Source organism: Papio anubis, chromosome 6 (assembly GCF_008728515.1).
Source record: "Papio anubis isolate 15944 chromosome 6, Panubis1.0, whole genome shotgun sequence".
In the NCBI taxonomy this organism is placed as follows: domain Eukaryota; kingdom Metazoa; phylum Chordata; class Mammalia; order Primates; family Cercopithecidae; genus Papio; species Papio anubis.
The window spans coordinates 91219551-91507908 of NC_044981.1; the positions used below are offsets into that span (position 1 = coordinate 91219551).

Sequence of the window (288358 nt, forward strand, 5' to 3'; positions counted from 1 at the left end):
GTAGACACGACATTCAAACCTCATACTCAAAATAAATGCTCTTTGGACCATACCGGATTTCGGATTTTCGGATTAGGGATGCTCAACCTGTATAAATGAATATAATGGTGGCCTGAATACACTAAATGTTAGTGTGTTTGTGTGTGTGTATACAGACTAATATATATTATATAACATTAGACTCAAAATAAAGCACATTGAGTCTAGAAGAAAACCAGCTGCCTGTCCACCATGAAGCTTAAAGGGTGAAATTATTTTGATGAATTTAACCACACTTTTCTCAGTCTGGATCCCAAACTCATGGGTTTACTGAAACCAAGTTTTATCAGCAATCGAAGAAGAATATATTTCCCAGTGGGGAGCCTCAGGTGAACAAAGCCCATAAAATTAAATTTACATATATTTTTCATCTTCAAAATAGTGAGAATAAAATGAGTTATATTTACCAATATATCTGGAGCCAAATGCTGAATACATGATAGCTTATTGTTACATATAAAATCAAAATGTTAATAGATTAATTACCACTGAGAAATAGAACTATCAGGCTGAGTGTTATTTTTGCATAATCAGGGCAAATTACATTTACACACACGCAAGAAAAGACAATTTTCTTTATAAGCTTGATTTAAAAAGTGGATTGCAGAGAAAGTAAAGGCAAAAATTGTTTGCAAAACCTTTAAAAGTGTGATTGTAAAGGAAAGAAAAGATAAAAATTGTGGCTGAAACAGAAAGTCTAGTTAAAGAATGTTTGAAAGTTCAGTATTTTGTTTTATTAAGGTAGTGTTATGGGTTGAACTGTGTCCCCAACCAAAAGTATACATATATTTTGAAGTTCTAATCCCCAGTACTTTGCAATGTGACTTTTTATTTAGAATTAGGGTATTGCAGATGTTACCAGTTAAGATGAGGTCATGCTGGAGTAGGGTTGACCTCTCATCCAATATGATGAGTATCTTCATAAGCATATGCCCATGTGAAAACAGAGACACAGAGGGAACACCACAGGACATCAAAAGCAGAGAAGGGAATTAAGTGTCTGCAAGCCAGGGGACACCAAAGATTACCAGGAAACCACCAGAAGCTACGAAGAGGTAGCCCAGGGTTGTGAGACCATAAGTTTCTTCCCTTTAACCATCCTGTTTGTGATACTTTGTTACAGGAGTCCTAGAAAACTAACATTGATAAGGAGATTCAAGAAGCTTTAAATGTTGTTGAGAAACAGTTACCAGGAAGGGAGATAATGAAGATAGAGAGAGAGAGGGACAACTGATGGAGTCCGCTCCTGGAAGAGAAGACAGGAAATGCTACGTAAGAGAACGGCCCTAGGAGGAAAGTCACTTCTTGAATTTTACTGAGAGGAAAAAAGGAAGGTGAGGTAATTCTTACCTATACTTCTCATTTTCTCTAAAATTTATGAGGTAAAATCATCATCTGATGATGAACAAGTACCTGGTTTCATAGAAGATCTGGAAGAATAGAAAAGATTGAAACAACTTCTGTAGAGAGTAAGAGAGAAAACTGAGCACCTGCAAGATTGGCAGTCTCAAGTAGAACGTTAAATAGATGAATACATTTGCAGTTCTGTTTGATACATAGAAAATTAAACTGGTATTTTTATTTTTCTTATCTGCCCTACTTTGAAAAACTAATTTAATAAAAATTATTATAGATATTATAATTTGAAACCAATAATAGTTATTCATATGCTTTGTTACCCCTTCATATCATCTGGGAAAATCATTCATTTGTTTCATGGCCTGTATTCATGTTGTTGGTGTCTTAGATTTGCTTACCTAATAAGAAATGTGTAATCACTGAATTAAAGCTTGTGGAGGCTACATAACCAGGAAAAGTGGAACTCCCATTAGATCTATAAATTTACCTAGCCCTTGAGTTTATTTCAATATGTGCAGTCATTTATTAAGTAAAATGACATACTAACATTTTGCAGTTTGAAATGTGTAATCAATGGGTCCCATGACAGTATCAATCAAATAATACAGGGACAGAATTGTTCATTAGCATATTTAAGAGTTTATTACTGTAGATAAAACTAATCTAATTAACACAAATATGTAGTAATAAGCCAATATGGAGTTTAAGAAGATGCTTATGATTTCTCAAGACATAGGTGGAAGATGTGTAATATTATATTTGGTGTCCATCCCTGATCCACAGAAGTAAATAATATTGAATTAGCTATAGGGTCTGGGAAATATTAATAGAATCTCTATTCATGAGGAGATAAAGAAAAGCTTGGCATAATAGTATGAACATTTAAAAATAAAAATTTTAAGCACTAAAAACAATCATATATTTATGAATAATAAGTCATTCTAGACTAAGCCCACATTATTTTGATGTGGTAACTAGTCCATTGTTTGGAAGTGTTATATTTTTATATATATGTATATATGTGTGTATGTACATACATAAATTTATGTATATGTATTTGATTTATATTTAATTATGTTACAAAATGAAGACACAGTCAAGTTGATTAGTTATTAAAATAATGAATGAATATAGCACTGTATTGATACTAATTGTATAGAATGATGTTCAAAAGAGAACCAAAATCTTTACATTAAGCCTTATCTATCTTTGTAGAGGCCAACTCCTCCTTCAAATTTGTTCCTCTTCTCAGTAGCAGAGCTGTGTGGCATGGAGCTCAAGGGCATAACCTCTGCAACTATTCAGCCATATTTGCAATTCCACTCTCCTGGTCGCTAACTATATGACCTTGGAAAATTATTTATTTCTCATGTCCTACAATTTCCTTATCTGTAAAATGGGGAAATATTATTTTGTAGCATTATCGTGAGAATTAAATGAGTTACTGCATTAAGAATATTTGGAATCTCAGCATTTTGAGAGGTCAAGGTGCAAAGATAGTTTGAGGTCAAGAATTCAAGATCAGCCAGGGCAACATAGTGAGACCCTGTTTCTACAAAAAGTTTAAAAATTAGTTGTACATGATGGTGGACGGGATAGCTGCTCTGACATGGGAGGATCACTGGAGCCCACGAGTTCCAGTTTACAGCAAGCTATGATAGCACCATTGCACTCCAGCATTGGCAATAAGAGTGAGACTCTCTTAAAAAAAAAAAAAAAAGTATTTGGAGGCCAGGCGTGGTGGCTCACAGCTGTAATCCCAGCACTTTAGGAGGCCAAGGCAGGCGGATCGTGAGGTCAAGAGACTGAGATCATCCTGGCTGACAGGGTGAAATCCCATCTCTACTAAAAATACAAAAATTAGCTGGGCGTGGTGGTGGTTGGCTGCAGTCCCGACTACTCAGGAGGCTGAAGCAGGAGAATTGCTTGAACCTGGAGGCAGAGGTTGCAGTGAGCGAGATCACGCCACTGCATGCCAGCCTGGTGACAGAGCGAGATTCCGTCTCAAAAAAAAAAAAGTATTTGGAGCTTGAGCCTGACACAAATTAAGAACTAAATAATATTAAATATTATAATAAGCACTTATTATATTCTCTATCTTGGCTAATAACATTGTCATCAATTTGCATAAGCTGGAAATCTGGGCATCAGCTTTAAATCCCACCTTTTCATCACATATGTGTCATAAATAATTTGTAGACCATATGCCTGGTTTAATCTTTAATATTTAAGCTTTAATTTATGTTTTCAGTTTCTCACTTGGGCAGTTAGGTCTGTCTCATAAGTCTCTCTAATCTCAGCTGCCCACACTCAGATTTGTTTTCCACATCATTTACTATACCATATTTCTGATATCCAAATCTAATCATGCTACTTCTTTTCTTGTAAGGCTTAGAAGTTTTCAGGATAAAGTTCAAATGACTCACCATTACACATCGAGTTCAGTACAAAAGGTCACAGTTCTCTGAACCTGTGCTGCATATCTACACCTTACTGCTCTGCACTATTTTCTCTCCATCTCCCACTTGGAGTGCCTCTCCCTCCCTTCTCTGCTTAATCATGATGCCCTTTTCTTCTCATCTTGTGTTAGTCATCCTCTCTCTTTCACCTTTTAGCATAATTATTCCTTAATAACAAGAGCATGAATAACGGTAGTTAACATTAATATACAGTTATGTGTCACACACTATTATAGAGACAGATAATACCTCATTTATGCCTCAAAACAATTCCATAATGTGGGTAATATTATCATCCTTATCTAACAGATGAGAAAACTGGAACTAAAGAATTAAACATTTGTCCAAGACCACCTGACTGATGAGATATGGAGCAGACTTTGAATCCATTCATTATTATTTGAGAGCTAAAGTTCTGAAATACTAAATAATACTGCCACCCCAAAGACAGAACCTGTATAGTACTGCATATCATACTATCACAAAAATCAACCTCTCTCTCTCTTCCAAAGTACATTGTCTTCTTCATATTGGAATCTCCAGTGTCTGATTCAGTAGTGTGAATACAGACTGCATACTCATTGATAAAAGAACAAATAAATGGATAAATGAACAAGCTCAAATAAAATAAATAGCCGGTTTATAGTGGATTACCTTTCCCACCCTGTGGAAATCATGTTTATTCACTTTTATGATTACCACTTCTTTATGTTTTTCTTTCAACCTCGTTATGGGAAAAAATACGAAAATTAAATTTAAAAGTTACGCTGCAGCTGAATTAATGTTTGTCCACATCTACACAACCGCAAGGAAATCAGGCCATAAGAGAACTGTTTGCCCTTGTAAATAGCGCTGCAGCAAATGTGACAGTACAGATATATCTTGGCATACTGATTTCAGTTTCTTTGGACATATATCCAGAAGTGGAATTTTACCATTATTATTTGTCAATTAAAAATACAATTAAGTCTTAATTGTCCTTGACTTGATTTGTCAGTTTTTCAAGTCCTGAAAGTGCTAGCTTTAGTGCTTGTGGAAACTGTTAAGACAGATTTTCATCAAATTGAGCCATTCGAATTCTCAAAATCTGATCTCTTTTTCCAGGGTTGTTAGATATAGCCACTGTAATAAAAAATCAATATAAGTGGAATTGTTTTAACATTCCAAAGTCAAGACTTAAAAGTGCATATATTTAGTCCGTAGAGTATAGCCTCAGTACAATTTTAAAAGCGTCTCATGGATGTACGACAGAATGGTCCCATTCAGTTGAAATACATGATTTGATCCTGTCTAGATTTCTGAAATATATTCCTCCTGGGCCAGTGAGAGCAGCCACATTAGAGATTTTCCAAAAAGTTAGATTTAGTGTTACAGTATACATCTTTCTTCTTAGCCTCTGACTATTTAGAGGCTTTCAACCTAATTTCTTAAATGTCGTTGCTTTTTAAAAAATGACTACCTGAAATTGAAATCATACCATGAGTTTTTAGCCTCTATTTATTTATTTATTTAACTTCCAACATTTTTCCTAGAAAGGAAAGATATAAAATGTTGTATAGGCTTTCTATTTTAGCTTAAATTCACGTACTTTGGTGTTTAATTTTTAAATTTTTGGACGTAAGGGGATTTTTGTCTTATTAACTTATAATTACATTGTATCAAAGAAATATAATATTTTAATATTAATTTTTGAATAAAATTTTGATATGAAAATTTTGTTAGGTCATTTTGGATAAAAGTCGAGTTCTAAGAATCTATTGTAACAACTGAGAACATACATAAAGATATAGTCACAAGGACTTTCTATGCATTTTCTTTATAAACACAATAATTTTGAGAAAAATATGATCATATGAGTTATTCAAATGTACAAAATAAATCACTGTAGTTAAAAATTGTGATTCGAAGAAATTTAATAACGTGGAAAGACATTTAAAAATAAAGTGAAAAGAGAATACTAAAACAGATATATTTAGTATGTTTTCATTCTGTGAGTATATATGAAAGACAAAACTCTGAAATGCTACTATTGTTGTATAATAAGACTGAGGATGATTTGCATTTATTTTACTCATCCATATTTTTGAAGTTTTTAATATTATTACTTTAGTTTTTATTAATGTAAACTATACACAGAACGAAAATTTTAAAGTTCTGTTCTATTTGGTTTACTCTGAGTGTTAAGACAAAATTAATGCAAACAGAAAGTTTAATGGGTCTTGAGGAGGGATAGTTAAAAATTTTCTTCAAAATACAACAACAATTGCTGATATATTTCACATACACACACATAAAATTTCTACTACTGCTGCTGAAATTTCTTTAATTGGCTGCCTATACCCAGCCTCATTTATTCAAACTCAGGACTTTCTTCTACTTATCTAGAATTGCTTCAGGATTATCTAAAATCTTTAAAACAAAAGTGGACTTCTATTATTAATTCATATTCTCAAGGGATCATTAACTGATGTTACATCACACAAATTTAACATAACAATGGAAAAATTTCACAAAGTTATGTAAAAGTTGTATGCTGTGGGAAGCTAATAAATTTTTTTTGCATCTGTTCTTATTTTGATTAATCTTTCCTTTGCACATCATTACTTTTCCACAGACTGAATGAATTTGGACTTTGAAGTCAGAAAAATTAAAAATAAAGATAAGAAATTATTCTTACTGGCTAATCAGTCTACATGATAAAATATAGAGACATGTTGATTTATAAAACACTATTTATTTCATCCATAATAAAATACTCAGAATACTCTAAATAAAACAAAAATTCAGCCCTTAAAGGGCTTCAAAAGTGAAGACTACTAAATTTTAAAATCTCAGTGAAGAGTTTTTAAAATGTGGACTAGAACGAAGAGGTAGATTAGATCTGGGGGAAATCAGGTATCCCGTAACACATGTTTGCAGTTAAAACTTTTCTGGATTCAATAAATAAATTATATCAAATTTTGCAATAAAATGACAATGATTGACACAATAATATACTTTTAATTTATAATTAAATAGTATATTCAAAACATTCATATGATTGAGTTTTTTAAATGCGTGTGTGTGTGTCTCGGCAGTGGCTTTTGGAAGGATGTGCAGAGATGCACATATAGTTATCAGGCCATCTTGAACAATGAAATTATTGGTGATTTTATTTTCTCCTCTATATTAATCTACTTTTAAACTAGTTTTATTATAATTAAAGTTATTTTTTATTTAAGTTAGTCTAATTACTAGTTTTATACTGGAATCTTAGAACCACTAGTTCTCTCTTTTACAAACCATAAAGATAATTCCTTAAGGAAACAGGGTCAGCAAAGCATTTAGAGTCAGTAATGTTTTCCTATTATTAAATATCTACTTAAAAGAGGCATTATATCTACAAGTATCATCAAGTATTTATCTCTGTTATTTGAGAGGACTTGAAAGAGCATGTGTTATTTAAGATAACTTTGGTAAAACAGTTAATGCTGTAGACAAAGAAATGAAACAAGGAATAAATATTAAAAATGAAAAGATAAATACCATTATTGCAAATATAATTCTCTATCTAAAAACCACACAAAAATAAACTGAAAAACTCTTGAAACTAGAGTACAGTTCAGTAGCTGGCTAGTTAAAAATATAACAATAATAGCTTTTAAAATAACCATTAAGAAAAAAATACTTGAGAGAAATCTCATTGGAAAATATTTTATTTTATTCTGCTCTATTTTTTTGAGACAGGGTCTCATTCTGTTGCACAGGCTGGAGTCCAATGGCATGATCACTGCTCACTGTAGCCTCAACCTCTCAAGGCTCAATGGATCCTCCTGCATCAGCCTCCCAAATAGCTGGCACTACAAGTGCGTGCCACCATGCCCGGATAATTTTTGTATTCTTCTTAGATATGGAGTTTCGCCATGTTGCCCAGGCTGGTCTTGAACTTCTGAGTTCATGAGATCCACCTGCCTCAGCCTTCCAAAGTGCTGGGATTACAGGTGAGAGCCACCATTCCAAGCTGGCAAGTATTTTAAATGGGTTCACGCAATTCTTACTTCAATAACTCATAATTTGCCTTCCTATCTGCTACAAAGACTTAAAATCTAACGCAAAATCTTATGCTCCTTATTACAGGAGATCAGTGATATAAGTATTTGATCTGGATTCTAAAAATCATATGCACATATGCAAGATTTGGATGTAAAGTGAATGCTGTGAGATGCTCTCTACGTGAGAGGACTTCACATGTTCTGGAAAGCATGGAAATAGAGGCATTTGGTTCTTCTGGAGCAACTAGGCTAGCAATATGGTATCCAGTTCCCCCACCATCACTGGTGTGGAGCAAAAGGTTCTGATGACAGAAATATTTCTATCATGTGATTGAGCAGTTTTACTGGCTGCATTGTTCCTGTTGGAGTAACATCAGAACCTGGTATTCTAGAATCTCTCACTGAATCTGTGAGCTATCTGGTGTCTTAAAATAAATTTATTTTCACCTACAATAGCAAGATCTGACCTTATTCCTGACAACCAAAATATTGGACAAATTCAATGGAGCATTATTAAACAGATAGATGATAGGTAAATAGATTATCTAAAAAGACATATATATGCATAAATATTAACATTGGGTGTATTCTGGATAATAATATTTGGAGTAATATTAACCTTGTTTATTTAAAAAAGCTTTTCATTATACTAATAATGTATACTAATATATATTTGCTACTAATATGTATATGTATACACTAACATGTATTTGCTGAAAAGAAGCTATGCAATATAAAGTGGACATAAGTCCACCCAGAGGTTTTCTTCAGTATACCATAATTAAATACAAAATAGTACCTAAAGTAGAATCATTTCTGTGGCTGAGCTAGCCAGCTGTCCACCAAACAGATAACACACAAGCAGATAAACAGATATTGGTTGCCTCTTCTTGGGAACACAGCCAGACTACAGTTAGCCTGCCTTGTAATTGAGTGTAGACACATGGTTGTTTTAATGAAGGTACTGTAAAGAGAAGTCATGCGTACAACTTCCAAAAGTGGCTCAAATAAACCTCCCATGAGCAACCTCTATGCTCTCCATTCCCCACTTCTGGCTGATGGTTATGCCCCTGGTAACCTCGGAATCCACATATTGAAGATGGCAAAGTAGCCATCAGTCTGCCCTGGATGTCTGCAAAGAGAAAATGCAGCTATCAACCCAAATAATAGCCAGGACAATTAACTGAGAAAGAAATAGGCCGGGCATGGTGGCTCACTCCTGTAATCCCAGCATTTCGGGAGGCCAAGGCAGGAGAATCATTTGAGCTCAGGAGTTTGAGACCAGCCTGGGCAAGATGGCAAAACCCTGTCTGTACAAAAAACACAAAAAATTAGCCATGCAAGAGAGCAGGCACCTGTGGTTCCAGCTACTAGGGAGGCTGAAGTCGGAGGATCTCTTGAGCCTGGGAGACAGAGGTCACAGTGAGCCAAGATTGTGCAACTGCACTGCAGCCTGGGCAACAGAGTTAGACCTTGTGCCAAAAAAAAAAAAAAGAAAGAAAGAAAGAAAGAAAAAAAAAAGAAAAAAAAAAAGAAAAGAAATGAATCAGGTCTTTTTTTTTTTTTTTTTTTTTTTTTTTGGTACTGGAAGTTTGGGGTCTGTTGTGTCAGCACACTCAACATTAATACAGTCTCCATCTTTCATTATCTACCTTCTCCTCTGGCCTTCATCTCTTCAAATTAAGAATTCTGTGGTGTCATTCTGTGCTTTTTATTTGCTTTCTCCAAAAGCTGCCTGCTTTTAGTAGCCGGAGACTTCTTCTTAAAAGAAGTCTCATCTGTAATAATACAGAAATTGTTCAAAATTTATAATGTTGTCCCTTTCCCAAAGATTCAATGTTGATAAATTGCTTTTTATTTTCTTATTTTTATGTGGACATTCCTATCATGTAGCAAGAAAACACTGAGTGCCTGTTCTTACATTGACATATGTTACTAACATTTTGATTTGGAATGATTTATTACTTTTATTTTATTAGTATTCTTTAATTTTTATGTAACAAACAGAAATTACTTATGCAATGTTTAATAAGAAAATTCTACAAAGCTTTATTAAAGATATTAAAGTTAAAATAGATATTTAGCTTAGTGTTCATTTAAAACTTTGAATTCAATTAAATTCAAGTTCAAGTATTGACAAAAGAAAAAGTTTGTTATTCCCAAACTGGCTTTCATTTCTCAATAAAATTGTGTGTACAGGCCTGTCATATTTATAAACATAGGCAAGAGAGTATGCATTCAGAGGATGTTCTCCTTTTTTAATTTTCTTTTTTTTTTCTTTCTTTTTTTTTTTTTTTTTTTTGAGATAGGGCCTTGCTCTGTCACCCAGGCTGGAGTATAGTGGCATGATTATAGCTCACTATAACCTTGAACTCCTGGTCTGAAGTAATCCTCTCACCTCAGACTCCTGAGTAGCTGAGACATGTACCACTACACCAGTCTATTTTTTTTTTTTTTTTTTAAGAAATAGGGTCTCATTATGTTGCCCAGGTGCATCTTAAACTCCTGGCCTCAAGCAATCCTCCTGCCTCAGCCTCCCAAATTGTTGGGATTACAAACATGAGCCACCATGTCCTGCTCCTTTATAATTTTCACCTTTAATTCTCTAATATCTTCCAAAATCAGGAATTAAAAAGCTGCATCTTTTTGCGGGAAGTCAGGGACCCTGAATGGAGGGACCGGCTGCAGCCACAGCAGAGGAAACATAAATTATGAAGATTTCATGGACATTTTTATCACTTCCTTAATAATACTCTTATAATTTCTTATGCCTGTCTTACTTTAATCTCTTAATCCTGTTATCTTCGTAAGCTGAGGATGTACATCACCTCAGGTTCACTGTGATGATTGCGTTAACTGTACAAATTGATTGTAAAACGTGTGTTTGAACAATATGAAATCAGTGCACCTTGAAAAAGAACAGAATACCAGCGATTTTCAGGGAACAAGGGAAGACAACCATAAGGTCTGACTGCCTGTGGCAGAATAGAGCCATATTTTTCTTCTTGCAGAGAGCTTATAAACAGACGTGCAAGTAGGACAGATATCACTAAATTCTTTTCCTAGCAAGGAATATAATATTAAGACCCTAGGAAAAGAATTGCATTACTGGGGGGAGGTCTATAAATGGCCACTCTGGGAGTGTCTGTCCTATGCGGTTGAGATAAGGACTGAGCTACAACCTGGTCTCCTGCAGTACCCTCAGGCTTACTAACATTGGGAAACCCCAGCCCTGGTAAATTTGAGGTCAGACCTGTTCTCTGCTTCTGAACCCTGTTTTCTGTTAAGATGTTTATCAAGACAATACATGCACCACTGAACATAGACCCTTATCAGGAGTTCTGATTTTGTCCTTGCCCTGTTTCCTCAGAAGCATGTGATCTTTGCTCTGCTTTTTGCCTCTTAAAGCATGTGACTTACTCCCTGTTTGCACACCCCCTCCCCTTTTGAAATCCTTAATAAAAACTTGCTGGTTTTACGGCTCAGGTGGGCATCACAGACCTACTGATATGTGATGTCACCCCTAGCGGCCCAACTGTAAAATTTCTCTCTTTGTACTCTTTCTCTTTATTTCTTAGACCAGCCAACACTTAGGAAAAATAGAAAGAACCTACATTGAAATATTGGAGGTGGGTTCCCCCAATAGCATCTTACTTCAAAACCTCCTATACATGACTACTAAGCATCCTGGCCCATAAGGGCCACACTCCCAACTCTGATTTTCAAAAGTCCCTAGATCATTCAAGGTCCATTTCTACTGTTGACCACTCCGTGAACCTTCCAGGACTCCTCAAGTAGATGTACTCATATCTCCATTTATATATTTCATTTGACATTTGTATATGATACTTTCCAGACCAGGTCTTTTATCCAAGAGATCTTAATATCTTCTGTGCCTCTCCATAAACTGAAAGCTTCTTGAGGTCTGGAACTGTGTCTCATTTGTCTTTAAATTCTCTATATATTTTAGCATTACAGAATACAGATAAATGATATTTACCATATTTTGTTGAATTAAATTAAGCAAATATCTAAGTTTAGTCAATGTTTCTGCTTCTAATCTGCCACTAAATCCCTGTTTCCACAACAATCCTAGGTGATAGGAGCTCTTCTTTCCAAGAATAAGGTGTGGATGCTGGTGGCAAGATGTAATGGAGTCTCGGATGGAATAAATAGGAAGAAAGTTGTTTCTGAAATCACCAATGAGAATATCCTTAGGAAAAAGAAAAATTGAACAGAAGCTCAGCAGAACCTGAATCCTGTCCTCTTGCTTTTCTCCCCTGAGACATGAGATTCATCACCCACTCCACCACTTTCTCCACTAACTGCCTGTCTGTGGGGTCCATCCAGTTGCTCACCAGCAGCCTGGCTATCCTTTATGCAAGCACTATGGGCTCTAACTTCTGGATCTTTTCTTTCAGCTCCACCAGCTTCTGGGTCGGCTGGGTATCTGGTAGAAATAGCAGGGCATACAGAGTAAGAACGATGCCATGCCAGGCCTGAATAACTGCTTAGCCTCCTACCTGGACAGAGTGAGTGGCCTGGAGACCAAGAATCGAAGGCTAGAAACCAAAATCTGGGAACATCTGGAGAAGAAGGGGCTCCAGGTCAGAGACTGGGGACATTATGTTAAGACCATAGAGGACTTGAGGGCTCAGACCTTTGCAAATTCTGTGGACAATGCCCACATTGTTCTGCAGATTGACAATGCCTATCTTGCTGCTGATGATTTTAGAGTCGAGTATGAGACAGAGCTGGCCATACACCCATCTGTGGAAAGCCAAATTCGTGGGCTCAGGAAGGTCACTGATGACACCAATGTCACTCAGCTGCAGCTGAAGACAGATCTCGGCTCTCAAGGAGGAGCTCCTCTTCATGAAGAAGAACCACAAGGAGGAAAAAAAAGACTTACAAGCCCAGTTTCCTAATTCTGGTTTGACCATAGAGGTAGATGTCCCTAAATCTCAGGACCCCAGCAAGATCCTGGCAGATCAGTGTAATGAACTGGCTCAGAAGAACCTACAGGAACTGGAAAATACTGGTCCCAGCAGATTGAGGAGAGCACCACAGTTATCACCATGCAGTTGCCAAAATCAGAAATGCTAAAATGATGCTCATGGAGTTGAGAGGTACAGTCCAGTCCTTGGAGATCAACCTGGACTCTAGGAGAAATCTTAAGGCCAGCTTGGAGAACAGCTGAGGGAGATGGGGGCCCACTATGCCATGCAGATGGAGCAGCTCAATGGGGTTCTGCTGCACCTGGAGTCAGAGCTGGCACAGACTCTGGCAGAAGGGTGGTATCAGGCCCGGGTGTATGAGGAGGCCCTGCTGAGCATCAAGGTCAAACAGCCGGCTGAGCTGGCCACCTTACTGCTGCCTGCTGGAAGATGGGAGGGACTTCAATCCCAGTGATGCCCTGGATAGCAGCAACCTCATGCAAGCCATCCGAAAGACCGCCACCTGCGGGATAGTGGATGGCAAAGTATCCTGCGGGATAGTGGATGACATCTGACACCAGTGACACTAAAGTTCTGAGGTTTTGAGGCAGCAGAAGCAAGGTGCCCTTTAGGTAACAGGAGACCAATAAAAATTTCAGAGGTCCAAACAAAAATCAAACAGCAGTTCTGGTCACCCAATATCAGGAGTTTTTAGATTTAGCTCTATATCAACTAACAGGATTGATAGGGAACCAAACTAATTTTTCAAACATTCTATCATTGGGAAATACATTCCATGCTTTAAACACCTCACCAAAACTGTCTTTGGAATAAAATATATTCTTCGTTTTTAAACTTATTATAGTGAAAACAACTGGCAACTTCACACAATCCACTATCAATCCTAGAAGTGTATTCTTTGTGCAGAAGTTATCTCGGTTTAGTTGATACACTGAACTATACAGAATGATAGATCTTTTTGTAATTTTATGATCTATCTTGAGTAGAAAATTCTGTAGTCTTGTCAGGTACAAGAGTTATGATATGCCACAAATATTTGTCTTATAACAGAAAGCTTAAACTTAGGGAGGAGGTATATAACTGTTCTGGTCCTATTTCATCTCACTGAGTTAGCATGTTTTATGTTTCAATAGCAAATGTATACTGAAAAGGCAGAGAAACATTAAAATAAAAGAGAAAATACAGAAATAATATTTCATTATCTGGACTTTGTTAGTTTATAATTTTCTCCATAAGTTTTAAAAAGGGGAGAAAACTGGTTACAATAAAATATATGCTTTTATTATTTATCACTAACTTTTACCCCAACAGAAGTAATTTTTACATTGAACAAATCTAGGATTGTTTCAAAAATTTCAATTAAATATTATATATTTACTTTTGCACATATAATAATATTCCATACATATAAATATATATATATGTTTGTATATATAATTGTATATATATAATAATGTTCATAATAACATGAACATATTGAAATATTATTCATCCATAAAAAAGAATGAGGTTCTGATACATGCTACAACATGCAAGAAACATGAAATCATTGTGTTAGATTAAATAAGCAGACACCAAAAAACACGTATTTTGTCATTCCATTCACATGAAATATCTAGAATAGGCAACTTCAGAGAAACAAAAAGTAGATTAGAGGTTACCAGGGCCTGAGAGCGGAGTGAAGAGGGTGCTACTGCCTACTGGTAGCAGAGTTTCTATTTGAGTTGATGAAAATATTTTGAAAATAGCGATTATGGTTGTACAACTTTGTGAATGTGATTGATACCTCTGAATTGAACACTTAAGAAATGGCTAAAATAGCAAATATGTTACATATTTTGCCATGATTAAAAATAATTAAAAATTAAAATTAGTAACAGTGATATAGCAAAAAAAAAGCATAGCATTGTGTTTTATGTCTGTTGCTACTCTGACCTGTTTAACTTAGATTAAAATTTTTATTTGTGCTTATGAATATAATCAAGAAATGAGAATAAATCCAGTAGCCTTACACCTGACATTGACTAGTTATTATGAAAAAACCTAGATTTTTGGAAAATAAATAACTATGGAATCTGTAACACAGTTTTAAGAGTTCTTCCCCAAACTTCATGGTCAGAATTTTAAAACTAGTAGAATAATCACTGATTGAAGAAATGAAGGATCTGTTTTTGGGCAGCTGACATTTCGAATTCATGAATGACCTTATTAAACTGTTAAAATATATTTATATAAAAATAATACAGAACACTAATATAAAACTCAATACATATAAAAATAAAGACAATGCCAAATACAAAAGCAATTAGTGATGTTTTATTTTTGTTAGTTTTAATGATTATTGTTTAATATAATTCTATTGATATTTGATTTTAAGATAATTTTTTGAAATGATATGATACATTTTGTATGACCCAAAAGTAATGAAGGTAGCCAAGGAGAAATAAGGAGAAGAGTCATTGAGAAAATGAAGTCCTCTGGTCACTCTTTCTCTGGCAAATAATGGAGACATTCAAGGTTGTTAAAATTGAACTGTGAAAGTTTAATTATTCAATTGATTGCTTGAAGCTTCAGCAGGTTCACAGCACTGGATCAAGCAGGGTTTTTCTTTTGGTATGTGGAATGGGCATTGTACGCATTGCATTTTATAAACTTTTGAAGAACATGTGATACTCATTAACAGAGGTCATTCCTTTCCTCTTTTGCAGGCCACTTTGCAGCTGCTTATATATGTGTGTGTTGAAAATATGTTATCTTATTCAGAGGTCAATTTTTTTCTTGAATCCCATTGCTCTGCTAGATAGATTTAAATAGTAGTGTAAGAAACCAATCATTTCTGTACTTTTTTTATTGGCCCCAAAGCCCTTTTCTCTCTTATCACTTAATATAATCAAATCTTCAAAGTTTTTTCTAATGGATTCTAAAAATGGGAGTTGAGCAGTTGGTACCATCAGTTGGTTCAATGTTACTAAATCTTTTCCAATCTTTATTTATTTCTTTGTATTTTTGGTTAGTACAATGATTTTTTTTTTCCACCAGAGAAACCCTGAAAAATCATTTGAAAGCTTTAGCCATTTTTCATGAAGGACAATATTTTACTTCACGTATCGACTCCCTTATTCTTTAAAGATCTAGAAATGGGGAACACTTTTGCACTACTGATGGTGGGAATGTAAACTTGTACAACCATTATGGAAAACAGTATGCAGATTCCTTAGAAAACTGAAAATCGATCTACCTTTGATCCAGCAATCCCACTATTGGGTATCTACCCAGAGGAAAAGTCATTATATGAAAAAGACACTTGCACATGCATGTTTATAGCAGCACAATTTGTAATCACAAAAATGTGGAACGAGCCCAAATGTCCATTAATCAACTAGTAGGTAAAGAAAACTCATATACATATATAATACACATACATGATGTATATCATATTCCGTATATATCATATATACCATACACACACACACACACACACACACCATGGAATACTAAGCCATAAAAAGGAATGAAATAATGGCATTTGCAGTAACCTGGATGGAGTTGGAGACAATTATTCTAAGTGAATTAAGTCAGGAATAGAAAATCAAACATTGTTCTCACTTGTAAGTGGGAGCTAAGCTATGAGGATGCTATGAGGATGCAAAGGCATTAAAATGATACAATGGACTCAGGGAGAAGGATGGGAGGGGTGTTAAGGATAAAAAGACGACACCAGAGTACAGTGTACACTGCTCCAGTGAAGGGTGCACCAAAATCTCAGAAATCACCACTAAAGAGTTTATCCATATAACTGAATATCACCTGTTGGCCCAAAACTATTGAAATTAAATACATAAATAAGATCTAGAAATGGAATACATTTTTGTCACTTTTGTGTACAAATGTGTTGGTTTCATTACATAAGTGATGTGATTCAACAAGTGTTTGGTATAATAGCTCTTTAATCTTCTTTATCATAGTCCTGACTTTATTATGGGAAAAAATTAATTCTACTCATGATTTTCTGCCAATCCTAACTGCCTCTAGTGGAGTCATGCACTCTTAGATATCTTGCATAACTCCTTTCAAATTTTCTTCCCTAATGTCATCAGTCCTCGCATCTCATCTACACCAACAGCACTCCTTTGCAGAGTTAAGGTAAAAAAAAAAAAAAAGGAGTAGAATTTGATGGATAAGCAACACAAAAACTGACAAAAATATTTCATTTGAGAAAATGATAGAAAATCTAAAACCTCTCTCCACCATAACAGTTTACATGTACAGGAAGAATTGAGAGGATAGTAGAGTTCCAAAATACCCCACACCTAGTTTTCTCCATTATTAACATCTTGCATTTGCATGGCAAATTTGTTATAATTAATGAAATAATATTAATACAGTATTATTAACTGAAGTTCATGGTTTATTTAGATTTCCTTATTTGTTGCCTTCTATTCATTTCCTGTTCCAGGATATTATCCAGAATATCATATTATACTTAGTTGTAATGTTTCCTTAGGCCTTTTTTGGCCATGACAATTTATCGAACTTTTCTTATTTTTAGTGTTTTAGTGACACTGACCCCTCTGAGGAGTATTGGTCAAGTATTTTGTAAGATACTCCTCTATTGGATTTGTCTGATGTTTTTCTCACTATTGGACTTGAGTTACGGGTTTGATGGAGAAAGGTCGCAGAGGTAAAGTGCCATTTTCATCACATTATATCAAAGATAAAATCAACATGATTTGTCATTTTTTATGTCAACCTTGGTCACCTGAGATAGTGATTGTCAGATTTCTTCACTGTGAAGTTACTCTTATTCCTCTGTTTCATGCTGTACTCTTTGGAAGTAAGTCAGTCAGTATCACAGCCCACACTTAAGGGATGAAAAGTTATGTTCTCCCTGCTTGAAGGAAAGGTACCTACATAATTTTTTTTGAATTCTTCCACATGAAAGACTTGTCTCTTCATTTATTAATTTGCCAAATTTTTAAATTTATATCAGTATGTACTCATAGATACTTGTACTTCATTTTGTACTCAAATTGTTCCAACTTTGGCCATTAACAGCTCCTTCAGTTAGCTACTGTACTCTGTTGGCATACGTACTCCCACTGATGTATTTTGGGGGCCTTTTTGTTAGCACGTTTTTACTTTCTGAGACTTCAAAATGCTGCAGGTTAATCTTTCTGCTCCAGTTCTAGAAGCCACCATCTCTCAAGGGAGCCTTGCTTCCTGTCATTGGAGAATGGTATTAGAAACTGAGATATGAACAATAAGTGTGCTTGTTATTATAAGAATGTCCTTTATTTTAAACTCTCTCAGCTAACAGAGCAAAGAAATAGATGTGTATACACTAACCGGTGATTGTATACACACAGTAGATCCTCTTTATTTGTAGTGATACAAACATACTTGTGACTTTTTCTACTTGAACATTTATATACACATGCAGGACAGCAAAAAAAATGAGTTACCTGACATGTACATCCTAACTGAGATAGAACAAGGCAACATTCTGCCTTCTTGTTTTAACTATCATAATATAAACAAGTGTCATTTTGTGGTATACTTAGCATTATGTTTTGCACAGTTTTTGTGCTTTATGTTATTTTCCTGTTTAAAGTGGTCCCTCAAGTGTGGTGCTACAGTGCTTTCCTAGTATTCCTAAGTGAGAGAAGGTTGTGCTGTACCTTATGAAGAAAATACTTGGGTTAGATAAGCTTCCTTCAGGCAAGGGTTATATATGTTTTATATATATATAGCACTTATACAGGAGCACAGGAGCCAACTGAAAGAGCTCCTAATGGCCAAACTTGGAACAATTTGTAACTATATATATAGTATTGTTGGCTGGGAACTCAATATTAATGAACCAACACTATATAGTAAATGAGGTGAGTTAAAACAGAAATACACATAAAACAGGTTACATATTGATTGGTTAATGAAAATGTTATAACCAGAGGATCACAGAAAAGTAACCCTGTATTTTTTTCTTGGACAATGGTTCATCATTTGCTAATTCGGTGTTTCTAATGGCTTTACAGAATATAACTACCATAAATAACAAGAATGAACTCTATAAATATTTTGTATGTAACCATTTGTGTCTATATTAAATTAAACATGAATTCTTACTGATGTCTCCACATCTGAACTATTACTACCAGGATCATTCTAGTCTGCTTCCTTGTTTATCTGTAAACTCTCATTCCAACAGTGAGAAACCACTATTCTTTATTTATTTACTTGCTTTACTTTATTATATACTTAATTGTTCAATTCCTGTCCACATGTTTAGCAGTATCAGAACTGATCATTCATATCCTCAGGAGAAATAACTTTATCAACTATAGTACAATGCTTATATACAGCTTATATGCTTATAAACCATATTTCCCTTTTAGGTCTCTCGGCCTGTAATGGGAGGGGCTGCTGTGAAGACCTCTGACATTCCCTGGAGATATTTTCCCCATTGTCATGGATATTAACATTCAGCTTTTTGTTACTTATCCAAATTTCTGCAGCCGGCTTGAGTTTCTCCTCAGAAAGTAAGATTTTCTTTTATATCACATTGTCAGACTACAAATTTTCTGAACTTTTATGTTCTGCTTCCCTTATAAAACTGAATGCCTTTAACAGCACCCAAGTAACCTCTTGAATGCTTTGCTGCTTAGAAATTTCTTCCGCCAGATACCCTAAATCATCTCTCTAAAGTTTCAAGTTCCACAAATCTTTAGGGCAGAGGCAAAAATGCCACCAGTCTCTTTGCTAAAACATGACAAGAATCACTTTTGCTTCAGTTTCCAACAAGTTCCTCATTTCCATCTAAGACCACCTCAGCCTGCATTTTATTGTCCATATTGCTATCAACATTTGGGCAAAGCTATTCAACAAGTCTCTGGGAAGTTCCAAACTTTCCCACATTTTCCTGTCTTCTTTTGAGTCTTCCAAATTGCTCCAACCTCTGCCTGTTACCCAGTTCCAAAGTCACTTCCACATTTTTGGATATCTTTTCAGCAGCACCCCACTCTTCTGAAACCAATTTACTGTATTCATCCTTTTTCACACTGTTGAGATAGACATACCCAAGACTGGGCAATCTACAAAGGAAAGGTTTAGTGAACTTACAGTTTCACATGGCTGGGGAGGCCTCACGACCATGGCAGAAGGCAAAGAAGAGCAAGTCACATCTTACATGGATGGCAGCAGGCAAAGAGAGAGAACTTGTGCAGGAGACCTACTCTTTATAAAACCATCAGCTCACATGAGACTTATTCATTATCATGAGAACAGTACAGTAAAGGCTTGCCCCCGTGATTCAGTTACCTCCCACTGGGTCCCTTCCACAACAAATGGAAATTCAAAATGAGATTTGGGTGGGGACACAGCCTAACCATATGAAGTGACAAAAAATCGAATTCAGGAAATTCAGAGAACCCCAGGAATATACTACACAAGATGACCATCCCCAAAACATATAGTCATCAGATTCTCCAAGATTAAAAGAAAAAGTTTTAAAGGCACCTAGGAAAGAAGCAGCAGGTCACTTACAAAGGGAATCCCATCTGTCTAACAGTGGTCCTTTGACAGAAATCCTACAAACCAGAAGAGATTAGGAGCCTATATTCAACATTCTTAAAGAAAAAAAGTTCAATAAAAAATTTCATATGCAGCCTCATAACCATAATGAACAAAGGAAAAATAAGACCCTTTTCAGAAAAGAAGATGCTAAGGGAATTTGTGACCACCAGATATGCCTTAAAAGAGGTCGTAAAGGGAATGTTAAATATGGAAAGGAAAGTCCCTTACTGGCCACCACAAAAGCACACTTAAGTACAAAGATCATTGACTTTATAAAGCAACTACCCAATCAAATCAGCATAATAACCAGGTAACAATAAGATGACAGGATCAAATTAGCACATATCAATATTAACCTTGAATGTAAATGGGCTAAATGCCGCAATTAAAAGGCACAGAGTGGTACATTGGATCAAGAAGCAGGACCTATTGGTATGCTGTCTTCAAGAGACTCATGTCACATGCAATGATCTCCATAGGCTTGAACAAAAGGGATGGAGAAAAATGTACCAAGAAAATGGGAAACAGAAAAAAGCAGAAGCTGCGACTCTAGTTTCAGAAAACAGACTTTAAAATAACAACAGTTGGAAAAGAAAGAAGAGCATTACATAATGGTAAAGGGTTCAATTCAACAAGAAGACCTAACTATTCTAAATATATATGCACCTAACACAGAAGTAACTAGATTTATAAAACAGTTCATAGAGACCTACAGCAACTTAGGTAACCACAGAACAATAGTAAGAGACTTCAAAACCTCAATGACAATGTTAGGAAGATTATAGAGGCAGAAAACTAATGAAGATATTTTGGATTTGTACTTGACATCCCACCAAACAGACCTAACAGACATCCACTGAACTTTCTACCCCAAAACAATAGCATATGGCACATTCTAAAATTGAACATTCAAGAGGTCATAAAACAATTCTCAGCAAATTTAGAAAAATTGAATTAATACCAACCACACTCTCAGACCACAGCACAATCAAAATAAAAATCAATAGAAAGAAAATTGCTCAAAACCATATAATTACATGGAAATTAAACAACCTGTTCCTTAATGACTTTTGGATAAACAATAAAATTAAGGCCAAAATCAAGAAATCTTTGAAACTAATGAGAAAAAAGATACATGTATCAAGAATCTCTGGGACATAGCTAACACAGTATTAAGAGGGAAGTTTATAGTGCTAAGTGCCCACATCCAAAGTTAGAAAGATATCAAATTAACAACCTAACATCATAGCTAGAGTAAAAAACAAAGCAAGCCAAATCCAAAGCTAGCAGTATACAAGAAATAACAAAACTGAAGCTGAACTGAAGGAACTTGACATGAAACACCATATAAAAGATCAACAAACTCAGGAATTTGTTATTTAAGATAATAAATAAGATGGATAGACAATTAGCTAGACTAAAAAATAGAAAAGGAAAGAAGATCCAAATAAACACAATCAACTGGAAAAGAACAAAGGGGACATTACCTGCAACCCCATGGATGTATGAGAACCATTTAGAGACTACAACAAACACCTTTATGTACACAAACTAGAAAACCTAGAAGAAATGAATGGATTTCTGGAAAAATTCAACCTCCCCAGATTGAACCAAGAACAAATTTAATTTGTGACGAGACTAGTAACAAGTTCCAAAATTGAAACAGTAATAGCAACCCTACCAACCAGAAAAAGCCCAAGACCAGGCAGATTCATAGTTGAATTCTACTACATGTATAAGGCAGAGTTGATATCATTCCTACTGAAACTATTCCCAAAAACTGAGGAAGAGGGACTTCTTCATAATTCATTCTATGAGGCCAATGTCATTCTTATACAAAAACCTGACAAAAACATAACAAACAAAGAAAACTTTAGGCCAATATCCTTGATGAACATAGATGCAAAAATCCTCACCAAATACTAACAAATTGAATCTCAAATCCAGCATAATATCAAAAAGTGAATCTACCACTATCAAGTAGGCTTTATCCTTGGGATGCAAGGTTGGTTTAACATATGCAAATTAAAAGATATGATTTATCACATAAACAAAACTAAAAATATCCACATGATCATCTCAATAGATGTAGAAAAGACTGTCAATAAAATTCAACATCCCTTTGATATGGGATTTTTGCAATGTTGCTTTTTCTGTCCAGAAACCTCTGTGGCCAGTGGTGCCTTGGCCCAAGTTCTTGTCCTGCATCCAGGAAGAATGAGGTATGCAGAAAAGTGGAGGGTGAGCAAGACAAAGAGGAGCTTTATTAAGTGTTAGAACAACTCAGAGGAGACCCACAGAGGGTAGCTCTTCTCTGTAGGCCAGTTGTCTCATTGTCCCTTTGCCTTCTCCTCTGATCTGCTGAACCCAGGGCTTTTATGGGTCTCAGAGGGGAGGAAGTCCATGCCAGTTGGTTCACAGGTGGCCATGAGCAACAAAGAAAAGGCATCACAAGTTCCCACATCAGTCTGCAGGACTAGCAGCCCAGCCCCAATTTTCAGGCCCTCCCTGGCTGAAGGTGGAGCCTCATCAGGACCTATCCCTTTCTGTGCAAGGGCCTGTCTGCCTCCCACCACTCAGGCCAAGGGGCGCCCACAGGCTGAGTTGCTCTCCACCTCATATGAGCCTCCTCCCACACTTTTTGGTGCCCAAAGTCTGGAGAGGCTGATGCAGCAGGGGGCCCTGCTGCACACCAGGCCAAGCTGTGACAGCTCCAGGGCTTGGCACTAACTCTGCTCCCATCTCAGAGTGCTGGCAGCAGGATGAGGCCAGGCGTGGGGAGCAGGCACCTCTGAGCTTGCCATGACAGGGGGGCCCTTCTGGGCCCTGAGAGACCATCTGGAAACCTGGGCCCACAGCCACAACCTGGGTGACTACAGCTGTTCCTGGGGAGCTCCCATCCTGCCAACTTGGGAGGGGCAGGGCTCCCAACTGACCCTGTCCCAGGCTGTACCCCTACTCCGTGTCTCACCACAGTGGCAGCAGGCAAGGTGCAGGTGGCACGGTGGCCCTGGTCACCTCCGCACAAATGAACCCCATGCTTCCTGGGCCAGTTCTGTGAGTCCCAGCTGCACCATTGGCCAGATGCTTGTAGGCTCCCAGGATGTGGTAGAGAGCAAGGTCAAAGCTGCAGTGGAGGCTCTGGACCTGGGAGCAGGTCCTGCCAGGCCATGTGAAGATGGGGGTGGTACAGTCAGTTGTATTAGGGATGTGGGGCACAGAGGACACAATGCCACCACCATTGCTTCTGCAGCTGCTCCTGCTGCCCAGTCTGATGCTTTGCAGCCTGGGGCTGGGCTCCTAGCCCTCGCCAGGTTCTGGGGATGGGATGACATTTACAAGTTCCCCTGCAGCCCCAGCTCTCAGTGGTGAACAGGGGCTCCCCCTTCGTTAGCTCATGACCATGCCATAAGTGTGCCTTCAGGAGTGGATTGGGGCCCTGGACACAGCCATTGGGAGCACCAGACTCAGCTGTCACCTCAACATAGGGTGGATCCTTGGTAGGCATCCCAGGGTGGCCCCATGCTGAGCCTCCCACAAAGGCACAGGAACCTGGTGCCCTCAGCAAGGAGGGTATGACACTGGCCAGGTCCCACTTGCAAAGGGCAACTCCCACTTCCCACCACAGGGCCCTGAAATGCGGCCACTGCTCCACGTTCAGGACCAGCCCCCACACTCCATGCATAAGCATGGCACCTCCTTGGGTCAAGTTCTGCCTTGGGGTCCCTCCATGCTTGTTGGTGCCATTCCTCCACAAACAGTGGCCTAGCCCAGCTTGGACCCACAGCAGTGGCTCCCAGAGGTGGGCTCCCAAGGCAGCAGATACCAGGGACAGTTTGCCTCAACATCCACACCTAAGTACCCATGGCTCAAACCGACACCCCACCACCTGTACCCCACCACAGCTGGTACCATGGCAGTGGTTGCTTTGGACAGCTGCCAGCTGTCATCACCTTCATGTTAAAAACCCTTAACAACTAGTCATTGAAGCAACATATCTGAAGATAATGAAGCATCTATGACAAACTCAAGGCCAACATCATACTGAATGAACAAAACCCAGAAGCATTGTCCTTGAGAACCAGGACAAGACAAGGATACCTACTCTTACTAGTCCTAGTTGACATAGTACTGGAAGTCCTAACTAGAGAAATCAGGCAAGAGAAAGAAATAAAAGGAATCTAAATAGGAAGAGAGGAAATCAAATTATCTCTGTTTGCAGATGATATAATTCTATACCTAGAAAACCCCTCATAGTCTCTTCCCAAAAGCTCCTGTATCTGATAAACAACTTCAGCAAAGTTTCAGGATACAAAAATAATGTGCAAAAATGAGTAACATCCAATCTGAGAGCCAAATAAAGAATGCAAACTCATTCATAATAGCCACAAAATGAATAAAATACCCAGGAATTCAACTTACCAGGGATGTGAAAGATCTCTACAATGAGATTTACAAAATACTGCTGAAAGAATTCAGAGATGACACAAACAAATAGATAAGCACCCCATGCTTATGGATAGTAAGAATAAGTATTGCTAAAATGCCCATACTGCCCCCCGAAATTTACAGACTCAATGTTATTCATATCAAACTACCAATGGCATTCTTCACAAACTAGAAAATACTATTTTAAATTTTATATGAAACCAAAAGAGTTTGAATAGCCAGAGAAATGCTAAGGTGGGAAAAATACTGAAGGCATCCATTATCTGACTTCAAACTATACTACAAGGCTACAGTAATCAAAACAACATGGTACTGGTACAAAAACATACCCACAGAGAAAATAAACAAAATAGAGAGTCTATAAGTATAGCTGCACACCTGTTATCATCCAATATTTAACAAAGTTGGCAAAAAGGAGCAATGGGGAAAGAATTCCCCATTCAACAAGTGGTGCTGAAATAACTGGCTAGTTATATGTAAGGGACTGAAACTGGACCCCTTCCTTACACCATATACAAAAATCAACCCAAGATGGAATAAAGACTTAAAACACAAAACCTAAAACTATAAAAACCCTGAAAAGTAACCGAGGAAATACTGTTCTGGACATAGCACTTGGCAAATATTTCAGAGTAAAGATGCCAAAAACAATTACTACAAAAATAAAAATGGATAAATGAGGCCTAATTAAACTAAAAAGCTACTGCACATTAAAAGAAACTATCAATACAATAAACAGACAAACTACAGAATAAGAGAAAGTATTTGTGAAGTATGCATCTGACAAAGGACTAATATCCATAATCTATAAGGAACTTAAACAAATTTACAAGCAAACAGCCTCATTAAAAAGTGGGCAAAAGACATGAACAGACACTTTTCAAATGAAGACATACACATGGCCAACAAGGATATCAAAAATAATGCTCAACATCACTAATCATTAGAGAAATGCAAATAAAAACTACAATGAGATACCACCTCACAATCAGTCAGAATGGCTATTATTAAAAAGTCAAAAGATAACAGACACTGGTGAAGGAATGCTGATACACTGCTAATGAGAATGGAAATTAGTTCAGCCATTGTGGAAAGCAGTTTGGCAATTTCTCAAATAACTTAGAATGCCCATTTGACCAAGAAATCCCATTATTGGGTATATACCCAAAGGTATATGAATTGTTCTACCATAAGGACACACGCACTCATGTACTCATTGTAGCACTATTTACAAGAGCAAAGACATGGAATAAACCTAAATGCTCATTAATGGTAGACTAAAGAAAGAAAATGTGGCAGATTTACACCATGGAAAAATACACAGCCATGAAAAAGAATGACATCACATTCTTTGCAGCAACAAGAATGGAGCTGAAGGCCACTATCTTAAGTGAACCAATGCAGGAACAGAAAACCAAATGTCACATGTTCTCACTTATATTGGGAGCTACACATTGAGTACACATAGACACAAAGAAGCAAACAACAGACATCAGTACCTACTTGAGGGTGGAGGTTCAAAGGACAGTGGCGATTGAAAAACTACCTGTTGGGTACTATGCCTATTACCAGGGTGATGAAATAATCTGTACAACAAAACCCTGTGACATACAATTCACATACATAACAAACACACATATACTCCTGAGCCTAAAATAAAAATTAAAAGAAGAGAAGTTATCTTAAAGAAGATCATTGGACTTAGACAAGGAGAACATAATAAAACACTTAATATTCTGCAACCTATCTGGTTAAGTTTGTCAATGGCCTCTTAAAATTTTTTGAAGGCATCTGTATAGAAGACCTCTTTATTGCTACTGTAAGTACAAAAAGTAGGGGAATAATGTGCAACTCACATGCATGTGAATGCAGACAGAGATAGATTGTTTCCAGTATACATTCTTCTCTTTTTCTTTGAAGTACTAGAAACCTGCAAGTTTAAGGTCAATTTATGTCCACCCAGCTACAGACTACATTTCCTGACCTTCCTTAGACATAGATAAAGCTATATACTACATTTTGGCTCATGAAAGGAAGTTGTTTCTGCAAACTTACAAAGGGTCACAAGCTTTAAAAATGAAGTTTTTCACCACCTGTGATGGTTAATTTTATGTTCCACTTTACCAGGCCACAGGGTGCCTAGACATTTGGTTAAACATTACTTTGAATTTGTTTATAAGAGAACTTTTAGGTGAGATTAACAACTGAATCAGTCAAGTGAGTAAAGCAAATTGTTCTTCCTAGTTGAGGCAGGCTCTATCCAATCAACTGAAGGCTTAAAGAGAACAGAAAGGCCTTCCTGAGAGTAGAGGAAGCCTGGCTGCTTGAGCTTGAGCATTTGTCTTTTTCTGCACTTAAACTGGAATTTATTGAGCTCTCTTGATTCTCATGCCTTGGGAAGCAAAATTGGAATACTGCATCAATTCTCTTTGATCTCCAGCTTGCTGACTGCAGATCTTGGGACTTCTTAGCCTCCATAATTTCACGAACCGATTTCTTATAGTAAATCTCTTTATAAACACATATGTATGTGTATGTATATACATATATAAAATTTTCTTTCTACTAAGAACTCCTACCACATTCTGTTTCTCTGGAGAACAAGACTAATACAGATTTTGATACAAAGAATGAGGTACTGCTATAACAAATATCAAAAAATGTAGAAGTAGCTTTGGAACTGGGTAATGGGTAGAGGTTGAAAGAGTTTTGAGGTACATGCAAGAAATGTTTACACTAAGGGTGATTACTGTGAGGTCTGAAATGGAAATAAAAATATATTTTGGGAAATGAAAAAGGTGATCCCTGTTATAAAATGGCAAAGACATGGCTAAACTTTGCTTTATTGTTTTGTGAAAGGTAGAACTTGTAAGCAATAAAATTGGGCATTTACCTGAGGAGATTTCTAGGAAAAGTGTTGAAGGAGGGTCTTTGTTCCTCCTGACTGCTTATAGTAAAAGGCAAGAAGAGAGAGATGATTGAAACCCCTGAGGCTGTTACATAAGAAAGAATGATAAGCTTCCATTTTTGCTGGAAGAACTGTACTGTTTGGTCTCTTAGCTAAAGTGCTATTTAAAGTACAGCATCTTCTGTATATTTATTATTTATTGCAGTAAATATAATTCACAATTTATGTAAATCATTGTATTATACTTTTACAACTATTTAATAATAATCTTTTGTAGCTCACATATATTTCTACATCTTAAGTTTATAAATGTTACTCTCATAGAGAATTTTCAGTGTCAGATTACTGATAAGTTTCACATATAGTATATGAGAGATTGAGGCCTAGATTTTGTACACCTCTAGAGCCTGGTGTCAGTATTAGAAAATTGTGCCTTTTAAAATTGCATCCAATTAGAATCAATAAAAATTGAAAGTATTACCTTCAGAAGTAACATTCTGAAATACGATTTGTGGATTTATTGCTGATGAGAAGGTTGTTTCTCTGAAATCTTATTAAAAGCACTAAAATGTGACTAGTGAATTTATGACCTAATTAATTGTTATATGCCACTAACAGAACTATGGTACTTAAATCAAATATAAATATTTTTAAAAGAGCAATGTGAATTTGTCTGTTTTTCCCTACAGTCCTGCAGAGAGCTAAGTCACAATGCCACCAGGTCTGCAAAAAAACAGGCTCTATTGGGGAAATTTATAAACAGAGGAACAGCAAGATACAGCATGCTGTTTGCCACATTCTTTTCTCCCTTGGAGAAGCACATAAGGGTAAAAACACAATGGGAAATTGTAAAGGACACTGTTCTCCAGGAAGGAAACCTGTCCTCTCTTCCTCTAAATTTTATAGGACTACGGTGAGAGTGCCCTTGAGAATGTTTAAAAAGGGGTTGAGCAGTTGTCAGATTAGGGACCAGCTCTTTAGGGAGATGTTTATTCCCAAGACCTGAAATACCATTTGTGCAAATGACTTGTTTATACAGTGATGTTAACACCTAGAGGCCTGGGGAACTGATAGCTTTGCAGTCCATTCTACTAGGGTAAAGGGGAGTCACAGCTCCCAGCTAGCTCATTGCCAAGACATCAGAAAATATATCTGCTGTGATTTTATGTTTGAGCACAAAATATTTGTCTTTGCAATTGCCCAGGATAGAGGACATATGGCTTTTCAGTGCCTTGACCTATCATAGCTTGAGGACACTGTTGCTTTTGGTCATCTGTCTCACTTTGATCTGATTCTTAAGCACAGCAAGCAATGTTCTGGTATGGGTATACCCAAAAGATTATAAATCATTCTACTATAAAGACACATACACACGTATGTTGATTGCAGCACTGTTCACAATAGCAAAGACTTGGAACCAACCCAAATGCCCATCAATGATAGACAGGATAAAGAAAAAATGGCACATATACACCATGAAATTCTATGCAGCCATAAGAAAGGATGAGTTCATGTCCTTTGCAGGGACATGGATGAAGCTGGAAACCATAATTCTCAGCAAACTAACACAAGAACAGAAAACCAAACACCACATGTTCTCACTCACAAGCGAGAATTGAGCAATGAGAACACATGAACACAGGGAGGGGAACATCACACACTGGGGCCCCTCGGGGGTTGGGGGCTAGAGGAGGGATAGCATTAGGAGAAATACCTAATGTAGATGACGGGTTGATGGGTACCCCAAGCCTCCATGGCACGTTTATACCTATGTAACAAACCTGCACGTTCTGCACGTGTATCCCAGAACTTAAAGTATAGTAATAATAATTAATAATAATAATAAAAGACATGGAGGATACTTAAATGCATATGACTAAGTGATAGAAGCCTGTCTGAAAAGGCTACATAATATATGATTTCAACTGTATGATATTCTAGGACATCTCTAACTATAGATAGAGTAAAAAGATCAGTAGTTGTTAGCAGCTGGTGGGGAGGAAGGGATGAATAGGTGAAACAGAATTTTTAGGACAGTGAAATTATCTGTATGATACTGCAATAATAGATACATGCCATTATACATTTGTCAAAATCCATAGAATGCACAACATCAAGTGAACCCTAATGTAAACTATAGACAGTGGATGATGATAATGTATCAATATAAGTTTATTGCTTATAACAAATATACCCCTCTCATGAGAGATGTTGACAATGGGGAGTCTGTGCATGTATGTGGTGGACACTATGTGGAAACTCTACCTTCTGCTAAATTTTGCTGTGAACTTAAAACTGCCCTAAAAAAAGTCTATTTACAACAGAGGCAGTGCACTCATATATTACTATTATCATTTGAAATTATTTTAAAATAAGTGGTTGGTCTTAGGTACTCTCTGACTTTACAAATTGATTTCAATTACAAAAAGAACAGAGGGCCTAAAAGAACAATAATAAAAAACCCCAAGGAGAAGGGGTAAAATATGAGAATACAATATTAATAAATTAACATAAGAAGTTAATTATTTAAGAAAATTATAAGAAGACTTATATTACTATTGCAAGCATAGTTATATTTTAATATCTTGTGAGTGCCGATAAACACAACAGATAGCATTTATGAAAAGTTCACTCTATGCCAGGCATTTTTGCTAAAGATTTGGTATGCAATAACTCTTTTAATCAATGAAAAAATGATCCCATAAGGTGGATACTAATATTGCACTTCCATTTTATAGGTAAGGGAAGTGACCAAATACGTTAATAGATTTTCTAATACAGTAACATTCCTAACTTTTTTGATAAAAAAGAAAAATATACTTAGTGTTGATAGAGTAATGTGCTATTCAGGTTCATTTGTTAATATTTTAATTAGGATTTTTGCACTGATGCTCTTAAGTGAGATTGGTCTGAAAAGTGTATATGACATTTAATATTCAAAACTTTACTTACATTTTATAAAGTATTAAGACTCTTATTAACCGTGGGCTTCATGCTAGCTCCTTGAATATCTTATAATTGCTGCTGTAGGAATGTTGGTGATATATAATGTTCTACACAGATATTCATAATTGCTTTGTTTTAATAGGAAGGTGTTTGTTTTGTGACCACCTTAAAATATCCTTCTTTATCTTGTTTAACATGTTTTAGGCTTTATGCCACCTAATCTCTGATTAAGATTGCAATGCCTGCTTACTCTTTGTTTCCATTTCCCTGATATATGTTTGTTCATCTTTTTGTTAAGTGTTCTGAGTTTTCTTATTGTAGATATAAAACATAGAACTCTATTTTCTGTGATAAAATATAAAAATCTTTACTTTTGCCTATAGAACAGGAGAAAATTTTATTTACATTTATTGACATAATGGAAATATTTACTTTTGGTTCTGCTACATTGTTATGTTTTGTGCATGTATTTGGTGGTAAAACGTATGTTATGTTTTCAATTGTTACTTTGTAAAACTCCTTCATTTTGTGTTCTGTTTTCTTTTATTTTCTCTCTCTCTCTCTCTCTCTCTCTCTCTGTATGTGTGTGTGTGTGTGTGTGTTTGAGACAAGGTCTTTCTTCGTCACTCAGGTTGGAGTGAAGTGGCACGATCATGGCTCATTGCAGCCTTAATCTCCCAGGCTCAAGCGATCCTCCTGCCTCAGCCCCTCCAAGTAGCTGGGACTACAGGATTGTGCCACCACGCATGGCTAATTTTTCTATTTTTTGTAGAGTTTGGGCTTCACCATGTCGCCCAGGCTAGTCTCAAACTCCTGGGCTCAAAGGATCTGCCTGCCTCAGCTCCAAAAGTGCTGGGATTACAGGTGTTAGCTACCACGCCCAGCCTATATATGTATTCTTAATATTTACAAAGATTTTCATTTTGTTCTGTGTTACTTTTGTAATTATTTATCTGCATCGCTCTATTTTAAAGTTAAAGTAAGAAATGTTTCTGCTAGTCTGTTAAAGTAAGTAATGATAAAAATTAGTGTTTCTTATTCCTCAATGCCTTCCTGCTTGACTAGATAATTTATCAAATAATTTGGATTACATTTCATCTTTGTGTGGCTAAATGTCATGCTACTTATTTGTTCTTTTAAGAGGTTTTACTGGACTCCCAGCCATTAGACAATGGATGCCATTATATTTCATATCATTTTTATATTGTCAGAGTCTATTTGTTCTATAAAATTTATATTGTATTATATTGCTTTAATTCTCATATTCTAACATATAGGTCAGTAGATAAATACATTGAATGTATTAACTTGAAAATCAGTCCTTGATTCAGCATGTCTCTTTTACTTATTTATTAGAAAGCCGAATTTCATTCATTATTCTAGTGATTTCCTGAAGGTAGTTTCATGAGAATAATAGTCCCTGAGTTCTTGCATGTTCACCATTGTTTGTCTGTTCCCATTGTACTTGAAAAACCATTTAGCTAAAAAGAAAAGAAAAAAAAACCTTAGTTCTCAATTTATTTTCTTTGGTTTCTTGTAAGCTTTGTTCCACTGATACTGAATGGCTCGATTCCACTAAAGTTGCAGTGAAGACTTCTGAGGCCAGTATCAGTATTTTTCTTTATAAGTTACTGATTGCTTTTGCCTGCATGTCTAAAAAAAATCTTTTTTTGTATTTAAATTCTAGTTACTGTACTAGGACACATCTCAATGTTGATGATTCTGGGGCAGTTTTTCCTGGTAATCGCTGTTTCTTTTCAAAGTGAAATTTCAAGTCATCTTTCATTTGAAGAATGTTTCTTTCTTTAATAATATATTTACATATTTATTTTCCCATCATTTATTTCTTTTCTCTAATTGTATATCTATTGGATTACCATTCCCTATCTTCTCCGTCTTTTGTATTCTCTCTAATCCTGTGTAGTTTTTCTTTACTTGCATTTTATTTTGTTAGCCTTCCTCATTTCTGTCTCTTCTTTTCCTGCCTGGGTCTATCTCAGTGTGCATTTTACCTCGTAATTCTTCCATTTATATTCTGAATTTGTGAAGGTATTTTTTTTCTTCACTTCTTTTCTGAGTTTCTCCAGCTATGTGTCACCAGCTCCTATTGTCTGTCATCATCCCTTCCCAAGTTCTTGCATTTGTACCTTGTAGTTTTAATTTATAGAAGCAATTCCTTCATTGTGCCTTTTTGAAAATTTTTGCCGTAATGTTAGAACACATTTTTCAACTTCTCCATGACAACATTGTTGTGGTGTGTGTTCTTCAACAATGGAAACATTTTACTACTCCTTTGCAAGTCTTTTCCTATACTGCTTTTGTGTTGACAGTGTGTCCATTCTTTCTTCAATTACTCATATATAACTGAGTTAAATTTTTCTCATCTAGGTTCTTGGGAAAAGGAGAGCAAAATAACATCTGGGGTTTTCAAAGGGTTTCTCTTCACTGCTGTTACAGAGATAGACTCACTCCTCTGCCTAATTTTTGTGTATCCCTCCATTACTTCCCTCAAGGCACATCCAAGTGGGCTTCTTTCACTAGCCACACTGATTGTTGGAAATTCCAGGTCCTACACTGATTGGTGCAAACAAGATATATAGGTTTCATAAGTCACAGTAAGATCTTAGCTTCAGAAATCATATTTTTGTAGGTTTCCTGAGATTAGCCACAACAGAGTCCTCTACATTTGTCAGGTTTCTTTCTTTCCTCCATTTGCAGCTATACCCCAACTCTAGTTCCTGAATCCATTGTTGTAATCAATGGAAATTGATTTTGTTCTTCTGAGTGAAAGTCTCACTTTCAAGAATCTTTTTTTTTTTTTTTTTTTGCATATTCTCAAATTAGGTATCATTGGGCCCACTCTCTGCCCTTCTTTCTTTCTCTTCTGAAACTTCTGGTTGATCTCAGCAGTTCTGGGATCTCATATACAAATTTTGGAAACTGCAGCTTATCTATCTTTTGATTTTACTGAAAAAAAGTTGTGACTTTTTTTCCTTTTGATTCTTTGGTACATTGTTTGGGAGGAAAAAGGGAAAATGCTCATTTTTGCCACTGTCTTCATAATAGATTCAGTCTATGCATTCAGCAGTGCTAATCATATAGTACATATATAATTTTTAGAAGTGTCTGCAACCTCAGAAACATTTGTTATTCTCCATTTTTCTCACTTTGAATAAAAGCAGATGTTTATTTTTTAAAGTTAAGGCTCACCAAAATTTTCTCTTGCCTAAAAAGTATCCACTGTATTCTGTTACTACAACAAATGTGACTTTCTTAACTAACCCTTCAGTCTCCTCGTTTCTTCAGCAGCTCACATAAGGACTGGTGATAGCAGAGGCTCATAATCTGTCTTCCTTTACTCCTAATCTTTTTAATGTCTATAACTAAATTATTAAATATTTATTCTTTAAGCTTGAAATTTGTCATGATCATCATTATTACTAGAACATCTTTCTTAGTAATAAAGCTTTTTTCATTCTATCACTGGACTCTTAAGCCTCACAAAGGCACAGTTAGCAATTTTCTTAACTGTGATATCCCTGGGACCTAACATATTGTCTGCCTACAGGGAGTGCTCATTGAATATGTGTTCAATAAACAGAGCAATGATATTTCCTTTGCTAACCAATATCTGGCACTCATGCAATATCAGCTCAAAGATAGGGTTTTGAATCTTTCTGATTTTAGAAAATTTCAGCATGAGAATTTGTTTTCAATTAAATAAGTTCAAAGGGTCAGGGTTTTAAAATTAAGCTTTTATTGTATTAATTCCTTAATTTTCCCATGGTGTAATGCTTAACACAGTACAACAGTAATAGAGATGTAGAAGGAGAAAGAAGCATAAAAGGGTAAGAATGCTGTAGTAAAGGTGACAGAGAAGTTTTCACCCAGGCTCAGAATCTACATTGAAACGCAAGTCCTTCAACAGGAGAGTTCAGTGCCATTCCATTGCTTATCATCCTGTTCTTGTCTCTGGTGGGCCAAGTGGCTGGGCATGTAAGCTGGAGGCAGGAGTTAGAAGCTTGCTTGCTCTACCCCAAACATCACCCTTTTCCTTTGCTTGGCTGTAAGGCATTATAGTTTGCATTTTTGTCTTTGCCATTTTAGAACCATAAAATGAGACTATAAGCTATTGCGTTATAGTTTCATAATTATAGGAAGAAAATAGCAAAAATTCTCAAAGGTAAATTACTTTAATAAGGAAGGGATGAGAAATATTTTAAATAGAAATGAGAAAACAGAGATTTAATTAATTCTTGGTAACCATCCTCTGCCCAAGTGGCCACTGGCATTTGCAAAATTTATTGTTCACTTCTGTAATATAGGCACCACTGAGAAGACTTAGGGAGCTGAATGAATTGTAAGTCTTTGCAAACCTTTTCTTTCTATGGTCTTTATGGAAAGAATAACAGTGGGTTAATTTGCATGGTACACCTCTGGATCTCTGAAGACAGTAACACATGCCTTTTAAAAGGGAGCTGTATTCAAATAATTAGATGTTTGTTCCTAAATAAGGAGGTGGTTCTCTCATTCAGGTCATTAGGTAGATGTTGAACCAAATATTTTCATTAGCAGATATACTCAACAGGATAGAGTCTAGCAAGTTGATGCCACTCAGCCCATCAAGTAATACTTTATCTCCAACATTGTTTTTTCCTTCATGTGAATGTATACAGGAAAATCTAGAGGTTTTTAATCAATATTTAGGTATGGCCTATTGCATTGAAAATGTTTTTCCACATTGCATTTACAGTCAAGAGAGCACTTTTTAAAATCTGAGAACATTTGTTATATAAGACACACTTATGTAAAATGAAATGCCTACTTTATTTATTCTAGAGACTATGATCCTTTAGGCTTTTAAAAAAATGATTCCACCAACTGAAGGATTACTTCATTTAAAAAAAAAAATTTTTTTTTAAAGCAACACAACCAGCCAGCCAAACAAAATCAGAATCTCTTTCCCTCCTGGGAATGTCTGGGAATAATTAGCTCACCTTATGTGTTATGTTATTTGAGGAGAGTTTTACCAGGCTTTTTTTTTTTCTAGTCATATCTTTTAGACACATAATCTACTTGCTCCCTGTCTATCCCCAATTACCACGTGAAAATTATAAAGTAAAATTACGGCTCACGGAAATCAGTTAATAATGTTCAGTTGTTTTTATATTTTCTGAATGTGTGTTAATTCACCCTCTCGATCTCGCGCGTGTATCTGTCCTCAGCACAATATCTATTTGCATGCACCTCTTTGTAGTTTGCGAATATACAGAATTGATTTAGAGTCAAATAGAGCAAAAGAAAATCCACACTACGAAAGCGGGACCAACCCTAGGAAAATGCAGGGGGAAATGAAAACCTCTGTGATAAAGAGATTCAGAGATCTTTCAATCTCTAGGTTTTTAGGATGTTGAGAAAAGGGAAGAAGGAAACCAAGACAGAAAGTAATGGGGCTGTCACTATGCCCTTCACACTTACAACCTTCCTAGATCATTGAGAACACGGTCCGAGGCAATTGGGTCAAAATGATATATGTATATATTTCTTTTCTTTTTTTTTTTTTTTTTACCTCTTTAGCTGGTCAACCCCGGCGGTAAACAACCAAGGCCACCACTGCCCAGGCAACAGCTCCAAGGGGCAGGCGATGGTTGCCGGCGTTGAGCTCCCTGCTGGCGCCTTCTGGCGGGACAGCCGGTGCCAAAGAGCGGCCAGGGAAACAAACACCAAAGGGGGACTATACAGATGTCATGGATGCACATGTAGGATCATAATCTGTCCAGAAAGCGAAGAGAAGGAGGGCGACAGGCTACGGGATCCTGGTCCAAGAGCCGCCGCAATGGAGCGGGCGGCGGTGTGCGCGCACAGGTGCCACAGGCCGGTGGCGCGGCGAGCTGTAGCGGCTGCCTCGCGGACTCAGCACTCGCACCAGCGCGCTGAAGCCGTGGCTGCTGCCAAGCTTGGGTAACCCCCAGCCTGAGCCACGAGAGGAAGAGCCCAAGGAAAGGGCGCGAAGGGGGAAGAAGGGTTGGGTAGAAGGAGGGCGAGGGAGAGACCCATGGCCTCATCTTCCATTTCCCCTCCCGAGCTCATCTGGTGGGAACCTTTGCTGTGCTCCTGCGCGCCTCCCTCCCCACCCCCTCAACTCTGGGCGACCATCTCCCCCTCTCCCCTTGCTCACCCCCCACCCTTCCTGCTCTTCCGTCTCTCCCTACCGCGTGCCTCCTCCCCTCCCCCTCGCCCCCCTCCCCTCCAGCAGCAGTAGCTGTAGCAGCTTCAGCGAAGCCGGAGATGGGCAGAGAGCGCGCGCGGCGCAGCAGCTCCAGATTCACTGCTCTCCCCTGCAGCTCCCCGCGCCCCCGTCGCTGTCGTCGCCTCGGTGTCCCCCAGCTCCCGTCGCGCTCTTAGGACAGCGCCGCCACCGCCGCCTGGCCCTGCCTGCCTCCTGCGCCGCGCAGCCCTCGCGAGCGCCCCGGATGGCGCTTTACCCCCAGGACCGGTGAGTAGGCGGGAGAGTGCCGGGGGTCGGGCTTCAAAGCTTGGCGCGGAGAGAACATCTTTTGATTTGGGAGGCACCCCAAACCAGCTGCTGTGATTCTTCGTCCTCCAGGCAGAGGGTCCAGGGAGGGTGCTGCTCTGTGGTCCCCAAGGGGATGTTTGATTTCAACTCCACCTGCTGGCAACCTGAACCCCTCTCCCTCTCGGGGACAGCTGCCTGCAGCTCACAGTCCCGCCTCACCTTCCAGCCCCCAGGCTTCCACAGCAGCAGCAGCAGTAGATGGCCCCGACCCTCTGGTCACCCCAAACAGGGTCATCTCTACTCTTACCGTCCCTGCGTTCCTACCTTATGCCAGTGCGCAAACGCCCCCATCTGCCACCCTTCACCGGATCTCGCGCTGACAAAGCCTTCTCCACAAAGTCCTCCCTGACCCACCTTCTCACCTTTCCCAAAGCCTGGCTCGCGAGCCCCACTGCCCCGTCCTATTCCTTCCCAGGGTGAATGGTCCTCGGTGAATTCTGACCTCATTCCCTCGACACAATGGTGCCTCTCCAGATTTTCTGACAGTCACCTCAGGAAATTGACACAGACACGCTGTGATCCTGGCTTCCGTACAGTTACTTTGTGTGTTACTCAGTACCTGGGCTGTTAAGGGTATGATCAAGCATGAAAAAATAAAGACAGAAAACAAACCCTTTGGAACCAAACTTTTTGTCATTGTTGTTTTAAAGCGCAGAACAATTTGCATTGCTTAGGTTTGTTCTGTTCATTGAGAGGCGTCTTAGCTGAGTACAGGAAACACACCTATTTTACCTGTTCCTGCGGAATTGGTCTTACTTCCAGGTTAAGAACGGAGCACCTGCCTGGGCGGGGAATCTCTTTCAGCAGCAACACTATCAAAAGCTCAGCAACGCTTGAGGATAAGAAGCTTTTTCTTGAAGGAGATGAGAGTAGCACCAAACTTACCCTTTAAAATCTTCTTTGAAATTGCAATCAGCCAAAGCTCTTATTTTTCTTTAGGTGTAGTGGCTAAAACAGGGATATAGGAGGATTAGAAAACGTTGTACCAGGAAGCTCCTGCACTATTTGGGTGCTTCTGGAGTTGTGTAGTATCTTAGCACCAGACGGTATTCCTGTAGAAGTTTTCTTAGGGCAGTAGTCATTTCTTCTGAAACCATGTTTACTGTTTTATTATTTCTAGTTGGAGTGCGAGAAAATAGAGTTGTGTTCAATGAATGAATATGAGCAAGGGGGATGGAGGAATAAGTGAACATCGGGAGGGGTCAGTTAAATAATAAAATTTGTGCTCTCAATTTCTCATGTATTGAAATCTGAAAAAGAAAACTACCCCACACAATTTGTGGTTTAATATTTTAGAGAAATGATAAAAAGACATTTATTTCAACGTGGCATTTTACTCCATGGAACCCTTGGTCATAGGACTTGTGTTCTAAGCAATATGGATAAGTATATCCAGAAATAAAGGTCAGGAACTTTAAAAGGTGGCCCATTGTGTCAATATAAATTTCCTGATATTATTATCACTATAATTTGATGGGAATACGAATTAAAGTGTCATTCTTGCTCTTGCAGTTGGTGGAGAGAGATGTATGCTTCATCACCTTAAAGGAGCAAGTCTCAGGCTATACAAGAAATAGGAAGGGACAGTTGAACCATCATCTAGGGAATTTGTTAGTGAATATTGCCTTAATACCTTCTCCAATGTCAGGAATTTTTGTTGGTTTGTTTTCATTCAAACTGCAGCTGAGCTTTTATTTCCCTGTTGTGTAGACATAGGCAAAAATGCACTGAGCAAGTCCACTGACAAGGGGTGGTTTAAGTAAATGTGGATAGCTGCACTAAAAGTCAAGAGGGGCTGTGAATAATGACTTTACTGTTGGTTTTCTAAATTTGAAAATTTTAGTTAGTTATATTTAGGGCTTGACTAAGAACATTCAAAGCTGTATTTAAATTTGCAGTTGCTGCAAATATCCACATGTGGCCATGACATGAAGATAGTAGGTATGTCAGGAGCTGAATCAAAAGATTATTTGATTATTTCCATACATATGTTTAACATTTGGGTAACAGTAGGGTGACTACTATGCACAGTATATCCAACAGTAATTAATCTGTATTGGGACTGATACATCCTAAATTGAAAGCAAGGTGTAATACTTTGATCAGTTATTGCCCATAATTATGTTAATGATAAATTAAAGTCAATGTATTCTAACATAATTCCAATTAACATGAAAATATTAACAAGATCTCAGAATTATCTGTGAGAATGCAAATAACTAGTCAGCCAAAAATTATGGCAAGAATTTCTATAAAGAATTACTGGTGAGCTGAAAGTCAAGATCTGCCAGGATTTAAGGTCATTGTCATTAGTAAGACAGACTAAACAGTTAAATATAACATATGGGGAGGTAAGGCACACCAATATTGGAATGGCATATCTTTAAGTACCATTGAACTGTATCTTATAATGCTCATAATCATATGCCACCTAGAGGATGATGGTTTAAATTAAGTATTTGCAATGTTAAATATAAATTAAACATTATAAAGATAAATTTAAAATTATGGAAATTATATAGGTTATTCTATCAACAAGTTGTTGTTGGTTGAATGTTCCTTGTGAAACCATGTTTTGCCTTGTGTGTGATGAAGAGAAAGAATGGTTGAGGAAGAGAGAGCTGCAGGAAGGGAGACATAGAGGGAAACACTTCAACCCCTTGGAGATTGGCTTAAATTATTTAATCCAATTAAGGTAACTAAATACAAGTTCTATTATTTTGGTATTTGGGATAACAACTGTTTTCCCGCTTGAATTTTAGGATATGACTCCTTAATTATAGCAATAAAAATATAAGTTTTTAAAAATAAAGTCTTTTATTACTTTTATTTAGTAAAATCTGAGCATCAAAGGCAAACTATTTTGTGTAATCTAATTGATGAATTGAACTAAATAAAATTCTAGACAAATTTATAAAAATACTTTGAAAAAGAAAGCACACATACTCACACCTCACACATACCTAAAATTACGATATTAGATACAGAGCTAAACAATTTAGTGTCTTATGAAGGCAAAAGGATTCAAAGGATAACCACATACAATATTTTTATACTTTAATATATATTTTTTATATTTTCTTTTTCATTGTGGTGGATGCATTATTACATTTTTATAAGTATTTGCATTTTATTTATAAATTCATGTGTATATTATAAAATGCAAATTTTATAAATTCAAATAATCCCCAAATTACACTTGTAAGTACAAAATTATTACATAAATGTTCATAATTTTGCTTTCTATCTTGCATTCTGGAGGGAGTATTCAGCAGAACGCATTCTCAAAGAGCAAATATGTAAAATGAATATTTCAGAATAAACGTGATGATTCAACCAAAGTTTTACAACAATGCTATAAAGTGATACTCTCATAAACTCTAATGTACAATTAAAATTCCTTACAGATACATTTAAATTGTGTGATTTTTTTACTTGTGACTGATTGTGTAAAACACAATTTTATTCATTTAGCTGTAAATGGGATGCTTGGCATTCTTAATAGAGTCACAGCATTCAGATGTTGATTAGAAATATAGAGAGCATTCCATTTCTATTACTCTAATGACTTGCTCAAGGTTGCAGAGTGGTTAATAGAAACAGAGTTCAAATCCTGGTCTCCTGACTCCTTGCTGTATTTGTCTTCTATAAAATAAAAAAAAAAATTCCACTTATTTTATTTTAAGATATTAATAAAGGAGAAGTTAGTATTAATGTTAAAGAAATCTGAAAATAAAATGAAATAAAAGGTCTGTGCTTCTTCAAGGACCATCTCAATGCTTAGTCTTCCAACACACCATAGTTAAAGGTAATCAGTCAACCAGACTTCTTCATTCACTCCCACCTTCAGGTTAAAGCTTGGGAAATATTTAAAAATTAAACTGCAACTAGCCCACTTAAAAATCTTTTAACATTTTTGCACAATTTTTATTAGAAATTCCTCACTTATGCAGTGTAAGTCTTTTCATGTTAATAGCATGTCATGGACGCTTCCATATAAACTTTTATAGACAATTGACTGAAAAGTACTCCTAAAAAACAGGTTTTAGTTTCTGTAAACAAAATACACTTGTTTCATTTCCATGCTGATTCAATATTTATGTCATCACAGAGAAAGTTTCATATCCATATGTTTATTTATTTTTAAATTTTTACCTCCATAGATTGTGAATTGCTCAGGTGGTCAGGGAAGGTAAATTTGTTTCACAAAATTCCAGGCCCACAGATGAAAATCTGGCACTTTTAGCTTTCTCTTCACTGATAGCCAGAGGGATCAATGAAAGTGAATGACTAAATCAATGGGAAACCATCATCATTAATGCGTAAAAAATAAGCTCTCAAATGTATTCTTGGTGATGGTGGCTCATCACCATGATTTCATCTAGGAAGAATAACATGGTGACATATTTTGATATCTCAATTACATTTTCTGGAACAATACTGCATTATCTAAACGTGGTTGGATTGATGTAAACTAGGGGAATCAGTGATCTTGTACTGCCGGGTGTCTGGTTCAAAAGCTGAGGCATTGATCTTAGGCATTGGTCTTCTTATAGCGCATTAAGATGCAAATATGGCTGAAAGGAAAACTACATCTCTAGGGCTCCCCTGACATAGTTTCTTTAGAGTGTAATTCAGCCTCTCTTTATTGAGGGCCTATGGGGCAAGAACTGAAGTGATGATGGCAGGCACAAGAGTAAGTATGATTTAAGCTCTGACCCCAAGCAGCTTAAAGTTTAAGTGGAGAAACCAGCAAGAACAAATAGAAAGGAGTGATGAGACACCAGCTGCTTTAACCTAGGGATGTCACCTTGGTATTAAACAAGGGTGTCCAGGAAAAACTCAAAAAGACCAAAAATGAATAAAAATCTGTCTTGTGTAACATGGATCTAGGCATGCCGTGGCTAAGGCTTGACAACAAAAATGATTTAGTTCCTTAAAAAAAGCAAGTTTCCTTTGCTTTCTATATTAATTTTAACTCTGACAGAGATTTTTTTTGTTTGTTTTTTGTTTTTTTGGACAATGCTGGAACCTATTAGGAGAACGAACATAGGTAGTCCCAAACTAACAAATTCAGTGGTTGATTCAGTCCTTGGAGGTCACAGGGTAATCTGTTAATGGAAATGTAACTAAGTATATACTTTTACAGTAAGTAGGAAATGCTCACCTTTTAAGAAACTTAAATCTTCAAGGAATATTCACAGAGAGGTACATGCAGAGGATGCAGGGAAGGAGGTTATGAACAGTATATGTAATATCTATTTCATAATCAAAAGTTTAAAAACCACTTTAATAAGTTAGACAACCTTAAAAGGTATTTGTAATTATCTATATTTTATTTACTCTGGTGAATATTTATTGAACAGTTTCTATTCAGTGATAGAAAAGGAGGATGACATATAGTTGGGATGATAAAATATATACTCATTGAGTAATTTGGGAGTATATGGCAGCATTTAAATAATATGTATTACATGTCATCTGATCTAGAACATGGACTGGATAATTACTTTTATACCCAGACAAAGTTTATAATATTTATGTTATTGGAAAATATAATGGCCTCAAACAGCTTCTGAAGGTGCCTGAATTATGCTATAATAGGAACAGCTTACGCCCATGAAAGATGTGATTCATTTATGTTCAATATTGGTTTACCAAGAGAAAAAAATAAAGTATTTGATTTTTACATAAGAGGGAAAAATATACCTCCTAACTTGTTGACTGTTTTATGAATTCTTTACTACTTTATGTTTTCATGACATTCATTGTGTGAAGAAAGTGACTGAGTTACATGGGTAATGTGATTAGAGAGCCTCAGGGAAAAATGGGGAAATCTGTGACATGAGATGAGCTACAAGACACAGGTGTTAATGATAACGATGTGTCACTGTAGGGAGCCAACTGAGCTATTTCACTAGTCAATTCCTGCTGACTTTCAAGGGTCCTACAGGATCTGAGATTAATTTAACCCACTAAGTTAAGTATGAGTGACTGGTTGTACTCCTTGTTTTGAAAAGGCTGCATGAAGGCAGTCAATCCAACTTGTCCTATTTGTCTAAAACAACAGCTTAATGGTGTTTGTCTGTCTGCACTGAATGGTTAAGCAAGAGTTACAGAAATGGGCGTGGGAAAGACATCTGGAGGTGTTGACAGGTATCGCATGGGAAATACAGAAGCTGAGACCATCTCCTCTATTTCCAATGGATTTTTTGCTATGGCTAAGGTGAATGTAGATCAAATCATGGTCCGAGCTGTCTGGTGTGGGATGGCAGGTCTGGTAGAGAGTTAAATTTAAGGCACTTGCAACAGTTGAGTGAACCACTTTCTCATGTAAAGCTGAGATGCCACTGGAAAGCCGGGCGAGCTACAAGCTGGAATATACTCTTTCTATTTGATAAGCAAGGTTCATAGGACCCCTTTTTATCTTTGTTTGTCATTGAATCTGAATTGGTACACCCCAAAATGAAAATAGTATGCCAGACAGTCATAGGGTCTTCAGGAACAGGAGTTCAGTTCTGACAAGAGCCCAGCAGCAAGCTAATAGCTACTTTTCAAATGAGGTGTACCTGGTAGGAGTATATCCTGTATGTTAAGGAGGTGATCTGTCCAAAATCCCAAAGGGCTCCTGTGAATGGAAGCTGCTTACATTTTCCTGGGGCTCCAATTAGAAAAATCATTAGTCACAGAAACTGGTAGCTTACAGGTTAATTAGGGATGTGGGACCCCAAATGTCAAGAGAAGGCCACAGCCTGCTAACACAGTGTGTTGGTTTATGCTTCATTCAGAGATGCTGATGTTTTGGACCAGTTAATATAGAAGTCCGAGTAGAATTTCCAAGTGAAGAACATACCATCTCCAGTACCCAAAGGTTCCAGTAAGATCCTGAACATTGTTTTTGTTTGTAGCGAATGAAGAGACAGCAGTTTTTCTTTGACTACCAGAAGGATTGAACATTGTGAATCTGCTCATATAGTCCCAAGAAACTTTATTTGACAATTGGAACCCTGATTTTTTTTTCAGAATTTATCAGCTGCCGTGGTTGATAGAAGTGTGTTAGCACCACAGTCAAGACCATTGCAATGGAAGCTCCTGACTGGCTCATTAACAGGACATCATCTGTAGAGTGAAAGCTTTGCACCATAGAGAGTAGGGACATTCATGCTGACCTATGTACTACTGATGGCAAATGGCAGAGGAATCTTGGTACCCCTGGGAGTAACCTGTAGTAACTTGGGAGGTAACTACAAATGTATATTGGTGGCTATGTCACATGAATGTGACTTGATCTTTGTCCTCAGAAGCCAGCGGTATAGAAAAGCTGGCATTGGTACAGTCCAAGACAGCATACCAAGAGTTTAGTCTGTGCAATGGATTCAGTTACATGGATAGTTGGGATTGTGAGACTAACAACTTGATTCAGTTGGCGATAATCTCTTCTAAGTTTCTAGCTCTCATTACCCTGTTTCACTGATCGTACAGTGCTGCTGTATTAAAATATTGCATCTCTTAGCGCCCATGTTCCCTTCGAGTCTGCAATCAAGGCCTGATTTTCTTTTCTCTTTTTCTTTTCCTTTTTTTTTTTTTTTGAGACAGAGTCTCGCTCTGTCGCCCAGGCTGGAGTGCAGTGGCGCTATCTCCGCTCACTGCAAACTCCGCCACCTCCCGGGTTCACGCCATTCTCCTGCCTCAGTCTCCCTAGAAGCTGGGACTATAGGTGCCCGCCACCACGCCCGGCTAATTTTTTATTTTTTGTATTTGTAGTACAGACGGGATTTCACCATGTTCGCCAGGATGGTCTCGATTTCCTGACCTCATGATCCGCCCGCCTCGGCCTCCCAAAGTGCTGGGATTACAGGCGTGAGCCACCGCGCCCGGCCCCTCTTTTTCTTTATACTGTTTTTGTTGGATCATCTGGGCGGAAGTAGAGAACAAGACCAGAAATTGATTTACGTGTCCTATTAACACTTCACTACATTTGGCCTTTCCCAATTGTGATAATCTCCCCAGGCACTTAACTGATGATGAAGTATAAGCACTTAATATATTAATTACTATACAATCGGATATAGAAAAAAACAACAGTACATTGAATTGCCCAAAGGGCTCCACTCATGAGATCATGTTAGCTTGCCTTTCCCACTGTGAATCCTGCTTAAACCCCATTAGCTAAATCAGACAATCTTTTTCTTTCTATAAATCCAGTTTAAAACGTGACTTGTGTGTCCATATCCAAATATCCTAAAAGTTTTATTCCCTTATTTTCCTGAAATTCCTCAACATTCTTGGATAGGTGCATATGTCATTTGATACCCATTGGGAATAGGGATACCCTGACCTGTAGTCATGTTTCTCTTTAAATAAGCTGAGATTATGGGCGAGGGGCATAGAAGAATCAGAGGGCAAGGGAGGAGAGAGACTTCATATGTACTATCCCAGTTCCAATGATACAGCAGTGGCTCATGGCGTAACCAAATTAACTTAGAATATTGTTGTGCACCCAATACTCTATATTGGGAGCAGGACTCTTGGGGCTGGCACCGTTTATTTCATCCTTGGGAATCCCTTGACTCAGAAGCCACAGATACATTGCTGTTTTTGCTAGGGTATGGGGTTTGTGACCTCTGGCTGACTCAGTCTTGGCTGACACAGTGGTGACTTCAAAGCATCCACCTTACTTTAGAGCATTAGCTGCCCCATTATCTTGTATCTGTTAAGCTCTCCCAGTTTCAGCATCAAGGATAGGGAAGTTTCTCTGCACAGTGTTGATGACCTCAAGAATGTACCTAGGTTTCTTTGGGTCTCTTTCTCAATTTTCTAGTGGGTCAATTTTATCAGAATTCTAGACACAATCCAGGCCAGTAAGAGCCCAAATACTAGTCAATGCCTTATCTGTGGTTTTCCACAGGAGTTTTTCTGTCTCAGAAAAATCTCCTCCAGAGGAGTAAAGCTTTCTTATAGCAGCAAAGTCCCGCTGCAAAAAGCTTGGATAGATTTTCTCATTACTTCCAAGTGGACCTACGGTTGACATGAAGGAGAGATTTAGCTGTAAGTCAACGCAGCATTTGCCATGATTCCTTGAGAAGCAATATGATCCATAACCCCTCCTTTCCATTGTGAGCCAAAATTCTAATGATTCACCTGGTTTCTGGTTATGGAGTTCCCCTTTTCACACTCAGTATATGTACACATTACTCTTAACTATTGTCTGAAAGAAGGTAGAAGCTTCTGCCTACCCAGTGCAAATCTTAGTATTAGTTGTTACAGTGCTGCAGGTCTGAGACTGGACTCCAGATTCCAGTCTCAGACAAGGAACTTGTTCCATTTAGAGAAAAATTCTGGCATCCATACTTTACCTATTTTTGTTATTTAGCTTACAATGACCTCCTTGATTCCTCCTCATTAAAAGGGAAAGAAGTTAAAGACTGTCTATTGCCTAGTGGCCCATATAATTTGTAAACATCTATGTTACTGATTCCTAAGGACTTCTCTCAAATATTTATTTTCCTGAAATTTCTCAACATTCATGGATGAGTGCATATGTCCTTTGATATTTATCAGGGTATATGGATACCCTGACCCTAGTTATGTTTCTGTTTAAATAAACGAGGTCATGGTAGAGGGACAGAGAGGAATCAGAGAGAAGGGAAGGAGAGAGACTTCATACGTACTATTAGTTTCAAGTGATGTGGTGGTGGTTCATGGCATAACCCAATTAACTTTTAATATTTAGTAGGTCTGCAGGGCTCTCATCTTTCCTCTTCCAGAAAGCCATGAGTTTGTCAGCTTCCCATCCTCCTCACTAACGTTATAAAAATCTCTGAAGCGTCGGAGAGTTTTCCCTGCTCACAAGTTAACATGAAAACCTGCCACAGTTGAAAGGATGCTGGTAGAAAACAATAGACTCCTAGGTCAGAGGTGAAGGACAATTTATTTTTTACTGCAATAGCAGTAGCAAAAATATCAACATTTTTGTCCTGTTCCCTGGGTCCCGATTTCCACAAGGCAACATAAAGTATACACATTACAAACAAAAAGACCCTGAATTTAAGGAATTCTACCCTTTTATAATGGGCAATGAGCATGCCTCCCTTTGTTCCAGAAGATACTATTTCTGTCCTCTAAGGCTGTCTGCTTTACAAACATCTTTTTAAAATAGTTCAAAACAAAAGCAGCCAATGATTCTTTCATAAGATGTGCAGAAATGTGAAAGACCCATGGGAAATTGTCTCCCAGTAGTGACGAAAGACTTCAATAAGTGACTGTTTGGATAGGCTTCTTATCTGTGGTACGATATATGTTCATCCTTGCTATTTCCTCATGATGGAATGCATTAAACTTTTGTTACCTGAGATTGATGAACCTTTCACTAAGATAGAAAATAAGAAGGAAGCTTTTGGAGCAAATATATTGTATTTAAACTGCAATATTAGAGTCTTAATTAGTAATTCCTGACTATAACCTATATAGGTTACAGCACAGGGCATGTTAAAGAATTAAGAATTTCTATAAGGAAGTAAAAATTTGAGCCTAAACCACAAAATATATTAAATATATATTTTGTGTAATTACAGTGTATTGTAAATCAAAATCATTAAGCAAAAATGTGTTATTACATGTTTCCCATGGCCGTAATGTTTCTCCAATGCTTTATAGTTTGAAAGGTGTCAAAATTTTCCTAAATAATCAAAACAAAAAGGTGCGATGCTGCTTTAATATGTTTAATTTTTTCAAGACTGAGCATAATTGTCATCTCTAATAGTCATCTCCTATGCACTAGGCTTGGACACATACCTTTCTCTGTATTGACACAATGGCAGGTTCATTTGTACCATTTTGTGCCTTTACAACATCATGTTGGCCTTATATATTTATGTTTCCCTGACTGGATTACTCTGAAATTAAACCTTGTTGCTTATTACTCTTTGTTCTCTTAGCGCCTACCACCCCAAATGAAGCATGGTGAGTATCCAATAATGCTAGTAGAGATGAACTGAAAGTAACAGTGTCTGTTAATGTTGAATTTACTTTCAGATATTTCAGACAATTATGTCCCATGAGGAATAACTGAATGGAAGATGTAAAGAATATTTGAGCTGAAATAATTTATAAAATTTCTTAATGACCATTGTTTTACTTATAGTCATGTAAATATTTATATCCTGATACTCATTCCTAGTTTTGAGACACCCCGAAACATCTAAAATTTTGCATGTATAGTGAAACTTTAAGATTTTATATCGCTTTTATACTTTTAGACATCGAAGAGAGGGCCACAAAATTAAATGTAAGACTTTGTTTAATTATCAAAAGGTTTGGAGTCACTTATTTATATTATCCAGAATTGACTTCTATTCTAATGCTGCATTAGAAATTTCAAAGCATCTTGCCTTTCCCCTTTTTCAAAGAGGTAGACTGAAGATGAATACATGTCCCTTTCTCTGCCCTGATGGACAGATGTTCTTTCTTTATTTCTTTGTCATAGTTTTTTGTTTCTCTTGCATTCAGATAGATGTCTGCTGCTCATACCTACCTTTGCAGTTTCTGTCACTACCCCACCTAATCATTATTGTCATTATCACCAGTGCTGCCAACCCTGAAATCTGGTGCATTTCTCCCCTTCCTCTTTTCTCTAATTTTCCAATTTCTTCTGACTTTTATTGCTTACTCATATTCTAAAAACAACAAAAACATAAACAAAAGGACTGTCTCTAAGGGACAGCTGCCCTTTCCTTCTGGGCAGTGAACTTGAAGGATCAGATAAAGTGATGGGTTCTCTGGCTCTTATTCTCTATTTGTTGATTATCTAAGGACTGGCTGTATCTTCACTTCACTTCAAGGGCTGTATTTTGCTGCTTTTTTTTCCAGAGCCATTTTGGAAATTTAAGAATTCTAAATTCTTGGACTTTGATTAGCCAATGTTTTGCTGTTTTCTTCATATAAAACAGGTCTTCGTAACTTTTTTGTCCCTACACTGCCTTGTTATTTAATAGCAACATTAACAGGTGAATACCTTAGAACTTAAAAAATATGTGTATCATTTCAGAGAACAAAAAGGTTGGAATGAATGAAACAAAAGAAAGATATGTTTTTATGGGAAGCATGGAAGGTCAGGATATGACTGGCTTGCTTGGAGCATGTCAGTGGCAATCTCGTGCAGAAGAAAAGAGGAAGATATCAAACAATAGGAAAACATAGAAATATATGGAGATAAGAGGGGGCAAAGTAGCAAGTTCTAGAATAATAAAGACAAATATTTACCTATGTTATAATAGGGCTTCATGGAAACATTGCATTACATAGAAAAAAGAAAAAAACCACAGAACTGTAACCAGATATTGGGTTTAAATTCTTACTTCTTTATTGAGTTAACTATTCAATTGGTGCAAAAGTCATTGCAGTTTTGGCCATGACTTTTAATGGCAAAGTAATGCTTAATTAAACATTAAGTAACATTTCACATTTTTAATTAAACAAAGATAATTATCAACTATTTAGCTGAAAGACTAAAGTCAAATTTCTTAGTATATCTAAGACTCTTTTTCCTACTACATAACAACTTGCTTAATTATTTTGAATGTAGAATTAGATAATATGTGGAAATCTTTAAAACTGACTGGCACTGTAAATTTTCATTCAACAAATGTTACATTTTCTCCATACTTAAGAATTTAAGAAGACACATTCATTTCAGCTTGTAACAAATAAAATGAGTCTATTTTCCAAATAGACAGTTAGCAAATGACAATTAGAAAATCCAATCTGATAATCAGCAACTTGGAGAATTTTGGAACTTTCAGAATATTATATAGTAATGCAGGAAGAAGCATATAATGAGCACTGAAGAGTAAATTAGAATCATACTTTCCATGACAATATGAAGTAAGTACTTAGAAAAGAAGGTATCTGTTTTAATAATTATTAAATCACAGTGGTATAACATTTTTTCCACAAGAATTAAAACTCATGAACAAAAGGAGTTCCTCTTTTAACTAGGATGAACAAAACTGGAAACAGTGTCAATCCCAGCCTCACAAGACAAAGCCAGATGAACTACAAAACTATAACTTTTGTTAAAACTCTTATAAAACTGAGTTCACTGGGCAAACAAATATCTAGGTTTTCAGGAAATGATAGGTTCCTCCACTGAGAAATGAGTCATGGGGATAGTGTCATACATGGCAGAGAATAGAATAGGACCTGGCTGTCATACAAGCGATGATAAAAATTATTATTTAAATTATCTAACAAGAAATTCTGTAAAAAGCTAAAATTGTTACAAATTGCTAAAGACTGACAGTTTAGAAACTCTGGTAATCCCTGACAAAAGGGTAATCTGATGTCACCCATTGGGGCTTTTATGTGGACTTCCACCAGGTACTTATGAGAAATGTTGGAAGCAGGGTGGGGGACAGGAGGGAGCCTGTTGGCAAAACAGGTGCAGAGTAAGGGATTGGCTGCCACTTCAGATAAAACACAAAATCCCAGTCTATTCAAGCTCGCATCCCATATCCTAAGCACAAGGCTAGAGGAATGTAGTCTTTGGCACCCTAAAGGTCAGCTCTTGACTAGCTTAACTCAATGCCCCAAACTAATGACTTTAGAGTAGCAAGAGTATACTCTGTTTCTAGGTATAAATGATTGGCATCGTTCCCAATTATTTTGCACTTGATATTTGACATTTAATTGAAAAATTATAAGATATACAAAAACTTAAGAAAAAAAAAAAGCCATTGTCAACTTTAAGCAATGAACAAAACCAGATTTAGGGATGACCCAGGAGTTGAAATTATCAAACAGGGACTATGACTAATGTATTAAAGAACCTAATAGGAAAAAGTGGGCAATCTGCATGAAAGGATGGAGAATAATGGCAGAAAAATTGAAAGTTCAGGAAAGATCGAAATGAAGGTGAGAAGTGAAAGGAAATATTATCACAGATCACAAATTCTATAATAAGTGGATGAATTTACCAACAACAATCCCAAATATGTGTGCAGCTAAGAACAGAGTTTCAGAATCCAAGAAGCAAAATTGATCAAACTGAAAGGATAAAAAGATAAGTCCACAACTGTGGATTTTTCTAATGACTAGAACTCCTCTGTAGTTAATAGAACAAATAGAAATCAGTAACTGTATAGATGGCCTGAACAACGTCCTCAACCAATTTGACATAACTAATAATTATAGGATACTCCACCCAATAACAACAGAATATGGAAGAAAATACTTACAAAATACATATCATAAAGGACTGATATGCAGGATATATAAAGAATTATCACAATTCAATGAACAAAACCAAATAACCCAATAAAACAAGTTGCAAAATATTTGAACAGACATTTTAACAATGGAGATATGTGGTTGGCAAAAAAAGTAGTGAAAAGATGTTCAACACTGATAATTACTAAGAAAATTAAGCAAATTAAAATTGGAGTAAGATACCACTGTATAGCTATTAAAGCAAAACAAAAACAGAACAAACAAACAAAAACATGACCTTACCAAGTCCGAGTGAAAATGTGGACCAGTTGGAACACTGGTACATTGCTGGAAGGGATGCAAAATGGTACTGCAATTTTGGAAACTGTTTAATAGTGCCTTATAAAGTTAAAAATACAGATACCTGACCCAGCAATACCATTTCTAGGTATTTGCTCAAGTAGAATGAACATGTGTTTCTGCATACAAACATAATGAATATTTAAGTGTGAATGAATACCCATACTTGCCAAAAACTAGAAACAACCTAAATGTCTATCAACTGCTGAATAAATAACAAACTGGTATATTCATACAATGGCATACTACTTAACAATAAAAAGGATTGAACTACTGCCCAGTGAAAAATTGTACTCAAAAGGCTACACGCTGCGCAATTACATTTATATGACATTAAAAAAATAAAATAAAAACTTAGGAACAGAAAACGTATCAGTGGTTCCCAGGGGTTAGGGTGGGAAGTAGAGGCTGATTTTAAAATGACAAGAAGAAAGATTTTGGGGGTGATGGAACTGTGCTATATCTTGATATTCACTGGTGGTCTGTAGGCCTTTGTCAAAATTCATAGAACTTGCCACTTTAAAAAGATTAATAATCTGTTTGCAAATCATATTTCAATAAGCCTGATTAAAAAAAATTGTGAGTGGAAGAATGAAAGAATTCCCATTAGGTAGGTCTACATATTAGGCACTTTCTAACAGTGCCTAGAGATGATTATTTCACATATTTTTAATTCCTGGCAATTTGAACATTTGAGTATATGTGTGTAAACAACCTAATTTTGGTAAATAACATTTTTCATTATTCCAAAGTATTGACACACATCTATATTACTGCAATCTTTATTAAATTCAATAATCGTAATCTAACCCTAACCTTGAAGAGTTATTGGGAAAGGCTGTTGAGACAGATTAGGAGATAAGAAAATTGTAATTCAGAGAGGTTGCATGGTTTGCTGGTGCTATTAAGCATTGCAGTCAGACTAGTAATCATATACTGGGAGAACTTCCCTTTATGTAGAGTTAGGGTGACTACCCCCCAAGATCATGGCCCAGTGTAGCAAATTAGACTAGTAAAAGATTATCTGCCCACAACTGGACAGTAATTATTTAACAGATAGTGTATCCTTCAATAAAGCAACAGAATATTTATTCCCTAGCAATTTATAAGGAAGCATACCTTTGACCTGCTCCATCTACTATTCATCAAAAACTTAGTTATATTGATTAGTACATTTTGGAGAACTGACTATTGCTCTAAGGAAATTGGCCCCAAATTTAAATACTTTACTTCTATTTTTAAGTCTTTTAAAATATATTTTTCCTAATAATTTATTTCTCAGTATATTTTACAAAATTCTTGATGGATAAGAATTTTAAAACAAAACTAGGATTTTATTTCAGTTAGTTTGAGAAATACTCATTCCCAGGCATTCGAACTAACTAAATAAAAATCTGTAGCCCCATATGGCCTATGGCTTTTCAGTTTGCAGTTCTTCCTTTAAATATTCTAAACTTGAGACCTGTGTACCAAGACAGCATTATTCTCACCTTTTGCAGAACTGATGTATCTGCATTATGTTTTCAGTTTACACTGAGCCCTGGGAAACATACTGTTACATTTAAAATAAGGTCGTTTTTTAAAAAAATCCAGTTTACTACATAATACAGAGTCCTTTTATGATAATCTACAGGAGAATGTTTCTCACACTTTGTTTTCTGGAGGAGCCGTAATTATTTTGTTACTGATTTTATTGAATGAACCTCTTTTTAATGGCTGCTATGAAACTCAGTGTCAACTTTCTATCCCTAATGACTACAGAGAGACTACGATATGCATTTTTAAATTATGTAACTTAATTTATGAATGTTCTTGTTTAATTTTATGTTTCCAATCTCATTCAGTCACTAATTTTTTTCTCATAGTGCATGTTAACTTTTAATAAAGTAAAGGACACTAGAAAGACAATAAATAGTAAGGAAAGAAAAGAAAGGAAGGAGTACTCAAATATGCTTGTATGCTACATATTAAATATTTGAGTAACTCTAGAGTACATTACTTCTTTAAATTTTACTCTCCTAGATACCTAGTTCAAAAAAATTCTTTGAAAATATAACTTTGAAAATTTTAATGTTTTCAAAGTTATAACAGTAGGGGGAAATGTAATATAATTTTCTATACATGAAAGTAGGCAGTAAAATTTACCCATATTTTCTTTTCAGAACTCCCTGTTCTTTACCAGGTTATGTAAACTGGGAGTCCCTTCGTCATTATCTCCGTCCATGTGGTCTCACAGTGTTTCAGGTTCCGATTTAAGCCTGGCCCTGTCTATAGGCAGGGTGTGTAACCGGAGAGATAACAGCATCCTACTGAGATAATATGCTTTTATTCCTAATGGCAACCTGAGGAGTAGGGGAACAGTACGTGTTATTAGAGCAATTGTAAGAAAACTTCAGGCCAGATTTGCATCCTGTTCAACTCGGCATGACAGTTTTTTGATTCCCGGAAAGAAGTTCCTAGGCTGCTAGGAAGAGAATCCAAGCTATTAAGAACAACTACATGTGGTTTCCAGCTCTCTACAATGAGAATTGAAATTCTGTATAATTAATTACACCTTATGCAGATAAAAAGAAAGGAAGCGTAAAAGCAAACCACTCTGCTAGTAAAAGTATGAAAAAATATTAAAAGCTTATTGTTATCAGTAGTTTCATAACCACTGCCAAGCTTTGTTCTAAGAATTTGAATATATTAGATTGAGTTTCACTGAAGAAAGAGTAATTGTAATACTTTTCAGCTTATGAGACCTTACATCTCAGTCTCACTGAGAACTCTTTGATCACTAATTAAAGCTGCTAAACAGTTAGTGAACTTCTATTGAATAGAAGTATTTTCCTGATTGATGAGACAGTGCCACCATTAAAATTGGGTACAGAAATTCACAGATAGAATAAAATTACTGATAAAGGGAAATGACTCCACATTCAATTGAAACAGCAGGTCCAGAAAACATATAAGAAATAATTAATTACATAGGCTGAAAATTGTCCAAATCCCTGGAAAACTGTCCAAGGTCAATTTCCCTTCACTCTAAAATTATTTTCCTGAGGCACATAAAAACGTATTGACACAGACTAGTTGTATAAACAGCACAGAATATGTTAGAAACCTCATTTTTTCAAACTAAACAATTATATAGACAAGCTGTCTTCTTTCATAAATTTGTCTTCCGATATACCAAAATATAAATATTCATACACACTCAAATTCAAACACATATTTGTTCTTATGTACATACAAATACAAACTAGCAAATATGTAAACACATATACAAATATACTCACATGCAGATGCACATATACATATATATGCTTACATATAAAAACACACATTCATTAAATATATACACAAATACACACACACACATGCATTCATCCTAAACTTACTTAAACACCCTAAATTCAGAAAAAAACCTCCAAAATTTAATAAAAGGGATACGGACATTTAACTTAGGAAGGGAAACCATAGAACAAACAAGAAGACAGAAAATATAAACTCTATACAGTGCTGGATAAGCAGGATCAATCTGACTTCCCATTGGTAGCACTTTTTCAGTATTCTTTTCTTATTTTCATCTTAGTTCTTGATCTTCATATCTTTTGGCTCCTTCCTCTAGCACATCATCCTTCTGAATGAAGCAGGCACAGGAGCAGAGGCAACCTCTGTACCAACTTGGGAAGATGTCATCATTAGAAGGAGTAGAGGAGCATTTTATCATTATAACTGTTACTAAAAGATAATTGCCTATGAGGTTATGGTTAGGCACTATACCCCTATTACCTACTTATACTGTCCCTGTTTTATTTAGGATTATATCCAATATCCAATATGAAATCAAACTGGCAGAGAAAAAAAAGCAGAAAAACAAAAAAGCAATACTGTAAATTATAATTCATGTAAGGAGCAGTACATGTTCTTACATTATTTTTTAAATTATTGTGTTTATTTAATAATTTCTATTAAACTAGTGTGTACATATTTCAGTGAAAGTAAATGCCCTAGATTAGGAAATGAGTCAACCAGCATGAATCCGTTTGAGATGCAACAGAACAGAGTGGTTCTGTATCACACACTTACTACTATAAGGGAAATTTAAATATGTGCTTAGAAAACCACCGCCTACATCCTTATGCCCTAAATTATGCCAATCCAGACCCCAAACTTACCCCTGCATCGAACCCAGAGTGCTTGCTTAACAGGTGCAAAGAAAGTTACAAAAACTCTTAACTGGCGGTGAAAAAAAGAAATTAGCCATGATTTCTCTTGCTTTTTCAACTTTTAACTTTGTAAGAAAGACCAGTTTTGGAACGATGGCCTATTACAAAGCAGAAGCATGAGAAAAGTAGTTTGGGAACTACAAGGTACCAGTGGTTTGGATAAGAGGAGATAAGCAAATGATTTAAATAAGAGAACATAGGCAAATTAGCCACACTTTTCTAAAAGCTCTGATAAAAGAGGGACAAAAAGTCATCAGTTCAATTAATTCACTTAAGGTGATGAAGTTAGTAAAGAGAAGAAACCTTTGTTAGAAAAAAATGATATAATCATCCTCTATAATAGATTATATCCTTTCCATAAAACCAAAATGTGCTATTACCCATATGAGGAGAGAGAGGGAGGGAAAGAGGAAATGAGGAAAAAAGAGAGATGAAGAGAGAATGAGGAAGTCAGAGAGAGAGAAGAGATCCTATTTATTTTGGGAGCATTACTGAATTACTATTATTGACATGACAAAAAATGCATAAATGCAATGAAAACAAATTATTTCCTCCCCTGTTTCTTTTCTTGGAACAGTAAATGTCACTCTGTATTTAGACATGAAGTTCACACTCTTCATCTCGTCTTCCTTTGCACCCATAACCTTATTTTCTCCTATATCTAATTCAGCTTCCTGTTATCTCTTAATTCATTCATCTAATACATTTAATTTCTTCCATTTTAAGAGGTGATTTTGGAAATATTGTCCCACAGTTTTGAAGACCAATGTAATGTAATATTTACCCAGGAGAACTTCAAAAGATACCTTAATTTTAAGTAGATATATTAGGAAAGTTCCCATCTGCAAAAGAATACTTTTGGTTTTAGATTTCTCATATATTTTGAGCCAAAACATTTACACTTCAGAATAGAGATTCTATATAAATGCTAAATAAATAGCTTAATATTGAGAACATAATTTTCATTCAAGATGTTCTTTAAAAATAATATTTGCCTTAATTTTGTAAGGTTCTAAGCAGATTTCCATGCTGCAAGAGTAACAAATTATGAAGAGTAAACATATATCTGAAATTTGCTATTATAATTAAATAAAACCAAGAGCAATGTTAATCTGATACATTGAGTCTATTCATGGTTTGCATAATCATGATGGTGCAGATGATTATTAGGCATAAATGCTAAGTAATTCACATAAATGACTATCAGTAGAATTGCTTAGTTGAACTAATTGTTTGGGTTTCAGTTCTTCCCATTTTGTCAGTAGGGCCTTTAGCGGTGATAACTTCCCCAAATAACATGAACATTTAATCACGATTATTATTAACTCAAATATAACATAATGTAAATTAGTGTTTCTTCCTGACAGAACCTTAAGTTTCTTTCATTGGAGAGCTCTTCAGTTCATCCAGGAAGCTGAGTCCCAGATTAAAAATCATTGCTGTGGTTTGTCTGTATTTTGGAGTATCAAAGGAGACAAAAGAAAAGGAAAGCACCTCCAATCCATCCTAATAATAATCCCACCTTCCTTCCTGCTTTCATATGACATTTATTTAAACCAAACTATAGCTGTGCTTCTCAAACTTCACTGTCCATGTGAATCACCTGAAGATATTGTTAAAATGCAGATTCGTATTCAATAGGTCTGGGTTGGGATGGGGGATTTCTAACAAACACTTAAGTAAACTGCTACTCTGGAAACCACACCTTGACAAGCAAGGGTCTGTAGAACTAGAAAGGTAGAGACCTTTTAGTTCATGGCTCTTAACCAAGAACCTGTGAATCTCTGAGACATTTATCCACAGGTTTTAGGATTCTATGAGTCCCAAGAAGTAAAATGCAAAATTGTATATGTATGTGGGTATGGGCATTTTTAAATTTTCTGGAGAGTTAACAGTTATTAGCTTTTGTAAGAGGTTTTGAAGACCTAATTAAAATAAGTGGATAGTGATTGAATCAATCCCATTTTTAGATAAGTAAACTAAGGTCTAAGGAGGCTAAATTATCTGTGAGGTTCACACAGTTTGTTACAAACCTAGGAATTGCATCCAGGTTTCTGGTGCTTAATGCAGGGATTTTAATAGTACTAGATTGTCTTTCAAACTTTGATTTGAGATAAATAAGTGTAATAATTCAGTAAATAAATTAAATAATGAAAGAACAAGTAAGCAAGTGAATACGAACACATTCATGCATATGATCCTTTGAGGAGAAAGCATAAGAATATTTGGCCTAGATTAAAGAAGAAACTGGTGGTATTGATATTTAATGACTTTGATATGGAAGAAGTTGGGGAACAGCAAACACTGAAAAGAGGAAAGTAGGGGCAGCAAAAATGGAATTTAAAGATTAACCCTTCAGACTATTCTTATCTTTATCTGGATAAAACTCTGCAAATGCTTAGTCATTAGTCTTTAGTGTGGAAAAAAATCTTTTTGAATGTTAGAAAAAAAAGACCCTTTTTATCTTCTCTGTCGAGAAATGTACTTATAAACAATATCATATTTTCATTAGCCAGTTATGCCAATTGTGAATACAAAATGGCAGAAGCGCAAGTTCTTAAAATAATTGCTGCAGCGATGGGTGAGGTGAATGGGAGAGTGATTGATTTGTAGTATCAGTGAAATGTGCAGAGAAATATTGGCTAAAACTTTAAGCTGGGCTATGATTCTGAAGGTATTAGAAGTTTCCAGACCAGTGAGCTAACTTGAGCCTAATATGGACATCTGAAACACACACCTAATCCCTGCATCCTCACTGCAGGTGTGTGGTGCCTTGAACAGAGAGTGATGCTTCAGGGCGTTGCCACAAGGCCAAGCGCTCCTAAGTAAGAGGTATAAGATGGCAATGGACAACTTCAGGTAAAATAAATACAAAATATGTAATTACAATATTTTTAAGAAGGCAAGAGTTTCCATTTAATTTCCAATTATGGAATCAAATCAGAAGAAGAGTAAAGTTTTCAAAAGAGAGGCTCAGAAAGGTTGCACATATTCATCAGAGAGGATCTTCTGTCATATCTGGGTCAGATGAATTCACTGCAATCTTGGAATCTGAAACATGAGTAATATTAGAAAACTCAGGCCATCTCAGGCTTCTATTGGCAGAATAACTGGCTTTAAAAAAACGCATTTTTAATTCTTCTCCTTTGCCATTATGCATTAAAAATATAAATGAATTTGAAAAAGAATGTGGGACACTATGAGGAAAATATCGGTAACTTCCTTTAAATTTTTTCTATTATGTTTTTAAAAAATGTTTAAAGAATTCAGAAGAGATTTGGCATTTCTAGAAAAGCAATTCTCTTCCAGAATGGTAGCTGGGGAAAAATATGTCCAATATGTTCCCCACCAGCTGCCAGAGATATATTTAAAATGCAAATCTGACTAGGTTCAATCTACTCTTCAACACCCATCAATGACTTTTAATTGATCTCAGGATAGTATTTGAATAGCTTTAAATGACTTTGAACACTTTCTTGATCTAGTTCTTGTTTATGTCACAAATCTCATTTTTCACTGGTCCCCAGTTCCTACTTCAAGCTTTAGTGATACTGACCTGAATTACCTTCTATGCACCATCTACATGAAAATGGGTCTCTTCTTTAGCTTGTGCTTTCATTCTGCACAGAATATCCTCTTTGGCCTGGTTAATTAACCCAAAACTCAGGTGTCACCTCTTCCAGGAAACCTTCCCTAACAACCAGCCTGGAATAATCAGGCCTCCCCTCAATGCTTAATATTTCTACCTTAGCACGTAATGTATTCTTCTAAAATTATGTGAGTGAACCTGCCTTTCTTTCTGCATTGAATAATCTCTAAGACTAGATGCATAACTTTCATTTTTGTACTTCTATCACTAAACTTAGTGATGGGCACATAATTTATGCTCAGCAAATGTTTATTCAATTGAACTGAGCATCATTCAGTTATATACATGTACACACACATACATACGCACACACGTATATGCCATTAGTGATAACCAAGCAATGGAGTGCAATTAGTGCCAATTATGTGGAATGCAGGCATGAGAAAAGGGAGGAACTTCACAGTCCTCAGAGTATGTTTATGGTGATAAACAACAATCACATTCGTGCTTAATACCTATACTACCTATTCTCCATTAGCTCCTCACCAATTTATAAAAATGCCTCTAAGTTTCTACTGAACCTATTATTTTGTCTTCATTTTACACTGTGCACCCACTATCTCATTTTTCTTCATTCTGTCTCTTGAATTTGGCAAGTTTGTTCCCACTTAAGGGCCTGTGCATGTGATATTTTTTGTGCCTGGATTGCTCTTCATTTATCCAGGTCTCAACTCAAGCATTACCTCCTCCTCACAGGTGCTTCCTCAGTCACCCTATTATAAGTAGCCAAACCTGTACTTTTCTATTATTTATACCATCTGAAAATCTCTCTTGTTGCTTAGCATCTATCTTCTCTGCTAGCAGTAAGATAGCAGAGGACAGAGACCTTATCTATCTTGTTCTTTACTATGTCTCCTCCACCTACAACAGTCCAAGCATTTAGCAATGAGCAAATACGTTGTGGATATGTATGAAATGAATAATATACTTCCTTTCCATGTGGGATTTTCTTATAAAGTGTTTCCACAAGACTTTCTTGGCTTAAAATATGTTAGAAGCCCATATCTCTTGAACTTTAAATTCAAACTATTTTTTTCTCTTTCCTTCTCTTTCTTGTTTGCTTTTTTGCTTTCTTTCCTTCTTGTTTCAAGTATTTATTAGGTTCTCATTACATGTGAAGTAGCAGTAACTAATGTATCATATCATGTTTGTGACCTATAACATTATATAAAATTTTTAAATTTCTGACTTGTTCTGAATATTGAATGCTACATTGTTTGCAGAGATTATAAGTGATTGTTCTTGTTTTCCCACTGCCTAACCAAGTGCCAGTGCTTAGTTGTTTAAATGGTCCATCTAGTTGAGAACCATTTAGAAGAACAAAACACATTCTATTTGAGGCACTGAAAATTTCAACTCAGAGCTACAATAAATTCATTTATTTATCCATCAACTTACTAGTGCAGTCATGTGGTCTAAAAAGAGTACTGCCCATTAGCTAGTATTCCACAAGTGAAAAGGCACAAGAATGCAAAACCATGGCACATTCCTAGAACTAGCAATCTTTGATATTCTTGGAGAATAAAGCTGGAAGTAGAAAAGGGAAGGAAGAAGTAGGAGGTCATGTGACATTCCGAAGGATCAGGTCACAAAATACCTTTCACGACAGGCAATGGAGCTGGCATTTTATTTTCTTGATGATCCTACTCTGTAGTATCCTGGCAATGGAGTCGAGGATTGAAGTGACTAAACCCAGATACTACAGTTCAAAGGAAAGAGATGAGGAGGGCAAGAACAGTGCAGTGTGGATAGAGGGGAATCTATGTAAAAAGGTACCTGTTTTGGAGGTAGAATTATTAGAGCTTGAATGATGGAATGTGGGCATTGAAGGCCAAGGAGCAATCTAGGATGAGTCCCTGGATTTGGCTTAATGGTAACATTCACCAAGACACTGGAAGACGGCCAAGTTTGTTGAGATTGATGTTATAGCAGTTTCTTTGTACTTGGCCTTTTTGTCACTTTCATTTGTTTTTACTACTGTTTAAAGGGTTTAATGAGATAGTGGGAAAGGAAGACGAATTGATGCACTAGAAGTTTCAGATTTGAGCTTACCTGTGTCTTTACCTGCAACTGCCCACCCCCTTTCCTCGCCATCATCTGCCCCATCTCTTATTCGTTCTGCTTCTTCTCTAGGTTTGGCCAGTGTGCCTCCCAGTTTATGCCTTTCCCCAGTTTTTCTCTCCTGTGATCCATCTTGCAAAACACAACTTTGTACATATATTTATACATCAATACTTCCCATCTAGCAGACTGAGAACTTCTTGAGGACAGGGTTTATGTGTACCACGAAGCAGCCAGCAGAATGCCTGATACACAACAAAATATTTTATGTATTGAATTCTTATTTAAGTGTTCTGAAGCCAAGAAAATCAGAGTGATGGATTCTCTGTTACTCAAATTCTTCCCTATTGTGCTTGGTAGAATACATGATTTGTAACTGATATGGAAATTTCATAAGCTTCGTGTAAATAATTCAAAATTAAATATAATCTTTTACTGCTCCCTGAATGTAAACAGACATCTACCCATATTAAGGTAAATGATTTTGTATATGGATTTCCTTCCAACATCCCGTTTCTATGCAGGAAAATAATGGCAGCCTTTTAGAGCTACTGGCAGTGTGGTGTGGGGAAATTTTACAAAATCAGCTGACTGCCGTTTAACTGGCCCCGAAATGGACTTGTGAGGTGATACGTTTAGCTGTTTTGGGCATTAGTTTTTCATTCATAAAGGCATATGTCTAAGGGCATTTTCCAGCTCCAAAACACTTTGATCTAAGTGTTTTTTTTTTTTCTCTTTTTGAATTTCTATTTAGGATATTAAACAATCTGTTGATACATCCAAAGTCACCATTTCTGCCTCCTGTTAATCCCAATGAGTCTCTTGTTGTTATGACCTAACCCTTTAATGGAAAAATATTATTGAAGGGTAGTATTTTTTCTGTTATTGTTCTTATACAGAAATAAGAGAATTACCATTATTATCTGAATAATTAAAAACAAGAAAGACTTAATGGAAATATCCACGTGATTGAAGCAGAATTTATTTTGCCTGAAATGGATCTTCATTTTATTATTTGTGCTTAGGAAAGTAGTGACTATATAAGTGTATTTCACATTTTGAGAGCTTTCTCAGAAGTTATAATAGTTGGACTCCAGGAGAAGACATATCACTAAAACATCTCAAACTTTTCTGCAGAATGCCGAATATTTATACAATTGACTTTCTTCTCTTTTTAAAATTGGTTTACTTAGACATCTGAAGTATTTTTCTTTATTTCAGAAATAAAATAATAATTATTTCCCGGTGATATTAAAATCATTCCGACGAAGGCCTGCTCTGATTTCACACGGAGTTATTCTTTCGGTTTTAATTGCCATAACATATCTCAAACACAGGTTGCAAAAATACTTTTAAAAAATCTTAGCTTTGTTTTGTTTGAAATTATAAGGAAAACATAGAATTATGAAAAATAGCACCATCTCATAAAAACATTTTATTGTTTCACAGTCATTATTTCAAAATATAAATCTATACATACACACAGACATACATGCACATATATATATGCACACATAAAAAATTACTTTTTTAAAACACAGAATAAAACTACTAAACAAGTGTTTTGTAGTAAGTTATGTAGTCAGCACATTTTTGTTCTGTCTCATGTTTTTGCAACTAATGACACTTTTCTCCTGAACTTTATCGTCAAATTTGTACCAAGTACTTTTGAAGTACTTGCCTCCAGAATAGAAACCATCTTACAACTTTCAGTTATTTCCAGACTCTCTGTTCAGTTCACTCCCCCACCACCCCAACATCCCTAGGTTCATCCTGGTCAGATCAGTGAGAACTGGATGCCAAGTTGTCCCTGCAGTCACCAGAGCCTCCCACAGCCTCTGGGCAAGCATGGTTATGTGTCTATAGGGGCACCATCACAACTAGCAACTATGGACATGGAGGCAAGCAGCAGAAATCCTAACCTTAAATATAACTATGGGAATTCCCAGATAAGTGTTTGAAACAATGCCTGCATCTCATTGCTTCCTATTTTAACAATTTTTTTTTTATTAGTGAACAAGTAGTAGATAGTTGTCCAGTGGAAAATGTAAAAGAATTTAAAATGTGCCCACTACCTAAATTCTGTAACTACCATTATATTACATTTGTTGTGTGCAGGAATATACATCTATTTATTCCTGTAAATTCTTTTATTATGCATTATAAATTGCAGTACATTTCCCTATACACTCCATCATGCATATTATAAACTTAGAGATCAGTATTTTACAGCTGTTTTTTGAGTTATTTAGTGTAGACTTGAAAGATGGATATTCTAGAGATGAATCAAATCTTAGATACAATGAAGCCCCAAACCCTCCTTTTTTGGTTTTGTATTAGCCCGTTGGGTTTAAGTGTATTAGTCAATTGAGTTTTATAGATGTATTAACTCATTGAATTCTCACAACACCTCTATGAGGTAGTTCCCATTATTCTGTTCATTTCACACATAAGAAAATTAGAGTTTAGAGCAAGTAATTATTAAGACACTTTATTAAGCTCCCTGTGTGCCGATAAAATATGTACTTAGCATTTAAAAGCCTCTATAGTGGTGGTTATCTGACATCAGTCTCTGGACCAATGTGTTTCTTGACTAAATTTTTATGAGTGTGGCAAAATAAAATACATTTTACCTGTGATGAGTATTTCATAAACTTAGATTTGATCAATTCACAGGATTGTTGTTTATTCTAAGGTTATAACTGTTATACATTATTTAATGTCAAATGACATTGTTTTTGTTAAGTTATAATTACAATAGATGGCAGTCATACTTATTTGTTTGGTTGGTTGGTTTTGTTTAATTGTTTTACTGCTCTTACTGGGAAAATGTCAATATTATTTTATTTGAACATTTTCTGTCTATAAAATCCCCAAATCTGAGAACTGTTGATTTATACTAGAAGTAAATTATTAAATGTTTTAGACATGTAACTTTTCATTGAAGAAAATTAATAAAATTATAATTATTAGTTATTCAAGAGCACAATTGCTGTGAATAATTAATCTTTGAATGGAATATATATATATATATATATATATATATATATATATATATTTTTTTTTTTTTTTTTTTTTAACACAGAGGCTTGCTCTGTCGCCCAGGCTGGAGTGCAGTGGTCGGATCTCGGCTCATTGCAAGCTCCGCCTCCCGGGTTTACGCCATTCTCCTGCCTCAGCCTCCCAAGTAGCTGGGACTACAGGCGCCCGCCACCTCGCCCGGCTAGATTTTTTGAATTTTTTAGTAGAGACAGGGTTTCACCGTGTTAGCCAGGATGGTCTCGATCTCCTGACCTCGTGATCCGCCCGTCTCGGCCTCCCAATGTGCTGGCATTACAGGCTTGAGCCACCACGCCCGGGCAGAATATTATTTTTTAATAGTCGGAAAGAATGCCCCCACAGGGGCTTTTTGTAATCTCGAAGTACTTAAGTCAGACCGTCTCCAAGGTGCCTCTTCTGACACTTGACTATCTTATATTCATGGAATTTTTTTTTAAGAGCATAAAATAGAGAAGCTGGAAAGACAATTTTTAATGGAAACGAGAATAGGAAAATCAGTATCAGTAAAATAATAATCTTTTAAAAACCAACACGTTGCTCTCTGATCAGATCAACTCTGATGAACAGCTGCTAGTCTTTACAAGTTCAGGTTTCAGGCACCTGTGATCTTTGGCTTTATTTGATATTATTGGCCTTAGTGTCACTTTGGCTCAGGGGCACACTTTCAAAAGTAATGCTTGATTTAAAATATATGTAAGAGTAACTGTATTTACATGTGTAAGTCGGTAAGTGGCTGTGAATGAGATGAAAGAACAAAAATACAATAGGTATTATAACTGACAAAAGTTTTGTACATGTCCCACATTCAAAAAAATTAATACATATGTGTACAAATGAAAGCCTTTATTCTTGGTGATTTTTCCATTACCTATAATTTGCCTCTAAATTGAAAAAGTGATTCCTTGAGCACAGACAGCAAGACCTAAATAATTGTCCTTAAACCTGACTCTGATTCTTCATTGAGATTTTGAAATTTAATCATTTAACTTTTGTTGGCACAAAGAGACAGACCTAAATAGCAGACCCATTTGCATTCACAATTGCTCAGATTTGAGTGGAAACATTCCAAAATCCATATCCTTTGAAAAGCTCTGCTATGCCTGGTAAACTAAACACAAAACATACAAATAAATAAATTGTATTTTCAAGCAGTGCTGCTGAATCAAATATGTGACTTATTTTCTTCTTATATTATTTGATATCTGTTATGACACAGAATCTCCAAACCAGCAAACCAGTAATAAATTGAAACTCTTAAACTAGAAACTGGAATCTTGATCAACAGTTTGTTCTGTGCTTTTTTCCTCCCTGATTAAACACAGCTGAAATTACATTATTTAGAGCCACAATCTGTGCTAAGTCTTCATAATAAAAATTATTTTTCATAAATACTCTTTTTAATTCCCTAATTATAGTATTCAATGAGTCATATGAATTTTAAGTAATCTTTTATTGTGCTAGGTATGAGAGTACTGTATAAATTAATCATTTTCATTAAGTAATGATGACTATCTTAGTGTAAGTGAATTTGCACTATTTAACATTAATTACTACTGATATATACAGCCTTATATGTTCTACCTGTCATAAATATTTCAAAATGCTTGATACACCAGGTGACTGATTCCATTTGCTAAAGTTAGATATAATGTAGGGAGTCAATATAATTTGGGTGACAGTGAAAGGGGTGGAGATTGACCAGGCTCACTGAACAGGAGAATGTCAAGATTTAGGGAGTTTAACATGCCACAGATGAATCCTTCAGCAGGACAAGATGGGCCAAATTGATGGATCCACCATTATACTGAGGGGTCAAACCAAGAGGTGAGAATTGGAAAGCAAAGGAAAATAATGCTGGAATAAAATGACTGGTGGAAATGTCAGAGCAGGAGCTAAAGAACCAGCAACAATCAGACCAGAAGAAAGAAAAGTGGGTATTAGAGGAAAGCAAGATCTGAAATCAGCAAGTTGAAGTGTAAGGGAATGAGAGAAACTCTCAAAGTGCCAGACAAAATTTGGCCAGACTCTCAAATGCTATCCCAGCTAGATTTTATTTTGTGTTGTTCCATGTGCCACATACATCTAGCTTCTGACGTTATCATCTAATATAACGATTTTGTTGATTCCCAGATACTTTTCCATGACTCTCTTTATTAAAAATGAATTTTTAAACCAGACACTATGGTTTAAAATGAATTTTAAACCACACACTATGTTAAGTGTTTAAATTACCTAAGTATCCCAGGACTGACAAATAAGCAGTTAGCATCCAAGATAGCAAATACTATTGAAATTTGGCTGATGAGGCACAAAGCAGAGGAAGTGGGGGAGTATCCCCTGCACATGACTGTGTAGTTCCTGGAGAGGAAAGGGTGCTTGGATGGGAAAAGCTGGGGCTGCAACTCAGCTTGAGCAAGCCAAGCTTTGTGAGCTGGTCACCCTGGGGAAGTTATCACCATGCTGCAAGACTTCAGAGGAAGCACCCCCTTTCTTTGTTTGCCCATTCCTGGGGGGTACTTTTTTGCAGTTTGCCCAAGGCAGCTTAATGTAGTGTGGGTGCCTCCAGGAGGAGGATGGCTAGTTGAACCTCAAAGGGGCCACCCAGGTATAAAATCCACCATGAACTAGGGTATAATTTTCAGCTTTCCAAATACATCAATCTGAACTTGCTAAAGAAGTGAAAGTAAATCAGTAGATTCAGCTTTTGAGCAGCTCACATTCTTTCTTTGTATGTATATATGTGGCTTAAAAGATTTCTTCAGTGTCTTATTTCATGTGGAATAGTATTCAGATCCCTTGATAAGCTCTACAACAATGTCTTTCAAAGTTGTTTTTTTGTTTGTGTGTTTGTTTGTTTTTGTTGTTGTTTTTTAACTAGGACCTAAAGGGGGAAACAATGTTTATATACCATGACCCAGTACACAGATATTCACACACACACACACACACACACACAGCCCTGAAGCAATGATTTTATGAAAATTATTTTCTTAACGTATGCAATGCACTTTGATTTTTCTTATTCTTTTCTGTTCTATTTCCTTTAAGAAAATTGTTGCATGTCACTGAATTGATTTCAAGGCCAACAAATTGGTCACAGACCAATTTGAAAAATATTATCTTACAACTCCTATAACATGACTCTATCTAAGGTTTTTGGAACCTGTTTCTCCCTCTGCCTTAAACCGTCCATTCAGATATCTCTGCAGGAAAGGCTCCTTCCTTTCTAAGTTTGTACTCAAATGCCATTGCTTCAAAGAAGCCTGGAGTTACCACCCATCCCGAAGACCTTCACCCTAACTCTATGGGCAATGATTTTCTTCACTTATTTGTTAACTTGTTTATTTCATGCCCCCTTCCCACATATGAACATGCAAGCTTTGTAAGAGAAAACAGCCAGCTTCTTCACTGCTGCTCTCCACAAATTCTGGCAACATGGCAAGTAATTAATGAAGATATATATTTTAGCTATCATATAGGCACATCTGTTCGAAAATTCCAAAATATTATTTTACAGTGGAAAAGACCATTTTTATTCAATCTGGGAAGTGTTGTCAGCAGATCATTGTGCTTTCCTCTAAAGGAATGCTACACTTGAAAAAATTGTCAGAGTGACAGAAATTAATCATGTATTTTGAGTTTAGTGGTATCCAAAAGAACATCTCCTTAATAAGGCAATACACCCTAGTGACTAGAAAACTTTGTCTCTGAAGCTGTGCACTTTCTTCTTTCTACCAGGCTTAAATGGCAAATCCAAGCTGTATTTGATCTTCACTTTTCATTACACAGAGCAGAATCCAAATTTTATATGACCTGAAGCTCATACGGTTTGGAGCCCCATTGAAGAATAGGAAATTACAAATACAACATGTGCTCACAGTGTCACCGAATGGAAAGGAAAATGTTATGGAGAAATGCTAAGAACCAGTAGTCTTATCCAATTATAGCAGAAATGCCTCAGTTACGCAAATGTTAGAAGTATGTGTGACCCTCTCAGGCGTCTCTCAGGAGCCATGAAAATAGCTATGTTTAAGCTTCATTGCTTCACAGGGCATTTGCCTCTGCTTCTAGGTATACATTTAGTTACAAAATAGTCTCTTTTTTTCCTGAAGTAAAGTACAATTGTTGCAATTTGTTTTCTGAGTTGCGATCTTATTTCTTTCTCCTTGATATTGCTAACAAATTACTTCAATAAGAATTTGGGTATTTCACAAATCTTACTTCATACACTTAAAAACAAATATTTTGGTTTTGTTTCTGAGATAGCTAATTACTTTCATTGTATATGTGCTTTGTGATTTTAGCTTCAGAAAGGAAATGCATTTCTAATTACAGATGGCAGGAGCCTCGCTCTCCTCCAGCCTCCCTGCCTTCCCTACTCTAGCCCCTGACACCACCATGAAAATAAAACAAGGGCTATGATAGAAAAACAAAAACAAACATAGGTACTATGTGAGAAAATATAAGATGACCTAAGACAGACAACAAAAATTAAGAAAGATTTCCTGAAATCTCTAGGGCATCAGTAGACGATTTATAGAGGATGTATTAGTTTTCTATTCCTGCTGTAACAAATTGCCAGAAACTTGATAGTTTAAAGCAAGATAAGCTTATTATCTTACAGTTCTCTTAAGTCAGAAGTCCAGCTCAGGTCGGGCTGGGCATTGTGGCTCACCCCTGTAATCCCAGCACTTTGGGAGGCCGAGGCCGGCGGATCACGAGGTCGGGAGATCGAGACCATCCTGGCTAACACGGTGAAACCCCGTTTCTACTAAAAATACAAAAAATTAGCCAGGCGTGGTGGCGGGCGCCTGTAGTCCCAGCAACTTGGGAGGCTGAGGCAGGAGAATGGCGTGAACCCAGGAGGCGGAGCTTGCAGTGAGCTGAGATCGCGCCACTGCACTCCAGCCTGGGCGACAGAGCGAGACTCCGCCTCAAAAAACAAACAAACAAACAAACGAAAACAAAGTCCAACTCAGATCTTACTGGGATAAATCAATATGTTAGCAGAGTTATATCTCTTTCTAGAAGCTTTTGAGGATAATTTGTTTCCTTGACTTTTCCATCTTCTAGACACTGCCTGTATTCTTTGACTCATGGTTCTTCCTCCATTTTTCAAAGTCAGCAAGTTTCATTGCCCTGACCCTTCTTCTAGAGATACCTTCCTCTGACCACAGCAAGTAAAGGGTCTCTATTTTTAGAGACCCATGTGTTTATATTGGGCCCTCTAGAAAATCCAGGATATCACTTGATCTTAAGGTCTTAATCATATCTGCAAAGTCTCTTTTGCCATATAAGGTAACATATTCACAGCTTTCAGGGATTCCCACCCAGGCATCTTCTGGGGGACAGGGGAGTTCATTCTGCCTGCCACAGTGGGTAAGTGGATGATCAGTGTCAGAAAGATAAATTTGACAAAAGTGAGTAGTAAAATTGGAAATCATTACATGCCTACCACTGTTACTCAATGGGAAGTGTTTGTAGCTTGAGAAGAAGATTTTGCTGTGTCAGATGTAATGAAGGATTGACAAAGAGAAGCAAGGTTTCCAAATTGGACAAAGGGATAAATGGTACTCCCACTTATGAAGCTGGGACTAGAAGGAGAGAATAATGGATAGTGAATTCATACTGTCATATTGATTTAAGTTCCTATGATACTTAATGCTACATCTGGGAGAAGATGAGTGTATTCTCGTGGAATGGAAGCCAGAAAAGAGATCTGCACTGGATGCTTTGATTAGCAAGTGCTCAGTGATTCATAAAATATTCTTGGACATGTCCTAAGTGCCAGTTGTGGGAAATGAGAGGGGGAACTGACCAAGTACAATCGGAGCTAATTCAAAATCTGATTTTCCTGAGTGGTGCATCTGCAGTAAAACCAGGTGTGGAACAGCAGGAATGCTGTAGTCATTTGAATCCTGATTCTGCTACCTTTTACTTGGGTAACCTTCAGGAAATTATTTACTCTCACTGTGTTTCACTGTCCTTTCTTCTGAGATAGTTATAATAATAAAAGTGTTTTCTTCGTAGTTTTGTCCTGAGTTCCTACATATAAAATTCTTTGAATAGTGTCTGACACATATTAAATAAATACTACTTATAAATATGAAAAGACAAGGGAAAGTTATGGAATGGGTCCTCTTGAAGTAAGAGTTTGATTGGTCTAAGTCAGAAAGTAATGGATAGGAAGTAAAGGGGGACATAGAGTCATCAAATCATCTCTTCCTTCCAAGGTTGTAGCCTTTTGGGTGCTGTCCTCTGGAATCCTTAGTTCTCAGGCTGCTTTTCTGGAGTCTCTTTCTAAGAATTATGCAAGCTAGTAACATTCAGTCTCCTGGGATGTCAGTCATCAAAATGCCAAAACACATGCTGCTCACTAATAAAATTCAGTGTTTAAATTGAAGAATAAAAACATTGATACACAATTTATATTTCTCATTGTAATAAAGGAAGTATATCTTAGTCCTGTCCTTCTTGAGTGAGTAAACAACTCTTTCTTACATATTCCATGTCTCCTATGAGGCCATCCTGTGTCAAAGCCCGTGGCCAAGGTAAACTGTCAGAAAGAGGTTTGAAAAGGAAGAGGTGGTTGGTTTTAATACTCATCCATTTGTATCAGCATGAGAATAAATGAGAGATCTACCAGACTCCCATGTTGGCCCCCAAATTCACAGCATCTGGAGTGAGAAACACAAATTGGACAATAGTTTTGACTTTTCTTCCTCTTTAAACTCTGTTTTGCTTATCTTAATTATTTCTTTTGTGTTTTGAGCATCTCTGTTATTTTCATTCACAGAAAAGAGAGAACCAGAATTTTGGAATAATCATAACAAGATGATAGTGAAAGGGTGAAGTTAGTGACATATGGGATTAGCTAACGTGGACTAAATAGTTACTATGTGTCAGGCAGCATAAAAAATGCTATCTGTCATTTATTCCTCATAATCATTCTATGGGGCAGATATAATCCTCATCTTAAAAATTAGAAAACTGAAAAATAAAATAACCCACCTTGGAGAAGTGGGTCTACCAGAATTCTTTGCTGACAAGGCATCTTGAAGTCCATGTGCAAACAGGGCTGCAAGGAACGGGTGACTATGTACATTTCACATCTCTCTTCTGCTCATATGCATGTTCCATCACCATACTAGATTTCAAAACACACTTTAAAAGATAAAGTTATTAAAAATTTCAAGATGGCAGCAGCAGAGTATTCAATGAAGTGTAGGACCCTTCTGAGAGGAGGGACCTGTGTGAATGCACAGGTCACACACCCATCAGTCTGTCTCTGTGTTTACCCCAATCTAATTTGAGGTAAAATTCAATAGTTCAAGATGTTCAAATCACCCTTTTTTTTTTTTTTTTTTGAGATGGAGTCTCGCTCCATTGCCCAGACTAGAGTGCAGTGGCAGGATCTTGGCTCGCTGCAAGCTCTGCCTCCCAGGTTCACGTCATTCTCCTGCCTCAGCCTCCTGAGTAGCTGGGATTACAGGCGCCTGCCACCACGTGTGGCTAATTTCTTTTGTACTTTTAGTAGAGACGGGGTTTCACCGTGTTAGCCAGGATGGTCTCGATCTCCTGACCCCAAAGATGTTCAAATCACCATTTAAAAAATTTTGAACAGAAATAGGGTTCTGTTTACCATCATTCCATTTAATTAAAAATGCAATGCCTGTTTAGTTTGTAGTTTAGATTTTTAGTCATGAGCAACTGCTCTCTTCGTTATTTAAACCAGTGCTTTTCAAGCGATTCTAACAGAAGATTTGTTTTCCTCTCAATTCAGTACCAACTGATATTTTGGTGAAATACAAAACCACACAGTTGGATATCTTGCTCTTGTCAAATTGCTTTAAAATTATTTAAATGCCTATCCTCTCTTTCTGAACTAATCTCAGTGGGACTTGGAAACAAATAGTTTACATACCACACTTTGAGTAGCATTGATCTCAGAGATATCCTATAATTGCATTTTAACTATAAAGATTATTTTTTAATGTTAATCTCAGTAAGGAACTGCTTAGGAAGATTACCTCAGAGTCTTTTAATTCATTTACGAATGATGGAGGGATATGTAGCTGTCAAGTCTCTTTTTCTTTTTCTTCTTACATTGCAATGCAGTTTACTTAATTTATTTTGACAACTACTTCTAATTACTTAATGTAACACATTATATGGGTAATAAAAACACTTAATAATGTAAGACGTCATTGCTATTTCAGATCAACTGAGCGATGTATGCATATATTGTCCAGGCATTTGTGAAGTGAATCATGTCTCTTTCTCTTTCTCTCTCTCCCTCTCTCTCTCTCTCTCTGTGTGTGTGTGTGTGTGTGTGTGTGTGTGTGTGTGTGTTGGGGCAATTTCTTCAGATAAATGTTTGGATTCTCTGATGTGAAGAGATTAAATTCCATGTGGAATGTGAAAAAACTGAGTAGTAAATATTGCCAAATCTCAGCTCTGGAAAAAATGGCTAAACATTATTTTAGGTTACATTATATACTATATGCTATACCTAATTTACATGCCTGGCCTTTGTGGGGCGCCCTCTTAAAGGGGGCTAGATTATGTCTCTTTTTCATTTTTATCCTATGAAAGAGTAATAAAGGATTTTTAAAAATTTGATTCTTTATAATATAGATACTGCTACGTGACTGACTTGAAATTCTTTTTGAAAAACAATAAAATAGGCCAGGCATGGTGGTTCACGTCCATAATCTCAGCATTTAGAGGCTGAGGTGAGAGGATTGCTTGAAGCCAAGAGTTCAAAACCAACTTGGACAACATAGCAAGACCCCATCTCTACAAAAAAAAATGAACAAAATTTGCTGGGCATGGTGGTGTGTGCCTGTGCTTCCAGCTACTCAAGGGGCAGAGGTGCGAGGATTGCTAGAGGCCGGGAAGTCAAGATTGCAGTGAGGTGAGATTGTGTCACTGCACTCCAGCCTTGGCAACAGAGCAAGACTCCATCTCTAAAAAAAAATAAGTAATAAATATAACTATAAAATAATAGTAAAATTAGTAAACTAGAAATTTGCAAATCAATATTGTATATTAAATACATGATTTGTCCTTGGATTAGAATGCTGGTGGTGAAGAGCAAGCATCCAGACCCACTTGATGTCTCTGGAAAAGGACTGTTGGTTTTCCACAACCTTTGAGAATTGTGGTTGGATTGGGAAGTATATTAGTTCCTTCTTAAGCTGCTATGAAGAAATACCCAAGACTGGGTAATTTATAAAGAATAGAGGTTGAATTGACTCACAGTTCTGCATGGCTGGGGAGACCTCAGGAAACTTACAATCATGGTGGAAGGTGAAGCAAGGACATCCTTGTTCATATGATGGCAGGAAGGAGAAGTGCTGAGCAAAATGGGGAAAAGCCCCTTATAAAACCATCAGATCTCATGAGAACTCACTCACTATCACGAGAAGAGCAGCATGTGAGTAACTGCCCCCAAGATTCAATTACTTCTCACTGAGTCCCTCCCACAATATGTAGGGATTGTGGAAAATATAATTCCAGGTGACATTTGGGTGGGGACACAGTCAAACTATATCAGAAAGTGTCACTAAAAAGAACTGAAATGTCTGGCCACTATTGTCACTCTTTCTTTCCATGGTATTTATTCTCTGCTGAGTTCTCTGCATTTTATTCCTTAATTCTTTCACCCCATAGCTTCTTAGAAAATGCATCACAAGGTTCCAAGTATTTACCAATTTCTGTTATTCATCAAGCACAGTTTCTTTTCCTCAACTCCGAATTGATTAAGTCAAGGCAGAAACAAAAAGAAAGCTGGAAAGTCAAATTGCATGTGCTCCCTAACCTGGCCAGGTTGTGGCACAAACAAAGTAGGATTAGGAAGGAGAACATCAGAGGATTTTCCAATGGAACCAACTTGGCTTCACTGCAGATACTCAGATGCCAAGTGCCAGAAAGATGTTGGGGAAATGACTATACTGTAATGAAAAGTTTCTAGTTTTTTGGCTGTTTTGCTAATCAAGATACTTTTTGAAACATTAAGAAAAAATAATCTGAAAAAAGTATGTCAACTTTCCTTCATGAAGGTGGTATGGAGAGAATAGAAGGGAAAACTTAGAAAGCAAGTAAATATTTAATAAGGTCAAAAAATTTAAAATATAAAAATAAAGTCTTGAAAATAATATTGTGTCTTCACCTTAAGTTTTTTTTTTGTCTTAATTCAATTACCATCCAGCCATGCACACCACAAAGCCCGATCATCACTGACAATATACCAAAAGTAAAGTAATTTTAAAATTCTTTTGAATGCAAGTACCGAATCAGATTCATTAGCAAGCCTTTATCCTGGTCTACTGAGAAAGATGTCAAAATAATTCTTATTTTCATCACAATAAAATTATTTTTTTACTTATTTTTCAGGGTTATTTTAGATTTTAGGATTTTACATGTCTAAGAAGCACTAAAGCAATGCATTTTTTGGTTCATTTCGTCATTTCACTTACTTTTGTAATTTAGAAACTTTAAAGCTATGTATCCAGAGTACTATTAGAACTATGACTACATTAAATGGAAGAAAGAAATCTTTCTATTTTCAATGAAAAAAAAAAGCAAAACCCAGCAACTGAACCTGAGCCTGAACCATTCAAACTTAATAAAATAAATGTATTAACAGACATATTTAAATAAAGAATCATTACAGCACTGGCCAAAATATTATGTGTTATATGTTTTTTATCAATTTTGCAAGGTTCTTATGGGAAGCTATTCAGTATTTGGTTGTCTAAACTAGTAGGATAAATTGTATATAATATTTATTTATAGAATTAAATTTTTGGTTTGGGGAAATTGTGAAATTATATTTGTGAACATACGATATATAAAATAAATAAATCAGACAAATCACACTTCTAATTTTTGGATCTGTTTAAAGTGCTAAATAAAGCACAGGATATCATAAGGTGTTGCAAGAGAATGTTGTTGTAGTAAGTGAGATGACAAGAACATGAAATCTTCAGCTGTTTCAGAGTCCATTTCATCAAATGACCGTAGTTCTTAAGGTCTTTTTGGCCCAGGGATTTTGTCCTTATTAGTCAAGATGATGGGACAGATCCATCCACTCCTTCAATCAAGTCTGATTTACTAAGTCTTTACTCTGAGCTGGGTATTGTGCCCAGTGCTGGGATTATAACAAAAATGAAAGTGATAGATACAGTGTTGGTCCTTATGGACCATACAGTGTAACAGCTGTTTACTGTAGTATTGAGCACTTTTACTCAAGACCAAGTCCACATGATAGTGTGTATATGCTCTATAGAATTCATTCATTCACTCATTCATGTATTTAATCAGCAATTTTTGAGTAACAATTATGACCCAAACACTCTGCTAAATCTTCTGACTACAAAGATAAAAGAAAAATCCTTCTGCACTTAAAGGATTTACAGCCTAAATAAAATGAAAACACACATGACCACCAAAATTATAAACAAAGGGCATATAACATGAATACAACGAATATCATAATGCAATGCAGCAAATAGATTCAAATGTGAAACAATCCAGTATACTTGAAGTTAGGAGTTTAGGCAAAAATATTGATGTCAGCACATGGAAGAGCCCTAACCACATATTACCTTATAAATTTGTTTGCAGTCCTAATCCCTTTGTATTTCAGTGCTTTGTATGTCTGAAAGAGCAAGAAAAAATAGTGCCTACAACACATGGTTTAAAAGTGAGGATTAAATGTGATAATATAGGTAATGTTCTTATAAGAGTGCCTGACACATATTACATACTAAAGAAATATTAGTGGTCATTTTCATTTTTATCCTTTCTGATTTTGTGCTTGTATTTCCCTTTTCTTCATTAGATTTCCAAGGGTTCTTTAAACTAATTTTCATTATATCAAAAATTATGCCCCTTGATTTAGTAATCAAATATATTGTTTTATTGGTTACACCAATAAACACGAAAAATGAACATATTGTTTTATATTTCCAAGTTCATTAAATTCTGCTCTTATTTAATACTGTACTTTTTTCCTTAGGATTAATTGATTTATAAATTATGAGTGGTCTGCTTAGTGCATTGATTTTTCACTCTTATTTAATAATGAAAACATTTAATGTTACACATTTACCTTTGCACATAGCTTTAGTGATGTGATATAATTTTGATGTGCAGCATACTTCTGCTCAGTAATTTGTGAATACATGTGACTATACTTTTAATTTTTATTTGACCCAATAACTAGGATAATAATTTAAATCTCTGGGTAATGGTTGTGTGGTTTTTTATTTTTTATTATTTTTTTTTTACATTTTCCTGTTTGAAAACCATTAATTTCAAATTTTAGTGTATCTTTCTCAAAGATCATATTTAGTACATGCAATTTCTGCTTTGGTAATTTATTTGGATTTTTTAAAAAATCCTCTCTTTTTTTCCCTTTTTTTAAAACTTTTTTGTTCAAGGGTAAATGTGCAGGCATGTTACATAGATAAACATGCATCATGAGGGTTCGTTGTACAGGTTATTTCTTTGTGGTGTGGTCTGTTTTCAATTACACACACTATAGGTAATTGGTTTTTGTTTTTGTTTTCTGTTTTTTTTTTTCTAGAGATGGGGTTTTGCCATGTTGGCCAGACTAGTCTCAAACTCCTGGTCTCAAGTGATCTGCCCGACTCAGCCTCCCAAAATGCTGGGATTAAAGGTGTGAGCCGTTGACCCTGGCCAGACTCTAGATATTTGAAAAGAAATCTGCCATTCTATTACACGAAGCTTAGTGTACAGTTATTCTATTTCTAATATAATTTATTATTTGTCATCTATGTCTAAACAATTTATCAAAATATCAAAATAATATTTGAAGCAGTATATCAAAGTCTTGCATTTTAGTCTTGCATTTGAAGTCTTCTATTTCTATCTAGCTTAAGTTCTACTTTTTAAAAAGAATTTATATTTTAGATATGTTGAGTCTCTGCTGCTGCTTGAAGTTTCATGCCTGTTATACCTTCATTATATATTCTCTTTTTCTGCATGAAATGACAATTTGTATCTTATTTAATGCTTTCTGCCTTGGACTCTATCTTGTCTAAGACTAAAATAATGATCAATATCTGCTTTCAACTTTTCAAATACCCACATATCCTTATTTCCCATTGAGTGGGATGAAAAAAAGATAAATAGAATTTGGTTAGTCTCTATGTCAAAAAGTCATACATATGAGATCTAGAAACATTTTTCTTTTGCCAAGGGCATTCAAATGGCAAGTGGAGAATCAGCACTACAAACATGTATATCTGCTTTTAGTTTCCTTTTATTAATTGTTTATGTAACTTATACTAGACTGCTCATGATCAATAAAACATGCAGGAAGTTACAACATCTTTGTCCATGACTATCACTAATTCAGTCAGGGTATTAGTAGTAAAGAAGAAAGCACAATCTTAATATAAGCAAATATACCTAGTATCCAACAAAATAAGCTCTCAGCTGGGTGTGGTGGCATGTGCCTGTAGTCCCAGGTACTTGCGAGGATAAGGCAGGAGGATCGCCTGAGCCCAGGAGTTTGAGTAGGCAGAGTTATGATTGCACCACTGCTCTCCAGCCCGGATGACAAAGCGAGTTTCCATCCTTACAGGAAAAATAAAAAAAAAAAAACCTAAGATTTTAAAATTAGTCATCTAATGAACCACTGAATATGATAATTGTGTCTTACATATTTACAATATATATACAGTCTCTGACTTAACGGTGGTTTGACTTAGGATTTTTTAATTTAAGATGGCATAAATGCATATGCATTCAGTAGAAACCATGCTGCAAGTGCCCACACAACAATTTTATTTTTCACTTTTAGTGTTCAATAACTTACAAGAGATATTCAATACTTTATTACAAAATAGACATTGTGTTAGATGATTTTGCCTACTGTAGGCTAATAAAAGTGTTCTGGCTAAGCAAGCTAGAATGTTTGGTAGGTTCGTTGTATTGAATGCATTTTTAACTCATGATATTTTCAATTTATGAAGGTTTTATTGGGACGTAATTCCATCAGAAATTAAGGGACGTCTGTATGTAATTCTTAATTGTGGATAATAATAATAATAAAAGAGAGGTTGGATAGATGAAAGCAGCTACATTTCATGTTTTACTGTCAACCTTTTATTTTTCTAATGCTTGAATACCTAGAAGAGTGTAAAATATTGCAGTTTGAGTGTCTACTTCGTTATTTTATATCTAACATTAGGAAGTGCCAAAGTGTGGAAAATCAGACAATTCTGGAATTCAGAGGGAGGAGAGAAAGCCCCAGTAAACCATACGCTTCAGACACAGGCAGTGAATAATAAGGAAACAGAAAGAAATATAGAAACTGAATTGCTAAGGCACTTTTATTGCTACTCCTAAGAAACTCAACATTATCAGTATAATAATGGCCATCATTTATATATGTTGATTTTATACACTTATTTTTTAAAAGTTCTAAATTGCTCTTTCTCCACTCCCTAACCTGGATTAAAACCTATTGCTTCCAAATGCTGAATTAGGGAAATTCTGTGTCACAATTTTTGCTACCGAAAATTAGTGTGAGCACAGAATGAAGAGCAATCTTATGCATAGGAGCCTGCTGTTGGAGAAAGCTGAGTAAGAGACATCAGGAGGTTTGGCTTCTTTTCAGAGGCCTTAGGAAGTTTTGATACCTAAATGATATAACATAAGACTAACTTTTGAAGTAAGCGCTAAAACTATTTATATATACTAGACAATTTTCTCAAGATTTGTCCTTTTTGTCTCTCAGACTCTCACTAAAACTCCTTCCTCAAGTTGTAATTCACACATGTAGATAAGCCTCCAGCCTCTCCAAACATTTTTAAAATCTGTAAATTAAAGACGTGTAAAAAGAAGACACGTGATCTCCTCTGGACTGCTGCTTGATCTTGTTTGATATTCTTCAGCACTCTACTTTTTATAACGGGTCAATAGCAGACGGGCTGTAACTGATCTCCTTATTTCAGAGCTGAAAACACAAGGCATTTTGCATTGGGTGCAGTTCTATTCTGTTATGCTACTCCCGTTTGTCAGTAGGTAAAAACTTTTTCCATTCCCCAGAAGGCAGTACTTCTATGAATAGTTGCTTTAGACAAGCATTCATTGTTCAAAGGGTTTGATTCCTCACTGAGCAAAAGCTACAGCATTATAAAGATGCCAGTTTAAATTTTTTTAAGCTTGAATTTTTTAAAGCTAGAAAGGAACCCTCACTGTTGGGGAAGTCATGAAAGAAAACCCCTTTTCACAAGCCCTGGAACAAGTGGATTAAGAGAGTAAGAGTAAAAGTGCAAAGACTGGGAACCTGGCTTTATTCCAAAAAAAAAAAAAAAAAAAAAAAAGCCAGAAAAAAAGCCGCAGTTAAAAGTAATTGAACACTTTGGAAATCCCTTTGAAGACCTAATGCAGTAGAATTTTTTGAAATGAGTAAAAGTTAAACGCATAATAATTTCAGGTAAGAAAATGTAAAGGGATGTTTGAAGAACTAAATAAAAAATTTATAAATGTTTAATGCAGTGAGACCAAGCAGTACCAACCTTTGGTAATGTGTGTTAATCATTAGCAATGTGGTTACTTGGAAAAGACAAATTAAAAACCTGGCAATCTTACCTCTTGTTGTTTTGTACTTTGTATACTTTGCCTGGCTTATAGTGATGATATTATCTGTACTGATTATCCTTGTTCAGTAAAATTTTGTACACTTGTAAATGGATTTTTTAGACACAAGAAAAAAAGGTACAACAATTGTCTAACTACAAAAATTTTCCCCTTTTATATTGGGACTCATGATGTGTTAAACAATCTGATGTGTCACTTGAGAAAAACAGTAATGGCAGTTGTATTTGCCAGGAAAATGTAGCAATAGATTTTAGCTGTCTTAATAGTATATATAAAATATTAGTGTTTAATATCTTGCTGTATTGGGTGCTTTTAAATAAAAGGTATAGAAATCATTGCTATTTGAAGAATGTTGATACAAAAAAAAAATCTACGTAGAGGATAATGTAGGTTGCGAACTAAAACAGAGAAAGCCCCAAGAGTGTATATCACACTAAAGGAGAGTGTATTTTCTGCTAAATGGAGTATAAAATGTTGCGTATTTAGTACATAGGACACGCGCATGCAATCCTTCCCTAAATATCCCAGTGGTTTCTTTGTGCCAGTTTTTTCAGACTCATTTCTCCATCTTGATCTGCGCTGACTTCATGTGAGGTCAGTCAGAGAATAATGTTAGTCCAACCACTTGTGTGCACACCTGCATACACATATACCAGAAAGTTAATGTCGTTTTACTTTAAAGCAGTGATTTTACTCTGGACCATGTGTATGTGGCAGAAGGATGATAGTGACTTGTACATAAGCATCTACAGAGGAGGAATAACTGATATGTATGGTGGAGTTTGACAGAATCTTGGATCAGGAAAAATAATAACAATCTTAAGGTTGGAGGATTTTTAAAATCATCTTGACCAACTACACTTTTCTTTACATCATTCCTCACTCCAAGGCTCATTTCTAACTGGTGTTACCTTGGAAGATGACTAATTTTTAGTGCTTGTTTTGAATTTAGTTTGTGGAATGATTTCTCAGCTTGACCCATAATATCTACTCTGTACAGAAAAATGTTATCCCTTTTTCTTTGCAAAGTGTGAATGTAAAGCAATGAGGCTGTTTTTCTTTTATGAGTCATATCCGGTCTCTGAAAACAGTTCCTAAATTGGAGTTGCCAAAATATTTCATGTCATGGAAGCATGGTTAGAATAGGCTTATCGAGGTGAATTTTCTGAATGGTATTTCAGTCCTTATTTTATAGTCTCATAGCTCTATAATCACATATTGAATGTGATTTTAATACTAAAAAAGAGGACACATAAAAACACATTGTGTCTATTATTTGCATAGAATAATCGCCTACTTTCTTTATTAATAGATCTTGTTTTGTGAAAGCTACACCTTACAAAATTTTATCTTGTTCTCACCTAATTATCTAAATACAAGGAATGATCCTGCTCTGAATTAAACCTTTCTGTTTAGTGTCAAATTGAACAGATGCAAACTCACTTATGGAGAGCCATCCTTTGGAAATAAACTGTTTAATTCAGTAACTATCAAATCCTAGAATTTTCCACATAATATGAATACCTACTTAAATTCATTTCAAGTACCAAAGAATATTTGAGTAATAACATTTACATACTAAATTAAACTTAATTATACAACACAAAACATTTAGAACCATTAAATACAGAACGATTATTTTGAATTGTTAAGTGCTTCCAACATCATCGACATAGTGTATTTTTTGAAATAATGATGTAACCATTTAAGTAAATTTTTATATTTTATTCACATTAAAGTTTATCTGTAACATTAAGCGTAATTTTTTTCTTTTTTTTCTCTCTCTCTCTCTCTCTTTTTTTTTTTTTTTTTTGACGTGGAGTCTCACTGTCACCCAGGCTGGAGTGCAGTTGTGCTATTTGAGCTCACTGCAACCTCTGCCTCCCAAGCTCAAGCGATTCTCCTGCCTCAGCCTCCCTGGTAGCTGGGGTTACAGGTGCCCACCACCACATCCAGTTAATTTTTGTATTTTTTGTGGAGACAGGTTTTCACCATGTTGGCCGGGCTGTTCTCAAACTCCTAACCTCGAGTAATCTGCCTGCCTGGTCCTCCCAAAGTGCTGGGATTACAGGCATGAGCCACGGCACCTGGCCAGCATACTTAACCTTTACAGAGGCATTTTTAGCTGAACATTTACAGCATTTAAAGGATGGAATTCAATTAATAAAAAAGACTTTCTGTAACATTGAAACAGTGAGTCTAAGAAAGTAAATTTGTTGCCATTTTACTTTGTTTTGTTTTGTTTTGACAAAGCAAAGATTATAAGTGACCAAATATATAAACCTGTTATTTCACATTAAAATGTATCCTATATTTAATGAGCATTAAAAGTGAAGTTTACTAGTAATTCCATGGGATATTATTATGAAGTTATAAGAATAGGAGAGAACTTATAGTTTATTTCTGTTTCATTTTAGGATTTTCCTATTATGGCACATGAATATTAATCCACTTTATAATGGTGTCATTGAAACAGAGTGTGTAAACAACTGAGTGAGAAAACAAACATTGAACCTCTGGAAATGTACTTAACTACATCTAGTATTTAACTACATCTCCCCCTAAGAATGATTTTATCACCCATTATTCTTTAAACCTCTCAAGATACTTCTTAGGCTCTGTTCTCTCTGTAGTTGTGTAAATCCTAATAATCATAACATATATTATTATCTTAGAAGTCATTAAGTCTTCTCTTCTTTATTTATTTTTAGCATTCCTAGTTTCTCCTGGGTATAGTTTTACAAATGCTTTCATTCTTCATATCAGTTTTCATTTCACATTTGCCTTTCCCCAAAATGCATCAAACTGCTTCTTTTTTTATTTTCTTGTTTCCAGTGGGGTTGTTAAACTCCTTCTTAATACCTTACAGTAGACTTATGCAAAGTCTCATGGAATTTTTAATGCTTTTTATATTTTTTTCTGATTTAATTTTGTTAAACTGATCTCCACTATGATTCTAAGATCTTTTTAATCTCAGACTCGTGTAGCTGCCCATGTAAGCCTTGTAGTCCTGTTCTTCATTCTAGTGGTGTCTAGCTACTTTTCATTGTTAACATTATTTATATTGTAATCCTTTCCTCTCTGGTGGTAATTACCCAATCACAATAATCATCAGCAAACTCAGAAAGCTCTTAATCTCTCCTGTTTTATGTAAAGGAATTCTCCCAGAGTACTTCTTTCCTGAGGAAGCTAAAGGAAAAAAGTGAACCAATGCCATTACTGAGTTACAGAAAACAGAAGCAGAGTTACATATTATTTTGTCTTATTTGATCCACACTTTGGAAGTCAATTTGATCTTTATAATTCCCATGGAGTGGCTTAATTAACAATATTTTATTTTATAACTATACCACGGTTTGTGTAGTATATGATACTATTCAAAGAAATACCTAATGTAGATGACGGGTTGATGGATGCAGCAAACCACCATGGCACGTGAATACCTATGTAACAAACCTGCATATTCTGCACACGTATCTCAGAACTTAAAGTGTAGTAATAATAAAAAAAAAGAAAAATAACCTAAAAATATATAAATATTTAAGGCTAGAAAGTAACAAATAGAAATCTAAATAGTAGTATATTATTAAAACTGATAGGCAGGAAAAAGAAATAGGAAGTAAATGGGTGAACTAAATCTTTACTCTCTATAGTTGGGAGTCAGCCAATGATATTCAAAAGTTGATAAACCAAGAAAATATCAGTAAAATCATGTTATTTGGAGCTATCTGTGTAAACAATTGAGTGAGAAAACAAACATTTAACCTCTGGAAAACTTGGTTAGGAATGCAAAAGAACAGAAAAGGGGACTTTGCTCTTTGTTTTATGTCATTCTCTAATACTATGTTTTTTCCCCATGCATGCGTATTTATTGAATTTATTGACTTTTTAAGACAAATAGCATAGGTAGGTAGATAGCTAATGGAAAAGGAGGGAGGATAGGATGGAGAGAGGAAAACCTACACACCTAGAGGTTATCACTGCATAGTGAAATTTCAGGTGATTTTTTTCTTCATTATACCTTTTTGTATGGCTTGGATATTTTACAATGAGTAGGTAATATTTTTATAAAAATAAGAGGAAAATAAACTGTTTCCCCTTTGTAAGAAAAGTAAATCTTAAATTAAAACAAAGATAAACAACAACAACAACAACAACAACAGTGTCTTCAGTTAAACGATCTCTTTTAATACTGGAGAAAAAAAGAGTTAAAGCAGCTGGCCTATAATCCATTCACTAACTTTCTGAGGAAACAGAAATGGGGGTGTTGCTGGAGTGATGTAGAGCAGGGAATTTGGTGTAATTTCCTTGTGAAAAGATAATGACTAAACCTCCTTGTAAATGAACAAGAAAAAGATACCTTATCTATGAAATGCTCTTACCAGGGTGTTCCTGGTTTAAGGTTGCTTATAAAACATCAACCCAGAATCTGTGGATTTATGGAAAATGATAAGTATATAAGCTGGCTGACTATTTAGGGTGTATTAGGCCATTCTTGCCTTGCTGTAAAGAAACACCAGAGGCTGGGTATATTCATAAAGAAAATACGGTTAATTGGTTCACGGTTCTGTATGCTTTACAGGAAGTATGGTGCCAACATCTGCTCAGCTTCTGGGGAGGCCTCAGGAAGCTGACAATCATGGCAGAAGGCAAAGGGGGAACAAGTGCATCACATGGCAAAACCAGGAACAAGGGAGAGAGTTTGGGAGGGACACTTTACAACAATCAGATCTCATGTGAACTCAGAGGAAAACTCAGTTATTACCAAGGGAATAGCTCAAGCCATTCAGGGGCATTCAGGGGCATGATCCAGACACCTCCCACCAGGACCCACCTCCAATACTGGGGATTACATTTCAATATGAGATTTGGGCACAGACAAATATCCTAACTATATCATGGGGTATGTAATGTAGATATTTAATAACGTACGCTTCACTGTTTTGTGAGATAAATAAAGGCAGTGAAGCATTGCAGGGTCATGGATGGATAAAGTTACTGGATACAGTGAGTACATAAAGTGGGAAGCAATAAGTGTTATCTTTGGAGAGTGAATTTGGTGAAGGATCCTGAAGATGCCACCTATACCCTGTGCACCAGGCAGATGCACCAAACTATCTCAGCCAATTTCACTGAGATTCAGACTGGAAAGGAGCTCATGGTAAAGTCCTTGTAATTGAATTAAAAACTTAAGTAATTGTTTCTGTTATTTAAACTCACTGGAAAAGCTTCAAAATGAGACAATGACTTGAATGAACCAGCAATCGCTTGGTTACACTATTAGGGTTAACAGACATCCCCATCAATTTAGAACTTACAATGGCTCAATTGCTACCAAAGTTCACGGGAGAGTTAATGTAAGGAGATCCAGAACTACTCACGTTGAGGTAGAACAATTACCTCATTTTTCTTAGCTCAGGGTTAACCACTAGTAGATAAGTTGCTTGTTCATACTGGCTCTCTGTGACAAAGAACTCATCCTGCACCTATTATTAGTGTTATTACCATGATATTCAACCAATAGTCTCATATCTTCATCAGAAACTAGTTACCTACGAGTTAAGTACTGAGACCCAGCCTGGGTCTCCCTGCTGAGAAGGAGAACTGAATGAGGGGCATAGAGAGTATAGTACTGGATCATGTGGAAAATGATGTGTTTTCTTTGAGCATTCATCACACCATACTGGCAATGTACTAAGAGAATGTGGCTGACTTGCAGGTGCATGGTAAGGACAGCAGAGAAAAAAATGAGTGGGCTGATGGCATCATTAGAGCAAAGAGCTCTTAGAGTCTTCTCATTTCCTATGGGAGAACTTGGCACAAAATCTCTACTTGGAAGTAACTTTTCTTTGGCTCCCAGCACACACACTGATCTACACTGAAAAAAATACAAACATAAAAGTAGCTCTAATATAGAAAAGCAGGTGGATCTCGAATCAGTTTGATTTGTCCTCTCTTCTTGACTTATTTGTAAGTAGCTTCTATCCAACTCATTCTTCATCTTTATCTTTCACCTTAACACACACGTGTGCACATGTGCGTGCACACACACACCCCAATTTTCTCCCCATCTCAGCCTGCATTAGCTATTCTAGAACTGAATAGTGAAGAATCTGTTGAGAAAGCTACTGTGCTAGCCAAAACAATGAACAATTATTTTATGTTTATGAAGAAATATTGTAGCATAGAAAAGTATGTCTCAAAATACATTCTTAGATTGCTACAACACAATACTCTAGACAGTAAAAATGAAGATTCCCTTGGCTTCACTCCACATTTGGGGTAGGGACCAAGAAATCTATATTTTTAGTAAAAGTTCCATGTGAATTTTAAGAACAATGATTAGTAGAAAGAACACTAGATTAGATGTTTCTGGAAGAGTTACTAGTGTCACGTGGCTGCTTTTCCTCTCTTCCTGTCTAGGTAGACTTGACCAAATTATAAAAATATTCTGAGCCTTAGTTTCCTTATCTGTAATATGAGGCAATTAAATGAATGCTCATGGCAGGGCCATCAAGGTCTAACCAGTAAAATTCATTGTCTAGCTGTTTAGTATGAATGTTTTGAAATGAACTAGCCATACAAACAACGCTCTCTTAAAGATTTGCCTTTCAATTTTTCCGTTCCTTGTATGCCCTGAGAAGCCTCCTGTAGCCATAGGAGCAACAACACTTGGAAAAAAAATATGTTTATTGAGAAGATTGCCAACAGTAACAAATTCCTGGCAACTTCCTCAGTTCTCTAAGTAATTGGCCATGTGGCTACTCCATCTAATATGATGGGATGTGACCGGTATGTTAATAAGTACAATATTTTTTTATCTCTTTAAGCTCCCAGTCTGTGAACTTTCTCGGCAGTTTACATGCAATTTAAAGAAATTTGAATTAAAAAAATTGTTAGCATTTACTTTACTTTTCATAACATTTCTTCCTTTGGGATATGTATGTAGACAACAGCTACAAAACTGCTATAGATCTATTATTTTGAATTTTTAATTACAAGCTATATGTCTGAAATACTTTATTAGAAAATTTGACCCTCTATGACATACATAACAAAATTGATAGGAAATGCTCAGTGAGCATAATTAACAGTTATGATCTGCAAGATAACAGAAAGGAATAGATTGTTGTCGCAAGATAATGGTTGCTGACTGTGAGATAAATGTCAAGGCAAAGTCATTCCAAAGTCTGGCCGTTTATCAAAAATAAACATTGAAGAAAAGTAGGATACATTTATCAAGCAACTGTTCTAGTACAAACATTTTATTTTTCTTTTCCTGGCTAATCTATGATTTAGATGCTGTCATTTCACTTGTCAGGTATTTGTGCAGCTAATGACTCAGGTCACTACTGCATTGTTTAGAGTTACACAACCCTGATTTTTGAGTGGTTATTGTGTTTATGCCAAAAACTATCTTATAGTAAGGAAATAGTTAAGAAAGTAAATTGATTGGGCTCAGTTTTAATTTCTTTTTTCTTTCTATTTAGAATTTTTCATATTGTCTTCTATTTCTTTAAAGTGATTTAGTATGGTTCACATTAAAATGCACATTTAATACATCAATAGGATAGAAATTTAAATTAAAATCTAGAACTAAGGGGAATGATAATCAGAATTATTTTAATATAAGCATTATGATTCTAACAAGTGTACTGATTGCTCTACACATCTTACTCCCTGACAGATGTGGCTTATTTAACCACAAGTGTGATATTATCATTTGGTACTGACAGCCCTATTGTCATCCAAAGCCATTTATTCCTGTCACCACTCATAAATTACTGTAAAAAAAGAGGCTACTGTTCTTCTAATTTAACATGTTCTTCCACATTCCGACCATGATGGTGATTTTGTAATCCATTTATCTTCTTAAAGCAATAGGACCATAGGCCAGCTTCCTGAAATGGAAAGCAAGCTCCCTGTATTAGTAAGCTGACAGAGTACATAAAAATCTTTGTATAACTTACACAAATATAAGTACATGTACTCTATTTCCAGAACTACTTGAGAATGGCATTACTTGCAGAGTAGACATGGTAAAGATTTTCCTCATTCTCCTCCCTGAATATTTAGAGAAACTGTGTGTGGTATACCTCTTCCAGAGTCTTGCCTAATTCTTGGATCTTGCACACTTAATTGCTTTCAGCTGTAGGAGAGGCTGAATTTTTAAAAATGAACATCACAGGTGTATGTTTACCTAAAAGCTTTCTATTCTTTTATTTCTTCATTCCTTTCTTCATTCATTCATGTGTTCAGCCAAAACTTATTGAATAGCTGCCATGTGCAGAGTATTGTATATTGTTAAGTTTTAAAAATATAGATCAGTAAGGCATGACCTCTCCAATGAGGAATTCTTGGCTTAAAGGATATGGATATATTTGTATACATATATACGTGTGTGTGTGTATATGTATACATTAGGTTATGGATATATATATAAATTCATTAGGCTATGAATATATATATGAATATATACATATATGTTGTATACACACATACTCATGTTTAGGTAATAATAAGTAATCATTACAACTGAGAACACATGTTTGAGGTAGGGTTGAGGGGCAAGTGAGGAATGTCCAGAAATGTAATACAACTTTAGAATATAAAAGACCTCTAGCACTTTGCCAAGAAGTCTGAATTTTATCCTGTATGAAACAGAAAGATTTTAAACAGAAAACAGAAATGCCTTAAACATAGGAATGACGGAGTCACACCTGATCGTATTGGAGGCATCATGAAAGTATAAAATATTGGAAGCGGGAAGTCTTTGCTACACTTTAAATAAGAGTCGGTGATTGCTTGAAAAAGCAAAGGGGAGTAGAGGTGATGAGAAGGGCATTGAGTATGTGAGAGACCAGACTGACAGGGCTTGGTAAATTATTTAGGGATATAAGAGGAAAGAATGACTCAAGGATGACTCTGATGCTTTTAGCTTTTAGCTTGGAAGTATAGAATTGTGGTTGGAAGTAAAGATTTGTGGTTGTGTTTCTCTTTTAAAAAAGAAAAAAACAACCAACTTTGTGTGGAGACTATAAAGCTAGTTTTTCTACCTTTTATTTTATCAGTATGTCCTTTAGCTTGGAAGTATAGAATTGTGGTTGGAAGTATAGAATTGTGGTTGTGTTTCTTTTTTAAAAAAGAAAAAAAGAACCAACTTTGTGTGGAGGCTATAAAGCTAGTTTTTCTACCTTTTATTTTATCTGTATGTCCTTGAGCAATTTCCTCAAATTTTGTGCCGAAATATTCTTACTTAGAAAATATATAATACATATGTTTACTTCATAGGATTTTTGTGATGATTAATGAGTTAGTGCATGTAAAGCTCTTGAAATAGTGTCTGGAGTATAATAGGTGTTGGATAAATATTTCTTTTTTATTATTACTATAATGTCACTATTATCATGCATCATTTTTGTCATTATCATTATGTATTATCTGAATTAATGAATTCCAACAGAAAAGATGATTTTGAAGAAAATAAATGAATCCAACTTTGGATTAATCATTTTAGTCATCCAGATAGAAGTGACGAGTTTGAAATGCAGTTCTGGAAAGAGGTGACAGCTAGTATATAAACTTGGAAATCAACCATGTACAGGTCATATTTGAGGTTATGAAATAGTTTGGCTTGCCCAAGAGGAAAGTATAAGAAAAGAAAAACGAGAGTAATATTGAGAAACGAAACAACTCTCCTAGAAATAACAATACTTAAGGAATGATTAGAAAATGGTCTTCATAGTAGCCTGAAGATCAGAGAGATACTAGACGACTATGGAAAGATGGGTGAGTTAACCAAAAATACCCGATATGAAGATGAAGAGAACTGCATTGTCAAATTCTATAATAACAGTATGACTTAGCCTAAAGAGTGTTAGTTGGAATTCAACAAATAATTGTTATGAATGACGCAATTAATTTGAGAATTGAAACATTATTGGTGACATAGCAAAGTAGTTTTATCCTGCTTCTATCACATTGATTAGCATCCGAATAAATCAATAAATAAATGTGAGACTTAAAGCAGTTTAAGTAATTTTAGGTACGAACTTCAGATTTCAGTGGGCTAAGTCGTTACTGGAGAAATGAGGAAAGTTATGCTTTGGAAAAAATATAATTGTAGGCCGGGCGTGCTGGCTCACGCCTGTAATGCCAGCACTTTGGGAGGCTGAGGCAGGCGGATCACGAGGTCAGGAGATCGAGACCATCCTGGCTAACAAGGCAAAACCCCGTCTCTACTCAAAATACAAAAAATTAGCCTGGGGTGGTGGTGGGCGCCTGTAGTCCCAGCTACTCGGGAGGCTGAGGCAGGAGAATGGCGTGAACCCGGGAGGTGGAGCTTACTGTGAGCCAAAATTGCACCACTGCACTCCAGCCTGGGCGACAGAGCGAGACTGTCTAAAAAAAAAAAAAAGTATACATATATATATAATCCAAAGACTTTTTGTACACAGATAATACCCAATTTAAAAAAATGAAGAAAATATGATTCTTTTTGCAGAAACGAATGTAAAATACGATAGTTAAGAATCATCGGCCAGGCGCGGTGGCTCACGCCTGTAATCCCAGCACTTTGGAAGGCCGAGGCGGGCGTATCACGAGGTCAGAAGTTCAAGACCAGCCTGGCCAACATGGTGAAACCTCGTCTCTACTAAAAATACAAATATTAGCTGGGCGTGGTGGCACATTCCTGTAATCCCAGCTACTCGGGAGGTTGAGGCAGAAGCATTGCTTGAACTGGGACCCGGGAGGCGGAGGTGGCAGTGAGCTGAGATCACACTGCTGAACTCCAGCCTGGGCTGCAGAGCGAGACTCCAATCAAGAAAAAAAGAAGAAATGAATGAGATCTACAATATTTTGCTGGGCTTAATGGAATGAGTAAGCAGATTGCCAAATGAGAAGATTGGAAAAAACTTAATTACAAGATTTTTAAAAATACAGTTAATTTAATTTTAATAAAAATCTCAATAGAATACCTTTAGAAAATTTAAAAATCAATTTTAAAATTCAGAGAAATGACTAATTTTTGGCAAGATAATTTCAAGAAAGATTAGTAAGTAGTTAAACAGAGCAAACTATTATTGTTATTTTATTATTATTATTATTTTTTGAGATGGAGTCTCAAGGTTCTGTCACCCAGACTGGAGTGCAGTGGTGCGATCTCGGCTCACTGCGACATCCACCTCCCAGGTTCAAGTGATTCTTCAAACTCAGCCTCCCTAGTAGCGCGACTACAGGCACCCGCCACCATTCCCAGCTAATTTTTTTGTATTTTTAGTAGAGACGGAGTTTCACTGTGTTAGCCACGATGGTCTCAATCTGTGGACCTCGTGATTTGCCCTCCTCGTCCTCTCAAAGTGCTGGGATTACAGGCGTGAGCCACTCCGCCCAGCCAACAGAGCAAATTACTAAAGCACAGTTAAAAAAAAACCACACACACACACACAAAAAATAATTAAAACAGATATCGGTTAAAGAAAAAAATATTAATGGGCACAATTCATGAATAAATTATAAATTATTCTTTAATTTACAAACAGTAGTGAATGAATTACAGAATAATTAACTTCCTTAATAATAAAATTATGCAAACAAAAAGCACATGAGAAATATTATCTTACCTTGTTGATGAGCTGATAAGTGAGGTGGCACCTGTCTTATTATGTCTGATAAAAATAATTACATATTTAAAATGTTTACATTCTTTGTTCCAGAATTGATATTTCTGTGAAGCTATATGAGCAACATTGAATTATAGAAAAAAAGTATTTATTTAAATACATTTATTAAAGCATTATTTATAATAACAAAATATTGGAAGCCTTGTAAATGTCCCACAAAATGAGAAAAGTTAAATATGGCAAACCATATTATGTAATACTATACAAGCCTTAAAATTGTAATTATGCTTGTAACTCCAGCACTTTGGGAGGCCAAGGTGGCCAGATCACTTGAGCTCAGGAGTATGAGACCAGCCTGGGCAACATGGGGAAACCCTGTCTCTACAAAAAATACAAAAAGTTAGTCGGGTGTGGTGGGGCATACCTCAGTCCCAGCTACTCGGGAGGCTGAAGTGGGAGGATTGATTGAGCATGGGGAGCAGAGGTTACAGTGAGCCGAGATTGTGCCACTGCACTCCAGCCTGGAAGACAGAAGAAAACCTCATCTCAAAAAAAAAAAAAAAATTAATTTATTAATTTAATTAAGTTAAAATTACATGGAAAACCATTATTATAAAATTTTGAATAAAAACTTGAATATGAAAATCGGTATGCAGTTTAACTTACGAACCAGAATGTGTATGTGTATCTATAATATATCCTAGATTCTCTTTCAATCATTTTTCTCTTGGGATCTGAATTATTCATTGCTTTGCTAAGGATGCAGTAATCTAAATAGAAACATTGAAGTGTATGTAAGCAGGGGCTTATTAGATAGATGTTAGTCTTCTCGCTTAAATTTAGCACGTATATGTAATATTACTGCCTGACAGAAATAAATATGAGCACTCTCAAAATGAGTTGATCAAAAGTGATATTAAAACAATCTCAGTGTATCAAGGTAGCTAGTGCATATTGGATAAAAATTCTTTGAAATCTAGTTTTGCATTTTATGAACAAATTGAAAGTAAAGAAATTTCAAAGGTAGTAGAGGACTTTTTAGAATTAGGACAGAATTCTGACAGTAGATGTGTCTTCAGTTGGAAATTGACTGCAGATCAGAGGTGCTGTTCTGCAAGAGCAGTCATTAAAACAGCTCCTGTAAGTGAGGAAGTATGTGGGGCTATCTCTGGGAGCAATCCTCAGAAGGGATTTGTTCTAGTTGTCTGGTAAGGGATAGTATGTTCTGGGAGGTAGTTATTATGGAGAGGATAAAGCTGAACGATATGGTGCAAAAATTAAGAATTTATAACAATTTTTACACATTTGCCCAGATATAAGAATTATTAATTTTCTGCCTCTATTATTCATTCTGATTAATGATCACAGATACAATAATTCTGGAGGTAAAAAATTGGTTTGCCCATGGCAAATCAATTATTTTAAAAATGAAGTTTAAATGTCATTTTAGAGAAGAGTATAAAGAGCAATGCGCTGCAAATCTGAACACCTGGAAGCTATGGTAGTTTAACCATTACTACATTAACAAAGGAGCAAGACTCAAAGCATTTTTAAAAATTGTCACTAAGATCTCTTCTATCCCTAAACATCTATGACCAAAATTTTGACAACAGCCAATCAATAATTATATACATGATAATAGTTAATATTTAAAATTTAAATTTAAGGTTTTTTTTCTTTTGTAGAGACAGGGTTCCACCATGTTGCTCAGGCTGGTCTCAAACTCCTGGGATCAAGCAATGCTCTCATCTCAGCTTCCCAAAGTACTTAGATTATAGGTGTGAGCCACCACACCCAGCCCAATAATAGTTAATTTTATTTATTGTTACTATTAAACTAGGTGTGGTGCAATATACTCTCTATGAGTTATTCTTTTTAATCCTTGCAATGACTTTATGAAATAGGTTCTATAGGCTGGGTTCCTAGGCAATATAGTGAAACCTTATCTCTATTTAAGAAGAAAAGAAAATAAATAGGGTTCTATTATAGGCTCCATTTCTTAATGAGAAACTAGGGGTTTAGAGATGTTAATTAACTTGCTGAGGTCATATAGCTGCAAGTAGCAGAATCAAGATTCAAACCCAATTGACTATAAATCTCAGACTCAGAACTACTACACTACCCTCTCTATATATTTCTTATCTTATTTCTTACCACCTTATTTCTAAGCAGTCAGAGCGTAGGAATGACTGATTATAAATATGGAAAATGTGCATGAAAAACACTAATGGTATAAAAAGTTGTCTCTCTCTTCTGTTATTCTCTGCAGCACCTTGTAGATTGCATCAGAAATACATCTTTGTCAAATACACTGAAAGAGCGTTCTTTTCCTCTCTTTATACTCAATTGTCTGAATCTTTAAAAACAGAACAAGGGAGAGGATCATATTTAAAATTACTAGTCCATAAAATTACTAGTCCATAATGATGTCCACAATTCGCTAAGCTTGGCATGTACCTCTACATGGTATGCACATAGTCATTTTTATAATTCCTTTGTGTTCCATGTATTTTCAGAAAAGGTAACTTTTTTTCTATCTAAATAATGAAGTTCACTGGTTAATTCATTAGTGAAAGAAGATTTTTTGAAGTTTATCATTTTGTGCTATATTTTAACTGAAGTACTTTGATGTAAATAAAAATTGCACAAACATAGCTATGTAAAGTTTATAGTTACTCTAAGTATGAGTAAATGTGGCCAGTGGATACTTTCTAGTATTTTGAGCAGATAGTAATTATGCACCACACATAAAACCTTACTTGACAGGCATATGTCAGAGCCAGCATATGTAGGCCACTGGAGTTGCAGAGAAGAAGCAGACACTCTTTCTACTTTTAGGAGTCTTTCCATCTAATTGGAGAGATACACATGAACAAACATTCAGAAAACTGAACCAATGCTCTGACTTGTAATGTGAGCACAGGGAACACCATGCTATTTCTACCTGGATATAGTGGGAAGATGGAAATCAGATGTCTCACAGAGAAGCTGAGATTTGAACTGTCATTAGAAGAAACATTGGCCGAGTATGGTGACTCACTTCTGTAATCCCAGAACTTTGTGGGGCCGAGATGGGTGGATCACAAGGTCAGGAGTTCGAGACCAGCCTGGTCAATATGGTGAAACCTCATCTCTACTAAAAATTCAAAAATTAGATGCGCGTGGTGGCACACACCTGTAGTCCTGGCTACTTGGGAGACTGAGGCAGAATAATCGCTTCAACCCAGGAGGCTGAGGTTGCAGTGAGCTGAGATTGTGCTACTGCACTCCAGCTTGGGCGACAGAGCAAGACTCTGTCTCAAAAAAAAAAAAAAGCATTGAAAAGATAAAGGATGGTATTACTGATAAACGTGCAGGGCAAGTAAAGGTCTAAAGGTCTGTGAGTGTGTAGTATTCAATAGGATATAGGATATGTAGATCTAAATATCAAGAGTGAGGTCAGGTTGAGAAATAGATTGAACATTATCAATATCTTACTATTAATTAAAATCTTTGCACAGCATGAGAAGCAGAGCTAGAAGAATAGAGGCCTGAAAGAGTGATGGGGAACAGAAACATTAAAGGGGCGAGATGCTAATGAGGGGCCCAAGATGGTGCTTTAACAAATTGTTTCCCTCCTTATAAATTGTTCTATATCCAGTGCTGCCTCTCATTAGCTGTGTAACCTTGGACAACCCTCATCCTGACACAACATCTGTCATCTGTGGAATGAAGAAAGACCCATTCATTCATTCGCAACTTGAATCCCCAGAGGTAGTAGTGGAGTTTTCAAACTCAACTAAAATTCCATTTAGATTTTCAGTATTACAAAATAACAGTATAATTATGGCTTGCTTACTGACTTAAAATCTTTTAAAATTTAGGATCTGCAATTAAAATAATAAAAAATATCTACTAGCGCAAAGGTTGCAAACCATTAGCCCAGATGGTTCCAGTTCTAAAAACCTGTTATTTTATTATCTCAGTGAATATTAGCAGTAGTTGGTTTTTAACATAAAATTTGTACTGCACCAAACAATATCCACACTGTCCCCATCCTTGAGAATGCAGCCTGCCTGGCAGCTGCACGTGGCCCATAAGCACAGCCGTTTACATAAAATGTGATGATATGTTTTCTTTGGTTTGTTAAAAAATAAAACACAGCATTTACAAGCAGAGCTAGAAGAATAGGGTCTTGCAATGACTTTCTTCCTAGTCATATCTTGGGAAGAAAGCAAATGCTATAATGAAAGTAATATTGAGTTTGGATATGAATTTCCTGAAGAAGCCAAGTTTATTAATATATAGTTAGGAGTCAGATTTTTGTTTAATTATAAGGCCCTTGGAAGAAACTAAAATTAGCCTTCTGGCATGTCCCTTTTCTTCTTTGTAAAAGGGGTAGGATCATAACTGCTCTCACTTCATACTTCATGGACATTTCCTAAAGAATATTTTGGAGTCTCTTTGTTCCTTCGAACATTGGAGTTCAAAAACAAGGTCATTTAAAAGCAATATAGTCACCTATGTAACTATAGTTTTTAGAAGAAAAATTACCTTTATCTCTAAAAATTTGCTGTTATAATCAAATCAAATATTTTCACGGTATAAAATATAGGCAATAAAATAATTAGATGATTTTAGTTTTAATTTAATTGTTATTTTTTTAGGAGACAGGGTCTCATTCTGTCTCCCAGGCTGGAGTGCTGTTGCTGTGGTATGAACATAGCTCACTTCATTCTGGAACTCCTGGGTTCAAGTAATCTTTCTGCCTCAGCCTCCTGAGTAGCAAGGACTGCAGGCTCACGCCACCATGGCCAGTGAATTTTTTATTTTTTTTTTAAATTCTTTGTAGAGATGGAGGTCTCACTGTGTTGCCCAGGCTCGTTAGAAACTCCTGGCCTCAAGCAATCCTTCCACCTTGGCCTCCAAAGCACTGGGATTACAGGCATGAGCCAGCACACCTGGCCTGATTTTAGGTTTTAGGCAGTACATCTGTGTATTATATAGATGTGTGTGTGTGTGTGTGTGTGTATGTGCACGTGTGTATTTCTACCTTGTCAATTACTAGCAGAAAACTACTATAGCACATAAATCAGAAATACAACAAAAAGTTGGTTGTGTTAGGAGCTGAGTTTGAAACTAATAATGGTGAAGACTTTAAACAGTAGGGAAAAAAAGCAAAGTTTCACGTTCCCTTTGGAAACATCAGAAACAGTCTTTGACCAGGGTTTGATACCAAGAAAACTTGAGAAACGATGGAATCCTAAATTTTAATTTTGTACCATTTCATATTTAGTATCCATAAGAAAATGATGGAAATTTTGTGCTTCAGAAATGAATCTCACTTTCCTGACAAACATATATATATAAGTGTGTGTGTATATATATAAGTATATATATTAGTATATATACTATATATTATATACTATATATAGTATATATGGTAGTATGTATACTATATAGTATATATACTGTATATAATATATAATAGTATATATACACACACTAGTTCTCCTTGCAAAAGCAGGTTTGACATATATACAAGCTCAAGTTACTTATGTATAACTTTTTATTTCCTTAACTTTTAGTAATTCATTCATTTCACTATATTTTGAAAGGAAAATTAATGGGCCAAATGTTATACGGGCTTGGATCTTCTTATAATACGAATGTATAACTGAATCTAATGGAAATTAATATACATTTTAAGCCTTTAGATGTTTAAAACTGTCTTATTCAGGCTAGTACTTCATCAGCTGAAATTAATATCAGCCGATTCCTTAAATTTTATGTCAACTTAAGCTCACTGACCGATTTGACAATGGGTCAGTGAAAGAGGTCTGTAGGATTCTAAAGTTTAATATGTACGTAAGTAAAAGAATGACATTTCTTTCCCCTTCCTACATGTTTTGTAGTAGGTATTAACAAATATTTATATCCCCAAATAGCCTGTTGTTAGAGTGGGCTTTGTTCTTCTACCTCTTAAAATGTACGAGAAAGGATAGTTACACAAGCGGCATTGTTCAGACTATGTCACCAGCCTATTATTTACTATAAATAATGAAATGACTGGGCAAGTGGTCTGAAGTGAGCTGTGACTCAGGGCAGTCAGTTTATTGGTGGGTAACATATCCATGGGATTCAGAAATAGTCCAAATTTTCAGACCCTTTCTTTAGGAGCTGATACTACATAAAGAATGCTTGCATGTTTGCATTTTCTACACCAAATGGTACTTTATAACTTGATGTCAAGATTTAAGGAAATATAGGAAGACTATTTTCGGCTGGGATATAAAGTGATTATTAAGATATCTTTACACATGTGAAGGACTGCAAGTTCACTTGATAGACAACCTTGCTGGTAATCTGGGAATTATGGCTGTTGAATTAATTTATGTTGCTTTGTGAATATAAATTGCTGCCTTCCTTCATCCAGGGAGACAAATATCCACATGCTTTTTGAGTTTTCACCTAAAATAGTTAGGTCTATTAAAATAATTTATTTAGCATTTCGCCGTGTGAGATAAAACTGAAAATGTCATCTGATTTCTTTCATTTGAAAATGGAACTGCTGAGAACAACATATATACTTGGCATTGGCTTCGTAAGTCTAAAGTAAATACATTATCGTCAGTGTATTATACTGTTGATATATAGAAATATAAATACTAAACTCCTAATTAAATTAAAATTTAACATAGGCATATTATAACACTGTTTTATGTTTGCAGTGTTATTTCCCCTGGGCAGTTGACATGTTTCTGTTATTTAGTTCTCAAATATACCACATGAACTGCTCAGCTGCAAATATTGTTGGCTTTGTTTTACAAATTGGAACACTTTTGTAAAGTTTATATATCAGATAAGCAAATAGACTGTAATAAGGAAACTCTAATTATTAGTTCACTGATGACTCTCTTCATTATCTTATGAATATGCAAAATTTTTATCAGAGCAATCTGCTCACAAAACATAAAACCATGAAATAATACAAAAAGTCTAGCAAAGAAACACTTACATTCCCTCCACAGCCCTTGCCTTCCCCCTGATTAACACCTCAGAGACACAATACTCACAAATACAAAAATTCTGACATAGTTCTGGTATAATTTTCTTATGATGCTGTGACTTCATTCATCAATGTTATTGTTAGTTTTTGACTTTGTGTTATGGTAATGAGGTTAGGATCTGCACAGTTGCTCCCCCACCATCACATACGCATACATATCCCTTTTACCCAATCTCATAAACTAAGAATATTAGTAACTTTAGTCAGTTTATATATTATTATGATTGTCTAGGTCCTCATTTTTGATCTAAATTCTCTACTATTCTTTCTTATACAACTTCATGTTGTTCTTCGAGTTAATAATTCCTTTTTCTTTATTAATGTGCATGGTTTTCTATGTAACTGTTCCTATTTTTTCCACAGTTTATCCAACCTATCAAAAGCCTTTTAATGTAATTTTTAAAAACTCAAAATTATCTGGTAATCTATCGGCTTCTTTCCCCTCCTCTTACCTTATAAACTCTCCTACTGGAGCTCTCCACCCTTTTTCCATCTGGCTTGATTGTTCTCTAGTCTCAGCAAGCAGTGATCATTCTGTAGATGTCCTATAGCCCTTTTTTGGCTGGATTATTGTTTCCTGAGTTCTCTTTCGGGGTTTTCTCTCTTGCTTTTTTGGAGCATATCCTACAACAATGTCTGAAAGAACACATGAAAATACACTTTGGAGTCTTTATTTATGTGATATCAACTTTATCCTCATTCTAACCTCACACTCAACTAATAAAGTGGTCAATGCTTAATAGCCAGTGTTTTGTGGTTAAGAATTTGGAAACATTCTTTTGGTTGTTCCTTTTTATGTGATCTGCCTCCGCATCAACTTTATAGTCTCCATTATTTGCTCTTTATCCCTAGCGTTCTGAAATTTCAAGTTGATGCACACTGTAAGAGTTTCTTTATAACGTTACTTTCTTAGGTATTCAGTGAGTACTTGCAATCATGACCTTAGTTATTTTTTTCTTGTTTATCAAAATAATTTTAACTTGTTTCCTCTATGTTCTATTTCTGGGACGCATATGAATGAGATGTTGGACCTTCAGAATGACTCTAATTGTTTTAATTTTTTCATTACAACTTTCTCCTTTTCACTTTTTTCTACATTCTGAGAGATTTCCTCAACTGTGTTTTTCAAATTTTCTATTGGAATTTTAATTTTGGTTATATTCCATGAGCTTTTTCTTGCTCTCTGGCTACTCTGGCTTCATAAAATTCTGCTTTTGTTTCAGAGATACATCTTCTTTTATAGCTCAGATATTCAATATACCTTTTCTCTTATAAACCTTCTTACAGTGTGCTTGCTTTGATCTCTTTCTTTCATATTAGAGTATTAATCAAATTTTTCGTGATTGTTAATTAGGTATTCATAATTAAACAAAGGTCAAACAAAGCTAATTGAAGCTCTTTATGCATTAGGTGGAATTTGTTAGATACAGTGATTAATCAGTGAGCTGGTCTTTTCATTGGGAGACATCAATATTTAGGCTTTTGCTTCTCCTTGCCCCTGCCCCCAACTATTCTGTTTCTGAAAAGAAGACTCCTTAATCTTCCTATCTAAAGATATTTTCCTGTGGCTAGAGTTTTGGGTTCAAAGAGTCCCACCATTTCATTTTCAGATCTTTGCTGCCTTCCTGTATTTAGCTTTGATCTGCACTTTATTTCTTTATTCTTCTTCATATGTGCCCATGTTCAGAGGCACTGTGCTTTAATTTCTCTTGAAAATAGATATTCAAGATTTTTTCCCTGTACATTTTTGAAGGTGGGGAAGGGAGACTAGGAAACACCAGATCTATCTGCATTATTTCGACCAAACTTCCATTTTCAACAACTTTAAATTTCCACAACACTCAGTGCCTTCAAATATTGAGCTTTTCGAGGACACCACGGCTATATTGACTAGTTTCTTGTCACTCTCCCTCTCTCTAGGTATTTAGGTGGCATCTGAAGTCAGTTACTAATCTTGAAGTTAAGTCAGTTACTATTCTTTCATTTGCTTTCTGATTCCTCCTGAAATTGTTGAAATATTTCAGGTGTCTCTATTCCTCTCTGTTTGCCATTCCCCTTGAGTATTTAAAGACATGTTATTCCTTTACAATCATTTTGGTTAGGTTGTTGAAAGGCAAGAAAATAAATGCATGAAATTAATCTACCATTTTTAATGGAATACTATTTTATTAGTCTTCTTGATATTGGCATCACCAGTTTGTCCTCTAATGTACAGAGACAAACCGTCTCTGAGGACATTTAGGATAAAAATCCTATTATTGTACAATATGTTTATAGTGTAAAAAGTATCACCTCCATCAGAAAAAGCAAGATAATCAGAACTGGAAACTTTCACTTTTTTTAATAGTTTTGTGAAAAAATAACAATTCTACTACAATGTTAGCTATCAAAGTCTATTGGCGGGACTATGATGTATTTTAATAGCATAGGAAAAACTACTTGCTAAATTTAATAAACTCTAAGAAAATGAAAGTTTATTAGGGCAAAATAAAAATGGATCCAGCTTTAAAAGAATGGGGAAACAATTATGATTCTCACCAAAAAGAATGTCTGTGACTTTACAACAATGTATCGGACAATATTATTGCTTTATACTTGAAGAAGTAGAATAAACTCAGGACATTAAATATCAAAAGAAATACAAATTCATATATATTTGTGACTTTGCACTTTTTAAGAAATTATATTTGAACAAATCGCGATGAACAAAATATTCATCAAACCAATATTCAACATTTTATTTTTGTTAGCTTCTGTGATCTATTTCTCAGTAGTTCTCACAAATAAAGCTTAATTGTATTTCTAAAAAAAAAAAGCCAGAAAGAATGACATAATACTTTTTAAACGGTTATTTGTAAGAGGATATAAAAGTGTAGCTATAAATAACTCCTTTAATAATTATCTAGAATCTAGGATTTATTTTAGTAGACTTTACATAAGAGGAGTAAAGAGATCAATAAAGTGAAATTTTAAGGTAATATTTTTCTATGCCTTAGGCAATTTAGTGAAAGAAGAAAGAACTGAAGTGAAGCAAAAACAAACCACAAAAAATGTCTTTGCCTACTTATTAAATGTATGTATACTATGCCTATTTCAAAACTAAATTTGAAGTCAGTTATTACAAATAAAACACTATATTGAGAAAATTATGATAAAAATAAAGTATTTAAATGTTCTAATGATGGTTAAAATGTAAATAACTCATTTACTCTAACTTTAATATTTGAAAAATCATGTCTTGACCATGTACCCTCTTTGCTTTCAATCCACAGTCTTTCGTAAAGTGGCCATATCCTGTTCCATGATTTAAAATGAATGCCATCTGTATGCGTTTTGTGCCTAAATTTGTATCACCAGCCTTGTTATATATCCTTATTTCAAAATGCATATATCTAACTGTCAACTTCAGATGTTCTTGGGTATGTCTATTATACATCTCAAAAATGGCGAGTCCAGATTCAAACTCTCATGTCATTGGTAAACATATTCCTTATTTGAAGAATTAGCAACAACATGTACCCTGTTTATTCAAAGCAAAATCCTGAGATTAATTTATAATATCACATTTTCATTCATTATGCACATGTAACACATCATAAAATCTTATCAGCAATAACACCAAAATTGTTTGAAATCTGTCTATTCTCTCCATCTCCATTGCTAAAATCCTATTCACACTAGGATTTATTTTTACTAGTTATAATATCTGTAAAATATTTCATGAAAGAAACATAAAAAGTATACATAAAGTTTAAGTAATATTTTTCAATGAATATTTAACATCAGGAATAAAACAATATCAATAATTTTGAGGCCCCTTAAATGCTAATTAAATTGCCCTCCATTTCTTGCAGTGGTTCACATGTTCTTCATTTCCTTACTTTTTCAAAAGTATACTTTCACACACACACACACACACACAGACACACACACCCTTCTTGGATAATACATTTTTTAGTTTTGATTGTCTTCGAACTTTTTTTAAATGAAGTAATATTGTATATATTTTTCTGCAATTTACTCCTTTCTCTCCACATCTTGATTGTGAGATTCACCTATGCTGATGTGTCTATTTGTAGTTCATTTGTTTTTACTGTTCTACATTAGACAATTGTCTTAATATCTTAAAATGTATATATAAATTCTAATACGGGTAAATATTTGGATGGCTTCCAAGATGATGGTTGTGGTTTTTTGATGTTTCATTGTTGTCCTTCTGGATTAAAAACAATGCTACTACAAACATTCTGGTAATAGTCTATTGTAAGTATGTGCGAGAGGTTCTACAAAGTACATATCTAGAGTAGAAGAACAAAGTTGAGATTTCCATATTTTCAAATGCAATAGATTATGCCAAACTATTATTTGTGCTGATTTACACTCCCATTAGCAATGGTTGAACATTACAGTTTCTCCATTCCCTCACCAATACTCATCATTATCTCTGACTTTTAATTTTGTCCAACTGTAGAGTGAAAGGAGGCATCTCTTTGTTATTATAAATTTTTGTTTTCCTGATTGCTAATGCAGTTGAGCAACTTTTTTTTTTAAATTTAATGGCTGTTTATGTTCCCTATCCTCTGAAATGTATGTTTGGTCATTTAAGAATATTTTTATTGATTGTTTTGTAATTATGGATCTGGAGAAATTCTGTATTCTCAACACTATAGTCATTTGTTTAATCCAGTTTTATGAATACGTTCTTCCAGTTCAGATCTTGTGTTTTTACTCTTTTTATGACATATTCAGCTGATAAAATATTTATTTTAAGTAATTTTATCAATATTTTCCTTTTGAGTTTGGATTTTTTTTATTCTTTAGCAGAAACTTTTCAACCTTTGAAGTACGATGATATTTTCCTATATTGTCCTCTAAAGCCTTTAAAGTTTGTCTTTCACATTTAAATATTTAATACCTCTTAAAACAAGTTTTGAAAATGACACATGTAAAGATTTATTTTCATTTTTTTCCAAACAATATCCAGATCCCAGCACCTTAAATGGTATATGCTTTCCTGATGACCAGCAGTATAACAAATAGAGATTTCATACATGTGTGGGTCTATTTTAAAACTATTTCTGCCATTGGCTATTTGCCTATTCCAAATACCACATTGTCTGAATTATATAAAAATTTTTGTATAGCAAATTTCTTCATCTGATACTTGTAGAGAGTCTTGGTTAGTATTGTCCCTTTCTTTTTCTATATGCATTTTAAAAATTAGTTTTCAATTTTCTTAAAATCTTTAAACAATTACATTGAACCTATCTACATTTTTTGGAGAAATTGCATCTTTAATATATTCAGCCTTTCCATTCAAAAACATGTTATACTTCTCCAACTCTAACTTATTGAGGATTTCTTTAATGTCTTTTAGTAAATTGTTATCGTTTTCTCAAGAAAGAGCTTTGTGTATTGGGTTTACCTCTTATTTATTTGTTTATTTGATTCTAGATACTTTATGTCTTGACTACATTAACCATAAGGGATATATTTGGTTGCTTCATTTACCATAGTGTTAGAAATGAGAGTTCTCCCAAAATTTTTTTAGTTGGGAAATGAAAGTAGCTTTTTAACTGGGTTCTCTGTTTTACTCTTGCCTCCCTATAGTCCATTCTTCTCACTATCACACACTGAACATTTTTTATTTCCTTATTCTTTGATGTGTTTGTGACATATCTTTTCTCACCAGAATTTAGTTTTCTGAGAGTAGAAACTTTGTGTTTTCTTATCAACACTGAATCACCAGTGTCTAAAACAAAGTGTGCACTTTAAAAACTTAAATGAATGAATGAAGAGGTGAGCCACATATATTGTTAATATTTCTGAGTGTGTAAGTCAAGACAAGGGCTCTGTCTTTCTCATAAATAAATAGATTGTATTGGCTAATAATTAACCAGCATAGGCCACAATTTTGGAGTTGCAAAATGAATATTTATGAGTAGCAGATAGTATAAAAGGGACTGCTGACCATTTACTTATTCTATTCTGTTCTCTGGATGCATTGACTTACAAGTTATTATTGAACATAGCGTAGAATGATATTGTTGATCACAGGTCAGCTAGTTCTACCTTTCATCCAATGTTCCAGCCTCTCTATTGCATCTTTCTTGAGTGGCAGTGTTCTTGAATGTTGAGAGTTCCACTTAAACCCCTTCAGCAGCTGGCATCACACCCTCTTCTCAGATTTCCATTCCATTTTCAAGTACAGTTCGTCATACTGAACTAAACTCTGCTTCTCTTGAGTTACCATTTATCGATCTGAGCTCTGACTGTCAGATCCTCCAAATTAAAAAGAAAGAAATAAAAAAGAAATTCACCCACTTTTAGCATAATAACTCTTCAAATATTTTAAGTACTCTGTTCGATATAATAGTGTTTATCTTATTTAATCTAAGCATCTGTTTATTTTTATGCATGCCTTCTTTCATCTACTATTTCTTGAGTGTCTTCCATGTCTCAAGCATAGAAAAGGTGAACATTAAAAGAGATCACTTGGACACAGGAAGGGGAACATCACACACTGAGTCCTATTGTGGGGAAGCGGGAGTGGGTAGGGATAGCATTAGGAGATATACCTAATGTAAATGACGAGCTAATGGGTGCAGCACACCAACATGGCACATGCATACATATGTAACAAAACTGCACATTGTGCACATGTACCCTAGAACTTAAAGTATAATAATTAAAAAAATAGTAATAATTTGAGAAAACATTCCTTCCCACATGTCATTATATGATAACTCCCTGAGTTAGGTCTTAACTTTTCAGAATGTACTTGTCAATTGAATAGCTATTTAGTGGAGATTTGGGGCTTCTTCTTAATTCTAGCCAAAACAATGGACTATTTTTAACAAGAAGGTGTTTAGCAACCTTGAAAATTAAAAGAGAGAGAGAGACAGACTAAAGTGACTTATCACACTAAAAGTCAGACTGTCTAGAAGATCATATCTCTTTATTTCCTTTTTTACAACTAAAATAATTTCGAGTTGATTTTCCAAAGAATTCCGTCAAAGAGAAGATCTTAAATTTCCTGGAAAGACCATCTGGCACATTTTATAAGTGTCATGTATTTTTTTAAGCTACAGAAAGTGCTCTAAGAAGAAAGCATTTTGGGATAAGAAACTAAAACAAAAAATTTCAGTTTTCAATTTTGTCCCAAATCATTCTTGTCAATTACGAATATATATCTAAATGTCCCAGGTTTATCTCTAATTCTATTGAGCTAACGCTTAAATGACTTACCTTAAAGTTGACTAGTAGTTTTTCAGAGTGTGAAGTTAATTTTCTCACACACACATTTGTGACTAACTGTTCAAATACTCAGTTATCAGCAAATTAGCAACACAGCAAATGTGTCTCAGAAATTGGACTAAGGGGACTAGCTGTATACGAGCCATAAAACTTATAAATCTTGTGGATAAGATCTTGACCTACAAATTAGAAATAGAAATTATTTTGAAGCCTTGGACACTGACAGTTGCATTACTTAGCATACTATGGTCTTCAGTCCCAAGTTCTTATTACTGATTCCCATTTGTATGTCTTCACTCCCCATAGACATTTACTCTAATGTTTGATATACATCCCTGTTTATATATATATACATCCTAGCAAAATATACTATGTTTCGTGTGTGTCTATTATTTAATCATTTTATATAAAGGATATTATGATGCATAGAGTGTCATAAAGTGTTGTTTTGTTCAGTTTTTTGTTTTACTGAATAATATCTATCCACATTGCTAAATGTATGTATTTCCCAGTTTGACTATTTGAAAGGACTTATCAGACTCCACAGAGCATGCTTGCATAAGGCTCTTATTTAAATTTTTAAAAAATACAGTACAGCAAAAGAAAAAATGTATAGGCAAACATTAGAGGTTCCAAAGATATGCCATGTACAAGGCACCATTTCTGGCATAGCTCAAAGGATGTCTTAGTCCATTTGGGCTGCTACAACAAGATAGCATACTGTGTAGCTTATAAACAATAAGGATGTATTTCTTATGGTTCAGGAGGCTAAGAATTTCTAGATCAAGACACCAGAAGAGTTGATGTCTATAAGGGCCCTTTTCCTTCATAGACGGCAGTTCTAGTTGTGTCCTTACCTGGTGAAAGAGGCTACCTAGCTCTTTGTGGTCTCTTTCATAAGGGCACTGATGATATTCCTAAGCATAGAGCACTCACAGTCTAATCACCTTTTTCAAGACCCCACTTTCTAATACCATTATCTTGAAGTTTAGGGTTTCAACATTTTTGGAGGACACAAACATTCAAACTATGGCAAAATATAAGTTGCCTGGGAAGCCTTTCTTTGTCTTTTTGGCCAAATAAACAAGCTAGGTTTGTCAAACCCCAGTAAACTAGTTGCAATCATAAGGAAAAAAAAACTTACCCTGGAGGTTCTCAACACATCATAAATTCAACTTCCCTTATCTTGGCCAATGGTCAAATGCAAACACTCAAATGTCCTGGAAATATAGAGTTGTTTAGCATAGTTATAAATTAATTCTATCTCCACAATGTACTCTACTTTACTGTCTCTAATTGCTTTGTATTCCATGCCTTGCATCCCTCAACTATTATTTAGTCGTTCTTCTAGAAATGGATACCCAGCCCTCCAACTGACAAAAACAACATCGTTGTGTTTATTGGGAAATGTCCTTTTGTGGGCCTATATTAAAGTTTCTCTGTGAAAATTAGATATAAAATTACTACTCATCAGTAGGGCAATTGTATAATTTATCCTCCACACTAAACGAATTTTAAGAATGGAAGAGGGTATTATTAATAATTATGCCATGACAGCATCATGAACCAGAGCCTGGGTAAACCAAGGCATCCATGCCTGAATCACAGGCTGCACATACTCACATAACACTACCAGACTCTCCTCCAAACCGCATAAATGCACCTGTCTACACACTTTATTGCCAACACTTTGTGTTTTCAAATTTCCAATTTTGAAATGTGACATGTGCAGTATTCCTTCCATCTGCATTTATATCCACATATTTGCCAGCTATGCAGTCTTCCTTTCTTTTAATTTCTGATTCAAAGCTTTGGTTTATTTTTCCTGCTTATCAATTGGTTGTCAGCTTTACATGTAGCAGTTATTTTCCTTCAGTTTGTCCCCTATTCGTTAACTTTGTCTTTTACCAGAAATTCTTAATTTTGATATAGTGAATCAACTCATTTTTCATCTTTAAATTGTACTATATGTAATGCTTAAGAAATATTTCCCCATCTTACAGTCTCAAAGATATTCTCCTATATTTTCCTTCTTAAAGTCACAAAGATATTCTCCTATATTTTCTTCCATTAGCTATATGATTTTTCCTTTCATAATCAGCAATATTCTGGACTTTAATTTTGTAATCAATATGGAATAGGAACCCAACTTTATTTTTTTCTTCATATCAAAAACCTGGTTTGGACCACAGAGTTCTTGCCTTTGTTTGTAATCCTTAATCTTAACTAAGAACTCACTGGACTTTAATTTTGTAATCAGTATGAAATAGGAACCCAGGTTTATTTTTTTCTTCATATCAAAAACCTGGTTTGGACCACAGAGTTCTTGCCTTTGTTTGTAATCTTTAATCTTAACTAAGAACTCACTGGACTTTAATTTTGTAATCAGTATGAAATAGGAACCCAATTTTATTTTTTTCTTCATCTCAAAGACCTGGTTTGGAGCACAGAGTTCTTGCCTTTGTTTGTAATCCTTAATCTTAACTAAGAACTCATTATCTATCATGCACCTTTGCATTTTCTCAGTTAGTTAATATTTTCCACTGCTTGGCCTCTCTTTTTTTGTCCTCACACTAAAGGAACGTACTGTCTGAACTAAGGTATTAAAAGGCACAAGATGATATCAGGACCCTGCTGTCACAGAGAATAGGTTTCCTGCAATTCAGGAGTGTGCAGCCTGCCAATTTTTGGTTAGCACCTGTGCCTCCTATATAGTCAGTGGGGCACGTGCCATCTCAACACATGGGCATCAGCAAGGAGACAAATATTATGCATGTGGGTGAAGACCAGTTTTTAGCTTTTGTTCTTCCTGTTGTACTTGTTTTTAAAAATCTAGACCTGGTTTTTAGATAAAGAAAAATGACAGTCTTACAGAGCCAAAAAGAAAATTCAAGAGTTGCCTTATTTTGGATTATTTGAATGTTTTTGTTATCTCTTTTATCTCTATTATTGGCTCATTACCTAAAATTATTTGTTGGTGTTGCTTTCAGATTTGTAGTGTATATTTTTAACTTATCATGGTCTACCTCCAAGTAACATAGCCCTCTACATATGGTATGAGAACACTGCAAGAGTAGGTTTATATGTTCCCCACAAATCTTTTTTTTTTTTTTTTTTTTTTTTTTGAGACGGAGTCTTGCTCTTTCACCAGACTGGAGTGCAGTGGCATGATCTCAACTCACTGCAACCTCTGCTTCCCAGGTTCAAGTGATTCTCCTGCCTCAGCCTCTTGGGTAGCTGGGACTATAGGCACGCACCACAACGCCCAGATAATTTCTGCAGTTTTAGTAGAGACAGGGTTTCACCACGTTGGTCAGGATGGATCTGATCTCTTGACCTCGTAATCTGCCCACCTCAGCTTCCCAAAGTGTTGGGATTACAGGCGTGAGCCACTACGTCAGGCCTTCCCCACAAATCTTTGTGTTATTGTCATACATGTTACTTCTAAATATGTTATGTAGAAGTTGTAAACGCTACAATATAGTTTTTGGTTTTTCTCTAAACAGTAAAGGTTCTGATATAGAGAAAATGCTTTTTCTGCTTTTAACTGCATATTTACCATTTCCAGCGCTTATCACTCCTTGGCGTAGATCCATGTTTCCACAAGGATCAATTTCTTCTGAAGGACTTCCTTTAACATATCTGGTAATAGACACCTGCTAATGTCTTTTAGCTCTTGTATGTGTCTGAGAAAGTCTTTATTTTTCAAACGCGTTTTCACTGGCTATCCAATTCTGTTTTCAATACTTTAATGATGCTTCCCTGCCGTTGTTTGGCTTCCATTGTTTCTGATGAGAAATATGCTGTCATTCTTATCTTTGTTTCCTATATTATATAATATGTCTTCTTCTCTGGCTGCTTTGAGAAATACCTAATGTAAATGACAAGTTGATGGGTGCAGCAAACCAACATGGCACATGTATACCTATGTAACAAACCTCCACCTTGTGCACATGTACCCTACAACTTAAAGTATAATAAACAATAAAAAATAAAAATATTAAAAAATAAAATGTTATTTCATTTTTAAAGCAATTTTATTATGATATGCTGTGGTACAGTTTCCTAATGTTTCTTGTGTTTGAAGTTCATTGAACTTCTTGGTTCTTTAAATTGATAGATTTCATCAAATTTGAAAATTTTTAAACTTTCGTATATTTAAACATTTTTGTCTTCCCCCACTTTTTTAGGACTCCTGTTATTACTTGTATGTGATGTGGTTTGAAGTTTCCCCATAGTTGTATGATTCTCTGTTTGTTTGGGGGGTGGGGTGTGTGTGTGTATGTGTTCCATATTGGACAATTTCTATTGTCTTATCATCGGTTTCCCTAGTCTGTCTTCTGCAGTGTCTAATATGTGGTTAATTTTATTTATTGTATTTTTTCATTTCATACATTATGGTTTTATATTTAGAATTTAAAATGAGTCTTTCAAAAATACTTTACATGTCCCAGACCTTTCTCTACCTCTTGTAGTCTGTACCTAAGTAATGTTTTAACTGCTTATTTTTCCAATTCCTTGCATGACTGGCTATTCTTTAATTGGATGTCATACATTGTGAATTTTGTCTTGCTGGATCCTGGATATTTTTGTGTATCTCTAGAATTTTTTAGCTTTGTTATTAGGCACAGCTAAGTTACTTGTAAACAGCTTTGACTCTTTCCTTTCAAGGACTGTTTTTGGTTTTATTAGGCAAAACCAGAGCAGATTTAATTCAAGGATTAATTTTGATCCCATTACTCTTCTACATACTCTTCTTGATGTTCCATGAATTATAAGATTTGTTCACTCTGTTTGGAACACAGACTATAACTATTCCTGGCCATATGTGAGCTCTGAAGAGTTGTTCCTTCTCTTCTTTTTGGTAGTTTTGTTTCATCATGGTTAGTCTTCATACACACATTTGCTGATTAATACCCAGCTAAATAGCCAAAGGGATTCTTCTGCATATATCTGGAGATGTGCTGTGGAACTGTTTGGCTACTTTCCCCTGAGAATCTACCCTGTTAGCCTCCTTGAGTTCCTAACACTTGTCTTCTCATCCCTGGCAGACAATCAGGCTCCACCTGGTGTCCCTTTCCCTGAGCTGCAGCCTAAAATCTCCAACCTGTCAGGAATCTGGGGAAGTTACAGGGCTTGTTTGCATCTCCTTTCTCAAGGAACATGTGTTGCCACAACCAACATTTAAAATTGCTGTTTGATACATTTTCTCTACTACTTTTACTTGTTATTGTTGCAGCTAGAAGGTAGATCTGATCCATATTCCTGCATTGTGACCAAAAAGTACAACAATAATCTGAGCTGCTAACAGTATACATCAATCTCATCCCAGAGTAAGATGGGGAGCTGAACGAAGCTTTCAGTGTATTCACAGGAGGCATGAATGCCTTTCTATCCAATAACTTGTATTGAAATACTGCCCTACCAACATAAAGAAGTAACCAGGCTATGAGTGGAGAAAAAAGGAATCATAACAGTGCTTTTAAGCTATAAAAGTGTGTCCTCTAAATCCACAATACCCATATGGCATTGCATTATTAGTGCAAGGTAAGTACAGTTTAAGGTAGAAATAATTTGTATGTATAATGATGAATATCTGGTAATCACAGAAAGAACAATGCACTGGGACAATAAATCAAACATAAGCCTGTATAATTCGGAAAGGAACCTAAAAACATGGTTGTATTATAGGGAGACTTGACAAAACTACGAAGATATAAGATTTTAACACATCTCTATAAAATTATGAAAAATCCCCCAAATTAATAAAGTTTTAGCAACGCAAATACCAATGGACATATAGGGTGCTTAAAGCCCATAAGAAAGAGTTAACATTATTTTCAAGCATGTGTATATGAAACATACATACAATTTTTGGGGGGTTAAACCACAAAGATAGTATCACTAAATTTCAAAAATTAGAATCTTGTATATACTTTTTCTGAACACAGTCAATAAGGAAGTACTTTTGGAAATAAATTTGTAAAATCAATTGTTTATGAATTAAAGAAGAAATCACAGTAGAGATTTAAAATGTTTTTATGTGAGATATTAATTTTTGAAAAAAACATGATGTAGTTAAAACAATACTTAGATATAGACTATAATTTATATTTTTAAAAAGTAGATGAAAGTGTTCAATTTTATAAACAAGAGGAAATAATTATATCAACTCAAAGAATATAGTAAAATAAAACTAAAATTTAAAAATTGAAATAAAACATATATTTGACATGATCATCAAGACAGAAACTGATCCTAAGTAAAAGATATACATCTCTGGTAAGATGAAGCAAAAAGGAAAAGGGAAAGCAAAATAAGCAATATTAAGAATGAGAAAGTGATGCAACTATAGTCAGAACAGATCAACTTTAAATCATGGAGACATTATGAAATAGAAAATTATTTTTAAAAAGTTACTACAATAATAGTCACACACACCCCAACTGCTACACCCATTGGTCATATTTGTATGTAATTTAAATACCTAAAGTAAAAAGATGTTAATTCATTATAAGATATTGAATTAAAATAGTACATAGGATTATGCAAACAAAGGGAAAGAAAGTATGAGAGAAAGGGAAGTGCCTAAAATTAGAATGCCAGCTAACAAAAGTAGAATAAATTTGTAATATCTAATGCAATAGTAATTAATTCTGGCAAGAATCATCAATAAATGATAAAACCATTGAGAATATATTCAGGTGGGGAGGAGGCTATTTACCCCACCTCAATTATCACCCTGCAGATAACTTTTTAATTGCAATGGGAAATATGTACACTGCCACCATGTAGATCACCTTCTTAAACAAGTGATGTAACTTCACCAAGTGAAGGAGAGTCTGATATTATTTGACTCTCACGCAAACAAACAAACAAACAAACAAAAAAATCATTCAAAGCATTATCCATGCATTGTTTCCATAAATGTTTAGCCTAAATTTAACCATGAGAAGGGTAAATACTGAATTTGAAATATTTTACAAAATAAATTGTAAAATATTCTTCTAAAATTCTCTAAAAATCCAATTTTTCAAAAAGCAAAGGAAAGAAGTAGTCATAAATTCATTGGGACTCTTCTGTATTAAAGAAGACTAATGAGTCAATAACAATGAATGAATCTTCATTATCGTATCTTGGATCATAAAAGAAATCAGTTTTATCTTAGACACAATTGAAAACATTGCATATGAGCCCCATGTGATATGCAATTATTATTGCCTTTATGGGTATGACAATGGTACTGCAGTCAGGTAGAGGAATGCCCTTTTTCTAAGAATATTTTGAAATATATAGCTGAGAAATGTCATAATACTTGCAATGTAATTTCAGATAGTTAAGGAGAGAAAGGGACTGAGTGAGACAGAGAGAGAGAGTGAGAGCACAAATCCTTGGCAAAATGTTAACAATTGAAACTAGTTGAAGGGTTTGTAGGTAATGTTTGCAACAATGCTGCAATCTCATCAATTGGAAAATTTTCCATATAAAAAGTTGGTAAGGAGGGGCTTTGCCAAGTCCAGATGGTATTACAAACAAGTTTTGTTGAATCTTTAAGGATTTTTGAGTGAGAAAATATTTTCAGAAACAAAGTTTCCATACTGATTTTATAATGTGAGCATAATCTTGAAACTCTATTGAATCAGGACAGTTTGAGAAATTCAAATTTTAGTGTACTACTATAAACATAGATACAAAAATGATATTTGATAAAATATTGTCAAATTACAACCAATAGTGCAATAAAAAGTAGTATACTATGACCAAGTAGGATGTATTCCAAATGGACAATAATACTTTAACAGTAAAACATTGATTGATATGTTTATCAAATTAATACATTAGAGAAAAACCTTGTAACCAACTAAAATATCCAGAATATTTTTACAATATCGATCTAAACAGCAGGTAAAATGAATAAATTTGGTCTGTATACATCTTTATGGGAATATCTCTGAAACATAATACTGAGTGCACCGATCAATTGGAGAATGATATTTATCCTATGATACACTTGTGTGAAATTCAAAAATAAAGAAAAATCTGTATTATGTTTTCTGATAGATATATTGACAACAAATATATAAAAAAAGAATGTTACCAGTATATTCCCTAAATAAGATATTCTAATGGCTTCCTATAACTGCTAAGATTAATATCAGATTCTTTATTACAGACTCTAGGAATCTGCATCATCTGATTTTTGCAGACATTTCTAGAATTGTCAAATATTATACTTTTTCTAGCTCTCTGTGCTCCAGCCTCACCTGACTTCTTCATTCATACACTTGAATGTGTCTTGTTACAACTCACAATTGAGACTTTGCATATGTCATTTCCTGCTTCTGGAGTATTCTAGCTCTATTCTTCCTCTTAAATAACTTATACGTATCTTTCAGCTCTCATCCCATATTCAGGAGACGCGAGGTCAAATTCCATCATTTTTCTTTATAACATTTCATACCATTCTTTCCCTTTTCTTTTTTTGGAAACAGGGTCTTGCTCTGTTTCCTAGACTGCAATGCAGTGGCACAATCATAGCTCAACCTCCTGGGCTAAAAGAATCCTCCCAACTCAGCCTCCTGAGTAGTTAACCATGCCTGGCTAATTAAAAAAACAATCAGAGAGACAGAGCTTGCTATATTGTCCAGGCTGGTCTCAGAGTCCCGGGCTCAAGCAATCCTCCTGCTTTGGCCGCCTAAAGTATTGAAATTACAGGCACGAGCCACCGTACCCAGCCTCTATTCTTTCCTTTGAGGGCACTATATCAGTTGTTATTTCTAATTGACTTATGAGGTTTTGTGATTAGTATCTGTCCTGCCATTAGGCTTGTTTTCCCCACATAAAATCGGAGATGGCATCTATTTTCCTAAGCATCATATCCCCAGTACCTTGCACAGTTCTTGACACATTAAAGGTGCCTACCAAATATTTACTAAATAAGTGAATGAATTGGCAAAGTCGTTTCTTTCATAGGATTCTCTTATTTTGATCATGATTCTGTTGTAACAGCCTTCTCTTGATAATTCTACACTTTCCTTTATCTTTTCCCTGTGGCTTGCAGTTTGATGTGGTTTGGGCATCTCTACCTGAATGACAGGATGTAGATACTATGATTGAGAGTATCCTCTAGAAGTGTGGGCACTGAATGGAGCATTTAAGACCAGAGGAAGAGATATGCTAATCTTGGCAATATATATCAATATATGTTAAGAAATTTCATTGAAGAGTTAATAAATTGAATTGTATTAAGAAGTAGAATATTTAACAGAAAATATCGCTGCAATAAGAGTTAGAATTTAAATATGCATTTCTCCATGCCCATATTATTTGTGAGCATATAATCATCACTTTTCCAGGCATAAAAATGGCTTCAAAGTTATTGCATGAATATGGATCCACATACACACACAAAATGAACTTTTAAAATATTACCAAGAACCTTACACACACCATCTTCATCTGTGTAACAGTCCTTCAGAGGAAGGTATACATTACTGTTACAATGCTTACAAATGAATAAATTAAAGGACAGAGGAGTTGAAAAATTTTCCCCAGGTTATACAGCAGCAAAGTCAAAAATTAAATCCACATCTGTATGACTACTGAGCCCTAGTTTGGTACACTGCAAGTCAAGGATATGAAAGTTTTGCTGAGACTAATGAGGCTGGAATTGTATATGTCATTTTTTAATCTAAGTCAGTGTTTCTTCAGATTTGATGCTGCTCTGTGAAAGATTCCAAAGTCAAACAAGTTTTGGGTACGCTGCATGTCATATTCAATAGTCCTCCCTTATTTGTGGTTCCAGTGTTCTGAAAAGATTAAATAAAAAATTCCAGAAATAAACAACTCACAGGTTTTAAATTGTGTGCTGTTCTGAGTAGCATGATGAAATCTCATGCCATCCCTTTGTCTAGTGTATTCATTCTGTGTTAGTCATTTTGTAGCTGGCTTGATTATCAGACCTTGTCACAGTATCTCAGTGCTTGTGTTCAAGTGTCCTTTCTTTTACTTAATAATGGCCCCAAAGCACAAGGCTGCTGGCAATTCGGATATGGCAAAGAGAACACATAAAGCACTTTCTTTAATGAAAAAGTGAAAGTTCTGTACTAAATGAGGAAGTTTTAAATATCATATGCTGAGGTTGCAATCTATGATGAGAATGACTCTGTTATCCATGAAATTGTGAAGAAGGAAAAAGTAATTCATGCATAGCATATATTGGGTTGGTACTATCAGTGATTTCAGGCATCCACTGGGGGTCTTGGAATGTATCCTCGTGGATAAGTGGAAACTACTGTACTCAAGTTCTGAAAACGTTTTTTAATAGAGAAATAGCTTTTTTTATTGCTTAACTCAGCATTTCTAAAAACATACTTGAACAGGGAAGCTATTCTTGGAAACTGTTCCAGGCAAGAGGGAACTATAAAATTTTTTTATTCATTGTTTTTTTTTGTTTGTTTGTTTGTTTGTTTCTAATGCAAACCTGTGTCCTAGAAAGACAAGTTTTTGTTGTTGTTATCATTGTTGTTGTTGTTATTTCAATAGGGTTTTGGGGAACAGGTGGTATTTGGTTACATGAATAAATTCTTTAGTGGTGATTTCTGAGATTTTGGTGCACTCACCTCCTGAGCTGTGTACACTGTACCCAAAGTGTAGGACAATCTTTATAGTGCTCTGTGTCCTTTCTCACCTCATGCTTCTGCTCAGACTGTTGTCTTGGTCTGGAACACCTATGTCCTCTTTGTGATATGTGGTAAATTCTTATTTACACACCAGTTTAAATGTCACATCATCTGTGAAGTCATCTATTAGCCCTTCAATCATATTCCCATATATACAGAATAAGCACTAATGAGCTACAATGTCATAAAATAATGTGAATGATCCCTCACCTTTAACAAGCATCTTCTATGTTTAAACCCAACTCTAGACATTGCAAATCTCATTTCTCTTTTAATACTTACAAGAATTATTTATTATTATCTCATTTCCCTCCAGTTCACATATCAGTTCTCAGATTCTCTTTCCAGGAAACTCCTCTAAAGAGATGACTACATTGCCTGATTGACAGCTTTCCTCAACTTTCACTTGAATACATTTAACTAGGCTTGCCCTACCATTCACCATAGCTTTTCCTGTCTAACATACCAACAGCTGCTACATTAATGAATTCAGACAAAGTCTCAGTCCTCATTTATTTGGATTATCAGCAGCACTTGACAAAGTTTGTCTCTTTGTAGAAGTTCAAACCCATTCTTCACTTTTCTTTCAGGATGCTGTACATTTCTGGTTTTCTTTGTACACCACAGCAATTTTTTTTGTGGTCTACTTTGCTGGTTCTTCTCATCTTTACTACTTCTAAATGTTGTCCTGCTCCAGCCTTTGGCAGTAATTTCCATTGGTGATTTCATCAAATTTCATGTTGAGCATTATGGCTAACAGCACAGACCTTTGCACCAGGCTGTCTGGCTTTGAATTGAAGCTAACTAGTTTGTTAAATGTGTAACTGGGCTAGCGATCTATCTCTACCTTTCTATGTCTACCTCTCTTTTACCTCACCGGTAAAAATAGGGATTATAGCACTACCTCTGTCATAGAGCTATTGTCACATTACATGATGTAATGTCTGTAAAGAGCACAGAATAATGTCTGGCACTATATGTTTTTGCTGGTATTATTTATAATCTAATGACTCACAAAATCTATCTAGCTGGGATTTCTACTACAAACTTATGAATCATATATCCAACTACCTATACAATGTCTCTACATGGAAGTCTAACATGTATCTCAAATTTATTATATATAAAATGGAAAGTGTTATCATCACTCTTAAACCAGGCATGCTTAGTAAATGGCAACTACATCCAGTTGCAGATGCAAAGAGACTCGGATGCTTCCTTGATTCCATTCTCTCAGAACATCCATCCATCTGTCAATCTAGATTGTTCTGCCTTCAAGTTTTCCAGAATCTTGCTACTTCGCAACTCAACCATTCTAATCCTACCCTCCAGGATCCCTCATCTCAATTATTGTACTAGCTTACTGCTCTTCTGTGGACTATATTCACAGAGTAGAGTGGTTATTTTAAAATATAAATCAGCTCATATCTCTCCTCTGCTTCTAGACTTCTGTGACTTTTTACCTCACTGATTAAAATCTGGAGTTCTTACGCTGGTTTATAAGAATTTACCCAATCTGTCCCATGACTCCCTTAATCTCTCTATCTTATCTACAATTTTCACTTATTTAATTCCACTCTCACTGCTCTAGCCCCCTCACAGATCTTGTGGGAATCTAAGCATGGTCTTTTCTCAGCCTCCTTACACTTGCCATTCCTCTGCCTAGTGTGTTAATTTTTTTTTTTTTTTTTTTTGGAGACGGAGTCTCGCTCTGTCACCCAGGCTGGAGTGCAGTGGCCAGATCTCAGCTCACTGCAAGCTCCGCCTCCCGGGTTCACGCCATTCTCCGGCCTCAGACTCCCGAGTACCTGGGACTACAGGCGCCCGCCACCTCGCCCGGCTAGTTTTTTGTATTTCTTAATAGAGACGGGGTTTCACCGTGTTAGCCAGGATGGTCTTGATCTTCTGACCTCGTGATCCGCCCGTCTCGGCCTCCCAAAGTGCTGGGATTACAGGCTTGAGCCACCGCGCCCGGCCTAGTGTGTTATTTTTTAAGGCACCTGTGTGTGTGTGTGTGTGTGTGTATCTTATTCTTTCAGATCTTTACTTAAGATTCACCTTCCCAAGGCCTTTGCCTACTCTATTGAAAATTGCGACTCCACTCTACCCCCAGCCCCTTTTTCTCTTTTATTGTTTTTTCTCTGGAGCTCAAAATGATCTAGCACAATATGGTTTTTATTCGTTTCTTGTTTTTTCAAATCTTCCTTCCAGAACATAAGCTCAATGAGGGGAGAAATTTTAATTTTATCTGTTCCCTGCATATCTCTGGTGTTAGAGCATCCAGCACATAGTAGGCACTTAAGCAATAGTCATAGAATAAATTACTTCCTTCCCACAAGGGATAAAGATAGTGAGGCTCATAGAGACAAATCATTTTCCAAGACCACCCAAAATTTGCCCAAGGAATCCAAAGTCAAAGCATAGATTTAGAAGACACAGGTCAGCATCTAGGCTACACATACTGAAGGAATATGTACTTCACAGAAGATAATAATAGAATAGCCAAATGCATACTCCTCTTCTCACTAGAAGGAATTTTCCTTAGAAAAGGAGCAGTTTTAGTCATCTTTATAACCCTGGCACCTAATATAGTGTGGGAATCACAGAAGCAGCGGTGTGCTGGAGCCAGCTCCCCAGGCTCAGAAGAGTGGGTTGTGTGCTCTCTTCCAATCCTGCTTTTTGCGACATATGTTGGTAGCTTGGAATTGGCCTTACTGAGAATATTTACACCATGGAAATTAGCAAACAAGTCAAGGCTTATTAAATATTTACCTGAAAAGCACTGCAAAGAAGATAGTTAAATATATATATATTGCTGTATGAGTGAATGAATTCATGAGTAAAATGTACAAGGGGGATATTATAGTCTGAGGCATCTTTTAGCATACTGGTGCTATAGAGAAGGTGAAAAGGTGAAAACTGTTGATTGATAACTTTCAATGAACATTACAAAAACAAACAATAACAAATAAAACCTTTGATATAGGATATAGTTCCATTTCTTACTCCATGAGTTCTATTTAGACAGAGCTCTCTGTTTTCCCGATGGGAAAATAAAAAAATAAGGCTCATATTTCTTCCCAAGTATAGTATCCCACATAATGTATAGTCATTTTGTATTTTACCATTATGTGTCTGTGAATATACATAATTTTTCCACTAGACAAGTCCTTCTTAAATATTTTTAAATCACCATTTATTTTAAGAAAGTCACCTTCATATAAAAAGACAAAGCTACAAAAAATTATGCATACAATTTCCAGAGGAGCACAGATCTTCAAAATACCATGCCACCCCTGCTCCTACCCCAACCAATAGGCCCCAGGTGAAGAACTCTGCACTTGAAGTAGAGGATCCTAGGGGCAGGCTATTTGTCTAAGTTATTGCCTATTCCCAGCATGTGTCTAACATACTGACACTTAAAAAAACAAAACAAAGAAAAAAATAAGACTTGCAGATTGAATAAATGGATGGAATGAATAGTTATCTTAGTTGCTTCTTAGATCTTCTCTTTTCCTAAACACCTCCAATTGTGTCAACTACTCTTTATAAAGCATGATTTTCAAAACATGTAACTTCTGCATCTCCCTCCTATGATACTCAATGTTCTTGATTTTGGAAAAAGTCAAACTATTGCCTCATTCCCCCAAACTCAAATATGGAGTTATTGTTATAGTTTAAGATTCAACTAATGTTCCAGGCAACATTTCTTTAATCACTCACGATCCACAGTGATCTTTCATTTAGCTAAAACTCTAGATTCTTTTCACTCAAAAGACTGTAGCTAGCTCCTTCTATAATTCTATTGCTATAGTGGACTTTTAAATTTAACTCTATATTTTTACCATTAAATTCCACTGTCAGTTTCAACCACTGTTCTAGCCTGTGAAGCTCTTTGGAAATTACATAGCACAGCAGTCAGAACTCCCAGTTAGAGTCATTCCCAAATGTATACAATATGTCTTATGTGTCATCAAATAGTTCATTAAAAATTACTTTAAGAATAAGAGACGCCAGAGACCTCCTGCAGTTTTATAGTGAGCCAGATTAATGTTTGGTAGGAAAGATCTATCAACTACAGATTCAACAAACTACTTAACTGTTCAACCCACATTTATTCACCCTATCCACAAAGAAATCTTAGGAAATTTCAAATGTGCTGTTGAAATCCAGGGGATTTAGATGAGGTATGGTACAGTCTGTTATTGTAACTTTTCCCTGAGATACTGTTGTATACAGCTCTTCTGTGCCCTCATAAAATTTTGTGCATGTCTCTGTCATAGTCTTTACCACAAGGTACCCTAATTTTCTTTTGCATCTATCTTCTCAAGTACTGTGAAGAGCTTGGAGAATTAATCTATGCCTCCTTTATCTCTCTATTATCAGAACCTTATGTGTAGTACTTAATAAATATTTGTCAAACAGATGAGTAAATAATAGGAGTCTCATATTTTACCTTCGGATGTGAAAATCTGTATAAAGTTCACAATTTTCTCTGGACTTATTCTAGGAAGCAAATCACTGAAGATGACTCACAACAATTTGGGAGAATAGAGGAGCCAGTTCATTTCTTTGGGCCTCACTTACAACACTCTTACTATTTTAGCTTTATGCACATATGGAATGTGTGACTTGGTTTTATAACGGAAAGATAATTTTATCCTTCTTAAGCTAAAACTGTACATGCTATTATGATTATTTCTGTTTTCCTCCTTTATATGTCACCTTTTATATTTCTTTCTAAAAGGTCAGAAACAGTATCTCATTAACACTTCAGAAAAAAATAGTTGCCAATGTTTCCATTCATAGACCTCATACTTGGAGTGTCTCCTTTAATATTATATGAAAATGATAAAATGCCACAAAATCACAGTGTTCCTGAATATTTATGCCCTCTTGTATATAAGATTCACTTCAGACTTTCTGCTGCTTGCCTGATAGTAATACATTTATTAGTGTATTTAGAATATAAAATGTCATCATTTTATGCCTGCCTTTTGATGGCCAGACACTCATCAATTATTTTCCAAAGCCAAACTTCTATAAGGAGGCATTCATTGATAAAATACCTAGTGTTCCTGTACAGAGATTGAGTAATTAGTTTCTACCACAGACTGAAAAACTCAATGTGTGGAGAACAAAATAACCTTGTACATTATGCACAATCTTTATTAATTGAACTTTAAGCTAGCCCTTGAGATTTGTATGCAATCTGCAACAAAAAGGTCAATGGAATGGCAATGAATCTTCTTATATTTATTAGTTCATTCTGCAAATGCTAACGTTGGGTGAGAATTGATTCGATTTATTTGTGATCCAATACCAAAGGGGGAAAAGTAATGCTCTTCTTACTCATCTTATTCATTTAGATTTACATGGAAAATAACATTCCCAAGGGAAATCAGAAGGAACTTTTGTAATAGCAATGGTCACACTAGAGGTTGACCGTGATTCTCATTTCACACCATTTCTTAAAATTATCAAAAAGTGTCTTCAAATGAATTATTACTTTGAATTTAACACAGGCACACACACACACACACACACACACATATAATGTTTAAAATGCTGTTCTAGGCTCCAAGGGTACAACATAAATAAAATAGTCAATGTCCTCAAAAAAACTCACAATCTAATGAGAAAACAAACTTGAGAATTCATTCATTATAGTACAAGGTTAAGTAAAAGAAATACTTTCATATCAATATGAAATTATCTATGGGAGTACAGAGGATTTAAAGATGAAACTTTATAAAGTGAGAAAGATTTCACTTATGCCTTAGATGATTAGCAGAATTTCACAAGTTTTAATGGAGATACTAAACAAAAGCCAAAATATGGGCAAGAGTCCTAGAAATAGCTAAAGAAATTTAAAATTATGGGAAATGGAGAACAGAGCTGTATGACTGAGATATGGTGAGGAGTGAGGATCGATAAGCCAAGAAGTAAAGACGCGGGTTAGAATTTGAAGAAACGCCTTTCTTTTCCATGGTGAGGTTGTCAGGTAGTGAGGTACTACTGAACAGTTTGACCTCTGGAATGGGTTAAGTTAAACCTGAGTTTAGACATGTTTTAGAAAGTTATCATTTGTGACAACACACCAGGTGTAAAATCTGTAATTTCCCTAATATATGTGAAGATACTCTTGGCTGTGACAATGGATTAAAAGGAGGGGAAAGACACATTAAAAGTTAGAATTAGGACTTGGTGTTTGAATGAAAATGGAAGTTTAGGAGGCATCAGGATTAAAGATGGAATCGGGATTTCTACTTAGTACTATCGCATGCGTGTATAATCAAGTGTGAATTATTAAACAAAACTAAATACTTCATATCTGATTATGTAATTACTACTTAATATTTTTAACCTAAGTGTTCTTAATTCTACAAAGAATTCTAAATTTAAAATGCCTAAGTAATCTTTTTCAGTTCATGCAAATATATATGTGTGGGCGTGTTTGTGTGGGTGTCTTGTTTTACTAAAATATCTTCAAGAATAATGTTTTAGGGAAAAAAATATTAAGAACATAAAAATAGGCCAGGCGCAGAGTGGCTCATGCCCTTAATCCCAGTACTTTGGGATGCCAGGGCGGGTGGACCACCTGAGGCCAGGAGTTTAAGACCAGCCTGGCCAACATGATGAAACCCCATCTCTACTGAAAACACAAAAAATTAACGGGCATGGTGGGGAGATGCCTGTAATCCCAGCTACTCAGGAGGCTGAGGCAGGAGAATCACTTGAACCCAGGAGGTGAAGGTTGCAGTGAGCCGAGATGGCACTACTGCACTCCAGCCTGGGCAACAAGAGTGAAACTTTGTGGGGGAAAAAAAAAAAAAAAAAGAACATAAAAATGTACATTTTATTACAGGTTCAGTCATTTCATTGAGGAGACCACAAGTTTCCTCTTTGAGGAGACGGGGAAATCTTCACTCTTTTACATACTCTAATTCTGGAGACAAGATTTCATTCTGTTGCCCAGGCTGGAGTGCAGTGGCGCAATCACGGCTCACTGCAACCTTGACCTCCTGGGCTCCAGCCATCCTCCTACTTCAGCCTCAGCTGGAATGATAGACGTGCACCATATGCACCACCACTGCCAGCTATTTTTTTTTTTTTTTTTTACTAGAGACAAGGTCTTGCTATGTTGCACAGGCTCACATTCTCCTTTTCTACCTGGTCAGTGTCACCAGGAATTTATATCATTTTATCCTATGATGATTAGAAAATGTTTATATATGAAGATACATTTAATAGTTACTTTATTTCATTTGATATCATGTGTGGATATGTATGCATGTGTGTGTCAGTGTGTGTAAAAATATGTGTATAAAGTCTTATAAAATAATCAGTAGGTATTTCAATAAAACAGTAAAACTTTCCAGATTTGTCATGACAATTGTATGCAGAAAAAAGCTTTCTAATATCATATCTTTATATAGAAATAGGTAACAATGTTCTTACAGAGATCGTTGTTTTTTCTTAAAAATTATGTGTGCTAATGTAAATGTTCATATGTAGATGTAGGTATTCAAAAGATGGCATATATTATAAACATATTTATTGTAACGACAAGTAAGAACAATATATCAGAAATTTTACATATAAATACAGCACTAAATTTACCTGAGTTTTAAAAAAAAGATTATTAGGTCATTGCCATTAATTAAAAATAATAATTATGTTTTGTTTTTTACTGAGATAATTTTCTAATTCTTACTTCCCTTTCCTTTTATTTGAATCGCTGGATCTGTAATTGCCTTGAATTTTTTTGGCCAATAAATTTTCATGTCAGGTCCTTCTCTAAGAGGTATTATAAATTTTTTCTCTGAAAGCTGACCCAAATGGGCTATGAGTTCACTTTTGAGACATATTTTGCTACAATACAGTCATCTTATCTTAGAGTTATATGTGTAAATGAAGGGGTGGCCTGCCCCTCCACACCTGTGGGCGTTTCTTGTTAGGTGGAACAAGAGACTTGAGAAAAGAAATGAGACACAGAGACAAAGTATAGAGAAAGAAAAAATGGGCCCAGGGGACCGGCGCTCAGCATACCGAGGACTGACGCCGGCACCGGTCTCTGAGTTCCCTCAGTATTTATTGATCATTATCTTTACTGTCTTAGAAAAAGGGAAGTGGCAGGATAATAGGATCATCGTAGGGAGAAGGTCAGCAGTAAGACATATGAATAAAGATCTCTGTGACATGAATAAATTTAAGGAAAACTGCTGTGCCTTGATATGCATATGCAAACATCTCCATAAACCTTTTTAGTGCATAAAGAGCAGCATTGCCACTAGCATGTCCCACCTTCAGCCCTAAGGTGGTTTTCTCCTTTCTCAGTAAAGAGAACATACAATTAGGTTTTACACCGAGATGTTCCATTGCCCAGGGACAGGCAGGAGACAGATGCTTTTCTCTATTTCAACTGCCAAGAGGCCTTCTTTCCTCTTGTACTAGTCCTCCTCAGCACAGACCCTTCACGGGTGTCAGGCTGGGGGACGATCAGGTCTTTCCCTTCTCATGAGGCCATATTTCAGACTATCACATGGGGAGAAACCTTGGACAATACCTAGCTTTCCTAGGCAGAGGTCCCTGCGACCTTTGGCAGTGTACGTGTCCCTGGGTACTTGAGATTAAGAGAATGGTGATGACTTTTCACAAGCATACTGCCTTCAGGCAGTTGTTTAACAAAGCACACCCTGCACAGCCCAAAATCCTTTAAACCTTGAGTCACCACAGCACAGGTCTCTTGCAAGGACAAAGTTGGCGGTAGGGTCACAGATTAACAGCATCTCAAATACAGAACAAAATGGAACCTCTTATGTCTACTTTTGTCTATATAGACACAGTAACAGTAGTCTGCTCTCTCTTTCTTTTCCCCACATGTAAACAGCCTTAAGCCTATAACTTTACTTACAATCACATATGATTCATTGGATTTGAAGTTCAAGCCCCTTTATTTTCTTTTTTTAATCAGCCTTTTCAGGCTGAAAAATCTTAAGCTCTAGATGTAGTTGAGTTTGATATCCACATCAAATATCATGTAGAAAGTGTGTTTTCCCCCTGTATACCAAATTTGAAAAGAAAACATCTTCCCATTATACCAGAGAGAATAGTTTAAACTTAGTTTCTCTCATGCATCATGCTGCACTGGAATGTGTGACGTGCTCTGCCAGTAGACATTACATATGGAAACAGGAGAGCACTTTGAAGAGCTGACAGAAGGCTAGAGTGACTAAAACAGACTGTATAAAACCAAGAGAGGAGGAGGCAGGTCCAGACTTCCTTGGCCTTGGGCTATTGGAAAATAACAGTCAGAAATAGACTTTCAGGCCTTCAACATCAGCTAAGTGAATAAGGAATGGCCAAATGCTTGAATAGGGAGTAGGGGAGGAGACCAGTGAATATTTCAACAACATTATCATGCAACAGCATTATTAAAGATGATTTTAAGTTCAATCAGGGCAAATACACACACACAAACATATACACACGTGTGTGTGTGTATGCATATGTATTTTCTAGACACTTTCCTTCTTCTTCTTTGCCCTCAATTTCCATCTCTCAGGTGAATAGAATTCTTATTCTGCCTTCTTTATATTCAAGAACTCAACACTACAGCATCCCACCATTACCTCAACTACTCTCCTTACCCAAATTAAAATTAAATCTGTGAGGAGTATATTAATTTCCTAGGGCTGCCATAATAAATAACCACAAACTAGGTGGCTTCAAAGAACAGACATTTATTCTTTCACAATTCTGGAGGCTAGAGGTCCAAACTGAAGGTGTCGATAGTGCCAGGCTCTCTCCAATGGCTCCATAACGAATCCTTTCTTGTTCCCTCTATCTTCTGGTGGTTGCTAGCAAGTTTCTTGGTTTGTGGCAGCGTAACTTCAATATCTGCTGCTTCTTCAATAGACTTCTTTCTGTGAGTCTCTGTATCTCCCAAGCTCTCTCATATCACCAATAATTGGATTTAGGGCCTAGCCTTCTCCAGTGTGATTTTCATCTTTTTTTTCCCATCTTTTCTTTATTGAGGTATATTTGATGGATGAAAATTGTATATATTTAAGATATACAGCATGGTTTTGATATATATATATGTTGTAAAATAACTGCTATAATAAAGTTAATTGGTGGATCCATCTTAACTTGATTGAATCTGCAAATGATGTATTTCCAAATAAGGTCCCATTCACAGGTACCAGGGGTTAAGACTTCAATATGTCTTTTAGGGGTGCCATAATTCAATGCACAACAGGGGGCTAATCTCAGCTAGATGTTTAGAAGGACAATCACATCATCTGATTAAACCAATTTACATAAAAGTCAGAATAACACTGCCTTTCTAAAGAAGAATGCTATAACACAAATGTATTGAATAATGTACACACTGTTAAGGGTAAGAGCATTCCTAGTACCTGCTTTCTATCCAGAGCTTTCAACCCTCCACCTTCAGTAAACTCAACGCCAAGGTTATAGTTCTCTACCCATTTGCCAGAGTAGATTAGCTCTGAAATGAAAAGGATACTTAAGCAGAAAATTTAGGTTGTGTATTTTATTTCCTTTTCCTTTAGTAATGTTTTCACTTTTATAGTAAATATTTTAATATTATTTGACCAAACTATATTAAAAATGGCTTGATACTTTATTTTAATTTTCCCATGTTAAGATGAATTTAGATCTGCATATTTGCCATACATGGTCCATATATGAAGGACAGATATAAAATATATGAAGGACATGGATCAAAAATGTTGGCAGTAGAAAACTACTCAAGTGTACATTATTTTTTGTTTGTTTTGTTTTTGTTTGTTTGTTTGAGATGGAGTTTTGCTCTGTCGCCCAGGCTGGAGTGCAGTGGCGCAATCTCGGCTCACTGCAAGCTCCATCTCCCGGGTTCACGCCATTCTCCTGCCTCAGGCTTCCGAGTAGCTGGGACTACAGGTGCCCACCACCACTTCCGGCACATTTTTTGTATTTTTCTTAGAGATGGGGGTTTCACCATCTTGCCCAGGCTGATCTTGAATTCCTGACCTCGTGATCCACCCGCCTTGGCCTCCCACAGTGCTGGGATTACAGGCAGGAGCCACCGTGACTGGCCACACAAGTGTAAATTATTTTGTATAATTTTCTAAGCAAAATAGAGTGGGTACAGATTTTTTGGCAGGTACAGATTTTATTTTTTCCAAAATACATTGTAAGTGTGTATTAGAAGAACAAATAAGAACAAAGATAAAGAGTCATCTCGGGGCTTCATATCAGGCAATGTGGGTTCTTCCGTGCTTACTTAGAGTCAAATTTATTCATAGTGGTGGAATGCTCACGCCTGGAAGGAATAAGTTCAGAAGAATGTGGTTCTTTTATTTAGGCTATTAAAACCCTGAAATTCAAGTTTTAAAATGATTCAAAAGGAGATAAATCTGTTTTAAAACAAAATGCATTTCTTTGTATGCAGTGAGTCAGAGTACTGCTTTGTGGTAAATTGCCCTATGTTCTGAACAATATAATGTATTTCATTTTTTAATAACTCAGTTTATTTGTAAACCATGTACTATTAACACATATCTCAAACTATTGTATTTAATATAAAAATTGCAGTTAAAATTGAAGTGGGCTCTTTTCCTTTCCCAAAACATTCATTGTTTGAGGAGAATTTAACAAGCAATTCTGATTTTAAAAATCCCTCATCAGTGTAAGCACTCCTTTACAAATGAAAATCATATTATTCTAAATTAAATAGCCATTGTGTAAAATAGCCATTTAATATTTTTGCTAGGAATAGTATGTCTTCTTTGTTGATTACAAAAAACATACTATGCTAAATTTTATCATTTGATTATTGATTTCCCAAGAGTCTTTGGTCTAGATGAAAAGCTGTGTCTTAAATTTTCTAATTAAAATTTATAGTGATAGAATTATTTTTCATGCAGTTAATTTATACTCAAGAAAAGTTTTAATAGTTATTTAAATAATGATAAGTTTCTATAGTCTTTTTTTATTCGGTTGTTTTGAACACTCTGGAGTTGATCTGTTATTTTTCACAGCATGATCCCCAAACATCTGCAACAAATTCCTCTAAAAATTAGAGAAATTGTTAGATATGGAAATCCAGGATCTTACCCGTACCTATTATCAGCATCTCTGGAGATATATTTCACAAATATGTGTTTCTAAGAAGTCATTAGATGACTCTTATGCCTATTAAATTTTAAGAACCCAATGTTAAAGGGAACAAACCAGTGGATCCTAACCTTTCCAACACTAGTTATCTCTAGGCTTTGTAGTACACTGGGATAACTTGTTCAATGAATGTCAGCTTTTCGTAGAAGTCATCCAGGGGTCAGGAAAGAGAGAAAGCCTGAACTGCCTTTTACTACCCCTAGAGTTCTGGAGTTCCGGGAGCCTGACTGAAGATAGCAGGCAGCATGTATGGAGCTACGTCATTGAGAGTGAGCCCAAGACAAAACATCACTTTCCTTCCTTCCTTCCTTCCTTCCTTCCTTCCTTCCTTCCTTCCTTCCTTCTTCCTTCCTTCCTTCTTCCTTCTTCCTCCTTCCTTCCTTCCTTCCTTTGCCCTCCTTCCTTCCTTCCTTTCTTCCTAACCTTCCTTCCTTCCTTCCTTCCTTCCTTCCCTTCCTATCTTCAACAGGTGGCCCCCCATTTTTTTTATAGAATGGGAGGAGGAGTTATTGGGAAAAGGCAGCATATCAAAACCCTGCTTTATCTTATCTTGACCTCCTTTAACACTCTTAAAACATGCTTTTTAAAAGCCATTCAATTGCCAGCATTTATTACCATAGACAAAAAATAGTAAAGAAGTAAAGTATGTCATCTTCATCTGTCCTGATGCCACTTTCCCAATCCCGGTTCCAAGAGACATGTCGTTTTTGGTGGATGAGCTGGAGTGGTGGTGTTGCGATAAGAGGGTTTTCTTCATCTCTATCTTCAGATCCTAAGCCTTCAGGAGTATTTTAGCATATGAATGAGAATTAAACATCAAGATAGAGGCAACAGAGTGCATTTGCAGTCTTTAGAACAGCCACCTGGAACTCAGTCCAAAGCCTTACATTCTCCATCCAAAATGGTGACTGATTGGTCTATCCCAGGCCTGTTACAAGAAAAGTCAGGGCTTATCTTTCATTGGTTTAATGATTCCAAGACCCCATTACAGCTAGATAAATGAAGAGAGGGAATGCTTAAACTTGATTGATTTGATTGAAAGACACAAAGTATCAAACCATTTTACAGACATATGTCTCAGTGAAATTAAAAAAATAAAAAACATTCATTTTCGTCCAAACCAGAATTTGGTAAACTATAGCACATTATTTATGTCTGTCTTCATATTACAAAAGCAGAGTGGAGCAGATGAAACATAAATTGTATAATATATGGGTACCTATAGGACATCTTTGACTTTGTCTCCTGGCCTGCAACGCCTAAAGTGTTTACCATATAGATCTCTAGTGCATAGCTTTGCTAAACTTTAGTTTAAATCAAAACAGTCATAATTTATTTTCTCCAGCATCTGAAGGCAAAATATGCATCCACTGTATTCCATAAAAAATTATTCATACATGTCTTAAAACTTGCATATTTTATTTTCATACCACCTAGCATGAGATAATCATAAATATGTAGGAACAACAGCCTTATTCCCAACAACCACAGCAGCACCTATCATAATAGGGATTCCATAAGTGTTTTGATTAAATAAGTCTTTACAAATATATGTACATTCTGCATTTTATTTATTATATACTGTCTCTCTATTTTAGAATAAATTTCATTTTCTCCAATCTTTGAATAAAATAGATGCTTTAGGAAGAATGTACAATGAGGTTTCTAGTACTGCGTAAAGCTCAGGGGAAGAAGCTCAAGAATTTTTCCTGAAGTGTGCAAGTTTTAAAAGAACAAAGCAGCTTTCCCTTCCCCAAAATACGTGTTGAAAATATTTCTATTGATAAAATATATGTATACATTTGGACAAATCTATTTCAAACATCTATTATAACAATTACTAATCTGTATGCCAAGCATTAGTGTATTTTAAGTTCTTAAGACATTGATGTTTGTCAGTGATCCTAAGTGTTACTAATTCTGTCGCCTGCAACAACTCCATGCGTAGAATAGGCTATATCATTCAAGGCTAGCCTTCTACAGAACATCCAACCTTGTTCAACTCACGAGGATCTACATCCTATTCTCTTTAACTATAGAGTCAAAACAGATCATTCAAGCAGGCTAAGTGAGAGAGAAGGAATGAGAAGAAAGCACAACCCTTGAAAGATTTCAGATAAAGAAAATAAACAAGAGCTGTAGAAGCAAGTCCAGATCATGCATGTCTCTCATGGCCATTCTTTTTTCTTTTTCTTGGGTCATATACTGCAAAGATATGGACCTGGGAGATGACCTTTAAATCATCTAGGCCTGAATTTGTTCCACAATAAAATGCTTAAGAAATGTTTGTTATTTCCTTCTCTTCTTCTCGTTCATTCTCACTTGGCTTTGTTTTTTTTCGGTCTAGGATTCTTATTCATATTTCTACCTAATGTAGAGAGCCAACCAACGTTTTTTGGACTGTGAACAGGAAAATTTTCTTTTCCATGTACATTTATGAAAAAGGAATTCTTTAGAGCCAAATCATCCCATGCTGTATGGAAGAGGCAGACATATCACACCAAGAATGGGACTCTGGAATCAATCTGTCTGGGTTCCAGTCCAGCTGTACCACTTACAAGCTGAATGACCTTGGACAAATTGCTTAATCTTTCTGTGCATCATATTTCTCATCTCTAAAACTGGAATAGTACTAGTTCATAAACTCATTGACAAGACTGAATGAGAACATATATGGATAGACTCTTAAAATTGAGCCTGTATATAGTGAACGGGTGTTATTATTACTAGCGTTAATGAGAATCAAGCTCTCAGCATGACCTAGGGGCTCTCCAACTCACCTCCACTGCTTTGTGCATGTCTTCCATTACATTCTTTTTTTTTTTTTTTTTTTTTTTTGAGACAGTCTCGCTCTGTCGCCCAGGCTGGAGTGCAGTGGCCGGATCTCAGCTCGCTACAAGCTCCGCCTCCCGGGTTTACGCCATTCTTCTGCCTCAGCCTCCATTACATTCTTTACCTTTACACTCTGTTCCACAGAGGCCATATTACTTTTTAGTCCCAAAATGATATTATCCTTGCTATGCTTCTCTTTATTCATGCTGCAGTGTCTTGTCATTATTCTGCATTCACGTTGCATAGCCTGTTTTCTATTAAGCTTACACCTTGTAAAATAGAATGCTACTACATGTGTACCCGAAGCCAGATACACACACACAGTTCTTTTGTACACACACAGTTCATTTCTGTTTTTCCCCTTCCGCTTCTAGACTGTGAAGATTTCGAGGGCAGAGAGAGTGTCTTAGGAACCCTTATGGCCATAACCCCTAGCAACTCTCTGTTACATAGAAGACATTTAGAAAATGTATGTTGAATTAAAAAAAGCTTAAAGACCCAGTCATAAAATTTTGAAGTCATAAAATTCTACTTAAAGTACAGTCACAGGATTTGGCTCCATGACCTCTCTTGGCAGCAACGCTCACTTATTATAAACAGCACATAGTACTTGTCATTATTTTTCAAAATTCAATGTCCTTTAATCTCATCTGGTCAGCTGAATTAAGAAGTTTGCTCCTATTATTGGAATTCAGTTTTCAATATATCTGAGGTATTTCTAACAACATCTTTCAGAGTTCTCTGAAGCTTCTTTTTAAATAAATAATGCTCTATTTGGCCATTTCCTTGTTCTTTCATATTTATAGATTGTGTAGTGTTTTTCTTAATCATTTGCACTATCTTTAATTCAACAGCAACTGAAAACAATTATATAAAACTAGTGTGTCTCCATATTTCTCACCTTTGGTGAATTTTCCTCCAAATTTACTAAAGTATCTTCAATAAAAATCTAATTTTTATTATTTAAACTGACCTTTCTCTGCAAAAAAAAAAATTACTCAACAATGATTCAAAAATGATGACTCAATGATGCATTTGTGTTTGTGAAATGACCATACTAATGAATTGGATTTAATACTTTATTCAAATATATCAAATGTATTCCAAATCCAAACACTTATTTCCACCAAACCTAACAACCAACATTGTCCTGAATTCAAGGACAGTAATAGCCTTTGAACTGGCTACTGCTTCCAGCCTTGCCCCTCTATTGTCAATAGGACAGCTGAAGTGATCATTTAAAATTGTATTCAGATCATGCTAGTCCCCAGCCAAAACCCTCTTGTATCCATTGCACTATAAAGTCTAAACTCTTTACAATGGCCTTTGGGGCCCATCAAGACCTGCTGCTACCTGGTTGTCTTACCCTTCCCCTCACACCCACCCTACCCATAGTGCCCCGGGTAACTATAGCTACAGGTATACTGGGGTGTTTTTCTTTTTTGTTTGAACATGCAGTGCTTGTTACTGTCCTGGGCCTTTGCACTTTGTGTCTACTCTCCTTGTAATGCTAGATCTTGAATATAAGGGTGAGTCATTGTCTTCAACTCAAACATGGCCTCCTTCATGAAACCTTCCTTTTCTGGCTGCTTCTCTTCAGTGGGCCTTTCCAGTCCCACTCTACTGCCGACACCTGTCACAGTCAATTCTTTCTGAGCTCTGTCTCTTCTAATGGCCTTGCTAATTCAGCCTGCCCTTGATCTTGATGCTCAGATTCCTCAGAGTCTCTACTACTTTTCTCTTCTGACACCTGGTTAAAACTGTGAACCTCATAAACCTTCTTGGCTGAGCCATTTTGCTCATAGAAGGCCCATTAATCCCCCTCAACTTATTATCCATATTGCATGATAGCCAAAGGAAACTTGGGATTGCGAAGTGAGTCTGTCATGCCACAGGGCCTCCTTGGCTACTACTTGGGATCCGCATGTTGACTTGGGATTACTCAGCACAGCAATGTCCTCCAAAACTTGAAAGCAAAAACCCTAAGCATCCCGTCAATGTAATTAAGAATTTCGAAAGATACATCCCCTAGAGGATTGGCCTCGAGAAGCTGGGAAGAACAGACAAGAGCTGTAGCATCCACTTTTCTCTACCACTGCACTCTTTCTCTCCACCTATTCTGGCATTCCTCAAAAGAATGCCTGAGGGCTTTTTTCCTATTGTGCTTTTTTTAAGGGTATCTTTCTATCGCCAAGGCTGGAGTGCAGTGGCATGATAGTCTATCACCTCAAACTCCTGGACTCAAGCAATCTTCCCACATCAGCTTCCTGAGTATCTGGGACTACAGGTGGGCACAAATGTGCCTGCTTTTTTTAAAAAAAAACTTTTTTTTTTTTTTTTTTGGTAGAAACAGGGTCTAATTATGTTAGCCAAACTGGTCTGAAACTCCTGCCCTTAAGAGGTCCTCCTGCCTGGGCCTCCCAAAGTACTGGGATTACAGGCCTGAGCGACTGTGCTTGGCCTGTTCTTTCTACATGATTTCAAACTCCTTTATATAAAATTCCATGCAAACCCACTCATTTATGTTTGTTGACAAACATCGAGATGAAAAGTAAAAACACTTAGTGAATCATCTTAATGTTTCATCTTTAAGTTACTAAGCATCTGGGTCTTGGCAAAACATCCAAATAATAGACTAACCCATCAAGCCTGGTCTTGATATGGAGGAAGAAACTGAAGGGCTTTCTAAAGACTGATGTTAAACTATACATTAAAATAATGCCTTGAAAAACAGAAATTGAGTGTCTCTTTCCCACCTCTACCCCATGGCAGGTAGATGCCTTACCATTGTAGGAAGAAAGACATGTAGAAAAGCAAAAGAGAAAAATGCACTATAATTATTTGACTGGCTTGGACACAAATATAGGGAATGGAGAAAATGATTTTCTCCCTACACATAATAGAAAAAAGGAGATAGAGATAATAAAAACTAAGTTCAAATAAAACATTATCAACAAAAGTAATCAAAAGAGTAGCTCAATTACTTAAGTGTGATTTATTCAGCATGCTGAGCCTTTAAATTATAACCATGATTTGGGAAACACACATACACACACAAGCACAAATCTGAGTTACCAAATAGATAAAAGAACTCAGGCCACTTCCTGGCCCTCACTATTTGCTCTCATTCTAGAAATAATTCTAAATGTTTGATTTTTCTGACTTCTCAGCCAAGGTCTTTTTGAAAGCATCGAATCAGATGTTGGATGGTAAAAACAAAAACAAGAAAATACTGGTACAATGAAAGCAAATGTTGTGACAGCAAATAGTTTTTATATATATATCTGATATATATATATATATATATATAACATCTGATATATATATATATATATATCAGATGTTTGGGAGCCAATATATATGGATATCTATGCCTCTTCTCTAGTTTTTATTAAGTGATTGAGTATTTTGATCTTTTATGTGAAGAATTATAACCAATACACTGCACACTTTATATGCAATAACTGTGTTTGTGGTTTTACTCATTTAACAATCCTAAGACAGCTATACACAGTTTCAACAAAGAAATTAATTTACTCTCTAAAGCATTTTATTATTTTTTTCTAATTGGGACCTCTAAGAGTATTGAAAGTAGATAGTTAAGCAGAATAGCCCTACAAACAACATCTGGAAACCATGTGCAAGTGAAGATTGTAATAAGAAAGAGGAGACATTTTGAAGTTAGGTTTGGATTTGATCCACAGCTACAATACCTTCCAGCTTCTTAATATGTACCAGTTGTCTGAGTTATCAGAACCTTTCAAAATGAGAAAACTAAAACCTACCTTACAATAATGCTTTGATAATTATATGACAATCACACACACCCATAAAAACGCTAAACAAATGTTACAAAATATAGTTATTCATTTACAAACTGTTACACATTTGAAAAAAGAACAATTAGGTGATAGTCGACTTTTTAAAGACAAGATAGATCAATTTCTTCATATCTGTATTATCTTTAAATGTGTTTGAATCCAATATCAAAGTATAAGAGGGAAAAGGTACTAAATTCAGTGGAAAATTAAATTATTTTTCTTTCAAGCATAATCCAAGGCTATGTGGAAATCCACAAAGAAATCAGATTGAATTTTGTTTTAAAATTGACTGCTTTAGGAAAGAAAAAAATGCAAGTGTTTGAGGGACATAAAATCAGAACAAAACGTGTTTGTGTGTGTGCACAAGCGTGTGCACAGGGGTGTATGCAATGAGTACAAGATACTTAACAAGTGTTTTTGGTTAGTGCTAAGTGTACGAATTCCCTTGGGTCTGTTCTATAGCAAAAATGCATTTTTTGACACGGGATAAGTTTATATAACATACTTGCGGGGGCATTATCTTAAAGAGAAAACTGAATCTGCCCTTTATATACTTTAAGTTATTCCATAGTTTAAAAATATTTGTTCTTGATTGGGGTAAGTGAATGCCAGTGGGTCAGTTTCACACTTTGTATTAAATCTATTCCTTATTCATTATAGAGTACTTAATTCAATACAATTTGAAAGCGTTTACCTCTCTTTGTGCTAATCATGTATGTTGGCTAACACACATCACCGTTAAAATGACAAATGTTTAGGCAAATTAGCGAATTGTTTGATCTTTATTTTTATAAGCATTCGGATAGTTGTATACATCCAGATGATTTAGCAACTTTTTTGTTAGTTTGTTTTTTGTGCCATGGGCACAATTTATTCTGTAAACGGGAAATTTTAAATATATTTAATTATCAAGGTATCTTATACTCACTTTCTTAGAGTTTCAACTATAACCTAGATCATTCATTCTTTTTAATGATATTTCCCTTATATATTGTAACTATTTAAGGTATTCAATAACTTTTTTTTTTTTTTTTTGAGACAGAGTCTTACTCTGTCACTGTGGCTGGAGTGCAGTGGTGTGACCTCAACTCATTGTAACCTCCATTTCCCAGGTTCAAGTGATTCTCCTGCCTCAGCCTCCCCAGGAGCTGGGATTACAGTTGCCTGCCACCGTGCCCAGATAATTTTTATATTTTTAGTAGAGACAGGGTTTCACCATGTTGGCCAGGCTGGTCTTGAACTCCTGACCTCAAGTGATTCACCTGTCTCAGCCTCCCAAAGTGCTGGGATTACAGGCATGAGCCACTGCGCCCGGCCATCAATAACATTTTTTTTTTAATTTAACGGAAATCACAAATAGATATCAGCAAAGAACGCAATAATACAGAAAGATTTTTGTTTTTATCATGCATTATTTCTTTTAGATTTTTTTGGTTATCTAGCTACATATATAGTATATCCAGTGCATTTAACTAACATACTTCTTTATTTCTCTTTCTCATCAGGTTTAGAATGTAATAACTCAAGGATTTGATAAGACAGTGAAGTAGTATAACAACTGTCTATGTGCTTCCCATGATATGTTCTCTATATTGTAAGTATATATTTACTTTCTCAATCTAGCTTGACTATGGGAGAAATTGTTCAGTTAGAACTTATAGATGATTTATATTGTTTCAGAAAATTATGAACTAAAACCCATCCAAGGTACAGAATAATTTCAGAAGGTTAGCTTCTATGAGGAAATCTTCTATAAACTTAGTTTTAACATTCTATCAAAGTAAAAGTTTAAAATAATTTTCTGTCATGGTAGGTAGGATAATATATCGATCATGTCTAATCATATTTTAAAATAAATCTTACAGTTAATCTTAAAATTTCTATACTCTTGTGTTTTCTAGAAAACTGTAAATAAATATTGGACATGGAAAATTTTATGTTCTCAATATAATTTGCAATCTAATTTTAAATTTAGGTCAATTTCTTTTTATATTAGTTATCTTTTGAAAATGGATTTTAATTTGGGGTAGATAATGCCTATACCACTAAATAATTCTTATATATGAATATAAGAATATATTGAGTATATATATTCATATATATGTAACTTAATAAGTTAAATGAAAAAAAGAAAAGTAATCTTTACACAGATGTGAACCTCTTACTGTTCATTTCACATTATTAAAAAATAAGGAAGGAAGTACAATTCTGGGATACTGTGCTTTGTTTTTGAGTTAAGAGATACTATGAAGCAATAAGTGTTACTCATGTCAATGAGAAAGAAATAAAACAACCCAGTCCCTTTTCCTTGAGTGAAAGCAAGCTATGAACTGGAACCCATCAGGAATCAGTAGTGTCCCTACAATTTACGGTATGTTTAGGGCATCAGGAGATGCTGTTCCTTAACAACACCTAATATCGTCAGACCTAAAATTCTTTCTCAAGTCTTACTCTCTATTCTCTTCAGCCCTTGTTTTGCTAAGCTCCTGTCTGAGGATATAAAGCTATCAGAGAATTGGAGGTGGTGGTGGATAGGTTATTAACATCCCCGTTTCAGAACTCTGAGTCCACTGCAACACAAAATATGATTTAATACATATTATCATATTCTATAGCGGTGCTATCTAATAAAATTGTAATGTGAACTGCATATGTTATTTAAATTTTTCTTATGGCCACACTTTTTAAAAAGTAAAAAGAAGCAGGTGAAATGAGTCTTAATGATATATTTTATTTATTTACCCTGTACATTCCAAATATAGTTATTTTATCATATGACTAATGTAAAGAAAAGAACGAGACACTTTGCATTCTTTTTTTCACACTAAGTCCTTGAAATCCAGTGCGTACTTACAGAACATCTCAGTTCGGATACTAAAGTTTTGTTGAATATACTTGATTTATACTTAGACTTAATAAAATTTACATTCGAAAAAGTAGATTCACAAGCCCAAATAGTCCTACAAATATTTAAAACTGTTCCAATAACTAAATCAAGTGTCAGCTTTTAAATTTAAACTGATAGTCATCTTCTCAATGATGCTAGCTGTATTTCAAGTGCTCAGCTGTCTCGTGGCTGGTAGCTTCCATACTGGAAACTCTGCTCCAGAGGATCACTGATATAATACTTTGGTTCTGTTACCTAACAGGAGTTTTGAAGGCCAACTTCAGACCACATCAAAGGAGTATGACTTTAAAATTTCAATGAGAAAAAAAGTCAAACCCTAAACTTATTACTTAAAATGGAGTTTTATAGAATCCCGTGTTTATGAGAAATTATAGAGAAGAAAATATACCAAATGTGTACTTCTAAGCTATAATACATATTGGAATTTGGGGGCTTTTTATTAGCTTCCGTGTACTTGCTTTGTTGTAACTAAAGTAATTTGCTGATCACAGCCCTCCTCATTACAAGGAGTAAATCAATAGAAAAAAAAATCTAACATTTAAAAAAATTGTTCCATCAAACACATTCTTAAAAGAATGAAAATATGGGCATCAGATTTGTGAATCACATATCTGATAAAAGATTTGTGTCCATAATATATATTTTAAAAAACTCTTAAAAATAAGAAAATAAATCCAATTTTCCTGGTAAAATATCTGAGTTTTACCAAAGAAGATGTACGGATGACTAATAAGAATAAGAGGAGATTTTCACTAGGGAGATAAAAATGAAAACCACAATAAGGTGCCAGAACGTACCTGTTAAAAATGGATAAATAAATTAAAAGTCTAACAATATCAAATATTCGTAAGCATGCAGAGCCACAGAGACTCTCATTCACTACTTTCATTACTGTTGGCAATTCAAAATGGTACAGCCACTTTGAAAAACGTATGTGCAAGTTTGCTATGAAGTCAGATGCTTGCTTAATATATGATCCAGTGATCCCACTCCTAAGTATTTACCCAAGTGAATTGAAAAACATATTTGACACAGAAAAACAATACGGGAATATTTACAGAAACTTTGACTTCAATTGCCAAAATTTGGAAATAACTAATATGCTTTCTTCAGCTGGTAAATGAATGAACAGACTGTGGTAAACCTATAAAAGGGAATACTATTCAAATATTTTAAAAAGAGAATTATTGATGTATGCACATCATGGATGAACGTTTTAGTGCATTTTGCTAAGTGAAAGAAGGGAAGCCCAAATGACTACATATTTAAGATATATAATTCAATGTATCTTAAACTCTGGAAAAGCCAAAACATAAAGATGGGAAATAGATCAATGGTTGCCCAAATTAGAGATATATTGAGTTAGAGATATAGGAGGGTTAACTACAAAATCGTTGATTACATGAGGAAATTTTAATGGCAGTGGAACTGTCCGTGGTGCTGGACAAATTACTGTGCTCGTCAAAACCCATAGAACTGTACAACACAATGAGTAATCTCTGCAGCATACACATTAAAAAAAAAAAAAAAAGGAAGGAAGAAAGAAAATGAATAAGATGTAATATCCCCAAATGGGGTGGAAAAGTGACAAGTGAACCTAACCATATTACAAATGTAATATATAAGCTTACTGAAGGTGATGAAGTCAAAGGATCTAGCCTATATTTTGGAAAACAGTATTTTGAAAGGACAAAACCTGCAAAGGATGAGGCTAACTATACAAAGAACTATACATAGACATTGTATTTTAATTGATTTTTTTTCAAAGGAGCGCAGGTTAGCAATTATGAAAGTACTTTGCATGTATATTAGGGTGGAATGCATAAGTAAATAAATTATAGATATTGGGAGATAGGTTTCATATTGCTAGAGAAAGAAGTCATAATTAGCAAGGAGAGATGGCTAAAATTAACCTTGTATTGCTAGTTTAGAGATGTAGATATTAATTTGTGAACCCATTCTTATTTTAAAATACATAGATACAGAAATGGGTCTACATACATAACATTTATTAGCTCTATCTACTGAAAAGCTCTAGAAGCAGTGATACCACATTAGCAATGAGCATACTTCATGCCTAAATTTTAGTCTCATGCTCAGAGTTTAGAGGTTTCTGTGTATACATCATAAAGCTTCAATCTTAGAGTGAGTGTAGAATGTAGGAAATTCAAATAGCATTCTTTATTTAAACACAAGAAAAGTCTCTGAGAGTTTAAGTGACTGGCCTGGAATCAGCAACTTGTAAAGGATGGAGCATCTACATAGAGCAAATCTTACCTCATTCTTAATCTTAGCTTTTGTACCACATCAAGAAGCCTACACTGTATGGAAATATTCTTATTTGTTGAATTATTTGTTTTTAATTTCCAGAAATAATCAAGCTCTTTTACTGAATTTAAATAAAATTCTGGCAAATTTTATGTCATTAAAAAACTATTATTCACATTTAAATTCAAAATTTGTACCTGATACATCTGTTTCCTGTTGAGTTTCAAAGTCCCATCTAGAGGCCAGGCACAGTGGGCTCACTCCTGTAATCCCATCGCAGTGGGAGGCTGAGGCAGGCGGATCACGTGAGGTCAGGAGTTCAAGACTGGCCTGGCCAACACAATGAAAACTCATCTCTACTAAAAATACAAAAATCAGCCGGTGTGGTGGTGCACACCTTTAGTCCCAGCTACTGGGGAGGCTGAGGCAGGAGAATTGCTTGAGCACAGGAGGTGGAGTTGGCAGTGAGCCAAGATTGTGCCACTGCAGTCCAGCCTGACCAACAGAGTAAGAGTCTGTCTCAAAAAAAAAAAAAAAAAAAAAAAAAAAAAGAAGGAAAGAAAGTTCTACTAGACTGGGAAATTACTATTGCTAATTTATTTCTGTCATGGACACACATATGCTTTCGCTTTAATGAAATCCTATGCAAGAACCAAAAAAAAATTTACAAAATACAATCATGCACTGCATAACATTGCAGACAATGATTGACCACATATACAACAGCGGTCCGGTAAGATTACAATAGAGCTGAAAAATTCTTATCTGCTAGTAACTTTGTAGCCATCAGAATTTAGCAGCACACAACTCACATGTTTTTGATGAAGCTGGTAAAAACAAACCTATTGCACTTCCAGTTGTATAAAAGTGTAGTACATACTGTACAATTCCGTAAGGTACATAACAATGATAATAAATGATGATGTTATAGTTTATGTATTTACTATATTTTATCATTAGAGTGTACTTCTACTTATTAAAAAAAACTTAATTATTAAACAGCCTCAGGCAGGTCTTTCAGGAGGTATTCCAGAAGAAGGGATTGTTATCATAGGAAATGAGAGCTCCAGGCATGTTACTGTCCCTGAAGACCTTCCAGTGAGACAAGATATGGAGGTAGAAGACAGTGATATTGATGATCTTCACTCTGTGTAGACCTAAGCTAATGTGTGGGTTTGTATCTTAGTTTTTACAAGTTTAAAAGGTAAAATAAAAAATAAAAATATTTAAAAATAGAAAAAAGCTTATAGAATAAGGATTAAAGAAATTATTTTGTACAGCTATACAATGTGTTTGTGTTTTAAGCTGTGTTATTACAAAAAACCTCGAAGAGTTAAAAATACTTTTAAAGTTTATAAAGTAAAAAAAATTACAATAAACTAAGGTTAAATTATTAAAGATAGAAAAATCTTTTTATAGGTTTAATATAGCATTTGTACAGTGTTTATAAAGTCTACCGTAGTGTACAATAATGTCCTAGGCTTTCACATTCACTCACCACTCACTCACTGACTCACCCAGTGCAACTTCCAGTCCTGCAAGCCCCATTCATGGTAAGTGCTTTACACCGGTGTGCCATTTTTCTATGTTTTATACTGTATTTTTACTGTACCTTTTCTATGTTTAGCTATCCAAGTACCATTGTGTTAAAATTTCCTACAGTATTCAGTATGGCAACATGCCGTAGGTTTGTAGCCTAGAAGCAATAGCCTGTGTGTAGCAGGCAATACCATCCAGGTTTGTGTAAGTCCACTCTCTGATGTTTGCACAACAATGAAATCACCTAACATCACATTTCTCAGAACGTATTCCTATCTTTAAGTGACACATGACTGTACATAAAGTGTTTTTTACTGCAAAACAATTATGTCTCACAAAAGCATTCATCATGTATTTTCTTAGATAACAATCTTCTCTGCTGCAATTTTGTTAGATTTAGACATAGTATCTCAGAGGAAATAAAGTCATTTTATAAAGACAAGCTAACCTGTGATCCTTTCCTTTAATATCTTCATCACTATGCCCATCTGCTGCAATTTCTGTAAGTAAGTGTGATCTCATAATCCACACAGTTTTAATATGGAGAAAATTTATAGCATACTCTTACTAATCAATAAATCAAGCTTTCTCCCTATTGCTTTCCAATCACAATGATGACTTCTAAGGGAGCTTATTTTATTAGGTAATTTGAACGTACTTTATTAGGCTATTTGAGGAGCTTCTTGAATATAAGGGGATTATTAACAATAAAAGAAGATACACCCAATAGAGAAACAATTTCTATACCTTCAAACAATGGTGTAGGCCTGTAGTCCCAGCTACTCGGGAGGCTGAGGCAGGAGAATGGCGTAAACCCGGGAGGCGGAGCTTGCAGTGAGCGGGAACCCGGCACCCCCCCCCCCCCCGGGGCAAAAAGCCAAACCCCCGTCAAAAAAAAAAAAAAAAAAAAAAAACAATGGTGTAGTAGGTATAGGAGGCAAATGCAAAATCAGTGTGATCCATTATATATTTAAACCTCATTTGTTATCTGTTGCAATGCATAAATATGTTTTGAAAAGAATATTATCAAATCTATTTGAATTTTCTACCATATTTAATGTTCAGAATTCTCAGTATTTTATTTTTTTCTGTTTTAAAGTCCTTCTACCATAGTAAAGGTCTATTTTATCTGTTTTATTTGCTTGTTTTATTTTTGTTTAAAAGACTATTCAGAAGAGTTCCTTTTTATAAGACCACCTTTTTCTGGGGGGTGGGGGGAATGGAGTCTCGCTCTGTTGCCCAGACTGGAGTGCGGTGGTGCGATCTAGGCTCACTGCAAGCTCTGCTTCCCAGGTTCACGCCATTCTCCTGCCTCAGCCTCACCAGTAACTGGGACTACAGGCATCCGCCACCACGCCTGGCTAATTTTCCTTTTTAATTTTTTTTTTTATTTTAGTAGAGATGGGGTTTCACTATGTTGGCCAGGTTGGTCTAGATCTCCTGACCTCGTGATCCGCCTGCCTCGGCCTCCCAAAGTGCTGGGATTACAGGCGTGAGCCACCGTACCCTGCCAAGACCACCTATTTTTTTTGTACTAAGACTTTCTACTATTATGCCTGGTGAATAACAGGTACTTAAAATATTTGCGGTATTGACATCTAAACAAAATAACATTAAGCACATTTTTGTTTTCAGCTAATTTTAGGAGTAATTGGAGTAGCCTGGGAGAAATCACATATAGGAGATGCTCCAGAGTTCCACTGTTTGTGATGACCATTCTATATGCAACATAAAATGAGTCTTGGTGGTGTCTCAAATCTGTCTCCTCCACAAGGAGAAGTAGATGGAGTATAGATGGATGCATGGGTGGATGGAGTAGGACAAATAGATGGACAAATAGTTGGATTGTTCTCACACATACCATCCAATACCTTCCATACCATGGACAGTATTTTATCCTTACTTGTTTCTAGGAACTAAGGAACATACTTGGTAATATGGAATCCTGTGGAACTCCAATAATTTCAGAGAAAATTGAGGATACAGTATTTTTACCCTCTGAACCCAGGAGAGCATATTGTTTTATTTTGGTAACTAAAAAATTAACATTAGTTTACTTTCGCCTTGATAGTAGGGTCAAAATCAATGTCTATGGAAGACTGCCTATAATAGTGACTATTTTAAATTCTTTTCTTATCCCTTATAATGATATATCCTTGCTTTCAATATGCAGATATAAGCAGTTCTAAGTCAATGCTTCAAATTACATGCTTTGGGGAAAGAATTAGTCAACAAAGATGTCAGGAAAATCTGAATTTATTATTTTCAAATTGTTCTTAAATTTTATTTTTAGAGACTATCATTTCCCTATAGCTACTCTACAAAGAGACAAAAAAAAAAAAAACCAAAAAAAAAAACCAAAAAAAAAACAAAAAAAACTTCCCAGTGAACTAGCCCCCCTAGGAAAAACACTGTGGAGTGAATATTTATGTTACCAAGTAGTTAGAATAAGTAGAGACAGATAAAAATACCCTAAACTCTTATTTAAATCCTGTGGGCTTTCTTGCTATCCTTATAAAGTCAATTATCACCCTATAGGTTTTTGAATTTTAATTTCAGTTTATTTTAAACTATCTTTATTTTATCTCTTCATATTAAAAAAATTAATCTTCTCTTTTACTTTGTATGTTCCATTCCTTTTTAATTCATGTCACTTTTGTACTCTAAACACAGTAGGATGCTAATTTAAAATTTGTGACCTTAAATTCATGTCATTTAAATCCCCCAAATGAATATAGTGATTCATCCACTTTTATGTTTGAAATATAATCGGCCTTAAAATAAATCTCTATGTTGCTAAAGGGTAAAACTTAGTATATGCCTCTTGATTTTATGAGAGCACAAGATCAAATCTTCATTATACTCAGAACTTACACTGAAGATGGCAAGATGCTTTATGTGATAAAGTGAGGGAAACTTATCAGTAAGTCTTCAAGGAGGAGAAGATGAGATGTGCTGGGTAGCCAAAAGAATTTTAGTAAAGTGATGGACTGTGTTCAATATTAGCTTGTGCACTTTGCTGTGATATAACAGCTCTCCATCTAAAACTCCTGCTAACATTACATGTGCCTTGTGTGAAATTTAGGGGAAATTAAAGAGACTCAGTTTCACGTCCAGGTCAAAGCAATCAGAGAAGAAGGAACATTTATGGTAGATAACATATGAATAGAATTTGGAAATCTCTAGTGTAGAAGTTCAAGACCCTAAATAATCATGAGTGTCTAGAACACCTTTAATTCTCGGAAATCTTATGGGACATTGGAATTTCCAATACAATCTTGGATGGGTGGCTGGAACTCTCAAATGCAGAAACTATACTTTAGGTTACTTTTCTTACTACACAACAGTAAAGCAATATTTAAAAGGCCAATCCACTCAGAATCCAACTACCACAGAAATTCACAGAATTATTTGCCTATGTTTCCTTTTATTTCTAATCCGTGGGTACACATAATTTTACATGGTATAGTTATAATTTTGTTTTGATTTTCTACTCAGTGTCAAGTTATAAACATTTTAACATGTTTTTTTTTTTTTTTGTGTGCCCTTCTAATGACTATTTGCCTAACCCTTTTCTTATCTTGGGTATTGGAGTGTACTTGAGTTTTGAGTTTTCGTATATATAAATAACAATTGAATTTAAATATTTGTCAAATATTTCGCTTTCATCAAATAAAAATGGAAACAAAAACAAGCTTATATTGTAGAGTTGTTGTAAGGATTAAATGCAAAAAAATGCATAATAAGGATTACATAGTGTCAGTTTGGACCAATTTCTAGAAATTAAATTGTTGACTCAAAGGATATGACTATATATTCTTTCTGAGGCTGTTGCATGAATTATTAACTTCCAGAGTATTCAGCTGCCAAAAGATTAAAAACTGGCTGTCAATATCTTAAACCAACAAAAAAAATCAATGCTGAAGTGATCACTCACTTTAAAAAGAACAAAATACAATTGTCAGGCACAGTCTCTCAGAGCAGAGAAGACTGCTAATATTATAGAGGGCTCTGAGGAAGAGTGTAGTTCAGTTACTGGTTGACTTCCAGAGACATAAGTGTGTTTATGTCATTTGTAGAAATATGGTTTTCAGGTAAGAATTCCTTTGATAAATCAACTTCCAGAAGTGTGTTCTTTGAAGTGAATATTTTTCGGATTAACTGACTTTAGGAAGTTAGGGTTATAACTAGTTGGTTGACTTGCAAATGCATGTTCACTGAGATGCAGAGTCATTAATTCTTCAACTTTGTGGAAAATCAGTTCTGATAGTTTCTGGAGCTGTCATTGATTCAGCAGTTTTAAAACCACTTCTGGTGACTACTTGCTACCATAGCTACAGAAAAATATCAATCATTTCCTAGGAGTGTGGGGACATTTTATTCTCAAGCTATAGTTGAAATAACTTATGTGAAAAAAGTCACAGAGGAAATGATGGAAAATGCCAAGGGCCTTTCATGAGGAAGAGGGGGAAATAACTAGAAATTTGTTTTTAATGTAATCTTCTTCTGCTTGAGAAGTATTATATCAGTATCCGACAATGAAACAGATGTGGAAAGGTAGTACTCATTGAAAAGAGGAATAGAACTAGGATGGAAAGGCAAGCACATTTTAGGTAAGTTAGTTAAATTGTTAAAGAAAACTTATTTCTTATTTTATTGTCAAGAAATCATATAATTATACATTTTGTGGGATCACAAATGTCTTTTTATTAAACTTTTTAGTTCTTAAGGTTGCTTTTCTCTAAATTCATACTTACATAGATTACTTGGTAATCTTTATTTTTTATTTATTTATTTATTTATTTTGCATTTTCTCTTGCTTTAATATAAATTGTGTTCTTACTTGCTTATATTCCAGTCTAGAATGGCTTCCAGTCTCCTTCCCAAAGGCTGACCCTGCCACTTCTAAATTTTTTTCTGACTCTCATCCTCCTGAATTTTGCTCTCCTCCATAGTCAACAATTTTGAACATCTCCTTTTCTTTTTTTAAATGACATTCAGTTTCTGAAATATTGGCTTCTCTCATTATACTTCCACCCCCATTCTTTCACCATGCAAAAAATAACTCTTCTTTTCTCTTCTTTTGGCTAAACTTTCCAAAAAGATATATAATTTTTTTATTTTTGAGAAATGTGTTAGTGACATAAGTCCTGGTTAACTCATTCCAAATGATGTCTCTATATTGCATTCTGTCTTACTGTCCTACAACCTATTCCAGCACCATCAACAGATGACTCATTTCAGCCTGACCTCATGAAAAGAGCTTGCGTTCTAGGTTCAGACAGAATAACAAGAGACTCCTATTTTTACTGTTTGCTGGCTGATGTAATCTTACATGAGTAATTTAAGCTATAGGGATCTCACCTCCTTTATCTGTAAAATAGGAATTCTAGTACATGGGGTGGTAATGATGATGTAAAGAAATCATGTAGAGAAAACATATAAATAGCATACTCTTTCTACCCAGGAGGAGCTACATAATTGTTAAATCTTGTGTTTATTTCTTATTGTCTCTTACTATGTTAACTGTTCTTCCAAATTGCACAACCAGAAGATCCATGAGGCCTAGTGTCAGAAGCTCAATGTCTTTGTCGTCTTACGAGGCAAGTCAGTTTATCTCATCTCGTTCATTTAGGGATAATCATAATTCCTTCTCTACCTTAATTACATTGTGGCAATGGCAAATTGAAATGTGATATTGATTACAAAAGTTTTTAATTATTATAATAGCAATAACTGTTAGCATTTTAAAATCTGGTGTTGTTTATGTGTAACTCACTGTGCTGGCACTTAATACATGTAAGCTCAGTCTTTATAATTATCTAACAGGGACTAATATTATTTATAATGTTTATGTGAAGGAGCTACAGCTTAGAAAGATGAAGGCGTTGGGTCAAGGATACATAGGTGAGAGGGAACAGGGCTAGAATTGAAGTCTTCTGAACCTCCACCTGCACCCTCAGAGCCCCATGCAACAGTGAATGATCAAATGCATTCAGTACTTTTCATTAAAAATGCTCCTTGACCACTACTTGAACCATGCTCCGTTACTACCCAGCTCATTTTCAAAGGCTCCTGTTAACTCTCCTAAAGGCATTATAGAGCTAGATTGTGACTTCATTTATTTTCATTATAGCTGCTTTCTTTTCTATGTCATTAATTCATGCTTCTCTTTTGTAATTTTACTGTCAGGTTCTCCACCAAGTGCTCTAGGCAATTAAAAACACATGCACACAATATTTAAGCTTTTCAGCGAGTGAAGATTGACCTCAGTTCCTGTTTTTCCTCCCTCTTTGTGCTGTCTTCAGGGTTGATGTGCCTCCCTCGTCTTCTGCCTCCAATAGTGCTTAAGCCTCTCCCATATTGGCACAGGTTAAAACTCGTCCACAGCCTCTGGATGTTTCATTAGTCGTTTTACATTGCTATAAAGGAATACCTGAGATAGGGTAATTGATGAAGAAAAGAAATTTATGGTATGGCAGGCTGTACAAGAACCATGGCCCCAGTATCTTCTCAGCTTCTAGTGAGGTCTCAGGAAGCTTTTACTCATGGAGGAAGGCAAGGGGAGCCAGTGTGTCACGTGGCAAGAGAGGGAGCAAGCAAGAAGAGGTGCCGGGCTGTTTTAAACAACCAGCTCTAGAGCAAGAAGTCACACATTACTGCCAGGAAGGCACCAAACCGTTCATGAGAGATCTGCCCCCATGACCAAAACACCTCCCTTCAGGCCCCACCTCCAACAAGATGTCATTCTTTGCTTCCCTAAAGTTCTTAGGTCTTCAAAGCACTCACTCAACAAAGTAGAAAAGTATTTATACCATAGTTATGCTATTCCGTAGATCCAGGACATATTGCAAATTATCAGTTACATGCAATGAGTTGTTAGGCTTCAGTGAATTTTGAAGCAAAGGATTCTCTGCCTTTGCTTCAGACTAAGAGACTGAGTTGGTCTTTATATACACAGGTTTGTAAATTCAAACTACACTTTAATTCATGTTATTTACTATTATAAATGTACTTCTTTCACCTAAATAAGTTCAATGGAGGTAGACGCAATATCATTTCTGTATGCTTTAACTTTCCTGTGGAGATTATAGCATGGCCAGGCGGTGAATGAGAAATATAAAGTGATGATTAAAATGGAAATGAACCATCTGTAATAATATTAAATAATTGAGTGGAAAATTTCAATCTAAGTATCAAAGCTTATCAACCAAAATAATTCATGAAAAACTGTTATTAGGAGCGGTTTCCGGTTATTATTGGTCTGAGGATTAATAATCTCTTTTGCTAAAAACTACTTTTTTTTAAACGTTTATTTGAGGTTCAGGTGTACATGTACAGGTTTGTTAGATAGGTAAATTGCATGTCTCAGGAGTTTGATGGACAGATTATTTCTTTACCTAGGTAATAAGCATAGTATCCAAAAGGTAGTTTTTCAATCCTCACCCTCCTCCTACCTTTCACCCTCAAGTAGGCCCCAGTGGCTGGCTGTTGTTCCCTTCTTTGTGTACATGTGCACTCAATGTTTAGGTCCCACTTATAAGTGAGAATATATGATACTTATTTTCTTGTTCTTGCATTAGTTTCTTAGGACAATGGCTTTCAGTTCCATCCATGTGGCTGCAAAGGACATACGCTCATTCTTTTTTATGACTGCATAGTATTCCATGGTGCATATGTATCACATTTTCTTTATCCAGTCTATCACTGATGGGCTTTTAGGCTTATTCTGTGTCTTTGCTATTGTGAATAGTGCTGCAGTGAACATACGTGTTCATGTGCCTTCATGGTAGAATGATTTATCTTTCTTTAGTTATATATCCAATAATGGGATTGCTGGCCCTAATGGTAATTTTAACTTTTTTGAGAGATCCCCAAACTGCTTTCAATAATGGCTGAACTAATTTACATTCCCATCGGCAATTTCTCTTCAACCTTGTGAGCCTCTGTTATTTTTGACTTTTTAATAGCAGCCATTCTGATTGGTATGAGATGATATCTCATGGCAGTTTTAATTTGCATTTCTCTAATGTGATGTTGAGCATTTTTTTCAAATGCTTATTGGCCACGTGTATATCTTCTTTTGAAAAGTCTACATTCATGTCCTTTGCCCACTTTTAAAGGGGTTGTTTATTTTTTGCCTGTTGATTTAAGTTCTTAGAGATTTGGGATATTAGACCTTTATCAGATGCATACTTTTTTTTTTTTTATACTTTAAGTTCTAGGGTACATGTGCACAACATGCAGGTTTGTTACATATGTATACATGTGCCATGTTGGCATGCTGCACCCATTAACTTGTCATTTACATTAGATATATCTCCTAATGCTATCCCTCCTCTCTCCCCACCCCCCCAACAACAGGCCCCAGTGTGTGATGTTCCCCTTCCTGTGTCCAAGTGATCTCATTGTTCAATTCCCACCTATGAGTGAGAACATGAGGTGTTTGGTTTTCTGTTCTTGTGATAGCTTGCTGAGAATGATGGCTTCCAGCTGCATCCATGTCCCTACAAAGGACAGGAACTCATCCTTTTTTATGGCTGCATAGTATTCCATGATGTATATGTGCCACATTTTCTTAATCCAGTCTGTCACTGATGGACATTTGGGTTGATTCCAAGTCTTAGCTATTGTGAATAGTGCTGCAATAAACATACATGTGCATGTGTCTTTTTCTCCTATTCTGCAGATTTTATCTGTTTACTTTGCTGATAGTTTCTTTTGCTGTGTAGAAGCTCTTTATTTTAATTAGATTCCATTTGTCAATTTTTGAAACTACTCTTTTAAAAAAGAAAATTGTAAAGAGCTTTTAAAGCCAAATTTAACAAGCAATAAACTTTTTAAAGTAATTGATTCAACTACCTGATTATCAAAACTTCGGTATAACAACAAAAGATACTATAAACAAAATTAATTTTGTCTTTAAATTTAAAAACCTGAGAGAAAATGTTCCCCCCAAAATTAAACAAAGGTTCAATTTTGTAATATGTAAATACTGTTCACAAATTAATTATGCAAAATGACATAATAAAAGACACAAATAAAGTACGAATAGTCATTTCACAAAGGAAATAAAAATGATCCCAATAAAGACAATAATGTCCAACCTTACCAATTAATGAACTGACAAACCCAATTTTGTGGTCTAATGGGGAATTTTTTCATTTGCACTGTATTAATTAGTTCATAACATTCATCATTATTAAGTGTGTGGAAAATTTGATTCCAGGTCAAGCAAGTTGGGCCCATTTGGATGGCATACTGGTGATACTTACAAAAATTTTGAAAACATATATTGCTTGACCCAGTAATTCTACCTGTGGTTATTTATTCATCAAAACCACTCGTATTCACCACTAAGAAGCCTTCACCAAAATGTTTATTGCAAATTTAGAATGCAAAGTATTAAAAACAATCAAAATGCCCATCAATAGGAGAAAACTAAAATATATAATAATATATTCTTACCAGTCAGTGCTAAGCAACCATTGAAAATAATTTGGTGAATATATAAAGACAGATTAAAATATCAAACTGAAGGGCCAGGCACAGTGGCTTACACTTGTAATCCCAGCACTTTGAAAGGCTGAGTAGGAAGGATCTCTCGAGCCCAGGAGTTCAAGATCAGTCTGCGCAACATGGTGAAACATCTCCAAAAAAAATACAAATAGCCAGGCATGGTGGCATGTGCCTGTGGTCCCAGCTATCTGGGAAGCAGAGGTGGGAGGAGGTCACCTGATCCCAGAAAGTTTGAGGCTGAAGTAAGTTGCAATTGTGCTACCGCACTCCAACTTGGGTGACAGAGTGAGACCCTGTCTCAAAAAATAAAAATAAAAAATAAAACAGCCTCAAACTATTCACTATAAAAAGCAAGTCTCAGAATAAAATAAATGGGAGAGTCTCAATTATCTCTTAAAAATCATATATATGTATAAATATATCTAAATATATACAAATGTGTATAAAGTTTTGAAAAAGTTCTAAAAGGATATAGGACACACTGAAACAAAAATGATTACCTGTTGGGGAAGAGAATGGGTTGAAAGAGTGGCAATTAGTATTAACTTGGTATTTGATACTAAAATTTGGTATTATTTATTTTATATACACTTAAATTACTTACATTTTAATAATAAAAATAAATTCTTCTATTACTTTTATACTTCTTATAAGTCGGGCAAATATAGGTAGTATAACTGAAGTAAGTAAATGTTTTCAGAAAAGATTTGATGAATTATCAGTCAATTAGTGATAGTGTTCTGAAGAGTGGGCATTTTTGAACATTTTTCCTGTTTATGCCTTGAGTTTTTAAATTAAATTTCCAAAAAAAATAATTTTACCACACTTGTAGGGCTTAGCTTTGGCTAGAATCAAAATTTTATGTAAATTGAGCATCAGTTGGAAACAAATAATCAGAACCTCCTCAATAAAACAACATTGAGAGGTGGGAGAGAGGGTACGAATCTCAGCATGGTTTTTGGGAGACCATTTTTTTAACTTTATATTTGAAAAGTATTTTTTTTAAAATTCGACAAGTAAAAAAGCAATATGAGACAAAGCAGTATGAGAAAAATTAATTTAAAAAATAAATTTAAAAAAGGAAAAGGAAAAGGAAAAGAAATTAAAATTTGACTTTCTCTGCTATGAGAGATAGTTGTTCTGTAATTTTATAAATATTATAAGAAACTTAACCTGTCTTCATGTATTAAATAAGATGGAGTAAAAACGAAACCTGGAGTGAATGCTAACGTCGCATTAATAATGCCATTAGTTATATTCTCTCTCCACCATCATCTTGAATGTCTCAGTAACACAAGAACATGGTCTCCACTTAGTGCTTGAAAAATTAAACTCCCTTCCTTTTGGGAAAATATCTCTCTAAAAAGCAGAGAGATTGTTCTTGGACATTAAGGAAATTCTGTAGATTGACTGCAATTCATGAGCCTGAGTGAAACTTTCAAGCACTTTAATTGTTGCTACAATTATGAATATCCAAACTGTTTTTACATATTATTTTTAAAGGATACAAAAGTAATTCTTTTTCCCCCTTCAATATAATACAGTAAAATTTGTTTTCTTTGACACAATTTTAATTGAACTACACACGCATGTTTTCCAACTTAGTATGACAATAGAAAAAGTGATCATTATTCTTCTGATTCATTCTAAAACTCTTACAGTGTGAGAGGACACTCTTGGAGGTTTGCTTTTCTCTTTACCATGGCAGTGCAAACTTGTTGCTTGCTACTCTGCAACCATTTCTGAACTCAAATTATTTTAGAAATTCTTCAAAATTTAACATTTTCTCCTGATCCTTTTTGAGGAATCAGTATACCATTGTGGTCATCCCTGCTTATAAAACTGGGTTAATAATATTACCAACTACACTGTTGGTTTGAGAATGACACAGGATGGTGTGTATTTGTTATGTGCAGAACCCAGTACCTGGCTTGTATGGAGCAGCCCTTTCTAAATAAGTACTGCTAGCATGATTTTTTCTTCCATGAGTTCCTATTTCTCTTTTACTCTAAATTTTCATGACAATAGGCTATACATTACTTATTTTCCAAAATAAATGTTATGGTAACCACCTGCATGAAGAAAGGTGAAAAAAAATTAGAATGTGTTATGAATGACTATTTCCGAAAATTCAACTATCTAACATTGTACAAATAACACCTTGAAGAGTAGCTTGATTTTTCTCATTTTCAGCTTATTTTTTCTTTCCTTCTCTTTCCATATTTATATTGTAAGTGGTTGCCAGCACTGAACAATGCAGTTATCCAGACTACAAATGTACTGTTGTCATACTCCTCCAAACACACACATACACACGAACACACACAATCATTGTCAACCTTAATCATAATTGTTTAAGCAAAAGGAGGAATTCAGGCTACAAATCCCTATCTCTGAGAAGAAAGTTTTATAGAGAGCTTATTCGCATTCTACTGCTTCCAGACCTTCAAAGGAGATATGTGGTTGTTCCTTAACCTCAGGATGCTTTAGGGAATCCCAGCTTCAACATTCATTCAGTGATTCCTCTGGGAGTCATTCTCATAAGTACCCCAAAGAAATTGAGATTGAGAAAAGATTTCCTATAACTTTGCAGACATTATAGGAACCAAAAGAAGTATCCTTTTTTCTTCACCTGGTATACAACAAATTTCTTGCCTCTTCTCAAACAGGTAAACCATTTCTCTAATATGTGAAGAGGAATTAGGGAACAGAAGATAATCTAAAATTTACTAAATTGCCTAAAACATGTCAGTAAATTACAACAGTTATTTTTCCTATCATCACAGGTCTATGGAGATGATATTATAGTCTTCATTTCTCATATGAACGAGTCTCAGAGAAGTTAGAGATTTTCCTGAGTCCCAGCATGAAATGCAGCAGGTGCAAATGGTGCCACTTATCAATTGCATTTCTTCCTGTCGCCCTACAAAATTCCCATGTTACTCATGATACATTGTGTTTTCTCATCCTAACATTTACATCACTAGATATTGGAATGAATCCAAAAGTCATTTGTTTTTTATATTTTTTTATAAATGCTAATATTTTATGGGAGACAGGAATTCTTTCCCGCTCCATGAAACTTTTTATTAGTACTCAACATCATTCGAGACAACTGACTGAAAAACAAAGGTTGAAAGAACATACATATCTGCTGTTCCATTTCTAAAAGCCTTTATAAGCTGCTCCTGAAAAGTGAGCGAAATATCAGTATTTCTGCTCCCAGTAGAATGCATCCTCTCTGGTTTCAGTGTCAGGTTAGTCACTACTGTGTGTAAGCGTGCATTCCACAGCAGAATCATGAGGGTTTGGATAAGGAAGTTTAATTCGACTGTAGTAAGTACATAATATAGAGAAATATTTTTCTTCACAAAAAAGCTGAAAATTGTCCCTGGACTGACACCAAAAGAGAAAGGGTGACAGTTTTGGTGGACTTGTTAGCACTAAGCTACATACATTTTGCCAGACATTTACAGGTACTCATCTGTATTATGTTTCATTATGTTCTGTTTTTGGCGATTTAGACACACTCATTTTTAATACGAGAAAATATTTTACAATGTGTTTTGATATACTGTAATGGAATTTGTGCTAAAATGTAAAGAGCATATATTAGTTCCTATAAGCTTTCTGAAAACCTTTATGAAGTATAATTGCCCAAGCAAAAAACTGTTTGCAGACTTTTAGTGCAACATTCAAAGCAAATACACAAAAAGCATATTATTCTGTTCGTTTCAGAGGACTTGATGTATCTATACCATTTATTTATTTATTTATTTATTTATTTCCAATAGGTTTTGGGGGAACAGGTGGTGTTTGGTTACATGGATATGTTCTTTAGTGGTGATTTATGAGATCTTGGCACACCCATCACCTGAGCAGTGTACACTGTACCCAGTGTGTAGTCTTTTACCCTCAATTCCCCTCCCAGCCTTTCCCTGGAGTCCCCAGAGCACTTTTTAAAAAATAATAATAATATTCTTGTCTTTCAGGGAAGGTGTGGACCATTTGTATGTGTGTGTACCGGGTAATAATATAAAATGTATTTCTTACTGTTGGTCTAAACTAATTGTCATTGCCAATAAAAAAAAATAGCTCTAGAGAGGTGGAACTTTTAAGAAACTTTTCCATAACCAGAAGCCACTTCTGTGGTGCTTCACTTACATCACTGAAAGCGGCTAGGAGTAGAATACAGGGATGAAGTAAAACCAAAAAAAAAAAAAAAAAGGAAAACAGTAATGAAATCATTGTGAACATCTGAGTGATCAATTGGTTATTATTTTTTGAACAAGACAGATCTTATAATTCAGCTAACAAACGCTGGGTTCAGATCTCAGCTCTACAAACTTGTTGGTTAAGGAACTCTGACCAAAATTATTTAACCACACTAGGCTCCACATTCTCATCTATAAAATGAGGATGAAACTACCATCTGTCTCCTCAGGCAGTTAACTAAATTAAGGTGTGTAATTCATACATTGAACTTACTGCTCGACATAGAATAAATTTTCAATGACTATAAACTACTCAGTGAACACCTCTACCGGAGGCATCACAAAGTGTTAATTTACAGACTAACCTAAAGTGCTTTTGTTTTGTATGTTTGTATAGTTTATACTTTGCTAAAATTACTTGCTAAATTAGTAGTCTCTCAAGTAAATGATAAATTTTGCTTTTTTATCTTCAAAGATGTATAATTTATTTGTAAGGTCTTATGGTTTTCTAACTATTGAATGAGGATAGTTTCACTTTGTTTAATGTTTTACTGTAGGATATTAATAGTTAAAGTAAGTAGGCATAATTTTTTTAATGATTTCAAAGACATATCCTTAAGTACTTCTTTTTTTGACTCCTAAGTATAGAAGCCCACACAATATAATAACAAGGTTTTCAGATATATGAGTTTTGGGATGAGTTAAATGAGGAAAACAAAAAGAAGGTATTTGAACAAACAGAGAAAAAACAGTTAATAAAATAGTTTTCTATTATAGAATTAATACATGTTCATTATAAAAATTTAGGTAATAGCCAAAGATAAATTAAACAATATTACTATTTAGATGTATATGTTTCAAATGCATTTGTTGTGCACATATACAGCTAATAACACTTTTTTCACAAAATGAAATCATACCATACATAATTTTATAAGTTCCTTTTGTCCTGTGACTATATCATGGATGTTTTCTATGTCAAGACATGTAAGTCAATAGTATTGTTTTTAAGAGCAGTATAATATTCCATTCTTTGTTTGGACCATAGTTTTTTAACCAATTACTTATTCAGGAACATTTATCTAACATCTGATATTTAGAAATTGCAAACAATGCTCTGTTGTTTTATAAAACTCTCTGTATCCTTCTCCAAATATTTCAATATGATAAATTTCTCCTTCAGTTCATAAAAGTAGTCACCAATTACTGAACACTATTTGACAATTATAGTGCTGAAAGTTTTATATACACCATTCCATGGGATTATTACAATAATTATTGCAATAATCCGATGAAAGAGATACATTATTCACTGCATTTTACCAAATAGGGCAACTGAAAATTAATAAAGTTGAATAATTTGCCAAAAGTCCACAGAAAGCAGGAATTATAACCAGGAACAACAGACTCCAAAATTCATGTGTATAACCACCACACTATACTACTCTCGTGTAGTAGAGTTTGAATATTTTAATTTTTTTATTATTCTTACTTAGTTTCCAGTTAATTTAAATTATTTTTTGATGAATAACCTAAATTATACTTTGCAGGACCAATTTCAACTTATTTGTCCTTGGTCCCCCATGAATTGTCTAATATGTAATCTTGTCAAGTAGCTGCATGACACATTCAGATTACATGGCATTTCAAAAAGGTGCAGGTTGCTGTATTGCTACAAATATTCATTACTAAGTTGAGGACTAATATGTTGCTTGGAAAGAAAATTACTCTATCAATGACTTTATTGAATGTCACATAATGTGAATGGGAGACAATGCGGAAGAGAAATTATCATGAGTATTATGGATGACATTTTTTTCTCTACATTATTACAAAAGCTCAGGTTTGTATAGTATAATCAAATGTTAGTATATGTATAGTACATAAATACCTATCTATATACACATACATACATGAGGGACATTTTGTTCACCAAAAATTTGTGCCAGTAGATATATTTCTTTAGTTACTGCTTATTATTATTTTGAACAATATTGTAGCCTCAGACAATGCCCTACTGGAATTAGATATGAATGAGCACCACTTATTGGCCCCAAGGGAAAGGTGTTAAGGAGGGAATGGCAAGGTTTTCACCTTAGTGCCAATACTCAAACTGCTTTAGACTGGTAACCAGTTGGCCAGCCAATTTAATTATTCCTCACCATGATTCAACATAAAAGGAAATAATGAGCGTTGGGAATATAATAATATCATGGATGCTAAGTATACTGCATAAAGGCATGCACAGCAAATGCAAAACTGCCAGTTGCAGTAAAAAAAGGTACCGGGGGAGAGGGAAGTGGGAGGGGAGTTGCTATTCAATGGGTGTCAAGTTTCTGTTACAGAAGATGAATGAGTTATAGATATTTGGTGTACAACATTGTGCTAACAGTGAACAAATACTACACTGTGCACTTAAAAATCTGATAAAGGTTAGATCTTATTACATGTTCTTACCACAATTTTTTTAAATGTAAAGTAAAAGGAAAAGTACTTTTGAAATAAGAAAGTGGGAAACAAACATTTCTTTCCAAGACCAACACTGTCATCTCTGTGATTTCAAGTGGCTTTCTCAAGCAGCATATCTTAGTGATATATTCGATATCTAATATAGCCTGAATCAATTACCCATTGCCAAAGAAATGACTTTTCTGAGATGAAGGTAATAGAATTCCTTAACAAGATCAAAAGGAAGTCATGTAAAAGAACTGATGGCTTATAGATTGATTTTTTCCAATCCTTAAAGATTGTCTTTATCTCCTACTTGCCTGAGAAATATATTGATAGGGTATCAGTGGGCATATTTAAAAATCACATCCATATACTGCATTAGACGATTGAGAAATGCATTTGAGTAAAATGTCACCAAGAGTAATTAGAAAGTGATTTGTCTTGACTTCCTAATACTTGAGTGAGTAGAATCATTTAACCTTTTAGCTTTGAGCATGATATGTTGATATGTGATGGGGCACCAGAAGTTGGATTCAGTGAGAAATATCTCAGTATTCAAAACTATCTAAAGAGGTTCTGAATGCTTCCTGAAAATATTGACAGATACAATTAAAAGTTTTGACTTAATTTTACTGAGAAATGAACTCATTATGCTTAGGTCAGATCATCCTTCTTGCAGTTATGAAATAATTTATGTTTATTGTATTTTATCTTTACATTTTAATTATAATAAACATTTTAATGTACCTAACACTGGCAATCCTTTTGAATACTATGTATCCATTAAGTGATCAGCAGATACAGAAAGATTTACATTATGCTTAGGAATATCTTCTTCACAGCATTTGTATGTTATCACAATGCTTTTGTGCACAGAAGAGAGCAAATTTTATTCCAAAGAAATGTAGTAATAAGTGTGGTAAAGCTCTGTGTTTGAGAGGGTAGAAGCATTGTGGGATTTAAAACAATAGCAGAAAAAAAAAATTGCAAGGCTACTCTCAAACAAAATGCCATTCTCAAATTTCACAAATAACAAATTTGATATAACTTTTAGTATCCCTTATGAATATCAATTTTTAATGACTTATGAATCAGACTTTACATTTACAGCATGCAGACTGCATCCCCCGAAATAGAATTGGATATGAGAAAATGGAAACCTTTAGACATAGTTTATAAATCTTTGACATTTACCTTTTCTTCTCTTCTATATACATATCAAATAAAAATTTAGATTCATGGTTATCTGAGATCTATCAGCAAATATTTATCAAGAACTTATTAATTCCAGGCATATTGTGAGGTGCTGTAAGGCATGGAAACCATGAGACACAACAGTGAAGTGTTTAAAAAAGCAAAAGAATGGGAGCCCAGCAAAAGAAAAAAATATGAGCCAACCAAAAGAGTCCCCAATGGCCAATTTTGAGTAACACACAATGGAGTAATTTGATAAACAAAATAAATATTGTAGTATTATATTATACTCCAGTGTATAGAATGAATATCCCTGAGTGCATAGTTATATAAATAAATGATTAAATACATAAATGAGGGAGAAAGAAAGATGTGTCATACAGAAGAATTCCCAACAATTTATGTGGATACTTCACCCTCAAGTAGAAGAAGCAAAAATTTGAAGTCCATAATTGTGAGCTGCACGTAATAATCTCCTCCCAAATAGTACAGTATAGAAATGGAGAAAAAGAGGAACTTTATAGTGGAAAAACCTGATAAACATTGCCTCAGCAAAGTAATAAAAGTTAACATCAAGAATGGTAAGGTGTATTAATAGCCAATAATAACTTGATATGATGTGATGAGAATGACATTTCACCTCCTTTTTCTAGCAACATAAAACAGAGGGAAAAATAAAAACTAAGAAAATAAACAAAAAAGAAAATATGAATAAAATATTAAGTTTAGTGAATAATAATATATTAATATTGACTCATTAGTTTTGATGAAAGAACCATTGTAATATAAGAAGTTAAAAATAGAGGGAACTGGATTTGGAATATACAACAACTTTCTCTACTCTCTTTGTAAATTTCCTGTACATCTAAAACTATTCTGAAATTTAAAGTTTATTTAAAAGTTACATATTAAGAGATACCTGAAGGTTTAGTCTAAGAGGGCCCATGGAGCATCCCACTTATGACTAAAAGAAGGCAAACCTGTCTCTTTGTGCTCATAACTGCTCATCTGTTGAATTGCTATATAGTTCCCTGTTTATTGTTTTGATGGACATTGTATATACTTTCCTACTTTCATATTGCTTCTTTCAGTGACAAGCTACTAAAAGGCATAAACCCTAGTTCTGAGTTACTCATGTCCTCTCTTGATTAAAAAATAGGGCAGCAATGGTTTTCCAATACAAAGCTGGGTTTTCTATATCTCTGGAGAAAATGACTTTGTAGACAAGGAAAGAGGAATTAATGTGTTTGGATGAATGAGTCAGGATGATCTTAGCAAAGGTGAAGGGCAATTTTTGCTTGATTTTTATTTTTTACTCTTTCTTTTTTGCACGTCTATTTTTTTCTTTGTTTTATTATAAAAATAGATCAGAATTCTGACAAAGAAAAAGTATGGTTTTCCAAAAAAGGGTATGTGCAGGAATATTCTTGAATAAAAAGCACAAGCACCTATGCGTTCCTTCCTCTTTTTTGACACTTCGATTTTGCAGGGAAAGTGAAATTTAAAATGGCACTTCTTCATGCAAAAAAAAAAGAGCAAAAACTCTTAGCACAGATGGTTAGCAACAAGGTTGAGGACACAATTAACAGTCTGAAATTATATCATTGTATAGTCTGTCAGCAACTCCGAAGCTGGGCAGCAGCATCCAGGACTGAATTGGCTTTATTAATAAGGCATCCTTTCATTTCCTTTCTGTCTAACTCTTATGTCACTTGTCACTACAACAGATTTTTTTAAGTATCTGCAAATGAATTTGATCCCAAAAGCTTATCTTTTCTGCAGCATGTGTTATTTCTTCTAAAGTAGAAGTTTCTCTTAAACTTCTACTTACACTTAGTATGGAGCTTTCAGGTAAAACTCTCAAACAAAAAGTGTTTGACACTAGTAAGGCAGAGATCACCCTTTTGGAAAAATATATCTACTACTTATTGATTGCTTTAAATGCAGATAATGCAAATCTCAATTTAATCTCCATGTCTTAAAAAAATGACCAGCAGATAGAAAATAACATTACAGGTGTATATTAGTCCATTTTCATACTGCTATGAAGAAATACCAGAGACTGGGTAATTTATAAGGAGAAAGCAAGCTAGATACTTCCTAGATAAAACTGGGGTACAGGCATTGTGTAAATATACCTGTTCCAAGTGGGAGAAAACGTCCAAAATGAAGGGCCTGCAGGCCCCATGGAATTCTGAAATTCAACAGGGCAGTCAAGTCTTAAAGCTTCAAAAGACTTCCTTTGACCCCACGTCTCAAATCCACGTCATGCTGATGCAAGAGGTAGGTTCTCATGGTCTTGGGAAGCTGTGCCCCTGTGTCTTTGCAGGGTACAGACCCCCTCCTGGCTGTTTTCATGCTGTGGTGTTGAGTGACTGCAGCTTTTCCAGCCATGTGGTGTATGCTGTTAGTGTATCTATTCTTCTGGAGTCTGTAGGAAGGTGGCTTCCTTCTCACAGCTCCACTAGGCAGTGCCCAAGTGGGGACACTTTGTGGGGGTTCACATTCCACATTTTTCTTCGTCATTATCCTAGTGGAAGTTCTCCATGAGGGCTCTGCTGCTGCAGCAAACTTTTGCCTGGACATCCAGGCATTTCCATACATCCTCTGAAATCTAGTTGGAGGTTCCCAACCATAAGTTATTGACTTCTTTGCACCTACAGGCTCAGCATCATGTGTAAGCTGCCAAGGTTTGGAGCTTGCACCCTCTGAAGCAACAGCCTGAGCTATACAGTGCCCTCTTTTAACCATGGTTGGCACTGAAGCCACTGAGACACAGGGGGCACCATGTCCCAAGGCTGCATAGAGTGGGGCCTCCAGGCTTGTGGTGGGAGGGGCTGCTATGAAGGTCTCTGACATGTCCTGAAGACATTTTGTCCATTGTCTTAGTGATTAACATTTGGCTTCTCATTACTTGTGCAAATTTATGCAGCTAGCTTGAATTTCTCACCCCAAAATGGGGTTTTCTTTTCTATCACATTATCAGGCTGCAAATTTTTGAAACTTTTATGCTCTACTTCCTCTTGCATGTTTTGCCACCTAGAAATTTCCTCCTCCAGATACCCTAAATTATCTCTCTTAAGTTCAAAGTTCTACAGATCTCTAGGGCAGGGGCAAAATACCACCAGTATCTTTGCATAGCAAGAGTGACCTTTATTCCAGTTCCCAGCAAGTTCCTCATCTCCATCTGAGACCACCTCAGCCTGGACTTTGTTGTCCATATCACTATTCAGAATTTTGGTCAAAGTCATTTAAGTCTCTAGGAAGTCTCAAACTTTCCCACATCTTACTGTCTTCCGAGCCTTCCAAGTCTACAAGACGTTACAAATTTTCTAACATCTTCCTGTCTTCTTCTGGGACCTCCAAAGTATTCCAACCTCTTCCTGTTATGCAGTTCCAAAGTCGCTTCCACATTTTCAGGTATCTTTATATCAGCACCTCACTATCCAGTACCAATTTACTATATTAGTCCATTTTCATACTGCTATGAAGAAATACCTGAGACTGGGTAATTATAAAGAAAAAGAGGTTTAATCAACTTATATTTCCACATGACTGAGGAGGCCTTACAAGCATGGCAGAAGGTAAAGGAAGAGCAAAGGCACATCTTACATGGCAGCAGGCAAAAGAACGTATGCAAGGGAATTGCCCTTTATAAAACCATCAGATCTCATGAGACTTATTTGCTGTCACAAGAACAGCACAGGAAAACCCATCCTTATGATTCAATTACCTCAGTTACCTCCTACTGCATCCCCCCCATGACATGCTGAGATTATGATCTACTCTCATCACTGAGAATACTCATATTCTTCAATCATAATGTTCAAATATCTGAAGTATGTCATGCATTACATACCTAAAATCTTCACAGAAATGCAGTTACATTTGAATGATAAATATTTGTTTTATGTTATATTGACCTTAGAACTAGGTAATAATTAAAACAAACACTTCAGTTTCTGGTTTGTAAAGAGGAGTTTTGATAGAATATTCAATTTTTGCTAATATAGCCAGACATGCAATTGTTTTCATTTCTTTGATTAAAATTAATGAGATTTTTGAAATTATCTCAAAGGCATTATGTTTGTGACAAGTTATCTATAACACAATATGGAAACTATCCTTTAATGATAAGTTTCTTCTGAAATGTATTTTTATTACTGTTTTTACACTTTTACAATATTAATCTTAATGGTAAAATCTAGACAGAATATATAGAATTTTTGTATCATTTTTCCAAAGTTTGGAATACTACTAGTAATCAGAGATTTTTATTGACTATTCTATGAATAAAGATAAAGCGTTCCATGAACAAATAAGTTTCAGAAATGTTTCCTATTACAGTCTTCTCTGTATCTTTCTATTAGCATACAAAATGTTCTGGTAAGTCCTGTAAAAAAGACTCTGAATCAGGTGGGATGCAGGAGAATGAAAAGCCTCAAGGGAGAATGAGGAAATTAAAGCAAGAAAGTGGAGGGTTCCAGGGGCATCCGAGAAACTGGGGTTTAGGTCAAAAGGGAGGAAGGCAGAGCAGCATAGCAGTATAAGGCTGAACGGAAAGGAGAGGGCAGATATTCACAGAGGCTTGCACTTTGTGTAATGAACTAGAACAGTGGGAATGGGAAACATAATGAATTAACTCACTTCAAAATTTTAAAGAGAACTCAAAAATTACAGCAAGCTGAGAATCCAGGGATTGTGGGAGATCTGGGGAATGTGACAGTGATAAGCAAGTCCTTGCTAGGACTTATCCCACTGGCACACTACTACTTCTCCAGATTCTGGCTGTTGCCTTTGAGATTTTCCTAGCTATGGCTTGGCTACTTTTCTTGACTACAGTTTATAATTTCTCTCTTCTTGTCTGCTGTATACTCATCTTCCAATTTTAATTTTATCCCTTCTCCATTTTACATCCCAGCCCTCTGAAGTGATTACTTAGTCCAAACACACCTATAAAATATATGTATATTGGTGAAAATGTATTTTAACGGCAGTGTCAGTAGTAAGACCAACAGCTTACACACTGGGATGTTTTGCTCGTGAATATTGCTAAGAAACTGTACAATTCTTTTAAAACCTAATAATTTCAGAGGTTGAACAGGGTATAGAAATATAGCAAAGAAAATCAATCCCATTTACATTTTCCAGTCCTAAGGCAAATTTCTAGGTCCTGAAGTTCATCAGTACAGCTGCTTCTTATATTAACAAGTGGTAAGTGATACTAAAGATAAGATTAATCTCATATCTTGAGAAATACTCAATTTTATTCCTTCTGGCTATAAATGGAAAACAAATGAAGCACAATCCAGTTATGAATACTGGTGCTGGACAGCAGAGGTCTGGGCTATGTCAATGTCAGATCTAAGGTAGTAATTGGAGAGACAAAGCTGGTGCATCTTGCCAAAAGTGAACAAGAGGCCAAATACCAGAAGATCTATAAAAGAAGAAAATGATCAGAATTGGGACAGACTTCGATGAAGTGCTGTTCAAAGGTTCATCATTACCTAAGATAACACAACTAAGTGAATCTAATCCTACATCAGAAGCTGTCTCTTCACTCTCTTTTGTGTGTGTCCCACCTCCACCTGAGAAGTTCATTTTTTTCTGTATGCAGGTATGCTATGAGGTCAGCATTACAGGTTGTTAACAAAATTTTCAGAGAGAAAGAGCTAATAGAAGGATCACGATATATTATTTTGTTTATGCATGCTCAAAAATATTTTTAAAATACATGTACTATGCATACAGAATAGTATTTACATATAAACACTTTTTGACACTGTATTTTATGTTAATATAGGTTTCTTATTTTTTTTCCCTCTTTTTTTTTTAATTATTATACTTTAAGTTCTAGGGTACATGTGCATAACGTGCAGGTTTGTTACATATGTATACCTGTGCCATGTTGCTGTGCTGCACCCATCAACTCGTCAGCACCCATCAACTCGTCATTTACATCAGGTATAACTCCCAGTGCTATCCCTCCCCCTCCCCCCTCCCCCTCCCCGTAATAGGCCCCAGTGTGTGATGTTCCCCTTCCCGAGTCCAAGTGATCTCATTGTTCAGTTCCCACCTATGAGTGAGAACATGAGGTGTTTGGTTTTCTGTTCTTATGATAGTTTGCTAAGAATGATGGTTTCCAGCTGCATCCATGTCCCTACAAAGGACACAAACTCATCCTTTTTTATGGCTGCATAGTATTCCATGGTGTATATGTGCCACATTTTCTTAATCCAGTCTGTCACTGATGGACATTTGGGTTGATTCCAAGTCTTTGCTATTGTGAATAGTGCCGCAATAAACATACATGTGCATGTGTCTTTATAGCAGCATGATTTATATTCCTTTGGGCATATACCCAGTAATGGGATGGCTGGGTCATATAGTATTTCTAGTTCTAGATCCTTGAGGAATCTCCATACTGTTTTCCACAATGGTTGAACTAGTTTACAATCCCACCAACAGTGTAAAAGTGTTCCTATTTCTCCACATCCTCTCCCGCACCTGTTATTTCCTAACTTTTTATGATTGCCATTCTAACTGGTGTGAGATGGTATCTCATTGTGGTTTTGATTTGCATTTCTCTAATGCCAGTGATGACGAGCATTTTTTCAAGTGTCTGTTGGCTGTATGCATGTCTTCTTTTGAGAAATGTCTGTTCATATCCTTTGCCCACTTTTTGATGGGGTTGTTTGATTTTTTTCTTGTAAATTTGTTTGAGTTCTTTGTAGGTTCTGGATATTAGCCCTTTGTCAGATGAGTAGATTGCAAAAGTTTTCTCCCATTCTGTAGGTTGCCTGTTCACTCTGATGGTAGTTTCTTTTGTTGTGCAGAAGCTCTTTAGTTTAATTAGATCCCATTTGTCAATTTTGGCTTTTGTTGCTGTTGCTTTTGGTGTTTTAGACATGAAGTCCTTGCCTATGCCTATATCCTGAATGGTATTACCTAGGTTTTCTTCTAGGGTTTTTATGGTATTAGGTCTAACATTTAAGTCTCTAATCCATCTTGAACTAATTGGTTTCTTATTTTTTTAACCCAAGAAAGGGCATAGTTATAGGGAAGAATATACATAAGATAATCAAGATTTTATTATAATTATAAAATAAATTCATAACAACATATAATTTTAAAAACTATTTTTACATAGATTGTATCATGCTATCTTCATAAAAAGCCTGTGGTTTTGATAAGGTAGATATTTTGTCTACATTTCAGAAATAAAGAGAAATAAAATATTAGTGAACTTTAGGGTTGCTGTGGTCTGAATGTTTGTGGCCCTTCCAATATTCCTATGTTGAAAACCTAATCACCAATGCTATAGAATTAGGTAGAAGAGGAGATTAGGTCAGGAGGGAGAAGCCCTTGTTACTGGTATTAGAGTCTTTATAAAAGAAGCCCTAAAGAGCTGACTCGCCCCTTTCTGCCATGTGACGACACAGTGAGAAGATGGCCCTCACCAGATACCTAATCTGTTGGCACCTTGATCTTGGACTTCCCTGCTTCCAAAATGATGAGACATAAATTTTTGTTGTTTATAAGACACTCAGTTTATGGTGTTTGTTACACCGTCCAAAAGGACTAAGACGGGAGTTTTTTGCTTAGTGCATAACTCATCAATGTCATGGCTAGAAATGAAGCCAAGAGAATTTTAACTCTAAAGAATGTGTTCTTACCTACTATCTCTTTCAGATCAAATTATCTGTATTCATGTGGTTGTATGACCTTGGACGAGTTACTTAACCTCTATATTTTAGCTCTCTACCTGGAAAATGCTGATACTAATACCATTGGCCTTGTAAGTTTTGTGATAAGGATAAATAATATAAGGAATCAGAAGCCTGAATCACACATGAATGCTATTCCTGTGTGACTCATGAATCACACATAAATGCTATGTGTGATGTTATTTCTTCTATGCAGTAGGAGGAAAAAAATATTGAGAAGCTGGGGATTCCTTCACAGACATTCACTCCATAAGCATTCATTGAGTCTTTCATTATGTCATTCATTATGGCAGGCACTGTGCCAGGTCCTAAAAAACCCAGAGCATAAAGGTATAACTCCTTGTTTCGAGTGGTTTCTGGCCCAAGGAAGGCAAGTACTCATACAAACTAATATTTGTCAAAAGCATTTTAATCACTAAGAAAGAAACAGCGGTATAGGCATCAAACACAGTGGTGGTCAGGAAAATTCTAGAGGTTTAGAAACAATTTCCTAGAATGTGGCATTTCAGATAGGGAGGAATATGAGCAGAGGCAATGAATGGAATGAAACAGGAACCACCTTAGTGTGCTTAGAAAACTGTCTTTCAGTATGGCTAGAGAGTGAGGATAATAAGGACCCATAAGATAGAAACTAATAGTTAAATAAGGTTCCTTCCTTCATTCATTCCTTCTTTCCTTTTTTCCCTCCATCTTTTCTATCTTTCATCTCCTCCTCCTTCTTTATCTCTCTCTATCCTTTCCTCCCATCCCCTCCCTTTTGTCCTTTCCTTCTCCTCATTTTTAATATGCTCTTTCCCCATATCTCAACCCCCAATTATCAGAAATACCATATCCTCAATACATGTGTGTTAAGCACAGGGTCATTTGGAACTGTTTACTACCAGTATTTGTCCATTCAGATTATTTTTAAAATATAAAAATATAAAATCATTGGGTGTATTGAAATTTTAGATAAGATGGCCGAGTCACTGTATTTTTGTCAAAGGTAAGTGGGAATGTACTATCCTGAAAAAGGTTGCTAGGAGGGAGTCATATAACAGAGGATAGAGAAATGCCCATTTAAATAATTTAGGCAGATTGCCCTTGCTTATTCCACACCACCCAACTGCTTTTAATTTTTACCACTTGGAAATGGGTACCCTGGTTGTGTACTTAGAAATCCCCAATTCAGCAAGTGAAGAGATGAGTCTTCCCAAATAAAATAGTGAACTGTCCCCCTTAATCCCTGTGCTCTTTCTCTCCAAACTAGCTCTCCTGTTTACCCTGCTGTTGTTCACTACTTTGTCCTGGATATGTTTTCTCAACATGGAGCCTTCAGCTGCACACACACATACACGTAGAGTAATGCAGACTTGTTTATTATATCATCTGTGACTCCTGCTTTTGGGAGAAGTTAGTTTCTAAATCCTCTTTCTTCCTTAGTGGTTTTTTTTCCAATTAGTTGAACGAATGATGGTATTTGTTTGCAGCTTCCAGTGTTGCCCATAAAGAAGAGTAGTTATTCATTTAGGGAAATTGCTTGATCAATGCTATGCAGGGCCATTATATCTTTTTTGTGCTGACAGGAGAAAAGAGTGATATTCCAGATTGAAACAACTGGAAAAACAGATTGCTGAATTAGAAGTGAAGATATAATTAGATGCACCCTCCAATAATTGGACAGAATTGAAAGCATTTAAGTCTGTACATAATCAAATATTGCCTGGAAATGCTACAGCATCCTCATTTTATGCTAAACAGATTTTTATGGAAGGGCAATAAAGGAGGAAATCTGCTTGCTAATTTGATTAAAAACACCATGGATCTCTGCGATTTCAGCTATTAAGATTCCAAATGGGAGGAGGCTAATTATAAAAGAAAATAAGAAATTGATTTCATCTTTAGGATTTATTATCAAACATTGCATATTTTAAGTGGAATTATTCATAACAATTAAAGATGCACTTTAACAATTACTCTAAGAATAGATATATTCTTAGTTTCACTTTAAAGTGAAAGGAATCTAAAGAAAAAGCAACACTGTAGCTTCAGTATTTATGGGAGAGAGAAGTATTTTGTTAACCACATAAGCCCATTTTCCTGAGAAGAAAGCAAATTGAAAGAATATCACTTGCTGAAACACAGATATGTAGTGTCTCATAACTTAAGAACTGTATTCATTCTCTGTTTATACTATTTAATTTCTTTATTATATCATAGCTATTAGTAGACACCTCCTTTTTATCTTATTATTTATTCATCCATTCAACAGACATTTACGGAGCAGCTACTATGTGGCAGCCAGTGTTTCAGGCACAGGAGATACAGCAGAGAATGAAAGAGACAAAATTTCCTACCATCAAGAATCTTGCATTCTGTTTGAAAAGGGATAATGTAAAAGATAAATAAGTATGATGTATAGTATGTTGGATGGCAATGAATGCTGAAGAAGATAAATATCAAGTGGAAGGGTGAGGTTTTTTTTTTTTGAGATGATGGTCAAAGAAGGCCTCTTTGTGGAAACTTGAGTAAAGATTTGAATGAAGTGAAGGAGCTGACCATGCTGATATCTTAAGAAAGCCTCTAGACAGATATGCAAAGGCCTGAGGTAGGCTGTGCATGGCTTGTTTGAGCAACAGCAAGAAATGATGTTGATAGAGTACATCTAGGCAGGTGCTGGGGAGAAGGCACAGGTTGTATGTAGGTCACAAAGCCACAGTAAGGATTTTGATTTCTATTTTAATTTATTTTACTTCATTGCATTTTAGTTTTTTGAGGCAAAGTCTCACTCTGTCACCCAGGCAGGCATGCAGTGGTATGACCACTGCTCACTGCAGCCTCAACCTCCCAGGTTCAAGTGATCCTCCTGCCTCAGCTTCCCAAGTGTCTGGGACTACAAGCACATGCCACCATCCCCACTAATTATTTGTAGATAGTCTCATTATGTTGCCAGGACTGGACTCGAACTCCTGGGCTCAAGGGACCCCACCTAAACCTCCCAGAGTGTTGGGATTACAGGGATGAGCTACCACACCTGGCCAAATTTTGACTCCAGATTGAGATGGGAAGGAGTGGTAGCATTGAACAGAAGAGACGTGATCTACCTTATTTTATCAGACATGAGCTTCTCAACTGCAGGGGCTTCTCTGGGCCATGCAGCTTTGTAAAAATTATCTTAGTGATATCCTATTCTATCTACTGGGTTGCAGATAGCTCAAGAACCTTCTATCTGTTTTATAATTTAGTACACAGTTAATCCTGGAAAGTGTTTATTAATGATGCTGGTTATCTTTTAATGTGGGCCTAACTTAATCATAAAAATAAAAAATTTGCAAACTACAAAGGAAAATCTGAGGGGTTACATCTTTTTAGTCCAGTTTAAATGCCTGTACTTCCTAAGAACTGAATAATTTGGTAAGTTAAAAAATATTTTTATTCATCATGCTTATGGTAAATGTTCTTTGCTTTTCCTTTTTAGAACTACATTTAAAGAGAAATGAATTAATTCTGGAGTGCCACTTTGTCACAGAAAGAAGGCAAAGGGATATCTCTAGATTCTTATTTTATGTACCTTCTCATTCTTTTCCATGTTACCATAAAACAGTATTACTGCTTGGTGAAAGTTTTGTTTTATTGTAAAATGGTAAAATGCAGTTTAAATTTATTTCAAAGGATGAATCCAGGAGCCAGCTAAATATGCTCATGGGTCTGCTCAAGCCAAGGTTTTATTGCTGCTAATTGACAAGCCCAGTTGTACAGCACCAAATTTGGAACTGAAAATTCCCTGTCTTTGAATATCTGTAATTTAATCAAGCTTGCTTTAGCTCCTTTATTACATCATAATGAAATATAAAATACCTCACACACAAATGCTTCTCTTTCAGAAATTAAATAGCAAAGAATTAACAGGCCAAGAGTAACAATCAGTGCAAACACAATTACCTTCTCACATGCAAGATAAAGCAACTCTCCCCATTTTTGCCATGCAAAATTTTGCCATGCATGGCAAAAATGGGGAGAGTTGCTTTATCTATCATAGTAGCATGATCTTTTCTCCCTACTTGCCCAATTTTTTTTTTTTTTTTTTTTTTTGAGATAGAGTCTGACTGTGTCACCCAGGCTAGAGTGCAGTGGTCTCATTTCGGCTCACTGTAACCTCCACCTTCTGGGTTCAAGCAATTCTCCTGCCTCAGCTTCCAAGCAGCTGGGATTACAGGTGCACACCACCATAGCTGGCTAATTTTGGCATTTTTAGTGGACGGGGTGGGGTGGGGTTTCATCATATTGGCCAGGCTGGTCTGGAGCTCCTGACTTCAGATGATCTGCCTGCCTCAGCCTCCCAAAGTGCTGGGATTACAGGTCACCGCGCCTGGCCCCAAATCTTCGTTATCTTCATGTTTGTCCTAAAGCAAAAGAAAAAGATGAGCAACTGTGGAAAATAAAGATACCAAAGTGATTGGTATGTTTTCTGAGAAAACTTAAGCTTCAGGATGCTTATGACTATAATTATTAAACCCAAAGAAAGAAGTAAATCTTCTTCATGTATTTAGAAGCAATGTGAACATTTGCCACTAGTAGGATATAGAGTGAAGATTTCTTAACTCTTCATCCTTTCCATGCTAATTGAATGATGAAGACCTCAGGGGTTTTTCAAAAAATCTCATACAGAGTGCTAAAGCATCACTTGATGATGGCTGGCCACGATGGATTCAGGCTTGTATAAATAATCCGCAGGGGTTCTTTGAATATATCACAGCCACGCTAGATAAAAGATGATCTGGGACTACAATATAGTTAATATTCCAGAAAAAAAGAAGGTGCATTTGATATGGTTCTACATCAGAGATTAAGGTAAAAGAACCACTGAACATGGGATAAAGAGTACCGAAGTGAAAATTAGTTTTAGAAACACTACAAAGCAAAGACTTTAAAAGCAACATTTATGTTGGAAAGAAAAAAAAGTGTTGAAACTGGGCAGCCCATGTGCAATTAATTGAAGTCCAATCCTTCCTTAAAAGCCCTTTCTGACACACCAAATATCTCACAAAGCTGATGGTAACTAAAAATCTTTCCAACTGTTTAGTGCAATAGACTTATCACTATTCTAGAAATGTAAAAATCTAAGTTCTAGTTGATTAAGTGATCTTGAGTAATTAACTACCACTCAGGGTCGCAGATTCTAACCTAGAGAATAGGAAATTGGGTCTAGAAAGATTGCCAAAGTCCCTCCTATCTCCACAACTATTTGATTCTAACAGCTTCATGGAGCTCTGGGGAATTTAATTATCAAGCAAGTCTCTCCATTAAGGTGGATAATTAAAATGAGTGAGTACTCTGTAGTGCATCGAAGCGGATTCAGATTGCTGGCTTTTTCAAATTTACAGTTTTGCTTTCAGTAAAAATTACACAGTATAATCAGTCCAGCTGTGGAAATGTGCTCTGAAGGCTATTGATTCCTGAGTTCTTGATACTTTCATTGACCCTATCAAAACACTTAAATATTCCAAAGCCTGGAGAGGCCCTGGAGAAGCTCAAGTTATAACAATTTTGTACTGCCTGAGGTTTATATTGTTCCAGATAGTATATATTTTGTAATAGGGTTGAAAAGACAGTAAAATTTTAAAGTGGCCACTCCTATAGTAGTGTAAATACATGAAAATCTAACCAAATGTATTGTCTTTATTCTGAGTGTGTACGTGCACACAAATCCCAACAAAATGTTCTCTAACTAGTCTTACGTGACCCTGGCTTAAAATGTGGGCTGTTAGATTTTGAACTACTTGAGGTCAGGCACGGTGGTTCACACCTGTAATCCCAGCACTTTGGGAGGCTGAGGTGGACAGATCACCTGAGGTCAGGAGTTCGAGACCAGCCTGGCCAGTATGGCGAAACCTTGTCTCCCACTAAAAACACAAAAATTAGCCAGGTGTGATGGCATGTGCCTGTAATCTCAGATTCTCAGGAGGCTGAGGCAGGAGAATTGCTTGAACTTGGGAAGCAGAGGTTGTAGTGAGCCTTGAGCCGAGATCGTGCCACTGCACCACAGCCTGGGCAACACAGTGAGATTTGGTCTCAAAAAATAAAAAATAAAAAAATCAAGATTTTGAACTAGTTGAAAATAATCGACTGCTTTTATTATGTACAGAGTTAGTATTCTATGCAATTTTATTGAATTAAATTTAATTCTTCTATCACCAGAGAACAATTTTTTTAAAAATGAGGAACATGATTACTAATTTAGATGACATGTAACCAAGTTTAAGGCAGACAAAAAACAAAAAAAAGTCTCTATTAGAAACCACAATGGAACATTTTTGGGGATAAAATGAAAATATTAACTTAAAATTCATTCTTCCATCCCTTTTAGCCCACGTGAGTGAATAATTTTAAAACCTGAAACAAATGTTTTCTTAGTATAACCCTTCTAAAGAAGTCCTGTAATTTCACTAAATCACAGAACTCCCATTGCCTTAGATCAGGTGTGTGTGTATTATCAACATCAAACAAAACTCAATTATTTGTAATTGTCAGCAAAGCTGAGAAAAAACCTTATTGAAACGTGAACATTGTGAGAAAAAATATATCTATGCATTCCATAAAAAGCAAGCATTTCTTTGCCTGAATTTTTAAAAATTGTTTTATTTATAATTATTGTGGATATATAATAGTTGTATATATTTATATATATGTGATGTTTGGATACAGTATACAATGTGTAATGATCAAATCAGGGCAATTGAGATATCCATCGCCTTAAGCTTTTATCATGTCTTTGTGTTAGGAACATTTCAATTCCACTCTTTTGGTTATTTTGAAATATACACTAAGTTATTGTTAACTATAGTCACCCTATTATGCCACCAAACACTAAATTGTACTCTATCTAATTGTGTTTTTGTACTAATTAACCCTACCCTCCTTATGCCCCTTCTCCATTACCCTTCCCAACCTGTGGTAACCATCATTCTATTCTCTATAATTTGTAATAATTATACTTCTAGAGCAAAAGATAAACTCTGCCTACCTGGGTCTTGATTCTCTTAGGAGGGATAAGTCATGTCCAAGAATAGAATACAAAAAGAGAAAATGGTGTCAGTAGTATGATGTTATACTATACTTGGTGTGCTATACTAAATGGTGTCAGTTTCAGATAAAATGACATTAGAATTCAGGAGGGAGACATTCCAGCTGGAGCAATTAGGAATCAGGGAAGTCATTGTAAACAAAGTGGTATTTTTGATAGACCTGGACTTCAAAATATGGAAATTAGTGGGGAGGGTGATGAATCCAGCATTCTAAGGAAAAAGCAAGGGGAGAAGGAGGTGTGAGGCACCAACTGAAAAGAGGACTTGATCTTTCTGAGCCTCTAGTGTGTGAAAGAGATCAATGGGATGTGAGGGGCTAGATGGTGTAAAGCTTTGGAGGCCTGACGTGCACTTTAATCATCAGACGTGGACCAGGTATAGAGGGTTTTAAGAAGGAGAATGACAGAACCAGAGCTGTGCTTTTGGAGATTTATTCTGACAGCAGTGTGTAGGATGGATTGAAGGAGGTGATGCCAGCTCAGGCTCAACAATTCCTTAAAGTGGAGAAAAGGCACAGTTGCAGTAGAGACTAATCCACGTGCCACTGAAAATTGTCCTGTGTTCCACCTGCAGCACCAATCTGAAGACTGTCCACCTCTTTCCAGAATACCATGGATCTGTGAACAGTTAAAACCTATTACATGAGCTGTGTGGAGCTGACCTGATAGGGATAATTATAATAAAAGGTTTATATCATTCCCTAGGACTAGGGGTAAAGGCGGTATAACACTCTTACACTCCTACTTTGTTCCTGTTTTAGCTTTTGAAGTTTTATAATAGCAAGTTACTTGATTTGTCTTGAGATTTGTGCTGTATCACTGATATAAGCTTTCTAATTATCTTTATCAACGTGGCTACAGAAAGGAAAAATGTGATTCCATAATTTAGATTTGCAGATAGCAAATAGAATGCTAATTGATACTTTGGAAATATGATTTTCAAACTTAGCAGAGTAGGTAACAGCAAGAGAAATGTTTTAACCTGAAGTCATTTTGAAGGCTAAAATAGATGTTAAATTTAACCTGAAAGGGAAAGTGAGGAGAACCCTGCTTGAGGCTTTAATTCTTTGATTAAACTTGATAGTGGGTTATCTTTAGGGTAACTTCTACTTCAATATGAGCCTCATTCTATGGGCCAAGCCATTGTAATTATATATAATAGATTTTTTTTTTTCCAAAATACATTACAATATCTGAAGGAGATAATCACATTTTAGCAGAGAGAAATGAAAATCTGTCAAAGAGAATGAAGAAATTGTATTTGCCTTTCTTGTCTTTGGTGCCTAAAGTGAAATGAAATTGTTTTCCTGTTATCAGGCCAAGTGCAGACATACTTTAAGGGACCAGCCTTCCTTAAAGATTTTACCAGGTAAAGACATCAGTTCTGCCTTCCTCCTTGCTTCAGGGCACTGCAAATGGCTTCAGAGCACATCTATATGCTAGTTCACTGGAAAGAATCGTTGTCCAAAGTTTTGCAGAACAAAACTCCCCTCAATTCTCAAGAGACCAGTTACACAAAGCTGTGAGCTGAGTTTTGTTATATTCAGATTCACTATCCATATCTCTCATGAGCTTTGAGTTTCAGCTAGGATATTTTGAACCTAAGGAATATTTTACTCTTTCTCTTTCTCCAGGAAGCAACGATCCAGTATAAAAGGAGTTATATAAGCAAGACATAACTGTGAGCTTTGAAACTATTTTTAATCACCAGAGCCTGCTTCTTACCATAAAACGATTTCTCAAGCTCCATAATTTGGGATAGAAAACAATGGCAATCTTGAAGACATACCAGCAAGGGCATTATTGAAGTAGAGAAGCATTCAAAATGGGATCAGAGGACGCATCTATTCACAGGTCCACTTGATGCCAAGGCTTATAGAAAAAAGTCAGAGATATATTTAGTGTCATTGAAACTGTTCCCATTTTTACATAGGGAGAGATCAGCATTATATTTTGAGAAACCATAGGGAAGGAGCCTGTCTTTTAAAGTCTGGTGCTACCCAGGATTCTGTCTTTGGTCATGGGCTCATCTAATGGGTCATCTCTTACTCTGTTATAGTTTTACCTATTACACGCTGTATACGCTGCTAACGTCCAAATCTAAAAATTCAGCCCAGACCTAATCCCTGAGGTTCAGATTTGAAGATTTGTGTGATGACCTAGATATATATGTGGATATCCCTCCCACAGGCATCTGGCACCCGCCCTGTCTTCTAGAGCACCCTGTCCCCACTCATAGCACTCCTTGTATTGAGTTCTAAGTGCTTATGTCACTGCTTATCTCCTCCACTGGACCAAAAGCACTGGGAAGGTCAGGGTGAGGTCTGTTTTGTTCATAATTAAAAGCCTTCCTCCTGGTACATAGCAACTGTTCAATAAATATTTTTAAAATAAGTGAATCACTGGAGTGGGGCTTGAAAAATTCTGGATAATTATAATTTTATAAAATGTCCTTCTAACGCAATCTGCTCTCCAGCCTCTGCCATTTAAGATGAAGGGACTGCATTAGGACTTACTTAAGGGCCTGTCTACTTAGGGTCACAGCACACTGATTCGCTGTGTAGGCATTTTGGACTATGATTTGTTGTATGACTTTGCCTATGAATATTCTGCCAAGTACAAATACTTTAATATGATTGAACATTCAGTTGATAAAGTTGTAAATAGATAATTATTGCCTTTCAGAAGAAAGTTGCTAAAAATGCATATATATTCAAAGCAATACCTGAGAAGCATAACATAAAAAGCGTTTGCATTCCAATGAACACGGTTCAGTGAAAGCTGAGCTTTGCCTCACAGAGGATAGGCAAACTGCATCTGGGAACCTTCTGGGAAACCTATAGAAATCCAATTAGGAACAGTCTTCAATGGACTCAGAATGTTTAGGTATGATAGAGAAACCAGTAATTCTTCTCATCAGTAAAAGTAATGAAGTGCCTTCTAAAAAGCCCTTCCGTGTCTCCTGTTTAATAAGTAGATATAAAATTGGGGTACTTACAAAAAGTATTTAATTGTCATAGGTAATTGCCAAGATACATTTTTAAGAATCCAAATTTGGTAAAGAAATACATATAAACAACTTTTGAAGAACATCAAAAATTGAAGAGCATATCAGACCATCTGGGACTGGATTCCCTTCAACTCATCTGGGATGTGCTTTCTGCCCCTCCCTGAGCCAGCTGCTTCATTTTTCCCTGTCCTCCTGTCTTTAAAATCACAAAAGGACATTAGACATTAACTGATGCCTTGCATTAATTTATATTTGGGGGATACTGGAAAAACTGACATTTCTTCTAAGTGTGCAGGATTCTCCTGAGTAGACAATGTGAGAAAAAGTTATAAATACTTTTCAGGTCTCTTTTCAAGTATGGAATTGAGAAATATCCTGAAAAGTCAGAGTCAGACTGAATTTAGCTAAGAAAATACAAATCCTATGATTTCTGCTACAATGGTATCTGAATCAAGATAATGACCATTAAATCTCAGACCTTTACAAAGGTCTTCAGTCAGGCAGAACAAAAACAGTAATTTGTTAAATGAGACTATGGGAAATACTACCCATCTCCTGAGGTCCCTCATTTATCACTTTGTCTTGAATCTCACTTCTCCAGTTTCCTTATAGTTTTCAATTACGAATGCTAGAATCACTGCTGTCACTTAAAAAAATAGAATGTCTTTATTTCTTTATACCATTTGCATTTTAATTTCCTGTCCCTTTCAGAGACATTTCTTTTGCTAAGTAATGGCTAGCAGCCAATCTCAATCTGGAGAGGAAATGATCAAAATCTTAATTCTCCTGGAGGGGGAGCTACTATATTTGTCTTTTGTTTCTGGATTTGATCATCAGACTGTACGTTTCTGCCACATTAACCTCATTTTAGCAGTAGTTTTCAATGAGTGAGAGGAAAAAGTAGAAGAGATGCTTTCGATCCACTGGTTAATTTGTTTGACACAACATTTGCTTCCACACAATGGGTGATGGTAGTTTATATTACTCTTTAAATCAGAGTTCAACACATGTTTTATAGTATCAAATTAATAATATTCATTGTGCATCTTAAAGTTGGATATTAGCAAAAGTGATAGAAATACATGAACACAGAGCAGCAAAATCATCTTCACAAATGGTGATCCTCTGTTAATGTTGAGTTTTTGTTCTTCTTATTCCCTTTAGTCATCTATATGGTCAAATTATCTGGTCAAATTTTATTTTTAAAAATTATGATTTTTCTTAGATTCCAATAGTAATACAAAAGCAAATAAACAGTACTTAGTTACTTTTTACTTGTTAGTTGAAAATTGTAAGGTATAAAAGTAAACATGTTTTTACTTTTTTGTAAAGTAAGATTGTATGAGACAGAATGTACATCTTAAATTCTTTTAAGGGTAGTAAATTTATTAACTTAAGAGTTCAGAGGTTAGTGGACTCTGGGTGTAGTCTGATCAAGTCACTCAATTTTTTATAATTCTATTGGCTCTTTTTTATTCCATGAAAACTTCATTCTGTGACTTAACTATTTTTGTGCCTGCAAAGAATGATTGCATTTGTAAGTATCACTTCTTCCTATAATACTGTCCAATTATAAAGAGAATGTCTTAGATTAAGTAAAAAGATAACTACCTTTTTCCCAATAGTCAAAAATTTTTGGCTTCATCTTGTTTGAAACAAAGTATTTCATGTGAACACCTCTGAATCAATCAGTGTAACTGACAACTCCTGGATATGCAGATTGGAAGACAGGCATAGGCAGTGGATTAGGTCTCATGCACTGGGGTCAGTCCTTCAAAGTGCTTGCTGCTGTGCAATAGGAGAGAGGCACAGCACATGCTGAGGAGGCAATGACAGTCACTGCAGATACCCAAACTTTCTTAACATTTCAAATGGCTCTTAAATCACAAAAGCATTCTCTCTAGCGTACAGAAAAATGACCCCTCGGGAGGCGGAGCTTGCAGTGAGCTGAGATCCGGCCACTGCACTCCAGCCTGGGCGACAGAGCGAGACTCCGTCTCAAAAAAAAAAAAAAAAAAAAAGAAAAATGACCCCTAATCATCAGAGCAAAGATTATCTCAATTCTACAGCAGTCAAGGTTTACTTCCCTATAATGCCTGCCTTTTTTTGAATGCTCTTAGCAAGCTTTATAGCAATTTTAAAATCTGATTCTTTGAAATCCAGAAAGTTACTAATTGGGAGTTAGAAGGGGGAAAAAAAAGAGTCAGTGTCAAAAGGTTTATTGTAAAGGTCTTTCTTGTCTTTTGGGGAGGGGGGAGAGAGCGTTATGGTCTGAAATGTGTTCTCAAATTCATGTCGAAGTCCCAATCTCCAGTATGTTTTTGGAGATAAGGTCTTTAAAGAAGTGATTAGGCCCTAATCTAAAATGACTATCAGAAAAGCAAGATGTCCCTATAAGAAAAGCAAGAGCTGGAGATCGAGACCATCCTGGCTAACATGGTGAAACCCTGTCTCTACTAAAAATACAAAAAATTAGCCAGGCATGGTTGTGGGTGCCTGTAGTCCCAGCTACTTGGGACGCTGAGGCAGGAGAATGGTATGAACCCAGGAGGCGGAGCTTGCAGTGAGCCGAGATCACGCCACTGCACTCCAACCTGGGTGACAGAGGGAGACTCCATCTCAAAAAGAAAAAAAAGAAAGAAAGAAAAAAAAGCAAGAGCTACCAGAGGTAAGAGCACACAAAGGAATGACCAAGAGATGAGGCGGCGGGACGGCAGCCACCTGCAAGCCAAGAAAGAGTTTCAGAAGGACTCAACCCTGCTGACCCCTTGGTGTTGGACTTCCAGCCTCTAGAACAGTGAGGAAATACATTTCTGCTGCTTAATCTACCCAGTTTGTGGTATTTTGTTATGGTATCCCTAGCAAACTAATACAGAACAGTGGTTTGTTTGCTTTTTCTTAACTTTTCTTTTGGAGGCTATAAAACCAACTGCTTCTTCCAACATTTTAATTTAGGATTTTGTTGCAGTAGGAGACTTGATTTCATGGAAGTAATAGTTATTTTGCTGGTGTTCAAAGGATACTTCTGGTACTTGGTTAGGTTGATGTGTTTCTCTTCACCAGTGAAGTCTAATGCTACAGGAAAGTTTTCAAATTTCACACTGGTCCAGGACCAGTAATTTTCCTTCCAACTGGCAAATACTTTGAGGATGACAGCTGTGAGCCAGTGCAACTTTCACCATGGTCTCTTTCTAATTTTTTTGTTGGTGTTTATGAGTATAACTTTTCCCCTTGGAGCCTTGGGTTCATTCCTGGTGATGCAGGATTTTATCTCCTTAGCTCAGCTAGGTCTGGGTTCTTGTCTTGTCTCATGACCAGGAAAAATCAAGAACACAGACACTTGAAGAGTGAGTGGAGTAGAATTTATTAAGTGAAAACGAAAGCTTTCAGCAAAAAGGGGCATCCTGAAAGCAGGTTGCTAGTTGCCCTTCACAGTACAAGGGCTCTTATATATATAAGCTGATGGAGCTGGATTCCCTATTTGTATAAGGCACAAATTCCAGGTGGCTCTGCCCCATTCACCCCAGTGTGCATGTGGACACTTAATCGTCTCCAGGCATGTTTAGGCAAGCCCCTGTGCAAGTTCCTTTATCTGCACAAAATATCTGGTGTAGGTGCTTGTGGGTCAGGTCAAGTCAGATGTTCTTCAGGGACCCTTCCCTTACTGTCTGCCTAAAGCAAGCTGGTTAACTCCTTTCAGTGGCTTTGAACGTTTTTTGCTGTTGTTTTTCTAAGCACTATCTCTTTTCATTTTATTTCACCATAAATCCAGTTCTTATAATGTATAAAAGAAATATCTCCTTTTAATGTGTGCTGAGATTTGGAACTCAAATGTACAAATTATGACTGCCTATGTATAAAAAATAGAAATATGTTACCGTTAAATAAAATAATAGGCAGACAATGTTAGTTTGAAATGTTCTTTTTCCCCTCTGCTCCTATTAAATTTGGGTTGGTTCTTTGTTAGAGAAAAGAGAAAGAAATAAAGTGTAATGCTTTTGCCTAGAAACTTATCCCCAAAGGAACTGAGTTAACTGTACCTAGCCCCAGAGAAAGACATGAAATTATGACTGGCTAAAAAGGCTAACCAAGATGTGTGTTTTTCTAGAATTTCTTCTTATATTCTTTGAGCCTATATAATACAATATGATCAGTACCTTCACTTTCATTGTTTGTTGTAATTGTGAAATGAGTGTGATAATTCTGCCCATGATACCTCAGATTCTGTTACCAAAGTCACTGAAAACATCACAAAGGAGGACCTTGAGCTCCTCAGAATATGTTGAATAAGTATTAAATGTGATAAACTGTAGAGAATCTGGGTCTTTTCATAATCTTTTCATTATTCTGGTGAGCTTATTTTTGTGTTATTCCTTTGGAAGAGAGCGCCTAATAAAATGAGTTGAGTAATGTACGCTGTGTCAGAGTGAACAATACTCCTGGATTTGGGAGTGTTTATTTTAGTTATAAAGGAAGCTGCAGTTTAGAATTTATTCTACAGTAGTGGTTCTCCCAGCACGGAGTTTGAGATCTGAGAATGGACAGACTGCCTGCTCAAGTGGATCCCTGACCCCCGAGTAGCCTAACTCGGAGACATCCCCCACTAGGGGCAGACTGACATCTCACACCTCACACCGCCGGGTACACCTCTGAGATGAAGCTTCCAGAGGAATGATCAGGCAGCAACATTTGCTGTTCAGCAGTATTCACTCTTCTGCAGCCTCCGCTGCTCATCTCCAGGCAAACAGGGTCTGGAGTTGACCTCGAGCAAACTCCAACAGACCTGCAGCTGAGGGTCCTGACTGTTAGAAGAAAAAATAACAAACAGAAAGGACATCAACATCAAAACCCCATCTGTACGTCACCATCATCAAAGACCAAAGGTAGATAAAACCACAAAGATGAGGAAAAAGGAGTACAGAAAAGCTGGAAATTCTAAAATTCAGAGTGCCTCTCCCCCTCCAAAGGAATGCAGCTCCTTACCAGCAATGGAACAAAGCTGGACAGAGAATGATTTTGACAAGTTTAGAGAAGAAGGCTTCAGAGGATCAAACTTCTCCGAGCTAAAGGAGGAATTACAAACCAGCGCAAAGAAACTAAAAACCTTGAAAAAAGATTTAACGAATGGCTAACTAGAATAAACAATGTAGAGAAGTCCTTAAACGACCTGATAGAGGTGAAAACCATGAAACGAGAACTGAGTGACAATTGCACATGCTTCAGTAACTGACTCGATCAACTGGAAGAAAGGGTATCAGTGATTGAAGAGCCAATGAAAGACATGAAGTGAGAAGAGAAGTTTAGAGAAAAAAGAGTAAAAAGAAATGAACAAGGCCTCCAAGAAATATAGGACTACGTGAAAAGATCAAATCTACGTCTGATTGGTGTACCTGAAAGTGACGGGAAAAATGGAACTAAGTTGGAAACCACTCTGCAGGATATTATCCAGGAGAACTTCCCCAACACAGCAAGGCAAGCCAACATTTAAATTCAGGAAATACAGAGAATGCCACAAAGATACTCCTTGAGAAGAGTAACTCCAAGACACAAAATTGTCAGATTCACCAAAGTTGAAATGAAGGAAAAAATGTTAAGGGCAGCCAGAGAGAAAGGTCAGGTTACCCACAAAGGGAAGCCCCTCAGACTAACAGCAGATCTCTCAGCAGAAACTCTACAAGCCAGAAGAGAGTGAGGGCCAATACTCAACATTTTTAGAGAAAAGAATATTCAACCCAGAATTTCATATCCAGCCAAACTAAGTTTCATAAGTGAAGGAGAAATAAAATCCTTTACAGACAAGCAAATGCTGGGAGATTTTGTCACCACCAAGTCAGCCTTACAAGAGATCCTGAAGGAAGCACTAAACATGGAAAGGAACAACCAGTACCAGCCACTGCAAAAACATGCCAAAAAGTAAAGTCCATTGATGCTAGGAAGAAACTGCATCAAATAACGAGCAAAATAACCAGCTAATATCATAATGACAGGATCAAGTTCACACATAACAATATTAACCTTAAATGTAAATGGGCTAAATGCTCCAATTAAAAGACAGAGACTGGCAAATTGGATAAGGAGTCAAGACCCCTCAGTTTGCTGTATTCAGGAGACCCATCTCACGTGCAGAGACACACATAAGCTCAAAATAAAGGGATGGAGGAAGATCTACCAAGCAAATGGAAAACAAGAAAAGGTGGAGGTTGCTATCCTAGTCTCTGATAAAACAGACTTTAAACCATCAAAGATCAAAGGAGACAAAGAAGGACATTACATAATGGTAAAGGGATCAATTCAACAAGAAGAGCTAACTATCGTAAATATATATGCATCCAATACAGGAGCACCCAGATTCATAAAGCAAATCCTTAGAGACTTACAAAGAGACTTAGACTCCCATACAATAGTAATGGGAGACTTTAACACCCCACTGTCAACATTAGACAGATCAACGAGACAGAAAGTTAACAAGATATCCAGGAATTGAACTCAACTCTGCACCAAGCAAACCTAATAGACATCGACAGAACTCTCAACCCCAAATCAGCAGAATATACATTCTTCTCAGTACCACATTGCACTTATTCCAAAATTGATCACAGAGTTGGAAGTAAAGCACTCCTCAGCAAATGTAAAAGAACAGAAATTATAACAAACTGTCTCTCAGACCACAGTGCAATGAAACTAGAATTCAGGATTAAGAAACTCAATCAAAACCACTCAACTACATGGAAACTGAACATCCTGCTCCTGAATGACTCCTGGGTACATAACAAAATGAAGGCAGAAATAAGGATGTTCTTTGAAACCAATGACAACAAAGATACAACATACTGGAATCTCTGAGACACATTTAAAGCAGTGTGTAGAGGGAATTTTATAGCACTAAATGCCCACAAGAGAAAGCAGGAGAGATCTAAAATTGACACCCTAACATCACAATTAAAAGAACTAGAGAAGCAAGAGCAAACACATTCAAAAGCTAGCAGAAGGCAAGACATAACTAAGATGAGAACAGAACTGAAGGAGATAGAAACACACAAAACCCTTCAAAAAAATCAATGAATACAGGAGTTGGTTTTTTAAAAAGATCAACAAAATTGACAGACCATGAGCAAGACTAATAAAGAAGAAAAGAGGGAAGAATCAAATAGATGCAATAAAAAATGATAAAGGGGATATCACCATGGACCCCACAGAAATACAAACTACCATCAGAAAATACAATAAACACCTCTGTGCAAATAAACTAGAAAACCTAGAAGAAATGGATAAATTCCTGGACACATACACTCTCCTAAGACTAAATCAGGAAGAAATTGAATCCCTGAATAGACCAATAACAGGCTCTGAAATTGAGGCAATAATTAATAGCTTATCAACTAAACAAAGTCCAGGACCATACAGACTCACAGCTGAATTCTACCAGAGGTACAAGGAGGATCTGGTACCATTTCCTCTGAAACTATTCCAAGCAACAGAAAAAGAGGGAATCTTCCCTAACTCATTTTATGCAGATGACATCATCTTGATACCAAAGCCTGGCAGAGACACAACAAAAAAAGAGAATTTTAGACCAATATCCTTGAGGAACATTGATGCAAAAATCTTCAATAAAATACTGGCAAAATGAATCCAGCAGCACATCAAAAAACTTATCCACCATGATCAAGTGGACTTCATCCCTGGGATGCAAGGCTGGTTCAACTTATGCAAATAATAAACATAATCCAGCATATAAACAGAACCAAAGGCAAAAACCACATGATTATCTCAATAGATGCAGAAAAGGCCTTTGACAAAATTCAACAGCCCTTCATGCTAAAAACTCTCAATAAATTTGGTATTGATGGAGCATATCTCAAAATAATAAGAACTATTTATGGCAAACCCACAGCCAATATCATACTGAATGGGCAAAAACTGGAAGCATTCCCCTTGAAAACTGGCACAAGACAGGGATGCCCTCTCTCACTACTCCTATTCAACATAGCGTTGAAAGTTCTAACCAGGGCATTCAGGCAAGAGAAAGAAATAAAGTGTATTCAATTAGGAAAAGAGGAAGTCAAATTGTCCCTGTTTGCAGATGACATGATTGTATATTCAGAAAACTCCATCGTCTCAGCCCAAAATCTCCTTAAGCTGATAAGCAACTTCAGCAAAGTCTCAGGATACAAAATCAATGTGCAAAAATCACTAGCATTCTTATACACCAATAACAGACAAACAGAGAGCCAAATTATGAGTGAACTCCCGTTCACAATTGCTTCAAAGAGAATAAAATACCTAGGAATCCAACTTACGTGGGATGTGAAGGACTTGTTCAAGGAGAACTACAAACCACTGCTCAATGAAATAAAAGAGAACACAAACAAATGGAAGAACATTCCATGCTCATAGATAGGAGGAATCAAAATGGCCATACCGCCCAAGATAATTTATAGATTCAATGCCATCTCCATTAAGCTACCAATGACTTTCTTCACAGAATTGGAAAAAAGTACTTTAAAGTTCATATGGAACCAAAAAATAGCCCACATTGTCAAGACAGTCCTATGCTAAAAGAACAAAACTGGAGGCATCACATTACCTGACTACAAGGCTACAGTAACCAAAACAGCATGATATTGGTACCAAAACAGAGATGTAGACCAATGGAACCAAACAGAGCCCTCAGAAATAATACCACAAATCTACAGCCATCTGATCTTTGACAAACCTGACAAAAACAAGAAATGGGGAAAGGATTCCCTATTTAATAAATGGTGCTGGGAAAACTGGCTCACCATAAGTAGAAAGGTGAAACTGGATCCCTTCCTTACACCTTCTACAAAAATCAATTCAAGATGGATTAGAGATTTAAATGTTAGACGTAAAACCATAAAAACCCTAGAAGAAAACCTAGGTAATACCATTCAGGACATAGGCATGGGCAAGGACTTCATGTCTAAAACACCAAAGCAATGGCAACAAAAGCCAAAATTGACAAATGGGATCTAATTAAACTAAAGAACTTCTGTACAGCAAAAGAAACTACCATCAAAGTGAACAGGCAACCTACAGAATGGGAAAAAATTTTGGCAATCTACTCATCTGACAAAGAGCTAATAACCAGAACCTACAAAGAACTCAAACAAATTTACAAGAAAAAAACAACCCCATCAAAAAGTGGGCAAAGGATATGAACAGACACTTCTCAAAAGAAAACATTTATGCAGCCAATAGGCACATGAAAAAATGCTCATCATCACTAGCCATCAGAGAAATGCAAATCAAAACCACAATGAGATACCATCTCATACCAATTAGAATGGCAATCATTAAAGAGTCAGGAAACAACAGGTGCTGGAGAGGATGTGGAGAAATAGGAATGCTTATACACATTGTGGAAAACAGTGTGGCAATTCCTCAAGGATCTAGGACTAGAAATACCATTTGACCCAGCCATCCCATTACTGGGGATATACCCAAAGAATTATAAATCATGCTGCTATAAAGACACACACACACGTATGTTTATTGTGGCACTATTCACAATAGCAGAGACTTGGGACCAACCCAAATGTCCATCAGTGATAGACTGGATTAAGAAAATGTGGCACATATACACCATGAAATACTATGCAGCCATAAAAAAGGATGAGTTCATGTCCTTTGTGGGGACATGGGTGCAGCTGGAAACTGTCATTCTCAGCAAACTATTGCAAGAACAGAAAACCAAAGACTGCATGTTCTCACTCATGGGTGGGAATCAAACAATCTTAGACACAGAAAGGGAAACATCACACACCGGGGCCTGTTGTGGGGTGGGGGGAGGGGGGAGGGATAGCATTAGGAGATACACCTAATGTAAATGACGAGTTAATCGTGCAACACACCAACATGGCACATGTATTCACATGTAACAAATCTGCACGTTGTGCACATGTGTCCTAGAACATAAAGTATAATTTAAAAAAAAGAAAGAATTTATTCTAGACAAATAATGACATTTAAAGGCAACCATGGTTTTAATGGTTCTCTCAATCAAGCGAAAACAATGTAGGAAAATTTAAACATTTAAACCTCAGAAATGCCAGTGAAGACTATAAAACTAATTCAGTTAATGATTTCAAAATCGTATTTGATCTATTTATATAAACGTTTTATAAAACAGGAATGAAACCACTCCTCAGTAGGAACTACTCAGTCCTGCAATTATAATTTGAATCAATATCATATGAATATAGAGCAACATTGCCTTGCATTTTTTTCTCTGTTGATTCAAAAATCACTTGTCCTCAAACCTACTTCTGTCTTTTCTTTAGAGACAGGCTCATTTTTGCTTGATGATACGATGCAAATGAAAGGAATACATTTGGGAAAATACGATTTCTCTAGCTCTTTATTTTTTTCTCTAACTCTATAATTTTACTTGTAAATATCAACTATATTATCCAGTCTTTAAGAATCACTAATAGAACAAGCATTATTGGAAAAGAAAATCAGATAAGTCCTCAACAATGGTGATTTTTAATTAGCACTTTTGCAATATGATGTTCTGAAGAAAATATGATTAGTGGTTACTATAATGTTTACAATGTCATTTACCTGAACTTTACATTTGTGTCACTTTTGTAGATAAATAAAGGGACACACTCTCAAAGATTCCATTTCTGATTTATATTTTTTAAAGCAAGGTGATGGTTTAATGGTCTTTAATTCATTTTCATATCATAATGGACAGATGGTGGAGAAGGATTTTCCCCACTGTGTAGGTGTATGATATTAAAGCAATAAACACTATACAAAGTGAGTTAAATTTTCTATAATATATATGATATGTGTGTGTATGTGTGTGTATTTCCTGAGACTAAGATATTTTATTAAGACAAGTTATTCTTCAGGAGCATTTTGTGAAATATCAAATATTAATCTATTTGAATTTATGATTTGATAAAGGGAGTTATTAACTTCTTTCAGATGGAAACCATTTTGCAACAGGGCAAAATAGATTGGTCCCTAATTTCTTTTTTTTTTCTTTTTTATTATACTTTAAGTTCTAGGGTACATGTGCACAGCGTGCAGGTTTGTTATATACACATACATGTGCCATGTTGGTGTGCTGCACCCATTAACTCGTCATTTACATTAGGTATATCTCCTAATTTCTTAATCACTCCTTCAATAATTCTAGCGACAGACATTCATTAATCAGCTCTCAGATAAGAAACTTACTCTGTTCTTTTAATGATCAAGTATTCTTGGGAGACTTGATCATTAAAAGAAAGCGGAAAGAATCTCCAACCACCTTTTCCGCTTTCATAATATTAGATTTGTTGCTTCATCACCGAAATTGCCTATGACTTTCTTCTATACCATCAATGACTAAAATTCAAACTCTCGCTTCTTTTTCCTGAATCAGCCTCTTAGGCTTGAATCCTCAGAACTTTAACATCATTTGTTAAATTGTTTTTAAGCACTTGCTTGTAGATTATCTGCTGCATTCCTGTTGTTGATGGGATTGATGTTGATCAATGTAAAGGTAAAGGTCCATGTTCAGGTAAATGACGTTGTAAACATTATAGTAACCACTAATCATATTTTCTTCAGAACATCATGTTGCAAAAGTGCTAATTAAAAGTCATCATTGTTGAGGCCTTATCTAGTTACCTTTTCTAATAATGCTTATTCTATTAGTGATTTTTTTTTTTTTTTTTTTTGAGACAGAGTCTCTCTCTCTGTCGCCTAGGCTAGAGTGCAGTGACGCGACCCCGGCTCACTGCAAGCTCCACGCAGTTCTCCTGCCTCAGGCTCCAGAGTAGCTGGGACTACAGGCGCCCGCCACCACCCCCGGCTAATTTTTTTTTTGTATTTTTAGTAGAGATGGGGTTTCACCGTGTTAGCCAGGATGGTCTCGATTTTCTGACCTCGTGATCCACCCGTCTCGGCCTCCCAAAGGGCTGAGATTACAGGCTTGAGCCACCGCGCCCGGCCTCTGTTAGTGATTCTTAAAGATTGGATAATATAATTGATGTTTACAAGTAAAACTTTAGAGTTAGAGAAAATAAATAGCTAGAAAAATCATATTTTTACAAATGTATTCCTTTCATTTGCATAGTATCATTAGGCAAAAATGAGCCTGTCTCTAAAGAAAAGACAGGAGTAGGTTTGAAGACAAGTGATTTTTGAATCAACACAGAAGAAAATGTTGATCCCATCAACCACAGGGATGCAGGGATTGATGTTGATCCCTCTGAATGATGATATACTACTAAGTTGAGCCAAAGAAAAAAACATTAAAAGCATCTTTTCTCTATAACTTCCTTCCAAAAATCAAAGAATGAAATAAGACATGAGAAATTAGAACATAAATTATTAAGATGGGTTCTACAAGACCAAATGTGTTGGTAGACCTATATGTCTGTAAAATGACTTAAAAATGTGTAATTTGTAGAAATATCTCCCAAAATAAGCTTTCAGAACCAGGCTAATTATACTGACTAAATCTTTTTGACTTGTTTTCCTTCACTCATGTAAGGTCTGCCTGTGGTGTTTCAAAGCACCCTTCATGCTTTAAACTGTTTCTGCTGGAGCCAGGATCCAAGTTCCATTCATTTTTCTCCCATTTTAGTCCTTAATATGGTATTTAGTAACTGTTAAACATGACTGAATGAATCAAGCATTATAATTTTATATATGAGTCTTATATCAACAGGATTCTAAACACATTGATTATTTTAGCAGCAGATGTAATAAATTGTCTTGATAAACTGCATCACTGATCCATGCTTTATTAGTGATAAAGTTAACCATGTCAACTTTTAGTTATGGCCACAGCTACTTTCTGCTATCCCACTTTATATTCATTGATTTTACCTTGAATATAATTTTTCATTAGCTTAAATTTATATTATCAAAGAAACAAAAAATTAATTAGGCTGACAGATAAAATCAGAGGATAGAAGAATTATCAGGACACTTGTCAGTTACATTAAGATAAAAGGTTTTAGACTTTTGCCCTTACAGACATTTTGATTGAGCTTTTAAAAGTACTGCCATTCCCTGTTTCCAACAGGCTCAAAGCTTAAACTACTAATTTAATTTTTGGCACACTGAATAAAAACTGGGAATTCTGAAATCTGTGTCAATGATGGAATTGTGTCTCTGTTGAAGAGTCGGGGGAAAGAGTGGGGAGGAAACTGTGAGTACAGTTCTCGATTGCCCAGTCCTTTCAGCACCTCATAATTTGTGCTGATGAAAAATACCACAGTTATGCTGCCTGAGTTTGCAGAATAAATAGCTTTGGTTTCCATTACTAACTGTGTTTCTATTTGAATAGCAAAGACTTGCTTCACCTGATTTGTAGAACAGTCACTCTAGTCAATCCGGAGTGAAACAATTGGTAAGTGTAGTTGAAATAATATGTATGAACGTTTTTTAAAAAGTAAGTGCTATAAAAACTCAAGGCATTATTTATTAAATTGTTATATACAATGATAAAAAATTTGTCCAACTTGATTCACTAAATTGTTCCAAATAAGTCAAAAAACGTGGAAGAGAGAGGCTAATAATAGATATTGATGACTTTCACAAATACATTAGCATAGATAACTAGCTCTTATCTATGGAAATAGATTTTGGTGGTAACATAGAAAAATGAAAATGCAGGTCTATGTATAAATTCATATTGATTAATATATAATCTTTTTACAAAGCAAAATTATCACATTTGGATTTTTCTTTACTATTGTTTATTATGTACTTAAAGTAGTAGAAATAATAATAATCAGAAGGTGCTAATGATTGAGAGAGAGTGTATGGCTGACAGAGAAAAATAATGAAAGACAATATTCTGTTTTTAAACTATGATTATGAAAAGGTGAATTGTAATTACTGGATAACCTCCATCTACTTCTATAGGGTAAATTAAGAGGGATTATATTCCTCAGTAGAGGAAAATCTGGATTCATTTTGTAATACCAGAGTAGAAACAGTAATTGGCACAAGATCAAACTCAAGGAAAAGACTTTATAGCTAGAAATTTGCTATCATCTGAATGTTATATCCGCCCCAAATTTATATGTCAAAACTTAATCCCAAATGTGATGACATTAAGAGATGGGGTCTTTAGTGGGTGATTGGATCATGAGTACAGAGCTCTCCTGGATGGGATAAGTGCCTTTATTAAAGAGGCTCAAGGAATATCATTGGCCCCTCCAACCATAAGCGGACACAGCTAGAAGATGTCCTCTGTGAGGATCAGGCGTTCCCCAGACACCAAATCTGCCAACACCTTAATCTTGGACTTCCCAGCCTTCAGAGCTGTGAGGAATAAATATTTGTTGTTCATAAGCCACGCAGTTTATTATATGTTGTTGTAACAGCCTGAATGGACTAAGACAGAAATATAGATACAGATAAATATAGATATAGCTAGAGGCAGACAGATAGATAGATAGATAGATAGATAGAAAGATAGATAGATAGATAGATAGATAGATAGATAGATAGATAGATAGATAGATAGATAGATAGATGATAGATAGATAACCAGGTTGATTTTGACATCTTTTGAAGAATATAAATAGTTTCACTGTTAGAGGTGACTGCCTGAATGTGGATGTGAATATCTACAGACCACACAAATACTTAAGGGATCTAAAATACAATTTCACACCTGTATCCTCTGAATTTACATTTTCTGTTCAATAAAAGCTGTATTATACATTATGTAGATATTTAAATCAGTACCTATAACTTCTGCATTATTAATATGTGAGCACCAGATATCCAAAAAAATACACCCACTTCACTTTGCCTTTTACCATGGGATGTGAAGAAGTGATAATCACCATTCCAATAATTTGTACTAGTGGATTTTGACTTCTTTCCTCTGTAAACTGAAAATAAAATTCTGAGCCCCACTACAACCATCTGAATGGATTCCCTCCTCTCAGCCAGCGTATTCCAAAATTAACCTGAAAAGTTGGCTCAGGCCATGGCGGGATGGTAGAGGGTGAGACATGCCTCATTATGTTATCCTCTGTTTTGGAATTCAGGAAAACTGATCAGCATTTAACATAAACATAGACCATAAGTATGATAAGAAACATTTGCAAGCTAGTCTCTCTGAATCTTGCTACCTGGAGGTTTCATCTGCATGATAAAACTTTGGTCTCCACAACCTCTTATTATAACTCAGACATTCCTTTCTACTGATAATAACTCTTTCAACCAATTGCCAGTCAGAAAATTTTAATATCTACCTATAACCTGGAAGCCCCCCTGCCTCGAGTTGTCCCCTTTCAAGACCTGAACCAATGTACAGATTAAGTGTATTTGATTGATGTCTCATGTCTCCCTAAAATGGCACCATTAGCCACACATAGCTATTGATGGTGCTATTCAGGTCAACTATAATTTTACTGATTTTCTTCCAAGCTGTGCCCCAACCACATTGGGCACATATTTGCAGGAACTCCTAAGGCTGTGTCATGGGTACATCCTTAACTTTGACAAAATAAACTTTCTAAATTGATTGACATCTGTCTCAGATACTTTTGGGTTCACACCTCCAAACACTGCTCCAAACACAGTTTGCTCTTAAGCCCATCAGACGAGTTTTTAATTTCAGGCAATATATTTTCACTTCCAGAATATTCATTTGGTTCCTTTTTCACACATTCCAATTTTTGAAATTCTGCATTTTTTCTTGCAGTTGTCCACTGTCTTAATCATAAAAGGGCCAATTTTCTTGACATCCTAAGAGATCAAAAGATTCTCCAGACTTTGCTTAATACTTGACTTTAGGCAGAATCCTAGGTACAAACAATATTTCAAGATTATACCTTTAATGCCCTAAATTTTTGTATGTTATCTGCATAATGAGTTGCATTTCTTATTAAATCTCTTTGTAATAGCACTACATATTCTCTGAAACATCCAGATCCACAGCCCAGACAATGATGAGATACAGCAAGATAGTGAAATATCACAAAGTACTAGCATTATTTCCTTGGGGCAAGTTCATCATGTATGCAGCAAAAGAGTGGCCTTGCTAAAGTAGAATAAGAGCATTCTACTTACAGACTCTTTTACTGGGGGACAGAAATACTGGCAATATCAGTTAGAAAGCAGTGTCCTTATCTTTCAAACTATTTGCTTGTATCTACCACACTTCAGATAAAATATGCAAAACATCCAGCATAATAAAATGTTTCTAGTCAATGTTTTCTTTGATGACAAACAGTATTAGCATGCTAAAAGTCAACTAATCCTTCTGCTTAAACTAACAATTGATTCAGAGATCTTTGCTAAAGTAGAATGTTTACAGATTTTTTTCTAGACTAGAAAGAGTCTTTGGCATTATACTGCTATTCAGGGATGTTGTGTTCAGAAACAAGTTGTGTGTAATAATCCTTAATGTAATTCTGTAGTATCATCATTTGGTAATGATTTCTTAGCAGGTACGTTCAACACATTATGGAAGGTCTCAATGTCAAATACAAGAGCCATCAAGACCCACTGAAATAGGCTCACGGTTTAGTCAAAGTTATTTGTTTATTAAAATTTTTGGTAAAACTTGTGACAGTATGTCAAAGATGAGGGTGCTTTTTGGTCTGTTCACTGGGGGAAAATGTCAGCACCTCTGGATTGCTGGAGAGTCCACTGGGTTTTGCTACGTGGACATTGAGGCAAGTCAAGTTATAGAATGTAGTTTGCTTATTTCACCAAATATTTTCAGGGGCCTTTGGGCATGGCAGAATGTTGGGTCTAAGATTCTACCATTCCTCTGAAAATGTTTGCTGGAGTTGACCAGACAATTTGCTCTACTGCAAAACTTTTCAAGTTTTCTCATGTCTGCTTCCACCTCTTTTCTTCACTGTGTCTGCTTCCCATTCTTTCCTGTAGTTGTGCCTGTTACCTGTTAGGAAAAGCTAAATGCCACAATTTCTTTACATTTTCCCTACTGTTTATCTCTTATGATCCCTACTCCTTATCTCTTATCGTTCTTCTCACTGAAGAGCTTGGCATTTTAGTAAGAACCAGTCACCTTTTTAGGGGAAAATTGCCCATTGATGTCACATGAATATTATTTGGGCCATCCATTATTTTACATTTCTAGATTATATGAATAATCTCTTATAGACTGATGGCTATTTTTTCACTGCCTTAAAGCCTATGTCTCTTCTCTGATTCTGATGCTTTTCTGGATATGTGAAATTATCCATAAGACACACTCCATATATTTGAGGTACTACCACACATAAAATTTATGGTTTGAACAAGAAGAGTGCATATAAAAAATCTGTTCATAATCTGCTGTAGACACAGTCATAGGTGGTGTTTGGTGGAAAGTGTGTTTAGGAGCGTGGAGAATGACTGCCCTGAGAATTAAAAATGTGTTGCTTCTCTTTCAACTTCTGGAGGATGCCAATTACCACCATGCTGTTTTTATTTCCTGTCTCCAGATATGATCCAAGGATATTTAGCAGTAGCCAGTGCTAATAATCAGAGTCAAAAGATAGTAGTAGTAGACATTTCAGTCTAATTCTGGAGAATGCTTTTGTTTTTCCTGATGATCTAGTACAATGTTTTTGAAACTTTAATATGCATACAAATTAACTGGGCGTTTTGCTAAAGATGAACATTCTGATTCAGTAGGTCTGGGGTGTGACCTGAGATTCTGGATTTCTAACACACTCCAAAGAAAAACAATGCTGCTGTTCCAAAGACCATACATTGAATTGCAAGAAAGTAGGGTCAATACAGGCGCCATTAGCCACACACAGCTATTTATGGTGCTATTCAGGTCAACTATATTTTTACTGATTTTCTGCCTGCTTGATCTATCAATTATTGAAACAAGAGTGTTGAAGTCTCCAACTACAAACATGGATTTGTCTATTTCTCTCTGCAGTTCTATCAGTTACTATCTCATGTATTTTGATACTCATTTATTGTTAGGCACACAGACATTAAGGATTGTTATTTAGCTTCTTGGACAGTTGAACATTTATCATTATATAATGTTCATCTTTTCCCTGATACTTTTTCTTTTTCTGAAGTACGCTGTTTCTGAAATTAAGATAGCTATTCCAGCCCTCTTTTAATTACAATTAGCATGGTATGTATTTGTGTATCCCTTTACTTTTAAACTAGCTGAGTCCTTATATTCAAAGTACGAATTTTGTAGGCAGTTTTCACTCACTCTGCCTTCTTTCAAAACTTTTTGTTCTGTCTTTGACTTTCTGTAGTTCAAATATGTAAACTGCCTAGATATAAAATTGCTGGCATTTTATCTTATTTGTTGTGCCTGATCTTCCTGAATCTGTGGTTTGATTTCTGTTATTAATTTCAAAAATATCTTAATCATTATTACTTCAAATGTTTCTTCCTCTTTGTTTTCTCTTACTTCCTCTGATATTCTAAGTATGCATATGTCATTCTGTGTGAGATTGTTCTATAGTTCTTGGATATTCTGTTCTGTTTCTTTCTCATTCTTTTTTTCTCTTTGCATTTCAGTTTGGGAAATTTCTAATGACATATCTTCAAACTCATTGATTCTTTCCTTATCTGTGTCTAGTCTACTGATGAACCCATCAAAGGCATTTTTTCATTTCTGTTACAGTGGTTTTGATCTTTACCATTTCCTCTTTATTCCTTCTTAGCACTTTCATTTTTCTGCTTCCATTTCTCATCTTTTCTTGCATGTTTTCCAGAGAGCCCTTAACATATTCATCATTGCTATTTTAAATTCTGTCTGTTAATTCCAAAATCTGTGACATATCTGAGTCTAGTTCTGATGCGTGCTTTTTCTCTTCAAAACATGTTATTTTGTTGTTGCCTTTTAGCATTCCTCTGATTTTTATTGATATTTTTACTTGACATGTAATAATTGTACATATTTATGGAATACAGCATAATATTTCAGTATGTATGTCATGTGTCAAATCAGGGTAATTAGCATATCTATCACTTCAAATACATACTTATAATTTCCTTGTGTTGGAAACATTAGAAATCCTCTCTTCTAGCTATTGGAAAATATACTATATTATTGTGACCCATAGTTAACCTACAGACCATGAATGTCAGAACTTACACTTCCCCATCTAACTGTAATCTTACCCCTTCCAGTCTCTAGTAACTACTATTCTACTCCCTTGTAATTTTTTGTTGAAAGCCAGAAGTAGTGTATCAGTTGATGTGAATTGAAGAAAATAGGCCCTAAAAATAATCTTAACTCCTGGCCAGACTAACATAAAACCATACATTTATGTTTAATGATTGTTATAGTATTATGTGTCACAGACCAACCTTAACTAGTGTCCTCATTTTGTCTCCAGTGTTGTTTTTGTGCTTACTTAACAATTCTTCCTTAAATAGAGGCTACATCTGGCACTCTTTCCGTTGTAATTCTCTGCTATTATACTGGAGCCCTTTTGGCCTGATATTAAGGTATAGGTGGTAGAGAGGTGTTCTTTAATCTTATGATTAGGTCATTCAGAAAGGCTAGAGGATGATAGGGAATGCCTTTCCTCTAGGCCAGATAAGGCTTAGGTAAAGTCTTTTCCCTTGGAGAGGAGACCTTTGTCATGGAGATTGCTCCAGGTGTATTTCACAAAGGTTATTTTCCTCTCTCCCTCTCAGAGCCTGGAGAGGATTTTGGCTCTTCCTTGTGAGATTCTTTTGGAAATTCTAAGAAAATGTAAGAGGTCCTCCAAGACTGCATCCTTTACAAGTTTCTCACTCTCATGCTAGTTCACAACCAGCTTCAACAATTCATGAAAGTTACTAATTTAAATGTCCCTACCAGTTTATGGCTCAAAGAAAAGTGATTAATTACAAGTTGTTCTTCTGTTTCCTTGTTTCAAAGATAGCAGTAACTACTTCCAAGCTCTTTTTTTTTTTTTTTTTTTTTTTTTTTTTTGGAGAAAGGGGATCTTGCTATGTTTACCAGTGTTAAAGCAAACTAAATATGGCCTGAGAAGGACTTCATACTTCTATATTTGAGTACTTGTGGATGAACTGTAACTTAGCTTAATAGGCAGACAAGATTGAAAACCTAACTTAAGAGTATGTGCCTGTAACAATAGCTGAGCTGAGCCTTGGCCAATCCCAGTGGCTATACTTCAACCACTCACAGATTGCTAAGTGTTCAAATTGTGTTCAAATAAGGCAAATGCCAACCTGTAACCAATCCAGCTGTTTCTATACCTTACTGCCGATTTCTGTATATCTCTTCCTTTTTTTGTCTATAAATTAGTTCTGACCACGAAGCATCCCTAGAGTCTCGCTGAATCTGCTGTGATTCTGGGGATTGCCTGATTCATGAATCATTCATTGCTCAATTAAACTCCTTTAAGAAGTTTCTCTTTTAACACCAGACCTCAAGTATTCCTCCCTTTTCAGCCTCTTGAGTAGCTAGGATTACAGGCACAAGCCACTGTGCCCAGCTAAGCACTTCACATATTGTAGCTTAAACCAGAATTTCCATATGTGTCTATTTAAATTTAAATTGTAAACCAAAAAGTACCTGAGACAAGTCTCAGGAGTTTGTTTTGCCAAGGTTAATGACACGCCTGTGACATAATCTCAGGGGATCCTGACAACATATGCCCAAGGTGGTCAGGCTACAGTTTGACTTTATACATTTTAGGGAGACATATGACATCAATCAATACACGTGAAATGTGCATAGGTTCAGGATACAGAACTGCAGTGCAACTCTACGTTGGGGATGGGGGTTGACTCTGCAGGTCTTAGGTGTATTCAAAGATTTTCTGATTGGCAATTGGATGAAAGAGTTTCTCTAAAGACCTGGAATCAATAGAAGGGAGTCTCTGGGTTAAGATAAACAGTTTTGGAGATCAAGGTTATTATTATTCCAGGTAGCAGACTTCAGAGAGAATAGACTGTAAACGTTTCTTATCAGACCTGAAGAGTCTGCTCTGTCAGTCTTAAGATCTCCATTTTAATGTTAAAGTTGGTCAGCTATGCCCAAATTCCAAAGAAAGGAAGGTAAAACGAGGCATGTCTGACCACCCATTCCCATCACGGCCTGAACTAGTGTTTCGGGGTTTTTGTAGAATGCCCTTGGCCAAGAGGAGGGGTCCATTCAGTTGGTTGGGGGCGCTTAGAATTTTATTTTTGGTTTACAAAACTACGTGAAGTTAAGTAAAATGTAAAAGTTTGTTTCTTGGTCACACTAGCCATATTTCAGATGTTCAATAGCCATGTATGGCTAGTGGTTTCTGTATGAGACAGCACCCATGTAGAACATTTCCATCATCACAGGAATTTCTATTAGTCAGAGATGGGCTAGAGGAATTCTCTAAAGAAATCTCATGGGGCAATTAGAATCACAAGACAAAATGGGTCAGTATAAAGTAAAATCGTTTAGAGTGATGTAAATCTTTGTCTCAGATTCACTAAATGATAAGAGAGAAAATTCACAAGAGAGGATAACTAAAGAGTTGACTCACGGACCGGGCATGGTGATTCACACCTGTAATCCCAGCACTTTGGGAGGCCGAGGCCAGTGGATCATCTGAGGTCGGGAGTTTGAGACCAGCCTGACCAACATGGAGAAACCTCATCTCTACTAAAAATACAAAATTAGCTGGGCGTGGTGGTGGGCACCTGTAATCCTAGCTACTCGGGAGGCTGAGGCAGGGGAACTGCTTGAACCAGGGAAGTGGAGGTTGCAGTGAGCCAAGATCCCGCCACTGCACTCCAGCCTGGGTGACAGAGTAAGACTCCGTCTCAAAAAAAAAAAAAGAGTTGACTCACAATAGTCTGCAGTGATAAAGATAAAAAGTGATCTCTACTTTATTATAGCAATTAACCTAAGGCAAAGAAAAAAAAAAAAAAGACCCAACCCAATGCAAAGACCTTTATATTTTCATAATATAGCTAAAGCCAAACTTGGATTTTCTGCAACTGACTGTCGCTTGTGGATTTAAAACTGAGTCTTGCTCTGTCATCTATCACCCAGGCTGGAGTACAGTGGCGTGATCTCGGCTCACTTCAACCTCCACCTCCCAGGCTCAAGCGATTCTTGTGCCTCAGCCTCCCAAGTAGCTGGGATTACAGTTGCGTACCACCATGCCTGGTTAATTTTTGTATTTTTAGTCCAGACAGGTTTTGCCATATTGCCCAGGCTGGTCTTGAACTCTTGACCTCAAGTGATCCACCAGCCTCGACCTCCCAGAGTGCTGGGATTACAGGTGTGAGGCACCACACCTGGCCTTGTTTTTATATTATTAAGTATATTTTTCCTGTCAGACAAAAGTCTGAGAATTAGCTAGTAAATTCTAGCTTCAACTTGTGGTTTTGAGTGTGTAATAAAATTCTCCAAGGACGTATGGTGATTCAGCCCCAGGAATTATTCAGAAATTAATTTCAAAAGCATATAATCCAGAATAAAAGTAAAAAATTTTTAAACGAAAGACAGAGAGAGCACACACACAATTCACTTGCTTCAGAAACAACAACAACAAAAAAGAAAATGAGATCCTCTGTACTTTTACTATTAAAGAATATCATATAAATGACAGGCTTAATGACTGAAACCTTTGAGGTAATTATACTGCCAGGACAGTTAAATATGATAACGCAATGTTAGACCGGAGAAGCATAGTAATGTTGGCATAGTCTGTGCATTGTCGGTTGTTCAAACATTGTCTTACTAGTATAATACAGCAGTTAAAAATATCTTTTTATATTTTTTCTTAATAATGCTGTATATAACTGATTTAAAATGCCAATATGCTGCTCTGAGTTCCTCACAGGAGCCGCAAGTTTTTACTTTGAACAATCTGTTTTTTAAATTGAATGTTAAAATTAGAAGTTTGTCATTTTGCCTTTGATCCTTTACTTTTATCAGAAAGTAAGAGCCATTCATTCTGGAATGCCATTGGTTGAAGAAAATAAAATACTTCCTATACTATTTTTTTAAATGTGATATTTGGACAAAATGTGATACTTACTAGTAAGAGGCTGATAAATGTATGTTGCACCCCATAGTTGTCCCTCAGTATCCCTTGGGGCTTGGTTTCAGGATCTCCCACAAATCTATGCATGCTCAAGTGTCTGATGTAAAATGGTGTAGTTTTTTGTCATTGCATACATTGTACTATTTGTATATAACCCCTGCACATCCTCCCGTACACTTTAAATCATCTTTAGATTACTTATAATACCCAACACCATGTAAATGCTAAGTGAATAGTTGTCATACTGTATCATTTAGGGAATAATGATAAGGAAAAAACATCTGTAGATGTTCAGTACAGACACATTTTTAAAAAAATATTTTCAATCCACAGTCAGTTGAATCCATGGATACAGAACCCATGGATACGGAGGGTTGACTGTATATTAACTTTGTAACTTCTTACTCACTGATTAAATGCTTTCATTACTGAGATTTCCTAAAATAAATTCCTGAAAATGTAAAATGGTTATTTTAAGTTTGAGAGAAGCAATGTAATTAAGAATAATTTAAAGACTATTTCTGGGACTGGAAGTTATTGGATGTGAACCTTAATTCCTAATAAGCAACTATGTATCCTCAAATCTTGAAAATTGAAAATAATAATAAAGATCTTGAAAATTTCTAAATCAAATCCCTGGGCCAACTTGATGGCAAATATGTGTAGACATCAATAGAGCCAGCCATGAGCAAAGATGCAAAGAAGGAAACAACTGTAATACCATAAGATCTTCTGCCTTCACTTGCAGCATCACGAGGTGGAGGGGTAATATGGAAATTGCAAATATAGCTAATGTTTATCAATCATTTACATGTACCAGGCACCAAACTAATTATTCATTCATTCCCTCAACAAATATTTATGAAGCACTTACCATGTGCCAGAAACTGTCTAGACATGTGGGACACTACAGATGAGCCAAGTAGACAAGATTTTCTGTCCTTTTGTAGTTTCTATTTTAGTAGAAGCCACATAAATAAGTAAATAATGATCTCAAAAGTACTACGGATAATAAAAAGAGTAGAGTAAGAAATTTGGAGGGTGCCAAGTAGAGGAGAGTAGTTGCAACTTGAAATCTGTGGGCCTCATTGAGAAGGTAAACATTTGAACAAAAGTGTAGGAGAGAAGAGTGCTCCAGGTAGAGACAATAGCTTGTACATGACCTAGGGTGGAGAGTGCTACTGTGCTCAAGATGCTACATGGAAGCCATTGTGGCCATAAAGGAGTGACCAGAGAATTGGGGGAAAAGAGAGGGAAGAAGAAGAGGTCAGAGAAGCCATTAAAGGCGAAACTATAAATATAAGTTGAAGATAGAGCCAACTGGATTTCCTGCTAATTGGGTACACATGCAAGTGAAGGAGTGGAGTCCATCATATATCCCAAGATTATAGCTTGAGCAACTGAAAGGATGAAATTGCCATCAGGTAAGACAGAGAAAGAAACAAGTGGAGAAGACTGAGTAGAACATTGAATTTCAATTTTTCTTTTATCTGAAAACAAATTTGAGATTTGATGAGCTTTATTTGATGATTTTTCATGAATTTGAGATGTCTGTGGGAAATTCAAATGGAAGGATCAGGTAGGCATCTTGATATATGAATCTAGAGTTCAGGAGTGATCTATTCTGGAAACACATAATTGGTAACTTTGCACATATATGTGGAACAAAATTGGGTATGTGAACCAGGTACTAAGCTCTGGGACACCTGAATCTTGACTGCTAAAGAAGAATGGGCATTACCAAGAATGGAGCAGAGAAAGAGTGACCAGAAACGGAGAAAACTAAGAGAAGGTGGTATCTTGACCTAAGAGCAGAAAGTTTATGAAGGACAAGGGAAGAAAGCAATTGCATCAAACACCATTCATAAGTAAAGGAAGAGTGAATAAGATGAAGACTGAGAATTGACCATTAAACTTGGGAAATAGAAGAGTTTCATGAAGTAGCAAGGGAAAGTGGCCAACTGGAATGTATGTAATAGGCATAGAAGTAGAAAAAGTGAAGAAAGTGAACATGTAGACCACTAGTTCAGAGAGTTTTGCTGCAAAGTGAAATACAGGAGTGAATCAGTAGATGGCAGGGACATGGAGTCAAGAGAAGTTTGATGACTTCTTTTAAGATGAGAGACGTCTTTGTATTGTGATGGGAATAATCCCATAGAAAGTGAAAAAAAAATGATGATAGAACAGGGCTCAATTTTTTTTATTAGTCACAAGGTGATGGGACTTACTGTACAAATCAAGGGATTGGTTCTCATAGGAATAAAGCTTATCCTGTCTGTGGCAACAGGCAGGAAAGCATGGCATATGGGTACAGATGCTGCTAGGTCTGAACAGAAGGGAGTAGAAGCACATATGTGGAATAAAAGTGAGCTGAGATTCTCTTCTTTACATACATCGTCAGCAGTCAACATGCCCAGCAACTGGGGAAACCTGTGAGTACCAAGACCCTGAAGGAGGGAGCTGGGTGATGCCCTACAGGGTCCACTACAGTGACTTACCAAGCAGTGAGTAACTAATCTGCTGATGGGTGATTTAATATTGCCTACATAAATTCTGATGAATATGAAGCAAATATGCTGATTTTAATTCTAACTTCAAAGTAAGCTGGGCTGATGATTTCAGTTGTATTTTACATTCATTTCCCAATTAAATACAGTAAATTCATGTCATTATCATGGAGGATAAGGTTATTTGAGAGTTCAGTGAAATTGTGCAAATAAAGAACTCAGCATAGTTATGACACAGAGTAAGTACTAAATGAATCTCTCAGGTATAAGTTAAATGAAACAATCAAATTCTTAGAAAGTAATAATTTATTTTTCATTATTGCTAGGGGTGGAGGGGGTGGCTTTGTTGCTGATAGTGTTTTGTTTTTGTATTGGGGGAGGTCTCGACTGAAGATCAGAATTAGATTTATCTTTCAGGAAAAAAGTTTTATTTATTGGAGATGGGCATAATCATTTTAAATGTAAATCTTTCTCTCTTTAGGTTTTTTTAAATTGAAGAACTGTTCTAAAGTACTTAGGCATTATGATTAAGACTTTGTTTCTCTCATATTCAAATCTCTTTTAAATGCCGTGTGTTTATCAAATTTCTCTCTTTTGCTCCTTAAAATTGTTTATTATTTTGACCCATTTGGCGAAATTTAAAGAAACAATTTTTTCTCCTTTTGAAAAGAAAGGTAAATTAATTTCTTATGGCAAAGATGAGTGAGAGGTTAATTTTGCCAACCAAAGAAATTTGGAGAAAACTTGAGTGAGTGATTTCCCCCATTAGCCTGTGAACAGGTTATTTATTTCACATGTAATTATAAAACAAGTAATTCTGACTTAATGAAATAAAACCAACCCTGAAAACAAATAGGACTCATTTGCAGTTCTAACTGAATTAGATACTGAAAAATGCTTGCATTCTGATATGTTTTGAAAAGTCTAATGAAATTATAAATATAATATTTCAGAGAAGGAAATGTGCATAGACAGCATAATAAGAAGCTCATATTCACTTTGCCATTTGAAACATTTCTTATCTATAAGTTGGTGATGTGAAATAATTCAGGAAAATTGAGTTTCAATCCAAATCTCATGAGGTTGCTAAGTATATGTAGTTTATAATGTGTACAGTAGGTCAAATTGATGTTGTCATGCTTAGAGTTAAATGTTTTATTTGATAAATGCAGAAACCCAAGTTTGACTCTAATCGAAGTTTAAAATAAGTTATAAATAAGATTTAATGTTAACAGCAGGGATTTATTCTAACCATAAACTGAAACAAAAATACCCATATTAATAAGTTAGGATTATGTACAACAGTATATCAAAATCAAACTGTTCTTTTTTTTTCTTTCAAAAGAATAGCTAATGAGCTAGTTAGAGCTAGTTCAACCAGAATGAAATCCCTTTCTCACACAAACACACACACACACACACACACGTGCTATTGAATAGTAATAAAATAAGAAAATAATGTTATTGTCACTTATAATCTTTGCCTTCTAGGTTGAAAACAGTGGTTTTCCTGTGATATCTTTATAAGTTAATAAAAATCAATAAAGTATATAATAATAACAAAAGAACCACTGTCCTGAGATTAGTAAGAAATATCTTTTTCTAACTCTCCATTCATACAACATATTTTTAAACCCTGGAGAATGGGACATTTGGGGATTGTGTTCTGAGTCAAGTAGATATTCAAAGAAAATTCCAGTGATAAAACAAACTGTCCCACTTTCTCTAAGTTACTCGTAACAGTGATTTAGTTCATAAATGAAGTAACTGTCTATTCTTTTGAGGACAACATGTAGTTCACTCATTCTGCTTTTTCCTCCCCTTTTCCCCTACATTCTCACTGTTTCAGCTGTAGTACTTTTGAGAAAAGGGCCTGAGACAAAGACTTGATTGCTAGTCATTTGGAGGAGCATACAATCCTAAGAAACAGAAGTGCAGAACAGGGCAAGTGAAAATGAAAAGGAGCGATAACTGATTCCAGAATGCATTTTCAAGTTGGCAACCAAATACGTGACTGAGACTCAAGCCCATGGCACATTCTGAAGAGGCTTCAGAGCCGTTTTCCTGGAGGATGATAGATGAAAACATTTATCTGTCAGTTCCAACCTTCATTTGGGTAAGACTGACTCCTCAGACATTAACTGCCGTGCTCTTCTGGGTTGCTCATGCGTGAGTACATTGCAGGAGCTCAATAATGTTCTATACTCAAGGCAGTAAGCGGTTGGTTTGTAGCCCAAGAAAAGGCACTGTTGGGTTCCAACTGCCACAGCTAGTGGAGGGCTGAACGGAGGCCGTCACACCACAGAAACAGGGGCTGGAGTTCCCAGTAAGGCTTAGAGAATGGTGAAATGAGACACAATAGTTGTCTGAGACGCTCTTCCTCCTCCTGTAATCTAGACTCCATCAAGCTCCTCCACTTATGGCCCACAAAACATTTTGCTTTTGTTGCTACTCTGTGCATACCAAGATTATTTTATCTTAATGCATGACTTATTTTTCTGGAGCAGGATAAAAACAAAATAGTGATATCTTCAACCTTAAGTATGTAAAAATTCTAAATAGCAGCTTTAGCTGCATGCAGCATGCAGAAAACCTTTGAATCCCTCTACCTTATCCAAGACTTTCCATCACCTCATGGGATTTTTACTCTTGGTTCCCTTCATTCATCCTAACCCTTAAGTTAGTCAAGTGTCCTGAAACATCATCCTACCCTCGTCTTGAAATAACTAACAGAATAAAGAATTTGTCTGATGTAATATCTAAGACCTTTTGTGGTTCACTACTATTTGACAATTCTTGAGGTAGAATGTATTTCCTCCAAACACCAGTGTCTTAGTTCAGGTTACTGTAACAAATGACAGTAGACTAGGGGACTTAAACAACAGAAATTTATTTCTAAGAGCTCCAGGGGCTGGAAGTTCAGGATCAGGGTGTGAGCTTGGTCAGGTTCTGGTGAAGGATCTCTTCTGTTTGTATCCTCACATGATGGAAAGAGTTTTCTGGGATCCTTATCACAAGGCCCTAATTCTATTTATGGGAGAGGGGGCTACATTCTCAGACCTAATGAATTCCCCAAATCCCGACCTCCTAATACCAAAACACTGGGGTCAGGATTTCAACATATAGATTTGGGAGAGTAGGACACAAGCATTCAGTCCATTGTAATCTGTGTGAGATAATTGAATGAAAGATTTCTTTTAACATTTTTCTTGGAAACATTGCCATTTACCACCATATACATTTTTCATATCATTTTATTCTTGTCAAAATGCTTAGTAATGATTATGGGTCTGAATACAATTTCAGGTGATTGTTGTTATGTCTTTTTGGAAAGCATCACTACCAAACTGAGAGATGTTTAGTTTATTAAATACTTGACCCCTGTATATTTTTGCCCCTTTCTTGAAAATTGGGGTCTTAGTAGACTGTGGGTTTCTACATCATACCACCAGTGTTTAGAGATTGCTGCCAAAAGTCAAGAGAAGGAGGAAAGGAAGCCTGTTATTGAAAAAAAAAAAAACTGGACAAACACTAAAAGTTTAAGTTTGACAAGTAGCAGCAAACAAGCAGGTTCTTCATCAAACCAAAAGATTGTCTGTACAATACATTGATAAACATGCACGAAGTTCTAATTTGTCCAAAAAGATTGGCACTATGGAGGACAAAATAAAGAGATAGGGTTCTCAATCTTGAAGGGAGCACTGTACACTCTGAGGATATAAGAGAGCCATGTACAAACATTTACATAACATAAGATTAGGTGGAAGGTTCCCTGTACCATCGAAAAAAATTTAAAAACAGAAACATTTTTATAAGGCTGGAGTCAAAATGAATGGTTTTATGGATTTAGAGGAGGACTTGTAGAAAATGAGAGGTTTGAATTTGGGCTCGTGGAAAAGGCCAGAAAATGCATTTCTTGTGAGGAATAGTATATGAGTAATTACACAGACACACATTATTCTGTCCAGTCACAATGGCATTTTTCCATTTCCCTAAGTTCCTCTCTGCTGATTTTTCTTGAGATGAGGTGCTGGCTCCCACTTGTCATTTAAGTCTTGCCTTAAGAATCCCTGTATCATCTTACTTGTGTAGACACTAGTCTCTCTGTAGAATTATGCCTTATTTTATTTTCCTCAAAGGACTTGCCTTAACTGATATTGTCTTACTTACTTACTTGTGTTTGTTTTGTCTGCCATCCTCCGCCAAAATGTTAGCTACATGAGAGAAGAGAACTTTTCCATCTTCTTTACCTGCTGTTCAACAGCAATTTGAACAGTACTCAACATAAAGTTCACGACTAATCATATTTCTTGGATAAGTTGAAGAATGTATCACACATAATCATATGACCTTGCCTCTTCCATGGCAAGAATTGGGACTTCAGTATGTTCTTTTCTCAGTCTCTCTATTAACTAGAGGTTTCCTCGATTCATGTTCTTGTTTCATTTAAAATCTATTCAACAACAAAAAAGAAAAAAAACTGGTGACTATTTTATCAGATAAAATATTCTTACATCTGTCTTATAAAGGTATGAATTTGGCAAGATGAAACATCTGGTCTTTTATATTTACAATATGATAAATAAGATAATTTAAAATGTATTATGGACATTTAAAAGAAAAAATCACACAAATTTTCTTTTGTTTTCTCTAATACTGTTTATCTTCTAAGATCTGTTGCTGTCTTCTTACAGCATTGCTAAAAGAGTTTTAAGTTTTACATTAAATGTGATAGCCATATTGTTGTCATTAAAATTTTCTATTAAAAAACCATTTTGCAAAACAAAATAGTTAATAATTTATTTGTGTTGATTGTTGTTTAGTTTTTATAAAAAGGAATGTGAAATTTTACTATATGAATCAAGATTAAGAGAAATAGAAGAAGTATTTAGGACTTCTAAAATGAAGAATTTGCTCTACTGGTTGAGACAGGAAATATGCAATCCTGTGGCCCAGTAATTCCCTCACGGGTTTTGCAGTCATAAACCATTTCAAGCACTACCTTAAAAATCCACAAGCAACACATTAAAGAGATGTGAGTAAATAAATACAAACTTTTCACCACTCCTGTAAAATGACTCAAAATTAATGTCCTCACAATTCCAGCTTTATATTTACAGGCAGCACATTATTATAGAGATTTTAAAGAAACTTAGATTATTATTAAAGAAATGTGAACTGAGGGTTGTTAATAACTGTTTTCAAGCATATAAAAAGTGCCGTAAAAATGAACAGATGTTTTCCATCTACATGGGGACAGAATCAAATTAAATGATGGCAAATTATAATAAGAAAGAAGTAAATTACACCTAAAAATAAGCATCCCTACTGGATAAGATTATAGATTGACACAGTCATCTTTCACCAGTTACGTATAGCAATACTTGCAGGCAGAGAACGAAGAGGCAATACCCACCAGGATTTTTCTTCTGGCAGAAATAGACACAGGGGTCTCTAAGAGGCTCACTATCACCACGATTAACAAAATACACACATTTGGTCTTGTTTGTCCCCAGTTCATCGTGCTTTATGAACCAGGGAAAGAAACAATAAAGTGAACTGAGAAAGTGTGACTAGATTAGAAAAGTTGAAGAAGATGGAAATAAATGAGGGAAGATAAGAATGCACAGTTAGAAAGTAAACAATAGTAAACTCAAAGACTTTTTCAATACATACCAGTTCTGAAGTCCTAAACTGATGACCTAGAAAACATCACAAACCAAAGCTCCTTGAAATTCAATGCAATCCATTTCATATATGTGCATTTAGAAAAAAAGTCATCAGATTCTAAAGCATTCATCTATTCCAAAGGGGTGGCTGACTTCAAAAAGTTTCAGGATCTTAGACTAAACATTGCTGTGGACTAAATAATTGTGTTGCTATTCCGATCACGATTTTACCTTAATAATTAGGCATTAGTTAGATTGAAGACTTTTTGTTTTCTGGAGCTGGACTGAGAAAATGTCCTCAGCAAGATATCAAGTGTCTTTCAGGGACTATTTAAAGCTAAAGGAATATCTTGTGGCTCCCAGTTACCTGACGTTACAGTTTAGGAGAGAAATCTTGGAGCTCATTAAAGAGAAAGAAACAGTGCTTCTCCAAGTCCATGGCCCCGTCACCTGGTTCTCCTTCCCAGATAGCACATTCAGCTCTGTCTTTATTGAGTAAAGGGAAGGCATTGTATTTTTGTTTCTGATCTGTCTCATTCCATCTTTGGTCTCAACAAAATACATCCCGAATACTACATTGTCTGCTAATAGATGTGTAAGCTATATGGTTGCTTTGAAAAAAACAGAGAAAAATTAATGGTCTCGATGCTAAATATATAAATAAAAAACCAAATATTGTACCTGTTCTGTGGTTAGCTGTGATACTTATGTAAATACAAATACCACGGGGCACCTAGTTTAATGCAGATTTAACAGGCATGTAAATTGAAAATATAGAGTTTCTTGTTTAAAGCTACTCTGGCCTTCTACCTGAGCCTCAAATATTATGAAACAATAAATAAAAATATGCACATTACACTTTAAAATAAATTTTACCTGGTGCTAAAAACCAGCAATTGAAATCTTTCTACAGAGGGCCAGAGAGCAAATATTTTAGGCTTTGTGGGCCATTCAGTTTGTAATGGTTAATTTCAGATGTTAACTTAATGGGATTAAGGGATAACCAGATAGATGGTAAAGCATTATTTCTGGGGATGTCTGTTTTGAGGGTGTTTTCAGAAGAGACTGACTTTTGATCAGTGGACTCAGTAAGGAAGATCTGCTCTCACCAATGTGACTGGGTACTAACAAATTTGCTGAAGGCCCAGACAGAACAAAAAGCAGAGGAGAGGAAAGAAGAATTCTCTCTCTCTCTCTCTCTCTCTCTCTCTCTCTCTCCCTTCTGGAGATGAGACATTCAGCTTCTCCTGCTCTTGGACATCAGAACTCCAGGATCTCTAGCCTTCAGACTCCAGGACTTGCGCCAGTTCCCTCTCTACCGGTTTTCAGGCCTTCAGCCTTGGACAGAGAGTTACACGGTCCACTCCCTGGTTCTCAGGCTTTGCACTTGGTCTGAGCCACACTACCGGTTTCCCTGATTCTCCAGCTTGTGGACTCCATACTGTGGGATTTCAGCCCCCCATAATCACATAAACCAACTCCTCTAGTTAATCCCCTCCTATTTATATCTATCTTCTACTTTTATAAAATATGTTTTTGAAATATTTTATATCGTATATAATGATACATAATATGTAAGGTATATTTATATATATATCTTATTGGCTCTGTTTCTGCGGGAAACCCTAATATACAGTCTGTGTTGCAACTACTCAACTCTGTCATTGTAGCACAAAAGCAGTCATGGACAATACATAAAAGGGTGAGTTTGGCTGTTTTCCAGTAAAATATTATTTAAAAATTAGACAGTAGCTGGATTTGGCCACCAGCCATATAGTTTGCTGACTGTGGATTTCAACAATCCCTTTGGGAAATTTTGCTTTTTTATTCGCTCAGATATTCTCTCCTTTCACCTATTTTTCTTGCTCAATTGAAATTCAATAGAATGAGTAAAGGCATCGTCTCATCTGCCAACCTCAGGGCCACGCTTCCTGGCTCCTTGCTTCTGGCTTGCCCTGCTGGCTTTGGTTCTGAGGCCCGGATAATTTGTAATCTGGGACTCTCCAGGAAGGGCACTATGTGGAGCTGCCTGGCTGTCTTGGTTCTCCTCAGCTCCTTTGGTGCTGTGACTTTTCAGGGGTCTGGCTGTGACTGCCGCTTAGTCTTAGGCTTGGTAGTTCCACAGCTACTTCATCACTTCATCACATTATAGTAATCCCCTCTAACAAGCTTCCCAGCCATCTCTACATCCCACCCATACTATACATAAAACAAGGGCAATTTGGAGAACTGTCTTAAGATCTCAGGTGTCTGACTATACTGTTGGCCGTTCCTGTGGTTTGTGAGAGGCCGCTTCTCTCTCTTTGAAATATTACCCTAAATTATGTGATACTCCTCACTTAGGTCAAAGCCCAGAGACCTTCTCTCAGTCCTCAATCTTGATATGTTTAAAAGCATTAAAAATTTTTTCTCTAAAAATAATTGAGTTTGTATCTTTTACTATATGTCAGAACCTGAAAATTACAGTCTTCTTTCTCTTCTTACTCCTTCTCTAATAAATCTGAATTTACTTATCCTACCCATCCCTAAGGTAGATTAGATGACAGGCCAGCTAGGATAAAGGTCATGCATTGACAAAGTTCAGAAAGGAAGATAATGTAATTACATGTTATGTTAAATTTCCCCTGCAACAGTCCTCCTAGGTAGGTATTGTTATACTCATCTAGAGATGAAAAAATTAAGGTTCACAGAATTTGCTAAATAAAGCTTGACCAGTTACTTTATAAAAAAGCAGAAAACATACCTGTTTCTGACTACACTCCTAATTCTCATTCAACCACAATTCCTGGAAGACAGGAAGTTAACTCCTGGTAAAGCGCTTGGTTTGGGTTCTAGCCCCAAAGCCTCCAAATAAATGAACTTCTCTCCACCTTTGCATGGAATCATTGGGATTAAATGAGGTAAATATAGTAACAGCTATCTTTCATCCAGCCCCTGGGTGAGCCAGGCAGTTTCTAAACATTTAGATATATTATCTCATTTAATTCTCAAAACAATCCTATAGGGTATTAAAATTATTATCATTTTTTGGTTAATGTTACTAAGGTCCTCAACATAGAGTCTGCCACATACTAAAGGCTTAGTAAGAACTAGTTCTTCTTAAAATTATTACTCTTCCATTCGAATTACACCCACCAAGAATATTTATACAGACATTGTTTTCCCCAGAGCAGAAGCATCTTTGATGGGCAGCCTTTGTTTGCTCATAGTGTGAGGAACTCTCATTCCTAAAAGGACTAAAAGAGCATCACATTGAAGAACAAAGTCTGGTGTCTGCCTACACTGCCATTCTCCTCAGCTCCCATGATGCCAGACCTTGCTGAGTGCAGAGGCCTAGAACATAATGGCAGTGTTGGAAGCAGGAAAATGATAGGAAAGGATGTGTACCAGGATGGCCAAGACAAGCCACTGGGTCAATTCAATATCCAGGGAAGACTTTTCTCTTTTGAATTTACATTTGTTTAAGTTTTAATCCTAACCCACTTGATGAATTCAATTTGGACTTTTTCCATTTTGAATTCTTAATATCACAACTGTATTTCCTCATTTTAGGAAAAGGGGAGACATTGTATTATGGAAAAAGTCTTGAACCAGAAGCTAATATACGTGGTTTGTTGTTTCTATTGTGTCACTAAATATGTGATATTTAACTAAAATATAAGTGGAAGGAATATGAACTGTAGTATCTAAGGGTCTTCTTTGCTATCATTATGTTAATCATTTAATATAATAAACACAGAGATATCCATCTCGCATCTCCCTTTTGCACTGTGCCAATATTTGCCTCACATCAGCATTCACTATTTGCAGTTCATAAAATCACATGGTGAAAAAAATACATTCTTTTGCTTTAAGGATCTCATTAATACTTTGATTTCACAATTTAAAAAAACTAAATTAAAAAAATTTTAAAAAGAAACAAACCTTTTGTAGTTTCCCACATTTTGGGATTTCTGAAGAATCTGGGTCTTATTTTATACATCAAGCAGCAAAAACCTCATTCTCTCAATGCAATGAAATCGTTACAGCTATAAATTTATAGTTATTGGGATCTTAGGTATAGTCATCCCGTATTGTATATGACCATAGAAGATTTGTCCTTCTTCATTCCAAAGAAAGAAAGAAAAAAACTATCAAGTTAGAATGTTTGATTGAACTTTCATTCATTCATTATTTATATTTATTTGTTCAATACATATTTACTCATTTAGTAGATATTTATGTCTCCTGTGTACCAGAAATTGTGCTAAGTACAAAGAATAGAAAGTCAAAACAAATTTGGTTCATGCCTCCATGGAGCTTATGGTCTAATGGGGGAGAAATACAGGCAAATCAATTATAGTGTCATTCTAATGCAAGTGCTATGTCAAAGAGATGCACAGCAGCTATGGGAGCACAGAGGAGGAGCATCTTTCTTATTAAGATAAAAATCTTTCAAAGGTATTTATTATTCAACAGGATTTATATGTTACTTTAACAATTTTTTTTCACTTATGAATTATTTAAGAGGGATTCTATTCAAAACACTATGTTACATAAATACAGGAACTTAAAAATATTTAATGAGCATTTTTTATATGCAAAGTTTTGGTTAAGTTACCTTGCTAGCTGAAAGGAAAAACGGAATTATTATACATAAGAACAATAAAAATTAAGAAAATGATAATAAGTGAAAATCATTTATTCGCAAAGAGAATACCTGAAAAAAAAATATGTTTTCATAAATTGAAGGTCAAAGAGGGGCAAAGCACATCAGAGAAAATGAATTTCTTAATCTTGTACAGCCAGATTTGCCTACTGAACATACAGCTTATGACAAAATAATTGTGCAGCAATTACTCTAAAAGATGAGACAAAATCAAGTTAAAATGGAGCAAATTGCCTTTTACATTGTGGCCAATGACAATTAGTGACACATTCATGCTGTAAAATACCACTTTCTTTTTGTGAGAGGTGACCTATTGCTCGATGGTTAAGTAACTAGGTTACTTCATGGAAAATCTTCTGCAATCCTATCTCTCAGAGGAAATGCAAAGTTTATTATTGCTACTGCTATTGGTGGCAATTTCATATTCAGTAACAAAACAAGTATACATCTTAAGTCATGCATGTGTAAGTGCAACAATTATTCCCGGTCATGTTTACTGAGTGTTTGCTATGTCCAGGGACTGTCCCAGGGAATTTACATGTATCAGTTCATTTTATAGGCACAAATCTAGCATAGTGGTATTTTTTCAGTTTTCAGATGAATAACTGAGACATGGAAGGTTGGGGATGTTGCCCAAAAGTTTCACAGAGAGCCGACGTAGATCCAGGTGTGGTGATTTGAAACCAGGTGTGCTGTGTCCAGAGTAAGTGTTGTCAGAATAATGTGCCAGGTGCCCCACATAGTCCAGAAACCAGTGGATGATCTTCTTGTTTACATTTTTTAAATGTAAGTGAAGGTTTTTTTATTATTTTTAATTAACACGTAATAATTGTAATATTTATGGAGTACAGTGTGATATTTTAACACATGCATACTTTTGTATCAGTTCACCAACCTTTGGCTTATCCCCCTGCCACCAACACTCTCCTCCCTCTAGTAACCACTATTCTCCTCTCTGCTTCTGTAAGAACAACCTTCTTAGCTTCTACATATGAATGAGAACATACAGTATTTATCTTTTGGTGCCTGACTTATGTCACTTAATGTCTTCCAAGCTCAGCATTTGTTCTTTTCTATGGCTAAACAGTATTCTATTGTGTATATTTTCTTTACCCATTCATTTGGTTATTGTAAATAAAAATGAAATTTTTTTGATGACTTAAGCAAATGCTCCCAACTTACTGTTAAGTAAAAAAGAAAAAAGAAAAGCAGCAGAAAAGAGATCTTTACTTACTGGTTCTCATTACTGTTTTTAAAAATAACATACAGAGTTAGTCATTGAAACTAGATAGGTAAATATATAGTTAAGATAAGGAAATAGATCTATACAGTAAAGACTAGAAATTGTTATTAATTCTGTGAGTTGAAGTATAGATTGCTTTCATTTACTTATGTGTGTATTTTCAAAATTATATACAATAAACATTAAGTTAATATAAAATCAGATTGTCATATCAGACTCACTTCAATGAGAGATTGTGTCCAGTGTGAAGCTTTACCTGTAGTTTAAGGGTTCAATGAATGAAGAGGCAAGAAGAGGTCTGAAACACCCTATTAGCCTCCACAGCCCTCTTTTTCACATTAGACATATAATCTCTGGTTGATAATAATAGAAGTCTACAATGTCACCTCACCCAATAGGAAGCATTTATGTTAGAAAGCATCTCCATTTTATTTTTTTCTCCATAGTTCTTTTTTAAAAATTTTTCCCCATAGGTTATTGGGGAACAGGTGGTATTTGGTTATATGAGTAAGTTATTCAGTGATGATTTGTGAGATTTTGGTGCACAAATCACCAAGCAGTATACACTGCACCCTATTTGTATTCTTTTATCCCTCATGCCTTCCTTCCCTTTCCCCCTGAGTACCCAAAGTTCATTGTGCCATTCTTATGCCTTTGCATCCTCATATCTTAGCTCCCATTTATGAGTGAGAACATACAATGTTTGGTTTTCCACTCCTGAGTTACTTCACTAAGAATAATAGTCTCAAATCTCATCTAGGTTTCTGCAGATGCCATTATTTTATTCCTTTTTATGGTTGAGTGGTATTCCATTGTATATACAACCCACAGTTTCTTTATCCACTCATTGATTGATAGGCATTTAGGCTGGTTCCACATTTTTGCAATTGTGAATTGTGCTACTATAAACATTCATGTGCAAGTATCTTTTTCATATAACAACTTTTTTTTTCTGGCTAGATACCCAGTAGTGGGATTGCTGGATCAAATGGTAGTCCTACTTTTAGTTCTTTAAGGAACCTCCACACTGTTTTCTATAGTGGTTGTAGTAGTTTACATTCCCACCACCACTGTAGAAGTGTTTCCTGTTCACCGCATCTACACCAACATCATTAATTTTTGATTTTTTGATTATGGACATTCTTGCAGGAGTAAGGATATCACATTGTGGTTTTGATTTGCATTTTCCTGATTATTAGTGATGTTGAGCATTTTTTCATATGTGTATTGGCCATTTGTATATCATCTTTTGAGAATTGTCTAGTAATGTCCTTAGTCCGGTTTTTGATGGAATTGTTTTTTTCTTGCTAATTTGTTTGAGTTCATTGTAGATTCTGTGTATTTGTCCTTTGTCAGATGTATAGATTGTGAAGATGTTCGCTCATTCTGTGGGTTGTCTGTTTACTCTGCTGATTATTCCTTTTCCCATGAAAAAGGTCTTTAATTTAATTAAGTCCCAGCTATTTATCTCTGTTTTTATTGCATTTGCTTTTGGGTTATCAGTCATGAAATCCTTGCCTAAGCCAATGTCTGGAGGTTTTTTCTGGTGTTATCTTCTAGAATTTTTAAGGTTTCAGGTCTTAGATTTCAGTCCTTGATCCATCTTGAACTCAGGTTTAAGTCCTTGATCCATCTTATGTACAGCAAGAGATGAGGATCTAGTTTCATTTTAATACATGTGGCTAGCCAGTTATCCCAGCACCATTTGTGGAATAGGGTGTCCTTTCCCCACTTTATGTTTTTTGTTTGCTTTGTCGAAGATAAGCTGGCTGTAAGTATTTGGGTTTATTTCTGGGTTCTCTATTCTGTTCCCTTGGTCTATGTGCCTATTTTTAAACCAGTACCAGGCTGTTTTGGTTACTATTGCCTTATAGTATAGTTTGAAATCAGGTAATGTGATGCCTCCAGATTTGTTCTTTTTGCTTAGTCTTGCTTTGGCTATGCAGACTCCTTTTTGGATTCATATGAATTTTAGGATTACTTTTTCTAGTTCTGTGAAGGATAATGGTCGTATTTTGATAGGAATTGCATTGAATTTGTAGATTGCTTTTGGCAGTATGGTCATTTTCACAATATTGATTCTACCTATCCATGAGCATGGGATATGGTTCCTATTGTTTGTGTCATCTATGAATGCTTTTGGCAGTGTTTTATAGTTTTCCTTGTAGCAGTCTTCCACCTCTTTGGTTAGGTATATTCCTAAGTGTTTCATTTTTTATTTTTTGGCAGCTATCGTGAAGGTGCTGAGTTCTTGATTTGATTCTTAGATTGGTCATTGTTGGTGTATAGGAGAGCTACTGATTTGTGTACATTAATTTTGCATCTGGAAACTTTGCTGAATTCTTTTATCAGTTTTAGAAGCTTTCTGGAGGAGTCTTTAGGGTTTTCTAGGTATGTAATCATATAATCAGCAAACAGTGACAGTTGGACTTCCTCTTTACCGATTTGGATGTCCTTTATTTCTTTCTCCTGTCTGATTGGTCTGAGACTTCCAGTAGTACGTTGAGGAGTAGTGGTAAGAGTGGGCATCCTTGTCTTGTTCCAGTTCTCAGAAGGAATGCTTTCAACTTTTCCCCATTCAGTATTACATTGGCTGTGGGTTTGTCATAGATGGCTTTTATTACATTGTGGTATGTCCTCTCTATGCTGATTTTGTTGAGAGTTTTAATCATAAAGGGATGCTAGATTTTGTGGAATGCTTTTTCTGTGTCTATTGAGATGATCATGTGATTTTTGTTTTTAATTCTTTTTATGTGGTGTATCACATTTATTAACTTCCATATGTTAAAACATCCCTGTATCCCTGGTATGAAACCTACTTGATCATGGTGGATTACCTTTTTGCTATGTTATTGGATTTGGTTAGCTAATATTTTGTTAAGGAATTTTGCATCTATGTTCTTCAGGGATATTGGGCTATAGTTGTCTTTTTTGGCTATGTCCTTTTCTGGTTTTGGTATTAGGGTGATGCTGACTTCACAGAATGATTTAGGGAGGATTCCCTCTTTCTCTATCTTGTGTAATAGTCTCAATAGGATTGGTACCAATTCTTCTTTTCATGTCTGATAGATTTCAGCTCTGACTCCATCTGGTCCTGGACTTTGTTTTGTTGTTGGTAATTTTTTATTATTACCATTTAAATCTCACTGCTTGTTTTTGGTATGTTCAAGGTATCTAATTCTTCCTGATTTAAGCTAGGAGGGTTGTATCTTTCCAGAAATTTATCCATCTCCTCTAGCTTTTCTAGTTTATGCATATAAAGATGTTCCTAGTAGCTTTGAATGATCTTTTGTATTTCTGTGGTGTAAGTTGTAATATCTCTCATTTTGTTTCTGACTGAGCTCATTTGGATTTTTCTTTCTTCTTGGTTAATCTTGCTAATGGTCTATCAATTTTATTTTTATTTTCAAAGAACCAGCTTTTTGTTTCATATATCTTTTTTTTGTTTGTCTGTTTCAATTTCTTTTAGCTCTGCTCTGATCTTGCTTATTTCCTTTCTTCTTCGAGGTTTGGGTTTGCTTTGTTATTGTTTCTCTAGTTTCTTGAGGTGTGACCTTAGACTGACTGCTTGTGCTCTTCAGATTTTTCAATGTAGGCATTTAGAGCTATGAACTTTCCTCTTAACTCTGCCTTTGCTGTATCCCAGAGGTTTTGATACATTGTATCACTATTGTCATTCAGTTCAAAGAATTTTTTAATTTCCATCGTGATTTCATTGTTGACCTGATGATTATTCAGAAGCAGGTTATTTCATTTCAATCTATTTGCATAGTTTTGAAGGTCCCTTTTGGAGTTGATCTCCAGTTTTATTCTGCTGTGGTCTGAGAGAGAAGCATCTCTATTTTGTACCTAAGATTGTTGTATAGCTTATGTGACATTCCCCTTATGCCATGTCTCATAAATTCATCAAAGTTTAGGTTTCTTTACAGTAAGCAATTCTAAATCAAGAACAACTTTCTCAAAGTAGCTCATAGATAAAAATGCTTTTTTTTTTTTTTTTTTTTTTTTTTTTTTAGCAAACATTCTTAGTCTGTTGCCCTGGGCCCCAGTTGTTATGTTTACAAAGAGATTAGACCAGGTCACCAACCTTCCTTCCCCACTCTCCAGGGGAATCCCCTGATAGTCAGAAGGAGTTACAGGCTAGCTACTTTAACTCCTTCCTCCTCAACAATACTTTTAGAATTTTTTTTGTAACAGAAGGAATGAAAGGGGGGAAAAACACTCAAGCCATCATGTTTGTTTTGAATTGGAGGAAAGCAAGACTAACATCATTTATAATAGTGAATGGTTCATTATGATAATCCAGAAAATGATATAAGCCTAAACAATGAAGTAACAATAGGATGGAGACGGAGTGAGATTTAACAAATACCACAGCATTTCAATGGACTCAATATAGTAATTGACTAGATGTAGGATTTAGGGAATTGAAGAAATAAATAATGACTTCCAGTCAGAGCCTTAGGCAGGTATATGAATAACATGGCTATTTGAGAAATCAGAGGAGCAATGTGTGGGAAGATGGAGGTTCTTTAATAGAAGATAAGAGAACTTTGATTTTATTTAAATTCTGATAGAAAACAAGCAGTAAAAACATAGAAAAGGATGATGTAGCAAAAATATAAAATAATCTATGGAATGAGATCACTTTACCCATTTAGATTTCATAATTTAATGAGGAGGGATCAGCTTTAGGTGTGAGGACAGATGCCTTTTCCATTCTGGTGGGAGGGAAAAAAGCAAGAATGTTCTCTTTGATGTATTCTCTTCTAGTGGCCTCCATTTTCACTATTGTGTTCACAAAATTTGGAACTTTCTTCTGAGTAGTTAGCAACTTGGTAAACTTAATATTGACAAGATTGTTTATTAAGAATGAAATCAGACAAAAGTATAAGATGACCCTTGAGGGTTCTGTTCAGACTATGGAGAAAGAAATGGAGCCAAAGAAAATTCCTATATAAGAAAAATCCTCTCCTCTAAGGTTCGAGAAATTTGTCTCTCTAAGATTAGTGATTTCTCATTCTTGGATTTTCACTTCTAAACTCTGCCTTTCCACCTTTTTTCTAGTAACATCAGTTTCTAAAAAGTATGTTCATTAGTTCATTTTCAGATTACTCAGCTGTAAGTTGATTAAACTTGCCTTTTTTCTAAAAATCTCTTTAGCTACACTTTTATCATATTATTTTTTAGGCTGTTGACTTCTTTGTGGCTTATTTTTTCCATTTAGTTTGTTCTCTTATTGTAAATTGAACTTGAAGTTTCAGAGCTCCTCATTAACTATAGTGATACATTTTTATTTAATCTCAGCAGAGCTGGTGCTAATTAGTTTCCCATGAGTTCAAAAGATGATCAGCCTGCAAAATTTGGTCTGATGCAGAAACTGTTGTCATAGCAATGCCCCATCTAAAGTAATACTCTCTCTTTCACTCCTGCAGCCTTCTTCTTAGTATGTTAACGTCCCTTTATATGCATGATGGTGTTTGTTTTGTAACTGTGTATTAGGGTTCTCAGAGAAACAGAACCAACAGGAAAGAGATTTATCATATATATATAGAATACATATAAAATAGATTTATCTGTATAGGAAAAGATTTATTATAAGGTTTTGGCTCACATGATTATGAAAGCTAGAAAGTTTCACAATCTGCCATCTGCAACCTGGAGCCCCAGAAAAGCTGTGAGTGGTTTGAAGGCCTGAAACCCAGACAACCAATGGTGTCAATTCCAGTTCAGATCTAAGGGCTGAAAACCAGGAAACTTGAGGACAGAAGATGCATGCTCCAGTCCAACCAGTCAGGCAGACAGCAAGTTCAGTCTTTCTCTATCTTTTTGCTTTATTAAGGCCCTAAAATGGGTTGAATGACGTCTACCCACATTAGGGAGGGCTATCTGCTTTACTCAATCCACCAATTTAAATGTTAATCTTTTCCAGAAAAACTCTCACAGACACACCCAGAAAGAATGTTTAACCATTTATCCAGGCATCCTATGGCCCAAGCAAGTTAGCACATAAAATTAACCATCACAAACTGGAAGAGCAAGAATTTTATGTATACATAATAGCAAAAGATTAGAGCAGGTTGCCGGCCTGGCCTAATGTTAGAAAAAAGGGTGTAGGAAAGAGTCAAGGAGGGTAAAGCAGTTGGTTTCCCATGGATTCTCTACCTTGCCCTGTGAACTGGACTAAAGCCTCTGTCATTAGCAGATAGAGGACCAGAAATTAAGGGAAGTTGTTCTGGAAGAGATGCTGTGAGTGTTTCAGTGAATTCAAAGCCACTGAAATCAGCAACAAAGTTTGATGCAGATAGTCAATTTTCCCCAGCTGCAACATGAAGCCAGACTGGCAGTTGCAGAGTTAGAGGTCAAGGAACTACTGAATTTGGAATTCTGGGCCCACACATCCAATAGGGAGGAGCAGAAGTGAGCTTGCATCAGACAGATTCTCAGACGAGTGGCAGCCAAATGATAAATGGCGAGTAGGGTGGGTGAAGATTGTAATTGCTAGAAATGTTTGGAATCCATATAAAACTCCTGTGGTCCTTTACAGAAACAACTGGGGAAAGAAGAGAAATTCCCAGTGGTAAGATCAACAAAGGATCAAACTATCACAATATGGTCAGTAAATGTCTGACCTTATACAGTAGTTTGGTAAGATCCAGGGAATTTGGATTATAAAAATTTACAGAGAGGGAATTCTTTATTTTGTTTTCAGTAATTAAAATAAATACTTGCAAATATTTAAAAAAATATATCAGCTGATGATGTGTGGAAAACTCTGGGACATAATTGAAATGTTTACTTACAATCTTCCTTTTCTCTCCCTTTATTGTTTTTAGGCAACTTGGTTCTTTGAGGTTAGTTAATTTTCAAAGCTGACTCAACAGAGCAGCACATAAGGAATTTATCTGAAAGAGAATGTGGTTAGGAGGGGATACAACTATCACAGAGGCTTTGGATCAGCAATTAATGCATCATTAATCCTTGATGTTCCTTGAATTGCTTCATAAACACTCCAACAATAAAACAAATCTAGACTCCTTCACTGTTCTGATTCACCTTTCTATCCTCTCCTGATGGCACGTGACCACTGTTCCTGGCCATTGGCTTCCAGAAAGAGAACAGACAGGGAAGTGTTGGTGAATCTAGTTTGTTCTAATTAACAATGACTCCAGGGAAATATATATCATAAAATCAATTTTCAGTCATATAATTCATAAAAGTCTTTGCAACTGTTAACTGAAATCTTCATATTCTCTCTCTTTCATGTGTGTGTGTGTATGTATATATATAATTTTTAGAGATGGGGCCTGATCCGTTGCCCAGGCTAGAATGCAGTGGCACAATCTTAGCTCACTGCAGCCTCGAACTCCTGGGTTCAAGCAATTTTCCTGTCTCGGCCTCCTAAGTAGCTCAGATTACAGGCATTGCCACTACACCTGGCTAATTTTTCTTATTTTTGTAGAGAAGGTGTCTCTCTGTGGCACCCAGGCAGGTCTCAGACTCCTGGGCTCAAGCAATCCTGCCTTGGCCTTCCAAAGTGCTGGGATTACAGTAGTGAGCCACTGCACTCAGTTTATTCTTAAAGCAGTATGTGTGGCCTGAGGCAGAAAGATGTACACCAGTTTCCTCATCTGGAAAAATTGATGTGATTCTAACCCGTATTTCATCTGGTTGTGAGATTTAAAGGAATTATTACCTGCAAAATGCTTGGAACCATGCTTGGCACATAGAAATAAATATACATATATGTTTCTGTGTGTGTGTGTGTTTAAACACATGCCTATATATTGTTCATCTAACAAATATATATATAAATATTTGTTAAATGAACAGTAAGAAATATATTTTTCCTGAAGATTAAGTGGTAAAATTTATATAAAAATCTTAGTTTGGTGGTTTAAACATTGGAAATGCTGAATGATTGTTAGCTCTTTGGTCAGTCATAAAACATATGTTGAGAGCAAGAATATGACAAGTAAGATTTAGGCACTAGTGATTGAAATCTGAGTGAAAACACCCAATCTTTGCTTTATGAGCCTAGTTACAATTGAACAGAGATAACAACATTAATCATATACTCACACAAATCTAGGTAAACTTGATACTGCGGCAAATGCTGTGCAAAAATGACACATGGTACTATAAAATGTGTACTTGGGGCTTTGATTTAGTGTGTTGGGGGAAGGTTGGGAGACTGTCAGGAATTTTTCCATAAGCTACTGCCAGTAGAACTGAGAGCTGAAAAGTGAAAAGGAGCATATCAGTAAAGAGAGGAGGAAATCTGTGCCAGGGAGAGGTGCGGGCTGGTGGAACAGCTCTGTGAGAGGGATAAGTATGGTGATGGAGGGAATGCAACATTGGCATGCGCTGAAGCTGGAGACAAAAGCTGTGTCCCCATTATCCAGGGCTCTTTAAGCTACATGAAGACTTTTAACGTTTTTTTTTTTAATCTTATAAGCATTTGGAATTCATCAACGGGCCTAAAACAGAATGGTAATATGTGAGTTGCAGTTTGAAACATCACCCTATTGGAGGAATCCTCAAATTTTAGTGTACATCAGATCCACTTGGAGAGCTCTTCAAAGCATGTTGCTGGGCCTCTTTCCAAAGTTTCTGATTTCATATGTCTGGGTTCCAGTAGGAGAGTTTGCCTTTCTAACAGGATCCCAGATCTTGCTGATGCTGCTGGTCTAGAGGAGTCATCCTTTGAGGACTACTAATCTACTGTACAGTGAACAAATTGAAAGGATCAAAAGGGAGCACCAGGTGGACCACTTACAAAGAAATGTCAGTCTTCCACACAAGAATTCATGGACATTTGACCTAGGGAAATAGAGAGAAGTTTACTAATGTAAGGAATATTTTGGAGGTAAAATTGGCAGGATTTGGTTCTAGGTTAGGTATGGATATGAAGGACAGGGAGATGTCAAGATGTCACTAGGTTAGTTGCCCTACTTTATCATCTGGAAGGAAGACATTCTCATTTATAAAGTCCAAAAGACTACAGCCCAAAATGAGAGTTTTGGACTTTTTTTTAAAAAGTTCTCCTGGCTTGCACTGGTTGGCTGCAAGGGACTAAAACCTGACAATAATCACGGAAAGTGCTGGAACTGACAGCTAAGTTATGAAAGACTGCTGACCTCAAAGGGTGCCGGAAAGCTTGTTCTGAAAAAATGCCAGCAAGGAACCTCCTGGTCTTGTCTGTGGTATTCCCCAAGGGCACGTGAAGCATGAGCCAGGTTACACTTGGGCTCAATGTCAGATCGCATGGCTCTAGCTGCTGCTGAAGCCAATAAACAGAGCTTCTAAAGTTAATAAAGACAGTGATGAAGGACTAGTGATTGAGTGGAGAGGAGAGAGAGCAGATGAAAGATCAAACTAAGAGAGGCGAATCCCTGAATTTGAAAAGAAAATTTCAAAGACAGAGACGGTAGAAGGTGCCTAAAATAAAGAAATTTGCAGTACAGGAAAAGTGGTAGTTGGCAGCTCTCTTGCCTGTAGAAACAAATGTCTGAGACAAAAATGAAAGAAGAAAAATGAATATTACAAAGACATGCATTGGACTGTCTAAAGACGACCCCACTGCAGAAATGAATCAGGGACTTGTTACTACCAGAGAGCATTCTGAGGAATATTTAGGAAAAGTGTTGGTGATCAAAATTGGTATAATTTGGTGGCAACTTCCTCAGGGCTTGAGGAAATAAAATAAAGGTTTACCTGTGGAAATACCAGAGATTATATCTAAGGATCTTTGAGAAAGGTTCACAAACACAAATTTTATAGCATTCCAGAGATCGACCAGTGTCTTCATACCAAAAAAGGAAATGGCATTTCTCCCAAAGGCAAGAGGCATTTGGCTCAGAATTTAATGGAGAAAACTGTGAGAACTTAGAGGAGGAATGCCCATTAGAGAGGTTCAATAGAATTTGAAGTTTCAAGGGAATTTTTCAAAGCACAGTGATGAATATATAAAATTTTACAGGACTCTGAGGCAGAATATAATTTGGTGTATAATAGCTAGCTAAAGCGTAAAGCTTTTGTTTTTAATCTTGCATAAAAATTGTAGGCAGGAGTAAAATAAAACAAAAACCAAAAAACCTAAAAAGAAAAGATAAGCCACCCAATTTAAATTATAAGCGTTCAGTGTAGTATTCAGATTTTTGCAGAATCCTGTACTAATACTATGATAGCGAAGATCACAATGATTATATGGGGAGCAAATTTGTATTTGAGCCTGCATAAACAGATTACTAATAGTTGAGAGTCAGATAACACCAATGGCTTATATAAAATAAAGAGATTTCCTTGTAGTTTTGAGAATTTACATATAGTATTGTTGTGGGGTGTTTTGGCTTATTTGAAAATCTAGATAATTATGGATATACTTTGAAGGATTCAAGATACATACTTTGGATCCTGGAATATTAGGGGAAGAAGGGGAAGCGATTGCCAGTGTGGGAATAGAAAAGTGGTGGTCTCTTTCCTCCCCATGATAAGGGTCATGGCCAACTCCCCTCTAACAAAGACAGATTAATAGAAGAATAGTTGAGTATAATAGACAGATTAATTTAAAAATTAATAACAGCATAAGAAATTTCTCTGATCATAGCTTTATGTTACATGGGAGCCTTCAGAATTAAGACTCAAAGACTCAAGGTGAACTATTCATTTTTATGCTTGGGATTAATGAAGAATGGACAGTCATATAGAAATGTGACTGGGCAAAAAAGGTCTGATCTAATAATGATAAACAAAGGAGGGACGGGCGCAATGGCTCACGCCTGTAATCCTGGCACTTTTGGAGGCTGAGGTGGGCAGGTCATGAGGTCAGGAGATCAACATCATCCTGGCCAACATGGTGGAACCCCATCTCTACTAAAAATACAAAAATCAGCTGGGCGTGGTAGTGTGTAGCTGTAATCCCAGCTACTTGGGAGGCTGAGGGAGAAGAATCATTTGAACCTGGGAGGCAGAGGTTACAGTGAGCCGACATCGCACCACTGCACTCCAGCCCGGTGACAGAGTGAGACTCCGTCTCAAAAAAGCAAAATAAAATAAAACAAATAAACAAAGGGAGAAACTCAGCAAGACCAGTCTGTTAAGATTCTTCCTGGCTTCTCTGTAGCATTCCTTCCTTCTGGTAAAAGGCAGGATCTTCTCTGGAATGCAGGTCTTATGACCTACAATCGAACAAGGTAGGTCAGGAAATTTCTTCATTGCCAGTTCTTACACAGAAAGATGGGTGCAAGGTGTAGGAATATTTTTAGGTTTTATTAGTGGCCTTGGAGGAAAAGGGTTCTTGTTTCTATGAGTGCCTTGGGAAAGAGGGATTCTAGTTTGTATTGCTTGCTTTAGGAGATAATGAGTGGTGAAAGACAGGAGGGCAGAAGAAAGTCAGACAGAAACTTTGTTTCTGAGGTTGCTTCTGAGGCCTTTGCTAACTTTAATTCACCCTTCAATTTGTCAGTGATTCATTTCTTGTCTTTGGAGTTGGTATGAATTTATCTTGAAGATCCTCAGGTTGATCTAAAGTTCTGTTCAAATAGTCTACGTATTTCACATATTTTTGCCAGCTATCAAAAAGTCTTATTAGGAATGGTTTGATAGTATACACACACACACACACACACACACACAAAATAGTAAATGTACTATACAGTGACTGTCAAATGTGCTGACCCAACAACTCCTAATGGCATAAGGGAAAATCTCTTCCAACTCCACCATCCTGCTAATGAGAGATAGGGGAGGTGGGTTGAAGAGGTAGGTAGTGACTGCAATCTGGGTATAATGCCCCAAATGACAAGTTACAAGCTCAGCTATCCTGTTCCATCTCCACATTTTAAGCAAGTATTAAACTTTGTTCTATAGTGTGCTCTTGTTTCTTTCCATTTAAAATAAGGATTCAATGCCTACCTCCCCGCACAATCAAAACTTACAATAGGACTGCCTCTCCTTGAGGGAGCCTCCTGTTCTCCTTAGTTTCACATTTTTTCTCCCAAATACCTTGATATGTATCTGTGGTTTGAGAATTACAACTCTAATCTTTTTCTATTTCAAGTTATCTTCCATTCTTTAACATTCAGTAGAGTGTTCTTAAAGAATGACTGTAGGTAAACTCTTAACAGAAAATTGAATCATACATACCACGTCTTGTTAAGCAGTACTTTTAGCCCAGATTCTGTTATTTTTGATGGTAAAGTCTTTAAGTTATATTCTTTCATAGTACTTGAAACTACTAAAAATAATTGAAAAGGTTTAATTATCCTATTTACTGTTACAATTTGCTTTGTGCTATACATTTATTGCTATCTCTAGTGAGTTATAGTAACACTGCTGCAGGTGTTTTAAAAATAGATTGTATTGATTACCAGTATAAGACATGGTGAGTATCCAACTGAATTTTAGTTATGAGGAATAGGTGAAAAGGATTCTGTCAAGGAGATGTCAATTTGGCCCCAAGGGGCAAACTTTTTTGACAGTTCTGTACAAAGTAGGGGTTACTGAATAACTGCCCCTGTTATTTAGTAATTGACCCTGACAGCAGTGAAAAATTGAGGGGAGAGGGTGAGCAGAGAGTTAACAAGGAGAACCTCAAGTTATATAAAATATCCAGGAAGCATGAAAACTGGAAATCACACCGTGGAAGGAACATTGTTCCTGTCTAGTGACCAATTCCTCATTTGACTTATAAAAGAGAGAGAGAGAGAGAGGGAGAGAGAGAAATTGAGACATGAAACTAAAATATTCCTGGTAGATGCTAACTTTGAGACAAAACAAAGAGAGGCAAAACTGGGAGATTTTGCTCATCTAGTGGTAGGAATAGCCACATGCCAATTTTAATGGGAGTCAGTCCATAGAGAGCTCCATGGTAAATGCACAGAGGAAGAAACAAAGTACATATTCATTCATTCACATTTGGTTCATTTTTGTATATCTGGTTACCTATCAAGCATAGTATCTGTACATAGTTGAGATGCAGCAATTTACCCATTCATTCATATGAGATACACAGCATTTATTAAGCATCTGCTACATTCTGGTGATAACGATACAGCAGTGAAGAAAACATAGCTCCTCACAAAGCTTACGTTCTGATATCACTAAAATGATTGCATATTCTGGCTGCAACCTGGGGAAACAGTGATCTAAAATGTTAATTATCAAGTGCCCAGATTCTAAAGCCAGTTGGCCTGGGCTTGAAAAGTATTCTGTTCCATTAACTCTCTGTGTGGTTTTGGACAAGTTACTTAATCATTTTGGGCCTCAGTTTCTTTATCAATAAAATGGGGGATATAATGAGTTAATATGTGTGTATGTGTGTGTAAGTTAATATAAGTGCTCAAATCAGTGTTTGACACTGATAAGTGCCATATATATGTGTCAGATATACTTCTTGTTAAGAGAAATTAATCTTAATTTAACTCATGGGTAAATGGTTCTTAATTACAGAATAAAAGGTAGAGACCAGGGAAATCAAGACAACAAAACTTGAGACACCAAAAGCAAATGGATTATTCATGTTTGTATTATTTGTTCAAAGTAGATTATAGAAGAAAAGAGAGAGCACAATCCAGTGGTTAAGCTAGTTACCTGTATCTCTGGCCTTCAGTCTCCTCATCTGTGAAGGAATGAGAAAAGATGTCCTTTTTAGGGGTTCTGGAAAGATCAAAGGAAATGATGTGTGTAAAATGCTTGGCACAAGGCGTGGCTAAGGGTGAGCATTTATTAAATGGTGGCTATTTCAGTTGTAACCTGATTATATTGAACTGACATCATTTATTTAATAGTTTTTGCCATTGCATTTCAGTTCAAGAAGGATTTAAGGAAACTGTCAATCAGAGCATTTCATTTCTAAAAACCATTAAACATTGGTCTCACAGGAAGAAAACAATGCAAAAGTCAGTCAAATCATGCATATTAGAAGTTAATGTTTTTCCAATGAAAAGAGACCCTTCCGGTAAGGTTTTTCAGTCTGTAAATTGTGGAGTCTAGATGGAATTGAGAGATGGTCTAATTAGTTAAATTTATACTTAGGATCAAATGCAACTAAACTTCCATAAACTTACTCCTGAATCACATCATGATCTATTTCCAATACTTATTATTGCTAAATTTTTGTATTTTTGCATCTGTGTTCACAAACACAAATGACTTTTTCTTTAAAAAGTCATATCTTGCTTGGGTAACAAGATTATAATTGACCTCATGAGTTCTTTATTTTTGTATTTTCTAAAATGGTTTTTTTTTAAAGGTGGATGGTATTCCCAATTTATTAAATTGTTGATATTATTGGAAAACTATTTAGACCTAGTATTTGCTTTTAGTTGTTATTGTTTATAAATTCTATTTCTTTAACTGTTATCTTTTGAATCAGAATTTTTCTTTTACAAATATTTGTACAAAAATACAACTATTTAGTAATATTTCAAATTTTTCAACAGAAAATTACTCAAAATAGTTACTGCCATTTTTATCCATGCTAAATCAACAAATATTTGCTATTTTTGATATTAAATTTGAATTTCTTTTTTCTTCATTATTCTTGCCTACAGTTTGAGTATTTTCAAAACTTGTGATGTTATTACTCATTTCAAATTTCTGGTCCTTACCTTAACATTTTTCCTTCTTATTTTTTTAGCATTTTACCATTTTTCTTTGTCTGGCTTCTTGAGTTGACCAATTTATTATTTTTCTGGAAAGTATGCAAACCTATAATTTCCTTCTGTTTAAATATACAACAAAATTTGGCATGTAGAACCTTCAGTGTCATTTAATTCTGAATAACTGAAATTTCCTTCATAATTCTTTCCTGATTTTCTCTGTATTCCAAGGGTTGATTAATAATTTAGCTCCTAGACATATTTAATATATACCTTTTGTTTTCATTTTCTTATTGACTGTAGAACTAAAGCCAACTTTGACAGGAAGCTGCAATATTTGATTCTAATGTAGTTCTGGAAGTGATCTAGAATGCAATGTCCAAAATCTTTGGACTCACAGTCAAGCTTAGATACTCAGAGAGTCTCACATGCTTTAAAAAAAACTACACAGCAAAAGAATGTGCTTTTTTTAAAATGTTCACATAAATTTAGGTAATTAAATGAAGGGCAATTTCTCCCCTTTTTTGGAAGGAAACATCTAATGTTCCTATCCTAGCTTCTATCAAAATTTCAAAATACTTTAATGAGTCTGAAATTTATAGGCCATATTATTTTCATAAGACAAACAACATGAATTTCAAAGATCTGTGAGGATTTTATCAAGAAACAGTTTTTGCAAATATATTTTTATGTTCATACCCATAAAGAGGCATGAATGCCGAAGAGAAAGAAACTCAGAGACACTTTTTTTCTTTAAAAAAAAAAAAAGGTTTCACTCATCTTTTTAGCCACAATCTGTTAAAATCCTTGAGATCAAAGTTGTTCTTCATGAAATACAGCCCTTTTTTCAGAATTTGTTTACATTTATTTTTATAATACCAGTATCATCTTAATACAAAGGAAAACTTTTTTAAAGCCCTTAAGTTATATAAGTGAGAAAGTTGTTCCAATACAAATAGAACATTTGATTATTACATCTTGGTAGATATTGGATGTACTAACAAATTATTAAAAGTAAACAAAGAAAACTGTAAGAAAAATATATAAATAAAAACAAAACACTGTGAGTTTTAAATTTATAAAATTTGCCTGAGTGTACTTGTTTTTTAGAAATGTATCAAATCAAGAGTTGCTATTTTTTTTTACCGGATGATTATAGTAATGCATTTGCAAACTGTGAAGATAAATTTATAACGAGAAAAACAAAAATGTAACTTTTTAAAGAACAGTTTAGTTTTCTATTGAATTCCATCTGAACCACAAAGTTATAGTACAGTCTCAATATGAGAGTAAATAAGTGATTATATCAACTGGGAAATGTTTACAAATCTGATGTGGTTACAAAATACTAAAACTTCTAGTCATGGCTTTAGAGATAACAGTTTAGGTTGTGCCAGTTTTCTACAAGCAAATAAAAATAGAACAGTTAAGGATAGCGTTGAAAAAAAAAGTTTCTTGGTTTGAAGATATGCTGGTACTTTTAGAAGAGTTTTTAGGAAACTTCCTTTTGAAAGCAGTTTCTTGGCTTTGAGGAAAGTTCTGTTTCTCTTAATGGTTTGATAACACTGAAAAGGAATATGCAATTGATTACTACCTGTTTATCTCATATTTGTGATTTTAAATATATCTCAAATATATTTATGATTATCTCTTCATTCCCACCCCTACCTCCCCTTCTGTCTTTCTCTGTTTCATAGAAAAAATTATGACATCAACATCCAAAGGAATTCTTCGCCCATTTTTAATTGTCTGCATTATCCTGGGCTGTTTCATGGCATGTCTTCTCATTTACATCAAACCTACCAACAGCTGGATCTTCAGTCCAATGGAATCAGCCAGCTCTGTGCTGAAAATGAAAAACTTCTTCTCCACCAAAACTGATTATTTTAATGAAACTACTATTCTGGTGTGGGTGTGGCCATTTGGGCAGACCTTCGACCTTACATCCTGCCAAGCAATGTTCAACATCCAAGGATGCCATCTCACAACGGACCGTTCACTGTACAACAAATCCCATGCAGTTCTGATCCATCACCGAGACATCAGTTGGGATCTGACAAATTTACCTCAGCAAGCTAGGCCACCCTTCCAGAAATGGATTTGGATGAATTTGGAGTCACCAACTCACACTCCTCAAAAGAGTGGCATTGAGCACTTGTTTAACCTGACTTTGACTTATCGCCGTGACTCAGATATCCAAGTGCCTTATGGCTTCTTGACGGTGAGCACAAATCCCTTTGTGTTTGAAGTGCCAAGCAAAGAGAAGTTGGTGTGCTGGGTTGTGAGTAACTGGAACCCTGAGCATGCCAGGGTCAAGTATTACAATGAGCTAAGCAAAAGCATTGAAATCCATACCTATGGGCAAGCATTTGGAGAATATGTCAATGATAAAAATTTGATTCCTACCATATCTACTTGTAAATTTTATCTTTCCTTTGAAAATTCAATCCACAAGGATTACATCACGGAAAAGCTCTACAATGCTTTTCTGGCTGGCTCTGTACCTGTTGTTCTGGGACCATCTAGAGAAAACTATGAGAATTACATTCCAGCAGATTCATTCATTCATGTGGAAGATTATAACTCTCCCAGTGAGCTAGCAAAGTATCTGAAGGAAGTCGACAAAAACAATAAGTTATACCTTAGTTACTTTAACTGGAGGAAGGATTTCACTGTAAATCTTCCACGATTTTGGGAATCACATGCCTGCTTGGCTTGTGATCATGTGAAAAGGCATCAAGAATATAAATCTGTTGGTAATTTAGAGAAATGGTTTTGGAATTAAAATTTTTCATCACTTGCACACTTGATAAATATTTTGATGAAATATCATCCAAGTATTGAGGATAAGAAGAGATGCAACATACTACTATTGTGTCACAATTTATTTTTATCTCCCTCTCTAGGGTAACATGTATATTTTGGTGGAGATTTTTAAAAGCTCAGCATGAGCAATCATTCCATTTGGTTTTAAATTATCCTGTATATACCTAATTATGTGCACTGGAGAGTAATTTATTCTTCATTATCATTTGTAAACATTGTTTTTTCACATTTTTGTAGTTGTCTATAATGTAAGCTTGTGGTTTGATTATTGTTTCTACACTGATCAGCTGTTTAATCTATTTGGGAAATGAAGATGCACAGCTTAAAGAATGAAAAATTTTCACTGAGTTTTATAATGTCTAGTTCCAACTTTGCATACTATAACAAAGGAAGAACATGTTGCTATTGAATTCTAACCTCTTTGACTCTGAAGTTGAACGAAGTGTTTAACTGTCTCTATTTGATCTATTTTTTACCTGTTTACCACATTTGTGAAGGTGAAATTGTTCATGGAGTGAATTAGAAATATACAAAGCAGAACTGTTCTATTCAGAAAGCTATTAGACTTCTCATTTATTTTCATTAAGGTGATTTGCAGCTACTTATTCTCATGATCTTAAATTATTCAAGTATTTTTAAATATCCAATTTGTTGTGATTTTCAGCACCTGGGAAGTAATCCAATAATACTTTAGAAAATCGAAGACAGTTCTCTTTCTGCTACTGATAACACTCATTGTCATAATAAAACAAATGATTTCCTCAAATAACAAAGAAAAATGATACCTATAAATATATTTATAAATGGTGTCATTTATGAAGAATGTTTAATTACTTATCAATTTAAGATTTTTTTTCTGAAGCCCTATTATTTAAAATCGTCTTATTTTACCATATGGATATAAGATTTGGCTCATAATGATGAGCCCTATCATTTGATTTGAGTTCTATCATTTCAGAGAGCCTAAATAAAATTATCACCAAGGAATTAAATATAAGATGTCAAATATAATAAAGTGGGGATATATAGAAAACACACAGTGTTAGCACAGAGTAAGATCTCAATGCACATTTGTTGGATGAATAAATAAATGCAATTGAATTCACAGAAAAATGTTTGTTTGTTTCAAGGAAGTGACAGTTCTACTTTAGAAGCACTAATTGGAGATGACTTTTATATCCCATTTTGGTAATTATTCATACATAGCACATACGACCATGATGTTCAGGGCTTTACAGAACCAAAATAAACCTACCATTACATGAAAATTTTGAAGAGTATATTCCTGAACTTGCAGCTGCCTATAGCATTCTCCTCCATAAGGCTAGAGAAGAGGAGAGCTGGATATAAGCAGAGACAGTAGGTGAAAAAAAGACGGGCCACTAAGGATTCTTCAAGGAAAGCATTCCTCAAAATAATCTTTAGTGCCTTTATTCCATTCAGGCCAAAAATCCATCCAAAAATTAGAATGTTCTGAGAACATCCATTTGGGTCTATTTGTGACTTATTCTAGTAGTCCTATTACAAGTTGACATCAGCAAAATTCAAAAAGAATTCAGTAAAAAGGGCGTAGATCCAGCTACCCAGACTATCTTGTGAGAGAATAAGCTCACCCTAGCACCAGAAAGATTTGAGCAGAGGAATATTCTTGTAATGAATAGAGGATTGTTTGATTCTCAGGTATATTTCTTAAGCCAAAATTGAATGCAGTGTCAGACACTGCCTTAACACCCACAGAGATAAGATGAACAAGGTACTATCACTGCCTAAAATGAGCTTACAATTAAGTGGACAGACATATAAAAACTTCCTTTCAATTCAGTCTGAGACTGTTTACATGCATGTGCTACTCTCAATGAAGTTTGTATGAGTCAATGCTGATTTAATGGGGCAAAAAAGTAGCAAATTTCCCCAATTGCTTAGCTGTTTGACATGTTTCTGAGTTGCAAATTTTGTTAACTCTTTTGACCCAATATATTATTCTCTCTGTATTACCTCTTCTAACCACAATGCATTAGGAAATAATATTTTTATGTGGATGTTTTCCTCAATAAGTAAAGATCTCCATCCATATTTAATTAATTGGTAAGACAGTCAAATTCATACATTTACATTTATTTGTCAAATATTTGACCTGTAAAAAGCATAGAGATCTAAAGAGGATACACTGCTAACAAGTTTAGAAAGCACCTGCTTTTTTTTGTTGTTTGTTTTGTTTTTTGTGATGGAGTCTCGCTCTGTCACCCAAGCTGGAGTGCAGTGGCATGATCTCGGCTCACTGCAACCTCAGCCTCCCAGGTTCAAGCGATTCTCCTGTATCAGCCTCCCGAGTAGCTGGGATTACAGGCATGTATCACCATGCCTGGCTACTTTTTGTATTTTTAGTAGAGATGGGTTTCTCCATGTTGGCTAGGCTGGTCTTGAACTCCTGACCTCAAGTGATCCACCTGCCTCAGCCTCCCAAAGTGCTGGGATTACAGGTATGAGTCACTGTGTCTGGGCCACCTGCTTTTTTGAAGGCAGAAAAGCATTCAATATTATTTCAACTCGCCTTGGCTCTAGTGAATGTTCATGATTTGAAAGGACTGAAAGACCTAAAGGCATTGTCTCTATTGTTGACTACAAATTTAGGCTCTTTGTTGGACTATGACTATAATCACACACTGATAATACGACCCAAGTCGAGGCAGTACTACTAAGTGTCTAACAGGTGCATTGAAACCCCATTACTAAGTCCCAGAAGACTGTTTCCTAAATTTGAAGTGAAATAATTAAACGACTCAGTGGAACCATTTAGCTCTGGTCCATTGATCTGTGAGTTTTAGGGCTAGAAGGAATTATTATTTTGTTGTTTATAATTGCTATAATATAAAAATTATAATTGCTTTTCTTTCTACTTATGAATTAACTAGATCCAGAGGTATCTATTCAAGACACACATTCACACACACATACACACACATGCACACACACATCACAGCTAGTGACAATAGTTAAGATTAGGATTTAAGGATCCTATTTCTCTTAATCCCACTTTTTTTTTCAATCGCATTCCTACCTTATCATAGAATTATGTCTCAATTTTTACAAATGTGAATGTCTTATTGGTATTTTTAGGACCTATAGAATGGTATACCTCGTGTAGAAGAACTTCGACTTTTGAAGGTATACAATAAATAAAACATCAAACTTGTTAGCATTTGTTCTGGTTTAAATATTTTAGGAGTTGAGTTCAGCAGAAGGAAATGGGCTATCACTACATTTAAGTGAAATACAGCCCTCAAGAAAGTGTATGGTTCACAGCCACTCCTTTAATAAATCCTGTGGATTGCAATGCTTTGTAAGAAACTTATGGAAAAGATATACTGATTCAACAAAATTGGTTTGCTGTTGATTATACAAACAAATAATTATGCCTGGAATTAAATTGTGGACACAAAAAGGGAACAGACCGTTTAAAATGTTTTATTTCAAAATATTGAAAAGCTATTACCTTCAATACTCTAAATATTTAAATATTAATTATTGTAGTCATCAGTAAGAACAAATAAATATTAGTCATTATAGACCTTACTAATAAGAATATATACTGAATTGTCCACATCCAGAGTACCACACCCTGAACAAGAAAGACATGAGAGCCTGACAGCCATATATATTATGACAGCTGTATATCTGACAATATGAAGCAGAAAATGAAAAAAAAATCATCTTAGTGGGAAACAAATATATGCTTAAAATAGTTATATTTACTGTAACACTCCTGATAATCTCAGATTGTGCAGAATTTTTTTCTTTTTTTAATTGTGAGGGGCTTAGAAAGCTCAGAGCATTTGATGTGTAAAGCAACAGAATATTTAGGAATTATTTGCTGAGCCTTTCAATTCTTGCCTCCAATTGGAGGTTAAATATGAAAAGAATAGGAAACTATGCCTCTGATATTTTTGTCAGTCTATTTTTAAACTAGATTCCATGAGTCTTAAGGTAATCACCTAGAATTTTTTTTTGCATGAAGTAAAGTTACCACAACTTTCAGGTCCTTACCTTATGACTGTGTTTGATCATATCTTTGAGCTCCCTTGAACTCTGATCTCATTTTAGAAAACTTCTTAACCATTACAATCAAGCTGTTAAATATAACAAACATCAGAACCTAAAGGATAAGCACAGTGCCTAATGTACAGGAGGGTCATATCAAATATTTGTTGAATAAATAAATGAAAGTCATTAGTTGTCGTAAAATATTTTTTAAGAGTACTCATGGTGTTTTTTGGCACCAACTGGAGATGATATTTTATATTTATTTGATTAGTCAGTTTGTCGCCTGGTTGCGAAAGTAAGGCATTTTAACTCCTTTCTATCTTACCACATTGTAAATCATCAAAAGAAGTAACATCGCAAGAAAGATTAGAAAGGATTTGGATCACGTTAACATTCTATGCAAATATTAGTAACATATCAACTGTTTCTAATAGGAAAGAAAATTGGTATTTAAGGAGAGTATAAAGTGCAAGCACTGTGAAGGGCAGATATCTATTACCAAACCACATGGAGAGAAATATAGTCTCTCTCCTAACTTCATTCCATTGTATTGCAATCAGTCAATTAAAGTGATTTTTTTTTTCCTGGATGTCTCATTTAGAGATTTTGTAGCATTTTGCAAATGGGTATGCTTCACTACTATCCAAAGTGTTCTCCCCTTTAGTAATTCATATTGAATGTATCCATATTCATATGCATTTTATAAAACGATTAACAGAACCTAAATAAGAGCCTGCTAAACCTGGAATATGAGTGCTACCCTAGGTTATGAGTTCAACAAACTGATTTTGAAAAAGCCACCTAACCTCTCTGGACCTTGTTTGTAAAGTTTCTTCTAGCACTATTACTCTTATCTAAGATTGAATTTGATATATGGATGAAATTCCTAATGGAATTTCAATAACCATCGCCAAGTAATTTTTTAGAATATTCCATGCAGATTTCCTTCTCATTTCTCTGGGTAGATACTTAAAGTATGAAACTGATTACTTAAACTAACATGTGGAAAGAACCTAATCCAGAGCTTGGAATATAGAAAGTGCTCAATTAACTGACATTCCTCCTGTATTTCCTCCCTCCCTTTAGTTGTCTATGACTTTTGAACTCACTACTCCCTGACACCTTAACTGCCTGAAGAAAAATCAATCATATTTGGGGCATTATTTTGAAATATTTTAGAGTTTTCTGTACCATGAAGATTCTTATTACAAAAATCTGAAGATATTTATTGATGCAAAAAATTTAGGGAGTCATTGGAAATACCTAAGGCAATCCCAGGCTAACGATAAAATAGCATAATTTTAAGTAAGCTAGATTGAGTTCATTTAGAACATTTAGCTATTTTTTAACTCATAGTCAACATATGTCCATGCATTTGATTTACTTTAAAAATACTTTTATTTAAAAATAACCTCTCTAACACCAGTTGCTTCCTCTCAGTTTTACTCAAAGCACGCTTCCTAGGTCACCTGACCTAGAATCACCAGAAGTGTTAACAATACCGATTTCTGGGCTTTGAGCCATGAAATTAGAATTTCTTCAAATAATCCATGCCCTCCTGCCATCCAAAAAAAGAGCATGCTTTTAATACATTTCCAAAATTATTCTGTTTCTGCTATAACTGGTAAACCATCCTGTCCTAAACTAGCAGTTCTCAAACATGCATATGCCTTTGAAATTTCCTAGATCATATGCATAAAAATCATTTGAAAGATTGTTAATAATACACAGCTTCTGAGTCTCTGGGTGTGAGATGGGACCAGGAATCTTATTTTAAAAATCTCCCCAGATGGTTCTGGTGTCCTGCTAGTTTTGAGGTTTGCATCCCACCTGTTTAGATGGGAAGTATTCTATTACATATGAGGTATTATCTGTCTTTGGTTCCCCTGGAATCTTCTTAAATACATAGGTAAAGTATTCTACCTCAAGATCCAAGACATTTTCTATGTCTAATTATTTCACACATGAGCAAGGAACTCACCAGTCTTGTGATTTAGGGCAAGTTATTTATAGTCTCCAGACTTTTTTTCCAGTTACAAGTTGCTTATAGTCGTTCACGAACCTGAATGCACATTAGAACCATCTGGAGAGGATTTAAAACTGCAGATGTCCAAACCCCACCTCCAGAGAGTTAATCTATTTAGTTTGAGGAAAAGCCCAGAAGTCTAACAGGTGTAAAGGCTCCACAGGTAATACTAATGTGGGCATACCTCAGGAAATCACTAGTTCTTGTCCTGGAGGAACTTTTAGGAAAATAAAAGGCTACATATCTTTAAAAAAAATATCTCTAATTTACTTTCTAGGTTCTAACTGCATGTTTATATTTTGCAACAAGAAAGACTGGTCTAGACAATTACTGGGATATATGCTTCTGTGATCTGCTTTTCTATTGTATGTGTTTAAGAGACCACATTCTTGGGTTCCAAAGTCTCCTTGCCTGATAGATAGAAAGGTAATTTGCAATTGAGATATGGCAAAGAATTGCAGCATCCAAATTTTTGACAACTACAGATTTAGAATTGAATCCAAGGTCTGCCATTCACTAGCTATGTGCAAGTTACTCGACTTCTCTTACCCTCAGATTTTGCAGCTGTAAAGTAGAGGTAGCATATTTCTAAGAAATTATATTCAAGTGACTAGATATGTGTTCAAGTGTTATCTTTTATTCTTATGAAAGATAATTGTGAGGAATCCAGGGCTATTTTCACAGTTTTAGGTCTAAAACTCTGAAGATGTTAAACACGCAGCTTGTAGGAATCATTGAAATTTTATACAAGCCGAAGGAACAACACTCAGCAAAAGGGAAACAAATAAATACAGCGCAGAAGCATATATTCATGTTTCCCGTAATTACTAAGTAATGGAAGAGGTGTGAGCAGCTGGCAGTGGTGGTGAATAGGCATTGTTTGCATTACTAAATACATATACCATTTCTTAAAATAATTGGAACTCAAGCAGGCCTAATTTTCTCTCCCTGTTATGAGCAATCAATAAATTAATAGTCAATTTAACTTACTATCAGTTGGTATAGTTCATTTCACAGAATAGATAGCAAGAAGATTCTCAGAGACCATTTTCTGGTAAAGAAAAATGCCTAGGAATATTTAGCAGTTTGACTTAATCTATCACTTCAGCTGGTTCACTAGTTTTGACACAGGACTAGTTAATGATTTCTTAGGAAGTCTCCATGTACTTTTCGTAAAACTAATTTTTTAAAAAGTTAAAAGTTACTTTAAAAATGTTAGGGTATAACTTCAATAAACAGGAATATTTGTCTAGTGGTGCAGAAATAAAATAATTGTTAGCCAGACTGTGACTAAGGCTACCCTAATTGCATAATAAATAGTTTTGACATGAATAATCTCAATTGTTCAAGTGTACAATTTTAAAGCCGTACTGTGTTAGAACAAAAAAATAGGGTCAAGGAAAATTTCTATTTTTCTATATGAAAAAGGGAATGATATTCAAGATAGTATTTTTAAGTAGTTTCTAATTGTGTTCCTTTAAAGAGCATTAGAAATGTCTGTTATGTCAGTAACATTAGAAAACTTCAAAAACTGATTTATTTTTCTGAATTCTCTGGAAACCAAACAATTTTGAATTAGTTGTGTATGTAAAGTAAGTTAAGTTATAGCTTGCTGGAATTTTATTGTGGAAAACAAATATAGGTTTTATCTGAACAATTTTAAGGACCATTTCTACAGAAAGTTATGCTAATGTGCTAACTTTCTACACATGGCTGCATTCCACTTAGATTAATGAGGATTCAGGAAATAGTAAGGCGGGCTCTGCAGAAGCAGTATCCAAAGACTAAATTAAAAACCCAGGACTACTACTCATTATGTGAGAAATATGGGCCACAGTTACAATATCACATCTCCAGTCTCAGATTGGCCTCATTAGCCATCTTCAGTTCCTCAAATGAGATAATCCTGAAGATGCCATCCTTATCCAAGGTGAGATTGCCAGAGGATATGAGCTCATCTAGGGTGGAATACATGTCTCCAGGGACTGTAATGAGATAGGGCTTTTCATTTACTGGTTTTCTTCCTCAAGAGTCCTTAAGCAAATGAAGATTATCTGATTATCTATGTAAAGCTGGAAGTAGTTTACTTTTTAGATAAAAGATAATCTATCTTGAATATTTCATATATGATTTTTAAATAATTAATCAAAAAACAAAGACTGTCATATTTGAGAACAAGATTTTACTTAGAAGGGGGAAAAAAAAGAACTTTCAGCTTATAGATGCTCTACATTCAAATCAATGAAAGCTCTTGCTCTGGAAGTCTAACAGGCTCCCTGTCATTGGAAATGGATACGAGGAAGGAAATTAGGGAAATAATGATGCCTTTTTATCCTTAAATAAAAATGCAAATCTTTAGAGCTATCGTCATTATGACAGCTTTCAAAACAATATATACTCATGTGCTTAAAAGAAAGATTGGGTTTGGTAGGAATCAGGGTTAAGGGAGTAATTGTGACAATATAAAAAATGGCATTGTTATAGAATCCCTAAGAGGTAAATAATATATGAGATGAAGGTAGGAAGTAATGTATGCTTGCAGAAATGCAACTGGTCAAAATTACTTGAATGAAATTGTTGAGATTAAACATCTTCATTATAATAATATGTCTCATTCTGATTCCAAGACAATATGAATGTAGAGAAGAGATTTTTAAATGGAAAAAGTAAAGAGCTAACAAGTCTGTATCTAGATTCAAGCTCACAAAGCGGCAAAAAGGAGAAAAGTGTCAATGAGAAACAAGAAGAGGAGTAGTAAACTAAAGATCAAAGCCCAAGTTTCAGTTTTCACAATCTACTGTATTCACTAACATTTCTGGGCCATAGATTTTTAATCTGTAAAGGGAGTGTGGTGGACTGTACATTAGAAGTACATGAGAAGCTCTTAATAAATCTTGATGAATTGGTTAGAAATTCCAATTTAATTAGCCTGGCACAGTACACGAACTGCCATATATTCTTGCAGTTTTTTTCTTACTGCTCCTTTCCATGTGGCCATGTCACTACAAGGGGTAGGGAAGAAGTTAACCTGTAATTGCTTCAGGAGCTCTGATTAAAAGGTTACTGAAGCAAAATACTGCAATGAAGTTCTGAAAATGAACAGTTGGGACTTTACATGATTTCTCTTTGTCTCATTCCCTCAAGAATGCACATATAGACACACATATGCCAATATCTTTTTTATGTAGTTCAAGTATAACTTTGAATAAAATGACTTACATTCAAGGAAGGTCAAAACTATTGTTCTGAAGCAAAATGTGCCAATTCTAGCCAATATGTGAATTGTAAGGGTCAGTAATCCATAAACTATTTGGATGGTAATTGTATGTTTTATTAATGTGATGTAATTTTGCACTATTGTATTGTCATATTTAATCAAACTCTTAAAAATACCCTGAAATGTAATGCCAAATGTACAGTTTATAGGTTCATGTTATTTCTGATAAGAATTTAATTGCATTGTGCTAATAGTTGTTTCTTGCTATTAACTTTCTGTGTATGTATTATTGCGATGCAGACCCAATAGGGTTATTTTAAGCACACTAATTAGTCATCTGGATTTTTATAGATAAAATCACACATTGATCAGAAATCATTTTTCTACTTATTTTTTTGTAGAGTATTTTTCCACACTTGAAAAAAAAAACATGATTATTTTATATCAAACATCGGCTTTTCTTTAAAATCTTATTTTAGTAGCTAATGCATGTTTGAAATAAGATGTGTTAGGAATTATATGACTATATTAAGGTTGTGTTTATATTAGGTGAAAAAATGCATGCAGTTGGTGAATCATGCAGCTTTGGGGACATTTGCACTGCCACTCACACACAGGCTCTGTCTCAATCCATTTGCATGATTCACGTCCTTTCAAAAGTCCTTTTTCAACATTTGGTAAAGTGAAAATGCTATTCTTAGTGCTAATGAGCCGATAAACAATGCTGCATTTCTTTTTTCTAACTTTGCAGCATATTGTGGTAAATTTTCTCCCAAAACTTTATTTTTGGAGTTATTGTTGGCAATAAATACAACAAATTATTTGTTGGCAAGTGATACAATTTACTGTATAGCAACTTTATAGCATAAAGCATGAAGATGTGAAAATATCATCTTAACCAGTTTCATTCTATGAACATAATATTCTGGCAGCTTTTTCTATAATGAGAATAGTATATCTTTTTATACACTGCCAAAATCAGTACTACTGCCAGTCACCTGAGGTCAGGTCTGCACAACAGTAAATTGGGCAATAACGTAGAACATCTAGGCAGCCTTGACAGTCAACCAGTGTAATCACTAGGGGAAGAAAAAGTAGGCCTACCCTTTTACTTAGTAACTTAAGTAATAAAAATTGTATAAAAATACAAATGTTGGCTGCAGAGGAGCCTTTGCATGCAGATAATTTACAGCAGTCTTTGAAAATAACAAAAAATATTCCATTTAATGAAGGGTTTGTTTTGTTTAGCTTTTCTCTTTTATTCAGAAAATATACCTGTGTTTTTGAAAGGGCTTAATTCCAAACAGGTAATATATGTGGATGAATCATCTCTCCTCCTATGAAATTAATCATTCATAGTAATATATTAAGGCTAGAAAGTAGCATGATGTAAGCATTTACACTGTTGGAAGGTAATTTCATTGCAATGTTATTAAAATGATGGGAATCCTATTTATACATTTATTTATTTATTTATTTACAGAAGATTGGTTCCTTCCAGTTCAATTTAACAGCTTCAGTGAAGTTAGTATAACGATAAGAAAAAATTGACTCTAGCTATTATTCCAAGTGAAATTCATGCAGCTGAGTCCTGCTGCATCCTGGGAGTAAAGCATTAATTCAAATGAGGAGTAGCCAGTCCTAGCACTGTAGATGCCAACTTTACCAACCAAGATATGGTAAGTGTGTGACATTCAGCTAGCATTGATCTGGGCACTTAGTTTGCTACCACATTGTTCCTTTCATTGATTAAACTGTAAATAACATAACACTTTAAGGCAGCTAAGCAAATATTTTAATAAGCCATGAAAGGCAAGATACCAGAGGAAATCTGTATATTCAGCTATTTGGAGAACTTGTGTTTTCCACAAATTAAACTGGAGATGTCATTTGAAATTTTCTTCCCTTAAACATGCTGTCACAACATGGATTCCTGCTCATGGATATCTTTCTAGGCTTATAAATATACGGTGTGATTGCTATAATTTTGTGAAATTTTGTTCAGCAATTAATAGTGACTTCAGCAATATGTGCTAAGATTCCAAGGCAGAAATAAATGTATAAAGGATTTGAGCCTGTGTGTGTAAGAGGAAACTCTTTCTTCAGTCATATTTCCTAAATTCAGTGTAAGTACCTCGCTGATTTAGCACTGGAGTTATTCCTTGAATGTGTAAATAATGATGTTCTATTCTGACCTAATGAATTCCTGTAATGTGAATATTTAAAATAAAAGAATTCAATTTAAATGTATACTAGCTAGTGCTGGTTATTTGTAATTCTTACAATCAAAATTATTCACTTGAGAAGATTCATTTTTACTCAGATGCAAATCTAGATTCTATATATATATTGAATTAAGATTTTAAAACTACATAAATATATTTTCCAGATTATACACTCATTACAAATATTGCATCAAAAAGGACAGTCAGTGTTCATATATAAAATGTTCTACATGCTTTGTTTCCTTACTCTTGCATTGCTTTAATGGATTCAGGGCTGCAATTAGACCTGTGAATGATTTGGGCTTGTATGCATGGGGAATAGGAGAATCCATTCAACCTTCTCTATTCTGCCTTGATCTTGGCTTTGGAAATGTCTCACCTTGCATTCTGAATTATCTGCCATTCTACATACTCTTTTGGTTGTTTATATTCAGGCCTACAGAATCAACAATTACCAGTATGCTAAGATCCCAAGTGTTTATATCCAGTTTCCTACTGTCATCGAACTTCCTGCAGATCCATTAACAGGGATAGTCCACTGTAAGGGAATGGAAACACCGAATGGCCTCTAAACTTTTATTCCCTTAAGGGCACTATTATAAATTATGTTGCCTAAGCCAAAAACTTAGAATTATCCTTAATTCTTCTTTTTCCTTTTCCCCACATTGAATTGACTATGAAATTTCTCTTAAATATGTCATTTTCTTCTGATCCACTGCATGGCTTCATTCAGTCAATAGGGCCTTCGATATTTCTTACCTGGGGCAAAGCAGTAACTTCTTAAAGTCTCAAAAAATCTACACTCGACACTGCCACCGCTGGAAAAAAACAGAGGAAAAGTGATAGAGAGAGAATTCAGCTTAAAATGTTGATTAACCAGTAGTTTTTCCCCAAAGTCACACACTGATTACGATTTTTCATTGGTTCCTCATAGTTTTTAGGATGAATTCTTTATTTGGGAGCGGATCATATACTGTCCGTTAACATTTGACTTATATTAAATTTTCTAAGCTCTTTTTTGCTCCCTTGTGTTACCCTATGACGTTTCATCATCTGTGATACCTCTCACACCTCCCAGGGCTCAGACAGCTTTTCTGCCCAGTGAATTCTCAGCATCCTTAAGATTATAGTCCAGGGTCATATTCGTTGTGAAGCAAAATACATTTCAGATGCAAAAGATATTTCAGATGTGTTCAAAGCCTAAGAGGCAAGTAAGGTTATTAGCAACATCCTGGAAGAAATGAGTTGTGAGACTGTCCTTGAAAGAAGAATTTAGTTAAACAAGCAGAGAGGACATGTGGATAGACCTTCCAATGAGGACATGAACAAGGTCTTGGGAACAGCATACAATGAATAAAAATGGCTCGTTATAGTTGTACATTCATGAAGAAGAATAGTGTTAAATAAAGCATTAGTGATTTAAAAATGAAAAGGTCAGAATACTTGGAGCTTGACACTCAAACTGATAAATGTAAACTAGGTTGGTTGATTTGCATTGAGTTAGTTTGATTTGGTTCATACTGCTGCATGATTTAAAGTCACTGAATAATTATGAGCAGATGTATGGGTGTGTGCAAAGCCGTGAAATGTATCTTTTTAAAACTCGAAATCATTAAAAAATGTAAACTAGCATCATAACATCTTATCCACCCTCATGGCCAGTTCCAAGATGTTTCAGTGGACAATGTCTCCCTTTGGCTGAGAGAAACCATGTGATATTGTGGCGCTACGTGTTTGGGTTCTGAGGCTGGACTGCTCACATTCTACAGCCCTTCCACTTCCAGTGGTGTGGCCTCGGGGAAGTTATTTCACCCTTCTTCACCTTAATTTTCTTGTGTGAAAAGCAGGAATAATGACACTTTCTCCTAAATTGTTGTACAGATTAAATGAGTTAATGCACATACATTATTTAGAACATTATCTGACACTGCAAGCACTCAATATCTCAGCTATTATTTTAAAAGGAACACAAACATTTTTACAATACACCTTTACTTCAGTTCCACCGGTCACTATTAAATCATTGTCTTTTAACCTATTTTTGTTGTTCTTGTTAAAAACGTAGATCTTCAGGCCTAGCATGGTGGCATGTACCTGGAGTACTAACTACTCAGGAGGCTTAGGCAGGAGGACAGTTTGAGTCCAGGAGTTCGCGGTTTCACTAAGCTGTGATTATTGTGCCACTGCACTCCAGCCTTAGTGATAGAGTGAGACCCAGTCACTCTATCACTTTGTTTTGTCAAAACAAAACAAAACATAGATCTTCAAGTTACTGCTCTATTCTGTCTATTCTAGACAGAAGGTGGTTTTCATCACAGACAAGAGTCCTAGAGCATGACTGGATGCTTCCTACAAACAGGAGGAATATAAATTTTTGATAGCCTATGCTCAGTAGTTAGGTACTCTGAAAAAAAACTCCACACTGAACACATTCTGATTTGGGAATTACATCTGAAGTAAGCTGGCAATAGTGATAATTCAGAATTTCTCATATTGTAAGCAGTTCAACAACCTTTTTTGAGCATAGAACTGGCTTGAAAGAAACTGAAACTCCTTTCCAGATAGATGATGGAGTTTTGCCCTCCTTGTCTTTTGTTTTCACTCTATCTTATACTGTAAAAAGGATTTTTTAAAAATTGGAATACCTTTATCAACAGATAGATTGCTATAATTCAGGAGAAAAATATGCCCAATTACCCAAAACCAGCAAGGACACAAATACCTATAACATACATATGCATGTGTCTTTATAGTAGAATAATTTATAATCCTTTGGGTATATACCCAGTAATGACATTGCTGGGTCAAATGGTATTTCTGGTTCTAGATACTTGAGGAATCACCATACTGTCTTCCACAATGATTGAACTAATTTACACTCCCACCAACAGTGTAAAAGCATTCCTATTTAGCTTCTGCACAGCAAAAGAAACTATTATCAGATTGAACAGGCAACCTACAGCATGGGAGAAAAATTTTGCAATCTATCCATCTGACAAGGGACTAATATCCAGAATCTACAAGGAACTTAAACAAATTTAAAAGAAAAAAAAAAAACCACATCAAAAAGTGGACGAAGGATATGAACGGACACTTATCAAAAGAAGACATTTATGCAGCTAACAAACATATGAAAAAAAGCTCATCATCACTGGTCATTAGAGAAATGCAAACCAAAACCACAATGAGATATTATCTTGCGCCAGTTAGAATAGCGATCATTAAAAAGTCAGGAAACCACAGACGCTAAAGAGAATTACATTCAAATTGTAAGGAATTTTACAACTTTACAGCTTGTAAAGTAGTCATTCAAATCTACTTATTTATTTATTTATTATAGGTGAGGTTTTGCTATTTTGCCCAGGCTGACCTTAAAACCTGGGCTCAAGAGATCTTCCAAAATCAGCCTAATGAATAGCTGAGACTACAGGAGTATAGGACCATGCCTGGTCTCATTTAAGTCTACTTTCTAAAATGGTCAATCAGCAAATGTTGTATCTTCAATCAGATCCAGAAATGAAAACGTTAACGTACTTCTCACCAGGTGTCTTAGAAAAACAGTAGAACCATTGTTTAGAGTTCCCAATGAATTAAGACACAATAAGATATTTTTCAACAAGTCTGAAACCCAAAATTCTCTGATATTGGCACCCTAGACCCTCAATAGTTACTTAATAACAGGAAATATGCAGATGAAAATCGTTATTCTACCTAAACGTAGGAGAAGATATTGATTTTATGTTACATCATTTATTTCACCTGAATTATTCAGAAAACTTTATGCAGTTAATCACCTATGGATTCATGTTTGGATTATTTCATAAGAGATGCTTTATTTATAGTCACTTAATTTGATGGCAAAGTATTTCCAGTTTTGCTGGGAATGTGATTTCATGTGAGTTTTCTAACTCACAAAATTCATCTCAGAATATTCTTATTTAATTTGTATCAATCAGTCAAAATTTTCTAATTATGTCCTTATGGGCCAAATCATTAATTTATTTATAAAATTTTAAAGTAAAATAAAAAAAATCATGATTTCATTAAAATAATTAAGCAAGCACATTAATAATCTCTGTTGACACTATCTTTAGTTTTGTTACTAAACTACTTTCTGATTTCCAACTTTTATACATGATACACAAGTGTGTCATGTTTCTATCTAAACCTCTAAATAAAGGATTTTTAAAACTTTGAATTTCTATGGGTTCATAGTAAGTGTATGTATTTACAGAATGCATGAGATATTTTGATACAGGTATGCAATGTGTAATAATCACATCAAGGTCAATAGGGTATCCATCACCTCAAGTATTTATCCTTTGTGTTACAAACAATCCAATTGTGTACTATTTTCATTATTTTTAATTGTACAATTAAATTATTTTTACTATAGTCACCCTGTTGTGCTAGCAAATACTAATTCTTATTCTTTCTATATTTTGTACCCATTAACCATCCCCACTTGTCCTCCCCAGACCCCTCCACTCTTCCCAGCCTCTGGTAACCATCCTTCCATGATCTCCATGAGTTCAATTATTTTAACTTTTAGCTCCCCAAAATAAGTGAGAATATGCAAAGTTTGTCTTCTGTGTCTGGCTTATTTCATTTAACATAATGATTTCCAGTTCTACCCATATTTTTGCAAATACCAAGATCTCATTCTGTCTTATGGTTGAATAGTACTTCATTGTGTATATGTACGCCATTTTCTTTATCCATTCATCTGTTGATGAATGCCTAGGTTGCTTCCAAATCTTGGCTATTGTGGGCCTGGTGTGGTGGCTCATGCCTATAATCCCAGCACTTTGGGAGGCCAAAGCAGATGGATTACTTGTGGTCAGGAACTTGAGACCAGCCTGGGCAACATGGCAAACCCTATGGCTACCAAAAAATAATACTAATAAAAATAAAAAAATAAAAATAAAATAAAAATAAAAAAAATTAGCCAGGCATAGTGGTGAATTCCTATAGTCCCAGCTACTCAAGAGGCTGAGGTGAGTGGATCCATTTCAGAGGTCGATCATGACACAGCACTCCAACCTGGGTGACAGAATGTGACCCTGTCTCAAAAGATAATAGATAAAGAAAAAACAAGCAAATCTTGGCTATTGTGAATAATGCTCTAATAAATATGGCAGTGAAGATATCTCTTCAGTATACTGATTTCCTTTCTTTTGAGTATTTACCTAGGAAAGGGATCATAGTGTAGCTCTACTTTTAGTTCTTTGAGGAACCTCCAAAGTGTTCCCCATAGTGGTTGTACTAATTTACATTCCCACCAACAGTGCATGAGGGTTTCCTTTTCTCCATATAATCACCAGTATTTGTTATTGCTGCTCTGTGGGAGTTACAACTCCTACAGAGTTGTTTGAGTTTCTGATATATTCTGGTTTTTAATCCTTTGGCAGATGGGTGGTTTGCAAATATTTTCCCCCATTCTGTGCATTGTCTCTTCACTTTATTGTTTCATTTGCTGTGCAGAAACTTTTAACTTAATGTGATTCTATTTGTCCATTTTTGCTTCGGTTGTCTGTGCCTGTGGGGTAAAGATGAGTTTTTTTAAAGCTCAAAACCATTTGTTTAATCCAGTTATAAGAAATCTCATGTTTATATTGATTTATTGATCTCTACTTTTGAAATTTGAGAAGAATTTGAGGTTTTACCAAGTTCTTTTGTTGTAATGAAATTTGTGATTCAGGTATTTCTGAAAAAAATGCTAATAAGATATATCAACATGAGCTAAAATAAGCCAAAAAGGGGGCTTAATGAAATTATTCTTAAGTGGCTTAGAGAATTCAAGGTGCCAGGCCTTCTGAAAGTCCTGGACTTGGAACAGGGAAGCCTGCAGGAATCTCCGCAGTGCTCTACAGGTATGGGTATGACTTATGTGAACAAGTTGGGATTTCTACACATGTGTTTTGATGTGTGGGTTGGTGTGTGTGTGTTTGTGTGTGCACGTGCACATGCTCATGTGTAATTGTGTGTGTGTGTGTTGTGCACGGGTGAAGGGTGTTAACTTCTTTAATTTTTCTCATCTTCATGCCTTACTCTTTTCTCTGGATATAGAACTGTTATGTTTCTCAGTGTCCATGGGGGTAGACGAAAACTCAGCTCCATAATTCTGAGTGTGCAACTTGTTTCCAGTCACATACAGGCATTAACTGTTCCCTGCTTAGGTCAGTTATCTTTCCCCCAGGTAAGCACTCAGAGACAGGAAGTAATTTATCTGGGCAGACTTCCTTCTATTGGCTACTGCATCAAAATCTTTGTAACAGTCCTCGCAAAGTTTGTATACCACAGTGATTCCAATAGTTCTTTCTCCAAAATAAAGAAAAAAATCCTGGTCATATATAAATGATTATAATAGTAAATATAGACTGAGAGTTTTCAGAGGGCAAGGTTGTATTCTAAGTACTTTACAAGTATTATCTCATTTAATCCTCCCAACACTACAGTTCTAGCATTACCTCTTTTTTTCCTAACCAAAAAGTTGGGAAATTCACTCAACTTTACACAGCTACAAAGTGTGAGAGCTGGAATGTGAGAGCAGGTCATCTGCCTCCAGGACCTCAATGCTCAACCACTAAATTCTACTGTTTGGAAACGCTGGATTAAATGAGGTTGAACCAGTATCTCATTGATTAATTTTTGCTATAGGATTTCTTATGACCTTTAATATGTTACAGTGAATTACGACTTTCTCAGAGCAGAATATACCATAAAGTTTCCAAAACGTATATAATCGTTTTAATTCATTTGTATTTTTATGAACTACTGAAAGGCACTAGTAGATGATTCCTTCTGAAATATGGCTATAATTTGCTTTTATTTCTGAGTTAATAAAGTAATACATAAGAAACAATTGTGTCATAAGGAAAACTGAACAAAAATTGAGTATATTTCTTTTCAGGTTTAATTTTAATTAGTTATAGAATTCTCTTCTCATAGATTCTAAAATTAATGAATATTTCAACACTGGCAGAAAAATCAAATTTTGTGCAAACAACCCAACTCCTAAAATTATTCAAAAAAAATCAAGAGTAAAGAAGGAAAGCAGCTCATTTTTCAGACAAATAACTGGAAGCAAAATGTTAACTAGTCCCTATATGGGACATAATGCTTCAAGAATTTGTAGTTCACAGAAATAGTAACTTAGGAAGGGTATAATTCAGTTGAATTCTTGGATGATAAATGTATAACGAGTCCATAACGGAATCTAAAGAAGCAGTTCCTTTCGAGAAGAAGTTTAGGAAAGACAATCAGTTTCCCCTCTCACAAAACAGCAGTTAACTCATTTAACAAACATTTACTTGGTCCCTACTGGACTCAGGGAACTCTGATGTATTTTTAGAAGACAACGCATGAATACAGTGAATTTTGTCCTCACATCTTTCATGATATATCTTTATATATATATATAAAACTCACACACTCAGGGGAGAAACCGCATTCAAAGGAGAGAGAAATGCACATGAGATGATGAGGAAAGGCTTTAGAAAGTACATGGCATTTAAACTGGACAGGATGGACAGGGCAGGTATTAGGACAAGAAATAAGTGAATTGTAAGGAAAGGGAACACGATGACATGTAGAAAAGGTAAAATACAGGGCCAGGCACAGTGGCTCACACCTGCAATCCCAGTACTTTGGAAAGCTGATGTGGGCTTTCAAATCATGAAATCAAGAGATCAAGACCATCCTGTCCAATACAGTGAAACCCTGTCTCTACTAAAATTACAATAATTAGCTGGGCTTGGTGGGTGCACCTGTAGTCCCAGCTACTTGGGAGGCTGAGGCAGGAGAATCGCTTGAACCCAGGAGGCCGAGGTTGCAGTGAGCCAAGATTGTGCCATTGCACTCCATCCTGGTGACAGAGCAAGACTCTGTCAAAAAGAAAGAAAGAAGAAAGAAAGAAAGAAAGAAAGAAAGAAAGAAAGAAAGAAAGAAAGAAAGAAAGAAAGAAAGAAAGAAAGAAAGAAAGAAGGAAAGAAAGAAAGGAAGGAAGGAAGGAAGGAGAGAGAGAGAAAGAGAGAGAGAGAGAGAAAGAAAGAGAGAGAGAGAAAGAAGGAAGGAAAGAAAGAAAAGAAAGAAAGAAGGGAGGGAGGGAGGAAGGAAGGAAGGAAAGAAGGAAGGAAGGAAGGGTAAAATACAGAGAAGAAAAAGAAATAATTCAGATTAATTATAGTTGTTTGTCTGTAAAATGAGAAATAAGCAGTGGGATAGAGAGTTAGTGGAAACGAGTGTATTCCCCAGGGCAGAAAGTACCAAGTAGACGATGCAGTATCATGGTTATGAGCATGGGCTGCAAAGACTGGAAAATGCCTTCCTGCTTCCAGTAGCAACGGTTCTCACTAGGAGTAATTTTGCTCCCCGTGGGATATTTAGCAAATTCTGGAGACATTTTTAGTTGTCATAACTAATATATTATTTAATATTTAATATTGTGATAATTTAGAAGATTCAAAGTAATACTACATTTAACATTTAAGACAGTGACATTATAGCTACAACACACTGCTTACTGATATTTAAAGGGAAAAATAGCATGACTTTCATTTCTGAAATCAGTGGACTAAATGTTTCAGAAAAACTTTTCTGTTGAACATTAAGATGCTGAATGAACTGTAACGATCATCTTCTGAAAACAAATAGCTTGATGAAAAAGAATTAAAAGGCCAAGGCACTGGAAAGAATGTGAATCCAGTGATTTTAACTTGACAATTGGGAATATTTTACTCTGCATTATTATCTAATCATAATTGTTCACCACTAAAAGCTGAGCTGCTTTTTATTTCAGGCATTTCTAACATCATCACAAGTCTTGGGTGGCAAAAGTCAGCACTCAGGACCAATAAACAACGTAATCCTGCTATACTTCACTGTCTGCTTTGAGCTGGGGTCCAAAGAACCACATTGCAGTATTAGGAGGAAAGAAGGAACTGCTCTTGTACAGACTGCAGTCAGATCATCTGGGTAGAACAGGAAACCTCATGCCCAAAGCACAGTTTCAAGTTATGTGGTCTAATAGTGATCTCAGGTATCCAGTAGAAGCAATAAAAATCTTCTTTAAAGGATGGTAAGTCATCCTGAGCTCCTGATTGTTTTCTATAAATTATCTTCTTAAGACATTGTCTATTACGCAAAAATAAATAGGAAAATGAGGAAATTAATTATGGGTGAAAAGCAAGTAAAACTACTTCCGAAATGTCAACAGAAATAGATTAAAAAGATCCCTGAGTTGAGGACACAGAGTTGGTAGTCTGGAGAGGCAAAGGCAACCAGTCATATTTTCAAAGCACAGTACCAAATAGCAGGAGAGACAGAGACAGAGATGGAGACAGAGAGAGAGAGAGAAAGAGAGAGGGAGAGAGAGAGAGAGAGAGATTGAGATCTGAAGTTCTGCAGAGGGTTCCCGTATTCAGCTGAGAAATAAGCTGATGCTCTTTAAAACATGTATGTGGGGAAATTATCTGAGGCCAGGGAAAGAACAACCTCAAAGGATTCATGGGTGCAATCCTTGGAAATAATACAAGGCTGAGACTAGTTTGTGTTCCTACCAGTGAGTAAAGGAAAACCTTGAAATTAACAGGACTTTCAGTAAAGGATTCAAAATATATTGCCTCGGTAGGAGGAAATATTAACCCTTGAGTATGGGCTGCTCTGATTCTGCCTGACAAAGCTTAAAAGCAATTCTTAACAGAACAAAACCATCTCCAAGTACTTTAACTGTGTCCAAACCAGAGTTCAAACACATTTACAGACTTAAAATGTATATATTATTCAACAAGATAAAATATTTAATGTCTGGCATCAAGTCAAAAATTAAATTCAAATTAAGTAGGAGAAAGTAAATAATAAAAATGAGGACAGATACTAACAAAACAGAAAATGGAAACTTTATAGAGAAAATCAATGAAACCAAAAACTGATTCTTAGAAATGATTAATAAAATTGATCAATTTTTGGCTAGACTGGCCATGGAAAAAAGAAAGAAGACATAAATTACCAACACCAGAAGTGAGAGAAGTTATAGAACTACATATTCTAGAGTTATTAAAAAGCGAATGAGGGAATATTATGGACTACTCAATGCCAATAATTTGACAACTTAGATGAAATGGAAAAAATTTTCAAAGACACAAACTACCAAGGCTCATTCAAAATAAAAAAATAATCTAAATAACCCAATATCTGTTTTCAAATTTTAAGTTTGTAGTGTAAAATATTCCCACAAAGACATTTCCAGGCCTGATGACTTACTGGCAAACTCAACAAACATTTTCAGAAATTCAACAGGATATGTTTATTGTCTTTAGTGCAATGATGGCTTCACAAGTGTATACATATATCAAAACTTATGAAATTATATACTGTAAATATATGTCAGTTATACCTCAATAATCTGTTTAAAAAGGTTTTTAAAAAATATGCTTCCAGTAAATAAGCAGTGGACAGTTCCCACAGGAATACATTCAACATTTATTAAGAAAATGCAAATAAAATAATAATGAAAAATTATTTTATACCTCCCACCAAATTTTAAAAGATCAAATAAATGCTGAGAAAATTGTGATAAGAATTTTATATTTGATAGTGCTGGTGGAATCATAAGCTTTTTTACCCATATGGAAAATAATACAGAAATACATGTCCTCAGTAATTTCTTGGAAATTGCAACTTTAATCAGAATGACATATAACAAAACCATTTATTTTCTCATCTACATTATAACAAAAGTACATTGAATGAAACAACTTTATTCGGGATCTGCTACATGTCTTTTTGCTTAAAGACATAGTTTTCAAGAACCTATCAACAAAGTGAGGACTTACTATATTGTAGTAATGTATGAGATATATGTGTGTATGCATGTGTGTATGCATCAGCTGTCATAAATAAATTGATACTTATGTCTCCAATAAACTTGCTTTTATCATAGTGTAAGAAAATGATTTTAACTGGATCAAGATGTTTAGCTTCTGTAATGGAAAGATAAATTTCTAGGGAAACCAAACATATCACATCTAAGTAGCTATTTTAAACACATGTTGCACATGGAAACAAGATGGAAAACACTGTATTATGAATTTATGTTTTGATTGCCAACATTATTAAATTTGCCCTTGTGTGAAATATAATATTTAACCCCAAATCATTTTTTTCAGTGTTTGAAAGAGGTTTACTCTTGAGGGGAATGTGTTGACTCTAAACTAATGCTAACATGATTGCTTATTTTTTAGTGCCTGACACAAAGTTATGATTCAAAAATTATTATTCAAATGAGCTAAAAGCCAATTTAAGAATACAAAAAACTTAGAAAAAATTGCTCAATTTTAATTTAGAGTCAAGAATAGAGTCTATACTACAATGGAATCTAGGGAAATTCTTGGCACACTTAAGGAATACTTCAATGTTCACTAACTCCTCTCCTTCAAAAGTTATCATGAAACAAACATGCAAGCAGAGACAAAGTGAATAAATAATTATCAAATGGTTACATTAAAAGAGAAATAGACTTAGCTGCTTCATAAAGCAAGAAATAATTTTAGCCATCTAATCAAATTCCTTCATTTTATAAATAAATTGGAGTTCAGAGAAGTCAAATGACTTTCTCAAGTTTACATAACTCATGGGTTGCAGAGTCTTAATTCCGAATGTCATGTCCAATTGTCTGTCATATCATGCTTCTATATCATGTCTAATAAGAAAAAGCACTCAATGAAGAATGCTACAAACATATATGCAATGATCAAGGCTAAAATGTTTCTTGTAAACCAAAACACAAAATGTATTTCAAAAGTTTTTCTCCTCTTCATTAGTTAGGACATCAATTACTCATAAGTAGCCAGTAGCAAATTAAAAAACTTAGAAAAAAATTGCTCAATTTTAATTTAGAGTCAAGAATAGAGCCTATATGACAATGGAATCTAGGGAAATTCTTGGCACACTTAAGGAATACTTCAATGTTCACTAACTCCTCTCCTTCAAAAGTAATCATGAAACAAACATGCAAGCAAAGACAAAGTGAATAAATAATTATTTATTTATTTATTTATTTATCTTATTTATTACGTGTTGACCACCACTATTATTCTTGCTCATCAAACCAAGATTCAGCCAAAATTTCCACATGAATGTAATTGTAACAAGAAAATAACACTGTAAATAATAATTATTGTACTGGACCGTTCTGAGACTGGATAATTTATACGAAAGGAGATTTAGTTGGCTCATGGTTCTGCAGGCTGTACAGGAAGCATAGCAGCATCCTGGAGAAGCCTCAGGAAACTTCCAATCATGGCAGAAACCAAAAGGGGAATAGGCATGTCACATGGTGAATGCAGGAGCAAGCAAAGGAATGGTGGCCGCACACTTTTAAAGGGCCAGATCTCATAAGAACTCACTCACTATTGTGAAGATGGCACCAAACCATGAGGGATCTGCCTCCATAAGCCAAACACCTCCCACCAGGCCCCACCTCTAGCCCTGGGGATTACAGTGCAACACGAGATTTGTGTGGGGACAAATATCCAAACTATAGCATTTATTTTTAAACATTTGCCATTTCAATCAAGACAATGTTTTAATTCATCTTCACTGATCTTCCATCTTTTGATTATTAATTAGCAAGAGGTCATACATTTGTATTACATATGGAAGTATGGGTAAAAATCACACTCATTTAATTAGGAAATATTTATTTAATTCTTAATTGCAAAAATACCTTCAGTAGAAACTGAAAAATAAAGTGATAAGCTAAAAGCATTAATCCAACTATCTTTTTTTAGAACTAGAAGAGATTATACGAATTATTGAGTTTCAGTGTCTTCATTAAAGAAGAAATTGTAACACAGAGATTATGCACAGCTGTAAGGCTATGATGGCAAGAACAGAAATACACTTCTTGTGTCTTGCTTATTCTTTCCTGAGATGGTTGAATACATCTTAAGTTATGTATCTAAAAATGTAAAGTCCCAAGATTGGGTTCTCAAGTTGATAACTGCATGACTATAAGCCCAGAATGATTCTATTGATAGCATTTTCAATTCTAATCTACCTTTAGAGCGTGTAATAAATAAAATAGGATCTTAGACACTTGCAGTCAAGCTTATCTCAGCTTTCCATCTTAAAAACTGAACTTACTGAATTTGCTTTATATGTCACAAGCCAGGTCCCATCCAAGAAGAAAGAACAAACCCAATGATTGAAATAAAACAGAAAGCAATGGTAAAAACAGGAGGATATGAAAAAATAATTCTTTTAAAAGAAGCTTAATGTGCAAAAAATAGAAGTGCCATTTTTGAGAAGGAATAAATATATCATGAAGGTGGGTGGTTATAATAGATTACAAAGAAGCTCAAGAAGCATAATTTACTAGAAACAAAAAACAAAGGCATACTTAACCACTGACAGAGGAAGAATCTTCTTTCATGCATATAATTAGCCTGGAGGTTCTAGTGGGAAAGAGATATAAGAATAAAAAGACATCTTTAATAAAAGATAAGGAAAGTCCTTTTTGGCTCAAATGTCAGATGGCAAAATCAGCAAGCATAGGACTTCCCACACACCTAGGGCTCCCACCACCATAGGTAGAATAAAATGAGGAAAAAAGTCCTCTATAAACACCTTGGGTTAGTAACTCACACACACATGCACATGCACACATGCAGATACGCGCGCACACACACAGCCTCCTCCCCACACACACGCATATACAATTTGAGAAGAGGAGGAGGGCTGTGGGCAGAGACATTGCACACATTCTCATTCCTAATGATGAATCAGTTCCCTAGGATGGGCTCCTGTTTCTAGAGCTCCTAACAGTCACCATCTACGTTCTTCTAATCCAGGCCTCTTCCTGATTCCATTTCCATGCACCCCTTCATGGACTAGTGGGTTAGGATTCTAAAAATCTGTCCTGTTCTAGTAGATTAGTTTAAAACTATTAGTGTCACATAATTAAAATAAGTGAAGCAGTAAACTTCACTAATGGGCCCAAATGAAAAAAAGATAGCAAATATTGAGAGAGATCCATCTCGCCACCAAAGCCATCTTTCTAACTTCAAATAAAGAGTATTTAATATTAGAATCTAAGGATTATTAAATTTGGAATAACTGGAAATGAATCTGTTTTCAGATATATAAGTAGTAGGGCTTTTTCCTACTGAGTTTAATTATTGGCCTAGGGTTAATAAACACATATTTTGGCCAGATGTTCAATGGTATTATGGCAAATTATAATTAATATACATACATATTGTCTTCACATGCAGGTTACAGGATAAATAACATAGAAATACCTACACTCTGAGGTCGTGGATTGTTTCTTCTTGGGCTCAGGATAGCCTACAGTATACAACATCATCACAAGAAATAGCTTCCATCATCTATCATTCATTGCACAGCACTGAAAACTGAATGTCTTCCCATCTTACTAGTTTTTCTAAAAGCAACCATGGTGAGTAAATCCAAACAACTGATTTTCAGATAAAAAAACTGTGGCCTCTAACTAGAGGGCTCCACAAATCAACAACATAAATAAATTTAAAACAATCTTCTTTGTGTTGTGGACATTCAAAATCCTCTTTTCTAGCCTTTGAAAACATACAATAAATCCCATAAATGTGTACAATTATTATGTGTCGACTAAAAATAAAAGGAAAAAAGAAACAGTCTTCTGACTCCCCTACATCGCATATGATAATACTGATACACAGTATCTCATTCAGTGGCTCACATTATTCAGTGATGTGGCTGAGGTTCTCAATTCATTTTTTATCTAGTAACCTTGAGATTTTACACCACTTAAGTTTTATTACCTGGAAATTACATCTAATTTGTCTCCACAAATACATTGGAATCAAATAACGTAATGTAAATCAGTAATCAGGTGGCTTTAGGAGCGTCTTTAATTAGACCTGCGGTAATTTGTCTAACAAATACATCACTGTACAATCAAATTAATGTATATAATAAATTCTAAAGTGGCTCCTCTGCCATTGGAAGACTGTAAAGCATGCTGCATACCAAGTAGTAATAAAGTGTTCTCTGGCCTACAGCTTTTCCACAATGAGTTTTTCCTCATTAGGGAGTTAGTCACTAACTCATGTTCCATGCATATTCCGCCTCTTGTATGGGTAACCCAAAGCCACAACATGACTAAAGATTTCCCATGTAGCTTTTAAGTGATGCTTTTTGCTAGTGACATCTTGCCCAGCCCACAGCCTTTCTGTTATTAAAAATTCTCGTGGACTTATTTATAAATTTCAAAGGCCCCCTTTGTCAGCCACAGCACTCCACCTGTGATGATGGAAGTCAGTAGAAGGAGAAAATTGATCAATGGCTCCTTCTTATACAGGAGACTCTTATATAGAGACAAAAGTATCAAATAGATTAATCCTTTCTAAGCACTTAAAGCTTCATAAACCTACATAAAGCAGGGTCATATGGAGAAGGAACAAGTCTGTCTTCAGCTCTCAAATGTATCTCCAATCTGCCTTTCAATTTATCAGAAGCACCTCTAGTAAAATGGAATTACTACTTGTGTCTTTCACCCTAAACTAATAACTCAGTTATTTTCTTCGAATACTCTTTGCTCCAGAAATCCTTAAGACATCATGCTCTGTCAACTACTAACGTGTTTTACTTGTTGGCTCTACTGGTAACTTGCTCAAAGCATACTCCTAGGCTGCATTCTCTTGAATTATTCAGATAAAAATGCTGTTGCCATTCTTTCTAGCTACTCTAGAGGAAAAAAAATGCCATTGCTCCTTATTAAATTTTAATGATTATAAGCAGATTACATTTAACTTTAACATAGAATGAAGATTTTATATATGATATGGACAATTATTTATTTAATGTATATATTATTATAATTATTACTATGTGTATTTAACACTATCATTTATTGTATGAATACCAAATACATGTACTAAAGTAGGTCTTTCATTTACATTATCCTACTTAATACTCAAAAGACAAAACTCTATGCTGAATATTTTAGCCCCATTTTCCAGAGGTAGAAACTGAGTTTCAGAGAGGTTGTCTAAAGATAATTGGTTCATTGACTGACAGAACAGAACCCAGATTCATCTGACTCCAAAGATAGCATCCTGTCTATTCAACAATGCTGACTCTGTCCACAAAAGTTTTGAAGTATCTTATATTAGAATTTAAGAACTCTGTTTCTCCACTTCATTCAGTTATACATTCAAGTATTTTCTGAGATTCCTAAGTGCCAGGCAAGAAGTAGAGACAGGTGATGCAATGAAGAGAAAAACAGACCTGACTCCTACCCTAGTGAAGTTTACCAACCCATAATCACACAAATAAATAGAAATTGCCAGCTGTGACAAGTGCTATGTAAAAAGAGTACGTATTTTTCAGGAAGATAGGTATTTGCAATATCTCTGGAGCAGTGGGGTGAAAGGTATTTTCAATGAATGGAAAAGGCTCAGTGGCCAAAGCTAGGCTGGGACAAGATGAGACAGAGCAAAAGCATGTATGTGGTCAAGAATAGAGAAGGCCATGGCATGGGAGCAAACAGAGCCCTGCTATGAATCAGAAGCTCAGGCTGCTAACATAAACTCATACCATTAACTCTCATGATTGTGTTTAGAAGGATAAATTATTGGCCTCCTCTTACCAGGTGGAGATGGAAATTACAATGACTATCGAGTCCCAGAGCCAGGAAGCAGAAGGGCTGAGTTAAATTGGAGACCGCTTCACCTGAAAGTAGGCATGTTGTCACCACGCTACATTGCCTCAGAATTTGCCTTTTAGGCAAGCTGTTTTAGACAAACACACATAGGTGACCATCAGCTAAAACTTTTCTTTTCTTTTTTTTTTTTTTTTTGAGACGGAGTTTCGCTCTATCGCCCAGGCTGGAGTGCAGTGGCCAGATCTCAGCTCACTACAAGCTCTGCCTCCCGGGTTCACGCCATTCTCCTGCCTCAGCCTCCCAAGTAGCTGGGACTACAGGCGCCCGCCACCTTGCCCGGCTAGTTTTTTTTTTGTACTTTTTAGTAGAGACGGGGTTTCACCATATTAACCAGGATGGTCTCGATCTCCTGACCTCGTGATCCGCCCGTCTCGGCCTCCCAAAGTGCTGGGATTACAGGCTTGAGCCACCGCGCCCGGCCAGCTAAAACTTTTCAAAACTGATTAAGAACTTTGTGACAAGGTTCCACTGAAAAATCTCTTGAAATGACAGGAGCAAAAGGATGAGAGATCTATTAAAAGTGAAAATCATTTTTCAAAAGTATCACTGATGTGAAATAACACTTGGATGTGAATTTGATAAACATATCAATCCTTGCCTCCTCTCTTTTCTTTCTAAACTTCAACTCAATGCACACTTTTGAAAGATTTGTTCAGAGAGAGGTTCCAAGATGGCTGAATAGGAACAGCTCCAGTCTACAGCTCCCAGAGTGAGCAACACAGAAGACAGGTGATTTCTGCATTTCCAACTTAGGTACCAGGTTCATCTCACTGGGGCTTGTCGGACAGTGGGTGCAGCCCATGGAGCATGAGATAAAGCAGGGCAGGGCATTGCCTCACCCAGGAAGCACAAGGGGTCGGGGAATTCCCTTTCCTAGCCAAAGGAAGCCATGACAGATGGTACCTAGAAAATTGGGACACTCCCACCCTACTACTGCACTTTTCCAATGGTCTTAGCAAATGGCATGCCAAGATATTATATCTCGCGCCTGGCTTGGAGGGTCCCATGCCCACAGAGCCTTGCTCACTACTAGCACAGCAGTCTGAGATCGAACTGCAAGGTGGCAGTGAGGCTAGGGGAGGAGCATCCACTATTGCTGAGGCTTGAGTAGGTAAACAAAGCAGCTGGGAAGCTCAAACTGGGTGGAACCCACTGCAGCTCAAGGAGGCCTGCCTGCCTCTATAGACTCTACCTCTGGGGGCAGGACATAGCCAAACAAAAGGCAGCAGAAACTTCTTCAGATTTAAACGTCCCTGTCTGACAGCTTTGAAGAGATTAGTGGTTCTCCCAACATGGAATTTGCAATCTGAGAACATAGAGACTGCCTCCTCAAGTGGGTCCCTGACCCCTGAATAGTCTAACTGGGAGACACCTCCCAATAGGGGCCAACTGACACCTCATACAGCCAGGTGCCCATCTGACACAAAGCTTCCAGAGGAAGGACCAGGCAGCAATATTTACCGTTCTATAATATTTGCTGTTCTACAGCCTCCACTGGTGATACCCAGGCAAACAGGGTCTGGAGTGGACCTCCAGCAAACTCCAACAGACCTGCAGCTGAGGGTCCTGACTGTTAGAAGGAAAGCTAACAAACAGAAAGGGCATCCACACCAAAACCCCATCTGTACATCACCATCATCAAAGACCCAAGGTAGATAAAAGCACAAAGATGGGGAGAAACCAGAGCAGAAAAGCTGAAAATTCCAAAAATCAGAGCACCTCTTCTCCTCCAAAGAAATGCAGCTCCTCACCAGCAACTGAACAAAGCTGGATGGAGAATGACTCTGACAAGTTGAGAGAAGAAGGCATCAGACAATCAGTAATAACAAACTTCTCCAAGCTAAAGGAGGATGTTCAAACCCATCGTAAAGAAGCTAAAAACCTTGAAAAAAGATTAGACAAATGACTAACCAGAATAAAGAGCACAGAAAAGACCTTAAATGACCTGATGGAGCTGAAAACCATGGCACGAGAACTATGTGATGCATGCACAAGTTTCAGTAGCCAATTCGATCAAGTGGAAGAAAGGGTATCAGTGATTGAAGATCAAATGAATGAAATGAAGCAAGAAGAGAAGTTTAGAGAAAAAAGTGTAGAAAGAAACAAACAAAGCCTCCAAGAAATATGGGACTATGTGAAAAGACCATATCTATGTCTGATTGGTGTACCTCAAAGTGACAGGAAGAATGGAACCAAGTTGGAAAACACTCTGCAGGATATTATCTAGTAGAACTTCCCCAACCTAGTGAGCCAGGCCAACATTCAAATTCAGGAAATACAGAGAATGCCACAAAGATACTCCTCAAGAAGAGTAACTCCAAAACACATAATTGTCAGATTCACGAAAGATGAAATGAAGGAAAAAATATTAAGGACAGTCAGAAAGAAAGCTTACGTTACCCACACAGGGAAGCCCATCAGACTAACAGCGGATCTTGCTGCAGAAACTCTACAGGCCAGAAGAGAGTGGGGGCCTACGTTCAACATTCTTAAACAAAAGAATTTTCAACTCAGAATTTCATATCCAGCCAAACTAAGCTTCATAAGTGAAGGAGAAATAAAATCCTTTACAGGCAAGCAGATGCTGAGAGATTTTGTCACCACCAGGCCTGCCTTATAAGAGCTCCTGAAGGAAGCACTGAACATGGAAAGGAATAACCAGTACCAGCCACTGCAAAAACATGCCAAATTGTAAACACCATTGATACTAGGAAGAAACTGCATCAACTAACAAGCAAAATAACCAGCTAAGATCATAACGAAAGGGTCAAATTCACACATTACAATGTTAACCTTAAATGTAAATGGGCACTTTGGGAGGCCGAGGTGGGCGGATCACAAGGTCAGGAGATCGAGACCATGGTGAAACCCCGTCTCTACTAAAAATAGAAAAAAATTAGCCGGGCGCAGTGGTGGGCGCCTGTAGTCCCAGCTACTCGGGAGGCTGAGGCAGGAGAATGGCGTGAACCCGGGAGGGGGGGAGTGCAGTGGGACGAGATTGTGTCACTGCACTCCAGCCTGGGCGACAGAGCAAGACTCCGTCTCAAAAAAAAAAAAAAAAAAAAAAAAAATGTAAATGGGCTAAATGCTCCAATTAAAAGATACAGACTTGCAAATTGTATAAAGAGTCAAGACTCATCAGTGTGCTGTATTCAGGAGACCCATCTCACATGCAGAGACACACATAGGCTCAAAATAAAGGGATGGAGGAAGATTTACCAAGCAAATGGTAAACAAAAAAAGCAAGGGTTGCAATCTTAGTCTCTGATAAAACAGACTTTAAATCCATAAAGATCAAAAGAGACAAAGAAGGCCATTGCATAATGGTAAAGGGATCAATTTGACAAGAAGAGATAACCATCCTAAGCATATATGCACCCAATACAGGAGCACTCAGATTCATAAAGCAAGTCCTTAGAGACCTACAAAGAGACTTAGACTCCCACACAATAGTAGTGGGAGACTTCATCACGCCACTGTAAACATTAGACAGATCAATGAGACAGAAAGTTAACAAGGATATCCAGTAATTGAACTAAGCTCTACACCAAGTGAACCTAATAGACATCTACAGAACTCTCCACCCAGAATCAACAGAATATACATTCTTCTCAGCACCGCATCACACTTATTCCAAAATTGACCACATAGTTGGAAGTAAAGCACCCCTCAGCAAATATAAAAGAACCACAGTGCAATCAAACTAGAACACAGGATTAAGAAACTTACTCAAAACCACTCAACTACATGGAAACTAAACAACCTGCTCCTGAATGACTACTGGGTACATAACGAAATGAAGGCAGAAATAAAGATGTTCTTTGAAACCAATGAGAACAAAGACACAACATCTCCAGGACACATTTAAAGCAGTGTGTAGAGGGAAATTTATAGCACTAAATGCCCACAAGAGAAAACTGGAAAAATCTAAAATTGACACTCTAACATCACAATTAAAAGAACTGGAGAAGCAAGAGCAAACACATTCAAAAGCTAGCAGAAGGCAAGAAATAACTAAGATCAGAGCAGAACTGAAGGAGATAAGACCCAAAAACCCTCAAAAAATCAACAACTCCAGGAGCTGGATTTTTCAAAAGATCAACAAAATTGATAGACCGCTAGCAAGACTAATGAAGAAGAAAACAGAGAAGAATCAAATAGGTGCAACAAAAAATGATAAAGGGGATATCACCACCGAAACCACAGAAATAAAAACTACCATCAGACACCTCTATGCTAATAAACTAGAAAATCTAGAAGAAATGGATAATTTCCTGGACACATAGACTCTTCCAAGACTAAACCAGGAAGAAGCTGAATTCCTGAATAGACCAATAACAGGATCTGAAATTGAGGCAATAATTAACAGCCTACCAACCATAAAAAGTCCAAAACAAGTCAGATTCAGTCAAATTCTACCAGAGGTACAAATATGAGCTGGTGTCATTACTTCTGAAACTATTGCAATCAATAGAAAAAGAGGGAATCCTCCGTAACTCATTTTATGAGGCCAGCATCATCCTGATACCAAAACCGGGCAGAGACACAACAAAAAAACATAATTTTAGACCAATATCCCTGATGAACATTGATGCAAAAACCTCAATAAAATGCTGGCAAACCAAATCCAGCAGCACATCAAAAAACTTACTTACCATGATCAAGTTGGCTTCATCCCTGGGATGCAAGGCTGGTTCAACATATGCAAATCAATAAATGTAATCCATCATATAAACAGAACCAAAGACAAGAACCACATGATTATCTCAATAGATGCAGAAAAGGCCTTCAACAAAATTCAACAGCCCTTCATGTTAAAAACTCTCATTAAAGTAGGTATTGATGGGATGAATTTCTAAATAATAAGAGCTATTTATGACAAACCGACAGTCAATATCATACTGAATCGGCAAAAACTGGAAGCATTTCTTTTGAAAACTGGCACAAGACAGGGATGCCCTCTCTCACCACTCCTGTTCAACATAGTGTTGGAAATTCTAGCCAGGGCAATCAGGCAGGAGAAAGAAATAAAGGGTATTCAATTAGGAAAAGAGGAAGTCAAATTGTCCCTGTTTGCAGATGACATGATTGTATATTTAGAAAACACCATCGTCTCAGCCCAAAATCTCCTTAAGCTGATAAGCAACTTCAGCAAAGTCTCAGGATACAAAATCAATGTGCAAAAATCACAAGCATTCCTACACACAAATAATGGACAAACAGAGAGCCAAATCATGAGTGAACTCCCATTCACAATTGCTTCAAAGAGAATAAAATACCTAAGAATCCAACTTACAAGGGATGTGAAGGACCTGTTTAAGGAGAACTACAAACCACTGCTCAATGAAATAAAAGAGAACACAAACAAATGGAAGAGCATTCCATGCTCATGGATAGGAAGAATCAATATCGTGAAAATGGCCATACTGCCCAAGGTAATTTATAGATTCATTGCCATCCCCATCAAGCTACCAATGACCTTCTTCAAAGAATTCGAGGAAAACTACTTTAAAGATCAAATGCAATCAAAAAAAGAGCCCACATTGCCAGGACAATCCGAAGCCAAAAGAACAAAGCTGGAAGCATCACACTACCTAACTTCAAACTATACCACAAGGTTACAGCAACCAAAACACATGGTACTGGTACCAAAACAGAGATATAGACCAATGGAACAGAACAGAACCCTCAGAAATAATACCACACATCTACAACCATCTAATCTTTGACCAACCTGACAAAAACAAGAAATGGGGAAAGGATTCCCTATTTAATAAATGGTGTTGGGAAAACTGGCTAGCCATATGTAGAAAGCTGAAACTGGATCCCTTCCTTACACCTTCCACAAAAATTAATTCAAGATGGATTAGAAACTTAAATGTTAGACATAAAACCATAAAAACCCTAGAAGAAAACTTGGGCAATGCCATTCAGGACATAGGCATGGGCAAGGACTTCATGAGTAAAACACTTCAAAAGCAATGGTAACAAAAGCCATAATAGATAAATGGGATCTAATTAAACTAAAGAACTTGTGCACAGCAAAAGAAACTACCATCAGAGTGAACAGGCAACCTACAGAATAGGAGAAAATTTTTACAATCTACCCAACTAACAAAGGGCTAATATCCAGAATCTACAAAAAACTTAAACAAATTTACAAGAAAAAATCAAACAACTCCATCAAAAAGTGGGCAAATGACATGAACAGACACTTATCAAAAGAAGACATTGGTGCAGCCAACAGACACATGAAAAAATGCTCATCATCACTCACCATCAGAGAAATGCAAATCCAAACCACAACGAGATACCATCTCATACCAATTCGAATGGTGATCATTAAAAAGGAAACAACAGGTGCTGAAGAGGATGTGGAGAAATAGGAACACTTTTATACTGTTGGTGTGGACAGTAAACTAGTTCAACCATTGTGGAAGACAGTGTGGCGATTCCTCAAGGATCTAGAACTAGAAATACCATTTGACCCAGCCATCCCATTACTGGGTATATACCCAAAGGATTAGAAGTCATGCTGCTATAAAGACACATGCACACGTATGTTTATTGTGGCACTATTCACAACAGCAAAGACTTGGAACCAACCCAAATGTCCATCAATGATAGACTGGATTAAGAAAATGTGGCATATATATACCATGGAGCACTATACAGCCATAAAAAAGGATGAGTTCACATCCTTTGTAGGGACATGGATGAAGCTGGAAACCATCATTCTGAGAAAACTATCTCAAGGACAGAAAACCAAACACCACCTGTTCTCACTTATAGGTGGGAATTGAACAATGAGAACACTTGGACACAGGAAGGGGAACATCACACACTGGGGCCTGTCATGGGGTGGGAGGAGCGGGAAGGGATAGCACTAGGAAATATACCTAATGTAAATGACGAGTTAATGGGTACAGCACACCAACATGGCACATGTATACATATTCAACAAACCTGCATGTTGTGCACATGTACCCTAGAACTTAAAGTATAATTAAAAAAAAAAAAAGAAAGATTCATTCAAATCACCTCAGTTCCAGGGAATGCTGACAGTTTCACTGGAGTTCTCTCAAATTGTTGCAGACTAGGAATCCAAACAAATGCCAAGTAACTATGTCAGTAAGAGTAGATGTAGCTGCAAATATTTCCAAGTGAGATAGTACAACTGTGCATCTGCTGGAATACATTCATTTCTCCTTGCAATAGAAGTAAGTTTGATCTAGGAAATGTGGCGCATTTATATGGAGATTTCTAGTATCTCATAAAACTAACATAAAAGTGTTTACACCAGACCCATATCCTACACTTGTATAAAAATTCCTTGCAAGAAAACTTGTGCTTCGTTGTGCAAAATGCCTTCTAAAGTACATCACAGCAGTGCTGGGATCATGACCTAAGCTGCTTCAGACTCGTTGTTTGAACCCCTCTGGAGACTCTTCTACTGACCTGTCAGCCTCCAGATTAATACTTTCACTGAAATGACCTTGTTTCTTATAGTTATTTCTGAAAAGTTTCCTCATTCCTTAAGGTCCAGTGTAAATGATGAATATTTTAGGAAGCTTCCCAGATGTCCTACGAGTTATTTTTCCTCCCTACACTCCCATGAGACTTTTTCTATCTTTACTATTTCACTTATTCCTGAGTGATGTACTAGAAATGTATCCTATCTCCTCTATTCACTGTATAAAAAATTCCTGAAGGTCACGAAAGGTACTTTCCCACCTTCCCTCAACACAGGGAAGTGTACTAACTGCACTTAGTGTACTAAGACTATATTTGTTGACTTGTAGACTTTTCTATCTTAATGATCTAATTCTATACAGCCACACATTTGCCTTCTTGTTTATAACTGTATGTCTTATGTACATGACTTTGGAGTTACAATCTATCATGTTGAAAATTATAAAATAGCTATCTTGAGGATAGCTAAATTCTTTATTGTCTTCCCATAGTGCCTACAAAAGTGCATTTAACCTACCCTAAATTCTGAATATATATACACACAGACACACACATGCACACACACCTCAAAAAACATTTAAAACATTAAACTTTAGTCAAACTAGACTGCTGTCTAGATTATAGGCACACTCACATGTTCATACTTCTGTCTGTTTCTCCGGATTGTTGACTAAGTTGTTTGTTTACTTGTGGAACAGAGATTAGAAACCCAACAATTCTCTAAAAGTACTTGAAACACAAAACAAAATCATCTTTACAACATTGTATTCAAATACTTCAGAGCCAATAGGAACCTTGGGCACTGTGGGATAGCCTCTTAGCTTCATAGACGATAAAACCAAAGTCAGAACACAGAAAAGTGCCTCTTATTCAATGATGAAATGAGGAGTCCTGACTTCCAGTCTGCTGCCCTAAAAGGTCTGATATTTGTAAAATATAACATGTTGACTTCAACAACTCAAGAAAATAGTTCACAATTCAGAAATATTTGGTTTAAGTATATACACACACACACTTTTTTTTTTTTTTTTTTTTTAGGACAGGATCTCACTCTATAGCCCAGGCTGGAGTGCAGTGGCACAATCATCACTGCAACCACAAAATCCCAAGTAGCTGGGGCTACAGGTCTGTGCCAACATGCCATGCTAATTTTTTGCATTTTTAGTAGAGATAGGGTTTCACCATGTTGCCTAGGCTGGTTTCAACCCCTGGACTCAAGGGAGCTGCCTGCTCAGGCCGCTCAACATGCTGGAATTACAGGTATGAGCCACTGCACTCAACCCATATTTATTTTTCCGGGGAAAAAAGAAAACAACTTTATTGAGGTATAATTTATGTTATATAACTTACATCTAATTTAATTTTACATTTCTAAAAGTTTTGAAAATGTAAGCCGCTCACTTTTAGAGAGCATTTTACTCTCACCAAAACATTTCATCAGGCCCATTTTCAGTCGATACCACTCCACTTTCTGAGTCTAAGTGACCACTCATTAGCCTTCTGTCATTGTAGAGTAGTTTTTGCTTGTTTCCGACTTTCATATAAATGGAATCATGTGAATGTACTTTGTCTGACTTTTTTAATGTAGAACACTTTTTGTAAGATTTATCTATGCCATTGCTTACATTAGTAGTTCATTTTTAAAAAATTAGCAAAACTTCAGGCTTTATTTGATTTTCACAAGTTTTCCATTAAAATCAACTGATCACCACCATAGTGGTCAATTGGGAAGAAAAATGCAATGCCCTGATTTGGTAAAGAGTATAGATATAGAGTCAGACAAGTATAATTTGGACTGGCATTAATTTTTATTTTAATTCATGTTGGCCGTGTATGACATTAGAGAACTTATTGACTTCCACGAACTTCGGATTCCTCATTTGTGAAATAAGAATGATAATCCACAATGCAGAGTTGGTTTTCAGATTAATGAGATAATACATGTGCATGTTTAACTTAGCACAAGAACTCAATAAAAGTTTGCTAAATAAAATTATAAAACAAATAAGGAGAAAATACAGCAGACCACCTTAACATGAGATACTAAGAAGTCACATAAGATAAATTAACATAATTGAAGACATTCACTTATTAATTCAAAAAGTAATTATTGAATGACTGTTTTGTGCCAGGAATTGATGCCAGGCATTCTGTACTGGCTCCACAAAATTTACATTCTAATATGAAACAGAAATGTGTACCTGTGTGTGTGCAAATGGTGATGAATACAATGCATAAAAATATAACAACCAGGTTAAAGGGACAGTGGTAGAGGGTGCTCTATTACATTAGATAGAGAAAATTATGTAAGGTGACATTTGCACACAAAATATCTGTCCAGAATGAATTAAGGAAGCAAGTCATGGTTTGGGTGAAAGCATTCAAATTCAAGAGAAAAGCAGATTAAAACCCCAAGACTGGTGTGAGTTTAGTATTTTGGAGGAAAATCAAGCAGTCCTATTGTGGAAGAGAAACACAGGCTGAAGTGCAGAGAACAAGTGGGCATCAGTCATAAGAAATGAGAAGAAGTAACCAGAGGCCCAACCATGTAAAGTTGTACAGACAAGATGAAAGGTTTTAAATTTCATTCTAAGTATGATGGGTCATAATAGACTGTTTTCAGCAGTAGAGTGACATGACCTAATTTATGTGTTAAAGAATCACCAGTGTCTTCCATTTCTAATATAATGGCAGAAAAGATCTAAAGAGAAATACATTCAGGTACAATACACTTTTTTAAAAGAAAGCTAGGTGTAAAGTAAAAGAAATCTACAAATGTCAGAAATAATAAAAATCTATACTCTGTGTTTTGGAGCTGCACTTACTCTCAAATTGGCTCTCCATCTCTGGTAGATTAGAGCTTGGGCTTTAACAAGCTGAGTGTGCTGAGGACAGAACAAAAAAACTGAGGAAATCTAATTGGAGATCACTGATAACATTAGAGGCACAGGAGTGTAGCTTACTCAATGGCTCGGCCAGAAAATAAAGCCTCAAAAAAAGAGACTATCCAGTCAAGACCAAGACCTGAATTTGGCAACAAAGAAACAAAAAATTACTCATTGAGATTACAAGTTCACATTCACACAGGTTTAACTCTGATTTCATACTAGTCTAATGGGCCCAAAAAAGCACAAGCTGCAAATTTATCACCATGTTTCTAACTTTTCCATACATCAGGCTGAAGCAAATAAATGAAGACACATAGAACTCAGAATTCAAATAATTTCCAGAGTTTCAAAAAATGTGAGCTCACAATGAACATTTACTAAGATGTAAGGAAACAAGCCAACATTACAACCATCAGTAACAAAACCAAACTACAGAATCTGCGCCACATTAAAAAAAAAGATATTGGAATTATCCAGTACTAAATATAAAGTAAACATTCTTACTATGTACAAACAAATAAGGGGAGCAATGAAAGCATGATGAAAGCAGAAGAGTAACAAAATTGGCAGGTAGGTTTGAAAGAAACAGAACAAAACAGAACTGTTGGACACAAATATACTAACAAAAACAATATCATGGATTAACTGCAGACGAGAAAGTTCTGGAAGTAAACTGGAAAACACATCTAAAAAAATTACGAGGCAACACAAAGACAAACACATAAGAAAGAAATTATGAAAGAAGAATGTGAAGGCCTAATACAAGACTAACTGAAGGTCTAATATAAGACTAACTGTAGTGCCAGAAGGAAAGAATAGTAAAAGGTAATGGTCAAGAATTTTTTCAGAAATGAAGAAACAGTTCAATTTGCAAATTCAGAAACTCCAATGAAACCTAAGTGAGAAAAATTAAAAAGAAATCCATACCAAGAAATATACTAAAAATGCAAAACACAAAACAAAAAAATTTAGTATGAGCAACTATCAATTTTTAAATATATCATAAACAAAGTAAATATAAACTGATAGCTAATTTATCAACGCCTATAATAGAAAATGGAAGAATGCTATTTTCAGATATGAGAGAAAGTAATCATCAAAGTAGAATTCTGTACTGACAAACAATCTTTCAATAGCAAGATTGAAATACAGATATTTTCAGATCCTGTTAAAAAAGGAATTTTACTACAACTACTTTATAAAAATTATTTCCAAGGAATCTACTTAAGAAGGAAAGAAAATGATCAAGAAAATATGTGCAGGATTAAAAAAAAACATGATGAGGAAAGAAAAATAGAAAATCGGGCAATAAAGCTATCCAAGTATTGACTACACTATTAAAATTATAATACTGTTGCTATATAGAAAATAAACATAAAAATTTAAAAAAAAGAAAAATCATATATACTGGAAGTATTAACCTCCTAAATCAGTGTAGACAAAATTGACTTCCTGGCAAAAAGGCCTTACTAAGGATAGAGTTATATTGTAATGTTTCAGTTCACAGGATGATAAAATTCTAAATCTTTGTGAACCTAATAACAAGGATCCAAAATACATAAAGCAAATGTTTATAGACTTCAAGAAGAAATTGATGGATATGTCAAGATAATGAGAAAAAGTGTACACATTTCTATCAATAATTGACGAAGTAGAGAAAATAAAAATGATTTTAAAAGTTTTTTTAAATCACAATCAATTCACTTTACTTAATTGGCATATATTGAACCACAACAGCCAGTAACTGGAGAACATTCTTTACTAAGCATACAGAACATTAAAAAATACTGACAATTGACTGTGTAAATTTTTTGGACATATTTAATAAAATCTATATCATAAAGTTGGTATTATTGGGCTACAAGTCAATTAGGTTAGGAAATAAAAATAAGTTAAAAACAACATATTTAGTAAAAAAATTTTTAAGTCCTTAATAATTTATGGATTAAAGATGAAATTGTAATTGAAATTAGAAAATAATTAGAACTATATGATAATAAAACTTCTTTTAACTTTTTAGGATACCACTAAATCAAAACATAGGAAAATTTTATTCTTAAGTAAATTCATTTTGGAAAAGAAATAAAGCTGAAAATTAATGAAGCACATAAGACATTTGAAAAGAAAATACAGAATTAATATACATGAGAAAAAATTAAAGAAATATAAAACTTTAAAGCTACAATAAAGATGACAGGCAAGCAAAATTTGGCTAATATTAAGACTAATAAAATTGCTTAATATTTTGCAAAACGGATGAAGACATATTAAAATAGAAAAGACAACATGGGCCAGGTGTGGTGGCTCACTCCTGCAATCCCAGCACCTTAGGAAGCTGAGGTGGGCAGATCACCTGAGGTCAGGAGTTTGAGACCAGCCTGGCCATCACGGTGAAACCCTGTCTCTACTAAAAAACAAAAACAAAAACAAAATGCAAAATTAGACTGGCATGGTGGTGCACACCTGTAATTTCAGCTACTTGGGAGGCTGAGGCAGGAGAATCACTTGAAATCAGGAGAAGGTTGCAGTGAGCCAAGATTGCACCATTGCACTCCAGCCTGGGCAAAAAGAGTAAAACTTCATCTCAAAAAAAAAAAAAAAAAAAAAAAAAAAAAAAAAAAAAGGAGAACATAATTCTAAATTCAGGCAAAATTAAAACATAATAAAAGAGTTTTACGGACAAATTTAGGTCAGTATATTTGAAAATTTAAATGAAAAGAAATTCATCCCAAATATAATTAACAACAATGTCTCAAGAATAAACAGAAAGTCTGAACTGTCTTAGTAAAGAAACTGAATCAGTTTAAAAACCTTTCCATAAAGAAAATACCAGACTAAACATTTTTTCCAGTCAAATGCTACCAATTTTTCAAGAAACTGCTTATTCTAATTTATAGGATATTGTGTGAAAATAGAAGATGCAATACTCCTGGACTCATTTTAAAAACCTGGTATAATCTTGATTCTAAAATTAAGTAAGAACAATATGAGAAAGAACTACTGTAGATCAACATTTCTCATTACTGTAGAAATAAAAATGAAAAAAATTAAATTCCAAAATACATTTACAGCTGGGCAAAGTGGCTCGTGCCTGTAATCCCAGCACTTTGAGAGCCCAAGGTGGGCAGATTGCTTGAGCTCACTAGTTGGAGACCAGCCTGGGCAACATGGTGAAACCCTGTCTCTACAAGAAATACATAACATCTGTGTGCGGTGGTGCATGCCTGTAGTTCCAGTTACTCCGGAGGCTGAGGTAGGAGGATCGCCTGAGCCAGGAAGCAGAGGTTGCAGTGAGCAGAGATTGTACAACTGTACTCCAGCCTGGGCAACAGTGAGACTCTGTCTCAAAAAAAAAAAAAGAAAAGAAAAAGAAAAATGTACATTTACTATATAATCAACAAGTTTGTTTCATCCCAACAATAGATCAATAATAGGAAGTCAAATAATTTATTTCACCATATTAACAGATTAGAGGAAAATAAATTATCATCTGTACAAATGTAGAAAAATCATTAAAAATCAAAACTATTTACAATTTAAGAAGAAAACCAAATCTCAGAAATATAACTCTAAGGAACTTCCTTATTTTGTAAATGATATCTATAAAAAACAACACATCTACCATATTTCAATATTAATAACCAAAATCATTTTCTTTTAAATTAGAACTCCTACCATTACAAATTTCATTTAATATTGTATTAAAGATGCTAACTAGTGCAACTATTTTAAAAAGACATAAGTATTGGAAACAAAGAAAGATCTGTAATTATTTGCAGATGACATTTTTGCCTATACAGAAATCCCTCACAATACTTAAAAGATAATTATTAGATTAAATAATATAATATGTAAAGGTTGCTGAATATAAGATCAGACACAAAATGCAGTGGCATTTTATTAAAAAATAATCATAAGGTGAAATTTACTAGGAATATATCTACCCAAATATATATAAGGTTTTATGAAGAAAGTCATGAAGTTTATTAAAATGAGAAAAGACCTAAGAAAGGAAAAATAAATCATTCATGATTAGCAAGAAAACATTCAATGATATTTTAACAAAAAAGCAAATAGAATTTTTCATGTTACATGACAAGCTGTTTCTAAAATTTATGCCAACAAATGAAGGGTCAAGAATAGCTAAGACCCTCGAAAGTAAAACCAGAAGAGGAGACATACTCTATAGTATGTACAGATTTTCAAAATTTATTAAGAATCTTTAATAGCTAAGATGCATTGTCATTGGCACAGAAAAATACAATGAAACAAAAGAACAAAGGGAGTAAACTGGAGACGGATATGTGCACATATATATTTGTTGAATGATGGAGATGACATTGAAAGTTAGTGGGGAAAGAATGGCATGTTCAAAATATGGTGTAAGTTGAAGATGCATATCCCTGATAACTCAACCTTTCCACTCCTAAATTATCCTAGAGAAACTCTTACACATGTACATCAGGAAGTATGTGCAAAGTTATCCATAGAACCATTGTTCCTAATGAGAAATAAATCAATAAATAGATAAACAGAACCAAAATGTTATACTCTATAAACAGCATATTCTTACAATGGAATAACATATACCAGTTAAATGAATAAATTATAGCAGTAAACACCAACAATGAAAAACTTCACAATATGTTTCATAGAAACAAGTTCAATATCAGGCAAAATAAAAAAATGTATTGTTTAATAATGCACATGTATATGGAAAAACATTTAAGAAAAGTAAAACAATGTCTAACATAAAACTCGGAATAGCAGTTGCCTCTGTGGTGGAAAAATGATGATATAAACAAAAGGGACACACAGAGCCTTCAGATATTTTGAAAATATTCTATTCCTCAAGCTAGCTGGTGGGCACCTGAGTGTATGCTTTAATTCATTTTTGTTATTTAAAATGTTTATATAGTACCAATAAAATATAATTTTTATAATATTTTATTTATTATTTTATAATAAAAAGGTAACAAAAATAAACGTGTCACTGGCTGAGACATGGAGAGTAGAGAGTACAAGTGCAAACAGTCTACCAGTCTAAAGGCCATACAGTTGTATAGGCAGAAGATGGTGATGGCTCAAGAAGGCATGGTAGAGCAGACAGTGGAAGCAAGGATCAATATAGGGAAGTATATGAGTGCTGAGTTAAAAAGAGTTGCTGATGTAAAATGGAATATTTTAAAAGAGGGTCAAGATGGCATCAAGGTTTTTAGCTTTGGTAACTGAATGCATGGTTGTTTTATTGAAATGGGAAGCACCAGATAATGATTTAAGTGTTTAAAACTGGAATGATAGATGGTAGTAGAAGAAAACTAAAAGATAAGAAACGTACTGGAAAAATCATTGTTCATGTGGTGGACAAAAGATTAATGTAGAAAATACATAAAGACTTTTAAGAATCCTAAATAGAAAGAAAAAAGATGCAAAAAGAAAAAAACAGGAAGGAATATGAGGAGGCAAGTCACAGAATAAAAAATGTAAATGACAAATATATGGACAGTCACTCTCAGCAGTAATCAGGAAAATGTGAATTAAAAGAAGAATGAGATACTATTTTTCAAAATTGGTTTTAGGGAAAATCTGTGTGATAAAATCCAGTGTTATCAAAAGAAGGGGAATGTTCACTGTCCTATATTTTTTATACTGGTATAAACTGATATATAACTTCTTGTAAGGTAATTTGTGATGGCTTTTGATTTAATATTTTCACTTTTAGAAATTTATTTTACAAATTTACCCACCAATGTACAAAAAGGACTTTTAAAGAAGAATTGCATTTTCATTGCATTTACATTGCAGAATTATTTTATAGTGAAAACCAGAAAATAAGTAAACTTTCCAATGATAAGGCAATGATCATTTATATTATTATTAGAGGGTTCATCAGAAAAGTCTCCCTATATGGCCTGAAATTCCCTCCAACACCATATAATATTTTTTCTTCTTACGGAAATAAAGAATTTTATATTATTTTGTTGTACTAGGCAAAAATTGGCAAAGCCATTGTTCCTTACATTCCGCAATATTCTTATACATTTGTACCAAAGAGGGAGAAATACCATGAGCAAACCATCTGGTGTGTGTTCTTAGAGATTTTGCTGGCTCATCCTGTTGAATATATATTCCCCTAATCTATTTATACAATGTCAATACAGTTGCTTAAGTTCTAATGAAATTCCTTGGTATAGTAGTCCGTCTTATCCACAGGGGATATGTTCCAAGACCCGGGTGGATTCCTGAAACCGCAGATAGTACTTAACTCTATATTTTCTCCTATGCATGCATACCTACGATAAAGTTTAATTTACAAACAAAGCACAGTAAGAGATTAACAACAATAACTAATCATAAGGTAAAACATTTATAACAATGTATGAAATAAAAGTTAAATGAATATAGTCTCTCTTTCTCGAAATATCTTATTGTACAGTACTCATCTATTTTTGGATTGCAGTTGACCACGGGCAACTGAAACCACAGAAAGTGAAACTGCGAATAAGCGGAGATTCCTGTATCTGGCTCTAGAAAGTTTTCATGTTGCAGATACTCACTGCCTCTTCATATGTATTCTCTGTCTAGAGATGCTGTTCTCCCAGGGGCTGTCCATGGTCTACTTCGAGCCTATGATTTTTACTCTATTATTCTAACATAGACTTCAGCTCTGTACATTTTCTACTCTAGTCATTCATGCCAGTTTCTTATATAATGAGATATATAATCACTGCTCTTTACTTGTCTGTATATTAAACCTACAAAATCATCTTGCATAATAAGCAGAATGGTGGACATGGGAGCTATTTTAGTTAGGAAGATCAAGCAAATCCCACTTCAGGTGACATCTGAGCAGAGACCTGAGTAAAGTAAGATATTGGGATACATGCAGCTCTGGTAAAAGAGCATTAAATAAAGGGGAAACAGCAAATGCAAAGAACCTGAGATGAGAATTTTTAACACGGTGAGTTTAGGAAACACCAAAAAGCCATTGTAGCTAGAACAGAGTAAGAAGGTGGAGAGTGGTAGGATGTAGAGCCAGAGACACACACGTGGGCAGATCATGTAGGATTTTGCAGGCCATGGTGAGGACCTTAGATTTTTTTTCTGGTTATAACATAAAACAATTAGAGGGTTTTGGTAAAGGAAATCAAAGTATTTGATTTACGTGCTTAAAGGTTCATTCCAGCCCAGCTGTTAAATGGAGAGTTGATTTTGGGGAAGAGGACAAGCTGTTAAGTAACCATCACCCTGGCCAAGGATAGAGATGATGATGGCTTAGACTAAAGTGCTGAATAACAGTGGTGAGAAGTTGTTGGATTTATGATATACAATATTTTGAAGGTAGAGCCAATAGGTTTTGCTAACAGATTGTTGTGGAGCCTTGAAACCAAGGATGTACCAAGCGTTACGTACAAAGGAGTTGAATCCCTGGGAGGATTGCACCTCTGGTGCAGACTGAGGTAAACTGAGATGCCAAGTATAATAGAATGATTTCTAAGGATCTTCTAAAAGCAGGTGGATTAACAATTCCAATTACAGCCTCTTCTTTGAGAGATTTCTTTGCTTAAGCAATTATGTGAAAATAATTCAGAAAATGTTCAACAAGAGCAGAGATGAGCATGGAGACCTGGTGTTAGCCAGAGTGCACAAGGCTCCGGGACCTCTGATAACTCCAGTCTGGATTATGTTGAGGCCAAAGGGAGGGGAGTAGTAAAGAGGCTTAGGGAGTTCCTTGGGTCACCCATATATCCAAATAATGTATTCCACCACTTCATTCCCAACATAACATTGATTCAATTGTCTACCAACTTATAATTTTTTTTCAAATGAATTTTGATATTCTAACAAAAAAAATATCTCAGATGTCTTCATTAAAATAAAAATTGTGTTGCCCTTTTCTTATCTGTAGCACATAGTAGGCCAACCTTTAGAGAAAATAATAGTAACCCCGCAATCTGACAAATAGGTGTTCCATCTGGTTTTCCTTACCCTAATGAAAGTGTAAAGGGAAGCAAAATAAAGTACTCTTTCTTTCCTGTGGAGTGACACCTACCTATCCTATGATGAATGTGTATTGTTTCACTAGCCAATACCCTATTCTTTGCAGAAGATCCCTATCCATATTCAATATGATTTCTATGGGACTGCCTATAACATACTTCTTTTCCTCAGTGGTAGTGAATATGCCCCATGACATGTGTCTGGCCAACCATGGTGCACATGGTAATACAAAGGCCCATGGAGTAGCCTAGAATGACTCACTGCCCAAAATGATTGATCTAAAAGGTGACATGTGTCTCAAGGTGCACTATTCAGAGTCCTCTATAAGGGTATATTTATCAACATGGAAAGAAAAATAAGATTTTACTTTTCATTGAAAATTGAAAGGTGTAAATTTGATGTGAGCCAGAATCTCCTGGTGGTCTATGTCTATGACATAGAAAGAGTCTGAAAATAAAAAAAAAACATAGAGAAATGTACAGGCACGAGATTAAGTCGAATATAGCTCTGACCACAATTTTCAATTCACACGTACCTCAACAAGTTCTACCATAGGATTCCTCCATTGTTGTATTAGGTATTTATTTATTTATGACAAATTAGTCCAAACATTGCAGCTTGAAACAACAAACATGTATTAACTCTCATAGTTTTTGAGAGTCAGGAGTACAAGAATAGATCTGATGGGCAGCTCTGACTTAATGTTTCTCATGAGATTGAAGAAGAGATGTCAGCCGGGGGGGTCCATCATCTGAAGGCTACACTGGGAGTGAAGGACCCTTTTCATGATGCTCACTCACATGGCTGTTGGCCAGAGGCCTCAGTTTTCCAGTGACTTTTACCAGCAGTGTGCAGTTCCTCATCACATGGATTTCTCCTTAGAGCTGCTTGAATGTCTTCAAGACACAGCAGGGAGCTCACTCATCCTAGACTGAACAATTCAAGAAAGATTAAGGTAGAAGCTACAATGTCCTTCATAACTTAGCCTCAGAAGTCAGATATCATCACTTCTGCTGTAATCTATTGGTCACGAAGAGCAATCCTGACACAATGTGGGAGGGACCTATGCAAAGCTTTAAATGCCAGGGCCAGGGGAGCATTGGGATAATCATTTGAAGTTGACTGCTGCAGTTGTATAAACATATATACAATCCTTTTTATTTTATCTCATAAACTACGATGTTTTGCATTCTGTCACTGGCAGTCAAAATCAAGTTTGACCTAAAATATTATCACCAACGAAGTCCTCTACATAAAAACCAAAGAAAGCTCAAGCCTGTAATCCCAGCACTTTGGGAGGCCGAGATGGGTGGATCACGAGGTCAGGAGATCGAGACCATCCTGGCTAACATGGTGAAACCCCGTCTCTACTAAAAAATAACAAAAAACTAGCTGGGCGATGTGGCGGACGCCTGTAGTCCCAGCTACTCGGGAGGCTGAGGCAGGAGAATGGCGTGAACCCGGGAGGCGGAGCTTGCAGTGAGCTGAGATCCGGCCACTGCACTCCAGCCTGGGCGACAGAGCAAGACTCCGTCTCAAAAAAAAAAAAAAAAAAAAAAAAAAACCAAAGAAAACAAAAAACCTGCTCTATTCTTAAACATCTTTAAAATAGAGGCCATAAGAAGTACCCTGTAATGAAATCCCAAATATATTAATAGTGTTATTACATGTGGCATTTGACAAGTTAGAGACTTTCTAAGATGCACCTCCATCTAAGAAACATGTGAACCATACTTTCTACCACTGTGAGGAGCAAGTGAACACAATATTATTATTTTTTAAATGAATATAATACTTAAAAATTCATACATCTTTCATACATATTTCTCTATTTCATTATTACGATAATACTGTAAAGTAGACAGGTTAGGTATAGATTTCAGCACTTTTCAGATGAGGAAATAAAAGAAAGAGGTTATTATTAATCCAAGGTCAATGTAACCTAGTTGGTAGAGTGGCATAGCTGTAGGGCCAGGGTGTTTCCACAACCACACGTCTTATCAATGTGGTTTGCACAATACTGTCCCTCTGCATGTTGCTCAGGCCTGTTGTCCAACCAAAGGCATTTTCACCGATGATAAATGCCTCCTTCCTATTTCAGCTTTAGTTCCCTCCTGAGAATGTGAATGAGCCCCATTGCCTACTTGTGTATAAATTTAGCAAACTAACATGGATTATACTTCAGATTGAATATTTATTAATTGTAAGTTCTTCATTTATGAGAAGGTAATACATTAACTATATTTTCAAGTCTATACTTTCCAATACAACATTCTAAATTTCAAAGAGAGGGAAATTTGCCAGTATGTCGTATGTCAGAAAGAAGGCTAGAAGGTTTTTTTTTTTTTAATCATTAAAAGGTATTACATTTTAACAGACGTAATGCCATAAAAGGAAGATAACAGAAGTGGTTGGAGAAAACAGGCTAGTGTTTCTCCTGAAAATCATCAAAATGTTCCCTTGTTCATTTTCTTACAGTGAAATGTGAATGACTGCAGAAGTAATATCTATATGGTATACATTCATAGAGTGTGGTTTGATAGCCTTTGATTCCCTAACATAAGCTTTAACTTTTGCTTTTAAAGCATAAGTAGTATAAAAGTGTTAATTAAAATTACTCAATGTACAATGTAAGAAATTTTCATGTTAAGCTTCGTGTATTTATTTCTGACTTACACAATGCACTAAATCAATCATTGAGGAAAAATAACAAATTCCCAATAAGGCCTTAAGATACGAGCCATGCTATCTCTCCTGTGAAGTTAATTAATTTTTGGCTACGATCTCAACCCCTCTTCTAATCTCCCGTATAAATTTCCTTCACTTTCTTCCTGAGACAGCACTGCATTTCCCTGAACCACAATAAGCTCTTACACATTTTACAAAGTATTATCCTAGGGGAATTAACTCCATTTTCAGAAAATCATTGAAAATAGAGAAGGAAAGGCTGTTGATTGTCCTTCTCTTTTGGTGGCAATAGCAACTTTTTCTCCATTAAATAGGAGTGATACAAAGAACAAAATTCAGATACTCCCAGCCAGGCGTATCAACCAGCAGGAAATTATATAGTAAATCACATGGTAATCTCTAAACTCTGTGTGTTTATATATGAAAAGGACATCAGCCTAAGTGAGTTGTAATCGTTTATCACCAAGGCATTTTATTTATTTAAAAACACGATGTGATGAAACTAAAAAAGCAGAACATTTTGATAAGTATGAAATTTTACTCTCTTAAAAGTTATTACCAACTGATTGTCCAAACTCATTCCTGACTAGTAATCTTTCCTTTAAACTCAATCTCCTTTTACATCATTGCTCACAGCAATATGTAGAGAGGTGAGATAAAGTGTATGTCCGGAGTGAAAAAGGCTCAGGACAGAAGGGAATCAGGGAAGGTGTGATATTAGAGAGGGCAGTTAAATTGAAATTTTTAAAATATTCAAAAGTCAATCACTTTGTGTTTGGATATATGAAATAAATGAAAATGAAAACATTTCCTATATAGAAAACTGGACATCAGAATTACCTCGTAAAAATCCCATGCATCTATCAGCAGTTGAATTTGTAAATAAATGGTTGCAAATGGCTGTAAATGAAATCCGATACCACAGAGAAAATAGATGAATTACAGCTAGATACAACAACATGAATGGATCTTAAGAAAATAATTTTGAGTGGCAAAATATTGTAGAAGAATACTTACGATATAATTCAAATTCAATCACATACATTTCAATAATTCGTTAATCTAATGATATATTATTCGGAATACAAACATAAAATTAAGCTGTATAGAAAAGCAAAATAATAATAAATCCAAAATTCATTATGATGGTTACATCTGACGGTGAATGAAGCAGGGCAGGGACTCAGAGAGGAACACAGGTGTTTTCTGAGTTGTGTGGTCTATTTATGTTACTGTACACTATTTTTAAAATTTTGCATGCATTTTGTAAATATCCTCTGGATTTCATCTATATTTTTTTTAAAAGGCCGCGACTTTGGGAGGCTGAGGCGTGTGGACCACATGAGGTAAAGAGTTCATGACCAGACTGGCCAACATAGTGAAACCGCGTCTCTACCAAAAATATAAAAAACTAGCTGGGCGTGATGTCGGGCGCCTGTGGTCTCAGCTACTCGGGAGCCTGAGGCAGGAGAATGGCGTGAACTTGGGAGGCGGAGCTTGCAGTGAGCCGAGATGGCACCACTGCACTCCAGTCTGGGCAAGAGAGGAAACTCTGTCTCAAAAAAAAAAAATTACAACTGTCATGTAATTTGATACTCTTTAATACTTGAATAAACATGTTCCAAAGAATACATAAGTTCGGAAACTGAAAGCAAGACAGATAAGACAGGCTTTGAACCTCACAGTTTTGGATGTGGACATCAAGGGGGGAAATCTAAGACATACTTCTGATTTTTCTGAAATAATGCCCAGCACAAGAAGAGAACCCAGAAATGGGATTTCTGCTGAATCCTGAGAAATCCAGAAAGTCAGGAATTCCCAGGGAGAAAGCAAAATCTTAGTTTAGGCAGTTATTTTTAATAGTTTGTATCTAATAGAGACTTACTTTTTAAAATAAATGTTTTCTACAAATCCATATCTTCTAGCACAATAGAAGTGGATAATCTCTTACCTTAACCTATATAAAGTCAAGTGTGTACTAGAAAATCTGTAGTCTCACGCACTAATGACAGATTTAACAGAAACGAGTATTATATGATGAATACACCAACTGAGGACATAGCACTGACAAACGATAATGCATATACTCCTATTTTAAAAATCAATCTCTAGATACAGTTCTTTTTCTGTTTTAGCTGAACATTCTAATTTGCTTCTAATGGAAGGTGATTTAAATGATGTCTAAATTCCAGGTTACTTCTCGTGAGACTAGTATTAAATTAGCCTCCCCAGTATTCAACAATATTTCAGACAAATTTAATGTTTTAGCTATCGGGAGAGAAAAACTCCTCTTCACACTGATACTTCACACTGAATGTTTTTACTGTATACTATTTATCCTAGATTAGAATTTTCATGAATTCCCAGAGCAATTTCAAAAGAATTAAAAAGGGAAGATAAAATCTAGTTATATATTGGCTAATTTACTATAATAGTTGTAGTTGATTAGAGGCAATAGACATGAGGAAAAGATAGTATCAATTTCTGAATGATTGAGAAATTTTTGGAGATACAGAAAGGGTTTTAAAAATGTTCATGGAGGCCTGGCATGGTAGGTTATGCCTGTAATTTCAGCTCTTTAGAAGAATCACTTGAGGCTGGGAGTTCAAGCCCAGTCTGGGCAACAGAGCAATATCTTGTCCTACAAAATACAATTAAAATAATTAGCCAGGTATGGTGGTGTGCACCTGTAGTCCTAGATACTCAGGAGACTGAAGTGGGAGGATCATCTGAGCCCAGGAGTTGGAGACTACATGGAGTTATGATCATGCCACTGCACTCCAGCCTGGGCCACAGAACAAGACCCTGTCTCATAAAAAAAATCATGGGAAATGTATATTATTAAATAATCCATGAATTTTAAAAATGTTTTGTGCCAAAATAAAAGCTTCCTAACTTCTTAACATGTCTGGACAGGATCTAGCTTGGGGCACTATGAAGGATAAGACAACAGTTTGAAAAGAGTCCCTATCAGAGCAACATAAATTCTGCTAACACTGAAGTAAAACATCAAATTTATGGTGAAGCTTAGCTGAGGAATAGTGAGATCACTGATGCTTTATGGAAAGTTTATGGGGAAAATGCCCCATAAGAAATCAGCGGTTTACAAAGAGATAACTCACTTTAAGAAGGGACAAGAGCATATTGAAGATGAAGCCTGCAGTGGCAGGTTATCCACATCAATTTCTGAGGAAAAAAATTAATCTTGCCCATACCCTAATTTAGGAGGACCAATGATTAACTACAGAAACAACAGCGAACACTATAGACTTCTCAGTTGGTTCAACTTACGCAATTCTGACTGAAAAGTTAAGGTTGAGCAAAGTTACCTCTTGATAGGTGCCAAAACCATTGCGCCTAGATCAGATGTAGAAAAGAGCAGAGCTTTCAGTGGAAATTTTACACAATTGAGATCAAGATCTTGAAGTATTTCTTCAAGTATTGTAACGAGATAAAACATGGCTTTACTAGTATGATCCTGAAAACAAAACACAATCAAAGCAATGTCTACCACGAGATGAAAGTGATCCAGTCAAAGCAGAAACAGACCACTCAAGAGCAAAGAATATGGCAACGGGCCGGGCGCGGTGGCTCAAGCCTGTAATCCCAGCACTTTGGGAGGCCGAGACGGGCGGATCACGAGGGCAGGAGATCGAGACCATCCTGGCTAACACGGTGAAACCCCACCTCTACTAAAAAATACAAAAAAAAAACTAGCCGGGCGAGGTGGTGGGCGCCTGTAGTCCCAGCTACTCGGGAGGCTGAGGCAGGAGAACGGCCTAAACCCGGGAGGCGGAGCTTGCAGTGAGCTGAGATCCGGCCACTGCACCCCAGCCTGGGCGACAGAGCGAGACTCTCTCTCAAAAAAAAAAAAAAAAAAAAGAATATGGCAACAGTTTTTTGGGGTGCTCAAGGTAAGGTGTTTTGCTTGTTGTCTTTCTGGGGAGCCAAAGAACAGTGACATCTTCTTATTATGAGAGAGTTTTGTTTGTTTGTTTGTTTGTTGTTGTTGTTTTTAAGAAAGCCAAAGCTGTAGCATAAAAATACCCCAGAAAGCTTTAACAGGGAGTCTTTCTCCACCATAATGCTCCTGGTCATTTCTTTCATTAAATAAGAGTAATTCTGTTAGTTTCAGTGGAAACTTATTAGGCATCCACTTTCGGTCCTGAATTGGCTCATTCTGACTCCTTTTTGCTTCCCAATTGTATTAGTCCATTTTCACAATGCTATGAAGAAATACCTGAGATTGGGTAATTTATAAAGAAAATAGGTTTAATTGACTCACAGTTCTTCATGGCTGGCTGGGCCTCAGGAAACACAATCGTGGTGGAAGGTGAAGGGGAAGAAAGGCAGCTTCTTCACAGGGCAGCAGGAAAGTGAAGGGCCAGCAGGGGAAACGCCAGACACTTATAAAACCATCAGATCTTGTGAGTACTCACTCACTATCATGAGAGCAGCATGGGGGAAACAACCCCCATGCTTCAATCACTTCTCACTGCCTTCCTCCAAAGACATGCGGGGGCCATGGGAACTACAATTCAAGACGAGATTTGGGCGGGACACAGCCAAGCCATATCACTATTCTTACAAAAAATCTGTAAAGGGCACCTATTTTTCGTCAGTTAATAATGTTAAAAATACTGCATCAACATGGTTAAATTCACAAGAACTTTAGTTCTTTAAGGATAGACTAAACAACTGGTGTCACTGCTTACAAAGGTGTATTAAACTTGATGGAACTTATGTTGAGAAATAAAGCTTATATTTTTTACTTTTATCTTTTAATTCCATTTCTCTATGAATTATCTGGAGTTTGTGTGTGTGTGTATGTGTGTGTATCTATGTATGTATACATATATGCACATATAAAAGCCAAAGAGAAAAATCACAGAATCTTAAGGAAGGGTAGTGAGTCAAATTTAAAAGTTCAAAATACTACTTCACTATTGTAAGGCATACAATATTCTGATTACAATGCATGAGTGCAAGGGTGATTAGAATTGAAGAGCCTATATTATCTATTATATTGGTGCATATATATACACACACACACACATACATATATATGTAACATTCTCACATACTGCAATAATTAATGAAAAGTCTCTGTCTGCACAAAGCCAACACAATATCAATCACTGTTGACTTTTTTAACTTATTCACATGTCCACATGGACACCAGTCATTGTTGCTGGTCTTTAGGGTGCCACCCTCGTTCTTCATGGCATTCAACGATCCTTTTAACTCCTGGACCAAATCCTACATATCAAATGCAAAAGCTGTATCATTCTGAGGTGTATACTTCTCATAAGAAGAGTAACCAATTCGAAGAATCAACAAAAAGATGTGCCATTTGTACTAAAGTGTCCTGTTACATACTTTATTAAAAAGGGGACCCTCAGAAGTCTGAGAGCAAAGACTCCTGATCTAAAATCCTAAAACATTCCCTAGGAGCAACCCAAATCCTAGGTGAATGGTGTGGTCAACCCAGATATTTGAAACTGGTCCCAGTTTAAGATTCTGAACCTGAATTAAATACATAGCAGGATACTAATCCTATTAGTGTCCATAGCTCCTTGACTTTTGGTTTTTTTTTTTAACACTGGAATCCTCAAAGATAATGAAAAAGCTCTAGAATAAGACAGGCCAATGAAGTTCTGGACTGAGACCAGTTTGGAGACCATCCAGGTATATCTGCTTTCAGAGCTGATCCATTGAAGTTGATCCTAAAAATACGAGAATTCTTACAACTAAGAATACCAGTGAGGCCCAGCCAGGCTTTATTGAAAACATAATATCACTCCTTTCTTTGTATTCCTTTCATCATCTGCATAAAAGTATCTGGAAATAACTTTCTCTCAACAAAACACATGTAATATATTTTTTAAAATCTTTGCAAACAATGTGTAGTTTCTTGCTCAAGAAAACATTAACTATGCCCGCCAGCATTTTGAGCAATCCCTTTTTGTTAACATGATTTTTGACATAAGATTATGTGTCTCTATATTCATTTTACTAAATGCCAAGGCAGAGATTTCTAGAATTTCCATGTAATTGTAGGCAAAAAGTACAATTATTCATTAATAAACATGAAACACAGAGCAGAAATGAAAAAAATGAATTCATTTTTTAATTCCTGCCCTCCTCAGTCAGCAAGTGTGGTCCTATAGTTTTTCTGAAAGACTATTTTAAGCAGAGAAAAAGGAGAGCTAAAATACCTATAAAAATCTGTTTAGACAGAATAGAAATCACTCCAAAAGCTTTGTTGCAACAGTATAGCCTCTCTAATGCCACTGCTATGCTTTAAGTTTAACAATTCTGCCAACTGACAGTTGAATGTTTAAGGTGTAATGATGTTGTCCTCAAAAGCACTGTACTTGACTATCCTCATATTTTATTCCTCATAAAATTAAAATGCTTTTTTTTCAGCTACAGCAAGCAGGAGGTAATCAAAATGTACATAAAAGAGAAAGTAGGAAGTTCTTGGTAAGCACAAGTGTTCAAGTAGTGTGTGATGTGCATGTAAGAAAGAATGAGTGCATGCATCACTGAACTGGGGTTGTGAGTGTGTGGGTAACACTAGGATATATAGGCATACCTCTGGCAGCTGCCTACTCTCAGCACCTCGTCTGGGTACAATTAGAACAAAATCAGAAAATGATGGGCTCAATCATCTGTCTCTACCCATAGCCCGCATGCTCAAATGTATCTTTATAAAAAGAAAAAGTAAGATAGCTTTGATGTAGGTCAAATACTTTTGAAAATA

At 35.7% G+C, this 288358-nt stretch overlaps 1 protein-coding gene across 3 annotated transcripts; it reads left to right on the forward strand.

The window, feature by feature from the left end:
* Window positions 1-36973: 36973 nt before the first annotated feature.
* Window positions 36974-234570, forward strand: FUT9 (fucosyltransferase 9). 3 transcript variants are annotated; one of them, XM_003897926.3, is made up of 3 exons: window positions 36974-37217; window positions 137445-137533; window positions 231179-233575. In XM_003897926.3, the coding sequence occupies exon 3, from the start codon at window positions 231187-231189 to the stop codon at window positions 232264-232266; it is 1080 nt and encodes a 359-aa protein (XP_003897975.1). In that variant the 5' UTR covers window positions 36974-37217; window positions 137445-137533; window positions 231179-231186; the 3' UTR covers window positions 232267-233575. The 3 variants fall into 3 exon arrangements, with proteins under 3 accessions (XP_003897975.1, XP_009203952.1, XP_017813610.1); XM_009205688.4 differs by lacking the exon at window positions 36974-37217 and adding an exon at window positions 214226-214421 and having other exon boundaries at window positions 137208-137533; window positions 231179-234570; XM_017958121.3 differs by lacking the exon at window positions 36974-37217 and having other exon boundaries at window positions 137208-137533.
* The last annotated feature ends 53788 nt before the right edge of the window (window positions 234571-288358 follow it).

Excerpts from the sequence above, each read along its gene's own strand:
- FUT9 (XM_003897926.3), top strand. The coding sequence starts at position 231,187 with ATGACATCAACATCCAAAGGAATTCTTCGCCCATTTTTAATTGTCTGC.